General features: G+C 39.6%; 9 protein-coding genes and 1 non-coding gene across 38 annotated transcripts; 2 read left to right on the top strand and 8 right to left on the bottom strand.

The window, feature by feature from the left end:
* Positions 1 to 36,822: 36,822 nt before the first annotated feature.
* On the bottom strand, positions 36,823 to 50,697 carry fbxw10 (F-box and WD repeat domain containing 10). Its single transcript, XM_034040802.3, has 14 exons — positions 49,932 to 50,697; positions 49,280 to 49,480; positions 48,839 to 49,051; positions 46,361 to 46,488; positions 46,142 to 46,255; positions 45,619 to 45,725; positions 45,092 to 45,295; positions 44,482 to 44,603; positions 43,562 to 43,716; positions 42,665 to 42,807; positions 41,826 to 41,984; positions 40,751 to 41,034; positions 40,358 to 40,543; positions 36,823 to 40,051 (listed from the first exon to the last, which is right to left on the bottom strand). Exons 1-14 carry the CDS (start codon positions 50,476 to 50,478, stop codon positions 39,210 to 39,212), a joined length of 3,405 nt encoding a protein of 1,134 aa, XP_033896693.2. The 5' UTR covers positions 50,479 to 50,697; the 3' UTR covers positions 36,823 to 39,209.
* A 428-nt stretch (positions 50,698 to 51,125) lies between these two features.
* On the bottom strand, positions 51,126 to 51,196 carry trnag-ccc (transfer RNA glycine (anticodon CCC)). Its single transcript has one exon. It is a non-coding gene; the product is annotated as a tRNA-Gly (tRNA).
* Positions 51,197 to 55,652: 4,456 nt separating this feature from the next.
* On the top strand, positions 55,653 to 108,675 carry LOC117424507 (rho GTPase-activating protein 44-like). 10 transcript variants are annotated; one of them, XM_058992347.1, is made up of 23 exons: positions 55,653 to 55,951; positions 83,883 to 83,922; positions 84,200 to 84,319; positions 84,892 to 84,968; positions 85,659 to 85,770; positions 85,894 to 85,970; positions 88,206 to 88,323; positions 89,440 to 89,508; positions 89,751 to 89,832; positions 90,271 to 90,398; positions 90,756 to 90,867; positions 91,979 to 92,060; positions 93,124 to 93,204; positions 93,772 to 93,885; positions 94,723 to 94,814; positions 95,324 to 95,504; positions 97,105 to 97,122; positions 97,855 to 98,070; positions 100,382 to 100,861; positions 102,618 to 102,775; positions 103,194 to 103,268; positions 105,089 to 105,140; positions 106,360 to 106,488. In XM_058992347.1, exons 1-22 carry the CDS (start codon positions 55,899 to 55,901, stop codon positions 105,094 to 105,096), a joined length of 2,493 nt encoding a protein of 830 aa, XP_058848330.1. In that variant the 5' UTR covers positions 55,653 to 55,898; the 3' UTR covers positions 105,097 to 105,140; positions 106,360 to 106,488. The 10 variants fall into 10 exon arrangements, with proteins under 10 accessions (XP_058848330.1, XP_033896779.3, XP_033896776.3 ...); XM_034040888.3 differs by having other exon boundaries at positions 103,194 to 103,580; XM_034040885.3 differs by lacking the exon at positions 105,089 to 105,140 and having other exon boundaries at positions 103,194 to 103,580; positions 106,360 to 108,675.
* Positions 108,676 to 110,178: 1,503 nt separating this feature from the next.
* Positions 110,179 to 118,061, bottom strand: LOC117424508 (testis-expressed protein 47). 3 transcript variants are annotated; one of them, XM_034040893.3, is made up of 8 exons: positions 115,006 to 115,692; positions 114,311 to 114,383; positions 113,849 to 113,952; positions 113,079 to 113,143; positions 112,241 to 112,442; positions 111,827 to 111,983; positions 111,513 to 111,564; positions 110,179 to 110,654 (listed from the first exon to the last, which is right to left on the bottom strand). In XM_034040893.3, exons 1-7 carry the CDS (start codon positions 115,126 to 115,128, stop codon positions 111,527 to 111,529), a joined length of 762 nt encoding a protein of 253 aa, XP_033896784.1. In that variant the 5' UTR covers positions 115,129 to 115,692; the 3' UTR covers positions 110,179 to 110,654; positions 111,513 to 111,526. The 3 variants fall into 3 exon arrangements, with proteins under 3 accessions (XP_033896784.1, XP_033896785.2, XP_033896783.1); XM_034040894.3 differs by lacking the exons at positions 111,513 to 111,564; positions 115,006 to 115,692 and adding an exon at positions 117,609 to 118,061; XM_034040892.3 differs by lacking the exon at positions 111,513 to 111,564 and having other exon boundaries at positions 115,006 to 115,694.
* A 3,505-nt stretch (positions 118,062 to 121,566) lies between these two features.
* On the bottom strand, positions 121,567 to 124,626 carry LOC117424444 (RING finger protein 222-like). Its single transcript, XM_034040779.3, has one exon. It carries the CDS (start codon positions 123,923 to 123,925, stop codon positions 123,233 to 123,235), a length of 693 nt encoding a protein of 230 aa, XP_033896670.3. The 5' UTR covers positions 123,926 to 124,626; the 3' UTR covers positions 121,567 to 123,232.
* Positions 124,627 to 128,409: 3,783 nt separating this feature from the next.
* On the top strand, positions 128,410 to 148,155 carry LOC117424677 (nuclear distribution protein nudE-like 1-B). 9 transcript variants are annotated; one of them, XM_058992341.1, is made up of 11 exons: positions 128,410 to 129,004; positions 135,083 to 135,190; positions 135,886 to 135,982; positions 139,364 to 139,517; positions 141,371 to 141,519; positions 142,134 to 142,270; positions 142,583 to 142,756; positions 143,184 to 143,275; positions 143,696 to 143,838; positions 144,891 to 144,921; positions 146,583 to 148,155. In XM_058992341.1, exons 2-11 carry the CDS (start codon positions 135,148 to 135,150, stop codon positions 146,598 to 146,600), a joined length of 1,038 nt encoding a protein of 345 aa, XP_058848324.1. In that variant the 5' UTR covers positions 128,410 to 129,004; positions 135,083 to 135,147; the 3' UTR covers positions 146,601 to 148,155. The 9 variants fall into 9 exon arrangements, with proteins under 9 accessions (XP_058848324.1, XP_058848323.1, XP_033897173.3 ...); XM_058992340.1 differs by having other exon boundaries at positions 146,580 to 148,155; XM_058992343.1 differs by having other exon boundaries at positions 128,411 to 129,004; positions 144,887 to 144,921.
* Positions 148,156 to 149,131: 976 nt separating this feature from the next.
* On the bottom strand, positions 149,132 to 214,563 carry LOC117424190 (myosin-10-like). 7 transcript variants are annotated; one of them, XM_058992328.1, is made up of 44 exons: positions 214,399 to 214,563; positions 212,216 to 212,596; positions 205,761 to 205,917; positions 187,970 to 187,997; positions 185,412 to 185,514; positions 184,592 to 184,621; positions 182,360 to 182,377; positions 179,747 to 179,839; positions 178,421 to 178,484; positions 177,447 to 177,545; positions 176,802 to 176,945; positions 175,791 to 175,886; positions 174,375 to 174,493; positions 173,977 to 174,129; positions 171,956 to 172,129; positions 170,599 to 170,772; positions 170,036 to 170,150; positions 168,068 to 168,130; positions 164,476 to 164,669; positions 163,740 to 163,861; positions 163,401 to 163,470; positions 163,150 to 163,310; positions 162,568 to 162,676; positions 162,177 to 162,308; positions 161,613 to 161,819; positions 161,317 to 161,454; positions 161,082 to 161,205; positions 159,982 to 160,153; positions 157,534 to 157,746; positions 157,115 to 157,259; positions 156,464 to 156,670; positions 156,122 to 156,226; positions 155,865 to 156,017; positions 155,477 to 155,725; positions 154,899 to 155,111; positions 154,529 to 154,741; positions 153,941 to 154,102; positions 153,632 to 153,760; positions 153,207 to 153,295; positions 152,689 to 152,812; positions 152,400 to 152,608; positions 151,877 to 151,985; positions 151,414 to 151,586; positions 149,132 to 151,128 (listed from the first exon to the last, which is right to left on the bottom strand). In XM_058992328.1, the coding sequence occupies exons 2-44, from the start codon at positions 212,558 to 212,560 to the stop codon at positions 150,984 to 150,986; spliced, it is 6,042 nt and encodes a 2,013-aa protein (XP_058848311.1). In that variant the 5' UTR covers positions 212,561 to 212,596; positions 214,399 to 214,563; the 3' UTR covers positions 149,132 to 150,983. The 7 variants fall into 7 exon arrangements, with proteins under 7 accessions (XP_058848311.1, XP_058848312.1, XP_058848313.1 ...); XM_058992329.1 differs by having other exon boundaries at positions 212,216 to 212,566; XM_058992330.1 differs by lacking the exon at positions 182,360 to 182,377.
* Positions 214,564 to 237,155: 22,592 nt separating this feature from the next.
* Positions 237,156 to 261,909, bottom strand: LOC117424031 (bMERB domain-containing protein 1-like). The gene is made up of 6 exons (XM_058992327.1): positions 261,598 to 261,909; positions 249,933 to 250,053; positions 244,336 to 244,413; positions 241,947 to 242,057; positions 241,319 to 241,392; positions 237,156 to 241,205 (listed from the first exon to the last, which is right to left on the bottom strand). The coding sequence occupies exons 1-6, from the start codon at positions 261,671 to 261,673 to the stop codon at positions 241,087 to 241,089; spliced, it is 579 nt and encodes a 192-aa protein (XP_058848310.1). The 5' UTR covers positions 261,674 to 261,909; the 3' UTR covers positions 237,156 to 241,086.
* Positions 261,910 to 267,110: 5,201 nt separating this feature from the next.
* On the bottom strand, positions 267,111 to 271,006 carry LOC117424399 (major facilitator superfamily domain-containing protein 6-like protein A). Of its 4 annotated transcripts, none has more exons than XM_034040695.3 (2): positions 270,735 to 271,006; positions 267,111 to 269,123 (listed from the first exon to the last, which is right to left on the bottom strand). In XM_034040695.3, the coding sequence occupies exon 2, from the start codon at positions 269,074 to 269,076 to the stop codon at positions 267,322 to 267,324; it is 1,755 nt and encodes a 584-aa protein (XP_033896586.3). In that variant the 5' UTR covers positions 269,077 to 269,123; positions 270,735 to 271,006; the 3' UTR covers positions 267,111 to 267,321. The 4 variants fall into 4 exon arrangements, with proteins under 4 accessions (XP_033896586.3, XP_033896585.3, XP_033896587.3 ...); XM_034040694.3 differs by having other exon boundaries at positions 270,757 to 271,006; XM_034040696.3 differs by having other exon boundaries at positions 270,835 to 271,006.
* Positions 271,007 to 273,559: 2,553 nt separating this feature from the next.
* LOC117424282 (phosphoinositide 3-kinase regulatory subunit 6) lies at positions 273,560 to 288,156 on the bottom strand. Its single transcript, XM_034040491.3, has 20 exons — positions 287,943 to 288,156; positions 284,717 to 284,816; positions 283,935 to 284,039; positions 282,123 to 282,214; positions 281,874 to 281,942; positions 281,213 to 281,345; positions 280,456 to 280,525; positions 279,814 to 279,997; positions 279,262 to 279,409; positions 278,840 to 278,926; positions 278,210 to 278,669; positions 277,487 to 277,586; positions 277,245 to 277,367; positions 276,622 to 276,732; positions 276,284 to 276,389; positions 276,077 to 276,147; positions 275,662 to 275,752; positions 275,372 to 275,427; positions 274,982 to 275,088; positions 273,560 to 274,483 (listed from the first exon to the last, which is right to left on the bottom strand). The coding sequence occupies exons 2-20, from the start codon at positions 284,727 to 284,729 to the stop codon at positions 274,327 to 274,329; spliced, it is 2,283 nt and encodes a 760-aa protein (XP_033896382.3). The 5' UTR covers positions 284,730 to 284,816; positions 287,943 to 288,156; the 3' UTR covers positions 273,560 to 274,326.
* Positions 288,157 to 288,358: the final 202 nt, after the last annotated feature.

The following is a 288,358-nucleotide window of genomic DNA, read 5'->3' as shown; positions in this document are numbered from 1 at the left end:
AGCACTATTCACTCTAGAATCCTTTATTAGGGACAACTGCATTTAAAATCTGATCTGAGAAAGTGCTGTTAGGAGTTTATCCTCATATTTTCTAGTTGCTTATAATCTTGGGAGCATTTTTAATCACGTGGTTCATTCCAAAAGCTACTAGGAAAAATGTAAATGTTCAGCCACTTTCTTAATGAACAAGTTAGGTTATTAATGGAAATTATTTGAATGAGAACAGTAACAACAGTAACCATTGGCATTTATTTTTTTTATTTTTTTTTAGAAAGGCAGGTAATTACCCCCCTTCCACATTGCACATTCCTATGAAAACTTCAAAAAACGCCTAGTAATTCAATAGCCTGATTTTGATAGCAGGACCAGGCAATTGAAATAAATGAAACAAGGTGATGAGATTTACTTTTCTGGGACCCATATACTTTTTTTGTTCACCTTCCTTCATCTACAGCTCACCACATTAAAGGTAGTGCAAAGCTGCCTAATGGGGTCCAACACAGGCCAATATGCTGTCTGCTCCAGGGGTCTGAGCAGCGCTTTCTTGAGTGGGAATCCATCAGACCTGTTACTGTCTTTTAGAAGAGAGAAAATTGGCCCATCAACTGGATATCTCCACTGATGAGTGGAGCTATCAGCCTCTTTCAAGTCATTTCAATAACAATCTCAGTGTCAGGTTCCATAAAGCTCTGCAGGGTCAGGGGGAAATCAAGGGAGAAGAATCCAGTGGACTTTGATAGATTACGAATTCTAGAAGCTTGGTGTAAAGTTTCCTTGTGCAGAACCGCGGACTGCCAGTTTTAGTAAGGAGTCCTCAAGGGAAAGATCATGTGGGATGCATGCTTATTAAAAGGATAGCTTCTATTATGTAAATCTGCTTTTATCTGCAAGTTCTTGCTAGTTTAGTACGTTTCATTCTCCATTGCTTTTTCATACACATTGCTGCCTGTGGTATCAGTTCCATTGCGAGTTAGTGTCCTTCACTAATTTTACAGAAAATGCTGCCTCCTGTGGATGAGGCGAGGTAACGCAATAAGGTGTGCTCAATGATTGTTAACATCATAAAGGTAAGGGAACTGAAGTTGGTTTATCTTTCATAACAGTAATACATTAATCAAAATGAATTTTAATTGGTTTTCACACATTGTGCCATTTTTAACACCTTACAATAAATATCTCTTAATGGTATGTGCTAATTGTGGTAAAAGTTGACATATTGTACAGTTCTGCTGAATGAGTTCCTAATATATATACTGTATGTATATATATATATATATATATATATATATATATATATATATATATATATATATATATATATATATATATATATATATATATATGGTAAGATAGAAGAATGTTTGACCTGGATATAGGTGTAATATTCCCAACAATGAAGTGCAACATTGGATTTACGAGTACTTTGGAGACCAAAAATTTGAAGGAAAAAAAACCCTGAAAAGTAGTCGCACATCATTTGGAACTGTTCTGAAAAGCAGCTGACCCAAGTTATATGCCACACTCATTTCACTTAGGAATGGCAAATGCAGTATCAATCAAAAGTGTGATTTTTGGATGGATATTCCAGGTCTCAAGTTGCTTGGCAATACACAAATAAGTAACAAAGTATTCAAATCCAAATTCATGCCAAGTATTGTATAGAATGTGTAAAAACAGAGCCTTTATTCAGCTTTTCCAAAAGGGATCTAGAAGACCCTATTTATCATGTGTCTAAGAATATTTGTTACGTGGCAGCCGAAATGAAAAGGAATCTCAACCTTTTCACAATCCTTGCAGTTCACAGACAAGATCCAGACACAGTTTCTGGGGATGGTAAATTGCTGCACTGGCAAAGCCCTATCTGCTGTAACCAGGGCCTCCTGCAGGGTTGTGCCAATTAGCAAACCACTCATTAACCTAAAATTGGCTTCAGACACACAGAGTGCTCCAAACGAGTCATTCCCTTGCAGCAAAGAACATAATCCGAACTGAATCCAAAGCCTGTCTCCAAAGATAGAATTGCATAAAATGTACGACTCCTTGCTGTTCTACAAGGCTTGTGAAATAACATTTGCTTCCAATCTTGCCAGACCATCAATAACAGTAAAACTTGCACATACTTTAAGTGTCTTTTTAGCAAAGGGGTGATCACTCAGACTTCTATAAACTTTAGGCAAATTTCCCTTCCACATTTATTGGCAGCTCTACTATTTTCTTTCAAAATATTGCTTCAAAACACCAAAAACCAACTTTTAGATGAATACAATTCAGCAATGCCTTCATACACGTTGAATTGTTACAATTCAGGTAGACTGCAAAGCTTTATTCATGTTCCGTTTAATGTATAGCTGCAGTATATACTGTATCTGATTGCCTGAAAGTTTTTTTTTTTTTTTTAATGCTGTATGGATCTTGATGCATTAAAAGTAGATAGAGCCAGCAAAGTGATCCCAGTAAATTCTACCTAATACATATTGCCAGCACTTCATCGATCCATTATTAAAGACACCCACATTATGGTAAATATGGTGTATTTAACATTATATTTGATGTTATATTGGATTTTTATGTATACTGGTGTTAATAATTAGATTGATTTTGTTTTTGAAAATCCACCTGTTTCTCCATTATTCTGCATCAAACGGATTCTTGGCTTCTCTGCTCATCACTTAAAGCTTTGTGAATAAAATCCAGGGCTTGCGGTCTGGAAAATATATCCACATAGTCCGCCATACATCAAACAAGCCCCCTAAAAAAACATTGCATTTCCTGTAATGATGCAAGGCAAAGCAAAGCAAACAATACGAAATCCGTAAATACTTCTATCGAGCGAGTGGATTTCCGTTTAACACACAAGTAAAAACAATGTTGGCTAACTCTTGTATTAACTGGAGATTACGGACTTGATTTCTTTGATTTCTTTGCATAAGACACGCTTCTCACATGACCAGATAGCACTCCTGCAAAACAGCTGTAAGTGGCGCATCCTGTCGGGGGGGGGGTGGAGGGTTGGGGGACAGGTGGAACGGAGTGATCTCATTGGCTGGCTCTCAGCCAGTGATTGTTAACGCTCAGTATCAGGGGGTTTCATTGGCAAGTCTGGAGAGCTGCCAGCTATGCCCATGTGTTTCTGTTTCAAAATAACTTGAGACTTGTTCTACGTCTCAAGTTTATCCAGGAGACCGTGGGTTTGGGATTCCTGGTACTTCCCAGAGCCACAACACATGTCTGTGGGATACCGGGAGCGTTTAGAGGCAATGCCACTGGGGAGGCATTAGAAATTCAATATTAGCTTTGTAAAATTGCTATTAATTAGCCACAGGTCATCTCCATGCAATTTCTTTTTTCAAATGCTTCTGTTCTGCTAGGAAAAAGAAAGGGTTGTGATCTAAATACTTCCCTTAAAACAACATTTGGACAAAGAGTGACAGACCCATTACTTTGAGGAGGGCTGGATGCAAATTCAGTTGCAGGATGGGAATTATTAAAATAAAATGTATTATTAAGAAATAAACAGGTAGATTAGGTCATTCATGTTCCCTCAGCTTTAGAAACGGCAGTGGTTTAAGGCAGAAAAAAGCTAAAGGAGGGTAATGGGATTTGGAATTCATGTACCTCGGCATTGCAAAAACTTCAATTTTACAGTGAGAGTTAAGTTCAATGGAGTGAGGATGATGATGCACTTCTTTCACATGATCAACCCATTCAGCTACTCCTATAACCAAGCCGTTGGATATGTATTGACAAGTCCTGATGAGCAGATATATTGTGGGGTTCATCTGTTTATAAACTGGATTTATTTGTCCCCTGAGAAGTCATCTGCATTAAGCCAAACAGGCATCAGATTACCAGTTGTAGCTTATTAAATACGCAATCATCTTTTAAAGAGATCAGGTTTAACTTGACATTCCCATGGGCAATGCCGATGATAACATCGCTGTAAGATCAATACTATTAGCATTGACTGCAATGAGGCAGATGGACTGACAGTTTTGTTTCCGTGGGATGTAGTTGCCATTGTTAAAGGATATTCTCTGCTAATACCTTAGCAGAAATTCAAATAGCCGGACCTTCCCTTCACCTTCTGACCTCAGGGAAACATCTCTGACTGCTCGTAACTGACACAAAAGCCTCGGTGCAACTGTCATGCAATGGGGCTCTTGGGGTTCTGCGGTGGAATAAGAAACTGCTTTTGAGATGTTGATGACAGCATGGCAACCAAAACAGACTGAAAACCCCTTAGCGTGCTGATTGGAGCTCGTTTTAATGCTGTATTCATGCATGGCAGGTTGTGAAATAGAAAAGTAGCTCGGAAGAAGTGCTCAATTTCCATAGGTAGTCATCACTTTCTTTTGTAAATCCATCTGTAAAATGATTCATATGCCAATGGAAACATTCCTTAGACCTACAATTGTTTCCCAAGAGTACTACAGGGAGTTCTTGTGGGTAATACAGATATATATATATATTAGCAAATTTCATTATTGTAACATTGGTGTCACAGCGAAACTATTATGTTGCATACTATATATAAATAGTCTTTCACTCCCCAGGTTATTTCAAAGTGTAATCTAACATAACAGTAGTACTTAGGAATGCTTCACGATTTGATGTGTGTCTGATACGGACATCTTCCAGGGTAGGCTGCAGATGTCTTTGCACATTTCGGTAATGAAACACCTTGGAGCACCAGTCAGCATTGAGAAGTCTCAAATTAACAAAACAACATTATGCATTAGACACATGGGCCATGAAGAGTAACTCATTAAAGTAAATATACCGGTATATATATATATACTTTTTAAAAACGAGCACAGTTTTTTTCTTTTCCCCAAATGAGCAACTTTGTATATTCTTTTACATGTAAGTGCTTTATCTGTAAAGAGTGCTGGAGTAGCTGTTACTACTCTTATTTTCACAGCTGGTTGCCACAGAGTTGAATATAAGAGCATTCTCTCACATGTCTTATTGTCTTGCTGTTGATATTTTCTGTTTTACAGGCTTTACTTTTCACTTTGACTCAAGTGAAGCTCACTTATCCATCCCCAACTGCTTCCTGCGTTACAGGTAATTGCGCACCACCTAACAACAGAGTTTCCTATGTGCAGCGTAGAACACATGTATAATGTGGGGGCTGTATTACCTGTAACACAGGTACCTGTACTATAGTCTTGTGGCAGGAAAAGCAAAAAAACCAATCTTATCAACAGCAAGCCTGTCAATGAGAAGTATTATCTTTGGTTCTATACCATTGACGGCAAGACGGAGATCCAGCTGAATTTATTGGGGGTGTGATAGCTGCTGAAACACAGTTGGCCGCCTCAGGTTAAGCACCATATGCTATCTTTTAAACTAAATATGGAGTAAATGACGTTATGACCTAATCACTCCTGAATATATAGCATTCACTGGCCCTTTCACAGTTTGTTATTGAGCCAGTTTCCAAAGCTTGCTGATCTCGATTCCATATTCTCAGAATGGGGCTTAAATACCTTAACTACACCCCTGTAGTTTCTGCATGTGGTGTAATCAGGTGTCCTAATAACAGGGCTGACAGGCAAGTGACCTTGAAAAAAAACATTTCTGGGCTTGCAGCTACCCACTAATTAGAAACAATTTCTTAAATAATAAGTGTACAAAATGTGCCGGCTATCATGCTTCACGACCCCACCTTAGTGATCCAGAGTAGTAATGCTTGGAGGGGCTACAGATTCATTCTGATTTCCGGCAAGTGCATTCCAAAGCAGTCCAGGTTGGGTTGCAACACATGAAAGGGCTGGCCCTGTAATTTGAAATAAAATAATGTATTGCACTTTAGGCTTACTGGTAACCATGTGGCTGAAATGATATTCTGTTACAAAACTGGTTTACTTAGTTTGACAATGGTCTCTGCATGTAGGGGAGACAGCAAAGGTGGGTGGTTGAAACAGAGGTCGGAGAAGCTCTTTCTGTACAGTGAACACTTTCAAAACTGTGTTTGGATCAGCCATCTGAATTCAGTGTCCAGTATTCTGGACCCAAAGCATAGGGTTAACATAACTGGTAGACAGCACTGTGCTGTTCACAGAGATAACTTTTTTTTCTAACTTTCTCAGTGTGTGATTAGCAATGATAGGACTGTGAAAGTTAATTATGCTAATGAGCTTAATTCAAAGGTCTCTGAGTTCCCTGTGGAAATTGAAAGTGAAATGAAGAAACTTTTAAATTTCAAACCCATTATCTAGGTCATGGAGTCAGGACAATTATGTGGCTCAATCAAATTGCATATTCAACATTTTGTGTGTGTGATGGTTGTATGTGTATGGAATTAATTCATTTAACTATTTAGTAAGGTCATTTTTTACTTGCATTGAATTTCGGTTACTTTGTTTTTCTGCAATAATAATACTAATGGGTTTTGTGGTTTCCACTGAAACATAACGGCATAGTGTTGTCATTAACACAAATTCTCCTCAGCTGTATTTTGTATTAAAATGGATTCCGAATGGATGCCAAAATGATCACTCAAAATGCATGCCGGATAATGCAAATCAGCTTAAATGAATGAACAACTTTATCAGATTTAAAGCTTGTTTTTTACTACTTCTATATATATATATATATATATTGAGTAAGTGTTTAAATTGTGATAGGTTGAATGAATGTAAAGCAAGATAGGATTTGGGAGTACTCTAGGTCATTGTGTAGTTTTACCTTTACTATGACGACTATATCTTAAGCAAAGAGAGATCAAGAGACATTTTCATGTTCTCCTTAGTAGTCTCCATGACTGGAAAGCAGAGAAGATTCCTCAATGCGTATCACTACCTGGAGATGTCAAAGGTCATCAACAGGGTTAAAGGAGCATAGAGCATCATTAGCCTCACTCCAGGGCTGCTGTCTGCATGTCAATTACAGGCTAACTAAGTTGTTGACCAGATTATTATGCTGTGAGCACAAGCCACACACAAATAGGAGTCTGACAGAAAAGGATATATGATAATTAAACAAGTCATGTTATGACAGGCCCTCTGTTGGACGCCCCAACAGAGGTCTACTTTGTATTTGTAAACAGATCTTTATCAAATAGTTAATGACAGGTTGGGTAGCAGAGTAAATGGACACAGTTTAAATATGCTGTTGTTAGGTGTTTCCCTTGGTAAGATGTTGTGCAAGTAAAGGGGCTGTTTGTCTGCTTCCCTGAAAAGATTTAGCAGGTGGAAGTAATGACAAGTTCACTACAGTTATGTGCCCATGTGCATTCCTAATTAGTCTGCAAACATAGGTTTAATAAAAGATTAAGAAAAACACAGTTTTGAGAAAGATATCACACTCCTGATAATAACAAGTGTGAAATTACAGCTGGTAAAACACAGTGACGTTTCCTTTTTGGCTGTGCAGCGTGCATTTTAACTAGCAGGAAAAAGCAAACAGCTGTATAAAACACAGCTGCCTAGACTCCATAGAATACTGGGAAGATGGCAACAGGCCAGGTAGACATTTGACCTCAATGCACAACCTATTTTTATTCAACTCAAGGCAGGAGAAACGCTTAACTCCTATAAATTGTATAATGTCATTTTCAATTGTTTAGGGGACTTGTATTCTAACATGAAGGCTCTTGGGTGCTAATTAAAATGTAAAAGTTTTATTCAGGCGAGAAAAGTGTTTTTTAATTGGGCAATATTAAACTGCCGATAACTTGTACTTAAAATGCAAACTTATATGTCAACAGCTATTTGAAGTTCAGTTTGGCTTATTTAGTCCCATGATCATGTTTTCATGGTACATACATGAGCAGTAAAATTGTAAAAATCAGGTTGTGTTTCATGATCTCAGCATAAAATTAGTAAAACATAAATGAAATATACAGATAGTGCAGTATATAGCTTATATAATTCCAAAGTTAGGGTTCATACACAGTTACTCAGAATCGTTTTTCACTGTCCCTAAACTGAAGCCATGTTTTCCTGAAGTCAGTAAAGTGAAAATGCTCAGCTCACATGATCTGCTGGAGGTGGAATAATGTATTAAAGAAACTAACGCGAGCCGGCATTCGAAACAGTTAAACAAAAAATGGAAACTATTCAAAAATAAATTGTTTGGACAAGTAATTGGATGCAAATATTTCACAAAAGGCCATAAAAAAGAGAAAAAATTATCTTTAGCCTATCTTTAATGAAAATGATAATTGGTACCACCTGTCTCTTTGTTTTCAGGCCGAGCTACTGAAGTTAATGAAAACACGGTCCCTGCGGGCAGCAGATATGTCTTCATGTTGGGCCAATCAGCTGTGTGAGTGGGGGTCAGTGCCAGGCAGTATTACTATGGGCAGCCCCTGGCACTCACTGGCCCCAAGTCAACGGCTATAAGAGGCTGCAGCTGCATACAGGAGTGAAAATGAGGAAGAGGGATTTAGGGAATGGGGCACTTCCTCTCCAGACTCCAGGGATTGTGGGATATGCCTCTGAGCGAGTCTCGGGCAAGGACAGTTTTCCATTAGCTCCCATGGGGAACAGGATATCAGCGAAGAGAGTTTGGGATTTTTCTCATAGGTGTGTCAGCTACTCCTGCTAATGAGGCATTGACTGGACTGCAGTCTTATAGACAGTATGAAAGTCCAGGTAATTAATGTGATACAGGGGCATTTGTCAAAGAAATAACGGCAAGGATAAAATTTGAATGTACCCAGGGTAATAAGTCGGTAAAAAGGTGAGTGTGACAAAGGCTTGTCACCATCAGAGGAAATATGACCAATGTATGTCACTGATGCAATGTAATTTAAAAATAACTGTGCAAATTGGTACGAGAGTATATTTTATGATTAGGTTTATTGAAGTCTTATGTCAAGTGATTAAATATATATGTACACAGTATTAAGTTTCTAAAAGTATTTACCAATAATTTAGTGGGCTCTATAGTAATCAATTGAGATCAATGTGAGTGTTGGCTTCAAATGTTTTGTAGTTGGCAGATGCATTCATGCTTTAGAGGAGGAAGAAAGTTTTCTTTTAGTGCTCCTCAAGATTCAACCAGAGGGATCTTTTTGTACAAGTATAACATCCATGTTTAAATAAAACATGACCACCTCAAAGTTTTCTGTTTTAAAATGTATAAAGTCCCCCCAGATCTCTCTGACCTAAATGTCGTAATTTTACTAGATGTGTGTAGCAACGGCGAGAGACACACAGCTACTTATGCTTCCTAAAAGCTTTCTGTAGCTGGAATGAATCCTTTCTGTGTTCACTAATGTGTCTGTTATCTCTGCTCGGCTCAGTATTTACCACTGTGCAGTTGTGTGACAACAGGCTACCATACTGAATTATATGAAGGTTTTTCCAGATGTTTCCACTGTTCAGGCTATGCTTATGTAAAAGGACAGCATTCTCTCAGGAGTTTACTGTCTCGCTGTTATGGGGTAAACGCCCACCAGGTCTGTGTTAGACACTCTCATTGCAGGGTTACAAATCGATGCTCTTTTGCAAGCTGGCGTGTTTAATGTACTTAATAAATAAATACATGGAATTGATGTTAAAATGCTTGTGTAAGCGAATGAAAGGACACCCTGGATAAGGCATCATGCCAGTACACAAGCAATGCCTATGCATGTGGTCTGAATTTCAGAACCGTATTGCACAGTGCAAATTGAGTGACAGCCATCACACTGGGGTCAAATGGATGCTGTATGGCAAATGTGTGGCATGAAATTAATCACAGGTGTGTGGCGTGACTGGATTTTTTCATGTAAAGTGTTCCCGGGTTATCTTTCTTTACGGTTCTGGGTGTTCACCACTTTGACTTCCGTCACCGTTTGATTGGCAGAGGAAAGAAAGGCAATACAATGGTCACCGGCCAACATGAATGATTCAACATCTAAAGACAGCAACGCCAATGGAGTTGCATGAAGTTTACGACTGTAAGTCGCCCTGGATAAGGGCGTCTGCTAAGAAATAAATAATAATGAAGCCCTTGGTGGTATGGGTTCCAATGACTTAGCGGTTAGGAGAGCTGGAATGCAGGGTGGAAGGTTGTGGGTTCCAGAAGGTCTATAGGTATGCTGTGGGTGTTTTGCAAACCCAAGTTATGGGTTCCATCAGGTCAGAAATTCAGTGCTGACATGTGGGCTTAAATTGCTTTAGTGGTTGAAGATCTGGAGTGCCATGAACAGGGGCATTGTTTAAGACCTGGGCCCGTGTACATACCGGTAATCCAATTCAAACCAAACCATCTACTGTGGAGCAACTTGATTTTTTGAAAGCGAGTAAAACGTATTTCTGATAAGCTGTGATTGCTCTAACCGTACTGTGCATGCTCAAGACTAACGCAAGAAGACATCTCATGGAATTTCAGCTATAAGTGGCTCTTGATGATAAGTTGTCTTTTGACAGTAAGCCTGAGCTATGAGTGTGCCCATTTCAAGCACACCTTTTAAAACAATAGCAGAAGTTGTAATGTTCAAACATTTTCCTAGCTCTTAAGAAGTAGAATGCATCAGTCAGTAATAGATGATGTGCAGGAAATTGGAAGAAGAAGAAGAACTCAGGAGATAGCAGGCTGTTGTGTATTTCATAATAGCATTCTCTGAATTCTTCTTCACCAATAAATATCGCATTTTTCACTTGTATTATGCTTAATCTCAGAAAATCTCAAATTAGCTGACATGTATATAAGTGCCCTGGGCCCATAACTAAAGTGTAACATTCTTGGCTGCTTCCTTGGCTTGTCACTTGGCACAAATTAAACGGTGGAAGAGGGAAACACGAGACTACAAAGGCATGATTCATAGCAGGAATAGAAGGGAATAAAAACACATCGGATGGAGCCAAAGCATTTATTAGGAGACAGCAGATGAAAAATGATTTGATTTGCTTAAGAGCCTAGCAGAAGCATTTCTGCCCAATCAATCCCGATCTGTGATGCAATGAAAGTAACGGTTTAGGCATATGGTTTACTTAAACACACTACTCAAAATGTTTATTTTATCATTGTCCTCCCAGCCGCTAAGTGAACAGCTAGACACCAATTGATGTTTTTTCATCAGAAGCAATATGGTTTGAATTAGAGATGTGCAAGGCAGCTCTGTGAATGGACTGGGTTGAGTAGCACATATTTGGGATTTTGAAAATACTTTTCTTTATGATTTATGAATCCTAGATTTTTCACGAGCAGACCTCCTTTGTCGAATAAATGTCAAGACACCATTTCAAATTTCAATTGCCTTTAATTTGATGATGTAACAGATCATTTAGTTTGAGGGGAGGGGGGGGGGTGAACAAAGTTGAAAAGTCTGATGTATCATTAATACTTTTTCTCCTCCATTTGTGGTTCATAAGAAACAGGATCCATGCAATCCTCTGAGGATATTCAATTGAATAATACATTGGACTTGACCCCAGTTTTCTGACGCATCTATTGAAGTGGATATACAAATGATGATGAATAAAGTTTGACCTCTGGCGAAGGATCAGTGCAATGGATAAAGAAGACAATGTTAAGAACACTGCTGTAGTTTATATGCTAACTGTAAGGAATCTTGGGGGTGGGGTACAAATAGTGTATATCTTACATATTTGCACAGAGGCTTGTCACACTAAAGATCAGTAACATGGGGTTTATTTCACTGTATCAAAGCAAGAGGACTAGAGGGAGTGGATCAAGTAGGGACTTCAATTAGACCCACCTGCAGTTTCGTAACCCGCGTAAGCAGTTTTAAAAATTAGGAAACTGTATCAGCATGCATACACCTCTGGATTAGGGACATTGCATCTCAGCTGGTTGGGAATTTAATTTATTTGCAAATCACCCTGTCAGTCTCCCAATACTTCTGCCAAGCATAATTGTTGTACGTAATCTGACGTGTGTTTCTATTTGATAGGGGAAGAAGTTTTATTAAGCAGTACACTCTATAGTATTACTCACAAAATAATTGCAGAGGCAGTCAGGGCTAGAATGGATATTTAATGAAAAAATGGTATGGGCAAAACAGCACAGGTTTTACCTACATGTATTCCTCACACATCTATATCCAGGTTAAACAGTGCTTGAAGGCACTGCATGAAATAAGCATTGCAATCACAGAGAGAGCAATATAAACCCATGGAGGTACCTTCAGTAGCAACAGCATTGAACACTGGTGGGGAAAGACATACAGTAAACAGCATTTAGCTTCAAACAGAAAAGCCTAACAAGCTCCAAATATCTGTATTTAACAAAAACAAAAACAGGGATAGCAATACCCACTCCGGTACCCCTGAGATATTGCCAACAGAATGCTCTGTGCCAGCTTTCAGTGCTCATATCTGCATCTTACTAGCTGACCTGGGTGGACATTGAACTAACCAGTGACCCAGAGAGAGGGGCTTCACATCCCCTCAACAACTGACTGAGCCCCCCAGGCCCATCGCTGCAGTTTAAGGGGGTAGGAGGTCTTTTTTTGTAGCTGTGTTTGTTAAGAGTGAAAGGGTTAAAGTGGGTAGCCAGGCAGGGAGAGATGTGCCCCATCAACACAAAGAGGGGGAGGAGAGGCAAGGAGCTAGTCTTTTGTGTGCACAAGATTTATGAGGCATCTGCAATTGGGTTGAATTGCCTGCTTGCCATTATCATTGACTCCTACCAGTGTCTTTACAAGAGCTATACTCTAAAAACAGATATGTGCTGTAGGGGAGGCCAGCCTAGCATACAAATGACATGCATTTCAGCCTGTTGTCTTCCACTCACCGACTTTAAAGAGCAGTATCAGGCTGCTTTTATAACACTGTATTAACTAATGAAGAATACAGTCTTTGATGGAAACACAGAATAATCATTGCCATTCAAGTGCAAGCCGTTGTGTTTTCCTGTATAGCCATCCTATATGTATACACTGGCATAGACATAGAGAGAGACAGATTCTCCAGTCAGACAGTATTTTATTTTATTTTTTTGGTGGGAGTGGTGCATGAGGCTTTCCAACATCTTGTTGCCTTGCTCAATAAAAGGATGTATAAGCAACAGGCCCCCCCATTATTTTGCAGTTAGAATCGTTGAACTGCAAAAGAAAGCAACAGAGAAAACTAATTTCCTCAGCGGGAGAAAAGGGTGCTGACAAATGAACAATGTGGCGGTGGACAAAGTGAAGAGCCCTGCGGAGGAGCAAGAAGGATTCAGGAATCTGAAAGCCGCTTCCTGGTTGCCCCTGAGCAGCTCTGACTGGCTTTATCAGGAGGAAAAGTAACAGAAATTCTTCCGGTCCCTCGAGATCGTAACTTTAGCACACTTGAGGAGTAAACGTTTGTTTCAGTCCCCATTCACACCAGCCGACTGGGGCTTTAAAACAGCTTACGTTTCGGGGAGTTTATCGTGTTTAAAACTGCTTACGTTTTGGGGAGTTTATCATGTTTATAACTTTACAAAACAGATATTTGTTGATGCCGTTTGGAATGAAGGGTGAAAAAAAAGAGTTTTTGTATTCCCCAATTTGGAGAATCAACTGGATGACAACCAACTACAGACACAATCTCTTTTCATACCAGTTTACCCTTATACCTCCCAGCAGAGAATGATGGCAGGCTTTTTAATGACTTTATATTGCATTATTCCTGCTGCTCATCATTAGACCATAGTATAGCCTCCTTCTGGCATCATAACCAGTAAGCCTGAGTCCAGTTTTTAAACTGTGCATTCAAGTACTGATGGATTTTTAATTCTCTGAAAAGTAGGAGGCTTTTTTTTGCTACATTAACACAAAACATGTCAAACCTAAGCCACACTTTAATAAGATGCTGTACCAGTATATGAATACTTGCCCCTGCTTTTCGGTTACTTGGTTGTAAAAGTTAGTAGTAATAAACCCATGTTACACCACATTCATTTAAAAAGTTCATAAATTTATATAGGCAATGAAAGATGAAATATGACTGTATTTTTCCCATTTTGAATTTTTGGCTGTTAACAAAAATATCTGATATTGGAAGAACAATATGATCCCGAAGCTGGTATTACTTGTTAAGCCTGTGATTAGTGGAAACAGTATATCAGGGATCACACAGTAAAGTTTCTATAGCTGCTTACCAATACGCAAGGAGCCGCTGGCAGGCAACAGAGCAGGACGTCCTTCAGTATTTTTATTTAAAGGCAGCTTTCAGGTGCCTGGCCCAGGCTGCTACGCTAAGTCTTTCCATTACAAAACCCTTCTTACTAAGCCTGTTTCTTAAACAAGATGAATGATGTCAGCGTACAGATCCGATTTATGGATTTACACATTTTAAACCTGCGTGTTTGCGCCGTTTTTTCTTTTTGGCGTTCGGGTGCTGCAAAGTAGATAAAATAATAATGCAATTTATTTATTTATAATAATATATAAATAAATAAATTGCATATATATATATATATATATATATATATATATATATATACACCATATCATAGGCTTGCTAATATATAATTATAATAAATCACCAGAAGCAACGGGAAAATGTGTCTCCCAGAAGCCTTTGGAACTTGCTTCCAAACGCTGTGTCTCCCAGGCAATCGTGGTATTTGTTCCTACAAAATATAACTTTAAAATCAGACAGGCCCTTTCCGTGAAGCATAGTTCGATCACAAAGCACAGCGGAAAAAATTGCATTTACTGGAAAACACAATTAGCTTTATTTCATTTACATTACGGCAGGCTGCATTGTGAACCCATAGCAATAAACAAATGACCATTTTCTGTACATTTATCTTTCTTGTCAACCCCCCTTGTGGACCCCCCTCCCCTTATGCAGCTCGAAAAAAAGAAGAAATTAATTGTAAGTCTGCACTTGATATCATGTCTACTCAATAGGTGACAGTTGCTAATTTGCATCAGACACACATTATTAAGTAATTTTCATTCATCCTTCATCGAAGCACAAGGAAAGGGGCTTGATCCATCTGAAGGTTCCATTAATCATTGTTACCTCATAGTGACATCACAGTGAAGCCACATTGTGTAATCCGAGCCAAGCTGCTCTGTGTACAAGCTAGCTGAGAGAGCTCTGTTATATTTATCTGTGACTGGCTAATTTGCAACACTGTGGGGTTCCCTATCTAAAGGAGCCAGCCTGTTTATCAAGCATTATATTTCTCCTAATGCCTAACTGCCTTCAGCTATTAAATGAATGAATCATTTACTTGAAACAAATATCTCAGAAACATAATGAAATATGGTCTTTATCGAGCTTCTAATAAACAATCCGTGGCCTCTGGTATTCATTACATTTTCATAATGCAAATGCATTATTATTGATGACCTTTAAAATCTACAATGCCAGATTTCATCATGCACTCTGCAAATCCCTTACCAAAATGTTAAATCTTTCTGGAAAATCACCATTTTCTGCTTTGAAAGTCTGTCAGATATATAGAGCAGTAGTGGAGAGGTTTTGAGAAAAGTAAAGGAAGCAATTGCTTTAAGCAAACCTTTATAAAAGCTTGATGCCAAGAGCATTTAGATCATGATCAGGCTGGGAATAGCACTTAATGAAGCAGATAGATTAATGGTATTCACAAGGTGACTAGATACTGCGTTTTATTTTCTCTCTTTTCTCACATTAAAAGTGCATGACTACTTTTAATGTGTTTTGCATTTTTACTGTACTTGCATACATGTCAACAACGGGTTGTAAAAAAAAACCTACTGTTGCAATGAAGTATACCCTGCCCTATCCCCTGGCTGTGCCCTCAATGTTCTTTTGCGCTCTGGATCCACTCCTTAGCCCGCCCGCACTGGAACTGAACAGCTTCATCTTCTGCTCTGTAAGACTCCCTCATGCTTGAAGAGGCAGGGTTATCAATCTTTCTGGAGTTCTGAGCAGTTTTATGTTCACACTAGCGCTTGGATCCATTCCAGCGGCTCATACACTGCCCATGAAAGGATCCATTTTCACTCAGCCTTTCAGAAAGAGCAACTGTGAAGCGTTGTTATCTCTTTTAAACCAGTGCTGGGCTCGCTGCTTCAACACTATTAGCACTTTACTTTCCACACATGAGCGAGCAATTGAGGCAAATATTACACTTGGAAGCGCCTCAAGACAAAATCCAGTGCTTTTTCTTTTGGAAGGAGAAGGAGCGTTGAGGAAGGCATGGGGGAGGAGCAGGGAGTGTGAGTTCATGTGCCCAGATTTGCACCCCAAGTGGCACATTTACTTCCCCTGTTTTAAAATAAACCGTCAGTGTTTGGAGCAGGCAGTAATGGGAAAGGGCTGCACTGTGCTGAAAGCTGTCACAGCCAAACCTCTCAGTTGTGTTCAATGTTGTCGGCTTACAAGTAGAGGAAAGAGCTAGGCCAAGCCAAATGCCAACAATAACTTGACCCACCAGACTCTCCCAGATCTTCAATATTTATAGTACTTTGACTGTTTGCTGCTAATTCTCAGGCCACTGGCCTGAACACCCTCTGCTATGAAAAACATGCAGGAGAGGGAACTCTGGGCCCAGCCTGCATGGGAAGATCGTGTAGTGTACAGTGGAGAACAGAGATCCTAGACCCCAGGGCAGGGTACTGCGATCTATCAGCCTGTCAGTGCTTTGAAGAGCTATTGTATCAACAGCAGGGTCTAGTTTCTTTCAGTTTTTTTGATGTCTGATGGTCCAGCGCTGATAACAACTGATATCAGTCATAATGCTTTGTGCAGCTAGCCGTGTCATTCAAGCAGTCCTGGAGTTTGCAGTGTCTGTGGCAGTCCTGTATATGAGGTGGGCTTCTCACATGGACAAGGGGAATATGAACCAGCACAATCTTACTGGTTGCACCCTGTTGGAAAAAGCACTGCACCACTTCATCACAATGCCTAGAAATAAGTTATTATCCAGACTGGATTCTGGATTTATTTATTTGGTAATGCTTTATTTAAATTGGATACTAAATATGTAGCATTCGTAACAACTACATGAAGGCTATATACAACTGTAACATACATTAATTATCCTTCAGAATCACTTTGAAAACTGACAGCACTTTTTTTACACAGTTATAAATGCATGGAATAGCCTACTAGGTGCAGTAGTCAGATCTAAAACACTGGGAACATTTAAAAAAGACTAGATTCTATGCTTTTATATTAGAGCCCCCTAGTAGGAAACAATGGCCTTTTCTCCTTCCCAGTCTTTTCTGATGCTCTTATGTTCTCTTAGTAGTTGCTGCTACTGTTAAGGTTCTATATATATTTATTAGGGCAGAATTTATATTTCAAATCGTTGAGATTTTGGAGTTTCTCTCATCCTGATTTTGTAGAAGTTCAAATTATTAAATTATGCATAGACTCTGCAAGACTCTAGAAGAGACTCCAGTTTTGGCTAGTGTGGGAACACTAAAGGCATTAGGCAAAACATTTTCAATGTGCTTTAATGTCCCCTGCTGAGAACTCAGCACATTCCAGCCACCTGCTGGACGACAAAACACATTGTGTGTTAGTTTGTTTTAGAATGAAGTCACTGCACATTGTACTGTGTTGTTTCTGGGAACCACTCTATTGGCAATTCTGCACACAGCCAGACTGTTCTTTACGAAATCTGTACTTCATTGAAGCATAACAGCCTCTGCTCTCTGCTTTTTCTAACACTCCGTGGAAGTTGGCAGCCTTTAAGTGACTTTTTTTTATATATAACCCAGCTTACAAGAAATCCCAAACTGTCAGAATACATGTTACTCTCTGCCAGTAATAATTTGTTTTTCAGGCTGCTTTGGCTAGCGTGCTGCTAATCAAGTAATTGGCCAGTAAAATCTTTTATTCACCACACTGCAGTCATTAACAAAAAGAAACCCTGTGTTTTGCCTCTTTTTCTTTTTCTTTTGTTTGCAATGCAATTTGTACTGCAAATCAGCAGAAACTGCTTTTTTTCAAACAGTCATTCTTGAAACACTGAAGCAGTTTTGTTCATGCATGACAATTAAAAAAATTAAACCATTATCCAGCTGTCGTTTCGCAAGGTGAATTGCTCACAGATATCCATGCATATAAGTAGTAAGTGTGAAAAATCAACCAATCACAGTTAAGAATTTGACAAAATTCCAGTACATCCTATCTTGCATGTAGATGTTATCCAGTGCAAATAACATGCCATTGTTCTGAAGTTATACTTTTTTTTAAGTCTATTAGTTGTTCATTATTTTTGTGATTTATACTGAGTTGGATGTCTCTTATTAAAACAGAAATCTTTTCCCACAGTTTGAGCAGACAGACACCCTTCACATAACAAATTTACTTGTGTGTGTGTATGTAGTTATATTATTATTATTTATTAATTATTTCTTAGCACACGCCCTTATCCAGGGCGACTTACAATCGTAAGCAAATACATTTCAAGTGTTACAGTACAAGTAATAGAATAAGAGCAAGATAAATATATATATATATATATATATATATATATATATATATATATATATATATATATATATATGTGTGTGTATTTGTGTGTGCGTGTGTGTTTGTCTGTGCATATAATCTATATACACAACAAGTTTTATAACAATTCTTGAAGGTTTGGTTTTATACGATATAGTTTCTTTATATATCAAAAAAATGTAATAAAATTAAAATGACGAACAAAGCAGATCAGTGCTGGCTGATTTCTAGACATCATCTAGTTCTCCAAATACCGAGTCCCGCCATAAACGGATCCCTTGAAATGTCCTTGTCAGCTGGTACCCAGAGATAAGGAAGTGATATTTCACACTCACACACTAATCACATTTGAACATATTAAGTGAGACTCCTTCATGGGCTCTGCAGCACTCAGAAGTGCAGTTCAAAGCAAAGAACTAACTTTGCCTCCAAATCTCCTTAACCCAAGGATGCTGATAAAAAGAGAGAGAGGGGGTGGGGGGGTGGGGGTCTTCTCATTTCTTCCTACCGATCAAAAGCAAAAAGAAATGAAGAAAATGGAAGTCTTTAAAACATCAAGTCAAATAATTCCATAAACGAACGATCTGGGCTGACTATCGTGCTATTCGGGAGACCAGAATGGCATGCTAGTCAGTTTTTGTTCTCCTCGGCATATGCAGATCTAAACTGGATTCCTTAAATGAAGAACAAGTTTGCAAACTGTAGGCAGTCATTGCTGCTGCTGCTGTGTGTGTGTGTGTGTGTGTGTGTGTGTGTGTGTGTGTGTGTGTGTGTGTGTGTGTGTGTGTGTGTGTGTGTGTGTGTGTGTGTGTGTGTGTGTGTGTGCATGTACAGTTATAGTTAGGAGCAATAGTTGAATGTGGCAAGGTATGGAGCAGTTCAGTGCAAGTACAAGCTGATGCAAGAATGTACAATTGGGTGCCACAAAGTCCAGTATAGTCGAGAGTTGAGGTTTCCTTCAACTTTCAAGAGCGTCACATCCACAAAATGATATTTGATACTTAATCACCATTGATTGTCCACAATAATCTATCCAAAATACCTAGCAGCATTGTTCTGTATTGTGGTGCGTGTCTTCACCCTGTTGTGTACATGTGAATACTCCCCTGTCTGGTAATGTGTCTATGTCTGTACGTATGAATGGAGATGCTTCATCGCTACAGTAGGCTATATCGTGCTTCTAAAATACTGTTCCATTAGATGAAAAGTGCCAGATGTCAAGCAGTTATTTATATTGGTTACTCTATAATGCTAGTGACAGTACCATTATGCAAATTCTTAGACTGGCGGTTTGATTTATAAACCCTGTCGGGCTCTGTTCCAATAAATTTAGTGTGATGGTCTCATTGTATACAGTGTTCCTGTTTTAATCTGTTACATCACTTGCCATTAACATGTATTAGCATTTGTGTATTTAATGGAAAAGGCTGAAAGCACACTCCTGTGCCTGTCTCGTTATACAAGGTAAACTATTTGTGTGGAAAATAGTTCAGACAGACAAGCAAGTACCAAATTTATCTGAATGCCCTTTAGCAAGTGATTTTGACTTTTGCATTGACACAAACCATGTATCCCCCTATTTCTTAAACATTGCTTATTCAAATAAAACGTGCAATGGACATTCCTTTTCATGAGGATTTTAGAAGCTATATCCCAATGGCTTTTTACTCCAAAGGGGAAAAAACCCCACCAATTAACAAATACAAATCTGTTTAAAACTACCTGCTGTACACTCCATTAACCATGTGTCTAAGTTGTTTGTTTCTGGTTTTGTAGCTTTTTCAGTATGTTTTGAGCATTCAGCCCACAGTATGCTATCATTTTGATATTTAATGAATAATGTTTTTAATATGATTTTGTTAGCTATTATATATTTAACCCAATTAGCAATTTTGCCAAGATTTACAATGCGGAATAATCCTGCATGCCAAATTAATGCGTTTAATATGATGTTGATTAAAATGAATGTTTAGGTTTAGAACCTAAAATACATGGAAACCAAATCTACTTAACAAGAAACAGAACGGTCTTCTTTTTTATCTTAAACCTCCACACTTTACAAACCACTTGCACAAAAAAAAGCCCCCCAAAGCCTTGCTTGTGCGATGGAAATATGAATCACCCTCTAACACAGGGGTGGCCAATGATAACCCTTCCATTCCTCGTCTTTGTTCCAACCCTGTTCTAAATTGTTTATTTGAACAAATTATCCCTCTATCCAGACCCTAAAGTAGTTAATTATCTAATTGTACCTGCTAAACCTGGAGTGGAATGGCCCTCCAGGACCGGGATTGGACCACCCTGCTCTGAAACCTGCATATCAGTGTTGCACAGTGCACTGAAACCCAGAGCTACATCTGTGCATTCTTGCTGTATCATAGTCTTATTTGTGCACACCACTGTTGGTCTATTTACTTCATTTACTTCATAAATCCAACTTTCTTAAATGAGCTAATTAGTAGATAACACTCTACAGACCTTTAGACCACACAACCTTTAATTCTCAAGTAAAACCTTAATGCTCCTAATGAAAGATTTCTATTATTCAGTTTTTGCACATTTTTGCACATTTCGCAAGTCAGTAGTTGTGGAGTTGATGACTGGACCTTAACTCGTATCCTATGCACGATACCTAAATAATATACAATGAACAAGCGTTGAAACCGTGTGATTGTCATTCCTGTCATTCAAAATGACTCTTTCAAGGAGCAATGTATAGGAAATGTGAATTAGACTATTCGTTTTCTTTTAAATGACTTCCAGGAGTGATAACCAATGGTAAATAAATCATTTTCTTATTATCGTTACTTATCTGAGATGTTGATATGTTGGTTGATATGTTGGTTAAATCAAGTTAAATAAAAAGATCTGTCTCAAAACCTGATATTGTGCAGAGTGTGCTGTGTTAAGCTAATCAGAGGTTGAATTTAAGGATATGCATTCTGTAATGTGTCTACTTTTAAAAGGTATGCTCCTGTGTATGATTAGCAACCATTTTAATGAGAGAAGGCATTTTATTTTAGCATTGCAGAACTAGAATTAAATTACTCATTTAAGGACTGGAAATGAGCATCAAATCCTAGGCTAATCTTGCATGAAGACAGCGGGATTACATTTGCTCTGGTCCATTTAGAATATACAGGTGTAGTCGCTTTCATTTTGACAGGGTCTTAGCTTCCTGTAAACTTCTCAAATGACTTCTGTCATTTCTGAGAAGCCTGGGTCTTTTAAAGATATAAATAAGACATGATTATGACATGGGAGAACTGCTTACTGATTTATTTTTTCAAATTATGTTTCTTGCAGATTAATCCTCTGCTGTGCCTCTATGAAACCCTGTAGCTCCAGGTAATTATCAGACATACTAGTTTTGCTGAATTACTTTTGCATGTGCAGAAAAGGGGGATAAATGTTTTAACATATACATTTAGTTCTCCCATTTTAAATGAGAATATGTTATTATTTTGTATTCATATTATTGTATGTACTGTGTAAACTGAAGAAAGTACTGGCACCAGTTACCTTCTCTACAAATAAAGGAAACACAGAAACAACCAACAGATGGTTCATTTTCTATCAACAAGTATAAGTATAGTAGAGGCTATATCTCTGGGAATGTGAGATATGTATCATATGAGATTAAAGAACAATACTGTAATATTTGACAAGATTGTGGTTTTAAAAGTTTCTTTTTTTTCTAAATAGGCATTAGTCAGCCAGAATAGTGTATTAACCATCCAGGGCCAAATTTAGATTTTTGAAAAAGTCTTAATTTTTCAAAATTTTAAAAGTCTTAAAACTTTTAAATGGTGTTATGTGTTTCTCAGTTATATATGGTTATATTGTCTTTTTTACTTCAAGCATACCTTTTTTTCTCTCTACTTTCCATACCAATTTAAGATTAAAGATTTACTCAATGTAAGTTACATTGAAAACTATCTTTTGGTGTTTTATTATAACCCCCTCTCTTTATTAACAAGGGAAACAAATGCACAATCTGTGTTAAAAAAAATTCTAAAATGCAACATTTTTCCCATTGTTCTTTATTAAATTCACTGGGCGTGAGCTGTGGGGGGGGGAGGATAAGGCAGAAGAAGTAGCAAGGAGCAGTTAGTAGGACAGAATGTGGTCACCGACTGGGGCCGACGCTGTCGACATCCCAGGGGCGGAGGACCCGGCAACCGGAAACAGGATAGAAAAGAGGTCACCGACTGGGGCCGACGCTGTCGACATCCCAGGGGCGGAGGACCCGGCAACCTGAAAACACATATATGAGGGTTATGACTTGGAAAGCCGCCCCTCGGGAGGAGATGAGAGAGGTACCCAGCATCTGAGGCTTCTGTAAGGGGCGCTCGTAAAACCCCTGATTGGCCGAGACATCACGCTGCCTGGGACCTGAAAATAAGGACAAAGCATTGAGGTTAGTATTGGACTCGGCACGAGTGACCACGTCCTGAAGAGAGGCAGAATAGAAGAGAGCCTCGAGTGAGATGAGCGCAGGAGCTCTGACTCACGTGGTGAGAACCCCTGAAGGTAAGGGAGGCAGCTGCCTAGCCCTGAGGTCGGGGAAGTGAGCCTCACTTGCCCCCCAGAGATGACCGATGCGAAGGCATGTAGAAGGTGGAGGAGGGGAGGAGGAGGAAAAACGAAACACTAGGCAGAAAAGGTGCAGGTGATCAGGTCTTAAATAGTAAATAGAAACTAATTAACGGGAGATTAGAAAATTGAAAGATTAGAGATTAGCGGCCCCCCCAGCTCCACGCCCCCCGAACCTCGCAAGCTAACATTAAAACACAGTTCCAATACACAGAATGACACCTTGTCTTTATGAAAAATGCAAGCTGTCAATAACTATCTGAGTATGTTTCTATATCCCCTGCCTGTGGTTTGGACTCTCTAGTTCAGTAAAGCTATAAGGCACACATGTGAAAAAGCACAAATTCTTAGTTTTATTTGGTTTCACATATTTTCCACAGCACTGCGGCACACTGTGGGTCAGTTTGTGGAGAGCTATCAAAGTTACATAGAAGCCACCACATATTCCCCAATCAGTTGCCATTAAAGATACTCTGACAAACAGATTGGGATGTCATGCACTGTTTAAATATATTTTAGAAACAGAAACTTGCTTTGGTTGATTTTCAAGTCTCATGCCTCCCTTGTCTCAAGCATTAATGGAAAATTCGAGAAATCAATGTGCCAAGAACATGGGTATTGTGGGAACTGCAGACATGGTGCTGCCCACTATAAACCTGAGTCATGCAGCAATAATATATGACTCAAGGCAGGGCTTTTAAATTTTGATCAGAAATTCAATCAAGTGAGTGTAAAACGTCTTAATTGCACGCTTTAAAACTGTAACACTCCTCCTGCCCAGAACATGCCTCTCCATGACGTCTTTATGGGATGACTACATGCTTTCAGGACTGCGATAAACATCTCAATTACAGGGGCTGATTAAGTCTGTATAATCCTGTATTCAGGGACACTTCATTAGAAATCAGAAAGCAGACCCAAAAATATATATATATACAAAATAATCAAATGATGCTCCCTCATTTTTTCACTCTACAAACGAAAAGATAATTCTGCCCAGGTCTGGCCAAAACTTCAAACCGTGAGATTAATTTTAAGATGATTTGAATACATGGTTTGTAATATTAAGATGATTGATCAACACACAAGTGGTTCAGAGTATATGTTTGATCTCATTGGAAACGACTGCAATACGAATACCCCCCTCCACCTCCCACCTACTTTACTAGTACCAGCTGCTTGCAGCTGGAATACAGTACAGTAACAGTCAGAGCCGTTCTTTAGAATAAGATGGAAATTATTATTGTGCATTTTCCCTATAACTGACATAACATCCAGAAAGCTATGCAGGTGTTTGAGTTAGATACTGCACTATCCCATGTGTGAGGGTGGATCCATTTTAAAATTCAAGAACTTAGTCACTTGGTTTTATTAGCTATAATCCCATCATAGAAGTTATATGAAGGTTATGAATAACATGACATGTGTGTTTGTAATGAGTTCTCATAGAAAGGACACACTGGTACTATGCTATGAAGAATGGAAGCATGTAACGAATCATATTTTGACTACTAGAAGGCGATATGCATCTTAATGCAATGATTAATCAAAGAAACAGTGAGATTCATCTATACAGCACAGTGGCAAAGTTGTTACAATAAACCTGCCTGTAAATAAAACGTCCTCTTTTCAATAATTTAAAGTTGCTACAAAGCAGTTCATGAGTTATTTAGGTAAGAAATATAGCAAGTTCTGAGTTGCCATAGAGATCAGGCCTAGTGTTTCTTGGGCATCTTAGTGCTTCGGATAAAAGTAAAAAAAAAATCCAGCTTCTGCACATTTTCCAGCCTGCTGGGTTGCATTACGGAGGCCTCTGACTTGACTTGTTTAAATAAAATATCATCCAGACTGTTTGAAATGGGCTCGGGCTCAGAGGGGCCTGTTCAATTAAACAACACTGAATGCGCTCCCAATAATTAGGCCAAAATGGTGGTCAGAACTTTATTTGCAGTGCCCTACAGGGCTGCCTTGAATTATCAACGGAAGACAGAAATCCAAGATTCTTGGGTTGCTGTAAGTGCTTTTTTTGTAAAACATGTTTTGGTTTGTTTGTTTTGTTTGTATGGTACCGTATGAAGGAATGTGGGAGGCATATGGCAGAATTAACAGGTGTTTCTTTCCAGTTTGTTTGGAAGTTTTGAAAAACTTGCACAAGGAGGAGCAAAACCTTACCTCCTTTTTAGTGACTAACCTATAGAAGAAATTTGTACAATTGTTACTTTTATTTCTATCTTGTAGGTAGAGGTATTCTATAAGCAGTATGCTACAGTATGCAATGGTGTTTTTTCATATTTATATACTTGTGAAAATCCACTGGTGCTTTCTAGTTTGTTTCTTTTTTTTTTTACTTTGTATAAATTTCCATTAAAATACCTATTCAAACACACCACACAAAACGCTTTCAAACAGGGGCTAGTGCTACGGTGCCTGTCTGTTATGATATTTTAATTCTCAGCTGTTAAAACATGTAAAGTACCCTTGTAATTGATTTAATATGGTTTGTGTTGATTTTAACGTGCCGGTTGGAGGAATAACTTTGAAATGAAAACAGTTGCGGTGGATGGCAAGTGCTCTGTTCACAGACTCCAGTGTTTGTTGGCTGTTTTGTTTTTTCTCAAACTATTTGACACATGTTGCAATGCATTATTGTCATGCCATTGCGTTGTAGATCTGACAGAGCTGGATACTAAAGTACTGATGGCTTATCGTATGTATTTCGCTTTAAGATTTTTGCTTTAAGAGCACTGAAAGCATATGGTATTCTGTCTGGGAGCAGTATTTATGTTGGGTCACTGAGGGGAATTGGTGAGTAGCTTATGCCTGTTTTGTTAGTTGGATTGTCTTTATGTAGAGATAACAGGATACATATTACCCTTGCACCTTGATAACGGTTTACAGCAGTACATCATGCATATTTAGCACAATCTAAATACATACTTTAGAAATACAAGGAGTGAGAATGGCAAACAGTTATACAAATCTTTCACGGTAAACTTGTTATTTGTAAGTCCATTACCATTTCCTACAAGTAAAAAAAAACAAATTGTAACAAGCAACTAATTAGGGTGACAATTTGCATTAAGTGTCTCTACATAGCAATTTCTTATGTGATGATTAGTAATTACATCCAGTTTAATTACGCTAGCAACTGTCAATATCATGTAGTTGCATTGTAACTACGTGTCCATAGGTGTAATTACTGTGTTATTAACACAGTGTATTTACAGTTCAGTGTACTCAGAGTTAAGTGTTACCAAGGTAAGTAATACGTTTGCGTTTATTACTATAAGGTGGAAAGACCTTTATACATGTATCCATTTCTCTCTATCTAAAGTATTTACAGTGATTAAGAGACGTGTACATCTCCTGATTGTAAAGGGGCCTCACACATCTGCCAGCTCAATAGAATATCTCTTTGTCTGATTGACTCCTAATAAATTCCACTCTTGTTGTTTTTCCTGTTTCTGCCGCTTGTAAAATGCTGCCTTGAGTTTTTCCATGTAGCTGAGAAGTAATTGCAATATTTACAGTACTTGGACTAGTGATATTTTTTTTGAGGGGAGAGTAAGTTAAGGACCAGGCCAGGCTGTCCCGGTTTCTTATCCCCAAGACGTCCGTGATGAAAGGTCCCCTTGTGCCGTGGTGCAGCTTTCCCAGATCGCCTTGTTAAAAACACTTTTATTCAACAGACTCCTGTGAACCTCAGATGGTACTAATTACAGCCCTGCTCGGTGAATAAGAAATGTGATTTGATTTCAATCTAGAAGCGCTTTATTGAAATAAGACCAGATCAAGTATGTCTGTAGGTCTCTTGGAAAAATAAAATCCTTATTTTACATCAATTCCAGATTGCATTTTGTATTCTGTGTTTTACTTTTTATGAATGAATTTTTTACACTTTTAATTCCCTGTTAAATCCCTTCCCATTTATAACATTTTGTGAATTTCTCATCGGTTTTTGGCTGCTGATGTGACTTTAAGCCCCAGAATGAAGAGTTGCGTTTGCATGTGGGGTCCGTCAAACAGAAAGCAAATGCATATCTCAAACCAAAGGGAAAGTAAGTATATATTAGGAAGCAAGACCAATGAATCATGATCCGGCCATGATCAGCAACGTGGTGAGACCGAGATTCAAATAAGCAAGCTCCATTGCATGACTCACTCTTCCTCAATTGCATGACTCACTCTTCCTTCCAGGCTATAGAGTGTTTTTATAGGTGAGTAAAACTACAAATGAACATTTTTTGTGTTCACTTATTCTTCAGCAATCATGTGATATTGTGACTCTGGCTGCTTCATGGTACAGTTTAGCAAGCTGGCGGCCAGTTAGATTGAGCATGGTACACGACATATGCATTTGAGGATGACATGCTCAAGGTAGTGATTTTATTTAGGTGCTCTTTCATTTCTCTTCCCTTGCTGCTTGTTATATTCTTAATGAAACAGCTTACATCTGGAAACAGCTGCTGGATAATTATTTATGGGCAATGTGGAGTTTCCAATGAATGTAATATTTTAACAGGCTTGCTTATGAGTTGTTATTTGTTGGAATTAAAAATGAATGAATCCCCATTTCAGCCTGTAGAAGCTGCTGTGACAAATTGAGGTTTCCCTCTGGAAATAGCACACCAGCTGTATAGAAATATCTGGTGCCATCATTAGGACATCGTTGAGATCAGAACTAGGGACTGCTGTTTCCTTTGCCATGTCAAAGGTTGTTCTAATTGGGTGTTTTACCTGGTTACATGATGTCATGGATAAAAGGTGAAAAGTTAACTTTTCATCTGTTTTCAGCTTTTGGCTTTGAACCCAATGTGCATTACTACTCTTTTTTTTTTTCTAAAGTCGCTAGCAGTGAAGTAGGTAACATATTAAAGATAATAATATCATTTAAAATTGTATGAAAATAATGATCTATTATTGTATATCCACTTCGGTCTTTCATTACATTTTTAGACATTTTAAACAGTTCCAGAAGTTGCCCTGCCATAACTAATAAAATATATATGCATTATAAAATAGATACATGTACATAGATAGGAAACTTAGCATGGTACAGCTCTGTACACATTGTGATCGATTGTAATGGACAAAAGATAATCTCAGTCAGAAGACTTGGGAAATGTTTACTTCTATGATAAAATCCCTGGTTTGCTTATAAGGAGTGGAGAGCTGAGTTCGTATTGAAGATAACTTCGTTTTCATCTGTTGTATTTGCAAGAAAAAAAAGTCTGTTCTTATCAGGTGAGTGTTTTCATTGCGACTGAGACTCCCATATCAGGAGGCACATGAGAACAAACATCTGTATTTGAAGTCCCTCTGTAATGAATGACCTGTTACCTTGCTATTAACTAACACTCGGGAGGGCTCTGATAAATCTGAGTTTGCAGACTACAGCCAGCGAATTGCTGATAGCAGAGAAACAGCCATTGGGAGTCCAAGGCAAGCAAACACATTGTTCATATCTTGTTCCAATGGTCAATTGCCTTTCCCCATGTGGATGGGGTGATTAAAAAAATGTCTTTCACTTTTCAAAAGGGGTTTGTCATGTGTATTTTCTACTTCAGTTTAGGCTATTGGCTTGCTGTCACTTAGTGTTTCATAATGCCTGCTTGGTTTGATCCCTCTATGGGATGTAACAGTGTAGACCAGAGCTACTTTCTCAGCACATTTCACTGCAGGGCTTTGTTCCAAACAGGTAAAAAAAAATGCATATACATGGATGGAACAGGGCTGCCCAATGGATTAATTAAGGACATTGAAAAAAGGTCCTGCACTGGGATGGTTTGAAGGAGATGTACATGGAAGTATCACTCTCCTTCCTAGACCTGCCTCTCCCCTCCCCTACCCTGCAGCAAGCTGCTTGAAAAGTTTCCTTTAGTCGCTGGATCAAACTGCCTGCTCTGGTGTGACCGCAGACAGACAGACCATCCAGACAGGCACAGCAGCGGAGAGCTCTCTTCAAAGCGCTCTCCACATGAAGGGCTGGACGCACCATTGCCAGTGCAAATCGGACATGCTAGGGATGGCTGGAAACAGGGAATTCATGTGTGTGTGTGTGTGTGTGTGTGTGTGTACTGGTAGATGTATATATAGTAGTATATGTGTATACATATGTAATATAGAGTATATGGGAACAGCAAACTGTAGTTGCAGTGCTAAAGCACAGTACATAAATGCATGATATACCCCTATGGTATAATTGTACCATGTTAAATTTCCTATCTGTGCTATACTTTAAATTGCAAAGATGCAATTTGGAAAAGTAAATGTACACTTACTAAGAGCATGAGTATATCTATAGTATAGTATGTCTATACTATAGTACTGTGTGACTGTGCGTGCTGGTGTCTCAGTTGGTACATGCAGTGTAGGTTTGTGGTTATGTGTGTGTTAGTGTGCTTTGGTGTAACAGTAATTGTATGGAATATGTTTTTAAAGGTCAGGCCTACCAGATCTATCAGCCCGCAGCTGAGTTACAAATTAAAATAACATGAGCTTTCTTAAAAAAAAAAAAAAAAAAGTCTTGTCATTCAAAGGGTCTGGTTAGCGTTGCACTTCAATTAATTTTCTGTTCTGGAATTACAGGAAAAAGGAGTCAGGGGTTGCTTACCTTAACCTTCCTTGTGTGAATTGACTTCTTGTTCAGCTTGCCTTTTCATTTTCCTTCATAACTGAAGGAGGGAAGTTTTAGGCAGGGGACCTTTGCCCTTTCTATGTTTTCTCTTGTGAAATTAGCTGGGATCCTGACACAGTAAGACTGTTACTCTGGCTGATAAAGTTGCACAGGCAGGAATGCCTGAAACCTTAGGCCGCTTCCCATTCTGAACGGACCTCCTTTACAATTCAATCAACGGCACTCATTATAACAAGACATTTGCACCCAGATAGACCACGCCATTGTTGGCTTCAGTTTTCAAGAGCGTGCACCAAGGAGCCTAAAATAAACCAGCAACAATCAACAACGTCCTTGTGAGTAGCAAACTTGATTTAATTAATCACAAACAGACTTTAACATCTTTGTGAACAGGGCCCTGTTGTCTACACTATAAGCACTTAAACACATTGTAAAAGCATTTGTATCATATTGACAGAATTTGTTATTTGAATAGACAGGTCAATGTCAACAGCATTCCAGACACGGTCACATTTAGTTAAAATGATATAAGAAATGCCATGTTTATATGCCCCTCCAACATGCATTGGGTGTAAAGCTCTGGTTGAAGGGTATAGTGTACTGATGGAAAGGATAGAATGCATTGTCATTGTGTGGCCTCTAAACAGCTTGAGTACAGGGCAAGCTAGTTGGGCTAGTCCCTTGTAAAGGTGTACTATAGTAAAAGCATTGCATAGTGAAAGCATGGTAAAGCATAGACAAGCATTGTAAAGAATAGCCAGGTATGGTAAAGCATGACAAATACTTTAACAGTTTCAGCACAGGTCAAAAAATTAAAATCATGCGCCGTCTCTTTTTGATAATGAAATTGAAACCCTGAGAGTAAACCCACTGCAACGAAGAGAAGCTTCTAAGCAGACACTCCATTGACAGAGCAAAATACAGGCTTTACATGGAAATAAGGACAGGCAGCTGAAGAGGGTGGTAAATCACTTATAAATGGCATGAGCTTTGAGCTGATTCCACAATCTGAGCTCCACTGCACTGAGAGCTCCGGGCCAGGTTAGTGAAGCAAGGGTTCCCTCTAGAGGATAATTACTTGTATGAACTGATCACCAGACACTGTTGCAGACTTTGATAGAAGTGAATTAAACTAAAGTGATACAGAATAAACTACTTAGGGTTACTTTCTTTTGACATGAAGATAGATAGATAGATAGATAGATAGATAGATAGATAGATAGATACTTTTTTTTACTTTCTGAAAAACTTTATTTAACAATTAAATATAATTTGACAAGATATCAGAGGGAATATATTGTAGACCCAGGTTAATATAATCATATATATATATATATATATATATATATATATATATATATATATATATATATATATATATATATTTTAGCTCAAAGAGCCAGCTGCCCTATATATATATATATATATATATATATATATATATATATATATATATATATGTATGTATGTATATAAAACAGCATCTCTTTTAATATACATATAAGCGTGTATTGTATTGTATTGTATTGTAGCAAGGATCCTGTGAACTTTGGTTCACCTGACTCTAGAGAAAGGAGGGGTTGAAAAAGAGAACTATGAGATCATGCTCCAATATTTTTGGAAAGAAGTTATATTCAATTCATTTCGAAGTTTGTTATGTAACTCCAATTAATTTTAAAAAGAGTTGATCGGATTCTTCTAGAATATATCATTAACTCAAAGAAAGGAACTGTCGAGGCAGATTGATGATCAGATTTAATTGGGACTCCTGATGTATTCAATGGAGGGAAAATCCTATATAAGCCCAGAGCAAGACCTCATTCAGTACCATTGATCTTGATCTTGCAAGCTGACATGGTCCATGCTCTGAGGGTCTCTGAAAAACTGACTGCTGTTTGGTCTAAGTCAGACGTCTCTGCCTTTTGAAGACAGTTCTTATTTTTTATATATCCTACACTACACTTTAGAAAATCTCTTTCCTCCTTAAACGTCTCCTCTGAGTTTTAGTTTAGTATGCTCAGAGCATATATATAAATAAAAGGAGTATGTGCAATTCTGATAATATAAAACACTCTTAACAGGAAACATTGGCAGATTCTTAGGTAGATTAATTACACAGAGGAAGGTACTTGTCGTGTTTATATAGATCTCTTTTGAAAATCTCTTTTGAGAATGGGTTTTCACAGCAAATGAACTGAGGGGTAAGGATAAGGAGAAATGACATTTTACAAACTTTGTCAGCAATCAATCCCCCCGACCCCCTCCAACCTCTGTTACCCTCCGATCCACCAAATCCAACACACTGAAAGAGCCATGTGCTTCCTCTGGGCTGACTCCATTGTGTGGGCTTGGAAGAACTGAGAGAGCCCAGCGGTGAGGGGGGTTCTATTCACAACCCCTCACTGCTTTGTTCTACAGCCTCTTAAATCACAAACAGGGCTGGGACCTGTTCTCAATCCACTCTCTCTCTCTGGGAGGGGTAGGGGAGCTGGGAGCGCTGATCCGGTCTCCCTCCACCCCACCCCCTCTTCCCAAGCCAATCCGTGTGCATGCTTGTCACAGCTGTTTTAACCTTTTAAAGTTCACATCACACCAGGGGGAGCTGCAGCTACTGCTGCTGGGGAAATACAGTCAATTACTTCCTAATTAAGCATTTCAGAATGTATTACACGGGACATTATTAGAACAACTTTCTTAGTAACTGCACTACGCACTGCCTAACAAGCGTACAGTGACTGTGAAATGGCTGGGGTGGCTTTAAGATTATCTATCTATCTATCTATCTATCTATCTATCTATCTATCTATCTATCTATCTATCTATCGATCTATCTATCTATTTTTCTATCTATCTATCTATCTATCTATCTATAGTATATATTTACCAATCCCTTAGTTTATTTCTCTATTTCTTTCTCTTGCTGTGATGCACACTTTGTTCAGGGAAACCATTATTTTAAAAAAACATAATTTTTTGCTAGGAATTGAACATTAAGATAAAGCAAATCACAAACACAAAAACCTTTATTTAAGTGACAGTAGATGTTTTATGTCTATTGCCTGTAAGTATCGCAGGGCCTCTCTCACTACAACAATGACAAGATTTTTTTTTCATTCAATTTATTATTGCTATTTTACAAATGAGAAGTTTCTAGAATTTCCTTGGGAACCCCTGAACAAACTTTGTGGACCCCCAGAGGTCCCAGAACCCGAGCCTGAGCATTATTAATAAGTGAATTGCATTGCAAAGCAAAATTAGCAAGTCAATATACTGTATAAACAATTTCTTATGAGCTCCACTGGTAACTCATTGTAGGTATAGCACTGATTTTAACTCCCCACTCATTCTCCTGTCAGCTCTCTGTGTTCCACTGCTGTCTGGCTCAAAGCCCAAGGCATGCAGGATTGCAGTTACCACACTGCTATTCCCAAAGAGTACGGAACCCTTCAATGTATATGCAATGGCCTCCCGAAACCAAAGCTGGCCCAGGTTAAGTTACCCAGAAGCTTCTGGTTCTCATTAACAGCAAGCAGTATGGTTAGAAGCGGTGCCACAGGCCCACACCACAAATACTATTGCATTGAAGCATACTGTTTCATTTTCCATGTTATTATTCAACACACTATTCTGCTATTACAATGTATATATATATATATATATATATATATATATATATATATATATATATATATATATATATATATATATTAGTACCAGTATGTAACACTCTTAACAGGATAATTAATATGCAGATTAATTACATAGAAGAAGACACTAACTGGAATGTCTGCTTAGTTTCAATCTATGATCAAGTGTTTTTGAAGTTGTGGATTTGTAGTTAGACAACTGATTGCGTAATGACCCTTTGGTTATAGATGGTGCTGACCCCTACTGGTGAAAGAAGGTAATAACATTTAAGCTTTATAACTTCCCCTTACAGTTGGATCTGATCCTTTGGTGCAGTAAAGAGCACTGGGGAGCAGGTCCTGTGAATCTGATAACCTGGTCACATATACAGAAGATCTCTATTATAGGGATTTACACAAGAAACAGCACACTCGTTTCTGTAGGCACAGTGGAGTAGTTTTCAGACTGTTTTCAGGTGCACTCCGACTCTGGCAGCTTGGCTTGGCAAACCTGATGTAATGTGCTGGCTCTTCCAGAACTCATGAATTATTAGGCTGCCACACTCATAAGGGAAACCTTGTTTCACACAGTATCGGATAGGATGCCCAGATTTGTACAGCTTACCCGGGTTTAACTCCTTCTGTCTTCATGCTGCTGGGGGGGATTCAATTAAAAATACAGCAGCACTTCTATTATTTCCTTGATCTATGAAAAAATGAAATGAGGTAAACATGTGCTTTCAAATATCCAGACTGAATAGCACTATACAAGAAAATGACCTGTAATCATGTTCTTACTTATACTGTGAATTTCTGCTTCTATGTCTGTACAGGATTTTATAAATGTGTGTTGGCTGTATGATTATATATATATATATATATATATATATATATATATATATATATATATATATATATATATATATATATATATATATATATCCTAACACACTCAGTAAATGAATGCAGGACCTTGCAGTAGAGTGGCCTTGATTGCTCCTCCATCACACTCTTTGCTGTTCTTGAATACAATTATAAATAAATAAACGACTCTCCCAACTTCCAAGTAGTGGGTCTTTCAGGGGAGGTAAAAAATGAACACTACTGCAAGACTCAGCAGGGAAACCATTTAGGCGAGAGGGTTAGCTGCTGTTTGATGTCTTGAGAGCTCTCGTGCACATGGGAATTCTTTTGTTGTTTGCAAAGGCACATTTTTATATTGTAATTTGTCAGGGATGTTTATTTTGATGTTTCTGACAGTTGAGCTTCCCGTTACCCAGGGCGCTGAAGCAAATAAAAGACAACTGCTCAGTTTTGCTTTTTCTTCTGTTAATGCAGTTTCTCAGGTAATGGTTTTAAATGTACTTTAATTACAGAGTTCCCAGCAGTTTTAAATAACATACTTTGGATTTGTTTTTAGGGCATTTCAAAAGCGTTTTTTTTTTTTTACCCTTTCATTATTTTGTTGTTTTGATGTGTTGTTGTGCAAGGTCTCTGTGTTTGTCAAACACATTTAGGAATTTTCTGTATTTGTAACAATTTTTTTTCTGATATTTTTTTTCCTGGATACTACAAGAGAATAAGCTAGTGTTGTCTGAGATGAAAACATTCTGACCTTTTTGAGGTTGGTGTTATATCCAGGTCACAACAGATTTAGACATAAACCCAACTGCATCTGTAGTGGATACAAAGAGGACGATATATCAAGGTCCTTACTCTAAAATGCATGCTTGAAAGTAAAAAAAAAAAAAAAAAGATAAAAAACTGTTAGCTTTACAAAGCACACTTCTCAGAGGACAATGTAAGGACTCAAAAGAACTATTTGCCTAAATTGCATATTTGCTACTGGTAATGTTAACAGTTGTATCTTCTCCCTACAATTGGGTACCACTTTCAGTTTGATGCAAAGACTTGATAAAATCGGGCCAAAAGATTTTGAATTTTGCCCATCCCTCCTACAAGTGTGTGTGCGTGCTTGTGAGTGCATAGGGTATAGTGTTAACAGGGTATCTAACGCAAGTTAAATTACACTAGTCGCTAGTAATTTGTTTTCCATTGATTTGACAGCAGTTATCAATTCCTGTGTGGTAACTGGCAGGACATGTTTAGCTATTTAATATCCTGCTTATTACTGAATTAGTTATAAAAGGACTATTTGGATGTGCTACTGCAATGTGACATGAGGAGAGAGAATGACTGAACAAAGGGGATGCTGCGTTGTTAAACAGTGATCTGTAAAACTCAAGAAGCGGAGCGAGAGGAAATAGTAACAGATGTTCTGTGAACACTTAACCCTTCAAGGTACAAGGGACATGTGTCCCACAAATAAAAATGATCCTAACTTTCTTATTTTTGCAATGAGGTGCACGAAACAAGTTTAAAATGCAGTGACAGGTTGGATCTGGTCATCCAAATTGTCAGTTCCCCCCTTGTGATACTTGAGTCTCTCCCAAATGTATTTTAAGAAGCCGTTTGAACAGCTGCTCAATTCCTTGTGTACCTTAAGGGGTTAAACCCAAACCTACTATAGATTTAACACTGTTGGACTATTCTAGGAATCTGAATACGTTTGAGTGGTCCAAGTGGAAACAAACAAACAGTAAATAAATAAATGTTACTGGGATCATAGTTAATCCCACTGAAGGACCCTCTACCCCTTCACAAAGACGCTCTGCAGATTCCTTTAGGGATCTGTGTGGAACCACCTTCCCCCCCCCCCCCACACCCCCCCACACACACACAGAAGGGCCTTTAGCAACCCTCCACTGAAGCGCTCCCTTTACCTTTACTTTGATTTCACGCTCATTATTTCACTGCAGCACTGATAACCCAGAGCCTTTGCTTCTAATACCTGGAGGAACAATAGGGACCTTTTCTTCTTCTTCTTGGGTATTTCGTGGTGCAAGAAAAGGATTGTCTTCCCTATTCAGACACAGCCAGTGCCCATGAAGAAAGGGAAGCTGTAAACCTCAATTTTCTGCAGATTAAATCAAATTAGCACACGGCTGATTCTGAAAAGGAGGACACTCGGAGGATTCCCTCCCCGTCCACAGCTGTTATATTTGACGGCCTTCAGAATCCCTCCCCATCCTTAATGATTCCTCAAGGCAAGGAAGCTGGTGGCAGGTGGCAGGTTGAATGGCGTCACTGGAGTGGAGAAAGCTTGGCAGCATCACCACTGATTCATTGGGGAGTCCTGCTGGGCAGGAGGAATTGTTGCCGACACTCAATCAAGCAGGCCTGGCCACTGCTCTTTAATTATTCTGAAATGTCACCTCATTGTTTCTCCAGCAAGTCATTATTAAGAAGGTACACCGTTGATGTATAGCTAATTTACTGTACTGCAGTGGAAGCTCCCATTGACATGTAAATATGGCTTTTCAGTTGAGTTCATGAAGGTAATATTATGTTGGTAACAGAAGTACTTCAAATCAACATTGTTTTTGTTCTTTTTGTTGTTGTTGTAAAGCATTGTAAAGCACAGTGAGGTAAACTATGGTAAATGAAAAGTATAAAGCCAGAATGCCATGCAAAAATACTGTGGTAAACGTTTATAACGGTATGCAGTATCTTTTTCATACAAAATACGAACACAAATGAAACCAATTATCAGTTAAGTATCACAAATCTATCAAATGGCTTGGACAAACCAAGCACCCTAACTAAGTACCCATGAAAAAATCCCACGAGACTGCATTTCCATCTCACAGCCATCTAAAACTATCTCTGCAGGCTGTGTGTCTGTTTTTATAACATACACTCAGCAAGCACACACTCTGTCCAGTGATACCGCTTGCGTGTCACTGAATGTGTGGTGTGTATCCTTGCAGCCGAGACAATTCTTGGTTCTGTTGATGCCAAGCACTTCACCTGTCAAAACAGAATCTGATCTGAGACACCAGGAGAGATCTGTCGCCTCCTTGAGGTAGAATGTGGTTCATTACACCCCAATGTACAACTATAGCTGTGCTAGGGGCCATATAGAGAGAGGTGGGGGCTAAAGTGTGTGTATAGATGAGAGAAGTGCAGTAATACCTTTTCTCAAATGTTAATATTCTCAAAGTTCCAATACTCCAGAGGTAGATAGTGTAAATTGTGTGGTCATGCCTGCTGTTTAATCCGACAGTCTTAGTCTTAAAAATCTCAATTAGGCAGGAAACCAAGAAAATACCCAAAAAGCGAGTTTGTTGAAAGAGCTATTTGGGTGGTGGTGGATATTGCTTTGCTAAATTGAGCTCTAAAAAATAAAAATAAATCCATGCAAAGACTAACAACCCTCCAAAGGGCAGGGATCTCGGAGTGGTACGAGAACACTGGTGTTGTCTTCACTGTCGGATCCACAGCTTGGAGCTCTTTAGATAATCGGCCCTGGGCTGTTTTATCAGCCATTAGAGACTTTTCAGGGGAGAGAAATCTGCCACAGCCGTTAGAAGTTCTGAACAGATCATCCTCCGCTACAAAAACTAATCACATGAACCCACCTGGGATCCCAGGCTTTAATCTCCCTTGAGTTGTTTGGAAGATAAATTTGTCAAGTGCTTTGTACTCCCCTAGAACAATTAGTAGCACTTACAAAGGAAAGGAAAGAAAAAAAAACAACAGCTAAATCTGCAGCCGTCTCTCTTTTATATATTTATTTGTGATTTGTGCTACTTTGACTTGTTTTTTCTTTTTTTATCACTTGTATGATACCAACTGTGGTATATTCCAGCTGGAACTTACCCATTTCAGCTTGGATATAAATGAAACTTATACAAATCAACAGGAAAAAGGAACGTTAATCAAAAACTGAAAAAAAAAAACCACTCAGTACTATTTACACACTACCTATCAGTACTGCTGACTGTGAATAAAATGTACATAATTAATCATAATCTGTAGCTCTGGCTGAATGTGGTAAAATCAAACGAATCCTCCCCAGCACATTTTTTTCTGTGCATACCGGCACTTTTTTCAAACCACTGTAACATATATGACACACAATGCACAACAAATACCCTGCTAACGCTGCCATGACCAGATGTTCACTTTTCAGCCCATCTGTATCACTTTTCATGTATATTCTTATAAGAGATTTAATTGCCTTTTAATAAATAAAAAACGGTACATGCCAGTAGTAGAGCTAATATAGGCGTTTTTTTAAACGGTATAAATGCTTGACTCGGCGCCCTCTCTCCCTCTCACTCTAATTAACTGAACTGTAGGGGAGCTGGCAAGTCAGATAATACCATTATCAGCCTGTCTTTGTAAGTGCAGTCTGCTTGGTCTGCTCTAATTAGAAAAGGTGGATAGAGCCAACACACCCAGGTGGAGGCAGCACAACACACAATGTATTTTTGGTTCAGATTCAGCAGCAAAGTGGGTAGCTGAGCAGCGTGTGTTTGGCATATCGAGGCCTGTCCCTTGCTAGCACCCCTTATTTTATTATTTATTTATTTATTAGCAGACGCCCTTATCCAGGGTGACTTACAATTGTTCCAAGATATCACATTATTTTTACATTTGTTTTACACTTATAAAACAAATACTGTAGTACCATCCTAAACCCTACAGTATCCTATAATATACTATAGTATCTACTATAGCATTTTGGAAAGTATGGTTACAGGACACCATTTGCCTTAGAAATTACCATTAAAAATTTAAAAAAGTGCATTCTACTTTCTATGCTGAAGCTCTACTGCCATCTTGTGTTTGTTTTGGTACAGCGGTTACCTATAACAAAGTATACAGTATTGGAAAGTATTGATTGTAACCTTTTAGAAGTGTTACAACAGTGTTTCAAAGCTACATTGTAAATACACAATATCACATGATCAAAATCAGTTAACGTACATGTTATTACAATAAACTACTCTTATATTCCATCAACATTTCACCTCAACTGACACTCCAGAGCTAATATTAGGGCGTGATATTTGTGTATTCCTGAACCTGTGGAATAAAAGTGGTATTCCTTCACAGCCCACAAAACGCTGTTAAGTCTATACAGAGCCATGAGTTCAGCACGGCTCAGTGATCTCAGATGTAAACGCCATAGCCCAGCTCAGGGGCAGCCACTTGGCCATCTTTGGTGAAGTCTGCAATGGGCAGCCCCTTGACTTTCATAAGCCAGGCTCTCTTGCACTCGGCATCCCTGTCATCAGTCTCCTTCTTCTCAGCCAGGCTGTGCTGGCATGCCTGCTTCTCCTGCTTGGCCGTCCACAGCCTGAACATACTGTGCTCCCGGTAGGGATCCCTCTGCTTCGGGCTCTCGATCTTCACGCTGGCCTCTTTGAAGGTGACCTGCTTCGTGGGGGTTCTGAAAATCCCCATCCTGTTCGGTGTCATCTGGAGCAGCTCCTCTGCCGTAGTGGTGAAGCTGCCGATCTCCTGAACCTGCACTCCGGATGTGCTCTGTGGCCTTTTCTTCCCGGCTCCCTGCTTTCTCGGTTCTCCGAATCCCGCGCAGGATTGGGGTCTCACAAGGGATGGTTTGGGAATGCTGGATTTGACGTGACTCCCGTAGAAAGAGTTCCCAAGCTTCAGCTCCACCCCTTTGGTGACTAGCGGAGTGTAGGTTGTTACCATCTCCACGGAGCGACCCAGAGAGGTGGGATCGGCAGGTGTTTTTGGATGTTTCTTCGTCGGCCCAGTCAGCTTCCCAACTGACTGAGGGGAGGAAAGGGAGCCCCAGGCATCCCGGACGGCAGAGTTGCGCTCCGTGTTTTCGCCTGATTTCTGCGAACGCTGGAGCGTGCTAACAGACAGCAGGAGGCGCTCAGGGGTTATGGAACCATGGGGCCCCCTCTTCCTCACACGCTCCAGCACAGAGTGCTCACTGCGAGCCAGGCGTAATGAAGACCCTCGGCCCGATTCTTTAGCTGTGGAGAAAAAACAGCTTCTAGAGACCAGAAAAGTATGCCAGGGTATCAAAACATTAATGAATTGTATCGTTAATTTCGTAAATTTTAACTGAAAAATATTACTTTTTGATTGACGTCCTTTCGCAAAAGCAGCAACACAATGAAAAACTGAGCGTGCATACACAGATCATCTCCCCCAACCCTACTAAAAATGAGCAAGTCTTTACGGTTCCAGCCAAAAGACAACTCCCCCTCAGATTCGTTAAGGTTCAGGTAGCCAGTGTAAAGATGCAAGCGCCAAAGCAGGGTGATTGTCCTTCTTACCCGAGTCTGGCGCGTGGCTCGCCCTGCTCTGTGGCTCGGGGCTGATGCTCCGAAAGGGTCTGCCTGGCTCAAGGACGGAGGGTGGCTTGGTGAAGAACTCTGGCTGTAGGTCGATGTACGCCATGCTCCGGCGGTAGCTCTGCAGCTCGTTCCATGTTGCCGGCCTCATTGACTCCTTCTGAATGCCTGCACATAACGCAGAGACCCTGTTCAGCCCAAATATCGCGGAATGCGTAAAACAAGGTGAACAGTACAGGCCAGACTGTGTGAATGCATTCCATCTGAATGCACTCAAAACACAGCATTGGCAATAGAGCAGCTTTTAAGATTACAGAAAGACCACTGCATGCAAGGAAGAGGAAAGGCAGGTGACTGCACTTCAGAACGACATACTTTGTGCCCTCTGCATCTTGTTTGCGGACAGGCTGCGTGCGTGGTGGGAGAGTCCAGCGTCTGCTGTGTCCAGCTCCTTCTCCCCTCGGTGGTAGATCTTCTGGTTGGTGGAGCCCACCCTCTTCATGCGCTGGGCGCGTACATAGGGGTAGGAGTGCTTCTTGAGGGCTGGCGTTAAGTTATAGTCCCTCCGCTGCTGCTTCACCACCTCCTGCACCTTGTAGTCCCATTCCACCTGTGCAAACTGGAACAGCAGCACGCTGGACTGGGTGTTCAGCACAATGCTGGGGAGACAAAGCACAGGCATCACCTCGTCTGTAAGACTACTGAGCCAAAATCATAGCAAAGTGTAATAGGGCACGCTAAAGAACAGGCAAGCATTGTGAAGCATTGCACGGGTAAGTTCAATGTCGCATGGCAGTTTATCCCACTTTGAGCAACTGATCACAAGACATAAACGATATGGCATCATGAAAAACACATAGAATTAGAAATGTTTTTTATAGCTAAGATTCTGAAAGTCACATTGTAGTGTATGGGTCCAAGTTGTGATGATCATGAAACAACCTCATAAGAGACTGGTAATGTGTCAGTATATTCTGGCTGCTCCCTTATAAATGTTTAACATAATAAAAACATAGCAAAGTTTAATAAAGCACAGTGAAAGCACAGTAAAGCATAGGCAAGCATTGTAAAAAATAGCAAGGCATGGTAAAGCATATTAATAAACATGGCAAACCATAAGCATGATAAAACTGCAAAAATATCATGCAAAAATACCATGGTAAACTTTTACAAGGGATTAGCTCACATTCAAAAGCCTTATGGTATGATAAGTCATATATGAAAAATCATCGCCATAAAGGATTTATCAAAATTCCAGCGCATCTTAGCTTATGTACAGGTCATCCGGTGCATAGAACATGCAGCACAACTCTAAAGTAAAAAAAACTTTGTTATGTGTAATAATAGTTCCTATTAAACTGTAAAGTGTTCTTAGAACAATAAGAGACACCCTACACATGCAGTTCATAGTATGGCGTAAGCAGCATGAGTTACTCCTCCATTTAATAACCTGTTATCACTGAGGTTGATGGAGAGGACTGGGTTTGATCTGCTGTTGGCTCTCATCTCCCGGAGACAGTCTCCCGTCAGGAAGTTAAAGATCCGGATCTTCCCGTCCGCACAGCCGCTGATCAGACGCAGGTATTGGAATGCCAGGCATGTGACTTCCCTGCAAAACCGGACAAAGGAAACAAATAGCTGCAGGTCAGCTTTGAAACGTTTGCATAGAAATGTTACATCAGGTACACCCCAGCGAGGAGAATACACAGCCTGCCAGCTTGTTGAGTTTGTGATGAATCGCCGCTCGGGGGGTCGCTGCGAGGGGTCCTGGGCGGTTGTCCATCAGCGGGAGGTTTGGCTGCAGGTTCAATGAGAAACCACAAACACACATGCAGCGCTTCAGGGAATTCAGCTTAGGACTTCTATTACAGCTCATGAGTTATACATAACTCAGTTCCCTTCTGAAGCAGTAGTAATCCTACAGCTATGACCAAACGTTTTGCATCACCCTATAGAATTAACTGATAAAGTTGAAAGAAACCTGCTGAATAATGTTATGTTAACATATCAAATGGCACACCATTTTATAGTTTTCCATACTTAACAAAAAATTGGCAAATTGAAAAATGTGACATTTTGAAATCTATCATGAAATACTGTACTACTATTATGGCTTCCGTTAGACTTTTGGTTACATGATGTTAAATAAAAGATCTAAAATTCTAGGTGATGCCAAACTTTTGGCCATAGCTGTATACACATATAGCTGTTGGGCATATACAACCATCCTAGCCTGTGCGAAACCCCTCCTGTGCAGAAACAATGAGCAGTACCTTTTGCTTGACTTACTTTGGGTGTCTGAAAGTCCTCAGGCACCTGTTGAACTGCGGGTGCATGCTCCACGCCTTGACGTATCCATCCTCTCCCCCCGAGAAGATGTGCCAGTCATCAAAGTAAAGCCCCTTCACTTCCCCCTGGTGTCCTTGCAGAGTCTGAAACAAAGATTCAATAGAATTGGCACCCTCGTGAGAAAAAGGCCATCAGAAAAATCACTAAGCCCGTGCACCTGTATTTGAGGGTGTGCTTATTGTATATGTGAACATGTGTGCACGTGCTCATGTGTGAGAGAATTGAATCAAAAGCCAGATCAAACCAAAAATATGGGTTTAAGCATAACAAAAACTATTAATAACACCATGAACTCACTGTGGGTAATGTGGCGTCAGTTATATACTGTAAAATATAACAATATATAAACACCTGTCTATGTAAGAAATGGAAACCCTTTGTCTTTACGCTGTCATGATCATTTCCAATCATTATGTGATTTTACCAGGCAAGTGTCTGCACACTGCAAAAACAATGCTTCTTTTTTTTTTTCCACATAGTTGCATGCACTTATATTTTCGATAGTACAGGAACTGCAATGACGTTCTCACGTGGCTCTCTAGATAAACGTGGTCCTCAGTCCTCATTAAATATAAAAATAACCATTCAGTCTTGCAAGGTGATTTCACAAAAAGAAGGGCTTGACAAGAGTTCCTGACTAAGGTGATGAAAATGCATTGTGTTTGACACAGAGAAGCCCCGGCTTTACCATGCTGCACTGCAGTACACTTTAATAAAATAGCAATGACAATGTCATTCCCTATGCTGCACTCTGGTCCATTTCTACTGCAAGTCCTGAATGTGGGAGAATGTGCACAAGGACAGGAGAGGTATCTTATCCATCGCTGTGAGAGTTACCTTGATGAGGTTGCCAGTGGCGATGTGCCAGAGTTTAACTAGGCCTCCTTTGCAACTGCTCAGCACATACTCCCTGTTTATCTTCACAGCCACGATGGGGTCTTTGTGCTTAAAATTACACCTATTGATGCAATTCCCCGTCAGTATGTTCCACACTGGAAGAAAGAAAGAAAGAAAGAAACAGGATTTTGAACCCTAACCCTACCAAAAGCCATTTGCAGCTTAATATACTGTACGATAAGCTGGTTCAAGAAAATGCATTACATTTAATATCCCTTCGCGATGCAAAACGCTATAGCCAGTTGACAATTCCCTATAGTAAAATGTACGGTGAACAAACATACTGTTTACATGTGGCTTAGTAAACAGCATGAAACCAGTGTGTGTTCCATATCTTTAGCTGGCCATATATCAAAAGAGCATTGTGTAGGCCTGGATCAACTGGAATAGTGATCTTCATGCAGACTGGCCACCTTTCTGCAAGCTAGGGGAACGTTAAAGAGGGTTTGCAGACCATGCAAATTTGACAAAGCCTTTACGAAAAACATTGAAATTGGTATTTTAAAATAACAGAGCAACTATAGCATCTGGCCAGGAGATGGAGCAATGCACATTTAAAAAAGGAAGAACCCCACTTAAGATAAAGTTCTGCTTTAAAAAAATGGTGATCAGGACTTGATTTTAGAGAGAGAAAGAGAGTGGGAGAGGTATAAAACATGACAGTGTGCTTCATCGATACAGAAAGCAATGAAGAGCCTGCTGAAGCCTGAAAATGTAGATCTAGGAGCTCTGCTGATTTCAATATGCACTGAAATTAACCCGGAGGCAAGCAATCAAATGAAAAAATTAAAAATAAATGTTCCTGTCACAATTTCTGTACATTGCTAAGAAAAGCTGTATTACTGTTTGGTTTGTTTAACCTTTGACTTTGCAGTCTTTAGCTCCAGACACCAGACTGTTTTCATACAGATCTAAGCAGCCTATCGTGCCCAGATGACCTCGTAGGATCTTCATACAGTCTCCAGAGTTAATGTTCCAGCATCTGTGGAGGGGGGGGTTCATTAGTGCAAACAGGCTGTGTAGCAAATTAAAATGTAATGCATTTCATCTTTTCACTACACACCTCACAATTGCAATTTATACAATAATCAATGGCAGTTTATTGAATTTGCAACTTCCCTTTACAGCACGTTGTTCTGATCAGGAATGGACTCCCACACTAAACAGGTGCATGTCACTATGTGATCGTTTCCATTCTGCCTTTGGCACAGTCAGTATTTGCATCTTAAAATTGTGTATTTACATACCTGCAAATCATGAAAATCGATTTACACATTAAGCACATTGTAACTATGCATAATAACATTGTAATCGTGTGTATTTGCACATGTGTTTACTAAGTAACTATATGTAAATACACAGTCATTAGAGGCACTTAACGTAAAGTGTTACAAATTTTTTTGCCCCTGTAAATACATAGAGTACTTTGTAATTTTTTTTATTTTCCTATACTTTAAATTCCGTACCAACCTGATGCTCAGATCATAACCGGCACTGATCACAACGCCTCTTTGTTCACAGATGAACACCACTATGACACTCCCAGCATGGCCGCTGATGGTAGGAGGCACTTCCTTGGCTTTGACCACATCAAGGATTCTGACCTTCCTGTCTTTAGAGCCGATCGCCAACAGCCTCCTTCCGTTGTAATGGACTGTCCTAGATGGGTCTTCACTGTGCACAATTACAGAAAGTCAATATAAAACTACAGAACCAATATACCTTTCATCATGCCCTGGAATGCACTGTATTTTTGCTGTTTTACCATGCATTTCACATGGTTATACTATGCATTTACCATAGTTTACCCTGGTTTGTCATGTTTATTTACATGCTCTACCATACCTTGCTATTCTTTACAATGCTTACCTATGCGTTAGTGTTCTTTCACTGTGCTCTATTACACTTTGCTATGCTTTTGCTAAGGGAAACTTTTGTAAGGTTGCTTTTAAATATGATTTTTACAAAAGCTACATCTGAAGTAGTGTGCTACCTACTGGTCGGACAGTACAAGGACATTGTAAGATCCACAGTAAACGTTCCTCTCTTCCATTTTTTCGGCTTTGGTTTGCAGCCCGGCATAGACTGCTTCCAAACTGGAATCCTGCAGCATAAAAAGATACACCAACAACAATCGAGAGATGCCTCTTAACTGCTTTGTTGTGTGCCGAAAAATCGTGTTCTGGAAAAACCCCTAATACAAAAAGAAACTACTTAAGAAGACTAACGAGCAAGTTGTTTCGTTTTGGTTTTGTAATTCTATCAAATGTTTGGATTTTTTTTTTCTGAAAAAAACTGTGCTCATGAGAATCTAGCCTTGTGTCTGCTTATGAAGAGTGCACCCTGACAGAATAGAATACTGTTTCTTCACAAAATACATCTTCAAATAGATTGCATTACTTCCCCTTGGAACCAGTGTTAATGTGGAAAAGAGCTGACTTCAAACTATCGGCCTGAATCAAATGACACTGAAGTATTTCTTTTGAAAGGAATGAGTTTAAGAATAAATGGATTGCTTACCTTTGGTTTACCGATGCTCAGTACAGGGATGAGACTCCCATCATCTGCAGACATTGGCACAGGCACATTGCAGATTTTGGCATACACAGCACTGATTCCTTTGGGGGAGCTCCCCTGAAGAAAGAGAGGAGATGGGACTGAAGTGTCTTTAACATTCTGTCACAGGACACGTTGCAACGCAGGTCCTGAACAACGTGTGTGGTTATGAAGGGACTGTACCTGCAGGATCATCGCCTCATTCTGGACCATTCTACAAACCACCACCTCCTTTTGGACCTCCTCTGCCAGGAACCGCCAAAACTGGGAAACGCACAAGCAGTTCACCAGGGAATGCTTATCCAGAAACCCTGCAAGAGATAGCGGAAGATATTATTCCCATTTCAATCACTCCATTAGATCGCACAAAGCTTAATGGCAAAAACATGTTTTAAATGGTCCCAAGTCCAGTTCTGCACGCAAAGGGTGGCAACGCTCAGAACTGAATAGTTGACGAGGTCACAGTTCAGATTGCTCAGACAGTGGACTTCATCACAGTACGTTGGTGATCTCACAATGGATGACATGTTTGCCTACTGTCCTGTACTTGTTCTGTCATTCACTTGCCTTGTAAATTACCCTGGTTGTAACTGACACAGGGCTTTATAGAAAGGCAGAATTTATAACTGGTGGTTTAAATGGTGTTGAACCTGGATGACAATAGATCTATATAACTTCATTTTAGCTTTGGTACTCTCAGGAATGTCAGTGTTCTTGGAACAAATGTAAGCCACTGTTCAACTTCATCAGTCTACCTTGCAACTTTAAGCTTCATTCCAGGTCAGAACCAGCTATAGCTATAAAACATGTAGGACTATATACCTCCGGGACTTGGTCTGTGTACCCCTGGTACAGTATATACAGCACTTTGGACATTTTACATACAATTAAAGAAAACTACTGCATATAAAAAGAGACACACATGTATTATTATTTATTTCTTAGCAGACGCCCTTATCCAGGGCGACTTACAATTGTTACAAGATATCACATTATTTTTACATACAATTATCCATTTATACAGTTGGGTTTTTGCTGGAGCAATCTAGGTAAAGTATCTTGCTCAAGGGTACAGCAGCAGTGTCCCCCACCAGGGATTAAACCAACAACCCTCCAGTCAAGAGTCCGGAGCCCTAACCACTACTCCACACTGCTACTCCTGATCAAAATGATCATATTTTGATTAACTGAACCAGGTTGGCATTTCGATAATTTACTCTGCCCTTTTCTATTGGAGATGCTGCTTCAGTGAATATTTTAAGTCAAGATTAAAGACTTACTTTTATAGTTTAGCCTTTTTAAGCTGATTTACAAATGCAATTATCTATTTTATTGTCTTATTTTTATAATCTTGTGTTGTATCATTCTTATTCATGTCCTGTGTTAGTCAATTGTTTTATTTTGATTGTGCTATTATTATTATTATTATTATTATTATTATTATTATTATTATTATTATTATTATTATTATTATTATTATTTATTGCTCCTTTGTAATTTTTACTACTTGATATTGCAGACCTCTTTTTGTTTTAACCAACATGAAAAGCGCTTAGAGATACTGTGGTATGAAAGGCGCTATATAAATAAATTACATTACAATTGAAATGTCCTCTTGGGAAGAGTAAAGAAGGGAGTGCAGATTAGATTAGGATCACCTAGAAAAGGATTGATGAACGAAATGGAAGAAAGTCTGCTGAAAACAGAACGCATATTCAAGACAAGTTGTTCTTCATTGATGATGATCCACAAGGGAGCCTGGCAGACTAAGCTATACCCTGACTTAGTATGCCTGCAGTATAAGACTGGGTGACTATTTATAGCTAGCCTTACCTTCTTTTATAACGAACCAGACAGACACCTTTGTGTACGAGCGCCGTGTTATCTCGTTGCCTGGCTATAAAACCTGCCAATGGTAGGTCAACAATCCAGCAGTCCAACAGGGAAAGACACAAAGAGACACACCCCCTGTTCTGTGTGGTTGCTAAGTTCTAGTGCTTGGAAGCAAACTGCAGAGCTCCCCACAAATCACCCACAGGAGCGGCTAGCTAGGAGACTAATTAGTTTGCCTTTAGGCAATCTGTCATTGCCGTGCCATCCAGTGTCCCATCTTTGTTTGACTTTAATGGAGCAATACCAGGGAATGTCAACACATATTGTGCCATTCACAAAAATCCCCGCTGTGTACAGAAGGTCATTCAGCACACAAGCATCGCAGGTGTCAGGTAGCACATTGTCGGGGGCAGCTCTAACACAACAAAGCCAGTTTTTTAAGAAAAAACAAAACTACACAGGGAAAGTACGGCAAAACAATTGGAAACAACTGGAAGCAATTTTGCAACCAACTTGATTCTTCAGCACGACTTGATTCTACCCCAAGAAAAGTGTCACTGGTAGTCACAAAGCCAGGTATGGGTGAAACAAAACAAAACCCCAAATCTGAAACAATATCCTGTATTCATCTTTTACTAGTCTACCTACAGAGCATGCTGGTAACAGAGACAAGCCATCAAGCAATGTGGGCTGAGTTGTCACCCCTTACCGTGACCCTCCGAACCCCAAGTTCAAGGAACAACCCCATATGGTTCAAAAGTGCAAGTGAAATGCAATCTGCCTGCCTCTGTTTGTGTGTGGCGGCTGTCCGGTAACTGGATATCTCACCCAGGATACACTTGGCCAGGTGTACAGGCAGCCCGCGCAGGAAGTCTCTGTAACGGCTGACCCCTGACGTGGACTGGAAGGAGGTGGGGACGATCATGAGGGCAGGGTGGTCAGAGGACACCGAGTCCTCATCACTGCACTCAGTGCTGTTGGTGCACAACCTCCCCTGCCCCTCCCCTGTCCAGGGGCCCTGCATCAGCTGTCTGGAGTCGACTGGGAAAAGCAAAAAAAAATCAGGGAACAGCCATTTCCATTAGTGATTGTCATTTATTTCAGACTTTCAAAGCAGATTCTTAAGAATCTGATTCAATTATTGTAATTAATCCTGATTCAATTATTGTAAATAAAAATGATTCTTTTTTTAAAGTGGGCATTTCTGTTTGCAAGTCAATAACAATAATAATAACTGTAACAGTGTAGGGGGCTCTTCTCTGAACCCACCTGGCCCCGCTGATCCCAGGGATGCGTCCTCAGCTATCACAGCATCCTCCGATTCTTGGCCCCAGTTGCTGGGGAATGTTTCCTTGGTAACAGGCTCGTACCCGGGACAGGCTTGCATCAGCAGGTCCAGCTCTGGGTGTTGGTCTGTCCGGAACGAGTAGTGAGACTCTGGGAGAGAAGCGGTCTCATCCTCCTGATGGTCTAAACAACAGAATCAAGTCCTCACGAGATAGCATGGCTTTCAGGTGTTACTGTCTCCCTTTGATTCTAAGTGGCTGAATACTGTATTGTAATATGCAAAGAGAATAAAAGGGAATACCATGCAACAATTTACCAGAATGATTGTAGGCAAATAATGTACTTTTTAAAAAGGGTAGGGTTGTATTCCAAACCCTTTGCTACACTGATTAAGATTGAAATGAGCCTGGCACAACCGCCCCTTTTTTCTGTGACTCCGTTTCATTCTCTCTACAAGCAAACCATTAATGTCTTATCATCTTACACTCCTTGGTGTGTAATACGCACTTCACTCTCACTCGTCTCAGTTCTCTCTACATCATATCAGAAATTGGCATGCAGTTACAAAGGTTTGGCAATGTGATCTCATCTCTGGTGAAATAGTACATAGTCGTACTAGGAAACGGTGCTTTACCTCCGCAAGACTTTCTGGAGAAGGCATTTTTTTTCTGCCTTACAACCAGAACTCTAATGAGGTTGCCTGCCACATGTAAGATCTCAGCATCACACATCACCAGCAGCCCAAGCATGTAGTTCGCTTTGCTCCAGTACCCGCTCCGTTTGAACCAGTCCCAGGTCTCCAGCATGTCTTTCCCGAGCACTTTCGGGTCCAGTGCTCGGTCGGAGCCCCAGGTGGTCACATCCTGGGGGAGGCTAGGGTTAGCTCGGGACCTGGAGTAGGTGAAATCTTTCCCCATCGTCGCTTTCAAAACGTTCTCTATATTCTGCAGCAAATCCAGGCTCTCGCATCTCTTGATGATGCCGGTAAGAAACCTCTTTTTTGTCACGTCGCCTGCTCGTCTGAACCACTCTGAAGTCGCGGAAAGTTTCGATTTGAGAATACACGAGGCACAGGACCCACAAAAACTAAGGGAGGCATCGCCCTTCGCGCATCTCAGCTCGGTTGCCGAGTCCACTTTATACACAGTTAATTCGGTACTTTCTGCTACTCGCGTAAACATTTTATTAGCCTACGTTAAAAGCAAAAAACTGAAAGACAAATTTTGAGACTAAAGCTGCTGTATCCCGTGTTTAAAAATCAAGTTTGCACAGCAATTGCTTTTTCATTAAAACAAAATATGTAGAGATTTTTATTTAGGGACTCGATGACGGTGTTCTACAAATCTGTCACGTCGTATTTTTCCTACTTTTGTCCCTCGTCTTCATGTTGTGTCATTCTCCTTCCAAATTTGGATTGCAATGTGGGTTGTTTCAAAGTTGCTTGGCAACAGGACGCTGTGCCTGTGCTCGTCTGACGCCTTTTCACTGCCACACGAGTGCAAACTAATGTCATGGGGATCAGCTTGTAGTAGTTATTATTCATTAAAAATAATATATACATCGAAGTATAAAATATAATACCATAAATTAATTTGCATGTATCCAAAACGCGACATTATTATGTATATTAGTAAGAATTATAAGGTATGTAAAACTACTGCTTGGAAGGTTTTGTTTTGTTTGTTGTTTTTTTGTTTGTTTGTTTGTTTGTTTTGTATTTGATAAATATTTTTTTAAATAAACAAACTCCAATGTTAGTATGAAATAATAAATAAAGCCGGAATGGAAACAAAATGTAAATAATTAAATGTGAAAAAAAAAAATCCTGTGCGCCGCCCGGGAATCGAACCCGGGTCGCAAGAATGGGAATCTTGCATGATACCACTACACTAGCGGCGCCGATGTCAAAATTTATCTCTGAATTGGCATAAAAATGTCAAACTATTATCATTATTATTATTATTATTATTATTATTATTATTATTATTATTATTATTATTTTTCTTTCTTTCTTTCTTTCTTTCTTTCTTTCTTTCTTTCTTTGCAGACGCCCTTATCCAGGGCGACTTACACTCGTATGGCGGTAACTCACGATCACTGCTAGATTCTGTATTTTAAAAAATGATGCGAGTACATTTTTTGGAGAAATATAGGTGGCAATTGGCTTTAGCGTTTGAATCAGATTATATATATATATATATATATATATTTATATTTAATAACCATATTTAAACAGCATGCAATACGCGGACAGGTACAACCACAGCAATGCTAAAAGCGTGTAAAAGCGTACTTAACTTAGGCAACTATACAAACAAATCTCAGGTTCACAGACTGACTACTCGGAGTTGAATAAATAACCCTAAATGGTAACAATGTATTTTTGCAGAATAGTCCTCGTGATTTTCAAAAGGAGGTTTCAACAGAATGACTATGCTAGCAGCATTCTAGTGTTCGAGCAAGGGAGTTCCACAGGAACTAGAACTACTTACCAAATTGAACAGGTTAAAATGCATTAGCTATAGGCCCCCCTGTGGCCCAAAGGATAGTCCTCCAAGATTCATAGTTATTGTGCAATCAAATTACATTTGAGTTTTCCGTCACTTTTACTGGAAAGGGTCTTACCACGTAATCAAACTATACTTGCTATAGCATGCGGAATGGTATTAAACCCAAATCGCTTAGCATTATGCATCAGGGTTAGTTGTCGTAAGAGGTAGTGTATGCACTGATCACAGAACCACACACACACATTTGTTTAAACAAGGCTTGCATTCAACAAAATAAGCAAGGACACTATTACCGTATGACACTTATGATAGTATATAATTTGAAAGCTGTGAAGTCAGTGAAACAAAACAAACGGCTATTTATAGCAAGTGCCTGTTTCGGTGGTTTGAACCTGGTAAGCAATGTGTGCAGCAAGCGCCGAGTGCAAAATGATGATGCAGTTCAAAAAACAACAGCTAGGGGGTGTCCGTGTGTGGAAATCATCTCTCGTGCAAATACCGTCTTTTTACACTGACAACCCCCTATTGCAAAAGCACTCTGAGCCCTGCCCCGTTAGCATTGCAATCAGAGCAGTTTGCTTGTTTTCTCATTTGAGCTGGATAATATAAGGCATCCCTCTGCAATGCAATGTAAATGTTGTTGAAGCTGACACCCTGGGATCCTTCAAGAAGCTGCTTGATGAGATTCTGGGATCAATAAGCTACTAACAACCAAACGAGCAAGATGGGCTGAATGGCCTCCTCTCGTTTGTAAACTTTCTTATGTTCTTCTTATGTTCTTAACTCGTCTCATCAGAACCAATCCCACTTCCCCTCATCTTTTCGAATCTCATTATTGTTTTCCATGAATGCACAATCCAGCTTGTGCTCTTCAGATCGTCTCTGGAAATTGTAGTGTAGTGGCTGCGCGGGCTGAGACAGAACTGTGAATGGAAATGAGATCATCTCATTCCAATTGTCAGACTAAATTATTCTACCTGTCTGCTTGTGTTAGTGTTTTAACGCGGTAGCGTACAGATTTAAACACAGCCTTGGGACTGTCATATTTCTAGTTTTGTGTTTATTTGTCACTCACTGAGTTTAAGGGGGCTGTTACTCCAAACCGAGCTGCATATTTCAGGGGGTAACTTAATAAAGGTATGAACTGGGCACCAGACCTGTGACAAATATAGTGGGATTTGCTATTTTATTTGTAAACACTAACTATTTAAAATAGTTGAAATATTTCAAAATATATGCTCGAATAAATCAATTTGTTTTTAGTAACTGCACAACGTCAAATATTATTTGAAAATATTTAAATTTCTTTGCAGAAAACAAATACTATTTGAAAATATTTAAATATATCCCCAAATAGTTAATGAACCATAATTTTATAACTATAGCTATTTATCCCAGGTCTGCTGGGCACCATGGTTACAAGATTCGGTCACCGTGCTTCCCATTCAAGGGAGTGCCCGCAAATTTACAGCATGGTTTACAGGAGTAAGGGGAGCTCTACAAATTCCAGTTTAGGAAAATGTAAGGGAAAAAAATACTGCCAGTAGGGCAGGGGTCTCCAACCCTGGTCCTGGAGAGCTACTGGGGCATTTGTTTTTACAACCATTTTCACATTACCAGCAGCTAATATTTGCATCTGCAAAATTACATTTACCACATGTGTCTCTACTAAGGTATCAGTAATGTATCTCTTAACTTGTTGCACAAAACATTGGTACACTTTTACTGTTGCCAGTAAACATTTCAATACACTGTCTGTAGTTGATGAATAGTGCTTAGGGCCAGCATTCCTATACGAATGACAGCGTATGACTCAGGGCTCCACATACTGGTCAAGAAAAGGAGAGTTCAAAAGAAAATGACCCAGTTCTATTGACAGCACTCCACCCAGTGTTGGATACAACCCATAATAATCAAGGCATAACATGTGATCTCTGGACTTATGTCAGCACGTGTAATGCATATGTATGATCTGGGCTGCCCTCATTGTTTTAAAATGGGCGGCTTTGTATCTGTGTTGTTTCCTGTAACCAAAGCCATATTTTAATGTACTGGCTGAGTGAAACTGACCTAATTCTCTGCCAAGAAAGAGGTCTCTATAATGGTTTGTGTCTTCAGGGGCTCGCCCATCATACAAATGTCTTTTTTTTTTTTATATGACATTAATAGTCATTCTGTTGAACGGTACAGAGATATGGCTGTTTAATGTTTATTGAGTATCATTTGATTTTCAATATTCAGAAAACAGGTGTGGAGGCAAGTAAGGTTTGTGGTCTGAGGAAGTGACCTGTGGCTTGTCACATGAACTCTGCAACAAGACATACGAAGTAAGGTTTTGTTAATGTCGCTTTTTCATGCTTCTTTTCCATTTGGGGTGGCTTTCTGCAATGAAAACATTTGGCCACCGGATGGCACTGTTTTATACATTAAAATCCCAACTGATGAAATGTCAGTTACAACTGTTGGCCACCAGATGGCCCTATATGCTCTGCAAAAATAAATTTAGAAGGATGTCCTGGCCATGCAGTACTCATATTGCTCTGGTTGATAACTTAGGATCCAGCCACTGCTGCTTCTCTCATCAGTTCTATGAAGCAGCCTGTGGAAATGAATCATATTTCTGCACACAGCTGTAAGATGGAACGTTTAGTTTTTTGCACCAGTTTAAGGTGGAGAGGATTTTGAAAGTGCAGGAATTGCCAAAGGGTTCAAATATATCCAGCTACAATCAGCAGCTACAGTATTATTTACAAAAGAGCCTTTCTGCTTTTCAAGTTAAACTAGTGCTTCTTTGTCGAACCAACAAGCAAGAAAGGGTTTGGTTCGCAGTTAAAGAACAATTTGCATGTATCTGATGCTTGTCATACATTTACCCACATAACCTGATGCTCAAGATACAATGCATTATCTTACCATCCCTCTGAAGAGTGCATTGACAAGTGGGAGGTTCCGTTTTTTATGATAATAATAGTTGGGAATCTTTAGCTACCAAGAGAGTTGTTTGTCTTGCTGTGACTGTGTGTGTTGCATGCTCACAAGAGAGGAGTTCACTGTTTGTTAAGTGACTTAATGGAAAAGAATGCTTACAGAAAAGAAGAGGAAACTCTGAGCGACTCTCAATGAGTTCAATAATGAGTTCATGCATGTCCCTCCTCAGTGCTTTGTCACTGTGTTTATTTATTGTGTAAAATGTTGCTTCTTACAGCCGAGACATGGGTGGTACTGGGCTGTTCCTCTGGGTCGAGAGCCAGGTACATGAAACTATTTTACTAAATAAATGCCATTCTAATATACAGTACCACCCTCCGAATAGTATTAGGGAACCCTGTCCAGTATCCTGATTCTTCACAGTTGGGGTACATGAAGTAATTCTACAGAAGTAGGTCTGCAAACGATGCATTCTGTTTGTACAGTGCAACCCACGATATGCGTGCACTTCAATACTATGAAATTACTACTCCAGCGGTTTTGTAAGTGCTAGAGGATCAGTCTTGCCCAAAATTACAATGCGAAAAAAGAAATTATAATGAAAAGTTCAAATGCGCAATTATGAAGGGAGCAGTGAAAATGGTATTAAAGTGTAGGATATGGAAACTTAAAAAGACGACCCTATACTTTGTATGGCTATTACTTCTGCACGCAATCCACAATATATAGATCGCATTTTTAGCTTTTTAGGGAGGCGGAACTGTGAATGTCAATATGCTGTATTTTGATAGTGAAATGGTGTTGCCAGTGGGTTTAAAAAGGTCAATTTTAAATGCAATTCTGGGTGACGGCCTTTTTCAAACAACTACAACTCCCAGCATGCTCCAGGGCAGCTGCGTCTGCGTGTTTTCAGCTGTCATTCTGCCCAGAGAGGCGAAGCTGGTCCAGCATCTCCAGACAGGGGAGAGGAAAAGGGACAGAAAATGAAATGAAATTATCTATTTCCCTTTATTCTCAATGTGTTTCCAATTGCAATGAAGGACAGAGCTTGTCACTCTGAGGATTTTATTACCGCTTGCCGATGAGTCATTGCTGTTTCTCATTGAGAAATGCCGTTTGTGGTTCTCTAAATGGTCTTAACGCAGATAAAAAATATATAAACGATGAAGAAGCAATTTAATCGAATGCGACAGCTCGCCAACCAAACAGTGGGCAGGTAAGAAAAAAAAATGTATATTTGACACATATTCTAAACATTCGTATAAACCTGCCTTATAGCCTATACCAAGTTTTGCAGGATATGGTGGACAGAAAGGGTTGTGGTGCACATTTGTGAGCCTGTTCTTGAAGAATACCCTAATTTATGATAAATGCAATGTGTTTTTTTTCACACGCAATAAGCACATATTTCGACGTGCTGCGTGTTGTTGCTAATAGTAAATGCATCTGTAGTAGGAAGCAGTACAGCGTAAATATGCCACATTACGGTATGGGACGCAACTGTGTAGCTGAAATGTTCCAATGGAATTTGTTTTAGAGAAAAGTAAAATGGGGGGTAATAGCACACTTTACAAACAATGCAACAGTCGTACAGTATTGGTAATTATAGTGCCCTATATGTATTTGATTGGGGGAGGCTTGGGAGTAATATTTTTAAAGCCGCATTAACATCGGATGTAAGTTGATATTCCCATGAAGCGCGTAAGGTGAAAATATAGGGACGATATCGCGGTATTTAATATCCAATGCTGTTTTTTGTTTTTACTGCTGCAGGGGCAAGTCGACTGACAGACTATTTGTTACCAGGTAGCAGTACAGTTCTATGCACTGCACTGTTGCAGAGTCGGGATGAGTGCTCGCAATACTGCTGGGAAGATATATTGACGCTGCCGATGGTGATAGTCAGCATTTTGTCTTGACTTTACAAATGTCGTGTGCGCTTCAGTTCTCGTTAAAGATCATAAATATGAACCATTTAGGTAAATGCATAATCATGGCAAATGCTGTCTGCGGTTGCAAATTGCCGATACGATTTCCTCCTATCAAACATGATTTGTATGGCACCTGACATGCACCGCATTCTAATTAATAAACATTAGCACAGCAGTATGTAAGTGATTTACCTGTTACGTGATTGAAAAATGATTGTTCATGGCCGATTTGCACTACTCCCTTTTTCTATAGCAGAATGCAATACATCACGGCATCGTGTAACGCTAGTGGGAGGCCTTAACCCCCCCCCCCCCCCCCAGGATAAATAGACCTTTTTCTTTATAATGGAAGCTGTTTTTATTTCACCTCTGCCCTTTTGATAATTTATCCCATATGTTCTTTTCTTTACCCTTTGTATTCGGTGACCTCGGCCTTCAAGAAGCGTTACAATGCGTTTTGTGTGGGTTGTCTTGATGCTGGTAATCAGAGGCGCTCCTTGGCATGACCAGGGCGAATCCTGACTGGCAAACATTGGACACACACGCTTGCTACACTGGCAGTGTTACAGTTTTACAGGCACATAATGCATTGTATCAGTTTCCCAAGTGCCAGTTCAGTGTTTCCTATTATCTCTTGTCCTGGAAGGGGATAGGCGTGTGCTTACAGTATTGTAGATTTTGCTAATGTATACAAAACCAGAAAAATGACATTCCTTTGCACAGTGCTGCAGGAGACTGGAGTATCAAATGGCATGTGAAGGAATATATTCTGTGATATTCTCATTAGACACAGGTTACCTGTGTACACCTAGTAGATGCAGTAGCTCATTTTTACAGTTACTGTGTAAGAAAAAAGAAAGCTAGCTCTTTTCAGTTCTGGCCAGTGTGGGTTGTGACTGAAAGTGAATCTTTGTGCAGTATAATAAAACTTCATTTTGCTTTCAGAGGTGCCCTGGATGGGGAGTTCAAGTTAAACGTCGGACACTGACAGTTTCAGTCCTACAGCATTCCATGAGAGCAGGCTCAGTCAGTTTGGTCCAGCACCTCTTAATTGAATCTCTTCATTCCTTACAACATTTCAAAGAATTGGGTGTAATCTAAAGCTTTGTTTCTGTATTCTAGCCTGCGTTTGAAAAGTTTTGGCTCCTGCATCTTTAAATATTCCAGGGCCCCTTCTGTTTTTGCTGCATATGTAAAATGTCCAGGGAATAAAGCCTTTAGCTGGTCTTACTGCTGCCCAATTATGTCACATCTATAACATCCAAGGACTTTTCCATCAGCTAAAAAAACTGCAGGCATGTGATCTGAATGTAGATCTGACCTGAGCATAAAACAGGTGTTTGCATGACTTAATTAGATTGAATTACACTAAGCGTTGCTGTATTTTGTTTTTCATGGAGAGAACAGGCAGTGAACTGTGTTACTGATTACTGACTTCTAAACATAATGGAAATCATGACTGATTTCACTGTTAATATTAACAAAACATTTTCTTTATTACATTACACATTATTATCCACATTTAGTTACGATTGCAGTGTATTGCATCAGTATGTGTGGACTTAACGGCCCTGAATATCAAAGCTTTTCCGATTGTCGGGGAGGGCTTTTGTCCTTTCTGACTGTTTTTCATGTTCCGAGCAAAAATCTAAAATGGCCAGGAAGGATAAGAACAGTCGCAAAACCCCAATTCCAACAATATGAGTGATGTTATGCAAATGTGGGTACCTAATTAACATACTCCCAGTGCAAAAATCAAAAGGGTGGATGTGGTCCGATTGAGTGTTTTCCGTTTAAAATGGGTTCAAAGAGTCCTAAGGAGGTGGGAACATATTTCAAACAGGCTCCATGCTAAAATAAATTCCGGTATGGAATCTAGATGACGGCAAAAGTATACCGTATGGATTGTATCGTCAAAGAGCCATCTGTTTGGACCTCACAGAAGAGCAAGTGCTACGAGTATATGGATAAAGCTACGATATTGTATTTATGTGATGAACTTAAAGAGGATTTAGGTCATTTTTTGCCAGTATCACTCACAGCTTTGTCATTCTTTGCCACCGGTTGTTTATATGACCCTATTATACACTTGTGTTATTAATTTTCATAAAGTGCAACCGGGTTCATGAAACTATAATTGAATTAAAACATATTATTATTATTATTATTATTATTATTATAATAATAATAATAATAATAATAATAATAATAATAATAATAATAATAATAATAATAATAATAATAACAACAGAACATACATTTACAAAATTAGATTAAAATGACCTCTCTAACTTTACTTTTTACTTTCCTGATGTGCTTGTTTATTGTTTACTTCTTTCTCCATATCTCCTGAAACACATGCTTGTTTTGTTTTTCTCTGCCTTTTCTACCTTGCAATCTCACCTGGCCATTGACTGAAATCCTGAAATGATGTAAAAACTGTCATTGGCATCCTTAACATATAGGTTTCTCCTCATTTAAATGCTGAATAGTTCCCCCACTTCCCCCACTTTCCCCACTTTAATGTTGGAAAACAGCAGAAAAGTGTTTCCGTTTTTTTGATGGAAACAATGTTCGGTATAAAAGAGTTGGGTTAAAACAGACGGAGACAGCGAGTTTCGGACTGTCGAAAGACAGTTTTGATATTCAGGGCCAATATTCCAGCACATCAATCACAGTACCTTCATTAGATCTAAAAATTAATATTTTTTATTGATTCCCCTACCCCCAGAAGATTTAAAGTCAATACTAAAAAAATATATCAATAATATTACAATAATCGGGAACTGATTTTCAGCACTGGTATAATCCAAGGGACCTAGGCGTCTTGGAACAGCACAAACAGCTTTCAAGGATTTGATTTCCACTGGGAGCCAGGGAGTGACATCCCAATTAAAAGGGGTCCTTTTTGCTCTTACAGCACTATCAGAACCGAATTGCCAATGATCTGTGGCTGCAGCTCTCCTGGTTCATACCCTACAGCCCTTGCAGGGCTTTGTTTAAATTTCCTGGAGAGACATTTTGTATTGTTCAAAGATACAATTTGTTCTGCATGCAGACCTTTTGTAGGCAGTGAAGCTGAAGCCATTGAATCTGAATACTGAACATGCTGCATATCTGAGTGACATAAATAAATACTACTTTCTCAGCTGTGGGCAGAATGAAGGTTTACAAAATAAATAAACCAAAACAATTGGCCAAAGCTGAAAAAAAAATGTATACAGCACGATTACTAGGACACAATTAAATCTAAATGCTATCTAAACTTTAGTTACCATGCTCTAGTTACTGTAAAAGCAAGGGATTAATAATGTAAACTGGCAGCCGTGGGTCCCAAAGCAAATTTCCTGTGCAAGAACATCCATGTGTTCAGTAGTTGCCTAACCTGTTTCACGGGGACTGTAATTACTGAACTAAAATGAATTTAGCAGGTGGGTGTCACTTGCATTATGCTGAAGTAATTTCAATTTTAATTACAATTACACTAAAAAGTAACAAACAACTACCCACATTAACATATTGTTATCTAAACAACCAAGCAGTAATCACAGGTACAGATACAGAAACATACTATCTAACTTTTTTTTTTTTCAAACATATGGGGACACCAAAAGTGGATGAAAATGCAAGAATAATGGTCGAATAACAAATAGATGCGGAACTGAACTGTCATCGATCAATTATATGGTATAATTACAATTACAATTACACAGGTGTGTCCAGGTTCAGTTACAATTACGATTCTATTCTAACTGCTATTAATTATGAATTGCACAATTGAAACCAGTTCTGCTGCCCGCTTTAACATTTTACAATTCAGAGCTGTTTTCTTTTCACTTACAAATACAGTGAAGCAAATAGTGTCACAGACTAGCTTCGCTTAGCCATTGTGTTTCTACCCCTGTGCTGAGGTCACAGCATAACACAGGGTGTGTCTGTTAAAAAGTTTAACTCGTACACAGACGGTGGCCACAGCCAACACGTTTGTCTACTTTCATTTCTGAAAGTTTTCCCTCAGACGTGAGCAAACATGAAGATGTTTGGCATCAAACCTGCTTCATCTTGACAAACAGCTGCAAAGGAGGAGAAAAGGGGAAAGACACACAGTAGACACAGAGCTATCTCAGTATTGCAGCTCACTGTGCTGTCATTGCTGTTTCTAAAAGGAAGCCACCTTTTTAAGAAAGGGAAACGCTGTTTCCAGGAAAAAAAAAGACGGAAATGTTGTTTTTAGCCGGTTCAGCAAAAGGAAGACGGGAAATGTGTTTGCTGATAGGGGCTGTGCATCACAGGGGGTGGATGAACATCAAGATTTTCTGTAGAACTGTAATAGATTCCCTGAACTTTTCAAGCTCCTTATTGATTGCTGTGGTTGAATACATAAAATTGATGAAACCCCTGGGGCTAAACATAGTAAGATCTGCTATTTATGAACACACACACTCTCAGTTATTGTTTATTGTTTATTTCATAAAGAGTGATTCTGTCTTGTAAACCTGTGATTACTGGTCCTGTACATAATAATAAAGGAACCATACTGTATACCTTCACAAACAGGCTGCAAATAAGACTCTTTAAATGAAACTCAATGAATACTTACCCATGGGGAGAGACCTCTAGGTCAGGACTATTGAAATGGCATTTAGTTCAGGAGCACACCTGTGGTATTGCTTTAGTATGCATCATTCTATGTGTGCGCGTGCGTGTGCATCAATGACATGATGCAGGCCTTGTTTGAACGTTCCAATTTATATCCTACCTTCAACCCTGCGTGACCCATGGGAGGGTCCTGAGCTGTATATCAACCCTGGTTATCCCTGGACCGTAATTTATCTTCCTGGTCAGTAAAAACACTTTGCAGTTTCCACTGACTGTTGATTGGGTTTCATTGCACACTGAGACCAGCTGCTTCTGTTTGCACTTGAATAGCAAGGGAAAGCAAGTGCCCATTGAAAAAACTAATCCAGATACCAGGATTACAGTACCGCAGTGTGTCGTGCAGTTGAATAATTCTGTTTTAACATGAAGTAGAAGAGTTTGTAAATGCAAGTCAAAGCATGGGCATCGCAGGGCAGATTTCCCTGCCAAGGATAATGGCATTTACCTCTAGGTATGCATCGCAAAAACACCGTCTGCAATCAGTGGATACTGTCTTAGAATTCCCAACCCCTGTTAAAATGCATACCTTCTGTATAAAATGTAATACAAAACGACATTCTTAATACAATACCCCATATTAAATGTTGTGTCTATTTCTTTAATGAAAGTAGAAGCAATCGGAGATACATAGTAAACGCAGTAATCTTGCATTTAGTGATGCTTGTTTCACATACTGGGTTTATAAACTGTGTGCGTTTGAATGAATGATTTGCTGGTCAGTTTTTTAATAGCTCTTACGGTATTGAATATGGCTTCACTAATTGGGGAGTAACAATGTGAGTGAGGACAGCTCTGGGAAGCTAACCAGTTATCCTGTGTTGCCAGTGCTTTCTGGGTTCATCCCATTCCTGTTAAATGTGCAGAATCAATTACAAAATGACTGACTGTGCACTGACTTGCAGCCATGCACTGACTGTGACTATGAGAAAGCCGGCTCCAATGTAAAGTCCTGGGGCTGGAATGGTGCTCCTCTACACGGGGTTCTCTGCCTGAACCACACATGTATGTAGTGCAGTAACAGACATTGAGAAGGCAAGAAGGGGTTCAGTTGGCAGGTGTTTTCTGCTGTTTCTTGCAATTGACCATGTTATTTCAGGTGTTTCAAATGTTCTGCTACCCTCACATAATGAGTCAAATAAAATGCTTATCTAAATGTAATGTGTGAAATAATAATAATAATAATAATAATAATAATAATAATAATAATAATAATAATACATACTAAGTAAGTATGCATAAAAGGATATAAAGTGTTAAAAATTGCCGCTCTTTCTGCTTAATATAATATTATGCTGTGGTTTTATAATAGTTTCCGTATCCTTGTCTGCGGGTCTTGTTTGGAATTTCTGGCCGGATGTTTAGGGTTACTGTCTTAACCCTTCCTCAGCTCGGAGGTGGAAATTTCCAGCAGTCCAGTGCAGACGTCCGCTGTGGTGCACAGTAAATCATCATGATTGGTTTGTAATGATATTAACTGCTCAAGCAGTCAAGATGAGGTTAGGTACAGATTACCTACAAAATCAACAACTTATACTTTTCTTGATACATTGTCAAGACATGTGTGTCTGTTACGCTTTAAAATCAGCAACGGTTTGGTTTCATTGAGAGGAGATGTTGAGTGAGGAAAGAGAGCAGCTGAATCTTTGAGAAAAGGCCAGTGCTGTCAGCCTGACAGTCCCCTCTCTACCGGAAGCCACAGGTGGGGGTGGGGTAGCAGAGGAAAGGAAGCACGCTTAAATAGAAGGCAAGCCACTGCCCCTTCCGGAAGACTACATGAATGCAACCAAGGCAACAAGCCCAGGAGAGTGATGTCATAAAGGTTACAGAGCAGCAGCAGGGGGAAAGGAACGACAGTAATTCTTCCAGGTGGGAAATCATTAGCTCTGCAATGGTTGTAAAAATGCCATGCATGTTAATGTTTGCTCTTTCATTTTCCATTCCTCCTCTGATAGCGATGTGCTCTGAATTGCACTTGAGATGCGCTCAGCAAATGTCTGGCCATTACAGTCAGGTTAAGAAGTGAAAGCGATATTCGCTCTGGAAAAGTTGATCATTTGTGGCAGGGGATTGGTTATTATAACTACTGAGGCGTGATGTTATGATTTGTTGCTCTGCAGTGTATCCTGCTGCCCAAGCACCTGCAGGAACACAGATACATCACAGCTGTATGGATGCCACATCTTATTCTTGTTTGAAATATTCCAGCATCTTTTGTTCAGAACCACACATTTTCTTTTTACTGATGCAAGTGAGAACTATGAGCAGGCAAGCAAGAAGAAAAAAAGCCAGGGCCACTGGAATCTATGTTTGTTATGTCATTTTGACTGGGGGAGGGCGAGGGAGAGAAAGAGAGGAGCGGGGGTGAGGGTATAGATAAATACACATTTCTGCGGTGGTATATTCATAAAGGAAGGTAACCAAGCATCTTTCGTAATTGCTGAAATGTTTGTGTGGGCATGTCAAGGGTACATTTTCTAATGTAATTGCCCTGCTTTGCAGAGCAGAATCGGCATAAAACATGTTAAGTGTGAAATGGAGGATACGTGACAGGCCTGAGAGGGCAATTCAGAAATATTCCATGAGTGTGGAAAGCTTGTGATGCCACTCATGTAATGAGATTATTCCTGGGATGAGCCAGCATCGCTTCATGAGGTTTTCATTGAGAATCTATCAATTAACGGAGTCCAATTGCCGCTCTAGCAACTGCTCTAGATTAAAAGCAGGGGGTTCATTTTAATGAATGCAGTCTGTGATCCACTTTTTTTTTTAAATTAATAGATTTTTTTTATATTATTATTATTATTATTATTATTATTATTTGTTTTTTTTTTACCAGATCTCCAGGCAGGGTTATTTTTGTGCTGCACAGTTGTAAATCTGTAAATCACTGTAGTGACTGTAAATCACACGCAGTGACAGTTAGTTGTCATCTCATGAGATTAGAACTGGATTTGTCAATGAAGGAAGTTTTTACGCATGCTTCTACCATGCTCATACTATGCATTAATCGCTTTCCAACCATATCATGTCACCGTGCCAGTTCTTTACTATGCTTTACGGTGCTTTGCAATGCTTCTACCACAGTATACCAGTAGACAAGTAGACTTTTGTAAGAGATCACCGCAGTGCTGTAGAGTGAACTTTGCAATAAAGGAGTCTTATAGAAACTAAATATATTGCATTTGTTCTTCTGCGTCTATCTATCTATCTGGCGTCTTGTGTACTCTGTGTTGAATCAAATACAGTTGTCGCCCATTTGCAGATATTTGACATTAAATTCAGATTTGCAATTTTTTTTATCTTTTTCAATCAGTTGTTAGGTTTATTGAAATATGCAGGGAGTCTGGTCCCAGGTACAGGACAAACAGAATACTCGTTCTTACAATTGTTGCATGACATTATATACCCATCTGTATAGATGGTCCACCTCCTCTTTCTGTGACACTTAACCAATAGAAAAGGTACAACACATTATTCTGTTACCATATATTTAATGTTGTGTGTGTGTGTGTGTGTCTGTGTGTTAATCTAGTGTGATGACCTCTGAACTCAGTGCATTCTTCAGACCCCTGGTGGTGCCCCAAAAGGTCCATACATCTAGTTTTTGTCATCTTCCTTGTTCATATCTCTCCGTTTTGCCTGAGACCCTTTGAGTCTACTGGCATTATCTCTTATTCTCCCTGAGAACCTTTGGGTCCAACGGCAGTCCCTGGGAGCCTTTTAGCTCCTTTATGCTTTGTATTCCAAAAGTCTTAGAGCCTGGCCCCTTCTGGTCCACAGCATTGTTATCTTGTTAGCTTGCAGTCAATGTTGGACAAGAAGCTTGTAGACGCTACTTACTCACCATCCTTTTTTTTGTAAGTTACATCAATCGTGCACTCTTATCTTTCATGGTATTTCAGTGTGGCTCTGTCACACAATGAAAGCGTCACTATACCTGTAGCCTCAAGAAAGCTTAGGTTACCCGAGGAAAGTGTGGCTCCGGAAGCAGAAACCGGAACACAAACGCTAGAGAGCCCTCATCATCTGCTGCTTTGTTTGGAGAGCAAGGTCTGTTGAGAAAGAAGCTCACTAGCACACCAAGGCAGCGTGTTAATTTTTAATGCCAAGTAAACATGAAGGCTTTGTTTTCATATGGAGCGCACGCGTTACTGATGAGATGAGCTGGGACACAGCGGATCATTACAGTAGCTGAGATACCAACCCCTTTGTCCGAAGCCACTCATAACCCCCCTTCAACATACACACACACACACAGAATTAGGGGGAAATAACACCCCCAGAATGCTTTGTAGATAATCCCTTACTATTGCTACCAGCATAGTACCCCTTGACTAATGTCCTAGTGATGTCACCATTTAACATGCAGAATTTTGATGTTCTGTTTGTGTCATTTTTTGTTTTTTAACAGCAGCATAACATGTAAATAGAAAAAGCACTTCTTTTGCATGGCACCTTTAGATATATAATTATATACAAGGGTGTCATTCCCATGTCTGCAGTGCAATCTGTCAAATAAGAAGAATTTGCTATGCTGTAAGAATTGCATTTGGAGTGCTTGTCCTTCCAGGGCACTTGTTCCCTTGTGGCTTCCAGTTCCCTTGTGGCAATTTCCAATGCTGTTATAAAGGTGAAAGATGAATTTCGAGAGCTAGGATTTTATTTTTATTTTCATGTGACACAAAGCAATGTCCAGGAGGAATTGTGACTGAAGTGTGTGCGGATCCTTGAGGCTCTTTCAGAATCGCAGTCAGTCATGTGGAATGGGAATCGGAGACTGAAAAGATCAAAAATGTTATTTCCTTTCCTGTCCCTTTTGATGCATAGCTGCATCAGATGTCAACTTCAACACTCTCAGTTCCGCTATGCATGAGGCCAGAATTATCCACAAGTGGTGGTGCATATCTTTTGTGACGGAGATAGTGACAGAACCTGTGAAATATATAAATGGATGGATGGATGGATGTCACGCTATCTTATATTAAGCTTTATCTTGAGCACAACTCAGCACAGGTTTAGAATTATGGTGTATGACTTTTTTTTCCCCTGGGCTTGTAGCACTTGTAAGACTGAGCTATTGAAGACTGATGGATCAATTGAATTGATCAAAACAGTGGCAGATCCAAATATCACCTCAGTGATTCGATGATTAGGAATATATGGGTATATCAAGGTTTTTAAAATCAGACAAGTTTTTAAAAGTGTTTTTTTCTTTTCTTTTAATCCTCAATTTCCAGATATACAGGCAAAAAAAAAAGAAAGATAAAGCCCCAGGCGTACTCAGTGCCTCAGTCGCCATACAGTCCTGGTCAACATGCAGCCAACTGAATTGATAAAAAAGGCCATTAACTCCATTGTTAAATGCCTTTGAAGGGGTCAGCATGTGTTGAAAAGATCGCTGCTTGACAGAGGGAGAAAAAATGACATGTTTCTGAAACCTTTACAGCATCTTGCAAGTAGCAGGTCAGTACGGTTTTATAACCCCAGTGAGTTGCTGTCTTGCTGTGGATAAATCATAGCCACTTTGTCATTCATTGTAGAATGGTAATGCAGTAGCCGGTGTGCAGAAACAAAAATGTGATACTGTGATGAATTAAGGATTGATGGCTCTAAACAGGTGTAGAGCAAGCAGCAACCTGGCAGGGTTGCCCCCTTGTACTATATGTTGCCATGGAAGAAGAAATATGCTTAGTCTGTCCATGAGTATCCATTAACTATCTAGAGGATTCCATGCGTTTTAAAACCTGCATACAAAAATACAAAATTCTCCAAAGTCTTTGATATATATATATATTTTTTTATTTCTTGGAGAACTTTACCTTCTCTGCATCACTCTTCACTCTTCACTCTGTCCTAAAGCGGGGGCGGGCTCTCGTCCCCCCACATATATAATGTGGTTTGTGGTTGCGAAACTAAAACTATAACATTTGAGTGCTTGAAACAATGGATGTTGACACTAAACGATCAACTGATAGAAATAAATCACAAACGTGTAAAAGCAGAGAATTTGGCATGCGTGGAATTCCCCCAGGTGTATCCATTGCAACACTGGTTTGTCTTGTTATGTGCTGCTAAGTTTGTTTTGTTATGTGGTTCATCTAAGATGAACTCAGGAACAGCATAGAGATGTCATCAGTCAGTATCACCATTCCACTCAGTTTAAACTCATGGTTTTTTCTTTTCTTTTTTTTTTTTTTTATATATATATAAAAGGGCCAGGGTTAGGCTAAAAAATAGATACAAGCTAAGAAAACCCTCTTTAACAGTTGAAAACGGTTTCACAAAATCAGTCCTGACTTAGGAACATTTTATTATTATTTGTTTATTTATTATTATTTGTTTATTTAGCAGACGCCTTTATCCAAGGCGACTTACAGAGTCTAGGGTGTGTGAACTATGCACCAGCTGCAGAGTCACTTACAATTACGTCTCACCCGAAAGACGGAGCACAAGGAGGTTAAGTGACTTGCTCGGGTTCACACAATGAGTCAGTGGCTGAGGTGGGATTTGAACCGGGGACCTCCTAGTTACAAGCCCTTTTCTTTAACCACTGGACCACACAGCCTCCGTTTCAAACAGAGCAGTAACAGAGCAGTAACAGAGGATCTTGAGTTCTTCCCTTTACTCTAGTCGCTGAGGTCTTATTTTTATTTTCTTTGAACCTGGTCCAAGCGCATTCAAACAGATGGAAGTGTAATCTGGGGCTTAGCTTTTGTGGGTCTGAAACCTGACCATTCCTGACGTTCGAGCCATTGCAGCGTTCCGAGCTGTGTGTTTGGAAGGCTTGGGGACACCTTCTGTCAACCGGGTTTGAAACTCACACAAGCCCACATCTGAGTTTCAGAACCTCCCTGGTTTAGATGTATTGTTGAAATGACCAGGTGCCAGGAGTGATCAATCAGGCCCCTGGACATACTGCTCTGTATTACTGTAACTCATCACAGCATGAAGAAGTCACATCTGGGTCTGTAGGGTTAGTAACAGAACTAGAAACATAGAACAACTCCTGATCTTTTTACAAATATACAGTACTTGATGAAAGCTAGTTCTGAAACCCATGTACAAGCTATCAATTTAGATTTCAAAACAGAGAGCTAGTTATTTACTACCAAACTTGTCATTAGCACTTTTTTTCTAAAAGTACAAAAAAATAAATATATAATTCTAAAACGAATAAGAAATAAGTCTAAGCACCTAAATGAAAGTTTTTTATTTTTTTATTTATTTTTTTGGTTCGGTAACTTTGCTGGGTGAGTTTTTCCTTTCTGAAAAAGTTGACGCTTGGGAGAAAGAGCTTAACAGCTGTGTTGGCATGGAAGAGCGTTCACTGTATAACATGAATTTAATGTCTCGGAACATGTCTGCTTACATTAGTAAAGTCATTTAAGATATCTCTTTTCGAATGTTTTTCTTTCCAGGGCCTCCACTCTGAGCTCTGTACAGTGTCTGGGTCTTTCTTGCAGGTCTTGTGCCGTTCTTAACAAAGCTGCAGCCCAGTTTACAGGCCTTTTTTTCTCTCTCTTTTTTTTAATTCTATGCATCCTAAGTTTAAATATTTGTTTATAAAAAGCAGTGAAAAACCCCTCCTATGATTATCAGCAATTTACAATACTGTCTACTATACTGTACAGCGCACACGTTTTATAAGACAGTCCTTTATACCACAGAACCAGTTGTGCTGTACCATGATTGTGGCTTACATTAACCTGTAATGCCATTCCTGTACCACTTTCATTCTCGTTAAAAGGTGGGACACAAATAGCTTGATGTCCATACTATGGATCCCATTATTCGCGTTATAAACTGGGAGCTCGTGTTGACCCATTAAATACCAAATACCTTTTTTCTTTGAAGAAAAATCAGAACACAAGCTGTATTTATGTAATTTGATACATTTACATTTAGACTTTACTTTTGCTTTTAACAAAATTAGAGTAAGTTATCAGAACAATAGAGTTGAAGAAACAGGTAGATGATGCCATTTAAAAATGCTCCCAAAAATTACAAAGTAGCCTTTAAATAAGGTAGTCTTTAAATAAGGACGATGGCAATTAATGGGTTAATTCCCCTTGTGATCATGTATTCTGAGTCACAGCTGATGGGTACGTATATAAATGCCTAACATGGAAAGCTGAATGGTGTGTGAGGGAATGTACTATTAAGGTGGAAGCTGCAGCTCATTTTAATGGGATTTAGCTGCATTTTGGGATTAAGGTTTCGGATTCTAGCACAGATTCTTTTTTTTTTTGGACTGTAGGCATGACAATAATGTTACAGCATCACAACTATGAAGCGACTTCAGTGGTGTTTCACCGTTGTTTTCCTTTTACAAACATACAGTGGCATCTAAGGCTTTGATTCCCCTGATGTATCTTGCTATGAAAACTGATTACGAGCTATATCCCAGATTGCAGGCTATGTGGAATTGCAGCCATTCAAAAGTACTTCTTTGAAATATCTTCATTATAAATCTCTAAAACAACCTCACAGCAGAAGCTATAAAGAACGGTCAAATGACATTAATGGAGGTTTATTTATTACAAATCCGTAGTGTATGCAGGTGCTTTCCTTTCTACGTAATGGGCTCCAGAATACCTGCAGTTGTTGGGGTAGATTTGTGTCTATTCTGAGAGCTGCATGCTAGCCGCAGGTCAGCCCTGGCGATGTAATCTGTATGCTGGCTTTTGGTCTGAGCAATTTATTTGAAGGAATATTCTACTGAGTTCAGTGTGTGTGTGTATGTAAACTGCTGGGACAATCTTTTCTAGTGGACGGGTCATTTGATCTCCAAGGAACAGGACTGGCAAGCATTTTGGACCCTAAAGATCCCATCAGAACTGGGCACACGTGGATCTGAATTGCCCTGGTCCTTGAATATCTATGGCAAGTGGGAGTGTATATTATCATTTGTTAATTGGTAGCTTTGTTTTTTGTGACATATGGTTAGGTAGGAGTTGAATATCAAGATATGTAAATGAATAATTTGTTGCTGTTTTTAATTAACCTGCATGTCCAGTATTTCTCAAAGCATGCGTGGAGTAATTAAAAGCTGTCATGCTGGGGCTGTAAAGTGGCCATGGGAGATGGAAAGAGACCAACATAATTGAATAACATCTTATTGTATTTGTTTCCTGTGTTTGAGCCTGTGGTCGCACAAGATATTTTCCGCTGTATATTATCCTGTCATTGGGGGCTTTCTGTTTATGTGCATGTCCGCTTAGTAAACGCGAGCGAACTGAATATGAAAAACAGCAGCATGAAAACTGCATTTATTTGGGTCCCACTATGAAACTGCAATATCACTCAGCAATGTGGGACTGCGTATTAAAATGTTAGTGTTCTATGCTCTCATGCTTTGTCACTCAGAGATCCCCCTCAATGGAATTTCAGCCTTACATCACACCACCTGTACAAATACAAACAGTTTTTCCCACTGAATACATTTCAAGTAATGATAGTTTGACTATAGTTAAGTACTGTTTTGTTTTTTTTGCTTTTCCTGTGGTTATACTATATATTTATCATAGTTTACCCTGGTTTGCCACGTTTATGCTTTACCATTCCTTGCTATTCTTTACAATGATTATAATACCAGCTTTCACTATGCTTTATTACACGTTGCTTCACTTTTTTTTACTATGGTAAACTTTTATGAAGGTACTAATGCTAATAAGTGAGTCAATACACACCAGCAGGATTAACACAGAACTGCGGTATTTAGGTCAGCCACTGCTTCGATTATTAAAATAGACCCCATAATGTTTTAACATAAAAGAAAAAAAATGTGTGTTGGACTAAATTGGATTTGGCATGAAGGTTTGGTAAGAAAAAAAAAAATTAAGCCGGAACAGCTATAAAAGCCAATCAAACCAGTAATAAGCTCTGTCTCCCGTTGCAGCCCACGAAAACCGTAATAAGAATGCTTAATCCTTTCTTTATTAAAAGGACTTGTGAAAAGCGTGTTATTAAAGTACAGTATGTAGCTTCATGAACAGCCAGCCTTCCATCACTGAACACAAGGATCTTGAAAATCCCAGAGAACGCCAGCCTCATACTATGGGATTTCATTACTGTCCTTGGACTCTGTAATACCATGATACTGTACAAGCATACAATATACTGTGGGAAAGAGTGGGTTTCAGCCATTGTAACAGCCTGTATGCTCTAACTTGAATGGTTACTCAATACCATTACAGAGAAGGCATTGGCAAGGTACAGAACAGACAGCAACCGACTGACTGCAGTGATGCTCAGAGAACCACTCTGACAGGTTTACTTGTGACGTATTCATTAGAACGGGGTGGAGGAGGAGGGGGGTTGTTGTAATGTTTTCCCTTCTGTTACTGATCTCTTGCAGATTAGTTTTCCAACATGCCATGGCATCAGTGCGGTCCTTTAGACTCATTTGTTCTCAAGTGAAATCCGTTCTGCCTCGTAGCGCTGGGAAGTGTGCATGGCCGGGTGTGAGTGCAGGTCCCTGGGGATCCGGTTTGGTGGAAGGCTTAGTCAGCCTTGGTTTTATATTTAGAAAATAACCCAGAGGGGAAAACGCTGTGCACAGGGAAATGCAAGACGCCCTCACTGCGTCTGGAGATACTGGAGTGTGGCGGCTTTAAAGGACCAGTCCTAACTGTTTGTGTACAAACTTTCGACTTGGGCCACAGTATCTGCGTACTGCTTCACCATATAGAAGAAATAAAAGGTACCAAAGCTTGAAGAGTCTTGTAGAACTAAAAGACTGGACGCTTTTACACTCGTTATTGTGGAGAGGGAAATGCTGTGGTCTGATTTGGTTATTGCGTTGCATTTTCTCAAAGTAAACGCAGTTTTGAGGTTGATTCCTGTGCGTTGAGTGCAGCTACAGGACATTGGCACCACACAGCTATATGAAAGTGTACTTGCAGCAGGATTTCAAACTGATACATTCAAAGATCTGAAACACATGAAAACACAAAACCAAGCACAAGCAATTTGTAAACATGGAGTTCCTAGTGCAGGTGTTTTTCAAATGGACATGTTGCACGGCTTCTGGCTCTAGCAGGGCCTCGGTGGCGCTGTCACAGTGGGTTACGATGGAGCCACTGCGGTGCCAGGGCCTGACTGGCTGTGTCACTCGCCAGTGTCGTTCAGTCCTTCTATCGATCCGCCCTTGGTCTCATGGGAAGGTTGTCATTTCTGAAGCTGATGTACGTCTTCCTCGGCCCGCAGCTCTGAGTACAGCAGCATCAGTCAGCATCTTCAGTCAATAGCTGGAGAAAGCCTCACAAACAGAGGCAGCAAATCAAAGCTGAGGCAAGTCGTAATCAGAGAGCATAAAAGAGCTTTTATTGGAGTGATACAGGAACGGTGCTATCTAACTGTAAAATCTGAAAATATTACAGGGCTTTAATAGTAAGAAATGGTAAAAAAAAACAAAAAACAACAAACAAACACCTTTACCAGGTATGCACTTAAACTGAATCCTCAGATTGTTAGTTCCTCTGTCATTTCTGCAATCTGAATCCTCGGATTGTTCATTCCTCTGTCATTTCTGCAATATATCTTCTGTTCTTTGGGGGAAAAAAGAAAACATAAATGGTTCCATTACAATCAAGTCTTATTTCTGTTGAGTCTGATGCAGTATTGAATGGTGTTTGAAAATGCACCAGAGATTCCAGATGTGTGCGACAGAACATGAACTGAGTGACTGAGCCACGCTTGAATCTATCAGCTAACAGGCCAGGAAGGTATTTCACGGTGCAGAGATGAACGATATTGTGTGAAGGTTTGTTATAGCCAAGCCTGTGTACCTTACCCAAGGTTCCTTCTACCGTTCATCTGAGTTGTATGAATATCCTTACTTTTGAATGTTGCTGTACAGCCCTCGTCCACAGCATTATGAAGGTTTACATGGGTGAGCCGTACTCTGATATCTCTCAATTAAAGAAATCCATGCTGCTGTACAAGGACTATGTAGCATGTGTAGAATATACTGTAGGTATCTTAGACATGCCCCCGTGGTATTTGCTGTGGTTCTTGGTGTCTAGTGTCCGTGAATACCGTGGTGTTGTTTATTATCGTTTCAATTAAAGCCTCGAAGCTCTTAGTGCTAATGTTTAGTGATCTCTAAATGTCACATTTGATCACTTTAGTTTTATGTTATGCCAGATTATATCCTTCTTAAAGGAAGCAAAGTGGCTTTATTAGGGCATTAGCAAAAGCACGTACTATTTTTTTTTTTGGCATAAGTAAAGCAAACACACCAACTTACAGTAACCTTTGTACTAAAAAAAAAAAAATGTTAAGGGGTGCTCAGCTAAAATTATTATTATTATTATTATTATTATTATTATTATTATTATTATTATTATTATTATTATTATTATTATGATGATTATATTCTTAAGAAATTGTCTTTATAAGACTAAACTGAAATACAGAAACATACCAGGAATTGCAGGTTTACAGAAAGCAGCCTTTTATTTTATTCAGTTGATTAAGTCTTGGGGTCACTTTCTAATTTTATTTATATCAATATGGTAGTCTACAGTACCTGCCTACCGTTGTCAGGTCATTTAAATATTACTTGATATGCAAACATATTCTTTCAGGAGTGGTGTTGTACAGTATTGCGTTGAATCAGCAAATTAAAATGGATAGAATAAAGAAAAATAAAAGCCAAGAGCCTATAGACTATTTGAACCCTCTCCACTCGAGCCCGCGCTGTGTTTACTCGTTCCTCGCAGAGTCACAATTCCCGGAAGAGGGTCAGCTGTCTTTGTGAGGAAGTTGAGGGGGACTCATTCTGCTGGCTCCAGGGTGTGTGAGTCCGAGCTGTCAGCCCCCTGCCTGAGCTGTGTTTCCCATAGCCACTCACTCAGATCTCAGACAGGAAGAGCACTACTGTCCTGCTGACCCATGCAATCCAAATAAATCTCAAGAGCAGGGCTTCAGATCCCTGATTAAGAAACTGGAATGACTTGCGCTCTTCACAGTACCATTCACACTTTGAAAGTCTGCAGCAATACAGCCTTGGACTGTCAGCTCACAGAAACAAAGCAAGGCTGGGTCAAGATATTACTTGAGTGGGGCGACCTTCAAGCATGCAAGAGATGTCCCTGAAGGCATAAGAGGCACAATGACTTGGTACTGTATTTCATCTGCAGCTAGTGGCTGGAGGCTTACACCCCGAAAGTAATGCCTAACGCTGACACAAATGCAGACGGTAAAGGACTGGGCAAAGCATTTAATCAAAATCAGGGGCAAAGGCAGTTTTCTCCTGTTTTCTTCATCAAAATCAGGGACAAACGCATTTTGCCCTAATGGTAAAGGTTTGCCCCATCATCAAGTCGGGCCCGAGGTATTTTCTGATGGTATGTTTAAGATTCGAGGAGACAGTCTGGGATTTGAGACAACAGCAATACAAACAGGGTCAAGTACACTTGCAGTAGAAATCTAGTTAGACAGTCTCTGTTTGTGTTTGCAATTGGCGGCTCACGGTTTGCCTTAATTAATACTGTGTTGGCAAGCAAGTTTCATCATTAAGCTGTTGTGGGTCGTTGTGTGTGTTTCTGTGCGTGTGTGCAGTTCTGCTTGTGCTGAGACAGAACAAAGTTGTCCTCTTCTTTTCTGTACAGAGCAGTAATTACCTCTGGAGAGAGCTGAGTAATGCCAGCCCATAAATCATGCATTCAGCTGACTCGCAGGCGTAACTTGAGTTGGAAGTTTAGGGGGAAGAATTGAAACCTCATCTCCCTTTGGAGGCCACTGCTGCTGCAATAAAATGGGAGCCTCCCTTTAAATCAACAGCTGGTTAAGTTACTGTTCCAGTGCAGTTAAAGAACCTCCAGAAATCGTTTTATTTTGGTTCTGTTTGTTTGGGAGACTGGTTACTATCCAGAGGTCAGAGTACTTCAGAACAATTTGCAGACCCACTGTATTGATATCGTTCTCAAGGCGTCAGCCCTTGTGGGGCTTTTATTTCTTCACATTATTTTTTTTTTAAATCGTCCTACTTTTCACATTAAGAATTTACCAATAATCAGGAGAATCTGGGAGAATCCCAAACCATATTGCTGTAGTAGCTCCTGGTGTCCATCAGAATTGAGTAACATTAAAGCGTTCAACCCTTTTCATCCTGCATGTAGAATATTAAATTAGGATCCCCCACAATTTGTAGGTATTGGAAATGGTAAGGTACTAGGCATCTTTGTTCAAAGGGTTAGTATGCAGTACGGATACAACTGTAAACCTCATGTTTGTATACTTGACATGTCCAGCTACTCATGCATAACCTTCAAGAGTCTCCAACGTCGTCATCCTATATCTTAATGGGCTCTAAAATAACACAGCGGCAGAGGGTAGAAACTACCAGACAGCAGCCTTGATCACACGATGATATTTCACATGCGGTGACTGGTATGGTGAAAGCTAAACTGCAGATGAAAACCATTCAGGAATTGATTGCCTGCCTGCCTGCCTGCCTCCCCGAGTCTGAGATCACAGCCATGGTGCTTCTTGGCAGCCGTACAGCAGAGGCGGATAAAATCTGAGCCCGTCTCAGCCTCTCCTCGCTGTGCAGTAGGTGTGGAGTGTCAATGCAGATGCTGCTGATTCCCAACCAACCCGTACTTTATAAAATGAGGGGACAGCTGCTTCAATAGCCCAGCCTCACCGAGGAGGAGATCTTTAGTGCCAAATAATTTTGTGATAACATTATCTGGAGTAGAAGCTATTATTCATTCATTATTTACTCATTTTTTGAGGCAATATCATTCTCGATGGTGTTTGTCTTGGTTTTAGAGGAGATGCATCAGTATTGTCAGACCAAATGATTAGTTAAGTAACATCATTGCTTGAGACTGGATTCAGGTGCAGCAGTTTTTGCCAGCTATAACCTGAGCAGAGAGGAGAGCCTCTTTACTGGGGCCTGCCCCAGACTGACCATTTCTTTACCAGCATTGGAATATAAGTGAAGGCTTTGACAGGGCGTTTGCATTACTTTTCCTCCCTACCCACCTTTTTAATGTATTTAATACCAGTCTAGTGGATTCACTTTTACAAACAGAAATATGTGGTTCATGTTTGACATATTTTATTAAGGGGTTCTTCTGACAGGCAGCATATATGAAACACATTCATTCTTGACATGGAACCTGCACATTTTCTCGCTTGAAATAGTTGTTATGGCACAGACAACATCTCTGCCTTTAAATATTTAAGCTGCAGATGCATCAAATATTATTTTTAGCTTACATAACTTAAAAACAGTAAAAGTTAAGTGTAGTAAGTAATCCTAGACACGGTATCTCACCCAGCCCCCCCAAAAAAATCTATTCAGTGACTTGTATAGTAAAGCAGACATTCTTTTGTCAGTTTATGTCTTATTAAATGACATCACGTTTGAGAATTAGTTTGATTTAGAAGTTCCATTGCTAATTAAAGCACTTTGCTTAATCAAAACTGAAACGTTTGTCAAGTAGACTCTGTAGTACAGAAGTAGTAGAAGAAGGCACTAGCTGAAACGTTGTACCATCGCTAACACAGCCTGTGGCGTGGACAAGGTTCCACAGTTCCCTCCTAGCCCTGTTCAGTATGCTGGTGCTTTGCACAGTGAGGTAATGCCCTGACTTGGTGCTACAGCATGCAGCAGTAGTGGCTAGTCTCCCCCCTGAGGATTCTGTAATAGAGCTGCTGGCTCTCGGCCTAGTTAGCAGAGTCAACCTGGAGATATTCCACAGATAACTTTAACCCCTCTCACATTGTTGAATGCTGGATGACAACATATAAAGGTGGCTTTCAACACTGTCAATACTGCATCAATACGGGCTTCTTGGTTTGTAAACAGAAGACATTTCTGAAGGGAGAGAGACTTTTTGGTCACAATAGTTTTAAGAAAAGACAAGTCTAAGATCCAGCTACTTTCCTTCAGGGAGGAGTCAAAAGTGTAACCCTGTGTTGCTTTGAGTAAACTGTGAAATCGGTTTAAATGAGCAATGACGTTTGAGTACTCAAGTATGTGGGTTTATGTGTGGGAGAGATCTAGTTACATTCTGAGGGTGTAGGTTGACTATGAAGCTGAGCAATCTGGGTTATTGTAGCAAACACGTCTGACCTTGATAGCTCTAGAAAGGGCTGCTTTGATAAATGAGCATACTGATACCTTAAAAAAGTTGTAGCCTCCCTTGTCTCTCCACTTCTTCTTCTTCTCCTCTCGTTAATAAAGAAATTAAGAGGTTAGCTTTTTGTTGCCTGTTTTGCGTAAACCATGCTGCCATAGCAACCCACCCCCTTGGAGAAGGGGGGAATTGCAGTGGAGGATAAGGGTGCTCGCAGCTCACCTGAAACTTCAGGGGCTGTGCAGTGCAGCCTTGTGATCCGAGCCCCTGCTGAGACACTAGTATCGCTGCCTGTGTCTCCTCTGCTGTGTGGCTGACTCACACATGGGTCTTAAAACAGGAACAAGTAGGCCTTGTTTCATGCAGCTCTGCAGTGTTCGCTACAAGAATCTATTCAAGCTTTTTTTTTCTTTTCCTTTTTCTACACAATTGAAATTGAATCAATAAACCTTACACTACTTGATTGTTAACAACACATGTCGTCTTCTCAGTTGGACAACACTGGTATAAGTAAATCAAAGAAGCTGTGTTATATATAATTGTACTCTACACCACCCTCCCAACATTCCCACAGTATATAGAGGATGCTTTCACAGAGTATTTATTTCATGAATAAGGATGGAGGAAGAACCGACGAGCCCGTGAAGGTGACTCTGTAACAGTGGCTCCAGCGGTAAATGAGAAAAAGAACGAAAAATGTTTTGCACGTTTCTGAAGATGTATTTATATGTAGTATATCTGTCTATCTGTCCACCTATTTACAGCTGCTCTCCTATCTATCTATCTATCTGTCCATCTATCTATCTATCTATCTATCTATAACATGAATCACCAAACAATTTGTATTTTCAGAAAAAGTCAAATTAGATAATGTACAACATACAAGAATAAAGGATAATAAATGGATAAATAGACTCAATACCATGGTGCCTGAGGGGTTAAATAGAAAGGAATAGTAGGTTGTTACATCATTATTATCATAACTATGTAGTAAATGACATCACAGACACATTAATAGGGTTAAACAGAAACAAGTGAGTGTATGTAGTTACCATGGCATTAAAACCCTATAAATACCTCTGTTTGTTTTCAAACACACTTTCCCTTGACAAAGGTATGTTAAGTATAATGAAATGTTGGGAAGTTGGCTCCTTTGAAAAATAACTGTTATATATACAGTGCTCCCTCGCTATGACACGGGTCTCAGAGGACACACAATATGAGTGTTATAACCGAAGAGCGTTATAAACGGGGGAGGGGGTGGGGAGCACCGCGGGACACATAACAACACACATCTGACTAAAATACAAAATAATATATATATATATATATATATATATATATCCATGCTGATCTGGTAAGGCAATGGGGAGAACATGATATATTCCATGAGGCAGTGTAGCCCAGCCATCCTGGAAGAGCTCTTTGGGAGCAGAAGGCTGGTGGCTGGGTCAGTCAATATTATCGTGGTTACTGTGGGTTTTCAAAGACGACCACACAAGGCACCGATTGCCGTGCTACAGTAAATGATTGTATTGAGTGTACAATATTTGCACTGGGAGCCAGGCCACTGATGAATGAATGGAAAACACAAAGCCTGTCCGGTGATGCGGTACGACTACTATAGTAATTCTCCGGAAGATTCTATTTTTTTTCAGGATGTAAGTTAATCTTTACTAAAAATTAATATGTGTCTGTTTTTTTTTTTTTGTTTGGGGGGGGAGGAGTCAAAGAGTTATCATTCTTATTCTTTGAATAAAGAGTTTTTGTTTGTTTAGTTTTTTTTTATCAACGTTGAAGTTGATTCATAAGACAAATATTAACTCTGGCAAAGCTTTGATTTATATTGTGCTAATAGCCAGTTAATCTTAAAAACAGAATATAAATGATTATGTTTTTTTTTTTAATCAGGTCAGGTCAAGAATGGTCTTAACATTCAGTCCAGGGGAGTGTAGTGTTTGACACTTGCTGACATCTAGTAGCAATTGATTTGATCCAACTGAATTGTGATGATAATGGATATTTGGGAATGTGAAATCCATAATCTATCACTGACTTTTCATTTAACACACAACAGGGAGTCCCATAAGTCCAGCATCATTAGCAAGGTCATACGTACTGGTGGTGAGGACGAGCTCTGGTAAACAGGAGACTGCACCCTGCTGACCAGGGGTGTGGAACGACAGTGTTGTGTGATACGGGTTCTGTACCCTGTCTGTGAGATAAGATGAGGGCAAAAGCAACACAAACAAAATAAAGCATGACTGCAGACAAGCCTGGCTCTTGTGGTTCAGATGCTCGCTGGAAGAAAGGACAGATTGGGTTAGCTGGTTGATTAAATGATCCCTTCTGTTCTCCTGCTTTCCTGCGCTAATTAGAATTTGAGAGCAGGGATCACCTGGGTTTTCCTTTTGAAGCAGGGATCTCCTGGCGGGAGGTGGGGGGGGTTAGCAGGTGGCAGAGGGACCGGAGTGGCGCTGGGCTGGGGGAGGTCTTTCTCCCTCATTAACCTGCTGTCTTCATTAGAGAGCACTGACCGTCTTAAAGGAAGGCAAATCTCTAAAACACCCCCTTCCAGTTGAAACACCTGCATTTCCCCCACCCAAGGTATGTTGGCAAGGGCTCTTTAGAAGTGACTGACCATGTGTCAGTATTAACCTTAACAGTAATGCTGCACCAACAGTAGCATGCTAGCATCTACGTATGTATATAAAATAACCTCAGCACAGGGGCTGCGGCTCTTCACAGATGAAGTAGCAGGATGGAAGGTCAAGTCTACCTCGGATATGCTGGGAGGCTGTAGGCCTGCAGGTGAAGGCCCCCTGGGGTCTATGTGTAAACCGTGCTTGAGTGCTCCCTGTGGCAGCTGATGCTTCAGAGGTATCTAGTCTCATCTCCCCCTCCTTGAACTGAGCATGAGGGGGATGCCACTGCTCTAGGCTCTCTGAACTGTTATCCATAATTAAAGAGCAATCGAGAGGATTACACATTTATTAGCTGTGGTTCGTCACAGTGTGCCTTTATCTCTTTGTACTACTGAACCCATAGGGTCTTTGCTGGAGGAAGCCTTTGATCCCCACTTAGCTTCATGTGTGCAGATCTCATTAGCAGCAGACACCTTCTCCTACAGTATTGGGCAGATTCCATCTAAATGCTGCTCGTGATTTCAGACAATGAGTTACATTGTTTTATTCCTTACTCACCTAGGGTCCCCTTATCAGGCAGTACTGCTTGCTGTATAAAATGATTCAGGCTTACAGCAGCTTGGATTGTGGTCAGGACTTTTATCTTAGTGTCATAATAAAGTTGCCTCTGTTTTACTGTAAAATCACAAGGATTTTCAAAGTTTTTTTTCCTATTCTTGAGATTAGATCCTTAGCATGTAAATGTTTCTTTTAATGTAAAATTGAATTAGAAAAACCTCTTGTCATTTTGAGTTCTTCCAGGAATTTTCTTTATAATAAAATATAGTTCCCCTTGCCGCCTGGAGTTTAAACTACCAAAAAAAAAAAAAAAAAAGATCACATTGCATAGTCAAGGCTGCTGTTCATGTATTTAGATGTTTTTCCGTTGGTAGATAAGTGCACAAGATGACACTGAAATGTCTTTCTTTATTGGCTTAGAGTGGCCTCATGATCACTCTAGAGATATTGGTGGCCCCTGAGATCACTCCATTTAAACTATCTGGGCCTGATTTCTGTTCTGTTTACACCACTGCACAAACTAGCATGGAACTAGCAGAAAGAAACATGGGTTTAGGCACAACTAATTACATTAAAGTTGTGTTGTTTCTTACTGTTTTTTTCATGCATTGTCTTTCTCCTTGTCAAACTCACAGGCTGTTAGGAAATAAAGTAATCTTATTCTAAGAATGCAAAAAATAAAACATGCCTCCCAAATACAGTTTCATTATCATGAAAATTATTGTTTTTTATTTGAATGGGATTTCCACATAGGATGCAGTGCCACTTGTTGACTGAATGATGTAATTGACACCACAGATTGATCTTTGACAGCATTGTTTCCTGAATCTTCAGTAGGAGTAGGTCTGGGTTATCCATATTGTAGAAGCATGCACAGGTCTTGGGGATGAGTTGTGATTACGTGAATCACTGAGCCACTTGCACACTTATTTTGACATGCACTGTACTATGAAGAACCAGATATAGCCATAACTTCCCAGTCCATTAATATAAAGAACCAGGTAAGCCAATGGGGTTTCTCTGATAAAAATTAGTTTCTGATCGACTCAATTGCAAAGCCTTCTCAAGGGTTACTGCTATGGATGCACATCTCGTTTTCTGGTTCCTATTTCTTATGTTAGAGGAAATTAGAGTCTGTAAGCAACTACCTCTTTAATAAAAATACAAGCCGTTTTATAGCTTTGGACAGTTATTATTAACACAAGACTGTTCATGGTTCAGTTGATGGTCAGATGAAGGTTGAGAGTTAGGGCAAGGGAAAGCATTGCCGGCAGCACTTTAGTTTCTTCATTCGACGGCTGTACCTTTTGCTTAAAGCACTAGACTTGGGACTTCAAGGAAAACCAAAGAAAGAAATACAAAACAGCTGGCTGAAATCTGGAGCAAAGTGGAGCCTGGCAATGTGGAAGAGAAAGCTGCACATAACTTGTGTAAAGGTCAACAAGAAACGTGTGTAAGTTTATTTAAATCCGGGAGGGAATTAAGAATGAAGCAGTCTGATCCAATGATCCAGATGTTGTTTTTAGGTAAAAACCCTGGTTTGGCGAAGCTATTACAAAATTTCTAGTATAGTCTCAGTATAGTTATTAGCATGTATATTTATCTATGTTTTTCTCTGGTTTTGTGATTATATTGTTATATGTAGACATGGTGTTTATAGTGATCTGAAATACTGTCTACTTAGGTTTATTTAATGTTTTAACAGGTCCGCGAAATGTCAGCGAAATCCTAATTTTATTCTGCAACCTACCCGTGAAAAATACATAAATTTACCGTGATTCAAGTAGACCCCTAGTCATGAGGTAATGTCAGTTATTACAAAGTAATTACATGGCTATCCATGCCATGTAATCTAAAGCTCCAACAGTTTAATGAATAACAATAAAAAAGCAGCATTTAAATACTGTGTGTTTAAAAGCTGGATGAAAAGGGTTTGGGGATTTCTGAACTTACAGCTGAGTGCCCTTATTAACAGTGATATTAAATTTGCTTATCTAGGTCGGTAACTTTTACATTTATCTCCCTGACTTGGCATTTTATCAGCACTGTGTCCACACAGTGAAAGAGAAAGAGCTCCACACCGCTAGACCCCTTGAGAAATACTATACCAGCAAAGTACACTGGCACTCAGAATAAAAAAGGGAGAGAGAGAGAGAGAGAGAAAAGAAGAATTAAAAGAGAAACGAAGGGTGGCCTACTTGGCAGTCTTTCTAGCTGAATGAAATGGATGCCGCAGTATCAATCTCCGCTCAGACCTGAAGCAAGTCGCTGACAAGGCAGTGCGTGCATGACTTGTGAAGGTTGTAACCTCTCTCCGCAGTGCCCTTATAAATAAAGTAGCGTGGATACAGCTCGGATCTTGAGAATCGCAGGGGGTTACAGCTGGATTCAAACAGAATGAATATGGTATCAGATATAAATGCATTTGCATCTACTGGGCTCAAATGTGCTCAAATCACGTGAGACCTAAATAGTGAATGGAAGAGTATGACATTTTGTGCTTATGGAATTATTTCATTAGCTATTAGAGAAAGTTTGTCCTGCTTTTGCAATTAAGAAGCTGTACCCATTATATTTGTGTAACCTCCCTCGTACTCAACCGCAGTCACCCCCTGCATTCAGACCTTGGCAGTATGAGATTGCCTCCAGCTGCTTGCTTGAGAAACTCAAAAAATTGTGCCGCTACTTATTTTTTTAACACCGTTTTGCTGGCGCTTTATACAGAGATTATTGTTTGTACTTTGTTATGGTACGATTAGGATGTTTAATCACTGCCCCAGTGCTGCAGTGAAGCAGAGCTCCTCCATTCAAGGACAGAGTTCATAAGGGCACTCAGCTGTAAGCAATCACCAGGATTAGCAGAATGAAGTAACTGTCAAAGTGTGATACCTTCAGCTTCAGCAAGGCTCGTCACAGGAGGATCACCACTGGGGGACACTTAGAATAGACCTCCACAAGCTTGTTTTATTTACGATCAGAGAGAGAGATAGAAGATTGTTTAACACCCATTTTCCTAAGCTGTCAGTATCGCTGGTAGTAAATTGAAGAATAATTATGTCTTAAATTATGATGGGTAAAAACTGTTGGAGAATATGACCAGAACAACGCCATGGTATCCCACATAAGATTATGTGGGATACCATGTATAAAATGTCCTTTTCCTTTCCTAGGATATTTTGAGGCTGCCTTTAGTTACAATTGGTACATTTCTCGTTATCTTCTGCATCCTGGTAACTGTTCACTGTTTTTACATTTAGGGCAGAAAAAACAGAAGTATTAAGTGAAGACCTATTACAGGTAAACATTAACACTTTATTAAATTAAATCATCTTTCTCTCGGTCTGTGTTAATTTTAAAGGCGATATTAAATATTTTGATAAAACTGCTGTTTCCATGTGTGCGGTCCACACTAAACCGTAAAAAGGTGATGCATAAAATATACCAATAATTCATTTGATACTGAAAGAAAAGACTTTCCAAGCACTTCTCCTCAGTTGGGACCGATCTGTCGTGTGCTTCACTGTGGATCACTGTGGATTCTAATTAACTTTTTTTTGTACCTATTTGCTTGCAGGTGGAGAAACGTCTGGAGCTGGTAAAACAAGTGACTCACAGCACCCACAAGAAACTAACAGCATGTCTGCAGGGCCAGCAGGGTGCGGACGTAGACAAGAGATCAGTGCGCTCTCCCTCGGTGCGGATTCCTTCTTAACAAGGGTTTATTTTTACCTGACTTGCTGATGGATTAACTAAAACCTTACCTATAGAGACGTCTATAGATAGACATCATTACTCATGATACTGTACCGAATGCCAAAGCATTCCTGACTAACTAGACGGTTGGGTGGATGCATTCCTTTTCATTTGTGTAGTGGTGTAGCACTCGTGGGATTGAATCAATGTGGTTTATTTAATTGTACAGAAACTACAATTCAATAAACGTTCTTAAAGGTCCTTGTAGCATTTTCTTTGTATCTATATCCCATGAACGTAGGGTCACTATACGATTCCATGTACACCAGGACAGTTTGGGACAGCTTTTCAACTCACACCCCAATGATACGTTTTTACCTGTCTCAGGTACCTTTCACAGCAGGACTACACTTACCAGAATGCATTGGGGTATGAGTTGAAAAGTCTATACTGTCTCGCACTGTCCCAGTGTACATGGAGTCATATGGTAGCCCTACATGAACATATTGCTGTGTTTTGAACAGGTTTTGATCAGGTAGTAACAAGAGCGGTTTTCTGTTGTTCTCTTCCCAGAAAAAGCTCCCTCTGATGACCCTGGCGCAGTGCTTAGTGGAGGGAGCTGCTGTCCTCGGGGACGAATCTCTTCTGGGGTAACAAACAAACATCTAATCTTTACACCTAGTAGAAACACACCTGATTAGGTCTTTAACAAAGGGGCCTGTCCTGTGTTCAGCCAACATGAGGATTGTAAACTTTGATTCATTCTCTCTGAGGGGCTATCCTGATGATGAACCTGTTGGTTCTAATGAAATCAGAAACACACTACAGCACACCACTGCTGTTTATACACTTTCACTGTTTGAGATTCTGTGTTACTGGCAACAGAAGCTCCTATCCACAAAGACATTCTGTTTAGAGATTTTGTATGTTGTTCTAACCTTGTTGATAATGTTAGTTATTCACAGGGACGAAGCCAAAGCCAAGAGCAACAAGACAAAGCCTAGATCTTGCATTTGTTTACAGCGGCTCAGGGCAGGACAACACTGTGTGATACAAAGAGCAAGCGATGTGGTTCCTTTCATAGTTGGCAATACTATGAAAGGAACCACAATTAATGTAAAGCTTCAAAAGGCATTTTCATGATTTCTGTCCCTCCACTTGCTTTAAAGAAGGCTATTGAGAGTATCTGAAGCTTATAAGGGGCTGTCTGTCTGTTTTTGTGTACATCACATTTGTACATACAGCATATCCTGAAAGCCGCTTACCCAATTATGAAGAAACTTGGGTAAGGGACATTCTTTTTCACCCAGTATTGAGAGTGATTCGTTTATTTCTTGCAGGAAAATGCTAAATATGTGCGGAGAGACAGAAGACAGACTGGCCCAGGAACTCATTCTGTTTGAACTGCAGATAGAAAGAGATGTGATAGAACCACTATTCATATTAGCAGAGGTAACATAGTGTACCTGCATTATTATTATTATTATAATTATTATTATTATTATTATTATTATTACAGCAACAATTAAAACCTTTTTCCTTTGGCGTGATGTTGTTGTTTTATTTCTTTCCCAGGTGGATATTCCCAACATCCAGAAACAGAGAAAACATTTAGCTAAACTAGTTCTGGATATGGACTCTGCAAGGACACGGTATAAACCTGTTATTGTGTGGAGCTCTTGATATTGTGCTGCATGTACTTTCTATTTGCAAAGGGATTAAGCTGTAAACAACATTGCACTGTTGGGAGCAGCATGGTGTCCTGTGTGTGTCTCAGTCTCAGTGTGTGTGTCAGTGTGAGTGTGTGTGTGTGTGGGGGGGGGGGGAGGTGTGCATTGTGTTAGAAGAGCTTTTCAATCCCAAGTGGGCAAAGGAGCCTTGCAATCTGAGCACCTGATGCTCTCTGATCCAGGAAACATGTCTTGTGTGAAGCAGAAGACTTTACTCAGACTTTATGAGAGATCTTAGAATTACTTAATAACACATGAAACTAGTAATGTGGTCTTGAAAATGTTATTGTAATAGCCTTGTCAATGATAATCGTCAAATAGTAATAAGTAGAGATAGAGATTTTTATTTTAGTGTTAGCACAATTTCTAACCCTCCCCAGTAGATAGATTTTTAAATTAGGGTTAAACCTGACAGATCCTACCCAGATTTTAACCTGACAGATCCTATCAGCTGAACCCCATAGTTAGATAGATAGATAGATAGATAGATAGATAGATAGATAGATAGATATGTCTTTAAAGTACAGAATGGTTGATATTTGTGCGAGATAGACAGACCCATGGAAATGCTAAATTAATCACATTCTTGTTGTGACTGTACTTCTGTGTCCCCAGACTGAAAACCCATTCTCAAACATATACAGTCTGCAGCTCAGGTCTCATTGAAGGCATGATTAGGAATGTAACTTGTTTTACGCCCTGCTAATGTCAGATAACTCAGAGGTGTACAGCGTTGCCACAGTTCTCAGTGACTCACTCCCCTCTCCCCAGGGCTGTTAGGAAGATTTCTGTGCTAATTCTGTCAGTGGCTCCCAGCTGGGATCCTATTGAAACTCAGGCAGGGTTAGAGAGGTGAGGCATCAGCTGGTAGCTAATTCCTGCTTCACAACAAAAGAAAAATACTATTTACTCTGTTTTTATAATTGAAAAGCTGTCTTTGTAACAGAAGAATATTATCTTCCGGCTTTGCCTCGCTATCGTGTTATATATAGGTTTTGAGAAAGAGTGAAACGATGAATGAAGAATCTGCATCCAGGCCCAGTGTGCAGGCTTTTTCATTGCAAGGCCTCACAGACTGTTGGTGTTGTTGGTGTTGGTGTTGTTGTTGTTGGTGGTGGTGTTGTTGGTGTTGGTGGTGGTGGTGGTGGTCGTGGTGGTGGTGGGTTTTTTTCTGGAAATAATTTTGCTCATTCCTCTGTCCATTGCACTCCATTATCACTTTTTATCTGAATGTTGTAAAAACACACATTACTTCAGAAGCAGATCAACTGAGTACTAGTGACTCATAAATAGATATAAATAAAGCTAGGATATGTGGTGAGGGTTTGGTCAGCGATGCTAAGAGCCACCGTTATTTATTTATTTATTTATTTATTTAAATCTTCAAAATATCAATGCAGATGACCTGTAAAACTGTCATTTCTAAAATCTCCCACTATGCACTTAAGTAAAAAAAATAAAAATAAACAACCATGTAACCTTTTCATAAACACAAATGACTAAATCCAGCACAATTATCCCCTCTGCCACTTTCTCTATAAGAAAAAGAATGCTTCTTTATTTTCTAGGTTTTGTCTCTATTAAAATATATGCTGACAATACAGTTATGGCAAGACAATCCTAGCAGTACATTCATATATGTGCCAATAAACCGAATGGTTTTAACAGTAGAGCATAGGATTCCATCTTCACCGACCACCTACAGAGGCCTGCTGCTTCCTCCACACATTCATCATTGCTGTCATCTGCTGTCATGTTGCATCAGCAAAATCAACAGCTCCACTTAACCCCGTGTCCCAGGACTGTGTAAATAACTGATGCATTGTAATAAAGAATGGTAGAGATAGATAGATAGATAGATAGATAGATAGATAGATAGATAGATAGATAGATAGATAGATTGTATGCATATACTGCATTGATAATTTACCTTTTAAGTACAATCCATTTTGAAAAAAAGAAGTAGTAAAATGTCCCGGTTTTGGACAAAAATAATTTTGCTATTCAACTGAGAGAATGCAGGTATTAGCTCATTGTGCTCAGTACTTTCACAGCTCCAAATGTGATCCCCATTTCAGGTATTACTGCCAGTAAGTAAGTATACAGTTCAGTATGTGTCACACCTCGCTCCTCACACCTCTTCTTGTGTCCTGTCAGGTGGCAGCAGTCTTCAAAGTCCTCGGGCATGGCCAGTAACCTGCAGCCGTCGGGTGCCAAAGCTGATGCCCTCAGGGAAGAAATGGAGGAGGCAGCAAACCGGGTGGACATTTGCAGGGTGCTGTAGCGTTCACACGTACCTATTTGACATGCACACACACAGCAGAGAACGATTCAACCACCATGTCTGAGAGTCAGCCTTGCTGCCACATTCGAAACAAATCAATCCATCAAAAGGTTTATTTATCCAGACGAGTCCATTGAGAACACATTCTCATTTCCAGCGACGGCCTGGCAAGAAGCTCACAACTACCACAGCAAATAACGTTTGTATCCAATAACTACCAAATCCAGAGAAATACGTTTACTATATTCATTTTCATAGGTGGATTGGTAAAAGATGTACACAGTCTATTGCTTTGCTACGTCTAGTGAAGAGAAATAATCAGTTTCTGTCTATAAAGGATAGCAGTACAGTATGTAACTAAATACTGTGTTACTTTTTAACATGCAACAACAATTGCTGACAAATGAATGATGTTCCTGTTAAAACAGGCATTGCTCCTTCTATGAGAGTGGGGATGTATGCAGTTAACATTCATTTACAGAAAATTACAGGATTCTTGTCATTGGCATTGTTTATATTGCATACACATAAATAAACACTTATGTCCTAGTACAAATTTGAATGTATTCAGTGGTATTTGATACAGATACCAGATCTAGCCTTCGTTCAATGTTTGTTTAGAACCAGGTAGCATCAATCAGTATGGTAAATATGTGATTTTGACAGCAGGACTGTGGTGCCCCATTATCCCGGGGGAACATTAAGGGACAGTTCTCTAATACAATAAAATAAGCACAGGTGGAGCAATGCTGTGTTGTCCTTCAGAAGATGATTTCATTGTGTATCTAGTTACACAGAGCAAGATAATTCTTCTATATGAAACGACATACCATAAGAAGACTGAGAAAGTAAAAGGTTCATTTTAACATTTCTTACAAAACATTACCAAACAGATTGTCGGCCAGTTCTTTCTGAGAGAAGTTGCCTCCTGTTAGTTAGTTGGGTCATCTCAGGTCTTGTGTCAACACATGAGCTACACTAACTGTCATGGCTGTTTTTCAGCCAGCACTTCGAGGCAGGAACGTTTTTAGGTCTGTTTCAGTGTAACTGCAGAGTTAGTCTTCACAGGGCTCTTATTTCATTTTCTTTTTGTTTTTAAACAAACAGGATCAGCTGTCAGCTGACATGTACAATTTTGTGGCCAAAGAAATAGACTATGCAAGCTACTTTCAGACAGTAAGTATGTGCCTGTCGCTGTGGCTTTCTATCCATCAGTTGATATCATAAATTAATGTGTAGACGTAGATTATTACTGTTCTGTTTTATATTATTTACCCATTGTAAAATATTTCAAAGGGTATAAGACTGTAGGAACCAGTCACGTCTGAGGCAGAGGTTGCCCTTTCATGAAGACGTCTTTAAAACAGTTTGTCTGACACGATATCAAACCCTAACTCTCCACTGTTCTCTCCCCTCAGTTGATAGAAGTACAGGCGGATTACCACAGGAAGTCACTGGCACTTTTACAGGGCATTTTGCCTCAGATTAAAGCACATCAGGGTGAGTATACAAGAAGATTTGTATTCACTTTGGATTTTATAATCACACAGCTGCACATCAGGAGCTTTTCGCGGGTAGATTGTAGAATTGCCAATAATGACTACATAAATGCTGTTCTTTTATTTCTCATTTGTACCTTGTGCGAAGTACCATATGTTGATTTAAGGTTCTTTGACACATTAGCAGTGTGTGCTTTTATAATACCTGTATACAAGATTAACTCCATTACCAATGTGTGTTTTTATACCACAGCTTCATGATAAAGACTTCCTCACAGATGTCAGTTGCAACAATGAAGTTACTCTTGTGCCAGAGCTTACAAAACTCCTGCCAGCCTCCTGGCCCCTGGTCACCTTACTTTGTTTGGCCGAGCCCCGCTTACAGTGCTGAATATTTCTGGTGTGTCACACTGTGCTGTTGTCTTGTGCTCTGTCACAGAAGCCTGGATCGAGAAGCCGTCCTATGGTAAAGCACTGGAGGAGCACCTTGCAATCAGTGGCAGGGAGATCGCATTCCCCATTGAGGCCTGTGTGACCATGCTGCTGGAGTGTGGCATGCAGGAGGAGGTGAGAGCCCGGGTCCAGTGCTCTCCCTGCATGAACCTGCCTTGGATCTTTACATTGTCATACTATTGCTACCAGTTTGCCACTCAGCACATCAGATCTGCCACTTATATTAGTCCTAACCACCTGCTAGTGCCTGATGAAGGCACTAGCCACAGCGTTTGTCTACTTAGTTGCCTTTAACTATTACCTTACAGTTTATGGACACCTGACTCATTCTGCAGAGGGGTTTGCAGTGCAGAGCTGTAACTGCAAGCTAATCGGACTGTTAATTCAATTTAAAATCGCTCGTCCTGTTTCCTGTAAGTCTTTCGAATCCTGTGCGTGTTTAAGCCAGTGTCTGCTTTGCTTGTTTTGCAGGGGCTGTTCAGGGTGGCTCCCTCTGCCTCCAAGCTGAAGAAGCTGAAAGCCTCCCTGGACTGTGGGGTGCTTGATGTGCAGGAGTACTCTGCAGATCCACACGCCATCGCAGGTGCGATGAACAGCACCAGGGGCAGACCCCTCAATTAATATATCTGTGATGTTTATCCACAGCTATGCCTTAAAGAGTTTGAAGCAAGTCCCATATGTGTTTGCACATCTGAAAATTATTATTATTATTTTAGTAAAAACTGACTGAGATTAAGCTTTCGTTTTTTTTTATTTACTCCTATGCATCAAACTAATAATAATAATAATAATAATAATAATAATAATAATAATAATAATAAAACATTCTGTCAGGAAACCCATGGATAATGCCATGTATGGTGGCAGATACTAGCCTGATTGCAATGTGTGTTAGCTATGTAATGTTAACACATAGTTTGATCAAAAGCTGCTCAAGAGAATAAGACACTCTAACATAAGCAGACCCTACCTGGTATTCTTTCATGCAGAATATCAGCCAGTAAATCATTGACTAGTTTGCTGCAAAAGGAGTTTCCCAAAACAGGGGAAGAAGCGCTACGCAGCTACCTATCATTTTTAATCCTTAATTGATTCCGTAGTCTGTCTAGAACAGCGGAAAAAAAAACAGATGCCTAAATAACAGGATCTACAATACAGGTCAACATGAATTTCCATTCTCTTGGCTGAGCCAAGAAAGCTTGACTGTAATATAAACCATGACTCAGTCTCAGTGGACTCATTGGCAAGCAGAAGAAAAAGAAAAAAATAATAATAATTATCTTGGCATAATAGGACTTGATAATAACACTTCCTGTCAGATCGCTGTAGTACCGGCCAGGGGGGAATGATTTTTAAAAACCACGTTACTGAGACATGCAGCAGTATCTGATATGAAAATGAATAAAGATGCATTTTTAAATTGCTTGACTAACGCCATACTGGTGTGTGGCTTTTTGATCATGCTATAGATTAAATGTGAAAAAAAAAAAAGTGAAATTCGTGGCACCTAATGAAAAACAAGCCTGCCATTTTTTTTTATGATTTAAAATGCTTTAAAACTGCCAGCAGTGCAGACCTCTTTTTTCTTATTGTATTTACAGGCTGATTAATATAACGTTAAAGGGTGTCAGTATTCAGATTCATTGAGATAGAGCCCTTTGCTGCTGAACCACTTCCTGTTTCCTCTCTGTCAGGAGCTCTGAAATCCTACCTGCGTGAGCTGCCTGAACCGCTGATGACCTTTGAACTCTATGACGAGTGGATTCAAGCTTCCAAGTAAGGGCAAGAGGTAGCAAAGTGGAGGCAGATGGATAGAGAGGCTGTCATCGTGTGGCAGATATTGGAAATCAAAGTGGATGAACCTATTTATCAGAGCGCTTATTCAGTGTTGCATGCACTGAAAATGGAAGTAGTTGGATTATAGTAGCTTTTAGATCAGTGTGAATTCATACATTATCTATCAATCTGTCTCTATCTATCTCTATCTATCTATCTATCTAACTATCTATATCTGTCTATCTATCTATCTATCTATCTATCTATCTATCTATCTATCTATCTATCTATCTATCTATATTTGTCTATCTAACAATCTATCCACCTGTGTAATAGATCATCTATCAACCTATATTTAATGTAATGCTGTTTTTTACACTATTCGGATCTCACTGGGGCCCCCTCCTGGAACATTGCAGTATTTCATCAGTAGAAAGAAAGGTTTGGCATGCTGACCATCTAAATACTAATTCAGTTAAAATGTGTTTCGAGATCTTTAAGGCATTCTGGGTTATCATGTGTAAATGTCATGTTGTCCAGGATACTGCCCTTCTTGTCGCCCTGCCCTCCTGGTAAACTGTCATCCAGTCATTCAGGCCTGTCAGTCAGTGTGACTGGCGCTTGACAACTCCGTCGTCTGGAAGGGTAGGGTGGCATGATCACCGTGGCCGATTTCTTTTCGAGACGGACGCGGTATAATAATTTGCTACACTGCTTTTTTTAATTATTATTTTGTTAAACGTCAGCTGTTTGTCATCCTATCTTTTATTTATTGAGGGTTTTTTTAAACGTTGATGTATTTGGTGATCATTCATGGGTAAACTGGCAAGCTGTTATAAAATGTCGATAATCTGAACTTAAACCCTGATTGAAGCACATCATTGAGACCGTCAGGACTGTGGAAGTGTTATTAACACCAGCTTAGCATAATGCAGAGGCAGAAGGAGTGACGGGGAGCTTTACTCAGGCATGACTGGTTTTGTAGTGCTGGAGGCTCTTCCTGTTTTTCCTAACGGATCCCTGTGTTTCCATTCTGAACTGTGCACTTGCTTTGCATTTCCAGCATTCAGGATCAAGATAAAAGATTACAGGCCCTGCTGAATGCTTGCGAGCAGCTTCCCAAGGCAAATGCCAACAATCTCAGGTACATTTAAAATGACAGTTTGCACAGGGAAAGCCCTGCAGAGCGAATGTACTGTACTCAGTGTCTGTTTCCCTATCCACATGCTTCCTGTGACTTGACATTCCTGCAAAATAGCTCTTCCTCTTACACCATCCAAGGTTGCAAATGAGATAATAAAAGATGCAGTTTATTAACAGCAGTTTAATAGGCTGGAGTTACTATGTGATGTCTCTGTCCTGTGGCAGTGTTTGCAGTCAGTGCCCTTAATAACGCACTGTCACAGTCTCTATAGTGCCACCTGCTGGCTAGATAAGGTGCTGTCAGTATTACAGTCCAATTCTGAAAACTCATGAAGGGAGCAAACTCAGCACCTGCTGGGAAACAGCCTCTGCGCATCCAACACAAACACAGACACACACAGCTATGTGTCTTAAAAAATCCATGAACAATTATACTTTCTAATTAGTCTCAATTGGCAGAATTATTGAAAAGTCTTTGTAAGGCCTATTGGGAATAGTTTTAGTCTTTTATTTAGTGCTCTTTCCAGTTTGTCTTTTGATTCCTGTATTCTCCTTTTTTTTTTTACAGATACTTAATCAAATTTTTGGCCAAGTTAACGGAATACCAGGATTCCAATAAGATGACGCCAGGGAATATTGCAATAGTGCTGGGTCCCAACCTGCTCTGGACCAACACTGAGGGGTATGCGGTTCCTATTAGAACAGTATTTACAATGTAGCCAAGCAAGGGAACGCAATTTCACTTGTACAGCGTAGTCAGCCAAAAAAAATTGTCAGAAAAATTCCAATTTATTCTTCAAGGAGATAAAAATGAGGACTATGTGTTTATTATAGTATAATGATTGTTGATTGAATTGATTATTACTTTTCAGTTTTGATTGTTTTTTAGGAATTATTGCGCTAGTGCAGGGTATAGTTTCCATTGTATTAATGCAATTAATGCAACTTAACTGATATCTTAATGCACTAACGTACTTAAATGGCATTTTTAGTGCTTCATGCTCTACTGATTAAGTGCATCAGAGTAATTCCCCCCCCCCCCCCCCCCCCCCCCATTCCCACACCACTGCCACAGCCCCTTTGCTTTATCAGTATTTGTCTTGAACAAAGAATACTACGCGGTGATCTGATTCAAGCATTCAAAATTCTTAATGGTATTGACAATGTCAACCCAGGGGACTTTTTCGACCTGAAAAAAGAAACAAGGACCAGGGGTCACAAATGGAGATTAGATAAAGGGACATTCAGAACAGAATATAGGAGGGTCTGGAACCAATTCGCCAGTAATGTTGTTGAAGCCAACACCCTGGGATCCTTCAAGAAGCTGCTTGATGAGATTCTGGGATCAAGCAGCTACTAACAACCAAACGAGCAAGATGGGCCGAATGGCCTCCTCTCGTTTTGTAAACTTTCTTATGTTCTTATGTTCTAAATGTTATACATTTCTGACAGACAGATCCCATGATTCATTTTATTGTGATCAAACGCCCTCTCCTGAAATGTGACTGGTCTGTTTCAGGAACATCACGGAGATGATGACCACCGTCTCCCTTCAGATTGTCGGCATCATCGAGCCCATCATCCAGCATGCTGATTGGTTCTTCCCTGGAGGTAGTGGAGGAAGAGCTTATTGATAGAGAGCTTTCTTTTCATTTGAGCACGACACACAGGGGTGGACAGCACAGTGGGGGTCAGTTCCTTTTGTTCAATTCCAATTCCATTTTCAATTCCTTTTTAAAATCAACCCTTTTAATCAGTTCCAACGCCAGATGACTTTTAATTGGAATTGAGAATTGATTTTAAAAAGGAAATGGAAGTGAAACTGAAAGAAAAAGAATTTACCCCAACCCTGCTGTACAGTATGTGTTTAGTATGTGTGTGTGTGTGTGTGTGTGTGTGTGTGTGTGTGTGTGTTCAGCTAAACAAAAATGCAGTTGTTTTTTTTAACATTATTGCTTTTAAAAACAAATTGAGATTAAATATATATTTGATTGCCTGGTTGATTGAGGAAGAACACAGTGAAACTCAACTGGAAACATTTCAGACATAACTTGTACACTTTTGTGTAGCTTGCTGTGTGTGCGTGCACACGTTGATGAATCGCAATGTTCCCGGTACAGAGATCGAATTCAACGTAACTGGAAACTATGGCAGCCCTCTTCACACGAACCACAACGCCAACTACAGCTCCATGCCCTCCCCGGATCTGGACCACTCGGACCGCAAGCTGCACGACCAGACCCGACGACCCCTCAGCGTTGCCACGGACAACATGATGCTGGAGTTCTACAAGAAGGATGGGTAGGGAGTCAGCCGCTGCTTCAACCCTTCACTGAGAGAGCTGTGTTTAACTTCCTCCCCTTCTCTTCCCTCCACCACCATCACGCTGGCTCCAGGTCATCTACTAACAACCTGCAGCCTGCCTTACAGAGACAGCAGACAAGCAGACCGGTTCAATAGAACGCTGCCACTGTAGAGAGAAGGTTTTGCATTTGCTCATGAAAAACCGTCTATAGAGAAGGTTACCCTGATAAGTGCTGGTCCTGGCTAAAGGAAAGGTTTGCGTTTTCAGCAATAATTGCATTAGTTTGTTTAAAGATTCTGTTCTACATGCTAGAGCTTGGTGACCTGCGTTGTTTGGTGGTGACTCCTGTGTTGGTGCTGGGGTCCTAATTGGAATAAATACAGCACGTTTTGTATCCTGTGTTCTCGGCTGCCAAATGCCTCGAGGGTGATTCCCTGTTTATCTGAACTGAGAGCAGGGTATTTGAGAGAATCCTAACTGAGGGCTGTGAAAAGACTGAAACATGTTGTTAAACATTCTGTAAATCACAAGGACAGTGGGGTTGGTTCTATGCTTGGGGCACTTAAATTTGGCACAGAGCATTAAATGGCTGTTACTTGAATCAAGTAAGGTAGGAATGTAGAGAACCAAATATATAGAGAGGATAATTAGGCGGCTGTGTAGTCCAGTGGTTAAAGAAAAGGGCTTGTAACCAGGAGGTCCCCAGTTTCAAATCCCCCCTCAGCCACCGACTTATTGTGTGACTCTGAGCAAGTCACTTAACCTCCTTGTGCTGCGTCTTTTGGGTGAGACGTAATTGTGGCTCTGCAGCTGATTCATAGTTCACACACCCTAGTTGCCTTGGATAAAGGCGTCTGCTAAATAAACTAATAACTAACTAGGCAGGATTTAGCATACTCATATTTTGTACTGGTGCCTCATCTCGTCCATGCACTGTGTTTTGCTGTGTTTTTGGCCTGTCCATATAAATCATTTTAATAACTATCAGTAAAGGATGTTAGAATCAAAGTGTATTGGTTTTGTTTTTGCCAATACAGCAAACAAAAAAAAATTTAAACCTTGAATACAAGACCCTGACTAGCACTAATCCTTGACTGCCTGACTGCCTTACCCAAGGGAACATCAGGATGTTCAGGTTTAGTGCAAATCACGGTTTGTGAAACCAGCCAACAGATCAGTGCTAGGAGGAGGAAGTCTTTCACCGGTGGGTTCCTGTTTTGCTTTTTGGCCAAGTGATCTGTCTGTCTGTCTGTCTGTCTCTCTCACTTCCACATTGCTCTCTTTACCCAATACTACTTGACAGTTTTCTCAGCTGTGTTGACCTCGAGCGAGTTGAGTTTCTCCGAGCTTACCGCACACTGTGGCACCATTCTCTACCTTCATCTCCCCTGCGAGCAGGATCCATGATCATAATGCATTTCATCCCCTCCTCGTCCCCGCCTCCCCGTCCCCCTGCACTGTGTTCCAGCCTTTCTTTAAATGTTTGCAGGCTGCTCCCAGCAATAATCTAGATGCTGTTATAAAAAAAAAAGCAAACCCTGCTTCAGCGTCCTGATCTTCACTCTTGATTCTGATGTTTTTGTCCTACCAACGCAGCATCAGGAAAATCCAAAGGTACCGTACATAACCTTTCCCTGCATCTATTTTGTGTTTAAGACTGTAGAACAGAAGCCAGCATTTGTTTGAGCCACTAGAAATAAATCCAGTTGGTCTACGGACCTGCAGGCAAAGAGCCGTCACAATCAATACACTCTCGTTCTTCATAGCTCACTGTCCCGGTCATCTGCTCAGACAACAGAGACAGTCTCGCTGAATTTAATAGACCCTTTTTGTACAGGGGAAAAATCTTAACCACTGGAATGCAAAAGGGGAAACGCACTGTATAAAGATTTGAGTTTCTTCACCTTCTGCTTCTAAAACCGGGATTTGCAAAATCTGGCGTCTGATATATTTCAGTATAGTCCAAGGGATTTCTGATCTTGTTGAACCTCAGCACTTTCCATGGTAATGATTTGAGATCTATTGAGAACTGTTGGTAATCTGTTGCCATCTATGCAGTTAATGTGTTATCTCAGTTATCAGGGAAACGTGAAAGTCTTACACAGGTCTTTGAAAGCACTAGCAAGTTATTTGAAGTTTTTTAAGATTCGCCTACCATTGCTAACATCTTCTGTAACAAAAACAGAAACAAAAAGCCACACATGCCATGACCCTGGTAGAGAAAAGCTATAACTCAATCACGTTGGCCTCTCTTTGCATTGTCACAGCCCCTTTTAAACAAACCAGCGCAGAGCGCAATGGAGACCCTTTCCTCTGAACTGGCAGCGTGTGTTTATCTCCCTGCAGCATGGGAGTCAGGGTGATGGACACATCTTGGGTGTCACGCAGGGGCTCTTCCTTAGTGCGCAAGACGGCATCCACACCTCTGAGCGTCCAGCCCCCCGCTCCTCCTGCAGAGCTCGGCTCTGTGTCTCAGTGTCTCCTCCCTGAGCAGCCCTACGACCTGTCTGCTTCTCCCTCCCCCACTCCTCCTCCTAGCAGTGGTGGCTCTGACCGGGCCAGGTAAGCTGGTGTTGTGGCCTTCTCCCCTCTTTTTCTTTTTGCTTGCTGGGGTTCATTTGAACTGCTTGAGCTTTTTTTTGTTTTTCTTTTTTCAAGGAAATCCGTCTGGTAGCAATAATTTGGCTGGTTAATTTGCCAGGGTTGTTTCGCTGAGACGCTTGTCAAGGAGCTAATGGGGGTACCTGCAGCAGTGTGTGTGTGTGTGTGATCATTGATTTATATAGGTCAGAGATCCTCAAAGCTGTGCCCATCATTCCAGCTGCTATAATTTTTAATAATGCTGCAATACTGAGGCTGCTGAAGAGGAACTCAAATCATTCCAAACTACTGCTCTCTGCTGTCAAGCTCTCAGGCTCAAGCTCTGTACCTTTTGATAAACCTGTATTATAATGTCCTTTTATTTCACATTTTGGAAATCAAAATAGAAAAATGATCACAACCTTGTCCTTGTGAGAAATACACGTCTGTACCCGTGCACAAACAACTTTGAGGACCACTGCTCTAGTTTTACACTGGACAGACTTTGTTCCAGCCATTTTCCTGAAGAATCAGGAGTCACAGCTAAGTAGAGCTGAATGAAATCAATATGACAGCAAAGCCATATTTTGTCATGCTATTAAAGATGTCAGTATAGCCTCACAAGGGCAGCAGCACGCTTATCGTTTTAATTCAAGACACAACACACCCATTGGAGACGAGATGCTGTGTCTCATTCAAGTGATCTTGCTGCAACAAGAGGTGGTGAGGTAAATACTGGTAGAGACTGAGCAGGTATATAGTCAAGCCTATTTTAAAGGTTATTTGAATGACTCCGATATGCACCTAGTTCTGTAACATTAGCACTTTGCGACAAACTCATCCCAGTGATAAATCCTGAAGTGTGACCATACTGTGTGTTCCCCATGTTAAATGACCAGGGTTTAAAGACACAGACCCCTTTTAAATAGTTCAGTGCTTACCAGGTTGGACTGTGTCATGTTTTTGCAAACAAAATGTAAGTATATTTTGAGCATGTTTACAAACTATTCTTTGACCAAATGTTATTTTGGGGGGGGAGGGGTGAAGGGGTAATTATTATTATTATTTATTTCTTGGCAGACGCCCTTATCCAGGGTGACTTAGAATTGTTACAAGATATCACATTATTTTTACATAGAATTACCCATTTATACAGTTGGGTTTTTACTGGAGCAATCTAGGTAAAGTACCTTGCTCAAGGGTGCAGCAGCAGTGTCCCCCACCTGGGATTGAACCCACGACCCTCCGGTCAAGAGTCCAGAGCCCTAACCACTACTCCACACTGCTGCCCATGTAATACTGTATAGTCCTGTGTAATCCGATTCCAAAATATGCTAAACTGATTTTGAAATATGTGTTTGGTTTACCTTTTATATATAGAAAAAAAAAGAAAAGCTCATTTTGCAGTTGAATGAAGCCCTTTTTTTCACCAATGGCACAATCTCTTTATCTCTTTCCTTTCCTTGAAGGGAAAAAAAAGTATGTCTGTTTGTGTCTGACTTGCTGCATGTCAGACGGGGGTTTCGCTTTCCCACACTGGAGTTTCTATTCTTTCAATAAACTAAATGATGACCTACTGTGCAAAGAACAAACTGCAGATGTTGCAAGCAATAAACCGCAGCAAGTGGACACACTGTAGGAACGCTTTTACAAATATTAATATAAAGACATGTTTTTACTAGTTTGTTTTTTTCTTTTAGGTTTGAAACAAAATTCTTCAGTATGGGTTAAAATGATTTATTTGTTGTAAATCTGAACCAAAATTGTGATTAGAGCTGACACTGAATGTAATAACTGGTGCCCATCCTTTAGGAATGCTGACGATTGGTGCTTTACATGGTTTAATCTTTAGTAGTTGCCTTCTAAAATAAAGAAGGCAGGACATGCAGTGTACTCAGACACAACTCCATGCTGAATGCATCACTAATATTGTTTCAGAATATAGTGGATGCATGCGCTTTTTTGAAGGAATCTGAAAGTTTTCTTTTTCTCACGTTTTCTAAGACTGAACCCTCCCTTCTGTACACTACTGTGTTAAGCTTGTTGTCAGCGTTATCTGCCTTTTAATTTAAAAAAAAACAACTTTTAATTTAATTTCTCTTTTAAAAAAGCACTTCCGCCATATGCCCGTTTTTCCCCTGCATTTCTCCCAATACTTTGCGGACTGGTCTTGACGTGTGTGTTGCCCTGCATACTACAGATACTCTTCTGTTTCTACCGCTCATCTCTCTTGTGCTGCTCCCTATACAATCATTGTTGCTTTTGTTTTGTTTTTGTTTTTCAACATTTGCAGCACAGACGATGTGTCTTCCAATTGGTCGGATTCCTGTTACGCCTATCCTTCCCCAGAGGATGACAGGCCCCCACCACCTTACCCCACCTCCTACCCCCCTCCCCGCCATTACTACCCCAAAGCACAGCCATCCTCTCGGCCGGCTGCTCCCACCCCCCTCGACCCTGTAACCCTGGGCTCTTCGCCGCACCGGTGGACGGGCTACAGCCCCCCCCTGCCTCCCCCCTCCCCTTCTCCTCAGCAGCTTGACATCAATTCTAACCCAAAGCCCAGCTTCCTCCACCTCCCTAAGCAAAACTCCCTCACTGACGCACCGCATGCTGCTCCTGAAACTAACGTGTCACCCCTTTACATCAAAACACCCCTCGTGCTCACCAAACAAGACCCCCTCTTTGGCACCCCCCCTAACCTCCCTATGTCAGCCTCACCCCAATGGGTCAGCTGTACCTGTACCAGAGAAAGAGGGACCAAGCTGACTAGGTAAATAAACCAACCGACCGACAACCGAAAACAATTAAATACATTCAAATAAAAAATAAAACCATGAACAAACTGGGCATTGGGGAATATGTGCTTTCTCAGTAGTGTCAAATGAATTGCCTGTCTTTTTTTATTTTGTTATTTATTTTTTAATTCACATCTCAGATTCTGGATGACATTTTCTTATGCCATATATTTCTTTGCATTCCTCGATTATTTAAGCAATGCCATTCACCGTTGCTAGGTTTCACTCCAGGAGAGTGTTGGAGAGTGGACTGTTGAGGGTTGCCTAGGAACGGAGAATGTTTTTGCTTTTAAATAAACCCTGTTATAAAAAATAAAAAACAACCTGCGTGATATTATTACGTAAGAGAGGGGTATGTTTGTTTAGGTTTCTGTAAATGTGATTTTTTTTTTTTTTTTGGACTATTTCCGTATTTATTTACTTTTGTGTTGAGCAAGCATTTAATTAAAACTGTTTGAGAAACAATAGGTTTGGGTTAATTGATTTACTAATCATTTATAATGAATTGCATATTTGTTTTAATTATGTGGCAACGATGTCAGTGGCATGTAGACTCAAATGTATTCTGAGCTTGGACATGTTTTGCCTAACATGAATATGGAGGTGTAGAGAATTGGATTGCTAAGGATTAATTTCAATGTACTATTAGAGGTCTGTCCTCCTTGATGTTAATGATGCACAGCATGGTATATCAACGGTCAAATCTGATGCCCTTGGTGTTATTTGGGAATTACATACTGTGGTCATGACCCAATAAAGAGAAGTAGGGCCCATGTATCTGACACAATGACGGTTAAGAATGAAACTGGCAAACTTTTAGATCTTACAGCTGCATGGCCAATGAGAGAAGAGGGGTGAGGTGAGTATGACCCCACATTGCCACCTTTCTGCACACTGATCTGCCTGGAGTCACTGACACAGCTCCCACTGACCCCCTTGTTTTACAATGACCCAACAGAAAGCTTCTATGGCTAGCTGTATCTTAAGAACCACCAGCCTGACATTTAATGAATCTCTGCATGGACCTTTGTTGCAAGTCATTATTTGCACACTGTGTTAAGCTGTACGGACACCTGATGTTATATTTAAGAGACGCTCATCTGATTTTGATAAGCCATTGCATGGGCTGTTAGGAGAAGTGGTTGTTCTCGCTGTGGAAGTAGGTTAGGAAGTAGGAAGTGACACCTGATTGGATGAGCTTTTGGATTTGGTGAGCCTGAGCCTTAGCATTGTATGTAAGATTATTTTCCAATCTGAGCATGTTAGTCATCCTGTCCTGCTTTTTCATAGGGTAGACTCTTAATGGCCTATTCTCATAGGAGAAACACACTCCTCTTGTTACCAAGCACTGGAGTAAAATGTTTTCAGAGTAAGCCCCTTGGTAACCAAGGTAACAACCCATAAGATTACACTTTTAATAACAGGGTCACACCCGATAGCAGCACAGAGTTCCCAACAGCGACTTCCAAATATCCAGTAATGCATTTAACCCCAGTAGCAAACCCACCATAGAGCCCTCAGGCAGGAAATCAACATGTGCAAACTAAATATTACATTATATATGTAATATGTATAATTTGCAGATTAAACTCTAGAAACTGGAAAGCTGGACGACTTGTCTGCTTGACCCTCATAAAGTAGCCTGCCCTCAGTGAAAGTTTGGATTCTCTTATAGGTTCATATAATGGATACTGATGTACTGAATGGGATTGTGTCTGCTTTTCTTTCCAGCACCCTGAAGAGCAAAGAGCTATCTCCTGTGATGGGGCAGAAGGGCAGCTGCCCTGTTTTAGGCTCCATGACATCGACAGGCAGTGGCCAGCAGGGATCTGGAACAGGGCAGCAACTCACCAGTGACCAGAGCCCCCACTCCCTCAGAAAAGGGACCTGTACGTACCTCGGAATGAGCCGTTACTGTACCTTTAAGTAACATAGATTGTTCTGTAGCCCAGTCTACTGGGCTGTGAATATCAGTCTGTTCCGAAGAGGACAGTGGCTTAACGTGGCTTAACTAACAGGCTAAAAAATAGCTGATCCTGTGGCATGTATGTTTATAGAATGGAACTATACTGCCCTCTGATCTGGATTAATTTCAAACCAGCCTGCCCATCTTTACAACCTCTACCACCCTCCCCCTTCAGTCATGAGATGCAGACACCCAATGTACTTGCAGATTTCAGGATAGCGTTCAGGATTCAGCCCCCATCGTTATCCTAGATAATGTTCAGACCTTAGTCTCTTTCTTTGCTTCTCACGCCATTCAAACTACCCTACTCTTAACACCCTCCCTCCTTTTCCTTTCTGCAGTGTCCAAGAAGCTGACCCCCATCCCCCCCAAGGTGCCGTTTGGGCAGTCGGGGGCTGTGTCCGACCAGTCGACAGGTCAGCCATCCCCCGTCAGCCTCTCCCCCACCCCTCCCAGCACCCCTTCCCCGTACGGACTCAGTTACCCCCAGGGGTACACCACCATAACCTCCCCAGGTCAGGTGTCACAGGCGGCCCCCCAGTCCCTGTCGTCTCCCTCCTCCCTCACCGGCACACTCACCAAGTCGCGGCCCACCCCAAAGCCCCGGCAGAGGCCCAGCCTGCCCCCTCCCCAGCCGCCCACCGCCCCCGGGCTCTCCAGCTCCAGCCCGCAGTCTCTGGACCACGCCATGCTGGACGGCATGTCTCCAGGGGAGAGCATGTCCACAGGTAAACACAGCGGAGCCCTCCAACTAGACAGAGTGAACCAGCGCTGCTTGCTTGTGGCGCCTCCAGTCCAGACCACACCAGGACACATTATTCATCTGTCAGAAGCCTGCTTTCGAACCTCTTGATATTTAACTGTGTAATTATGTTATGGTCCTTGGTTGAAAAGGACTGAAAGGTCCACCAGTAAGCACCACTGTGTGTTTAGTATATTGTTTTTTGTTTTTTTTTAATGCAGAGAGATATCATTTGGTAACACCGACTGTCGGTACTGCACTGTAAAGACAAGGAAGACCACCTGCGTATACAGACCATCTGTCTAATAAAGACCGCCTTTAGCTGATGGCTATGAAAGCAGAGTGGTCTTCGGACAACTAGGTTCTGTCGGAGCTCTTAATTATCATACCAAGTAACTTACGTAATGTTTTGTTGCATTCTCCTTTTTAGAAACAAAAAAAGCATTTTGTTGCAAATTAGTGTGCCGCTTGTCTGCATGTTACATGTACAGTATTTACAAAGTAATTACAGAGCCATTAATGCCACCTGTGATAGTGTTCTCCAAATTGAAATGGCTCTGAGGGGATGTTTACAATAACCTCCTCCTCTGTTTAAAACACGCACTTGTTGTTTTATTTTTGGTGTCTATTCAGTGTCATATTATATTAAACCTCACAGCTTTTGTGTAAGATTGAAAATATGTAACATTGAAAATATGAACATTGAAAACAAAATGAAATGACAACTGCTTGCGTTCTGTCTGTTGCACTACATCGTCTGTATATGTCGCTCCATAGATTCCCACACTAAAGCACAGTTATCACTTATTTAACAACAAGCTACACTTCAAAAGAGGCTCATAATTTAAATGAATGTGAAATACCATAACCGCAGGAAGCAGCTATATCTTAAACTTTCTTTAACAATGCACAAATATAACCAGAGACAGCAAAGAAAAAAAACCTGAAAATACTTGAAATCATTTTCCGTTGATTATTTTCTAACACTGAAACAATAGAACTGTAATACGAGAATTATAACACTGCAGGTTTATATTGTGTATTCAAAGTGGACGTAAAGAATACATGTTAATGTCTAGCGGGACCCCAGGCACAAAAAGGGCATGTATTATGATTCAGATTGTATTTGAAATCCTCTTATCATTGCTTACTTTTACCCTTTCCTTCTGATAAAACTAATCATCTCACACCCCCCTGAGAAAGACTGACATGTTTGCATACTACCTTTCAACAAGTAATTAGTACAAGGCGTCCCAATTGCTTGTTGGTGCGTAGCTGCAAAATCCTCTGGGGGTACCAGCTGGGATGTGGGTGGGTGGCACTAATGTTTAAAAAGTGCTATGCTTTGATTCAGTTTTTAAAGAGATTCTAGCGGGAGGGGAAAGAGTTCAAAGAATGTGTCTATTTTCCAGAACTCTGAATGTGTATTTATTTTTCTACTGTGCTCTTGTTTCTTGTTTTCTGTGTCGATTCCTGTTTATTGTGTACTTACAGCTGTTTGAAGCGAGTGATTCAGTATTGGCTAAGTGTGAGGGGGATTTTTAGGGTAAGCCGGAGCTTCAAGGTCTAAACCTCTGGCATCTTGGTTAACTCTGGCGCTTTTTCCAGCCTGCTATATATATATATATATATATATATATATATATATATATATATATATGTATGTATGTATATGTGTGTCATGTCCAGATCACTACTAACCCATTCTGTTAATCCAGCCTTTGCATGGGGCTAAAGCTCAGACGCATGGCTTGTTGATAGCATCACAAAGACCCACGGGATGACTTCTTGTCACCCTCTATGTTTCTGCACCTGACACACACCATGCTTTATTACAGCCTCCCCCCCCCCTCCCCCCCGCAGTCCCACGGCTTTATGACTGTGTCCATGAATGAAATTTCTTTCCCTGTTCCATTTCATATTATAGACGGGATGTCAAGATACATACGTGCAGAAGTAGGGTTCATAGGCGATTGCATCATGTACTGTACTGATTAGGATGGCTTCCACTCATCAAAATGATCTGAATTACTGTATCTTAACAATGTTGCGTACTTGAAGAGAGAAGAAAGACAACCAATATTAAAAATGATGCCTGTGATGCCTGATTTATGGGATACCCTGTGCAGAGCATTTTTGGTAGATTTATTAATGTGTAGGTCCAGCAGCCGAGTGGTATTTTGTAAGTGGAAGAGACGTGAGTTTCTCTGATTTCTGAGCTCTGACAAATGGGCAGTAGTGCAGCCTTATACAGTACTTGTCATTTATGGTGGATCTCTAAATTTGACACAATAATGCATTTTAAAATATCATATTTTGTGCTGTGTATAACAGCGTTAGATTAGATTAAGTATTTTTTTTAAATGATGATTTCCTGTTATACATTTGATAAGACTGTAACCAAATCATAACAGTAAGACTTTAAAAAGGGATGAGAAGTTTTGTTAACCACAGTCTTGAAAGATAAATAGCCTGTACTTTCCACTACAGTAGCTGGTCCGTTTGCCCACAATGGGAAACCAAGACCCTAAAGAAAAAAGTGCCTGCTGCCACCTGAAAAGAGACTGAATGTTAATAATGAACAATCTAATTAATAAAGTATCAGTGAAAACTACACGGTATTGTGACATCCCTGTTAATAATGTGCCCGCCCCCCTTCACCAAAAAAAAAGCAGAAAGAAACCATGTATTAATAACAGCGTCTGTGTTTGTCCCTGCAGGACAGTAACCCCTGTTCTTCTTTGTTCCCCTTCCCTCCCTTGCAGATCCCCTCAGTCTAGAAATCCCCATCATACACATAGAATTTGATGGCCTGCATTGCGAGCCTCCGGATCCAGCGAGCAGGAACTCTGTGGGGGACTTCATGGCAAAAACAGAGTCGGAGGAGTCGGAGGAGTCGGAAAGCACTGCCCTTTGACACAGGGACCCCGTTACTGTACATACAATATATACAAACTACTACTGAGAGCACCCGAGCTGCTTCTACTGTCTGCAAAAACAACATGGGAATATATAGATATATATATATATATATATATAGATAGATAGATGGATGTATATATAGAGTGAGACAGAGAGATAGATGGATATATATATAATTATATAAATGAAAAATAAATGACATGGGGAATTTGAAATGATGGGAAAAGACACTTCCAATATGGAACTGAATACCATGTTACATTTTGATTGTGGCATGTTTTAATTACTTTATTATTTTTTTTTTTTTTTTCATTGCAACTTTGCCTTTATATTTGTTACTAACTTGTTCAGTGGATTTTGTAATGTACTCTGCTACGGTGCCTCATGGGAGGGCATATAGATTAATGAATCATCTGTAGAAAGTATGTCAAAGAGAGTCGTGGCATATCCCGGTGCACACTGGAAACCCCAAAGAAGTTGCAGGATTTCTTTTTTCTTTTGTATATGTTGTTGTAAATGTATACAAAGTGTTCAGGCCAACTATACAGCCTGTTTGCTTAAAAAAAACACCTTGTGATAACTGGTTTTTGAAACACAAGGCATTTGTTTTAAAATAAGCATCACTGATGTGGTCTAATTTATTTAAAAAAGCTCTTTGAACAAGTATTCCTGTCTCCAAAGAGCTCCAGTTTGAAAATATTTTGGTAGAGTTTCAGTTTTCTTATCTCTTCAAAACCAGCCATTATTCCATTTACTATATTCCAAAGGGACTGTCTTCAGTCCTGTTTCCTGAAATGCCTCCTAGTGGCACATGCAGAGTCAGTATACAGCACCTTGCTTTCTCCTGCTTTCACGACTCATTCAAAGGATGCTACCTCTTAACTGATCACTGCTGGGAAGCTAAAAGATGGCGTGGCTCCATGTTGACGGAACCTGTGAGAAACGCCCCCTGGTGGATGATAAGTAGAATGATTCAGCGATGAGTGTTAGTTTGTGGGTGTCTTTCTTTAAATCACATCTTGTGAAAAAGGAGATTCTGCACTTCTCTGTCTGTGTGTACAGTCGGCCGCTCTAGCCTGTAGATGTTGCCAGTTCTATGGTCCTTAGCTGGTGTTGATGCTGTATGGTTTTTGTACCACTGGTTTTAAATGGTTCCTTTTTAGTGTGGATGTTGTCAAGGTTACGATTCAGAACTGTATGTACGGTGTTGTTTTTCTGGGGGCCAATTTAAAGGTATAAAAGAAAAGAAAAATACATAAATCGATGTCCGTATAGAAATTCTTGGAAAACGTGGTGAGGTGCTAGTATATCTAGAATATTTTAGGTTGTTATATATTTATACTTTTTAATGTCAAAAGGTGCATATCTTTTGTTCCTCATAAGCATAGAAAAGGGTCATATTTGCATCTTGTCCTTACTGGTGGGGGATATTCTGTTGAGCCACCTGCTTCAGCATCAACACAATTGTACAAAATGTACAGAGCTGTACTGCTTTCCAGGGAGGAGCACTTTATCTCATGACCGGGCTTTTCCTCAAAGTGATACATATACTTGTATTCCTGTTTGTTACAGATATTTTCATAAAGAAAGTCAGTGGTCTATATGCACTGCCTGGAGGTTATAATGCTGCTCTTAAATCCAAGGTCAGATACCCAATGTACCTGCTACCGTAAAAGTTTGTTTGTTCCTTTCACGGTTTGTTTGTTCCTTTCACGGTATTTGCCAGTTTCACAGTTTCATTAAGAGGTACAGTAAAGCTACTTTAGCTTTTGCACAGATTTTAGTAACTGCATCTTCGAGTTCTGTATGATTATATGAATGAAGAAAGCGCACCAATACATACAAGCCAGACATATTTTGTAGGAGTTTCTTTTAGAAATGCAAACACCTCAGACGTGCTTGTGTAGATTGATTGATAAATACCAAGGCATTGTTGATGAGACAGCACCCCTTATTTCAGTGTCCTGTAGAAAAGAAGAAAAAAAAAGACAGATGCCCTTTGTTTCTTTGCCTATGACAAATCACTGTTGCACACAGGTCTGCTATTTATTTTTATTTTTTTAATATATCATATTCAAATACATGGGGTTGTGTTTCTTTCCAGTGGCTCAAGGCTGCATCATTTGCAAAACAAATAAATAAATGAAATTGTAACAATGGACCTGTGAATAGAGCCTGATTTACCATACACTTCTCAGTGTGCATCTGCATATTTCCAGATGTGATACACACAATAACACCTTAAAGGGGTCCCAGTTTGTATTCTGGTGGAAAGTGCTGTTAAAGGCAGGCTTCACGATGTAAAGATTTGGAAACTTGTAAGCTCGAGGTTAATGATCTTGAACTAATGTGTATGTACCTTACTTATCTGTAACTGCAGTTAACTTTCCTGTTGCATAAAGGGATGTTCTCTTTTGCAAGGGGCAGAAGCAATGGCCCTCATGAAAACTTCCAGATGTTTTGTGCTGGTGACCAGTCCATTGCAACTGGGTCTTGAACATCATCCTTCTAGTTACAAGGCAGATAAGTCTCAGACACCATGAAAAACGATTAAGCTACCCGATTCGACAACCAGATAAAAAAATCACTTGATCTAACCACTATGGGATATGCTAAGAGAATGCTGCTTGCTGGGAAGGCTGTATAATTTGCACCAATAATAGTCCATTACTATACAAATGATCTGAGTTGGCTTTAATACTAGAGCGACATTACCCATCATATTTGATTTCCATGTCTTAGCCACTGCTGCCCTCATGGTCTACCATTATGACTGGTTCTGGAAATACAATGGTATAATGGAAATGTGTGTGTGTTGAGCATGGTTTGGCTGTGGTACCATCCATAGCAAGGTCTGGCAATGGTTAACCATAGTAATTTCAGTGGTTCATGTTTTAACCTTGACAAATACATGGTGTAACATGGTTTAAACAGGATACAAAATATCCAGGTGGTTTACCATGAACTGTAATACTGTGGTGCTTACTCAACCAGTGGTGTGTGTTGTACAGTGCCATGATGGAAACGTTTACAAAGCTCTTCATACCCATGGGGCCTTGTTGTTTGTGCATGGCACTGGCCGTTGGAGGAACCGAAATTAGCTGCTGAGGAAAAACCACTGATCCGTGGCAAAGTGTTTCCCTGCTTATAGTAGCCCAGCCTTGTCTGCTTACCACAAGCCAAACACAGCCTGTACTGTGAATACTGCAACAATCCTCCTCATCAGAATGCTGAACCAATTAAAAACCTACCTTTTTTAAAGATGTCACCTGGTGTTGGTATTTCAGTGTGTATGTATGTATGTAACCACAAGGGATGCATTTCTAGAAGTTGTGTACTCTGTTCTTAAAGGGAGAATAATCTTAAATACTTTCTCACCTACCATTCCAGTTAACCCCTTATTGTTTGGTACATTAAGATTCCTGCACCCAAGGACAGACTGACTGTGGTGGTGAACCTTACAGCTGCACCTTCTGCCCTTCTGCCCTCCCCCCACTGGGTGTCAGTATTGGGCAAGTGTGTTTGACTCCCACAGTATTATACTCAGCTATTCTGTACAGACCACGTTTTTTTTTTTTTTTTTAAGACTTTGGTTGTACAAAAGCTCTCTTGTTGAAAATGAAACAATAGCAATGACAAAGAACAGCGATGAAGGTTGTGAGTGGTTTAAATAAAACATTTTATTCAATTTTTCTAAATGTTAAAGTACCCAAAAATGCTGGAACAGAATCTAAGGTAACAAGCAAAACTATTATTGTTGTGTGTTAAATTTGATAATCACAAAAGCTTTTTTTTTTTAACATCATCTAAACATTAATGTATCATCTCTTTGAGAGGGCTAATGATTGTGCAGTAAGAATATATTTGCTGCATTACTTTGTATTTTTTTTTCCATCTGTGTCACTGACCAGGCTCAACTGTAATATTTACATGCTAACATAATGCAATTATGTTTACCATAAGTCTTAAAAAATAAAGCATTGACATGAATACATTAAAATAACATGCTGTACATTTCCAGGTCTCTCCAAAACAGTGATTCCTGTACAGCATAAATAATCTGACTAATGCAGACATACTGTGGTATAGCACATTCATGGGATGGGAAGAAAGTGCTCATATGGTGGCCAAACACGGTCTGAAAAAATAAAAAAAAAGAATGTTACTGTCCTTTCTTAAACAACAGCTGCAGTACTATATTTACTATAGCATTAAAGTGGTTGAGGCTAATGCAAAATCTCATAAATCTAACCTGCTGTGTACTTGAACCCTTTACAGAACTCTCAAACGTGCAGTTTTGAAAGAAACACATATTAAATATGAGGTTCACAAAGAGATCTGTTTGCAAGTTTTCATTCAAATACTCTTGCACTTCGTTGGTGGTTTCACCTGGAGTGAGTGATATTGTCCCCACCCCTTCAGAGCCTTCTTTCCTGTCAATAACCAATCGACTCCTTCCCCTATTGAGTGACAAGCTTTGATCCCGACACTACTGAGGTGAACGGACCTTGGAAGTGAAACAGTAACCGTGCAAACAAAAAGAAAACGTAGTGTGGTTCCAAATCTCATGTTTTAAAATGAAGATGCAAGTTTGCTAAAATCGAGATATATATATGACAGTTAAGATGTATTAAATTACTTTGCAGCCACAAACACTTTCTGTTAATTGTATAACTCCAGACTGTTCAGATTTTCAATGATCAATGAAAATCTAAGATTGTAACATGAATCATCATGCACAGGAATTCAATTCCTTGTGTGAGTTTTTGTTAGTTCAATGTTTATAAATAACAGGCACAGGTGACTTGTGTGATAATTTGATTTGCAGCTGATGGATGGTATTGGTGCTATAATCTGTGTGATTAGTTATTTGTCATCTGCGTTGTGGGAGCTGGGTAAGACACTATGAATGAGAGTCTCTGCTGTGATGAAAGCATGCAATGAACTGATGACATGCAGACAGGCAACATGCATGCTGAGGCTTGCTGTACTGTACCTTTCAACCACAACTTAAACTGTGGTTGGGTTGGAGCTTCCAAACACATGCCCTTTAACCAATCAGAACAGACGGTATGTAACAACACGTGAATACAGCTTCGCACAGGTTGAACACCTGCTGAACTTTCAACACCGTCATGTAATACACTTCAGTAATAATAATAATAATAATAATAATAATAATAATAATAATAATAATAATATAAACATTTCCACAAATTAAGCTTCTTAAAAAAAAGGCCAATATAGATTTGTGTATATGTGTTGTAGTTGCTCACTCAAATGCATTGAAAAAATCTTAATAAATCTTACCAGAATCCATGACCACATTGATCGGACAGTCATAAGTATCTAGATACTGCAGAGGAGTCAACAGAGCCTCATTCTTCAGCAGCTGCTCAATGTTGTCCTGGGGAACGATCAGCTCGGGCTCCTTGTCCAGGACAGAATCAGCTGAGTTTTTAGAACGCTAGACATAAAACAAAAGTACGTGCATGAGCACAGTGCGCTAACCCCGGACACCTCTTTGCATAAAGAGCCTCTTGAAGCACAGATACTACCTGGGTACTTGTTAAAAATCTGCTCAAGTGCTACAGAACCAGCAGGGGACCTACAAGGAGGGCTGCATTGCCCTTTGTACAGTCACAGGGAGGAGTGGAAGAAGCATTAGGCAAGTGCATCACAGTGTGTGCATGTAGTAAATGAGAAGCACTCTAGATACGGTACCTTGGGAGTCTTGAGCATTTCCACCCCCAGTTTCATGAGCATGGTCAGGGATTCGCTCACTAGTTTCTCGTGTGACTCGGTTTGCTCTGCCGCTGCCAGCCTCCTGGCTGGGACGCTTAGGACCTTGTAGCTCCACTGCTGAAACAGCCTGTTGGGAATGTCATGAGAGATCACCAGGATCCGAGGCTCCAGAATAAGGGCACTGCATTAAGAACAGAATCCAGTTTTAAATGAGGGGATCAGGAGTTAAGGCAGGATTTTTAAAGAGACTTGCACATAGGTGCGGGAAAGAAAAAGAAAGAAAGAAAGAAAGAAAGAAAGAAAGAAAGAAATGCTCTGAGACTGTACTGCAATCTAGATGAGATAAACTCTCAAAGTACTTGCTTTATTAAAACAAATGCTTGTGTTCAAGTAAAAGTTTTAAAAGTGTAATACAGGCTCAATATGTGCTGCTACTGAAATAAAAATAACAAAAAACCCGGAAACTTTCAGGATCAAATTCCAAGCAGTATTTGAGCATTTCTTTTTTGTTTAGCAGTTCTCGTCCTATCAACTAATAAAACGTTTATTTAGATCAATATGATTATAGATATATACACATATATGCCTAATATATATATATATATATATATATATATATATATATATATATATATATATATATATATATATATATATATACACATAAATATATATATTACAGATTACAGAGTTATATACATACATATTAATACATTAGTTGCACATTGTTCAGGTAGTGTGAATAGGGTGTAATAGAGAGGATCAACTGGCTATACTAACTCATACATGAGCTCTGCTCGACACTGTCATCTCTCACCTGTGTCCTTGCCGCTGCATGTGTACCAGATCCCGCAGTACAGAAAAAAGAACATCATTGGAAGACTGGAATAAAATAAGAAAGGCTGTTTGTGATTTAAGTGGCTGCCTAACAGCAAAAGCTTAAATACAAGGCCATACGTTTCAGAAAGCCTGATTCAGAAGGAGCTGACAATCATTGTAAACCATTTACAATTCAGTGGACGAACACAGCAGTTCTAGAGAAGTTGAACTAGAAAAGGGTTAACAATAAGACTAAGCCCAGCATCACTTACATTGGGCTCATGTTAGCATTAATATTATTTTGAAGCTTGTTTTTAGGGCTTTCAAAAATTATATAATCTATATGTGAATAAGATCTTACTACCCCACCTGTACTGTACCTACAAGTGTAATTGCATAACTTGCTTGAGTGGCAATCATTACATGTAGCACTCCAGTCTACTTATTACACTCTATCTATATCATTATATGCTTGACAGTAAAGTATTTCATTGTAAGGTGTATTTCCTTGAGAGCTTCTTTATTAGCACATGCTAAATCAGAGTGCCAGTGCAGTGGGCCCTGTTCACAAAGCTCTAACCTATTAGTTATCTAAAGATGTCTTCTTTAATTACCAACGTTTGATGCTTAACAAAACTATACTAGACTATCTCTGGGGTTTCCTTGACAACAGGCAACAAAAACGTAATGAACCGAATAAAAAAAAAAACCAAAGCTTTGCAACTATGTTACAGTATGACAGCCGAACACCAGATCATAAGCAGTTACCTCCACAATGTGTAGAATGTAGGAGGGGTAGAGCAGAAGTAGGCCAGTCACACCATCGCCCTGATAGTAACGCTGCAGGTCCTGGTAAAGCTGCTCATAATATCCTAGGGCAGGACACAGGGGTCTCAATGTCAACCCGAGACACATGCACAAAACAGCTTGCTGCAATGGGGTGGATGACGACACTGATGATGTAATAGTGGGCGGAGTCTGAAATTGGCCAAAACTTGATGATGTTATACTTGAATATGCCCAGATATGAGATGCATGAGTGATTCAAGGGTTCAAAGGGCACAATCTTTGTTTCATACTTTGCACAGTGGGGTGTATTTTAATAATCAATACTTTTAGGAGCAATTAATCTCCATATCACTGCCCTAAAACACATAAGTCTCTTTTAACAAAGACGTCTTCCAACTTTTTAAAACATGTAATCTTTTCCCAAATTATATTTTTCCTTACCTCCGAGGTCCCTTTTGTCAGCCAGCTCGGGTGATATTCTGGCAATAAATATTAGCCGATGAAGCAGGAACTTCTGAATGCAGACAGCAACAGCAGAGATTACAATTTGAAGTCAGTGGTTCTCAATACAACTACATTTATACAAAATACAACTCCGGCACATGGCAGCATATACCAGCTCATTTGCTCAATCAAAATGTACATTTATAAGACCTACAAGTATGTGGGCTCATGTTAAAATTAGTTTTACAAATATATCATGTGTTACCATGGCTGCCAGAAATGTGCCCGAGGTGTCAAGTTACGCAATCACATCTTTTTCCTTGCTACTTTATTTAGCAAGTGTACTCACAATAACTAAATATTCTGTGCCATTATATCCACAAATACATGTTCTAATCATATATGCAACATATACTGTAAGAATATACTGCGTAGCAACAGATTTGATAAAAGGCATTTGGTAGCATTTTGGAAAGTCATAAAAATACATTGTTTGCTTACAATCACACAACTAGAAATAAACACATCAGCTATTCTTAAGGCTGTGGAAGCAAATGTAGTTGTTTACTTCTCATTTATTATTATTATTATTATTATTATTATTATTTTTTTTTTTTTTTTTTAGGTTGTAGCTTTGACTATCCACCCCTATCTCTAAATCACACTAAATCTTTCCACCTGAACAGACTCACCATTTCTTCCTTGGGATTCAGCAGCATCCTCTTATCCAGAAGGCGATGAAACAAACTCGTCCTAATCTTCTCTACGCTACCAGACTGACTTTTTGTTTTCTCAGCTTTCTCGCCAGTCTCCATTTTTATTGAACTCTGTTGGTCCCTGTACTGTAATAGTACTATAAGCAACTTCTATTTGTTATAAACCTCGTCTCTCTCTCTCTCACACCTGCCTACCACAAATGAAATCAAGTGAAACCTAACCCTGACATCTCTGGGTCCCCAAGTGTAATAAAACCATCAAGGAGCCCTGCCGCTCTGACAGAATTACTCGCCTGCTAGCCTGACTGCTGCCTCAAAGGGATTACCAACACAAAAGCTTTTCAGTTTACAGACGTTTGCTGGTGTCCAAGCAGCAGTGCTTAGGAACTCATGGCTGCAGTGGCCTGTGTTTGTGTGTTTGTGTGCGACTGTTTAATCTACATTGTAGTGTTTGTTGGCAATCTTGTTTACCCTGTTGATGGTTTGGCTGAAAGGCTGGGTTGCTGTGACAACAGACCACATCCTTCTTTGGTGAAGCACTTCGAACGTTTTGCTTGAATCTTAAAGCAGAGCCTTTCACTGGGAACTGCAGTTATCACTCTGTTACTTAGGCCAGGCTTATGATGTATGTGTCATACCACAGCAAAAAGTGCCCAAAAACACAACTGTGGATAATTCACTTACGTCACAGTCTGCTGATGAGTTCAGTTTCATTAAATCCAGTAACTATTTCACCCTTTTTTTATCTTGTAGTATTCAGGGTATATACTCTGCTCTGAAATGAGATGTTTCTTTACCATAAAGGATTGCAAGCGACTGTAGAACACGCATTACATTACATATATCAAATAGCTAGTGCACCTGACATGTTTAAACATTTTCCCTTTGTTCTGAAAAAAAGATGTGGAACGAAGGCTTCACTCGAATATGACACAAAACCAACCCATCACCCTGACTTATTGCTTTTTCTTCACCTCAGGACGTGAGAATGCCTAGAGCAGTCAGCTACAGGCACTGAAATCTCAAACAAAATGTTCTTGGGATGTAAAAAACCAAGAAGCAACAAAGGCTTTGAAAATACTAAGCAACTTGGATTACCCTGTCCTTGTAAAGTTAGCAGGAATACACATTAATCAGTCATAAAAGCTTCTTAACCCAGAAGCTCTGCATTACAACAATGCCCTGCAATTACAGACCTAAAATGTAGCCTGCATAACTGAATGTGACCCAGTTTTGTATTCATTTTATTGTATGTGCTTGTATGGCCACTGGTTGGTTAGTTTGTTTGTTTATTTGTTTTTTAAACAGTGAATTATAAGATCACTTTCTTAACCAGTATTAAATATTGCAATCTGATCCTGTGGCTATTAGCTATTACAATAGACTAAGGAGAGAGATCCTATCTACTCTGTTGGATCATAATGAATGCTACAAGCGGCTGAGGTACGTAGGGCAGAGACTTGGCACAACAATATACAACTCCAGTCGAAGGTAGATCATTGAAATTCATTACAATCTGGACAAATAAGGACCTCAGCTAACACAGACAAGGTTTGTTTAAATTACGAGTAAACACAGAGAAGGAACTACCTCTCTGTGTGCCTCATACTGCACCCAGAACTGCAAATAGTGCCACATTTTGATGACTTTGAAAAAGACTTTCAGTTGAATTAATGAAGTTTAGTATTGAGTATATCTGTATTTACTGCATCTCTTATTAATTTTACATCCTGTGTGGTGTTCGGTCAACATGGGCAGCGTTGGGGAAGTTCCTTTTAAAAAGTAATTGGACAAAATTGTAACAAGTTACAGTACCGCATTACTTTGAAAAAAAAAATTGCATTTACAGTTGCAAATTGTTACTTCTTAAGCAATTTGTTTTCTTATGCTCGAAATACTCTTTGCAGACCCAGCTATCGAAGTCACTGGTTCCCTCCTCTGTTATATATGAAGATTATATAATGTGTTCATATCATGTTCATATAAAGTTTGACTTACACTGTTCAAGCGCTTTCCAGTTACCATGATATGCATTAGCTGTAGTCCTCTACAGTAACGAGTAACTGAAAGATGTTGCTTGTAAGTGTAAACTTACCTGCTTTGGATGGACTTGTAAGTCTAAATGCAGTATAGATGAAATGAGTACAAATATTCTTTCTGTATTTTTCTTTTGTTAAGTGATGTGTATTTAAATATAGGTTCGCCATATGTACAATGAAACCTTATAAATACAATGAACACATACACACCACACATAAAAAACTATATTCCACATGCTAATTAAAAACAGTGCTGCCTCAATCTCTAATTTAGATTACTAAGTAATATACACACACACATTTATACACACACATTTACAAAAACTATCCAACCAAACAAAGGTAGAAAAATAGATTTATTCGTGCAATATTGAAAGACTATCCCTGAAACACTTTATTATATAAAAAAGAGTGATTTGTTACAAAAATACGACGTGCCTTTATGATTAAAATAAACGTGCAGGGGCTCAAGCGGGATGAATGGGTGAGGTGTTAATTACACGCACGCTGTGGACAAAACAAAAACTCCCATCGACAAACCTTTCTGACTTCCCTCTGTTTATCTTGCCGAAGCATGTACATTGTCACTCTTTCTTCAAAGGCGAAATCCTCCATTTCCAAACGCATGTTCGGAATCCTTTGGGAGCTGGACGCCATGCTGACAGCGTTGTTGGTGCTTGTTTCTTAGCAACGCTGTAGCGAAGTGAAATGAGGGGAGGTGCCGTCTTTTGTTTCTTAAAGGTTGAGTGTCCCTATAAAAAAATTCAATAAATAAATACAGTATTGTAACACAAGAGATAGTTTTGTCTAGTTACGTATGACTAAGAATGTTAACTCATTTTATGCTGATGCTTATTAAGGTATAGTTTGTGACGCAGGTGAAAATAGTTTGCAAGTGTACAGATGTCTAAACCCGCATTATTACTTCTGTTGTCTATGGGACATACTGTACCTGGTATTTAACATCAATTTGCCTGTAAAGTCGTTAAGCAGCTGACAAAATAATTCCATCCTAACGGCACTTCCAAGCGATTAGTTCTGTAGTTTTATTTAAAAAAAAAAAAAAAAAAAAAAAAAAACATGGTATCGCAAACATTGCATGTGATGTTACAAAATCAAAATATATGTTAACTAGTGCTTCAAAAACAAAATAGCCTTCCATCACTGAAAGAGTGAATAGCGCCATGCGGGTCGTATAACAGCGCTGTATTTTCTGAGTAACTAACAATCTGGTCCAACCAGCTGGAACTGCTGTACAGTCAAACCTGGTACATTGTTTTCAATACAGTTGTGTAACACTGAATAAGCTGCTGCTACGAGCGTTCGGTGGCTTTGGTTCATCAGGCTTCGCTATTGTACATTGCGCTGCGTATTGTTTAGCTTGTGTTACAAACGTGTCTGTTTTTACATTCTCAAACCAACACCCAGACGCTGCCGCTTCACCAGAAGAGGGTTGCAAATCACTAAGGATTCACTCTCCTGCTGTGCGTGTCTTACCACAGCACTAAAAAGAGATTCAAATTAAGTTGATTTATATGTGAGGCATGCATATTTCAATCATTAGATTTGTTAAGAGTTGTTGAGTTTTATTTGTTTCTTTTGTATGTTTTAAATTTGCATGTTCTGTTCTTTGCAGTAATAATGGCACAGTTCTGGTACATGTGCAGTTACACTAGTTTAATTTACTGTGCAATTGCCCTTACAACGTATCTTCAGTGGCAATGCAGACAGTGTCGCCACCATGGGTACTGACACACTAGCACAATGTGCAGTCACAATGGAATGACGTGAGTGGAAAGATCGCATCTTCATAGTTTGTCATATCAATTGTATCAGAATGGTATGACGCAACACACCCTGGTCAGGCAGTGCTATGGTACCATATGATTCATATCATTATCAGGTGTGCTACTGCATCATGATCCTCTAGGAATATTTGTTTGATTTGACTTATGATTGAATGGAATGGGTGTCTCATTCTACCTACAGTATAGGTACAAGGCTGCTGACAATATATTTAAACTCAGAAATCCTGCTCTCGGAGGGAACCAAGAAGTGTTGAACTCTGTTGTACTACAGTACATCTCAGGAAACTATCTCAGTGAGTCTATAGAGATTTCCAATTTACTAACTCGCCAGTGTTGCAGGTGGGACAGACATTAGAGCTGCACAGCCCTGACATTTACCATAGGACTGCCTGATCTACCAGCAGGGTCTATATGGGATTCTTGCATACTTTAGTAGGGGAGATTTACAATACGCAGTGCAGTTGCCATGTGATGTACCAAAGCAAAAAAAAGCAATACAGCTGTAGGCAGACTCGTGTTCGGTATCAGACTGCTTGAGCAACTTTTCTCATTGGCTGTGTTAAGTGGCTGTGGGCACTCCCATCAACCACACACAAGTGCAAGTAAACACATTCTACAGATTCTTCGAGTGACACTGTAAAACACTTCCCAGGAGTCATTTCTTGTCTGTCACACGGGTTCATTTGCTATTCTTATGCATTGTTAAAACTCCCATCTAAAGGTTATCAAGTGATATAGACAGTGACTAAGAGAATTACTGCTTAATAGTGCCATTCAAACTGTTCTTTAATTCTGTTTGAATTCTGAGTGTCAGCTGTCCTTTACTGTATAACCGTGCTGGGACATTGAGCTACTAGAGATGAGTTTGAACATGCTGTGGCATTTTAAAGAGGTACTGGGTACCTTCTACATTTCTTTCCTGTTTAATACACTAATATTTGTTCTGTATAACTCTCAATTCTTGTTTATGCTTAATAACTATTTAACTAAAACATGTTTTTAAAAGGACTCATCAGGACACTGATTTTTCAGGGATAAGCATATTATTGCACAGGCTTCACTTGCTTTATGAGTTTCAGTGCCTATCGCAACACCAATATTCTACCCCCCCCCCCCCCCCCGAGAAATATGAACCTTGACAGGTGAGCTGTCACAAGATTCAGGTCAATATGAATTAATCTGTTTAAGTGCATCTTGTGTCATCAAAGTTTTGCAAGTACAGCTGGGGGAACACAAAGCCACATTTTCAGGAACAGGGGCTTGAAAGCTGGTTCCAGGAGACCAGGAAACCTTGTTTGAGCTTTACTGTGTCAGTTTAGTCTCCTGAAACCAAGTTCCAAACCACACAGTTGCTCACTGTTCCCTCAGTTTAAGTGGTAAGATGCAGGCACAGAACTGATGTATTAAACCTCTCCATGGAGTATCGATGGTACATGTCACTTCAAACACAGCTTCTGTATTTTCAAAAAAACCTAGAACTTATCAAGTACTTGCACTGGTTATGCAAAACTACCCTGTGTCTGTAAATTATTATTATTAGTTTATTTAGCAGACACCTTTATCCAAGGCGACTTACAGAGACTAGGGTGTGTGAACCATGCATCAGCTGCAGAGTCACTTACAACTACGTCTCACTCGAAAGACAGAGCACAAGGAGGTTAAGTGATTTGCTCAGGGTCACACAATGAGTCAGTGGTTGAGGTGGGATTTGAACCAGGGACCTCCTGGTTACAAGCCCTTTTCTTTAACCAGTGGACCACACTGCCTCCTTATTATTATTATTATTATTATTTATTTCTTAGCAGATGCCCTTATCCAGGGCGATTTACAGTCGTAAACAAATACATTTCAAGAATCTCCTTGGCTGGCCCCTAATCCAATCACTCAATCGAAAGATATAAAGGAGCACACGTAAAGACATCCGCAAGGTCATCTCATGGTGAAATTTGTCTTTAGATTTGACTGAGTTTTTATTCAGTATGCAGCTAAACTGTATGCTCCCTTGATAAACGGCATAGTGCTGACATGGGGGCAGTATACAATGAACAAGCTCATTAGATTTCCCACAGAAATGTCAACTGGTTACCAAAGAACAGGTACATCCAGTAAATCTGTCCGCGTTCAAACAAGGGTAAGAGTACGCTTGGTAAGGTCAGTTTCAGCTCCAGGAAGCAACACAGAAATGTTTGTATGCTGATAAAATGTACAAGAGACGCCTGTATTTTTAAAGCAGGCTATTCATTTATAATAATATGTAGCAATACTACAAGGAACGCAGTCAGTTTGTTCTCTGGAAGTCTTTCTCAATTACTTCAATAGTAATTTTTGTTCTGTATTCATAAAGCATGTTCATCTATGCAAAATGTAAATGTGGAAACCCAAAATAGAACGTTGTTTGTTAAATAATGGAAAGGCTTATTTAGGTCTTGATCTTCAGGACTTTCAGTCACATGTGTGCACCAGAAGCTATTAATATATCTAACATGTGTACACAACCCGGATTGCACCAGAAACACAATGGAAATGTTATACAGCTAAAAAGATACAACTTAACATAAACGATCCTAAACCCAAGGTTTTTAGAGTCCTTTAGCCTGACACATTTAACACAAATGTGTAGCCATGGCAAGTTAGGTACCTGTTAAAGACATTTTATGAATATGGCCTGAAAAGTTGACACTACAATGGTGCAATGAAAATGATACTACAGCTTTAATTCCAGGACAGGGAAGTTTCAAATAAATTAGAAGGAGATAGCCCTGCTGATGTCATCAACTGATTCTTGTCTGGGTGTGCATTTAATTTCCTTTTAAAAACACTTTGAAAAGAACACAGTGTCTGTTGGCTCAACCAATCAGACAGCAGTACCATGAAAACTAATCCATAATGAGTACATGACACAGACATAATTAAAGAAGGCTGCAGTGTACTAAACACAAAGCCAATATAATAAGTATCTCATTGACTAATACAAGAACGATGCAGCAACAGATTCATTTAAATACAAGGAAGGAAGCGTTTTCCAGCAAATATATACATACATTACTTTGCTAATAGGCATGAATCACATTTATGTAAAGACGTTTGGAAAAAGCCATGCCTATACAGCTGAATAAAGTTAAGATATAATGCATTTTTAGTGATGTTAGCAAATCGGTTAATACATGTAGATGTGTATCTGTATATAACCCAATATAAATGTTAGATGAAGTTTCACATTTGTAGTGGTTGGTAATACTCAGCCGGGACCCCTCCATACTGTGCTTTGCATGTATTAATGCCCTCTTACATAATAATTCATAGGATGCAGCTATATCGGACATGATGTATGCGTTGTAGCTAGCCCTGTGGGATTTGAGTTGATAGTCACAAAACATTTTCCTCAGAGATGCATATTTTTTTCATGAAAAATAACAAGTTTACTGCACTGTGTTACTTTTCTTTCTACAGCTTTATGTACATATTACTGGCCTTTAGTCGTTTGGTTTTGAGAAAGGGAAAGGAGTTGTTTCATTATAACATTAGCGGTTAGGAGTTGGCAATGGCAGTACCTCCAATCCAGATACCTGTTCTTTGTTTTTGCCCTTTAAGAGACAAACAGCATCCCTTACAAAAGTTTACCATGGGAATTTTCCAGTTTTCCCATGCTTTCCTCATGGTTATGCTGTGCATGTACCATAGTTTACCCTGGTCACCCTAACGCTTTAACTATGCTGTATTGCACTTTGCTATATTTTTACTATGGGACACTTTTATAAGGGATGGTGTTGTAGAAAGACAATCCAGATCTGAACCGGGTCAGTGTCATTCCAACCCGTATAAAACGTATAAAAATATCTTATGCTATATCGTATGCTATTTTAACGCAAATGCAAATCGCAGTTTCCAAAGAGGAATACAATAATAAGTCTCTCAAACGAACTGCTCCTTCCTACAACTGAGGGGGGTCGTGCTCGTTTTACATTATTAAGTGCATTTGTTTCCCCCTCAAAATACAATTATACCTTATCTTAAAAAACATATATTATTTTTATTTCCAGTGACTTGCTATTTAATCAAGAAACAAAAAAACAACCAGACACTTCCATTCAGGAGACTTGGCCAATATCCCTGAGTCTGCGGGTTTATACATCACTATTCAGCAGGCACAACGGACCGGTCAACATGTATCCTAATTGCTGTATTAAATTCCATTCAAGTAAATCTCTCATGAATTCAACATGTGTGTGGTCTCCAAAATGCCCACTCAATGAAGTGTGCCCAACATCCACGATGTACAGCAGACCTCAACATTTTCTGTTAGACGCACTTCTAGGTGCACATTCAGAATGATTAGGCAGCTAGCGTGTACAGTGTTTATCCATCTCTCTTCAGAATTATCCAAGGCAGTATTGCCGCCACAATCGCCATGATGATGATCACAATTAAAAAAATAATGACCCACTGTAACCTGCAAAAGCGAGCTTGACGATTGACAGTTCCAGTAGTAATGCTGACCGTGTCCTCTTCGGACATCGGTCTGCCATGGCCACTGATGGTAAAAATCTGTGAGGGACTAGTTGGGCTAGTCGGGGTAGTACCACCAGTAAGGTCTGGACCACTAGGACTAGTTCTTCTGAATACAAAGTCCCGGATTCGCATACTTCTTGTTGTTCTGGCCGGGGTTGGACTTCCTTCTTCTTCTAATGAGTCTAAGGAATTAAACGGAGAAGACGCGCTCAAGGTTATAGGACTCACGGGGGACATGGGAACCTCCAATGTCTGCTTGTTTTTGTTGCTCGTGACTATGAGAGGAAGTATTTTCTTCTTTTTGACGTATGTCAGGTGCCGGCATATGGGGCAGATGATGTTCTTCCGAACGATATCCCCATCTCGGTTAAGGCTGACCAGAGTCTTTACCAGGCAGTCGTGGCAAAAGACGTGCCCACAGACGAGCGTCCTCTTTGCGTCTCGATAACTTTCATAGCACACGGGGCACTCGTCCGAGCCGGCTTCGTTTTCATCTGACTCTTCTGGCTTCCGTGGAGGTGCGTCCTGAGAGTTCGACATTATTTCTTTTTAGCTCAGACCACGTCGGCTAACTCCGAACATTAAAAAAAAATGCGTCTGTAGATGTCACTAAGTTTAATAACATCCGCTCAGCAGCTCGAGGGGTCTGTGTCGTGTCCCCATTGTGCAGAACAAGCTTTTTTTTAAAAAAACAGGCAGTTTCCACTCCTGTCGGATCAGTCGTCTCGTCCTTGAGTAGAAGCAGCATCTGCCCTCGACGTTCTTTTTGTATTCTTATTTTTCAGTCGTGCAGAGCATTACAGCGGAGGGCGACGAGAGAACATAACGAGCCAGATCTGGGTTTCAACCACAAAAGAGAGCTGCATTCTTGCGATCTGCGGTGCTAGGTGTGTCCTCAGAGAAGAGTCAGTTGTCGAAGCTGCTAAACTTGATTTTTCAATTGTTGATGTGGGTAGTCGGTAAAAAAAAGTATGCTACTGAAGTACTCAATACCGCGTAAGCAAACACACCTGTTCCTTTTTTTACTGTTCTGTAATCGTCTCACAATAAGCTGTTTGTTTTCTAATAAGCTGCACTTATTATGATTGAAAAAGTAATAATAACAAACTTTTAAACCCTCGCAATTGTTGACATCGAAGGGATGTATACAGCCCCTTCCTCGAGTGACGGTATTTTATTAGAATTTTTAAAATGTTACAAGTTTGTTTGAACTCTGTACGTGGAATTCGAGAAGTTGCCCTATACCAGAAATGTGTTGAAACATACATGCAGTATAAAATAGATACATAGATAGGAAAGTTAACATGGTACGCACGCAGTGAGTGACTGGAGGGGACAGTGACATCTAGGGGATAGATAGTGTCAGTCTTAAGCAGTCTGGCTCGTATTTCAAGTCCACAACAGTAAGTCGACCCCATCCAGCATGTGATCAGGCTCTTAAAGCACAGGCGCACCGTTGCAAATGCAGCAGTGTAACCAGAATGTGTAGCTTTATGTAAATTGGATATATTAAATGTGTTTTAATTAGGATTTTTGTTTTCAGAAACTGTATGTGAAAAAAAAAAATGAATTTAAGGAATCTTACAGTTACATCTTATAGAGGATTTGTGAGAATGGTGATTTTGAGGGAAGATGGATTTTTTTTTTTTTGTAATCCTTGGTTTAACTAAGGTGCAGTCATGCACACGTCCATATAAAGCAATATTTTAACTTAATGTTTAATAACTAAACCATCTTTTCTACCTGCATGTGTACACACACACACACACACACACAGACACACACACACACACACACACACTGAAAAGTTACAATAAAGTACTTTATTGGTGCCGCCACTCGTTTTACAGCATATTAAGAGCAGGTCTGCCCTCTTGTGAATAAAATCCGTACTGTAAGAAGAATCTGATTTGATTAAATAATTCCAGTCCAGTTTCTTTGTTCCTACCATATGAACTAAATTAAACCCTTGAACCAGTTTAAGCACTGAATAAATACATTGTAAGTATTAAACCTGAACTAGGCTTACCATCCCCCAGAGTGTCTAGGATGAATCCCTCTCCCTTCTTTTAAGGAATAAACAGTATATTATACATATGTCTAATATAACCCTTTTTTAAATCGTAATTTAATATTTTCTTTGAATCGGCTATACAGTACCTATGATATTGCAATTATAATGTAATGTGCAAAACTCTAAGTAAACTAGATCAAGTATTGTTCAGGCTGGCACCATTAATTAATTATTGCATTTATTAAAACATGAACATGGCTGGAACAAAGACCTGGGCTGGGTATCAAGGTTATTAACCACAGCACTAGATACTGGCTATGGGCAGTTATTTAGAAAAGATCATCCCGATGATAGACAATACAATCTTTTTGACACCAAGGGGTGGCAGATTTCTATGGAACAAGAGTTTGTATTCCAGTTAACTCACTTCAGCATGAATGTAATTACTCATTATTACATGTGCAGCAGTGTGGAGTAGTGGTTAGGGCTCTGGACTCTTGACCAGAGGGTTGTGGGTTCAATCCCAGGTGGGGGACACTGCTGCTGTTCCCTTGAGCAAGGTACTTTACCTAGATTGCTCCAGTAAAAAATCCAACTGTATAAATGGGTAATTGTATGTAAAAAAAATAATAATAATAATAATAATGTGATATATGTATAATGTGATATCTTGTAACAATTGTAAGTTGGATGAGGGTGTCTGCTAAGAAATAAATAATAATGTGAATCACCAACTTATCCGGGAAAACTGGCAATTCTACTCCTAAAAACAATACAGAAAAACAACAACATTAATAATATATAGCTATATAAATGTATTTAATACTCCTACTAATAATAATAGTCCCTTTTCAATTATCCACGGAATATAACTAAACAAGTTTGGCAGGGAGTTTAACAAATGGTACACACAACTTGTGCTGCCTTATATGGGTTATGCTCATGTGTCCTGTTCATATTCTATTACTATTATTATCCATGGACTCTCTGTTTGTGATGTGCTTGTTTTTGACTCCAAGGACATACATTTAGGTATCAGACTGTCCAGTTTTTCTCAGATAATTATTATTATAATAGTGCAAATACAGCTGGCGCTTGAGCAGATGTACTTTTACTTATCTCCTGGACATTTCAAACAGCTGATAGTTTGAGCTCGTCACAGTGTCACTGGCACCAGTGTAACGTCAATTTGTGCTATTTCATCAGAATTTGCTACCGGTAGGAAAATATGACACACATAAGCATCAAAATCTGATGCCTGCACCAGTTTCATCTATAGCTATAAACGTTATTTTTTGGTCTAGGTAAAACAATCCAACAATCCATCTTGGTGGTTATATAGAGAGTAGTTATTTTCCACTCAACGTTACCATATCATATCGCACAACTAAAATAATATAATTAACATTACTTATTTTCAAACTAACATCAACAACATGACAAATAGTACTGGACCTCACACCAGCCAAATAGCTGTATTGATAAATATATAAATACTACTACTACCACTACGACTACTACTACTAATAATAAATTAATATAGTTCCCATATATACCAAATCCTGTGTGTTGTGAAAAAGTAATACAGTATTTTGGTGATTGTTCTAGGTCTACCAAGTGATAGATGGCTAAAATATATAAGACTTTGATAATGTTCTCTTTAAGGTAGAAATATTTGATGGGTGTGTATTAGCTGTCAAATTTTCATACCTTGTCAATTCTCTATTGAAGGTAGTCAAATTTAATGGGTGTGTGTGTGGACTGTCAATGTCATACTTTTCCTCTCCATTGTATCTGATATATTTTAAAATGATCCCATACACACACACACACATATATATATATATATATATATATATATATATATATATATATATATACATACATTTTCCCTGGGGTCATTAATTAGTCATTTAGTTGCTGTTGCAGTCACTTACAATAGGACCTCTTTTACGTCTCATCTGAATGACAGATCACAGACCTATTATAATACCTATGAATATTGTGTTCAGTTCTGGTCGCCTCGTTACAAAAAGGATATTGCTGCTCTAGAAAGAGTGCAAAGAAGAGCAACCAGAATTATCCCGGGTTTAAAAGGCATGTCGTATGCAGACAGGCTAAAATAATTGAATCTATTCAGTCTTGAACAAAGAAGACTACAAAGAATGTCGAACAAGGGGACCTTTTCGACCTGAAAAAAGAAACAAGGACCAGGGGTCACAAATGGAGATTAGATAAAGGGGCATTCAGAACAGTAGGAGGCACTTTTTTACACAGAGAATTGTGGGAGTCTGGAACCAACTCCCCAGTAATGTTGTTGAAGCTGACACCCTGGGATCCTTCAAGAAGCTACTTGATGAGATTCTGGGATCAATAAGCTACTAACAACCAAACGAGAAAAATGGGCCGAATGGCCTCCTCTCGTTTGTAAACTTTCTTATGTTCTTATGTTCATATTGTAAAACACACAAACATACAGTAGCAAAAGGACATACAGAATGTCCTACCAATAATAATAATAATAATAATAATAATAATAATAATAATAGTTACCTTTGCAAAACAATGTTACAAATGTGCACCTGAGGTTACTAATATTATTGTTTCGATAAAACGCTGCGCTTCCATGTAAAAAAAAATGAAGTCACCGTATAGGTGCATTTTTCTTTTTCTTTTTTATTTAAATACAAACACTTATTTCATATCCAAAGACTTGGATAATGAGTTCTGTTGAGCGTCCCCGGCCTTCAAGGGAAACAAAATCTGAGCATGCGCAGTACGCAAAGTATGCACATTTGACAGCCTAAATTTGACGTCACACCTGTCCTGTTGGAGTTATATAAATAAGTCTCCTCAACAAGAACTTCAAACAGTCAGCAAAATACTGGTACTGAATATTGAACCGAATTGTGAGAGCTAACATGTCCGCAATCACAGCAAATTACATTGTATGAATGGTAAACTTAGAGCCGACAGGTTGCATCAGCGCCTTCCTGTCCCCGCCCCTCGTCTCGAGACGCGTGATGCGTGTTTGATACGTCACATGGTGGCCCACGCGTGCGTGCCGGAAGCTGAGTGACTCCCAAGAGTCTGGCTGGTGCTTTGATTTCTAAACAGACAGAGACGGCAAGAGGATGTACTGAAACTGAGACGCGGATAGACTGTCGGCTGGCAATGTATAGGTTTGTTATACAATAATAACAACAATACAAATATCGCCTATCAATGGTTATATGTATGATTTCATTATGAATATCGACGTTGTGAGCGGGGTCGAGTTTTGGTATATAACGTCGAGCGCGTTGCCGTTGCTTCTGCGTTTTTGTTGACAGCTGACTGGCCTCCGTCTGACGTGTCATGCTTCTTTCTGGGCAGCAACTTATTTTTTATTCATAAATTGAAAGGACACACTTCTCTACATGTTATATTATAAACAATAAAACGGATATGAGACCGTGTGTTTGAAAAGATTGCTGGCACGCGGCCTTCATGTATTTGCTGGAACTTTATGAAGTGAATTCTGCTGACTGAATATTATTGCAGCTTCCAGTACCACTACGGTGGCCCTTCTCACCCCCAGTGGTTGAAATTTTAATTACTTTGCGGTAAGTATGCTAGATGGCTTTCTTTTTTTAATGAGAAGTAGTGCCAATTTATTGTGAGAGGAATACACCAATAGCTGTATTTATACAATTTGTATCGGGCGCGGCTTGCTCTATCTTATGTATGTTACGGTACTGTGTAGGAAGTGTCCGACCCACCTCCTCTGCATTGCACATCACAGGATTGATTTGGGAAGAGATCGGTCGGGCTTACATAAATGATATTGATCGATATCCCTGCTTTCGTACTAGGCCTGGAAGTAGCAGTCGGGGAGCAAGACCACATCATTTTCACATCAAAACATTTAAAAAGTAAATGCTCACTTATTAAGTAGCTACTTGGACCACATTTGGAACCTGTGGTGTCGTAGCAGATGTTTAGTATGAGTATTTGATAATTTTTAAGGTAGGAATTGGTGCTGGTTTTAATTTTTTTTATAACTACTGTTTGTTTTAGCTATTTGTTTGCAAGTGTTATTAGTTATCTCTTGTTAACCACAGCAATGTTCACTATTTACTGTTGACATGTTGTTATTATTACACAAATGTTTACACAGTCAAGGTACACACTTAGGGAAAATGTAATAATAAGATTGCCTTGGTGACCACTCAACAATTGTTGGGTGTTGGTGTGTAATTGTTTTAATATACCTGTATGTGGATCCACCTTAAATAAAGGAAAACCTATATGGTAGAATTCAGAGTTGTTCCTCATGCCTCCTGGAATAATAGATCAATCTGGGGTATTTCCATGAACAGTCTCATTTACAGAAAGCGTCTGCTGTGATACTGTAGCTGTGATAGTATCTTGGCGTGATTGATTTATAATACGGAAACAGCCTATTGCCCAAAGGCTTGTAAGAATCTGATTGATTTTACATGGTTACTTCCTGATGGTAAAGAGCATTATAATTCCACAAGCTGACAATGTTGTTTTATAATCTGTGATCATTTTTATTTAACACCGTTGATCAATAAAAAACAAATTCATGCCATTTGTGGGTTTTAGGGTTGAACATTATGAATGAACAGATTCTATTTCTGGATCAAAAGACTTTTTTTTTTGAGGTGATACAGTATTTGCATTGATTAAGTGAGCAATCTACAGAACTTTTAAACTGTCAAACTGTATTTATTGAGGATCTATGTACACACTTTGGAAGGTTCACAAGGCTAGCTGCTAACCCCAGTTGTTATACTTTGAAACATTGAACGATGTGTTTGTTACTGTAGCTCAAATTATTTTGCTATTAACAGCACAGCCCGGGGGAGGGGGGTGGTTGTTAAGTGGTCCTACTTTTACATCAAAACATTTTGACAGATCAGCCTTCTGGAAAAAATATATCAGATCACTGGTAAAATGTGGACATTATGTTTAACTTATACTGTAAATGTCAGCAATATATTTAGGGTGAATTAGCAGACTAATCTAGCCTTACAAGAAAAAAATCAGAGAAGAAAGATAAAGGCTTAGCATCAAAATAAAGGACATTAGGGGAAACAGCTGGTTATTTCACAGCTTCACACCACATCTTATGCACAGTTTTAAGAGAACCGAACTATGTTGTTTATATGTAGAATAATCTCATTTGTTGACATTTAACTTGTGGCTTAACCCATGAGTCATTGTCTGCAAAATACTGAGACAAAAAAAAGAGAAATTACTACTTTTTTGTGGCAGTTTGTGGTTTATACTACATTAATAATCCTGGATGGCTTCTGAGAAGGCTGTTTTGATGGTTTGGTGCAGATGGGAATTACATTATGGGGAAAGTTTTGAAACTTGGATCTGTTTTCATTAAGCTTGCCTCAAACTAAATTACAGTAATCTGTCGCATATCCGACTACGGTGGGACCAGAGTAAGGGTGGATATGTAAAAAAGTCGAATGAATCCTGTTTTAAATACCATTATATACAGCTGTAACAATTACTAAATTCACACAATTATTGTTTTGAGATTCAGCTTTTATTAGGGAGCTCCCCTAAAACCCCTGTTTAGAAAGATACAGCGTATTAATGCTTGTGACAGGGCAGCCGTCTGCCATGTGGGTGCATGTATTCGATGCTGAGTGACAAGCAGGAGATCAAGACAGAGGTTGAAGTTGATACGCCCCGTAGGCGAACTGAATTTATTTACATATCAACACACCGAACAGCTCACGTGACACTACCAGCAATGGTAGCACAGGGAGCACATACAACAGTGTACGGAAACTTTGGTAGGATCTACAATATCTGAAGTAATCTTCTCTGTTCAATAATAAACTAACGTTGCTGAAGTAGTTGATCATGGCAGGTAAATGGTTAGGACGGATATGTGATGTGCGGATACGCGACAGATTTCTGTACTTCTAAATATATATATTTTTTATTTATCATATTTGGATCTTTTAAGACCCAACCTGACAAAGTTTCAAGGTCAATCAGGTAGTAGGAACCGGACAAACTTATGAGTTTCACTTTGCTGTTGGTATCCAATGTGTGCTATAGTGTTAATGCCACACTAAACTCTTTGTTAGAAACTAACTCCCACACTCTCAGTGTTTACTGACACCCTACCTCCATGGTACCAAAATAAATTCTTGTTCTGCTCATAGGGGGTTTCATTGCTAGGCACTACTGTAGGCACACTGTACATCTACATGAGCAACTGTTCTGAGCCTTGCATAGGGGCAACCTTGTAGTTATGTTACAAAAATGTGTCTCTTATCTTTTGTTAAATGACAGTATATTGGTATTTGGAGTAAAATGAAACATGATAATTCCTCCAAGGAGCCATTAAGCAACTTCTGTCACATGCACCCACCTACAGCCAATCATACTTGTGCGTGAGTTATTGTAACAACAAAAACTTTAAGTTAATTGATGCTTTGATACCCAGAATTTCTGATGACGCAGGGTCTACTGTGATGCTATTGGCTAAAATGTGTGCTCTGTCCCTTCAACGATTGCATTTTATTTTAATGATCTGTATTACTATTAATTAAGTAATACATTTAATACAATAATATAGATCTGTTGATATTGGAGCAAAGCCTGTTCTTAATGTTGATAAAATGTTTGATGAACATTATATTGGAAGTGGCATTAAGTCTTATTTGTCGCTGCCAGTTTCAGATTAACGGGCCCTTTAATTGAGTAAACTGAAAAAAGTATAAACAGATGTTTTTTTTTTCTTTTATTCTTTTTTCAGGTAAACTGACTGTTCTATAATAATTAGCAAGAAGAAATGTTCACCAGGTCATCTAGGCAATTGTATCCACCTATTTATAAAACAATGTCTGAAACACTGTAAAGTAGCATTTCACCTGTCATGTCCTGTTAAAGTAATACCCCATAATGTAAAATATGATTTTCAGAATCGGTGAATGGTAGTCCAAGTGAGAATCTTACCTGAAATTAAAAGGGGACATTTTTGGTATTCTACAAACCAAACTGCTGTGTCTGTTATTGCAAGTAAGATCACACAGTATGGCCTCTGGTTATATATTGGAAACTGTGGCACTGTAATTGCTGCCTATTTTCCTATTCTTAAGTGACACTGGGACGTTCAGAATTGATGCTGTGATGCAATTCTGTAGGGCAGCTTGAAGATGTAATAAATGATAAACAGCTGAAGGATCTTTTACATGTCACAGCTGCTTCTGTCTAGCCATATACGGTGAAAGAGGAACAGACCTAGTAGTGCACACATTAGAGAAAGAGTTACATGTGAGATGAGTCATAGTTCTGTTCATAAATTATCCATTTTATTAAATTATACACTTTTGAGTTCTTAAGACTGCATTCACACTGGGTCTGTTTCAAATGGACTCGGTTCGTTTCGTTTGAAACAATGTGTCAGTGTGCTTGCTGTTCACACTTATCTGCGAGCAAAGGTATTGAGTTCATTTGGATGCAAACTAAAGTTAGTTTCTTTGGTCCTTTTTCCTTTTTTTTTTTTTTTTTTTTTTTTTTTGTTTTAGGACCGAGTCCATTTATGTTCACAATGCAGTTTTCAAGTGCACTCAGCCTGTATGTATGGGTTGTGAACTGGATGTTTACAATATCCTGCAAGGCATATTGAAAGATGGCAGCTATTGATGCGTTACTCTGGTTTTTAATGTAGCATGCTTTTAGATTATTACATATTGCTGTGGAAGAAAGCACTGGGGGAGCACTTCGCTAATTTAATTAACACATGTATTGAATGCCTACAGTAGGTATACAAAGTACCAAACCATACCGAGTGCGGACCAAACCCTCTAAACGGACCCAGTGTGAACACACCCTTGGTCACAGTGACTGACCCTCATTAATATTTAAATTACATACACCGAATGAAAGGAAACATGATAGATATTCAGTGAGCATGGGAGATTTGTTGTATTATTATTTACTACACCAAGGTTTACTTGTAAAACTCATCATCCTTTAGTATATTATGAACAATGTAGGAAATCATAGGAAAACAATGGGTCGGCTGCGGGTAATTGCAGAGTTGCATAAGGCAAAAACATCCCTGGAGGGTAGAACTACAGTTGCGGTTTGAAGGAATGTATAGATTAAGGAAGCACTACAAGTGATGTAATACAGTGCATGCATATTGTATGAACATTACAGCAAAAGCCTTTACAGTATGTGAATGAATACAGCCTAGTGCACTGTGTTTATTTAAAGAAAGCTTGAATATTTTATGACTCAAATACAGTGTGATATTCAATAAACTTGGTTGTTAGTTTATTTAACCATAGAATATCATGAATATCAAATGCATTTTATTAATAAAAACAGAATTACTTACATTTCCACTTCTTCATCTTGTAAGAATGACAGCAAAATGAGATATTAATCTTTATCTACCCATGATTCTGGTGCACTGTCAAGATGTGGCACCATGTGGCAAGCAAGTAGTATGTGTGCCAAGAGAATTAACGGTACATTGATACATTTATATTCTGCTTTCTAAAGTTGGCTTGAAAATGTAGCCTAATTTAATAAATAGTTATTACCCTTCTTTAAAACAATTAATCATACATGACATGTATACAGTTTACAAAATATTGTCTCGTGCAGAAAAAGTAACAAGTTAAAATTGGATTAAACAGCTTTGTATCCAAGCTTACAGTTTTGTGTTGTACCCTTTTTCAACAGTAGTGTTTAAAACGATGGTTGACAATAGCAGTGGAATAGAATAAACTGTTAATCTGCCATGGCACTTTTGGATTTCACTCTACAGCTGTTGAACGAAGGTAATTAAGTGTTTTAGTTGTGTTTCTACTAGCTTTGACGTACTGTAGCTTATCCTTTGTTTAATAGTCTTGATCTACTGTAATGCAAGGCAAATTTTTTTCTTTGTTTTTAGAGTTTGCAGACAGGGTGGAGCAGAGGGCAGTGATGTAAATGAGCGATAGCATCGGCTCTTCCTTTTGCATTTTTTGGAGGCATCTGCAAGATAAGAAGCTGCAGTGTTTTATGCAGAAGGAATCAAGTTTGTGTTAGGGTAGTGGTGAATTTGTTTACAGTAGGTGTCATTGAAAAAAGAGGATTAAAAACCTTGAGCTACACCATCCTGTATATAAAATCATTCTAGCGACAAGATTTATTGGCGTCTGCCAGTCCGTGCAGATAAACTGGGATGATGCTTGTATCCTTTGTGTCCTTCTGTGAAATCGCCTAGTGTCTTTATAATCTCGATTTAACTAAGGGGAAGAGTTGCTTTGATAGTGCAGATACTGTGTGCATATTTAGTGCTATCGATTATTTTTAAAGTCAGATCACATCTTGCACAAAGTTGATTTTGTCCTACAAATTATGATTGAATGTAAAGTACTGTTTGAAGGCTACTGAGTAAAAATAAGTACTACTATAATTTACAATATCTTTTAAAACTCATTAATAATAAACCCATTTCAATGATTAGCATGAACAGTAGCTGCAGATCTGGGTTTTGCTTAACTATACCGTGCACCACGGTAACTAATTTACAGCCTAAAGCAACACAGGTTTGTTTTCATCTTTTATTTCAGTGCCAAGAACAGTTTATTTTTTTAAACCTAAAAGGTCTAATCTTTCATGTGTCCCATGTGATCTGTTTACAGAAAGAGGGCATTGTGCAAGTAATAACTGAAAGGATACCGAAGTAGCAGTGACTGGAATATAACTAATGCAGGCCGATGGCATTGAACATGAGGTGTTCTGTAGCTGGGGTATGTGATTCAGAGTCCCACTCACTGTGATTAGTGATATACATTGAGTTGGGATATTGATTGAGTTGGGAAAAGGACAGCTCGTATGAGTCATGGGGTTTGTGGTTTGTTCTTGAAAGCTCTTATTTTAATTAAAGTTGATATGCTTTAGCTGCAGATGATTTTAGTACAGCTGTAATTTTGGGGGTGTATTTGCTTACTGTGCAGCTTGCACAAGTAGCTGTTTCTTTCTTTCATGCTGGTTACAAACTAATTCATGTACAACTTTTTTTTGACAGTATTGTTTTCTGTGATCGCAAACTTCTTATTGAGGCTCAATGACAACAGTGGTGTTTTAAGAAGTGTAAAAAAAATAAAAAAAATATAAAAAATAAAATAAACATGAGTAATGGTGTGGAAATTGTTAAACACAATAGCTAGTGTAATGTAAGCACTTCTATTTTCCACTACTCACAGAAAAGTCCCACTTGGAGTTATCACTTGGAGTTTTTCTTTTTACACATTTAGCTGCTCCTTAAGTGTTTAAGGGTTTGATTCTTCAGCATGTTACCTAGGATTAGTGCACTTATGGAAATAAAATATAAAACAATAAATGTCACCTTCAAAGCTGCTAGACCTGCACATTTAACTATTTGTGGTTGAATATAGGCAAGATGTTTTAACATGTTTTTTTTTTTCCTTGTGTTATTTTCCAGGTTTATTTACCATGGACACAGAGATGATACCAAAATTCTCCTCTACGGACGAGGAAATTAATTACTGGAAATCCCTTTCATTGAAGTATAAGCAAAGGTAATTCACGCAAATATAATCTTTACTACAGTGAGAAGAACTTGTCAAAATATAATACTGTAAGGGCAGGCATACAACTGGAGTTTCATATTTATGCTCCCTAGTCAGTGGAAGAACCTGTTACCTTTAATTACAATCATAGAAACTAGTCAGCAAATGGGTGTTTTCTTGGTTTCAGAAAACGTGAAATGAACAAGTAACTGCAACAATAGCTTCAGTTGTGCTGAATATTGTGTAAGAATTGGGAGCCGTTATTTATGTTTTATGTTTTTAGAGCCAAGGTTGTGGAACGCTGAGCTTCTTCCTTATGGAAATACATGTAACCTGTTCCAGTTACGTAACCTTAGAAGTAAGCAACTAACTGCCTTTGTGAAAAGTGTACGCCCCTTTGTGTTACAGAGTTGTTGGTCCTCGGCAAGGACTGACTTAAATAAGTCACAAATGTCGGGCTGCACAGACATGAGCTTGTTGTGTTGTACTGCATAGCCTATTGCAAAAGACTTGTACATGTTTTTTTTGTACATGAGAGCATCAAAAACATACTTTAGAGGAAAGCAGTGTGTGGTCTTTGAGGATTAGTTTTGGATACAGTTAGAGCAGATGAACGCAATTGGTCCAAATTTTGCAGTAACACTGAATGATTGAGAACTGCAATGCAGTGTGTGTCTCTCAGACATTACTATTGCAGATGCTGCACAAACTATGGCAACGTTTTATGGGAGAACATATTTTTAGCTTCCAGAATCAAGTTGCGTGCAATAATGTTTTGTTTGGATCACAAGTTGTATGCAGCTTTTTGCCTGAATATGTCTGGCAAGTTGTGTGCTTTTAAGATAAGCAGAAACCTATAAAACCTGGCATAATGGTGTTTGGAATTAGAAAGTAAAAACCTTTCAAAGTCTTATTACTGGCAGCTGTGTACTGTACTGTAGACCACCTCCGAATTAGTTTTGCAACCCCCGCAGGGCTGAGGTCTTAAACCTCTAGCCATGATATCATGTGAGAGAAATCTAATATGAGGTCATTCAGCTTACATGTGGTGAGCATTGGAATACCGTACATGGTGTATAACTAGTGTTCCGCGTTTGCAGTTTATTATGAATTTTACAGAAAAATGACAGGATTTTTTTTTTTTAACTGGACGTTGGTTTTTAATGATTTATACCCGATTTATGTCCATTATTCAATATTTTCCTGATACTATTTTCTAGGAAATACGCAATATTTTTTATTAAAATGCTGATTTATTTTGACTCTGACATTGTAATAAGCTGACCTACACAGTATCCTAGGATACAGCAGATGTTTAGACGTCAGAGGATCAAATAACATTCAAACGTGATTCTCTGTCACTTCACAAACACATTATCACCTGATTATGTTGCTCAATCAAAGTCTGATTATTGTGGCAATTGCTGGGTGTAGTAACTACTAGCTTGATCAAAAACTAAATTGAAATACTTTCACAAAAATATAATATTTTTAGTGGGTGAGGAATGGGGAGAAAACAGAAATCAGTTTATGATTATTCAAAAGAAAATGAATGTTTTGAAGTATACAAAAAGCAAAAATGACAGAAGTGGGTCAGATCAAGCAGAGGATGCATAGCGCTGCAAATACTGCTGCATTGAGGTACATGTTCGCACTGACAATAAAAAAACATACTGAAAAATAAGCGACACATTAAACTAAAACAAGAAAGTGAACTGAGAGACAAGCAATCCATTTATGCAGCTTTTACAACGCTTTAATAAAAAGAAAGCACAGAATGACTGTGTTAATGAGTTTGTCAGAGCGCTGTGCTTTGCTGGACAGCCACTGTTTATTGCAGACTGTTTGTCCATCAGCTAAAACACTGCCTAACGCCGACAATCTTACTTGTAAATATTTGACAGAAAATGGTGATGCTTTAGTTGGTAAATGGAATGCATTGATGTAAATGTCCTGTGTGATTTTTAACACGTCTCCCAATCGCTTGCATCACCCAGGTCTGTCAATTTCCTTTTCTTTTTATGATTTCAAGGCAAATAAACCTGGCTTGTTATGTGCTGATGTCATGTTAATACCGTCTGTAGACACTATTTCCGTCAGCACAGCGATTGCCCAAACGTTCGCAAAGTACCAGCTAACATGGGAAAATGTGGCTTCGACTTGCACAGATTCTGCTCATCATACATGCCAGGGACATTATTAATCAGAAACCAGAACTGCTATGCATCATATTCCACATATAAAGCGTGTATACTGTAAATTTTTTTTTTTACCGATGTTTCAGTTAAAAAACAATTTTTTACCGATTTTATCCCTATTTTAATATATTTAAAATAAATTCCCAGATTTTGTTTTTAAAAAGATAAAAACCGGAATGCGGAACACTATGTATAACCTAGAGAGCTATAATACATGGGGAGAGCAAAATAGTTTTATAGGCTTATTTAAAATGTTTAAGATGTGATTTAAGGGAGAACTGCAAATCCAACAGTCTATTTGTGTGTTAGGTTTACATTTTCAACACGTTGTAACAGGAAAAAATAATTTATAGAAGGATTGCATGGGTACATTTTAATCTCCACTCTTGGCGAACACTTAGTAGAAAACAAAAACGTCTTTACGCTTTAGAATTCACAAAGATACTTTTTGTTTCTGGAAGAAACAGAAATGTTGGGCTAAGGGGTCACTATTACAGCTGTTTCCAACAAAATGTTTCTGTTTGACACTAGCTTCCAGCTTCCACTTATATAATGCACTCACTGCCGCCCCCCCCCCCCCCCCCCAGCAGTGAAACCTTGCTTGACCTCCTTCCCACTTGTGCTGTTAAATAGCACACTGTCACATGGGTGGGATGTGGTATGTGTGGTAACTCAGCGAGCTGCCACTTTTAGAAGTGAAGTCTCCCATTAATTTTGAGGCTTAGTAAATACATGTTGACATTAAGCTCCAATGACACGATGGTAAACAAACCCTCTTTTTCAAACATATTCCTTTGAGAAGGAATACCTAAGATTTGCTGTTATCATAGATCAAAGCCAAGTCATTGCTTGCTGCCATACAAAGGTGAGTTATTTACAGTCAAATTTCTACTACTAAACAGACCGGTGCACCAACAATCAATGTGCATAATCAAAAATTAGGATCTGCAAAACACAACCCATATATATATAGGAATGTTTGTGTGTGCAAAAGGGCATTGAGTGTGGGAACTTGTTTGTGCTTGTATTCCTGTGAAGTTTTCACATGCATGCATATGTATGTGCAAAATGTGAATGTCCTTGACCTCACTAAAAATGAGACTTGGGTAAAATGAAGTGTGTTTGCCAAGGCTTATGTGTATTAGTTCCATTGCCCCAGGCTAAAGAGGCTGTGTCCCATTTTCATTCATAGTTACCAAGAAGCTCACGAGGAACTGCTGGAATTCCAGGAAGGAAGCAGGGAGTTGGAAGCGGAACTGGAAGCTCAGCTGGGGCACGCGGAGCATAGGATCAGAGACTTGCAGCTGGACAACCAAAGACTGAAAAACGAGGTTGAAACATTAAAGGTGAGGATACACCTCTGCAGCAGCACAGTTCTCAGGTTAAATTCACAGAACAAACCATTTTACTCTACAGTATGTAAACTGAATAATCAAAAGTTACCCCTTGTATTTAGTATTGCAGTATAGCTTGATTTTCTTGTTGCTAGGTTTGTTGAACTGTCTGATTTAATGGATTGTGTAACCTGTCCCAAGTGTTCCTGTAAATGTTCCGTGCAACAGGAAATCTAAATGTTATCAACATCAAGCCATATCCATAGGCCAGGTCAGAGAGTACAGTCAATATGCTTTGTGGTACAATAGATTAGGAGGGTAATGCAAACAAATATATTGTAGGTGTTTCAGGCTGATTCATGGAAAAAGTAGGACTGGAAATTACATTAAGCCTCGTGGAGTGTTCAGTGTATTATGTTTGTGGCCCTTATTTAAAAAAAAAAAAAAAAATGAAAAAAAAAGAAAAAAAAAAAAATTATTACAAAAAATTGCAACATTTAATCTTGCATCGAAATTTCAGCGATGCCTTCGTAGCTGTTTGTCATTAAAAAATCTGACAGCAAATGTTTCACATTTCTGGAGTTGCTACTTATTTAGATGTGCTATGGCAGTTACTCTGTTTGCCAATGTCTATATAAAACTGTCTAGTGACTTCTTTAAATATTTTGTTGACCCTGTCAAACCACATTTGACAGAACTACAATTTCTTCGGGGAATTTTAAACACTCAGTCAGGAATTCCCCTGGCACTTTCTTAATGCACGTTTCTAGAGCATCAGTCATCAAACTAGGAAGTCAGTCTTAGAGAATTACAGTACATTTACCTGAACTTTCCACAAACGTAACTGTTAATCTGTACTTTTAATCTGTGTGTGTGTTATTTTTTTATATGATTCCTGTGGCTGGATCTCATTATCTAGGACATGAAACACACAGCTGATATTGTGTATTAACCTTAAAATATGGATCATCAATATGGGTCCCTGTGGCAATGCGCCCCGCCCCTGTGTGCATTTGTGTGTTGTGTGTTAATGTTGGTGTATAGTCATTGGTACACGGGATATAAACGGGTCTGTGTTTCACGTGTATTTAAATTGTATATTTGTATTTAGGCACGGGATTGCACATCACGCACGTGCATTTAAAATATAATATGTGAACACGGTTTCACGTAATGAATTCACGTGCTGGGATTCAAGTGAGTAATTAATTAGTAATTGAATCCCAGCACAACAGTATATATAGATGCACGTTTCTGTCACTCGGGGTTAGGTGTTCGGTGAGTGGAGAACGGGATTGGAGACGGAGGCAAAGAGAATAATAATAATAAGAAGAAGAATAATAGTTAAGTGTTTTCACTCACCGTGTTTTGTCTGTGTAGTCCGTTTTGTTTGTCTCTTTATTTTGGCGTGTAGTGCCGTGTCCCGTGTTTTTGTCTGTTCAAACCTTTTATTTTCTGTTCTGTTTATTAAATGGTGAGCGCGATCACGCGCTCAGTTTAACCAAAACCCCAAATCTCTGTGTGTTATTTCCTGATTCTGGTATGACGCCACCCACTCCGGCCGTCTTTGTGACAGTCCCTAAATACAAACATGTGTTTTTCTTTCTGTAGGGCAATGTATGAATAAGATTGACTTCATCCAAATTAAGACCGTGTCACGTGTCTGATGCAATAAGGAAGCTTTTCATCCATTCTTTAAAAAAAAAAACAAACAAAAAAAAACAACAATTTTTTTAAAATGATATTTTAAGTGCTGCAGTTTACTGTATTTTTAAGGATGTTTTAGAAGTGTACGTTTACTTGCGCAGTAGGACTGATTTACGCACAATGTGGTAATACTTCCTCTGTATTGTTTTCCATTCAAGGAAAAACTTGAACAACAATATGCACAGAGCTACAAGCAGGTATCTGTGCTCGAAGATCAGTTAGGTCAAACAAGAGCCATCATAGATCAACTACATAAATATGTAAGGAAGCTGGAGCAGGCAAATGATGACTTGGAAAGAGCAAAGAGGTGAGTGTTTATGAAAAGAGGTTCAGGGTTATCATTCAGTGCCTCTTAAAATATTCGGTGTTCTCAAAAAAAAAGAAGTGACATATTTTCCACATAGTCTTTTAAACCTGGTGCAAGATGATGATGATTATTATTATTATTATTATTATTATTATTATTATTATTATTATTATTATTATTATTATTATTATTATTATTATTTTTTTTTTTTTTTTTAATGAGAAATTAGATGTTACAACTTAGCTTAAAATTAAAGTAAAAGCCAATTTTTCTGTACAACTGGTATTTTATGTCATTTTCCTGTCTTCCTGTCTTTTCATGTGCTATTAGTGGAAGATGCCTTTTTCTGACCATCACTGGGCTTTAGCAGGCTCTTGTGAACCAAATGTCTAATCAGAGTTTCCTGGGAGATTTTTTTTCTTTTTTTTTTCTTTTCCAGACTTTATTATAATTACCTAACCTTCTGGTTGGGCAAATAATTCTACCCTTGATTTAGACAATTTGAATAGAATCAATGTAGCTTTGTATCTGAACATTTCTCTGCTTGTGTGTGTCTGTGTGTGACCATTTCTATTACATAGCTGTAATTGCTCTAATGCTTACTTTCATTTTAGGGCAACAATTGTGTCATTGGAAGATTTTGAGCAGAGGCTGAATCAGGCCATTGAAAGAAATGCGTTTTTGGAAAGCGAGCTTGATGAAAAAGAGTCTCTGCTGGTATCTGCACAGAGATTAAAGGATGAAGCCAGAGGTATCAATAGAACAGTTTATATTACTTTCATTAGCAGTTAAAAATACAGTTGGAATACAGTTTAGTCAATATGTTGTTACTGCTGTTTATTATTATTATTATTATTATTATTATTATTATTATTATTATTATTATTATTATTATAACACAAATACAAAATAATGTACAAAAAAGTTTGGTCATTTCACATGCATGTCTAAAAACAACTGTTGGTCTTAAATAATACAAAGCAATACACGTGGTCCTTAATCTAGTAAGACTTCAAATCAAAGCTGTAGTGTATAAAGTAATTTTCTTTGGGAAATCTTACAGATCTCAGGCAAGAGTTAGCAGTGCGAGAGAGACAGACGGACATAACAAGAATGTCTGCCCCCAGCTCTCCAACTCTGGACATTGATACGATGGATTCATCTGTCCAAGCATCCCTCTCCTTGCCAGCTACTCCTGTAGGGAAGAGTGCAGACAATGGGTTCACCACAACAAAAGGTAGAAGAAATGAAAAAAAAGTGGTGGGGGGGGGGGGATTCTGAGCAAGGATACAAATCAAATGTATTGCGTTTGTCTGAACATGCTGGACCACTTCTTCACATTTTAAGTAAAAAAAATATGTCTATTCCACAGTGAAGTGGCATTAAAGATCATTGGTGGTTAGATCTAAGTTGTATAGACATTTTTTTATTTGGTCCTGTAGCAATGAAATGTACCCATTTGAAAAAGTCTCGCTATGAAGAATGTTTTATTTGGATCAGTAGTGATCTGCAGCCTATTATAGGGAAATTCTGTAATTTTTAAAAAATATATTTTGTTGTTCAGGATTAACTATCGGTACATAGTGACTTTTATCCAGAGCTGGTGCTAATAGAAGGTCTTCAGATTGTCTCCTTCATCATTTTGTTTTGTTCATCTTTTTCAGTAATACCAAACGGTTGTGGCAGTTCTCCATTAACCCCATCTGCAAGGATATCAGCTCTTAACATAGTTGGGGATCTCCTGAGGAAAGTAGGGGTATGTTCACAAAGTAATTTATTAAATATATCATTTTAAACCTGTTTTTAAATGACATGTAGATTAATGCATCAATTCCATGATGTTTTCATTACATATCCAATATATTAAGACCTGATGATTTAAGGTCTGGTATTCAGACCTGAGATACTTCAGAAACATGCCTGAAAGCTGTTGGTTTCACTGTCACAATATTCCAGTGGTAAATGGAATATCGTCAAGTGCACAATAGCCAGAGCTATTGAATTTAGTTAAAACTGGTGTTTAATAATCTTGGTTTTGAGCAGACTTATCACTACAGCTAAAATAAACATGTTTCTGTAAATAAATGGACAGTACTCCTCGTGTGCCAACCCTCGTTGAATATTAGTTTGAGTGCATTACTTGTTTTCTTTAATCCTGGAGCCTCTTTGTTCCTAGGCATTAGAGTCAAAGCTGTCAGCTTGCAGAAATTTTGCCAAGGACCAGGCATCCAGGAAACCGTATGCAGGGAGCAGCCACCTGATGAACAGCAACAGTACAAAGTTTTCACATTCATTGCACACAACATACTTCGATAAAGCGTAAGTGTTCTGCTGATTACACTACAGTGGCTCATGATGGGAATTAGACTCATTGCATAATGGAGCCATTCCAGGTTTCACCATGAGCCTAGCTAGAAGAAATCTAGACTTGTTACCTATGTACGATGGTTAATGAAGCTCACAGCAAAACCTGGAAAGGATCGGGCAGCTTTCTAATGGGAGTTTTTTTTTAACTTTATTTATTTTATTTTTTTTCAATATCTGTCTAAAGTGGTGTATTAAAAATAAACAAGGATCTGTTTCAAAAAGGATCAGACGTGATCAAATGGACAGCTTTACATTGGATTACTGGTTGATGCAGCTGTACCCAGAAAGAATAATAATTTATTCTTGGATGAGCTAACCAGGTTAATTAATTTACTTCCCTAGCAAGGTCATTTTATTTATTTTTATTTTTTTCTTGATCAAGTGAGCATTTGCTAAATTAATTCGCAGAAGGCTTTTACAGAAACTTGCTGAGGCATTGAATTGAGGTCCCTTGGCATTGTGTAGCTGCTGGAACGGGAGAGCAGTGCCTGGTATTGTCTGGGAGGAACAGCAGGGTCCATCGCGTTCTTATTAGAAGGCTGTTTACTAGACACGATGACAGAGCAGCTTGGCATGGAAGTCAGGGATATGCATTATAGTGTATAGGATTGAAGTTTTACAGCAGGTTTCACAGACCCTGATTAGCACTAGTCCTGGATTAATGCTAATCAGCGTCTGTGAAACCAGACATGAACGATTTGGAGGACATTTTGTTTCAGATAAATGTGATAATTGTTTTCTGTGTAAGTTATACAATATACAAATGTATTCATGAAGAAGTTGAAAAACCAACTGTTAGGGTTTTTGGTCATAGATGGGAGAAATGTGCAAAGTATACACACATTTATATGTGCATTTATATAGTATATAAACTGTAAAGCCCTGATGGTCAAACATATGTCGGTTAACAAAGGTACTTTAAGTGTGTATTTTAAGATAAAGAGGAGGGGAGAGGTGGATAAGTACAGTACTTGCTAGAATGTGTGTTTTCTTCCGGCAGGCAGGAAAAGGTCATATTCTCTGCATTTATACGGGGTAATTCTTATTTTATTCCACGTGGGTATATGCATGCTAGCTAATTTAATCATGATAGAGGACAAAGTATTAACATCTAGACTAGATGCAATTTCCACTAACAGCTTGGGGTTGTGGCACACTGCAGCTTCTTAACTTCAGTAGAAGGATTGTGTGTGGCTGGAGCAGGACTCAATGTAGAGCAATTGAAAAGAAATAAGTAAACCTCAACATGATGGTCTAAGTATTTGATGCTTGCAGATAGAAAACGATTTGGGGATTTGCAGTTGTTTATTTTAATTATTTATTTGATTTATAGATGGTTTTCCTTCTGAAAGCTATAGCAACAAAATTGCTTTGCTAGTATTGGTGGAGTAGGGGTTGATTTAGAAACATGCATTAAATGTTTATTGCTGTGAAGAGATTTTATAATTTAATGTGAATAAAATATGTATTATGTATTAGATGTTAGAGCTTGCAAGTTGAAAAGATAGAAGATGCATAGAGCATCAGCATATTTAAAATCAATATTTTTGTAGTTATTTTTTTGCAGCTAGCCTCCTGAAGATGTTAACCCCTTTAGTTTCTGTTTTTAGTTTCTTCTGTTTTTAGTTTGCTTAGCATGTTTCTGGGTAACTTTTGTTCTTGCTATCTATTTCTGTCAAGCTGTTTTGCCTTTGCAGATAACCTGCTGTAACTGAATTGTTGGGGTTATACATCCTGCATGTTCAGCTTCACTTCAAGGGCAGATCAAAGTTGTAGACAAAATATGGGCGAGTTAGCAAAAACAATAGGGGAGTCAGTTCAGATTACACTGCAGGAACCAGGTACAGTGTGTGCTATTAATAGAACAAACAGGAAACCAGCCAGATTTATATGTTATGACACCCAATGCAGACATGTTTGTTTTTCCATCTCTAAAAATCACTATCCTCCCTTGTGTGGCCATTATAAACATGTTTAACTGTGTTAAAGACTGTGCCTGTATAGTTTCATATCAACAGGTACAGCCTTTTTCCTTCAAAGCTGCATCTGCCATGAATCACACTCCCTATTCAGTAAATACTGCATTTAGCACAACAGAGTAACTACCATTTTATGAATGATGAGTACAGAAATATTATTTCACACTTGGCACATGCTGTAATGTGTGTCGAAGTCGTGGCAAAAGGATTTCAGCTTTGTTTGGAAATGTTTCCTACCATGTGACAAGGATAAAATAAGATCCCACTTTTAATTTGCTAGTCAAATGACATTCCAGAGAACCAACAGCATGTGTGTGCATGGCCTGTGCAAACTGTGGCTTTCAAAACCTTTTTTTCCATGAACATGTGGGCGATCTTTCATCTTTACTGCAACCATTGTGATTCAACCGAGTGCAGTTCTTGGTAGTTTTAGTTTGCAAATAATCTGTGGCTTGGGTTTCATACTGATACATTATTTTTTCTTTTGTTTGAACATTTTAGTATGCATTTCAATGTAGCCTGTACATTTACTTTTATTACATAATGTTTTAAAGAAACATTTCCCTAAACTTCATGGAGGAAACCAACTGAATACATTTAACTTGTGCGCTGCTTGGATTAATTTCGGTGTTGGGGGAACCCTTGGTTTATAAAGACTGCTCTCTTCTTTAATGTTCAGTGTATAAACTTGACAATGTGTTTGTTTCCATGCAGCAGGGCAGTAAACGGGCTTGACCAAGGACCCCTATCAGGAATGGGTTCCCCAAGATCCCTATCAGGAATGGGTTCACCAAGGTCATCCCCCCCGCCTGGCATGCTCCAGCTCAGTGTCTGAGCTGGAGCCATTACCCAAACACGTCCCGCTTTACTAACTGAAGGAGGAGGAACAATGTGTTATTTATTGAACTGCAAAAAAAAAAATTAAAGACTTGAAAAGTACAGTTCACCTGTTAACTTGTTCTGTTCATATCTGCTCACAGATTTTTTTTTTGGAATCAATTCCTTTTCAGCTGTAGCATGGTTTACTTTTCACGAGATCTTATCTGGACAAGTGTGCAACATCCTTTCCTGGTTTCATTATTAAGCATAGTATAGCATAGTGCAATATTTTGATGACACTTGATTGACAATCCTTTTGTTAAACGTGGGTTTTGTTTTTATAAATATATAAATAGTATATTCAGACGAGATCTGATGTAAAGATAAGGGATTTAATTTAAGCACTTGTTTTTAAAATACAGTATTTATGTTAATTATTTTTCAATTTTTTTAAACTGGTAACCACGCTATACATTTTGGGTTATAAACAGTATATTTGGACAAGTTGTTTTCTTGTTTTTTCAGAACAGCTGCTTTTTGATAGCTGTAGGGGACTTGCATCAAAACTGTGCTGCTGTTGCGGTTTTTGTTTTTGAATGAAAGATTGGGATGCCTGAAAAAAACGGTACACAGGTTTGATCCAATTCCTGAAATGGTTAGTGATTCACTTGCTTGAAAATTGATGCTATATGGACTTCCCACTTACCAGTACATTTGTTTTGCACCTACCTAGCACCCATCCAAGGCTTTTGAATTTTTTTCCTCTAAAGATGGTAAAATACACCACCTTTTGAAAGGTGCACCATGGATCTAGACACCTCACCACCAACCTCGGGGTGAAGGGTTAAACAGTATTGGAAAGTCCTGTATGTAATATAGTTTGTTTTTTTCTTTCTCTCAACAGTGTTATATATATATAAACACACATACACATGTATTGAGACAAATTTCCCACTTGTAGATTGTGTCTGAAATTTTGTATTTATGATATTTTTTGTTTCAATGTGCCTCTACTTGGTGGATTTGAAACCCATCAAACTCCTTGTTTGTTTGTTTGTTTGTTTTCTGTTATATCACAGATTGTTTGGCTTTCTACGTTTGAAACGAAAGTTTTCATTTTAATATTGGTAAATTGGTTATTAAAACATGATTCGGAACATTAGCATAACATTACAGTATCTGTTTCTTTAAAAAGACAAAATAAATATTTTTGTGCATATGTATTTATTTGTCAAATACTCACTTGCTGCATTGCTCATTTACACTTGTTTTATTGTATATAGGTTTGTAAACATAGTAACTTTGCCAAAGTCGTTTGTATATAACTTGGACTTGGTAACTTTTATTTATTCAGTTTCTTCATGGCATGTATTGAAATGAGAAAGTGTATCATAATACCGTTGTAACAGGTCACATATCATGATGTAGAACGGCTGTCTAAATCTAAAAATAAAGATCTTTAAAAAAAATATGTAAATGAAGCACGTTAGCAATTGTTTTACAACGAATCATTTTTACACCCTGAAGTTGGTACTGCAAACAATATCTATACATTTTGCATAAAAAAAATGAAGCTTTTGGTGGTTTAACTTCAAATACTTGATTAGATGTTTTGGTTTCTTCAAGAGCCAGTTAAAAAGAGCTCAGCTCAATAAAGAATAAGAATGGGTTTAAGATTTGTATCTTTTGGGAGTCTATTTCTCTTTTGTTTCTTCATAAAAAGCTTACTAAATGGAGTAAGAACATCTTTACTTTTAAATGTTGTGCTGTATATTCTACTCATTCTTGTCTTACTGAATGTGACCTCTTCTAGTAGTTCAGAAAGCATTACAGTTCTATTCTGTTATGTTTATATGCATTGGAAATAAGTGACGCTGAACACGTTTCTGCTTTGGATGCAATCCTGGTGCCAGGAAGCATGACCACATTACAGCTATAGTGTTGCTGTTTACCAGAAGAACCCGCTCATCTAATTAGAAAGCTGCTGTGTCATACAATTAAGTTCAGCTTAATGTGTGTGTACACAGCAGACCTTATTTACAATTTACTTGGTTTACATTCCCCAAAGCAGTTTTAGATGTCTGTGTGTACATTCAATTGCTAAACACTGCCTTTTTAAATGCATCTACAATTTAACTTACAAGTGCTGTCTTTTTATGGAATAGCTTTTGGTTACATTTGGCTAGAAAAACAAAGGGAGTGCAAATTCTCGTGTTTATTAAAGTATTTCAATGCTGTAGAAATGTTTGTTTTTTAAAGCCTTCCTGTATTCCAATGCATTTGGTGCCACCTTCTGGTATGACACTACAAAAGATGCCATCAAGCTTTTTACTTCAAGGTGCATTTTTGTGAAAGAGGAAATGCAGCAAAAAAAACAAAACTGACTTAGAATGATTACCCAGATGCCATTGCACAGTCCTGTTACAGTACATATCATGAAACAAAACTTTTTTTTATATAATGAATGTTTATTGTCTTTTACAAAAAAAATCATTGTCGTCCTAGAAATACAGGTATACAAGAAATAAAAGGAGCTATCTGCAGCCAAATGCCTGGTTGTCAACAGCCAGTTCAACAAATTAACTACTGTATCTACTGTCATAGATGTTAAAGCTTTTAACCATATTATCACAACACTTCCTGCATGTGGCAGAAGGCTCAACTTTTTATAGTTAACACTGATTCAGATCCACTTAATACCTATCATACCACTTGAACTGGAGAGGTACATACCGTATATAATATGATATGAAGCGCAGCTAGAAGTAATACAGTTAAAACCGGTTTAAACTTGTTACACATTTGTATGTTGTAATGTTAGATATATATGTATACTAGTATATGAAGATTCTCCCTAGTAATGCTTTCTTAGTAGTGTCTTAGGCACTTTTAATTATATGCTAACACTAGAACAGTGCTTGAAACCTTGCTTTTATTTTATTTTTTTAAATGAAATTAAAAATTAAAAAGTGGATGGATATGCAGGTGCTGGCTTGCTAACACTGCAGATACGCAGTACTCACACTGTTGGGACTTCTAATGGCTCCATATTTAACTCTAAAACTTTCTCCCTAGGCGTTCAAAACTTCACATTCAAAGGTACTTGCAATGTAACACTAGTGTATTTCCTTCAAAAGACATAGAACTGGAATTATGGAATGGAACTTCAGAATTATAAAAATACTAAGCATCTTAATTTGTGGAGGTGACTAGCATTGTAGTCTTAGAGTAGTACATCAAGGAGTGAACAAAAATTGGAGGGTGAGAGGCATTCAAACTTCAGTTAAGGTAAGGAGGAAATAAGAAGGGCTTAATTCATTTGTCTACTGTGTGCCATAAAAATGACATGATGAAACAGTTACTTTGTGAAGAACTGACATTGCTTTTACAAGAGCAGACCAGTATGAAATGTATTATAACGCCATAGCGAGCAGCTTGCATACAGACAGTACTACAGCTGTGTGCAGGTTCTCTTTAAATACAGAGAGCAGCATGTAACCAGTAGTTAAAAGCTGCTTCCATGTATCACACGTCTGTTATCATTTAAATACTGCTTACAGTTACAGCTTAAAATTACTGCCTGCCAGGTAAATGCTAGAGAAACACTGCTATCTTAAAACGCACCCATTTTTCTCTATTATAACGGAATAAGTTACAAATACCGTTGCTGCTCCATGAGTCAATCCACAGGTCAGCAAGAATGCATACTATGCTTCTAGTTTATGCTGTTACATTTTCTTACAGAATTAAGAAATGCTTTCAGACTCAGTACAGGTCCAAGTGCCACTAACTACATCATCTTTTTTTTTATTTTATTTTTGAACAGAAGCAAACTGCTAAAAAAAAAAGTGGCATGCATAACAATGGTCAGGGATCCAGCCTTTACTAAGAATTCACTGGGAATGAATACCTTCTAACAAGAATGCTTACTTCTTTAGCGTTAATGCTCTAGAAAATGGCCTTACAATCAATATCCCGCGAAATGTACTCTACGTAATCCTTTTGTTTTGTGTGTGTGTGTGTGTGTCTGTATGTATGTATATAATGCGTACATATAAAATGCACTTACTTGTACCTATATTTCTAAGCAAGAGTACAGTACGCCAAGGCTATAGAAAGTTATTAAGACGCAACAGATCAATGATTTCAGTAGCCTTGCAGTTTGCCAGTATATAATAAGGCAGACTCATTGAGCACAAGGCAGTTTGGTGGACAGGTTGTAGCTGTTGAATGCCCCTCATGTTGAGTCAGGGGAGGACTACAGGGTGCTTGCATGCTGACTGGCTCGGGGCTCGGGCTCTATTCTGCCTGGGCGGCCTGTATCTCGTTCAGCTCGCTGGCTTTGTTGTCTGCGTCGTCGTCCGAGAGATCCAGGGAGGCGCCCTCGATCTGGAGCTGGCGTCGGCCGGAGCGGCTGGTGGAGAAGGTGATAGGTCCACCCCGCCTGAGAATCCGAAAACAAAAACCCCAATCAATCGATATATAGGAGCACTTCGTTAAGGTTTAGCTATTGAAGGGGTGTGCTCAGGATGTGACCTTAATTGTCTGCAAGTTTGATTGAAGTTTTGCAGCAATTGCTTTTGATCAAGCCCTTTTGAGGAGTGTGTGTGTGTGTGTGTGTGTGTGTATATTACAACTGTTCATTACTCTACAGTGACATACAACTGCAAACAGGCAGGACACAGTGTGATTTGTCCCAGAATGTCTTGTTTCTCAGAGCTCGCTGTACCTGAGGCGGTTCTTGAGTGTGTTGACCTCACGGCTCAGCCCCTCGCTCGCCTCGGTCGCGTCGTCCAGCTCACGCTGAAGTTTGCGTCGGGAGGCGTTGGCCCTCGTCGCCTCCTCCTCTGCCTCCTCCAGCTGCCTCTTCAGCTGCTTCATTCGCGAGTTCGCCTTCTCCATCTGACCGGGAGAGAGAATCAAACCATAAAAACCTCTTCTCTGCACTCGCCTTTCTCAACTCTTTAAAGGTCTATTAGACATATTAAAAGAAAATACATCAATTCAATGACAAAAGTCTTTCTTAACGTCTTTTAATGGGAAATTAATTGTTGTAATGCGGTAGCTAAATATGGTAATCAATTTTTTTCTTGGAATTTTAAATACACCTGCCTAGAACTGCATGAAACGACTGTCAATCACCAGACCAGCAAGTCTCCTTGCTGGTCTGGTGTGTTTGCTGCACTCCGTACCTGTTCCTTGTACTGGTCAGCATGTCGACGCTCATCCTCCACCTGCATGAACACCTCCTTCAGTTTCTTCTCTGTGCGACGCACCAGCTTGTTGGCAGAAGCTCTCTCCCTGGGAGGAAAACAACCGAATAGAGGGGATTGATGGTATTCAATAAACTATTTTAGTCATTAATATCAGTCTCCTTGGAACCATTAATTAAATATGGGACTAGCAAAAACCTGCTGGGTGTGCTTAAGAAGATGCTATACTGTGGTGGCAAGCCTTTGGCAAAACTGCTGTATCAAAGTTAATAGCATACTTGTGCCAAACTGAATTTCTGTTTCCAATAAGTTTGTTTAAACTACCCTACAGTAAGTCTGCTGTGCATGATCAATATTTAACAGAGCTGTACCGCAGTTTAACCCATGCACTGATGTGAGGGTGAGGTCATGCAGGACACAGCCCTTGCACGCTCAAAGACCTGTCTCCTATGATAACTCGTTCAGACTCTGCTTGTCCTTCAACAGACCCGGAGGTTCTTACTTGGCCTCCTGCTCCAGCTGTTCCTCCAGCTGTGCGATCTTGGTCTCCAGGGCGGTGATGGTGGCCTTGAACTTGGACTTGACCGAGCCCTCCAGCTCCTGCAGCTTGGCCTTCAGCTCCTTGTTCTGCCGCTCCAGCTGCTGCCGCGCGTTCTCACTCTTCTGAGCCGCGCTGCGCTCGCCTGCCAGCTCTGTGTTCAGGGAGTCCATCTGGAGGGAGACCAGACACTGGTCAATATCTAGGAAGGGTGCTGCGTTTGTGTTTATTCTACTGGAGCGGACCGCCCTACCTGCATGGTGGTCTTGCGGAAGCGGTCATTCAGCAGCTCCATGTTGCTCTGCTCCTCTTCCAGCTCCTCCTCAAGCTGGGCAATGCGAGCCTCTAGCCTCCTCTTCTCATCCAGCAGAGCTGACCTGAGAACCAGACAGGGAAGTGTGTTCAGAAATACAGCACGAACACAGGGAGCAGGGGATCTCCCAGCGCTGCGACCGAGAAGGAATTACGACACTAACACAGGGAATAGGACATCTCACTCCCCAATACTGCAAACGAGACAGGCACAGTTCAGAAACACAGCACTGAAACAGGGAACAGAGCCACTCCATTGTCACTCAGAGCCACTGTGACAGTGCATTCTGAAAGACTATATAAAGACAGGGAGCAGGGACCACTTCCTCCCGCAAACAAGACCTGCAGATTTCCGATGAATTGAGTTACAGTGCACTTGCAGTTGGCCAACAACAGAAATATGCTTTGTGCATTTAACAGGAAAGCAAGCAGTCAGAATACATTCCTGACACAGCTTACTTTCCAGAGGCGCTGTTGGAGATCTCATCAGCCAGCTCGTCTCTCTCCTGCTCAGCATGGCGCCGCCCTCTCTCTGAGGCAGCCAGGTCCTGCAGCAGGGGGGGAGAGAAGGGGAGTCGTGCCAACAGTACATTCTTTTTTTCTACTCTGGTCTCAGATTTAATGAAGGTTACAGGCTTTATTGTGTGGTGCCACTTACACTAGCAAGGAAAAACAGTATGTGATTTAAAGTCAACACCTCACAGGTATAATGAAAAGAAAATACACAAACTCTCAGTAAGTTTTCAGTGCAGTGTCTTAGTAACGGGTTTTGTGATTTCTCAGCTCCCGAAGGAAACGAATAACTAGCATGTGTAAGAAGAACTACCACTGATCCAGGATAATAGTACAATGGTGCTGTGCTGCTGCTAGTCAGCTGCACTAACCTCTTGCAGTTGGAGGATTTCCGCTTCCAAGCTCTTCAGTTTCTTCTCGTTCTCCTTGGACTGAGCGAAGATCTCATCTCTCGAGGAACGTGCCTCCTCCAGCTCTCGCTGATAATCCTTCATCTGTGCCTGGGGACGAGACACGTATGAATCTCACTGGCACAAAACATGCCTACATATATAAGCTGCAACTCGACCTTGCACTTAAAAGCACAGCAATCTGCTTTACTACTATTAAATAACTGCAGTGATATTAAAAAGTACCAGGTACAAGATCATGGGGAACATGTTATTTCTCCTCCCTGTTACCTGCAGTTTGCGCAGCTGCTTGATGGCTTCGTCGCGAGCCTTGTTGGACGCCTCGATCTGAGCCTCCATGTCCTTCAGGTCCATCTCCAGCTTCTTCTTGGCAGCCACGGCCAGGGCTCTCTGCTTGCGCTCGTCCTCTAGCTCAGCCTCCATCTCTCGCACCTGCCAACCCAACCGGTCACAGCACTCTTTCAAAACAAGCGCTTCGGACACAACTTACTTTATTATTGTGATTATCATTTTTACTCTAAACTACTGATATCAGAGTTGGGGTCAATTCCCCTTTTTTCAATTTCAATTCCATTTCCAACTCGCAATTCCAAATCCAAGTCTTTCAAATTAATTGGAATTGGGAATTGATTTTAAAAAGAAATTGGAATTGCTCCTAACCCTGACCGATATCAAATCATGTTCCTTCTTGGTATAAATAAAACTTTTTACGTATGTGGCACTACTAGAAGGAAACATGCTTTTTAAAACGAAGAGTTCTTCTTTCTAAAGTTACAGTTCCAGCAGCCTTGTTCCCCGTCTATCCAGTCTATCCACTGTACAGTTCTTCTGCAATGACAGTTCCGCTGTGGTGCATACCTGCTTGACCAGCATCCTCCTCTTCTCCTCGTTCTGCTCATCGCGTGCCTGCAGGTCCCTCTCGAACTGAGCCTTCATGGCCTGCATGTTGACCTCCAGTCTCAGCTTGGCGTCCTCCGTGGCCTGCAGCTCGTCCTCCAGCTCCTCCAGCTGCGTGCGCATCTCCTCCACCTGCTGGTCCAAAGTGCGCTTGGACTTCTCCAGCTCGTGGACCTGCAGAGGAGAGGGAGGTGAGAGAAGATCTTTGTCTCTTCCACCTGCTGCTCCAGAGTGCGCTTGGACTTCTCCAGCTCGTTTACCTGCGCAGCCCCAACCACAAACCCCAATCCCAGTTACCCCTTTCAGAGTCACATAATATTGTCAGACTCACACTCTTCCCAACGTCGTCCTTGGAGCTCATGAGGTCCTCCATCTCTGTGCGGAGCTGCTTATTGAGCCTCTCGAACTCTTCCTTGGCCTCCAGAGCCTCGTCCAGGGTGCGGGTCAGAGCCATGGCCTTGGTCTCCTTCTCCCTGGCCTCGGCCTCTGCACGGTCCCGCTCCTCAGCGTAGCGTGCAGAGATGTTCTTCTCCTCCGCCAGCATCTGCGAAACACACAGCCAGGCCATGACACTCTGCAAGACCTGCACCTGGGCATTCATGGCCATCAGCAGACTGCAGAATGGTCTGGTCTTCAGAAATTCTTCATGGCTTCAATGCATTATATTATTGCTGTAATGTAGCTTGGTTCTAGACAAGACAGGTGTAACTCTTCCAGTACTAAGTAACATAATAACCCTTGGATATCTCATTAAATAATGTCAGTGTCTTGTACTGATAAAGGACTAAATAAAAACTGGCATGAATATAAAATGAGCATATGCAGGATTAGTCTACTGTTGAGCTGTCCTGTGTAACATCACTCTGCATCAGGTATCGAGACAGTTAAAGCAGGGCCCTGAACACTTACCTGGTCGAACTTCTTCTGCTTCTTCTCCAGGTTGGAGACGATCTGGCGCTGGTGGTCCAGGTCCACCATGAGGTCTTCCAGCTCCTGCTGCAGCCGGTTCTTGGTCTTCTCCATCTTGTCGAAGGCCATGCTCTTCTCCTCCAGCCTCTGGCTGACGCTCTCCACGTCCTTCTGCAGCTTCTTCTTCACCTCCTCCAGACCCTCCATGGCACCCCCGTCCTCCTCCAACTTCTTCTTGGTCTCTATCAGCTGGCAGACACACACACACAGGTTAATTCATATGAAATCAGGAGAGACAGCATGATCAGTTACTCTACTGGTGCTTTTGCAGTGTGTATTAACCTAGGTGCTTCTCCAGCTAATGCGAGTGCTGTAGTGGGTGCTGTACCTGAGCCTGCAGGTTGGCAAGCTGTTTCTCCAGGTTCCTGCGTGCCTCCTCCTCCTCTTCCTGCTGCTCCTGCAGGCTGTTCTTCTCCTCCTCCAGCTGACGGATGCGGCTGCTCAGGTTCAGCTTCTGACGGGTCTCCTCCTGCAGCAGCTCCTAATGTCCACAAAGACACACAACATGCAGTGTTACTATGGAATACAGTTGATTTTTCTAGCTCCAGTTATGGGCTGTGTTTGTCTGCAGTGGTGCTCACACACCTGTGTATCCTGGAGCTGGGACTCCATACTGGCAGAGTCCTTTGCCAGTTTAATGCCCTTCCTCTCTGCCTCCTCCAGTAAGGTGGAGACGTTGTCCAGCTCATTCTGTGTAGAGGGAAAGACAGGTTAGAATCCAGCCCAGTGCAGCTAGCAACTGTCCCCCTTTGATTCTATTAGGACTAAGAATTCTATAAGCACTGAATATTGCATTGCAATGTCATTTTTCTCAAAAGAGATCTCAAAGTTTCAAAGGGATGCATTTTAGAGTGACTATCCCCAAGCTGCCTCTTGGCTGGCCCCTGGGTGTTCATGCTTAGCTTGCCTGTGCATACAGTTCCATACCTGCAGCTTGTGTGTCTTCTCAGCCAGCTCGTTCCTGGCTCTCTCACCCTCGGTGATCCTGGCTGTGAACTCCTGCACCTGCCCCTCCAGCTTCTTCCTCTTGTGCTCAGACTCTGCCTTGGCCTGCTGCAGCCCCTTCACCTCCACCGACATCTCCTTGTTATCACTCTCCAGGGTCTGCTTGTTCTTCTCCAGGTTCGCCTTGAACTGCACACACGGAAATCGCGGGGTTAGGGAAGGAGAGCAGCATCGGAAGGGGGGATGGGGGTTAGGGTTGGAGGGGACGCTTTAAAATAATCACAATAACAACTAGGTGTGAAGTCCTCCATTTAGGCACTGTGATGCATATTATCGAGAGTGAACTTGAGCAATCAATTCTCAATTCCACATTAATAAGGAGATGCTTTTGTTGCTGTAGCGCTGAATTGTAATACTTAATTTCTGATAAAAAAAAAATTCTATCAGTATTTATATATTATACTGTTTTTGCAAGTCTACATTTAAAAAGGCAATTTTCCTAACTAATGGCAGTTTACAGTACTTTTACTAATGATGCACTGCTTTTATGAACAGTTACACGTTGCCGGTATGGGTCCTACAGTAACTACAATGGCAGGGACAGTCAGTTGCTGGTTTGGCCTGTGCACAGACCCTCTTAGCCTGCTCCAGCTGCTCGCAGACATCCTCCAGGGCTGCGGCTTGTCTCTGCCTCATCTCCTGAATCTGAGCTTCGTGGTTCCTGGTTTCTTCCTCAATGGCCTTCTTCAGCTCGGTCACCTCCTGCTCTCGCTTGGTCCTGGACGGTGGAGAGTAGGACAGCATGTGAGTGACACTGAGGACTACAGGACTGCCTACATCATTCAGTAAGAAATAGATCACAATGTATTGTGTGGTGACTAGCGATCTAAAAATAGAGGTTTTTCTATTAAAACAAATAATAATGCATTTGCATGTAAAAAATGTGTCCTGTACCAGATTTAACAGAGAGAATGAAATAATGAACTGCTTTAGGTTCCTGAATGGGGGGTTAATTTGTTCAATGCCCTGGTTGGTCCGTGCTGCCCTCTCACCTGAGCTCCTGCTGGGCTGCGGTAGTGTCCAAGGTGTCCTCCAGCTCAGTCTTGAGTGCCTCCAGCTCCTCACTCAGGTCTCTCTTGAGCTTCTCTGCCTTGTTGCGGGAGGCTTTCTCCGACTCCAGATCCTCCTGCAGCTCAGCAATCTGGGCCTGCAGCTCCCGCACCTGCTTCAGGGTGTTGTTCTTATAGGCTACCTCCTCATCGCCTCTGCGGGGATAAAAACACATACAAACACGCACTCTCAGTCAAGCCTGCTATGCACACACATACACATTCCTTTGGAGTGTTTCATTCACTCCCATGTAGTGTCAATTTATAATTCTACAATCCGGAGGGGCATGGCAATCGCCACCATAATGAAAGTAAAACATTGAAACATTACAGGGACAGGTCCTCATAAGGCAGGTGTAGTCCGGTTTTTCTACCTTGTGAGGGGATTTCGTTTTTTTTTATTTTTACTGTAACAAACCCATACACAAAATCATAGTTACTACAAGAGCTACAGGAACTGATTTATTCTGCTAAAGTTACAGTGAAAGCAGGTGCTGATACACAGGTGTGGGTCAATGCTGTCGATTGGGCCAATTCATCATCCCAACTGAAACAAATGAAGAAGCGGCTGCTCCAATGTGAGCTGCTCCCTGCCTCTGAGCCAAGTGCAGGATGTATCCAAACCCCCCAGGCTCAGTATTACAAGCAGAAGCCACACAGGAGCCATGAGGAAAAGGAACAGGTCCAAGAGGAGGATCAATACTAGATGGAGGGGAATTGTATTACAAACACAGGTGGAATAGTTAAAATGAGGGCACAATTAAATCAGTGTCATGATCAAATTCATGCAATACTGCTTAAAGACTATGTTCTGGGTCACCAGTAGGAGGCAGTATAGGCCTTGTTATTAATAGGAAGTAAGGAGCGTGTCCCCTTCCATACTGTTTGACTCATTTGAACAGTCACATGTCATTTGACAAAAATATACAGATTCCCTGCTTTGACCTTAATGGGCCACATATTTAAAGCACACAGCCAAACATTTGTGATAAAAAAGATGTTAGTTAGCTAGCTGTGATGAATTAGCATTCCTAAGTAGTTACGTCTTTAAAAGTCAAGACGTTTATTATAAAGCATAGCCAAATGCAAATCACAATCGTGTGTTCCAAATGTAAATAACAAAAAGAAACATCAATCAGACTTATTCAGAGATGCACTGGTAAGTTTACAAAAATGTGTCTGGGGATTTTATCAAAATAGAACTCCATCGTGGATTAAATCTTATGAGCCATGCTAAACAATGTGAATGCAGTACCTTTGAACTGGTGCACAGTATAAACCCCTGCTGTTAATTTAAAATGTATTGAGCAAGACTTTGGAAAGCACTTTGGTCTGTGACTAAACCTCTTGAATTTAAATCTGCCTTTGTCAATTACTTTAAATCCAGGGGGGTTGGTCTTAACCAGAGACTCTCGGAACATGACCTGTATAAATATTCTGGAATAACCGTGTAGTAACCCTCCCTGGTGTGTGACAGTAACCATGTGTTTAACCCTTTGCGGTCCATTGTCGGACTGGGTCCAACATTGCAATTATTCCTCACAGGTCCTTTGTCGGACTGGGTCCGACATCATTATAGCAACGCAATAAACGGGTGTTTAGTCGTTTTTTCTCTGGAAAAAGCCGAGAAAACCATTCAATTGCAGAGCTTTTTTCAGATGTTATAGTAATAAAATAATGACTTGGATCGCATTATTGAGGAGTTTGGTGATAAAACGAGTGATCCGGAGATTATCGATCGGTATGTACGACTATTATTATTATTATTATTATTTATTTCTTACATAGGTGAACGCTATAGCAAACAAAAGGGTGGGGCGGGGCTGGAGATGCCTAGTGAGTGCTTTGTTGATATGCAGGGCCATTTAAACCCGTTTGACTGTGAAACAAAATACTTTTAAACAGCGCGTATAAAATTAACTGCGCGTGTGAAAATTAATTAGACCTGGCGTGCCTGACGCGAAGTTAATAAATGGACTGCAAAGGGTTAATTAGAATTGGGATGAAGTGTTTTGCTGCGAGGAATACAAAGTACAAGTGCGCTAAAGATCCACCTTAAACAAAGCCCACGTTCATGATTGCCAATCACATTTCAGCTAAACTTGGGCTAAAGAACTTCCCTGTTTAGAAAAGCACTGCACTGTTCAGATTCTACCTGGGCTCCACGAAAGCCATCACTTCAGAATTATATCGTACCACTAGAAACATATAGACAATGGTCAATTTGGAGTCTGTGACAGTCCAGCTATAAAGACGGCCATGTGTATATATGGACTTGGAAGAGAAACCGTTTAAAGAAACGATTTATAACCTCTGCTGGTTTCACTGTGTGTCTCTAGTTGTGCTATTCCTTGAATACAGGAGCAGTAAGCAGCCAGTCCCCTCTCTGACCTGGCCAGGGCAGCCTGCAGCTCTTCTTCTTTCTTGGCCAGCTGCAGCTTCAGCTCCTCTATCTGCGCCTGCAGCTCTGCAATCTGGTCCTGCAGATCCGTCGTCTCCCCGTCCAGTTTGCGCTTGGCCTTGTCCAGCTCCTGCCTGGTCTTCTCCTCCTTCTTCAGCCGCTCTGATGGAGGGACAGACAGACAGACACAGAGAGAGAGAGGGAGGGGGAGAGAGGGAGGGTGAGAGAGAGAGAGAGAGAGAGAGAGAGAGAGAGAGAGAGAGAGAGAGAGAGAGAGAGAGAGAGACAGGGTCTGAGCTCCAAACACTACACTAGAGCAACATCATGCTTTCCATTTTATCTGGGGTAGATAAATAGAGAGAGCAAGCAGAGGTTTCATTGACTCGTCTCTATACATGTGATTATATTCTTTAGCTTGGGCTAAATTCAATGTACTTTCCAAATACTAAATGAACAAAGTGTTTCTTTCCCTGCACTTTCTCACCAGCTCGACCCATTTGACTGCAGTGTAATACCACGCTGATTAAAGGAAACAATTCACAAACAGCCTGTCTTACTTACAATGGGCAGTAATGTCTTGATAAACAAGTTATTGCCTGCTTCCTGCTCTGGAATACCTCTGGAAGCTTTTACAAATACAAATAATGAGAAATAAAAATGTACGAGTATAGCTATAAACATAGACTCTATAGCCTGTACACTCAAACAGATGTTCCTGTTTAAATTCAAGTGCAAACAATTATACCGTGTTGTGCACCATAGGAGAAAAAGCACTATTGCATGGAATGCAGAGATGCTCCCGTAAATGTTTTGTTGGCGTAAGTCTATCCACCTTTTACCAAAAACGTACAGCAGTTGAACTGTTTGTATACGCATCTCTGTGTTGAGATATAATTATGTTAAGTATGTTTGATTACTTATCTGGGCCTAGGTTTGTGTGATAATGTTCCAGGCTGCCTCTGAGAAACAAATACAACTACTGATATATATTTTTTTACTTTCATTAAATCCTTTTCCTATTTAATGAACGAATGAGCCCACCCAAGAGCATACATAAGACACCATGGAGCTAGCTGGGATCAATACTCACCTTCCAAATCTACGATCATCATCTCCTGCTTGTTCTTCAGCTTGGTCAGGTTCTTGGCTTTCTCTTCCTCCTCTGCCAGATGAGAGGTAATCTCAGCCACGCGGTCCTCCTGCAGCTTCTTCTCCTGCAGGGGGGGGGGGGGGGGACAGGGACGGAGGAAGGGACGCGGTTAACCAGAGCAAGAGGCGTTCCATGAGGTGTAGCACCCTCCACCTTTATGAACTAGAACCCTCACCTTTATGAACTTGGAATTTTGGTCCTCCAGCAGGAGAATGTCCTCCTCCATCTTCTTGATTTTGGCCTCGGCCGTCACCTTCTCCAGCTGCAGCTTCTGCCTGGCTGCTTCCTCCTCGTCAAGCTGCTCCTCCAGGTCCTAAACCAAGTCAAAACCACGTTTAAAAACCACCCGTCAACAACTAGAAGTAGGCAGACGGAGGATGGCAACAAGGACATCCTCTTGAGATCCCAGGTGGCTATAGCATGCATTTTGATTTTGCTGGGGTTTGCAAGTGAAGGTGTAAGCGCAGTTACTTGGATGTGAGTCTGCATCTTCTTCTTCTCGTTCTGCAGACCCTGGTTGCGCTCCTCCTCCTCCTCCACCCGAGACTCCAGGTCGTGCAGGATCTCCTCCAGCTCTTGCTTCTTGGCTGCCAGGCGCGCCCGCATCTCCTCCGCCTCTGCAAACAGCTCCGTCTCTGCCTGCAGCTGCTCCGCCAGGATGTTCTTCTCCTCCAGCAGCTGGGAGACAGCGAGCACAGGGGGTGCGGTTAGACTTTCATACACCAGGGAGTCCAGGGAATGAGTATGGGCAACTGGAGAGTGCGTTATTCCAGTTAATTCATCCTTAAAAAATAGCTGGGAACTGTATTAAAAAGACTACGGCGTTTTCTCTGCTCCCAGCTTTAACTACATCCCTGGGAGGTCTGGAGTCCTACAGGTTTTATTTTGTTAGATAATGAACTCAATATGACTTGGATGGAAGGTTAAGTTCAATTAATATAGGATATAGGCTGAACTTCGGGTACAGGTTGCAACGCTGCTGAACAGTATATAAAAGACCACCTGCAATGATGGTGCATTTAGTTGCGTGAATACCTGTTGGTGTTTCCTCTCCATCTCCACCATCTCGCCCTCCACCTTGCTTTGCTTCTCCTTCACCTTGACTAGCTCCTCATCCTTGGCCAGCATCTCCTCTTCCTGGCGGGTCACCTGGAGCAGCGGCTTCACCTGTACACCGCCAATTAGCAACCAATCAATCAATAATCAAATCAATCAAATTCAACTGATTGATTGATGCACAGCTGGCATCTATGCCTGAATATTGGCGGGTGTTCGTGGAGAACTTATTAAATCTGTGTCTTTTACCTAATGAAAAAATATCCCCTATATAGTTCTCTATTCATTTATTAATTCAAGAATAAGATGCAACATCTCTTCCATAAAACCACACACACACACACAGACAGCACAGTACTGAAGGACGCACCTTGGTGAAGAGTCTCCACCACTGCCAGTGGCGCAGTTTGAGGTAAGCAGCACAGTTCCTCTGCAGCACTTTCAGAGCGCTGAGCTGCTGCTGCTTCTTAGCGAAGGCTCTGGTCAAGAGGAAAGACAAGACACACCATTCAAACTCTCAGCCCTTGCCTCCTCTCCTCCCCCAAAACTACTGAATTCATCAGCCGATTATTATAATAATTATTCAAATTATCCCCCCCACTCCCTCAAATTACAAAGCCCAGTTTTGAATGTCACCTCAGTGCTGAAGATCAGCAGCTCAGACATCTCTTTGACCCTCCGAACCTGAATAGCTACTGAACCCTGGAGGTGAAGCCTGTCTGGCTAATCTCTGCAGGGGGGGCTGTACCACAGTGAGGCTTTTCCTCTCTTACCCACAGGAGGGCAAAGGCCAATGCAGCGCTCTTTGTAGGCCCCCAGTAAACCAGCAAGCTCTTATTTTGCACAGCTAACCCATCACTCGACACTGAAGCCAAAAAAACAGAGCCTCTTATGAATCTGGTATTTTCCAGGGAGGGCCCCTGCAGTTCTCTGCTGTAGACCTTGCACTCACTTCCTGGCCAGGAATCCCCTGCAGACTGCCTGGAAGTAGATGATGATGTCAGTGATCTTGAGGTCCCGCTCCTCCTCCAAGTGGGCCAGGACTCCGGCCCGGAAGAAGATCTTACTCTGTCCGATCCGGAACAGGTTCAGGTCCAGCTCCAGGGCGCGGATCTACACAAGCAACAACAAGCATGGTTCTGAAAATCCAACTTTTAATTACAGGTAGGCTTGTTGCCACAGTAGCAATGAATAATACATTACCATTCGTTCACAGGCCTGCTTGCCATCCATGAAACCTTTAGGAATGGCGTTAGGAGTGAGAATCTCATATCTGTAACAAGGAAATTAAACAGCATCAATGTACTATTAATAGGATGAATGCTCCAATTAATGTGCATGTAAAAACTATATACTTTTGCAAAAGATTAAAGCTGGATGACTTAAATTCTCTCTGAAAATGTCAGAGAGGCCAGCGATTGGCCCGAACTCCCATTTTCCACACTTAATAGGGTGGTCCCACCCATCCATGGAAGGCTGGAGGCACACTGGATGTTTGCCCCTCCAGTCCATCAGTCCAGCACCTTTTTTTTTTTATTTTACCTCTGCCTGAACTCCTGAAAGATGATCCTGTTGGGGAATCCTTGGCGACAGATTCGGATTCCTTCCAACACCCCGTTACAGCGCAGCTGGTCGAGTACAAGGTGAGGGTCCAGCTTTCCAGCCTGCAGGGCGAGACCGGAGTCCGGCAGTGTTAGTGAGAGTATATCTACAAGTGCAACTTGCACTGCTGCAACAGCAAGAAATACTGCACTGGAAATAACGACTGAAAGATCTTTTCATTTCCCACACACACAGTCCAGGTTAATATTACCATTCTAAAAGTTTACCACTGTAAATGTCGTTTTTCCATGCTTTACCCATGCAATTACTATAGCCTACCATGTTTTTGGAATACTTTTTACCATTCTTAACTATGCTTTATCACACTGCTTTGATTTTACTATGGTAAACTTTTCTATGGGTCATCTTGCCACACATCTACTTTTATCTTGGGTTTAAGTGTGTGTCGCTTATCATTCAAGAACAGTCCCGACCATGCTAACTCACTGACCATGTTATAGGCAGACTGCGAGACAGCTGCAACCTCTTAAAACTCAGAACACATAAACCTGCGTCAAATAACTTAATAGAATGATCAGGAACTAGTTTAGAAGCAAGGCATTGGTCAACTGTTTTTGAAATTCTATATAGGAATTGGAACACAGAACTGGCGCATGAGGCAGTAGCAGACGCCTCTAGTCTTAGTGCGTAGGAATCCCTTTGAAGTGTGTCTCACCCTCTTCTCGTGGTTAGGAATGATGCACCTGACAAAGTTGGGGTTGGTGTTGCGGAGTGTAGCCATGAGCTTGGTTAGAGACTCCTTGTACAGCTGCCCCACTGTGCGGAACATCCCCTTCTTGGTCTTGTAGGAAGATCCGAAAGCCGTCTCGTTCATGCCCGCCACCTGGTCCAAACCGACAATGCGGTCCACTGCCGGAGACAAAGGGGAAAAAGCACGTGGTTGAGTGAGGGGCTGGGGAAACAGCACACAGCACAATGAAGGACAAGCACGGAGCAGCATGGACAAGCTTGGGAAAAATGGACAAGGCCAACTATAGATGAAGCTACAGTGTGGCAGACAGCACAGAGTCTTAACTAGAAGCACAAACAGCAAAAATGAATCAAATCAAAACTGCAACTACAAATGTAAATCAAATTTGACTACTAAAACAGTGAAGCGCACAGGCACTAGTTTGGTGCAGCACAGTACTGATGGTACATAAGCCCTACTTTCCTAATGTGTGTACTTGTTTGCATGAAACGCATTCACTTGATTTTAATGCAACAAAACCCTTGATTTACCCCCCAACCCCGGACAGCCTGGGACAAATTATTTTTTACATTTATTAACATTTTTCTTTTTTTTTTTTTGACTTTCAATCAACACAAATGTAACACATCCATATTATTATTTATTTATTTATTTATTTATTTCTTCGCAGACGTCCTTATCCAGGGCGACTTACAATTGTTACAAAATATTACATCATTTTTACTGTTCCTTTATGGCATTCAAAGATTTATCGCCAGGTCAGAACTATACATCAGGTCTAGATCTCAGCAGAGTCATCAGTCACCAGATGAGGAAGAGGAGCTGAGGAATGCAAACTGAAAAGGTTCATTCCAGGGTTTAAACAAAGGACCCTGAACCCAGAGCCACGCAACGATTCGAACTGACATTCAATCTAAAAGTTTACGAGGCAAAATAAACACAGTCTAGCAATCAGATTGCTGCTGGAAACAACTTGGAGATGATGTGAAGATTCATTTTTTTTTTTTTTTTAATTCCCTACCCCTGAGTTCAAGGCATTTAGCTGTGAAAGAGTGAAACACTAATAAATCCAGCATGTCCCTGATACTGCAACTAATTCGGAGTCCCTTTGGCAGGGAAAGATAAAACGAATTACTGGTTAGATTGCTATTAAAAAAAAAAAAAAAAAAAACTGGTGCATTTTACCTCAGTTTAACCAAAATGTGCCCATCAGCATTCAATTACAACTTCTAGCATTTCTGTAAAGCAAGCAGACCACACAAGAACATCTTATGGCTCTTGGTGATTTGCATCTTCCATCGTTCCTCTGCGAGAAAACTGAAAGTGTAATGCAGGATAAGCTTCTCCTTGGTTGCAAGTTAAAACTCCCTCTGCATCTGTTTATACGCAGCCCCCCCTTCAAGACACTTCAGACAAGCATTTCAAACTCCAGTAAATCTGATACATCAGGGTAAAGAACCTGACACAAACGGGTCCTTGGCGTTCACATTTTTTTTTCTGTACCAGATCATGGAATCAGAGCTTTGGAAAGAACTTCAGAAGAAAAAAAAAAATTGTAACACAAAAACAGTGCAGTTTTTCCTCGGTACTGCCAATTTTATGAAAACACAAAAACATTTTTTTTTACTTTTTTTTTTTTGTTGTTTTTTAAGAAAACCCCAACATATTTCCCTGATCTTAAAGAGGCAATGTCAATCTCCCTACAAACATAATTTATAGAAAATACCCTGAACAGCTTATTGTCGAAGACTATGGGAATCAATTAGAAATGATGGTTTTCTTTTTTTTTTAAATTCTTCAGCACTTCTAAAAAAGGTCATTATAAAGACCTGAGCTTGAAAAAAGCATGGGTGTGGCATTCCCCTTCAGGTCTGATGACTTGCTGAGAAAAAGCAGCTCATCAATACTGCCTATAACAGCAGGAATGGAGCCGACAATTGCATGCAGCTGTACACCGCTCGTTTCAGCAATCTCTATCGTCTCAGCAACTGGATTTGGTTAAAATGGATTTAAGTGACTATGTGGTTTTTTGTTTTGGCTAGTTAGAGACACGAGGAACGGCTATCGGGCTCTGCTAATTATATGTGCAGTTATGTTATTTATTTATTAATTAAGATGTTATATATTAATTGACCAGCAGGTGGTGTTGGTGCATATACTTACAGTTACCTCTGGGTGTAACTGAGAAGAGATTTGGTTTGTCAAGTAGTTGATATCAATTCCTAAACTACTGATCACCAAAAGCTGTAGACATACATACGCCCAATCCATAGACAACATTGTCCTGAAACACACTTAAATGACACCAACATGCCTCTAATAATTCCGTGCAGAAACAGAATATGCAGTGCTTTCTTCACTTTTGGCTAGCTTGGAACACCTCGCCAGTCACTGAATTGTAAAGAAACTACAAGTAGTCCTGACATTCTTAAATGGATTTCAGCCACATCAGTCTAAACATATTAGAATTTTGAACGCTTCGCTTCATTTTTGGCAGTGTTCTTTTGTAATCCCCTGTACGCAAATAAAACCCCTCTCTCCTTTGAGCTCCCGTGTGTATAATAAAAAAAATCTTTTCAGCCAGGCAGCAGATTTCAGGATATTAAACCTGACAGATTCTAAAAAGCAAAAAAAGTTTTCAATTCTTCTGCAATTACTCAGTAACTTTAGCTGGGTTTGTCGAACAGGGGGTGCATGTGTTTCTGATTCTGAAAAGAGGACAAAGAATTCCGAAAGTCTTTACTTAATCTTTCCTCCCATTTCATAAATTCCTTCATCAATATGCCATGCACACACACACGCATGTCCCTAGCTATTAATTTGCATTAGCAATCCAACATTAAACTCGGAAACAATTTACCACTTACAGCCAACAGGTCACAATTATGGATCCAACTGGGCTATTGCTGCTAAGGGAATCATACAAAGACTCTAAAGTACGTAAAAAGCAGTATCGTCTTTCAAGCCAACCAGAGTTCAAGCCAACAAGCCTTTATTTTGTTTACAAGCTGTCATGTGCCTGCTGCATAACACAGACACTTCCATCGTCAATAACATTTTGTTCATATAGTCGCTTTGATGCCTAGTAACTTTTTTTGCCTGTGTTGTTTTTGTAGCAGAGATACGGCATCTTTGAAAACATGCTGAACACTATCTGCTGGTCTACTGCAAAGCATTACATGGATACAAAACTAAAAACCAATAAATAGAACTAGTGACTGAATAGCATTGCTGAAAGGTTACATTAGCTCTTCAGATCCTACGCTGCCAGTGGGCACCGGAACTGTAATACATTCCAAGAATGCCTGTATTCTCTTCTGTTTTTTTTGTGACTTTTTAAAAGTAAGAAGCACTGCTATGTTTTAAAGGGACACTAGTGAGCATTCCAGGGTGTCCACTGACCGTGTAGGTCCTAAAGGGTTAACAGAAAGGCTTTTTTTTCTTTCTTCCCGTTAGTAAGAATGCATTACGTTCATGCAAGCCTAGAAGCGATGAGTGCTTCTGAAAGTACACAATGCTGTCATAAGCAGAGACCTATGGCATCGCATACATTCACCTGGTGGATCGTGAAGACTAGAAATATTGTCATAGAAAGACTCTCTTTGAATAGTCTGAATATCTAGAGTACAGAGAAACAGAGAAAGACAGGGAGAGAGAGGTAGAGACAAAAACAGAAGGAGTAGAGCAAACACACAGAAAACACTGTGGTTAGCACTGTACACGACTACAGGAAATCACAAATCACCCCGACCTGTCAGAAGAAGGTTATTTGCATCAGCAGGAAATTTCATGCACAGAGAATACATTATTACATTGCTGCAGCTTTCTATTCTGGAAGGGGGATTACAAAGAAGCATTCAAAGACACTAACCACAAGGTAGAGCGCTTCACAGGGCACTGGCCTACTTGTAAGCCATTTAGTTTCTCTTTCTTAGGACTGGCTTACCAAGATTAAAAGTGTACTTGCTACCCCTTTACAAAAAATTCTCCTTCACTAAATGTAATATGATTTTCAACCATAACCACAAAACCCTCAATCAGGACTGTAAGCTGAACCTTGTAAGAAACTGTTAAGTGTCAGTATGCTGAAGAAGGCACTAGGCAAAACATTTCTTTACTTGACTTACCTTACAGGGATGGAAATGAGGACTCCCACTGCATAGCAGTTTGATCCATTCCTGGTTTTACTCCGAGTTTAATAAGACACACCTGAGCTTGTTACCAATACACTGGGGCTAACCAAGCACCTATTAAAACCTGGAATGAATGAAACTGATATGCAATAAGAGTCTCATTTCCATTCTTGCCATATTATAATGTTCACTCATCTACCAATAACTGCGTACTCTAGATGTATTTGGTCCTTTTTGATCAGTATCTGATCAGCACACTGTAGGGATACAGGTTTAAAGCCTCTTCACTCCTTGAGGCAGGGTTAAAATGTGTGGCCCAAATCAAGAGATTTTGAAAGGCTTGAAATATTAACCCTTTGCGGTCCATTGTCGGACCTGGTCCGACATTGCAATTATTCCTATCCAGTCCATTGTTGGACCCTGTCCGACATCATCAGAAAAACGCAAAAAATGGGTTTCTAGTCGTTTTTTCTCCGGAAAAAGCCGAGAAAACCATTCAATGGCCGAGTGGGAGCGACAGGAGCCGAGACAAGCCGATAAAAAAAAAAAAAAAAGCCGTATCTCATGAATAGTCATACCTGCCCCTGGCATCCCATATGGGCGGTCATAAGGAAACAAGCTGGCTGATACTGCATCAGCGCACAGAGACTATCACGGACATTTGCAGAGCTTTTTTGAGATGTTATAGTAATAAAATAATGACTTGGATTGCATTATTGAGGAGTTTGGTGATAAAAACGAGTGATCAGGAGATGATTGATCGGTATGTACGACTATTATTATTATTTATTTCTTAGCATATGTGAAAGCGATAGTGAACGAAAGGGTGGGGCGGGGCTGGAGATGCCTAATGAGTGCTTTGTTGATATGCAGGACCTTTTAAACCCGTTTGACTGTGAAAAAAAAATACTTTAAAACAGCCTGTCTAAAATTAACTGCACGTGTGAAAATAAATTGGACATGACGCGCCTGACACGCACTTATAATAAATGGACTGCAAAGGGTTAATCCAGACAAAGAACTACTTGCCACACTCAACACAGAGCTAATAAAACAGCAGGGTGTATAGTTGGGTACACCTTTAAGAACTCTGCTGGCAGGAGAGAGGAGCGGATGTCCACATTATCACACATGTGCTCACACGGTATTTAGAACAGAGAGATTGAATATGAAGATACCAGCTTAGACCAACAAGTCTTTCTTTCAGGGGAAATATTTTAACTAAATGGCTTCCCAATTCCATTAAAATCATTTGATGTGATATTTGCGAGTTTCAACACAATCATAAAATTGTTCACAAGGAGGAGTCAAGGAGGGTTTGCTGCTTTTGCGGCTTATGCTTGTAATTTGGGCTACCGGGACAGCATGGAAGACCCTAATCATGAGCTTACCATCTTTCCACAGTTCTGCAACAAACTTGTCTGAGGACTGGTGCAGGAGTGTGGCTACATTATCGTTGAGGGGATCCATGTTCTTCAACAGCCATTCATCGGCTTTGTAATCCACCTAGTTTGGAGGAACAAAGTTTATTAAAACTACACAATTAACAACCAAATTATACGCACAGACACACACAAATTCTAACAGTCATCTGAAACTAAAATAGATTGGCATCACTGTTTCCAAGATGTTGTGTAAGAACTACAGTTTTGTCTTTGTATCTTTGTGTCACGCTGTTTTAAAACCAGCCATCATATTTGAAGCTGTCGTACTAGTACCTAGAAACTGATAAGATTTCTTAAAATTGCAAAACAGGGTATAAATAATATCGAGCGTACTGAAAATAATTCAACCATTAAACGAAATGCCTGCATGGTACACCCTATCTCAAATATCTGCAGGCACAGTTGATTTCTTTCGAGATCGGGAAACGGCTTTGGCCATCTTGATTGAAGATTTCTTTTCAAGTTGCTCCAGTTTCAATGAGCAGTAGTGGGAAGCACATGATGCTTACCCTGCCAGCGTAGTGCATGATGCAGAAGTCCGCCTTGTCTTTCAGCTGTCTAGGTTTCTGGAATTTGGGGTGAGTGCCCTGCTCCTGGACCAGTTTCTCTACAAAGGTTTTATCGGTGGCTTTGGGGAACCAGCACTCCTCATCCAGCAGAGCCAGCACGCCAGGAGGATGTGCCTGCAAAAACAAGAACCAGATGGTTGAAGACGCTCTGCTTGCAGGACAGAACAACACATCACAAATGAAATACTGCTAGACTGGGGGATTTTTTAATTTGATTCTTTATTTGTTTTGTTAACTTTGTTTTGTTTCCTGGACATTTTGAAGTGTGAATCAGAACCAAACTTATGTTGTCTATATGGTTAAAGAAGATCAAAGGTCAGTGAAATCAAATAGAAAGCTTTAAATCGCACTTCAAGCAATTTCATATTCTTGGCCAAATTCTTGAATTTGTATTACCTCCCTCAGCCTCCTGGTCTGTAAAGCTTCTGTCATTTCTACACTTTCACAGCTGGTTTCACAGACCCCGATTTGCACCAATCTTAGGCTACTCCATGTTAATCTAGGTAAAGTACCTTGACAGGAGCCCACATGAACACCACTGCTCAAAGTAGCAGAGAAGGGACTGAGCCGACAGCAAGCTGCCCCTTCATTCATAATGCTTGATCCTGGCTACAATTTTATAGTCATTTTAGAGTATAAAGTGCACCTTTTTAAGAGACCACTCTAGTACTAAAGGAAACACACTGAAACTATGTACCTGGTTATCCTAGTGAAGTTACTTCGTGCTAGAAAGAGTTCAATACAGTTTTGCCTTTCTGCTCATACTGTAGGTTTCTGAAATCCTGCTGGGATTCGTACAATATTTGTAGTATACCTGTGCATCCAAGTGGTCCCTAATAGGGAATTAACATCCACGCAGACCGATAATACATCTGATATATCATTCAAGGTTGTTGCAATCCCACTACATCCAAGAGGTGCATGTTTTAAAGTTTATTAGCACAAACATAACACTCACAAGTCTACTGGGGAAGTAACTGCACGAGGATCTGCCAAGTTAAGCTAGTTTGCAGGAAGAAAAATGTTTTTCCATTCTGATCAGTATAAAAAAAGGGTTTTGTTAGAATCGACGGCAGGGGAGCCTGCAGCTACAGCAGAGCTGCTTCCACCAGGAGGAGAAAAAAAAAAAACATTCCTTCACTGAGCTGCTGAAAACCAGAAATGTCATACAACAGATTTATCTGTACTGCTGCAGGTCCAGTCCGATGATGAAGTCGATGAAGTTCAGCGCTCTCTCTAACACACACGCACACACACGTGCGCTCAGACAGACAGACAGACACACTCCCTCACTCACCGGTCTCTCAATCAGGTCGATGCAGGGCTGCAGGTCCAGCCCGAAGTCGATGAAGTTCCACTCGATGCCCTCTCGCTGGTACTCCTCCTGCTCCAGGATGAACATGGTGTGGTTGAAGAGCTGTTGCAGCTTCTCGTTGGTGTAGTTGATGCAGAGCTGCTCGAAGGAGTTGAGCTGTGAGGGGGGGGGGGGGGAGGCGACACAGTTATGAGACCTGAGCCCCCGGGGGGCATGCAAACCCATCAGAGAAAGTGAAAGAACAGTATATCCTCTGGTATGATGAGATCCCCAGCGGCCAGGACCTCAATATTCACAAAGGGAAGCAGGAATGTGAACCCAGACAGAACCGATAACAAATACATTTTATTGGCAAAAAATTAAAGTTTCTTTCTTTTTTTTTTTTTTACACAAAATTAGCTTTATGACTTATAAAACTTTTTACAGCACTAGGTATGAGAATAATTTAAATGCATGCATGATTTGAACTATTCCTAAGCTGTTTTCCTGCTGATGGCTGAAGTGATTTAACTGTTGCTGAAAAAATGTATTTCCCTTTCCAAAAAAAATAAATTAATAATAATTAATAGCGCACATAGTTGAATAAACACCACAGCTTCATGACTTCATGCCTAAAGACTGCAATGTTTTAACAAAAACAATATGTACTGAACCGGAATATTTGAACAAAAATAGGAAACAGTTGTTCTTAAGATATCAAACATTTCCACTGTGAGAAATAACATTTGAAAATGGTTTCCACACTTCTCACCGTATGACAAAACAAAACAGATGCTGTTGTTCTCAAGAAAGGGCTGAAATAATTTGCTTGCAGTCTTCTTTCTGATGCTTGAAACCATGCAGGTTTCTTAACACTGCTCTCTAAAAATACTCGCTGCATAACTGCAGATCTGAACCACAAAATACTCACTGCATAACTGCAGATCTGAACCACAAAAGACTGATTGTGTTTTTAAATGACTGCCATCGTTAGCATGGAATCGATATGCCACGTATTGAGATCTCTACTGATTGATATTGTTGCTTGTAAAAACAGAGAAGAGAGACAGGCAGACTTGTGGGTTTGGACAGGTTTATGCGAATATTATTAATTTTTAAAGTTATCCTTATAATATTTACCATGACCACAACGGTGTATTAAAGTAACATATTACACTGTGGTAAATATTAAAGCAATAACCTTCATGGTAACAAAAAAATACATAAACAAAAATCACTTAAATTCTTGAGTTTAAAAAAAAAAAGCCCAAATCCAGCTCCCAGCCAGACTTCATATTAGGAAACCACCAGATATGCAAATAGCACCACAAATTACATTAAATGAACTGTGCGCATTGAGCTTGTCCTTTAAACGCTGGCACACGACTGCATTCATTAAAAAGTTACTGCAGTGTATAGAGACACTAGCATTGCTCTCCAGGGTCTCTGCACAGTTGGCAGGCTGTTTCCATGCTAGTGATTTTCGTTGCACAAGTGCCCTCCTCTGCCAGAACTTTACCAAGCCACAGTGGACTGTGTGTGTGTGTGTGTGTGTGTGTGTGTATAGGAGGGAGGGGAGGGAGGGTGCATAGCTAGGCACAGTGCTGACTACAGACTGATAGCCAGCGCTAAAGACCAGCAACGACTACAGTTATAGGTGTATAAAAACTAATTCCATTCTCATTCGCTAACATCTTTTTTTATTTATTTATTTATTTTAAACATATTTTACTTTGAAATATTTATGCAAAGGAGACAACTTGGTTTACTGTCTTTCTTTTTCCAGTTATCCTGAGAGGACCTTACAGTTGCTGTTGTCATTTATCACACTATCCAGTGCGTGTGTATGTGCAGAGAGCATCAGGTTAACTCTATTCTGGCTACACAGCTAGAATCATTTTTTATTGTTCTTGTCATAATGTTGTAAACATTTCCACAATTCATTAAAAGGCATTCAGAATAGAGTCCTATCTGGTTACAACATGCACTGACGGTGTTTAAAGAAATGTCAGCAAGTCACAGACCTCGAAGATCTCGAAGCCGGCAATATCCAGGATCCCGATGAAGGAGGCTCCCTGCCGCTTGGTCCTGTCCAGGGCCTTGTTGATGCGGTGAACCAGCCAGCGGAACAGACGCTCATAGGTGGCCTTCGCCAGAGCCTCCACTGCGAAGTCAGCCTGGAAAACAAGAGGGCTCGTAAACCTGGAACTGGGGCAAGACCAGGGAAACCACGGGGCACATTTTAAAAAGTTTCTTTCAACAGCTGTTACCTTTTAATTTGCATGCCTGGGATAAAAGCAGGGTGTTTGTGTTCTAAAAGAATGCATGATTACAGCCTGATGAATGCCACGTTAACCCTTCAAGAGGCACAGCACAGACACTACAATAAAGAACACTGCACGTATACACTGAGCGATCCTACCTGCTCTTTCGTCTGTGCTTTCTGTACGTAGTCTCGTCCGACTTTGATACGTGGGGACAGAATAGCTCGGGTGAACTCCATGACATTCAATCCAAGCAGGTGACACAGCTTCTGGGCAGCTAGGCAAAGACACAGCAGTAATACAAAAACAAAACTAAAATGATTTTATTTATTTATTTTCTTTTTAATTGTGGCAGACTTTTAACAGCCTCTGAAAACGGCATGCTAGAAAAGATTCAGGCACAGCCAGTATACTAGAGTTTAAAACATTACTAAGTGACATTGCTATTAAAATACCATTGCTTTACACAAGAAAATCATACCCGTACAGATCGTATAATGCATTTTATTTCTGTGCTACAGAACAAGTATCATTGAGCTTTGAATACTAAGATTTCTAAGAGCCTGGCCATGAGTATGACAGGTCTTTTTAAAATTGAAAACTATTTACTGACCCGCGCAGACAGCAGATACTCAGAATCTCAGAATCTCAGGCGCCTAGACATTTTTATGGAAAAAATGTTCTTTAAACAGATAAATCGTGTACTAACAATGACGCACTGGTAGGTTCTTCATAAACAGGAGAGGAACACGTCATGCTTTTTTCTGTATTGAAAGGGATTCAAATCTTTTCTGGAATGTGTCACTGCATGTGACCTGGATATTTTTAAAGATGAACACACACAGTCCGCAGCCTACTTCCTGTTTCAAGGAGCAGATTCAGATATCTCACAGTTAAAAGACCTACTTTAAGGTTTTGCATTTAAACACTAGGATTATAGAAACATTATGTAACAACCACGGCTGCTTATTTTTTTAATGCCAATTCATCTGACAGCGTGTTTTAAATGACTGGTTTATATAGTTATTTAATCATACAGTGTTTAATACACTCAAATAAAAATATGGACCCAGAATGCTGACAACACACCACTTAGCTTTCTACTCCAGACACAAACTAAAGCAGCCCTAGACTGAGAATGTACAGCTACTAATATAATTTCAATATGTCTGTCTGAATAATACAGTGATCCCCTTTAACAGGTGGCTGTTTTATACTGTACTGCAGAATAAGTTATAAGGTGGCACAGTTGTGGCTCCCACTAATGCCATAATGCTTCTTTATTAGCACTTTCATGCTTGTTATAAGGCAGAACACAAACAGCAGTCTCATATGATCATAGCGTTATAAAGGGGGATTCTTTTTATATATTACTTGCAGGCTCATGTGAGTGGGGGGGGCTTCCTGTTTCCCCAGAAATGATGCACGTTCTAATCTGATAACTCCATCTGGTTCACGGTAAAGTGTGGGATCAAAGGGAGCTGATCTACTGTACATGTGTGTGTGTGTGTGTGTGTGTGTGCGCGCGTGCGCATGGGTGTGTGGGTGTGTGTGGATAATGATGCATACATTACCTGTGTTCTCAGGCATGGAGGCCTGGTCTGTGTTCCTTTCCTTCTTGAAGACAATGTTACCGAACTGCAGTACAGAAGACACCACCTTCAGCATAGCTGCGTTAGAAACACAATTGCACAATCTCCATGAATATGCAGAGACACGGATGGCAGAACCAGTTCCTGCCACAACCATCATTCAGGCATTTAAATACTACTGGCAGAAATACATCTTTTTTGTTCTGCCCAATTGCCTGGTTTCTGGAATGCAGAATAAAGCACTAACTGTTGTATGATTGATTGTATCTGCAATGCATTAGACTGAAAGCCACCACAGCTTTCTAGACTTGTTTTTAATGTAAGAAAGCTCCAGCCCAGATTACCCTCCTGAGGCAGCTCAGCTCCTCCAGCTGAGATCTTACCTGAAGCTCTGAAAAACTTTAATGCTGCAAACATGGTGTATTGACTTTTGTTTTCATTATTCTATATTTTTTATTCTCCATGCTTATTCATAAAAGAAGGAGGCTGTGTGGTCCAGTTATTAAAGAAATGTGCTTGTAACCAGGAGGTCCCCTGTTCAAATCCCACCTCAGCCACTGACTCATTGTGTGACCCACAGCAAGTTACCTAACCTCCTTGTGCTCCGTCTTTTGGGCGAGACGTAATTGTAAGTGACTCTGCAGCTGATGCATAGTTCACACACCCTAGTCTCTATAAGCCGCCTTGGATAAAGGCATCTGCTAAATAAACAAATAATAATAATAATAATAATAATAATAATAATAATAATAATAATGTGTTGCAGCCACTTACTTTTTTTTTTTGTTTGCATTGTACTGTATTACTGCAGAGAAAAGACTCAGGAAAACATTACAGAAGCAACAAGAAACAACGTATATGTGCAGTAGAGGGCTCTTGACTAAACACTGCGCTAGTTCTCTTAACATAAAAAAAACAAAAAAACAAACTGCAAATGTTTGACTGGAGAGAATGGTTCTTGACGGGCCCCCTGGCCCGGGTGCCGAGCCTCACCCAGGATCTCGTCGTGGTTGAAGCTCATGATGTTCATGGCATCCATGGTCTCCTGGAAGTTGTCTTTGTCCTGTTGTCCCGGGATGGGGATGTTTCCGTTGGACAGGAAGCGGTAATTGTTAAACCCTTCTAGCAGCAGGTCAGCTGGGTGGAAAACAGAAAGGAGACAGACTGGTAAAGACAAGAGCCTATCCTGCGGAGATCACTATACTAGGCTTCATCCTACAAACAAGGTCATCACATTCGGTTTGTTGGACCCGTTTTGTTCAGATGTTAATATTGCAGCTGGTTCTTCTTAAATGTATATTTAATTCTAATGATATTTTTGCAGCGCCATGCTCTTAATCGTGGTTGGGAATTCAGCTTGGGAATTCTTACAGGATGTTCGCAGCTTCTTTGTTTCAAGGTTTGTCAGTGGCACAGAGAATACTAATGAGTTCTGTGACAGTGTAAAACTGTAAGGAGCTCCAGTCAATTAGACAAGCACTTGGCTCCTTGTCAAATGTCTTTATATGAACAAATGTGTTAGATTGCCTTGTGTTACTTTAAATGAGACTGCTTCGCTTTTCCTGGACGCTACTGCCACTGCGCTATGCAACACTGCAGCAGCACCCCCTGCTGTTTAGAGGTTGCAGTTGCACTCACATTTCAGGTGTTCACCAGCCCCAGCGAGCAGCTGGTAGAAGATGTGGAAGGTTCTCTCATCTTTGGCTTGGCGAATGGCACGGGACTTCTCCAGCAGGTCTGAGTGCTTGAGTCAAGGACTGGACTGATTAGCTAAGAGGCTGCACTGGCTAAGGTATCAACACACATGGTGGTCATTTGGACAGTATTTTATGAATCATCAAGGTACATGCTTGTAAGTATAAAAAGGTGCGTGCATTGAATGTTATCAGATACTTGTGGAGAATGTATAGCCAGATCTGTATCTGATCTTTAATTGATTATATATACAAATACAGCTTTTTGTAGATGCTGCCTATTTAAAAAACTAGATCTAGTTTGGATAACGACACCCTCGAATAAATCTTCTGGAACATTAACAGCTGGATCCAAGTTTTAGTGGACAGCACTTTTAAACTTGCATGATTAAAGTGCACGTTAATGCAATTACTTATAAAAAATCCCCTGCCTGCTGCACCATCTCATTTTCTGTACCGAAAGAAACCACTTGAAAGAGTTTAACAACCACAAAAAAATGCCATGCGATTTGGCAGTCTGGGCTACTCACTGAATAGAGGTTCATTAAAAATGATTTATGTATCTTAAGTGTTACAGTAAACAAATCATCTGTAACCAAACAGAAAGAAACCATTAGTATAGCTTTAAAATGTGGTTAGGGTCTTGTCTGATGATCAGCGAGCTACTTAAAACAAGAATGTCCCCTGTGCTTTTATTGTAAACAAAAAAAAAAGTAAAATATCATTCAATATCCTTCCTTTTCTTTAGATTAAACTGATTTATTTTTTTATTATGCACTGTGCATGATAATCACTGTTCAGGCTGGAACACTCAGGACAGTGAGACATTGCATTCTGAATATTTCTGCCGCTGTGCTCCGATTATAAAGGCACCCTAAGCCAAACCAGCCCTGCGCTACAATCACTAAGACAGGATACAGGTCTCAATGTTGGCCCCTACTATGTAACCAGTGACGTCGAAGTTGATTCTGATGAACTTGCCCTGCAAAGAAAGAAAAAAAAAAAAAACTCTCTTTACAAATTTTTTTTCTTTCACAAAAATCCCCTTTTAGGCATCTCTTGTAGCAATGTATTTTTCTTGGTATGAACAAACTGGAAAAACACACATTTAGGGAACTATTAAGGGGGCATCTTCAAATTGGTTCTAATAAAGCTCTGCATGTTTCAAATATCCATGTTTGGTAAATGAAGGAGTGTTCAAATGAAGAAGTAAAACAATAAATAAAAAATGCGTGCCATTTCCTGTACCCAAAACATGAACAGAATTATTAAATGAGTAGCTGTAATTTAGGCTCAACAAACACAGCACTTTACAGAACAAAGAATCCTCAAATCAAGTTCCACTCTGTAAAGGTTGATCAGTTAAAGAATAAACTTGCGTTCCGACCATTTAATATAGATCACTAGAAATCAGCAAGCCGCCCTCCTCCACAAAGCATTCTGGAATTTATAATGGTTCCACAACATTCCACTTAATAATAAAACTAGTTCCACATGGGTAATCTTTAATAGGTTCCAGTAATTATGTTTGTTACCGTAGCAACTTGTGTGGGTGCTCCAAAGCAATGCACCAGTGTTCAGCCCACCTGAGCAGATCTACTGAATGGCACTGGCGCTTACTTAAAGAGTTAAAGCAACCAGCCTGGTGACAGACCATTTTTACCGCTGTTTAGGTTTCAGTCTAGTTTAGGCACTTAGTGCTTCGGGTATTGGGCAATCTCTCAATACAAAAATGTATTTCCTTTTATTCTTTCTCTCCAATCATCTGGGAGGAGCCAGTGTCCAAAGCCATTCATTATTTTTATGGAATTTGGATACAACGCTGTCCAATGCCCAAATTGGGTAACAGACAATATCCGCTGTCAGCGCTGGATGGACAAATCAGTGATGGAAATAAGACTTTAATAAGGCACACCTGAGCTTGTTACCTACACACTGTGGCTAATCAAGCTTGTAGTAAAACCTGAAATGGGTGAAACTGCTATGCAACAGGAGTCTTCTTTACATCCCTGTAAATGCCGTTGTTGTCTGAACAATTTTCTCCATCCAAAGACAGCAACATACAAATAATACTTCCATTGTCAGCAGTTCTGATTGATGCTGTTTTGGGGGCATAATATATACACTGTTACCACAGAGCGTCCAAATACTTGTTAGAGTACTTATATTTATAACAGGTACTTGTTGCATGGTAGTGTATATGCTAAGTGACCATGCTGTGATACAAACACAAAATGCACTTACGAAACGTGAAGAGTTGTCATTCTTTACAGTCTTGCCGTTCCCGAAGGACTCCAGAATGGGGTTGGCTTGCAGCAGCTGACGTTCTAATTCACCCTAAAATATAGTCGAAGCTCATTAGTGCAAAGCATGCACCTCAAAGGGTTGCCCCCACCAGTATTCTAACACAACACAGACAGCAGACGGTTACAATGACCAGTAAGCCCACAGACCTTACCTCTTTAACCAGATTCAGATTCACCTTCGACACACAACATCATTCAAGAACAGTGTGTGGAGCCCACGGTTGAAATGTGAAGGAAGTATGTCTTTTTTTTTTTTTGGTTTGCCATAGCTTGACTGTTGACAATTGTTGGAAGTGCATGCACTGAGGTTAGTGTTACAAACTACAGAAGCAACGGCGAAGCATGCGTCCTAAACTTCATTCTCTTGCCCCCCCCCCCCCAAATCACGTATAAATCCTATGAGCCTGTACATGCTCAACAAGTTGTTTCTACAAGACGATGAACCATAGAGGACCAATGGTAAATCAATCCTGGTTTAAATCACAGGGTTGGGAAATTGGGAGCATAGAATCTGCTTTTACCAAATATATATATAAAACATTCAGTATGATTTCCAGAAACTGCTTTCAGGAAATGTCAGAAGTTGGCCAAGCTCAATAGCTGCATTCCTTCAAATGGGTCTGTCCCTGGTGTTTGCTCAGTTGAAGCATGAAGCATGCTCTAGGATTTCAGAGTCTGCGTTCCGGCTGCCACAACTGCAAACTCCTGAAGCAGGACATTTAGATCTTGAATCAAACCAGGTGGCCTTCTGTGGCAATGCAGTGATGACAACTTATAATGCAATGGAACTTGGAATGTATATATATAAAAAAAAAAAAAATTCTAATGATCTGCTGCAAAGCTACTTTCCAGTATGTTAAGTAACTGCTTCTGTAGGTTTGGTAATGAAAGGTTAATGAATTAGCCTAGCATATTGTTTTACATTATAAAATAAGCCGCAGTATTGAACAGGCTGAATTAATGAAATCTGAAAGCTAAGTGGACCCCAGAGATATAATTACTGAGTTTCCTGACACCTGTTATATAAGACTAAGCTGCTGAGTGCCAGACAGAGGCGAACGATCTTCATGGTTGCAATGATATAATACAATTCTTCGCTTCCATAGGCTGCTATTAGCAGAAGGGAACTCAACCTGTGTAGGACTAAAGCGTTGCAGAGATAGTTTTTATTAACACAATAGATATTGACTCTACTGTAGACCTTATTTTCTATTCTTTATTTTTACCGTTCAATTGCAGAACAATTAACTTTCACAATTTTACTAGCGGAGACTACTAAACTCTATTGCTACAGAATCTACACAATTATGAGCGTGGTTTAGCCAACTTTTTATTGGTTAACAATGCGTGTGTTTATTTTTTAAATCCACCTTCATTAAACAGTGCAATTAAACTTACAAAACGAAAATGGCTAATATCCAAATGTACACGTGGAATTATACTTTAGGTTTCTGTATAGTGTCTAATTGATTTCTTCAAAATGCAGTCAGCTTGTTCCTGATTACAGAAGAAAGCGGGTGACTGCTGTAGTTAAATTGACTGTGCCTTGCCAGTGTCAGGTATGATCAGTGTGGACCTGCTCATTCCAGAGAAAGCACACACTTAGCAGCAAGGAGACTGGTTTAAAATCAGCCATCTTTCCATGCTCCAGCCGTTTTGGCATAACATTGTGCTCACGTCGCACCTAAAAATATCTGACATTTGTAATCTTGCAGGCATCTTATTAAAATTTTTGTTTGGCAGCAACATCACGCCCTGCATTGTTTCTGAACGAGCTCACGGCAAACTAAATTGGGTGCAGAGGTGCCTGTTAACCTCTTTGTGCATGTTAGCAAGAATCTAGGCATATCCTGGTGCAGTCATTTATACATGAATGCCTCAGGAGACTTTGGCAGAGTTTCACCTATTGTACTACTGTAAGTAACCCCACTGAAAAACTAAGGAGGTTCACCCAAACATACCAAGGTTTACCTACAGTAGTGCTGGGAAGAACATTTTTTTTGTGCATGTTCGAATATTCTTTCAACATTTAAACAAATATTTGAATATTCTTTCTTACTGAATTATCTGAAAAACAAAAGTATAATTTGTATATTGCATTAAAAAAAAATCTCTCTTCTAATCTTTATATGGGGACATATGGAAGATGCAAATGCATGATGACCTCATATGAGGATGTCATTGTTTCCCCATATAAAGCAATCTAAAAAAAAATGAAAAAATGTTAAATGAAAAATATAATTGTGTTCAAAACCTTTTAAGCTATTTTCAGTATTTCATGCATGAAAGGGTCAACCAAGCTGTAAATCTCACTGATGTTTCTATTGTCTTTGGAAAAAGCAGGCTTGTGTTAAAGGGAAGGGTGAAACCATGCAGAGAATCTGAGCCGGTCAAGTCGTTAGGACATGAAGAGGAGAAGCTGCCATTCTGTTTTAATTGAGATGTGCAGAGACGGACACACAGACACACACAAAGGCAATGGCATCCTTTTCAGCTACTGACTAAAGCTCACAACACTAAGGACACAAGGGAGGGACTACATGCTACTCACATACAACAGGGATCCACTCTGTAGTCAAACAAATGTTATGAAAAAAAAGTGTTAATAGTCATGGTTACTAAATAAAACACTACTACACATTTTCAAGATTAGAAAAAAGTCAACAAATGCAAAATAAAAAACAAAACTATGTTAAGCTCTGGCCAGTGTGCGGTTTAACATTTATATTTATGCACAAGCTGGGTCATTTTGCTTTAAGTAGCCACCAGTTTCAATCTTGTACTGTACACTAACTCAACTGCAGTCAGACCTCTATTAAAAGACAATTATCAGCAGGCAGGTCTGCACAGAATAAACCTGCATTTGTGTCTTACTATTTTTAGTACCATTTCACTATCTTTCAATAAAACAGCAGACTCCTGTAAAAGTCTGGCAAATGTAAAAAAAATCCTACACATAAATATGTTTGTATTAATTTCGATGTTGTCAGAACTAGCAATTCACTGCAGCGTAGAAGCACAATGCATCCCTGCTGTTGTAATATTAACGATCCACTGTACAAATACAGTAACATTAAACAAACAGTGACGTCCCTTGCACTTGCAACAATCTCAGACAGGACCCAGCGCACTGCGTGACATTTAGAACACTTTCTTTAGTCATTGTACCAACTTTACCATGTTTTTGCATTCTTCAGCAAACTTCACTGGCATAAAATGTGTGCAACACAGAAAATAACATGAACTTTAACTTCTGTTTCGAGAGGTGTTTGTAATACAACAACTCGGGGAAACCCTGCTAATCCGATAAAAAGGTTGAGTAGTTATTCTGTGTGGGTGTTATAAGGAAATGGGTTGCTCTGTGATTTAACATTATTTCGTCTCGAGTATCATCAAATCGAACGCAAAGGACTGACCTCACTGCACCACTAGACTGTACTGCCCTCCCTTAAAATTGGTGGCCCTTTAATGTCAAAATGACCCATACTACTGCAAGCTACACAGTTTCATGGTTTGCTTTAATGCATGTTCTTTAAAAGTTAAACGCTTAGCAGGCATCTTATACTTAAAAGGCAGATACAGGAAATTGACATCATTTTTGAGCCAAGGCTTCGATGAACAACAGGAAAGGGACTAATTCAACCTTTAAGATAAAGATGGATCTTTTTAAAGCAACCTACAATCCTGCTTATTATTTTCCTGTCAATCTTGAATCAGCTCTCAACTTATATATACATATATATACACACACACATACTGTTGTTGTGTACATATATGTACAGTACAGGGCCCACAAAGACAGTCTCATCAATATCAAACGTTATTAACATGATCAAAAACACACAGGTTAAAGCTCTGAGAACACAGACCACCGTTTTAATAAACGGGAGCATTGGATGAAGAGTAGTTTATGAACAAAGCTTTCCGTTCAGATGTAAGGGGGTCTAAAAGGGCTACCGTAGCTGCATATTTAGCTGCAATATTCTGTGCATTAGATCGTGATAAATACTCGGCACGTGCCATATTTAAAAGTTGAGTGGCTTTACTAGCAAGCTACCTGGCTGCTTTTAGTTACTTTTACAGAGATCACTTTCTATGCAAAATAACATGACGGGAACAAAAAACAAAAAAAACCACATTAACTAACACAATTCAAATACGCTTGCCAAGTTTAATAAAGAGAATCTTTAGGGGCCGACCGAGGACAAGAGCTCCCAGGGGGCGGCGCTCAATTGGCCGAGTTCCGCCCGGGGGGAGGGAGGGTTAGGTCAGCCAGGGTGTCCTCGGCTCACCGCGCACCAGCAACCCCTGTGGTCTGGCTGGGCGCCTGCGGGCTTGCCTGTAAGCTGCCCAGGGCTGCGTTGTCCTCCGACGCTGTAGCTCTGGGTGGCTGCATGGTGAGTCTGCAGTGTGTAAAGAAGCAGGCGGCTGACGGCACACGCTTCGGAGGACAGCGTGTGTTAGTCTTCGCCCCTCCCGAGTCAGCGCAGGGGTGGTAGCGGTGGGCTGAGCCTAAAAATAATTGGACACTACTAAATTAAAAAAAAAGAAAATCTTTAAATGTAGTTTAAAAAAAAGGGATAACGATATAAAACTTAAAATAACTATTGAACTGCTCCTACTTGCAGCTACGTTTATGAGAAAAATAATTCCCTTCATTACATTACAGGAAAACGGCAATTTAACCACATCTTAAAACTACAATAAAACCAAAAAGAGACAACAGTTAGCAGAAACAAACACACAATATCAAACTTTAAAACAAAAAAGCAGTAAGACTTGCCTGTAGTTTCACTGGTTTAGGAGATTCAAGCTGTTTGTTGCAAATAAACAAATGCAAGTGTTAGATGTTTGTGTTCCTGCACACTGCAAGCCATTCAACCCTCACCTCCACCTGTGTGCATCACGCTTTCAAAACAAGCACCTCACGTCATGGAATTGGAACAGTATGCCAAGGCAGGTGAAATTAAACTGCACACAGAGTTGCTTACAAAAAAGTTACTTATCAAACGTCTAGCATAAAAAAAACAACCGTTTTCTGTAGGATCTATTATTTGATTATGTTACTGTATCTGCTGTGCATGTTTAAATATGCATGTTGATTTCAAGGTCCATTTGGATTCATTAAATCCAATACAAGTCTAATGTCTATTTATTGCAACATATTTATGCAGCTTATTTTCAGCTTCGTGGGGAAGCCAATTCCATGAAACACTGGAACTCACTCATTTTATATTGTAGTTACACTGAGCATTATTTTTTGCATTTTCCTTTCTGTAGTACACAGCAGTGTACAGCTGTGGACAGATGTTTCAGTCAGACAAACACCATGAAATGACCCACAGAAAGGCTATTTTCATCATCGTCTACTAATCTGCTTTCTGCCCTTCAACAGCAGGACTTTGAATTGCAAGGAGTCACAGTGTTCTTGTGGTCACTTCAAGCCATTAGCAGTTACTTACGGTCCACTTGTTAAGCTAATTCATTTGTTTAAGTGAAAACCGCTTATTAGAAAGCAATTACAATTACAATAAAAAGAAAAAAAAACAACTTATTTGTGACGGGTAATCCAGAGCAGGCATGAAAACCCTGGGGACACTCACGGGAATGCTGTGGTCTTTTCTTCCTTTATGGGAGGAGGCGACGTGAGCCAGGTACTGAATGACTTTTTTGGTGTTCTCTGTCTTTCCAGCACCAGATTCCCCTCTGCACAGCGAAAAAGAAAATGATACACCATGACTTAATCCTCCTGCCATGCAATCCTTATCCCTGTAGAGCAATGCTGTTTAACCCTTTCAGCCCTGGATTATTTTTTGTCGAGCTGAAGGAACTCCTTTATTGAGTATATATGAGAACAGGACAATATTTTTTTTTTTACATTTATTTCTACACAACCTCAGACTGGGACCTAGGGGTCCTGTGAGGTTCCAACGTGATTCCCGACAGCATGTGACGGGACCTTGAGGTCCTACCAGGACTGAAGGTAGAGAAGGATGCGATGCAGAGTTTGTAAACAAGCTCATGGATTAAACAATGCATTAAAAGCTTGACTGTACTACAGGACTTAAAAAGGTGCAGTGGTACAAACTTCCTCAGCCACCTGTTAGGTATAATACAAATCAAATCTTTTGAAGAGGATACATTCAAATCTGAAACTAATACCCAACAATGCTGTAAGAGGTGACGGTCCTGAGGGAGAGGTCCTTGAAGATGCCTCAGTCCCTCCGCTGTTCACTGAGGGGTGTTACATTCCTCAGTCTGCAGATTAAACCATTCACAATTCCTGTCTGCATTTTTTTGTGGTCAGATAGACCAGCGACTTGGGGGGGGGGGGGGGGGAAAGTATGGCTAGATGAAAAAATAAACCCATATTTAACAATCTAAACTAGGGGTGGCCAAAGTTGGCCATTCCAGTCCTGGTTGTAGTTCCAACCCTTTTCTAAATAGCTCACACCCAGACCCTGCAGTAGTTAATTACCTAATTGTATCTGTTAAACCTGGAGTGGAATAGCCCTCCAGGACCGTGATTGGACACCCCTGATCTAAACTATGCCGCCCTTTGCCCCTGTTTAAATCCTGCCCCCCGCTCCCACCCAGGGTAATTTACTCACCCACTTATTATCATTAATACATATAATAAAAACATAGGGAAATAAAGGTCAGCTAAAAAATCGGGTATACATTCTAAAGTGTTAGTATTTAGATTCACAGTGCTTTTTTAAAATAGACACCAGTGAAAAGGGAACCATCCTAGTTTGAACCTGGGTTGTGTAACCTGAATTGAAGAGCTGTGACATGCTGCACTTGTGACACGCTGGTGAAGATGCTGATCCCATAGATATAGGTGTATCACACTCAGTGAACACCCTGTACGGTCACACATCCTTCCTTACTTACAGCAAACACATATATTGAAGCAGCTGCAGCTTTTCCTAACATTGCAGCATTGTAAATGTTCCTACTGTTCCTCTGTTCTGTTTTCAGGTGCACCTCCAGCACCGAGACCTCCCTGCTCCTGAAGCAGACGCCCTGCTGAATCTGGGAGGTTATGATGTACGTGTTCAGTAACGCACTAGCAATACCCAGGCTTTACAGACGCAATTCATTACAGTCGTCTCATCACTAAACACCAACTGCCAGGCTTCTTTTCCACTATTCTTAATTCTGTCTACAAAGCTGGGGCAAGGCCAAAGGCAGTGAACAAAAATATGTGGTGTATGCAGTTCCTTTTTTTTTTTTTTTTTTTTTTTGCCATCCCAGTGGCCAATCTAGACCAAAACTCCTTTTAAGGCGCGGCACCAAAAAAAAAAAAAAATGTTCGAGAAGAAATCAAATTAATAAAAACATAAATGAATGCCATAAACATTTAAAAAGCATCACCCTCTCTGTGGTTTGTAATATATATAAATCTTCTAGTTTTCTAAATATTTCCTGGAAACTTTTTGGATTGAAACCCATTTAAATATAAATTTGGATGTGAACTGGGTTGGTTTGCTCCTAATTTTATCCAAGTCCTACACTCTCTACAACCCTTTCGTTCTCGCTTCCTGGCATCAGTCTGCAGTGTGAATCTTAGGACCCAACTGCAACATTCAGCGAGCGAGTTCTCAAAGGGAAGGCACTGTCAGTCTATATGGACCTCAGTAACAGTGCATGGTTAGGTATCCAAGGGCAAAGCGTTCCTGCTGACAACTGCAGAATAAAGTGATACAGGAGGTTCAGCCAACACAAATCCAACGTGAGCTTGAGAGCCCACTGGTATAATACTCTGCCAGAATCAATAACAACCTGCAAATCACTCCAATGAAAGCAAATGTATATGGCTGTGTGATCCTCTATATATATATATATATAAATTATATTATTGTAATTCAGAGAAAACATTCAGTATGCCAGTCTGCTTCTGAGCACATTGTTATGCATACAAACCCTTTTAAATCTTTGATATACTTACCATTTACTGTGGCATCCATCGTTAACCATGGGTTGGTTGCCAATATTTGACGATACTTTTATTTCATTACCATGCTTGCCGAAAAGCACTATGAATTATTTACTGTACTTTGCAATGCTTTTACCATTGGATAAGATAAACAGTAAATATATATTACCTCTTTCAAAATGATCAATCAGTAATGTTCAGTACAGGATCATTACTTACGTGCAAAGAATTGATTGGTCCTCACGATCTGCAAAACAAACAAAGAAACGCCCTTAAGCCTTCATGAAGAAGTCTGTGTGTGTGCAGAACTGTACGCTCCGAAAGTGCACACAATGCTGGTAACCCTTTTGGGATTTAATTTATTTTAATGTTACATTGCAATACTATAAATATCATTTAAGAGAACGTGTTACAACTGCTGCTCAAGATAATACATTTACAAATAAAACAAGTGATAAAAAACAAGAATAACCCCTGCTTCTTGCACTAACACTGTTCCTTTAAAAAATATATATATTTCAGCACATGATCAGTCACAGCAATAAACAAGCTAATACAATATGGACATCTGAATTATGCAATTTTATAACAAGCTGACACCAAACACCTTGATATTGAAATCCTGCTGAAGGTATTCAGTACAGAGCACAGGAAATGAAAGGACAGTTAGATAAAGTAAGACTGATGGTTGCCTCCTGGTCATGCGAGATATGTACCAAGGAACTTCAAATAAATGATTAGCTCTACTGACCTGCAAAGCAACGTGTTTGAGTCGAGGCTGCAGATTACATTTTAACTGTGGTGCTACTATCCTCACTGCGGCTATACACAAATAATTTGTACCACAGTTTTTGTTATTTATTAGTATAAAGCCGCACCTTCGTTAATGATTCTGTCAGCACAAATCAAGGGGCATTGATAAAATAACATTCATAAAATGTGTAATTAAACCTTGCACTGCTAACAGTGCATTTAGTGAGCAATACAGAATCCTGAATGAATTTCAGGGTCGATAACTCAGCTGGGTTTAAACTTGACACCACTAGAGATTACCAAAACCCAAATCTAAATCCAGAGACAGAAGATCTGTCTAGTCAGGGAGCGACGGACACTGCATCTAAAGCTGGAGGCTTCCCTCCAAACCTCTGCTGCCATATCTCTGGTACAGAAAACACCAAACTTTAAATACAGTCCACTGGCGCTCCAGTCAAACAAAGGAAGCACTCAGCCTGTCATGAAGCCTGCAACCAGGGCACCACAAACCTGCAGAGTAATGCTGTATACTGCCAATGCTCGCTTTAGGTCAGTGGTGCCATTTCTCAAAATGGTTTCTGGCTGCCTTCTTGAGAGAGACATCATGCAGCTGGAACTATTGCTTAAATATTAAAACATTGAGCACTGCTAAAAAAAAAACACATTTCTTTTTAGGATTCTTATGGATGAAGTATTTATTTATTTATTTTTTTAATCATACTGCTGCTCAAAATTACAGACGCTGCAAAAGCCACAGTTTTCACATGTGTGATAATTTAATGAAAGCCGTTTTAAAATGACCAGTTGAGCCACATGTTTTCAAGACACATTTTCTGAACAGACTGATTTTGAAAATCTTTCACCAAATCGGTGGTGAAAGATATGATAAGGTAATGGGCTATCAAGGGTACTGCAGTAGCTTTCATTTTAGCAACCTGTGTATCGTCAAAAACAAGCCACACGTCAGATGAGCAATAAAGCTACTCTTTCTTCAATGTGTTCTCAATAGGCATATCACACACAAAAAAAAAAAAAAAGGACAGAAGGACCTCAACATTTAATTGTTATGTCAAGACATTTCAACATGTCAGGATCGTGAGATCATTTGTTTTCTCATCTGGAGATTTTTTTTTTTTTTTTTTTTTTTTTTTACAAATGAGCCATCGTAATTACTGGACCAGACGAATTACGCTCACAGTAAAAAACAGGAATTCCTCAAACTGATGTGCAATGGGAGGTTTATGCATATCCCTTTATTAATCGTGCTTGACATGTTCAGAGGGTGAACTGTGGAACGTTCAGTGCATGGCAATAAAACTAAACTATATAATAGCACCATTCAGTAAAAAGGTCACCCAGTAATTTGTCTCACGGTTCTTGTCAATCTTTCTACAACACGTCATTCCTAACCAGCAGCAATTATTAATGGCTCAGGACATCAGGGAGCAATTTCACCAGAAATGACGTTTTTCTGGATCAGGCTAAGCACTAGACTGATAGTACCATACTGGTGTCTGACGTTGTCCCAGCACTTACTGGGCAGGTTTAACTTAAACTTGCAAAAAAAAGTGTTAAAAATAAATAAATAAATAAATAAATAAATAAATAAACTTTTCTAAACATTTATCACATCTATAACATTTAAGTTTTCTTGACACAAGTTTTCAGTTTCTCAGCCCAGGCAGTCTGGATTACATCACTCTGGCACTCCCCTGGATTACATCACTCTGTCACGGTGCGCATGGCTGGCCTTGCACAGTGCGTCTCTGGGACAGAGGTGTCTCCGCAAACCAGTCACAAGAAATAACAATTAGTGCTGCGGACCACTTGCTGCGGCAATTACGTAAGGAGATCATCTTTAGATAATCTGAAAAATGTCACATTTGTACCAATTCAATATTAGTGAAACGAGACGCAAACTCAGTCTGGCACTATACAGTAACCTATAAAACTACTCAGTATAATGTAACACATGGCTTTTACTGTGACGCTAAAGCTGGGATACGCTGCAGGAAGTCTTCAATCTGTAAAATGCAATTAAGCAGGACGAATCCAATTGTTAGGCTGCCAAATGTAAATCATGTATTATCTTCTAATGTCATTACATCATCCCTAATAAAGTACTACAATCAGACGGCAGCTTTGAAAAACTGTGAAAAACTAGATCAAAGTCAATTTCAATTTCAATTTTACAGACTGCTTAAACAGTACATTGCAGACACATGTACACCACCATCTCAGTGTGCATGTTTTCCCCAACACTGAAAGACCGTATGAACTTTCTTACGGTATTATACTCATTTTACTGTGGTCTGGACGAACATTCCAGGGAGCTGAACACAGCCCTGTAGGGTTTTTTTTTTTTTTTTTTTTAGAGCAAACACTGGCTTGTCACATTTCATCACGCTTCTAGGCTTGCTTGGTTTTTAAACGTGTGGCTAGACGAATAAATGCTTTCCTGAAAATATGGGGCACCTATGCAGTGGGAGCTGCATTTTCAAGTCAAGAATATATATTTTTTACTCTGTGCCTACTTGGTTTATTGCAGTAAAACATCTGTTTGTAATTATGAGGGGAAGAACTAGTTATTAGACTTTGAGATTTATTTATATTGCACTGGTGTTTTAATAACAACAGTGTGATAAATGGTTGTTATCACATGTTCCATCGTTGACGTAAAACTGAAATTGCTTGCAGTGCCACAGCTGTAGCAAATTACCCACCCCCCCCCCCCCTTAAAAAAGAAGGTCTCATTAATTTCAAGTGCTGGGTCATGGGAAATATTTTCCTTGCTGTAGGTATCACCACGGGACGACATTAACTTCAGTTCTACAGCATGCCTGACACGAGACTAGACTCACTTTTGCAGTCCCTAGAAAGCTGTCCCCTGATCTACGGCTAGACCAAGTATAATGTCTGTCTGTCTGAGGTGCCGATATTAAGAGTAGAGCCGCGATCCTGAGGTTTACCAGTTGCACTCGATTTCCAAAGAAACAGGAACTGTAATCTTGACACCTTGAATTTAAGCAGTGTCACCCATTCCACATTTTTGATACAAGCTTGATTAGTCCCCCATTGTATAAGTAACAAGCTCAGGTGAGTCTTTTTAAACTCATAGTAAAACCAGGACTGGATCAAAGTGCTATGCAACGGGAGTCTTACTTCCATCCCAGGCACACATTACTGAACGTCTCCTGTGCCAGGGCAGAAGCCCTGTATGTAAATAGTGTAAGTGTGTTTTAAATAAAGATGTATTATTTTGACTTTAATGTTGGCAGGGATGGGATTAATTCCATCCCTGCCAAATCCATGTGTGGAATGTGGCTGGATCGTGATTGAATAATTGATCATCAATCAAGTCCCAGCCACGCAGTATAAAAGGGGAGCTAACTCCTTTGTTTGTTGGAGGTACTGTAGTAGAGGAGAAAGGCTGAGATTAGCAGGTATTGCGCTGAGATAGTGATGCGTGAATGCAGGTTTATTTTTGTTTGTAATGTTGTTTTATTTTTGTTTAATAAAAGTGTGTTCCAGCGTTTAAACTGCAGCAGTCCCCTTTCTGAATCTCCTTCCTTTTGGTAACAAGGCTTGGGCACTGCGCTCTCCTTTCACATCTCCTTTTAAAACTAAACCAGGCATTTTAATAGGATCACTTGATCGCTTTCACAACCTGGGATTTTGTTCTCTAGTTTAACAATGCAAACGACATTTTTAATTTTGTAGGCTGGCTTCATTCTCTTCCTTTTCACATTAATTTAGAATGGGGGGGGGCGGGGGGGTGTAAAAGCACTGGCAAGTCTCCATCACGCTGGAGCCAGGCTTGACAACACTGTGCATTGTGAAAGTCAAGCTGGGTTTTATTATCTCAAAAACCAATTAGGTGATTACAGACATAAGACAACATTAATTAGTATTTCTGTTGGCGCAGGTGTTTGTTCCCCGTCCAACATTTCCCAGGCCTTCCTAACGCTCAGATTCTTCTACCCATGATGCACTGCCTCAAGGGTCCAGAGAAGCAAACGTTTCTCATGACCCTTCGGTCTGGTCGTAATATTTCTAAATTTGAGTTATGGATGAATTGCCAATCATTTTGAAATTTGTGCCCGGGAGAAAGTATGGACAATTGTTTGTTTTTATAGGCACAGCATTAGCCTAAATGTTCCTGGGCTCAAAACTCAGCTACTTCCTGTGCTCTATCACTATAAACTTTCTCCTTCACTTCTCTAAGCACAGACTGCTGGTACTTAATTGGACTGTACCTAGTATTCACTTCTCTAGTATTTCAGACTTGGGAGTATATCTTTATCTTATTCAAGGCAAAAAGCATCAGTTTTCCACAAGCAAGCTCAGTTTTACACTAACATTTCAATGCCTTCTGCCATGGTTCACAAACATACACAAGAATTTACATTGGCCAAGGACAACATAGGACATAAAAACATAGGTCAGTGGCCAACATATCTGTAAACTGGATTGTGCGAAACTCTATAAAATAATACGGGCACAGAGTGGTAAAAGTTTCATTGTTTTTTCTTTTTTTTTTTTTTTTACAAGGTTCTGAGCATCCATTTTGGCACGCTGGTGACGTTTTTAACAACTACATGAAAAGTTTCTTGAAAATTAGTTTTCATCTGGGAACGCACTGTACATACCCTTACAGAATCATACTGTATCGTGGCTTCACCTTCCATGATTATAAATTCTATATATATATATTTTCTCCCCGGTATGTTAAAGGCAAAAAACTGTGACACAGCTCACATTTTTCCTAATAAAGCTTCAAAGTCCTTATAAAAAATCTTCTATAATGAAAGCATAGCAAAAGGGTAACGAAGCACATTAAAAGCATTGCAAAGCCCTGAGAGGTTTGGGAAAGCTTATTAGGAAACATGGTAAACTATGATAAATGCGTAGAATAATCACGGGGAAGCTATGGGAAAACTGCAAAAAATACGATGCAAAAATCCTGCGGTAAACTTTTTAAAGGGGAGCAGCAGAGAAGCAGAGCCCGTCTCCTCCTCTATAGCCAGTGTCTTCAGTGTGTGAAGTGGTCAAGCTCAGATTACCCGCTCTGGCAGCCACAACTTGAATTACTTCATTTCCTTCAGATTGTGTAAGTCAGGCATTTATCACACCGGGGTCTGTTTTATAAAAGTCTGTTCACTCAAACCGACAGCTGCAAAGCACTTTTTTTTATGGAACTGATACGCTGAGTAAAAGAGACGCGAGGTAACTTTGAGGGAGACAATTCTTTTGGTATAGTCTGGTGTGGGAGGTTCTTCAGATGTTGTACCAGTGAACTGCGTGGGGACTGATGCTGGCCTGCTATGCATGCTCAGAGGACGGCAACTGCAATCAATATAGTACATTGTACGACCGCCAAATTCTTCACAAAATGTATGAGCTGTGAACGCTTTGATATTACGGCTGGGATTACACTGCACTTTTTTGTTGTTTTTTTATGCTGGTTAACTAGGTCATCCTTGGCTGCACATACTGTAGCTTCTCTAGCTATCAAAAGTTTTGAAGCAATGCAGCTGTATCCAAAAACACATAAAAAAAAGATTTACAAACACACTTTAAGAAAATGTTTAAGAACGAAATGTTCCCTAACCCTAGTAACCAAACAAGCACTGTACAAGTTTGACAAGCTTTTATTTTTTTTAATTTTTTTTTGGGAAGCTGATCTTAGCATTCCCAAAAAACACACTTTTGTATGTATAAAAATATAATAAAATGAATTCAAATGTTGTCCCTTGATAGATCATTCTCTCTTTCTCCCTCACTGCGCACATATGGTTTCTGTTAAAATATTTTTAATTTATGAGCTCCAAGAATCTCAAACAAATACAGTTCATCATAGAGACATGCCTTAGAAGCAATGAACTAAACAGCAAAAAAGCTGGACAACTGTGGCTTGTCACTAAATAAATGGATTATAATGGCACATCCTTACAAATACTGGATAACCCCAAATAAGGAGTTTTGCAGTTCTTGTGTCAGACTGAATAAGCAGAGGAACATGGTAAGATGCATTCTGTCTCTCAACAGCGAGTGCATTGTGAGGTTTGTGTAAGGGAGTCCGCCAGCCTCTCCTCTTTGACCCCAATGGCTGCATTAAGAAAATGCACTGATGTGAGTAACAGAGATTCCAAAAGAAAATGTCATTAAAAAAAAAAAAATCACAAAAAGCTTTCCTCATGTGTCACTTAAGGAACATTTGAAGGAATCTGTAGTCGGTTTCATGATTATCAAGCAGTGTTATTAATAACAGGTTTTATTCGTAACACTTTGTAGTTAAAGGCCTCCATAAACGCTCTTTTCTTCTTGCACATGTTGACCCTGTTCGCAGATATATTTGTCATGCGTGACGGTGCACAGCCCTCAAGTTCAGTCAAACCCTGATATCTGCTGCCATCTGTCAGAGTTTTTCCCTCAATTACATGGCACTGTGTGTGTTTTGTAAAAGGATTAGTTAACAGAGCTGTGTTCATGTAAATTAAGATGCCCACCCAGCACACCTACAGTAATCCTCTGCTCTGATTCACGCTGCTTTCTTCCATCACTCCCTCTCCCTCTCTCAGTGCGAGTGGCTGGCACCAATTTCCAAGATGCTTGTAAAACTATGCTTCAGCTTTATGATTATCATAGTTTTATTCCTGTATTTGTGGTGGGTCTGGATATACAGCAAAGAATGGTTAAAAAAACAAAATGTTGGAAGTTGTAAATAATATTTTCCTAGTTAAAAACCTATACAATACAGCTGTGTTACTTTAACATACTGAATTGAATTACAGACCGCTTTGTAGTTTAAAATATACTTAACAAAAAACTGACAAGAATTTGTTCACAGTTAGGCCACGTTGATGGTAAGTTGTCCATATTCTTTATTTCGCTATTATGCGTAAGACGGATGGAGAAATGAGGTATGAGCACTGTGAACTCTCTATCAGTTTCACTTTAGTTTAATTACAATAAGCACAGCTTTCTGGAAACGTGTACCCGTGCTATTGTGCACTACTTGTAATCATTTCCTGTCTATTGTACAGGACTTGCAATGCGGTCTCAGCTTTCCTGACATAATCCTCCAGCTCTGCTCAATCGCTTGCTGAAACAAATCAGTCTGCTGTGTTTCCAGGTCACCAACACCAGTGGGAGGTTATTTTTCCTGAGGCAGGAGCTCTATAGAAACTGAAGAGCAGGAACTGCATCTGGTTCTTTCTCGTGTCTTAAAAGCCGAGAACAAATACATTGTGCCAATTTGTACCCTTTTTTCTGAAAGCAATTCGATTAAAACCGTTTAGAAAGGGGTTATTTTGTCATATTTTTTCATGCATTTCTAGCTTCATCATTGCTGTCAATGTATCAAAACACTTGTCGTTACAAAATACAAACTAACAAATCAGATTTTTAAAACCGAAAAATCAGAAAATCAGGAAAAAATAAACCCGAAAAATCATATATAAAAAATTCAATGATAAAACGGATTTCATAGGGCCATATATATATATATATATATATATATATATACACACACACACACACACACACACACACACACAGTACAACATAAAATGTATGCTATTGTTACTGGGACCTGGTTACATTAAAATTCAAGAAATAAATAATAACTATAAAAGTTGCTTCCTTTTTTTTATCCACTAACAGAAATAAATGCAAAACGCGCTCCACTTCTCTGTTAAATGTGACGAGAGCCCTTTCTATTCAGTCTGCCACGCTGAACAATCCCCATTCCCATCAGGCATTGCTGTGAGCCACACTGTCCAAATCTCTGTCCGAAATGCACAGAGGGGGATTTTACGACTGCTAATCATTTATCCCCCAGACAAATTCATGCTGTAACCTTTTACATTCCTCAGATTCCAGACCACGACCACGGTCTATTTTTTTCCCCCCTGTCTGTTTTGAAAGCTGTGGAACATTTTTTCCCGTTGAATATTTCACAAAAACTCTGAGTTGACCATATATGGGATTGTCAGCTCTGCTTTTGCATTTCTCACCTCTTTCCAAATTCAACATTTAAAAGAGGGGAAGGAAGAATGATAGCAATAATGGAATAATGGGCTTTGCAGCACGCTGAAGAAATACTAGACTCTAATGCAATTATAGTTTAGGAAATATTTCTTATAAAACCATATGGAAAGCTAGACCGATTACAGTCCTAACAGGCAGACTTGTTTTTTATCTTCTGTTTTTGTTCTGTTCTTGTCATACACAATTTTGACCTAAAGCCAAATAAATATGTATTACATTAACATTATCCCTAATTCTTTTCAAAGCACCCTCCCAAATTTGAACCAAAACCCAGTGTAATTGACAAGATTGTATCTGGAAAACAACCAAAATCACACCCATCGTGTTAAAATCTCTCCCTTTAAACAAAAGCTTTCTCCTCTACCCGTTCCTACAACAGCATGCCCTTCCCCACAATGACACAAAGCAGGACCAGGATATCCACCAAGTAGCTCATTAAAGCATTAAAAAGACATGACTGTTTATCAAGGTACTAAATTATTACAACACTTAGAACCGTGATGGTACACAATGAGCTACAGTGCGTGCCAGACACCACTAGGTTCCTAACTGTTTACAGTATGTCAAAGTTATAGCCCGTTCCATCTCAATTACGTCTCAGAGTTCTTTGGGACTTTTCATCTCCATTGTTTAGCAGAGCTGTAGCTACTCCTTGAATTTACGCACTTGGCTAAAGTGGGACTAATAATCCAGGTCAAATGGCACCCAAAAGTAAACGGTAGAGTAAACGTCAGATCACAGTCAGTGAGCCCTGCTCCTGTCAACGTCAGCCAGAATAACTCAGCGCCTTCATTTATCAGTTTGTCCAACCAAGTGTTGGCTGGTCTGGTCCTGCAGATATTCATGGTATATTAGTAGAACTTGTGTGTCTGAACCCAGACCTGCAGCCCCCGTTCATTAGCGTTTAGCATTGTAACGATAAACTGCACAGGGTCAATGAGGCGCCTCTGCTTGCATGCGCGTGGCAGCCTTTTGATAGTTTGGGCAGCTTGTTTTACAGCAAATGTGGTCATTTATCATTATATTGCAGCTGATTTTAAATGACGTGGATTTCACAGGGGCAACGCAAGGACCGCTCTTCTGAAAGCTCCTGATAACAGACATGACATTGAATCAAGGCTAAAACTGCAGATCACGCTGGTTTTTTTTACATTTATTTTTGCAGGGTACGTTAACACAGTACATTAATAACCTGGTTTCTTCATGGTCATGACAAACTTTGCCTTACCCACATTTGAGAAACTACAGTAAATCCTTTATAAAAACTGACATTCTAGCAACCTAGGAAAAATCTGGTTGAATAAAAAATAAAAATCGAACTTTTCTAAGGCTCTTAAGCGGAATTTGAAAGTATTTATCACACATACATGTCCTGAATACCGTGATGCAATATAAACCTATATGGATGTTTTATTTCCACAGGGCACCATGAATTTGGTGTGTTCATTTATATTTACAGTAGCTCATGAAAAGCAATACATTACACAATACAACACCCTATAAAATACATCTCATATAGTTCACAGTTCACACAGACAATTGCTACGAACTACAAATCACTTGGCAGTCTTCCCTCCTGTATTTTATCAACACCCCTTTTTCAAAACAGCCTGGAGGTTTAATGAAACATCAAAGCCTCTAGCAAAGGCATATATACATACATATATATATATATATATATATATATATATATATATATATATATATATATATATAGACACACCCCAGGGGCCCCAGCTAGCCAGCTTACTTAAACAGAAACAGCGCGGCTACCTCCCGGACTGGGTGGCTGCCAGGTTTAGTCTTTTCAGTAGCGAGCGAGCGGGTAGTCAAACAAATTAAGCCCAGATGAAAGAGAATAAGGTTATATCCGAAACTTCGGCTCAGCTGAGCCTCTCAGGGTTATTACTGGTTCCATTCAAAGTGCTCACTGTAAAGGAATGTGCTACGGACGAAATCTCTTTCAGATGTGTGAACCCAGATGACTCAGATCAGAACACAATCAAAGAGCCGTTCTCCCAAGCACTGGAGGTATTCCGCTATTGTACAAGATGACCTTTTATTACTAATAATTAATCATTGGCTGAGTGGCTGTGTGTTTGACGGACCGGCATCAGGAAACATCAAATACAGACAGTTACCGTAAGAGTGGGGAGTCTGTCTGTACATTAGGCAAGCTACATTAAATCTCCCTCAATCTCTTTAATACAAAATCAATTGCTAAATCCAAGACAATGGAGTTACTGTAAATCAGCAAGAAATTGAACATGAACTCATGCTGACTGTGTATGCACTGTATTGAGGTATAATCGTGTAAACAGCACCGCAGTAAAATCAAACTGAAGGCAGTATACTGGTGCTAGTCTGTCTGCCTTCAAGCTTAAAGCACTGAACGGCAATGTAAGAGAGTGCAGAGATAATGGGCTGCAGAGTAGTTTAGTGTTTAATGAAAGAAAATGTTTGTTTTCTTGATGGTGGTTTTGTTCCATGCCCCCCTGGGCTTAATTACAACCCATTCATTCAATTATGCGTCAAAACCTGAATGCGGCAGCTGAGACAGCCCAAGCTCAGCCAATCGCTGTCATGTGCAAGTCACCCAGGGCTCTATTCACAAATAGACTGTTTTAAGGAATGTTTTGTTAAGGACTGTTTTTTAAAAAAAAAATTATTTCTAAGATTGCAGTTCACTAAACCTTTTTTCAATGGTTAAGAGAGGATTAGAAGTCTACTCTCATTTTCAAAAAGCCCTGTTTAAGTAATGTTTATAGACATTCTTTAAAACAATCCTTCAAGTTTTGTGTAAATGCCCTACAGAGTTTGATAGGGCAAACATGGTGGACATAGTCCATAAGTAATGCTTCATTCTCACACAGAGTAATCAAGTTTTGTTTTATTCATAACAGTTAAAAAAAAAAATACATTTTATAACTAGTTGGCATGAGTTGTCTTGGTGACTGTGCCATTCCTATTATAGCACATGACTGATCTCTGTGTCACAATGATGTGTTCACAGTCTTACACAAACCAATCAATGAGTAAAACAACACAGATGTCATAATGCTGTTAGCTGCAAGTACATACCGTGAAAACAAAATGTCGCATGAAAATGCACCAATTGTCACTTTGCAAGATTAGTTCAGAGCTCTGCTTTAACAACAGAAATTCTTAAAGGGACAAGCGGAAAACAGACTCTTCAATTCTAATTGAAACCTAGAAACTGACAACAGCAGAAACACCAAGGCTAAGTGATGAGCTATTCTGGCTGTAGCAGTCAGAAAACATCAGAAACACCAACCAGCTTTGAGATATCCACGGCAGCTTGTTTCCTTTGGGAATGGGAAGTGCACAGCCACACAACTCCCACAGAGATGATGGTACCAGTTCAGTTCAAGCCTGGGGAATTCGGGGCAGGGGCAGCGATGACACCTGAACAATGTGTTTACCCTGATTACTGCACAGGTCACGCATCGCTACAGTGCATCACATGCAAACTAATAACTCTATCAACCCACAGGAATACTGCTTTCCTCCCACACCCAGACAACGCCATTAACCTCTCATTCTATTCTAGGACATTTGCTATAAATCAGTGTGGAATGCAAGGGTCCTCTATTGGGTTGAACATAAAAAATGTTAGACATCTGCTATAACCCTATCAACAGGGTGTCTGGACCATGACGGCACTCACTGGACCACGGCAGCAGCAGAGCTTGGGTTCAATGTCTTTGTTTTTCTTATGTTTTGTGATGAGGCTCCAATCGACTAGCAATGTATAATGTGACACGTAAATGTAAAACGTACAGTGCTTGTGCCCAGGCAGGATAGACTTAATACCCGAAGAACGTTCACTCCATGAATAAATTCCCTTTATACTTTGCCTAATTACACAAAAGAAGTATGGCATCAAGCTACATGTGTTTTCCATCAGTTTAACATTTCTTTTGACACACGCTGGATGGAATGGGAGCTTTGCAATTACCCAGACTGCAGGGTCCCTCATGAAAACCATATCCCTTTACACTTACTGTTCAATCCTTTTCACTAAAAAGTGCACTAAAAGTAGGCTACCTTCAATCAAACTAGGAATGTTCCCATACGAGAACAATATTCTATGTTTTTTTTTTTTTTTTTCGAATTCCAAAACTATGTGCAGGTTATAGGACTGCTGCCAATGCTATTCCAGTATAGCCCCTTTTTATCTATTCTCTATTCATCTATTCCTCATCTCTCAGCAGTAGCAATATCATCACCAGTCCCACTTTAATTCTGTTGAAGATAAGGGAGCTCTGCTTAAAACTGCAATATGCAGATACCTCAACGGCAACATTACAAATTATACGTTGCTGCTGCTTCCTGATACCTAGTCAATCATGTGTTTAACTTTAAACTCACTCCAATGCTCTAGCTGCCATGTGACTGACAGCAAATGTAGCAGGATGCGTATACAGCGTTGCATTTGAAATATTTCAATATCCTGATTTCATCAAAAATTTTTTAAAAAAAAAGCCAAAAGGTTCTCAGCAGTAATAGTATGTTAATCAATCCATTTTTTTAACTCTTTCATGCATTAAATATTTTAAATGGCTTAAAAAATGTAGTTTTGGACACAAATATGTTTTTCATTGAAAATATTTTCATTTTTGCCCCCTTGCCTTTATGGGGGGGGGGGGGGGGGCAACCTCATATGAGGCTATCATGCATTTGCATCTTCCATATGCCCCCATATAAAGACTAGAAGAGAGTTTTTTTTTATCTGTTCGCCTTGCATGAAAGGGTTAAAGTATTTGTCAGCGCTCCTAAAAAAATAAAATAAAAACACAATGTTGTATTGTGGCTGTGCAGTGTGTCCTGCACCAGCACCTATCCTTGATTGCTGCACAGTCCCTAGTGCGGTAGAGCCGAGCCCTCAAAGAAAACATGAAGCTGAAGACGGCTCCCGCTGGGGAGCTGTCTGCTGCTGCTGCCGGGGAGCCACTCTTAACCTTAACGCCCTTGAGCGCATGTTAGGGGCCCACGAGCAGGAAAATGCTACAAGAGAGGGGAAACAAAGGCCTTCTCCAAGTGTCACAACTCCAGATCTTATCGTTTGTTTAGTCTCTGAACCACTTAATTTCGGCTGCAGATCATGTAATTTCTCAAGGCTGTGCTGGATCTCATAATAGCTCCCCAGAGTTTGCTACTGTACCGTCCTCCTGTAGCAGAGTGCCCTGAAGGCAGCCGACAAGGAGCACGTTACTGAAACTAGAAAACTGTGCGTCTGTCCGTCATCGTACTCTCTACTGTAGGTATGTTAAAGGACTAGTCAACTAATTGAGCATTAAAAAAAAAAAAAAAAAAAAGTCTAACTGAGGTTCTGTCCACATAAGTGGAATAATGTATAAAACGAATATAGTTTACAGCTGCCCCACAGGATAAGCGCATAATTATGAAACACACTACAGTTCATTAAAGCCATTAGGAGTTTTTATTGATACCAGGTGGGCATCCAGCAGCAAGCACAACATTCTATGCAGCAGGCATATGCCCGGCAGAAGGTGCTGGGCCAGCATACCAAGAAGTCAAGAACTGAACTGTACTAACATTGTTCTAGGCTGCAGTTTAACAAAAAATACAAATGTGAATAAAAATAAAAACATGGTTTAAAAATTAACAATGCTGTATTGTTTTTTTTTTTTTTGCGGACTCCCCAAGCTATTTGCAGAGCCTTGGCAATGAGCTTTCGGGCAGCATGACAGCTCGTTGCAATCGATGTGAATACAATCCAAGCTGCTGGATTTGTTAAAAGAACATCAGCATTTCCTGGCTGCATGGTTTTCAGAAATGTTCAAATGAGTCTGTTGTACCTCGCTGGAGAAGCTGAATTCAATCAGATGCAAGATGGAAAATATCAATTGCAGTTTAAATATGTTTCGATAGAGCCCCTTGTGATTTCAGCAACTACTGTAGAAAATGTTGCCATGTGCTTTATGCAAAGGGTTCCAAGTCTACCTATTACTCTGGCAAACCTTCCGAACTAGACTTAACACTGTTGTATATCATGTGATGTCAGCACCTTATAATGTTATTATAACCCACGCATCAGCAATGACATCAATTACAGTGAAAACTATCTAATCACATTTGTATACCTTCATCACAGTGGTAGATTTCTTTCGGGTGATTGGTTTGCAAAGGGAATGCAATTTCTGATTACAATATCATTTGGTTTATTCAATTAACCAGTGATTACAATAAGCGTCTTTCGCTGTAGTTAAAAAGCTGCACTGTATTGCATGTCCTGTATCTTGAAACAGCAGAGCTGTAGAAACTCAACAACCTCTCACATGGTAACCATGTGTCTTCTCTCCAGTTGTGCTCTTCAAGCTGAAATCCACCTTTTGGAGGCCAGGGTCGCGATCATAACCAGACCGGAGGAGAAAGCCTCAGTTACCTTAGGCACTGCTGGGTTGTTAATTTAAAGATGTTTTACTCGTACTGTGTGTTTTAAATTATATCTTAATTATTATAACTACATTGTAAATGACATCTTTTTTTTTTTTAAATGCGTTGCGGTAGGGATCTTGTGAAGTCCTGCAACATTCTGAAATCCTTGCCAACAGTAATATTCTTTTTCTCTAGTTCAAGTCCCACAGCTGCATGCCAGCATTGCTGAGGAGGCCAACCCACATTCCCTGATGCACTGCAAAGCATGCTTCACTTGTGGAGCGAGGAGGACCATGCACAGAGAAGGCATTGTTAGACTGCTGTTCCTGTCTGGTGCAGAACACTTGAGAGCAGCCTGCCTTCCAGCACCTGTCTTGTACCTTTCACTGTGCTGCACAGTCCCTTGGTCAGAACGCACACAAGAAAGAGGGCACATTTTAACAAGCGTAACCCTCACTGCACCACTGCGTTGAGCTCCCTAATCAGGAACACACAAAGTTGTCTATGTGCTGTACAATGTGCTGAAACATCTGACGAAACAAATGGCGAGATTACTGAAGCTGAACTTCATGCTGAAATGTGACGCTACTGATTGAGGCACATCTTACGATCCAATTTTTTTGTGTATACGTTTTGTAATATTGTATTCTGCTCAACGATATAATAATAAAAGAAAGTCCTTGATCGTAAAATAAATGGTTAACTAGTGTTAACTTTTAAGCGTAAATGTTTTACGAGGATCACGCATGGATTACCACGTCAGTGACACAATGGCACCTTCGTTGTACCATACTCTATTACACTGTGTATGGATGCTACATCTGAAATAAATACAAAATAGAATTACTACTTTAATACCAAGTCAAGTGCTTTCATATTGAAAAAGAATAGTTTAAAATGACAAGCTAAGCCACTGGGGAACCAACTGTGTTTTTAAATTATTATTTTTTTTTTTTTTTAGTTAAGTTTTGGAAGTTGACCCCTCTAGCATTTTGGGGGGATTATTACAAAACAACAATACAGATCAGTCAAACACCAAGCCCTTTAAGAAATCAATGCTGCCCCTCGTTTGTCAATATTAGCGCACAATGCATCGCTCTCCCTTGTACAATATATGCCTCAACATTAAAAAAAACTACATGGCATTCTGTTTCAGCGGCTATATGTGTGGATGACTAAGGAGGAGACATGCAGTGACTGTACAGATTGAGATGACATCATGCATTAAACTAGCACTGCTGCCCTGGCCCAGATCAGCAATCTGAAAGCTGCATGGCACAAGGGGTCAGTGGGACATTCAGTGAGGAAACACTTGATCTGGCGACGGTGGCAAGGAAAGACAAGGTACCCCGTAAACAGCTATATTAGTCAGCGTGTGCCTTCGGTCTGTGAATGGAAAGTATGACGCACTGTTGCCTATGAAGATCAGGAGGATTCGGTGCAGGCATAATTAAAACAAGGAAAATGAACTCAGAAGACCTTCTGTTTGCCCACGTGTTTGTTTATTATAGTAAAATTCTTTAAAGAACACAACGGCTTCTCCAGTGCTAAGCACTTCTGGTTGAAATGTTTATCTAATCTGATTGTACAGTCTGAGTCACAGCAACTCTATTTAGAACTGAGCAGAGGGACCCGTTGCCAGCTTGTTTGTTTTTCTTTCTTGCAGAAAGTCTTCTATCTAAATAAAGACACGCTGCTGTGTCATAAGGTCCTGTTTATCTCCCCACCCCACGCATAAATCGACACCTCGCATAAGCGTGCCAGTTGCTGCTGTAAATATTTAGTCAGAGATTAAGTGAGCCCTTTCAGACGCCTGCTCAATCATAGTTTGACACTGTCGGGTGTGTCCGAGTGCACATAGTACTGCATACGCTTAGAAAGGGAGCTAAACAGTAGCCTCTGTGCTTTCTGCAGAAACATCTGTAATAACAGTAAAAGGCACCTAGAAAATCTGTAAGCAGCAAAGAGTCCGGAGATGTCTTTGTAAGCAGTGTTAAGCAATGCAGGGTAGCAGGACTGAGGATAGACCTGAAAGTGTCAAAATAAGTCATCTGGTTTAGAATTATTTCTCTTTAAAAAAAAAAAAAAAAAAAAAAAAAAAAAAAAAATCACAGTAATGAAAACAAAATAAAAAAAGCAGCAGGATTTAAAAGTAAAAGCAGCTGAAAATTCATTTTAAGCTTCCTGAAATCAATCCTGCTACTTTTTTTTAATACAGCACTGGACTTCTGGTCCTACTCCTGATCTCTCCTAACCTGTCAATTATCCAACAAAGCAGAAAAAAATGATTCTCAGCAAGCTATACTGTACAGTGCCTGGTACATGCTTTGAGGCTTAGGCACCACATTCCTGCTTGTTATTCACTGCAGATGGACTGGAATCAGATTCCACTGTAAACCTGCACTGTTTTTAAGAGAAAAAAAAAAAAAATCTTTGCTTTAATCTCTAGGAATCCATTACACTTAACACAGCATGTATTGGAGGAGCAACTCAAAACCATTTTCCACATCAATTTATTTTCCTAACATACAGTAAAGAAACTTGCGCATTCAGGTATCCTGTACTATGTGAGAGCTGAAATCTACCCTCCCCCAGAAATTATTTTTTTATTAAACCCAGAAAACATTCCTAAAAATAATGCTGGTCTTAATGATGTTTTCTGGCTTGTGGCACATTAGAGAACTGATTCTAACAGCTGATTTCAGACTGTGATTAGCAACTAGCCCCTTACATCCCGTTACCTTCAACCACTAAACTTCAGACAAGTTGGTTATGTCCTTACCTTGAAGCATGCACCTGTAGGCTGATTCAGAGATAGCGTAGATGTGTGGTGGCATCTCATGTCGCTTCTTCCCCCTGTACATTTCAATGATGTTCTCGGAGTAAATTGGAAGGTTCTTGTAGGGATTTATCACCACACAGAAAAGTCCAGAGTAAGTCTAAAAAAAATAGAGAGAGTGAGAATAAACAATTAGGTCTGATGTATATGCAAGTTCCATGTAACATATGAGTTGCACAGTATCCTTGGGTAATAGTATCCTATACAGTATACGACTGTGTACAGATTTCAACAGGGTAGTATACAAGCGGCTACACAGAAGGTGTGTATTATACAAGGGAAATGACCAAGACTGGTTAGTCATGTGAATTACACAGCAGGTGCATGTTATACTCAGGTTAAAAAGAATTAACAATACTAAATAAATAAAAACGAGTGGTCGAACTCTGTTTTGAATTCTAAACGGATTCAAATCATTTGCATGTTACCCCTCCAGCCCTTCAAATCACACTTGGCCATGTAAGCTGGTCTGACAGTGCAGCATTCAGAATTGAAAAAGATTTATTTTAAAATGTCTTCAGTAACGTAAGAGCAAAAGCAACGAGACAGCATTCTTGCCTTATCACAGCTGATGCTGTACTGTTCATGACCTTGGCACGGCTTAACTCCACATATGGGAGGAATGGAAACCCACACATATAGCTAATTCAGACCACAGCTTGCCAAGCGAAAGAATGAACAACTTACTGTGCCAATTACACTTATTAATTTGCAAAAACACTGACAAAAGAAAAGTTTTAAAACAATTAGTTTACCACATTCCTTCCCTGAGGCAGCTATTTTCAATTCCTCCCTCCTGTCATGAGGAGTGTAACCCTAAAGTAGCTTCCAAACCCTCAACTGCTTAATACATATAATTAGGCTTGCTACTATTCGATTTTTATTTTTTTAATTCAAGCAGAGAATGGGTGAAATCAACCTTTTTATGCCATTGAAAAACTTCTCATATAGTAAAAACCCCTTTATCATATTCAACATGCAACAAAACCATGGTTACCAACATTCGAATTGAAATAACGTTTGGTCACAGCGGAGCTATACCTCGTAAAGATAAAGATTCTACACAAATTTACAATTTCTCAAATAAACCGTAGAAAACACAGCACATAAAAGTGTATTACACTTTTATAGCATAATTTACTAGTAAAAATAAATATGCACAGAACAAAGCATTAGATATAATTGAACAGAACTAACTTGCACTTATTCAGAGTCTGAGCTCCGCCCCTCTCCTTGAGTACAGCTGGACTCAGTCACTGGAAGGCAAGGCAGACCTTGCGCCCCATTTTCAAATCAAACTAGTAACTGTCACCGTATACTTAAAGCAAAAGCTTACCCTCTAATTTCAAAAGTAGGCGCTTTGAATGACAGGCACTGTAGCTGGCAAATGAAAGTGCACAGTCGGTGCAGGTCTTGATGATTGACAGTCATTTAAACGAATGAGAGCATTCTAGCGCTGCTTCAGTCAACGAGATCTGTCAGATCGTTTATCATATATACATTTATTTCAGTCTAACTCATATTTTTTGGGAATTCTACGTTTAAAGAAGCTTTACCGGATAATATCGAAAAGTAGCAAGCCTACATATAATCCCGCCTACAAACAATGACAAACAAACGCTGCCAGTGTCTATCTGATAATAGGACTGCATATAATCCACCTGATTTATATCTGAACTTGGGTTTTACAGGTAGGGTTGGCATAAAGCATTGACGTGAAAGGCGTTTTATGAAATTACATTGTTCTTATTTTTTTTATTCACAACACTAGCAGTGGCAGACATGTTTGGCTTCTAGAATGACAAAGTGGCAAGCGGGTTTCAAGGGTTCCGAGTACGATCACTTCATCAACTACCTTTGGAAGAACTTAGGAAACAGACAGCAACATACTAAATGGCACAGTAAGTAGTTTCTATTAAATTTTCAAAAGGTCTACTGTCCTTTGCTTTTTTGTTTGGGTGTGTTTAATATTGCAACAGGTCAAAGCACTGTAACACAGGGAAAAAAAAGTATATTAGAGAGAGAGAGAGAGAGAGAGAGAGAGAGAGAGAGAGAGAGAGAGAGAGAGAGATGTTTTCTGCTTCAGTTGGCTTCACAAATAATGTCTTGATAATAAGAGTGTAATATATTATTCCAGGACACTTGGGTTTAATCAATGTTCAAACATGCAACGCGTACAGTTTGCTCCCTTTTCCTCAATGCTTGGCTGAAGAGTACAGTAGCAGCAACATTTCTGCAATGACACTGTACTGGTCTAGCAATGGAACCTGGCACGCAGCAACGTGCAAGCAGTTAAACAGGACGTTCGGGGCCACGTGACGGGGGTTTGCTATGTGCGGAGATCTCGTTAGGACAACATTTAGCTGCTCCGGGGAACCCTTCCAGATACTCAGGAGACACACAAGACAACCCACTGAGACCAGCAATTACTCCAGATATCGCTGGAGCATTCTGTAAAGTGTAATTAAACTGACTAGAAATAACGATGTAACCACTGAACACAAAGTTAGGACATGCAACACAACTCTATAATCTTCACTCCACTTCATTGGTTTTCGGTTAACTTTCTTTGCCTAGGATTGTAGGGCTGAAGACAATGACACTCAGTTATTGACTATTCACAATTATCTTAAATTATGTTTCAACTCCCATTAATTATGTCTTTCTTCACCGTTAGTTGCACTATATATAAGTAGGCAAGTATAGTTTTAGTTTCACTTTTTATTTGCCTGAGCTGAATGACCATGAATAAAAAAAAATGGATTACCATAATCGTGATTATCATGATGCTTCTGGAGAAAGTAAAGATGTTGAGTTAGCAGTGGCTCTCTCACACACCAATGCAGAGCTTCCCTAGTTTGCCCTCATGTACCCGTGGAGGGAACAGGGCCAGGGTTGTCTTGGGTAAGATTCTAACTCAGCACCCCCAATGGTGTTTCACTAATCAACAGCACAGACACACACGAGGCGTGCCAGGTTCACCTCCTCATGTGCGATTGATACCTTCACTTTACTAAGGGGCACAGGGATGTGTAGCGTCTGTGTGAACCGCACAGCAGTAATCTAAGTGAGATCAATGCAGTCCGATTGCAGAAATACAGACATCACCTTCCCCAGCTCGCCTAGGCTTTATCAGTGCTGGCCGCAAACCAGCCTGCGGCCTGCTGCAGGAAAGGAGTGGTTTGGGTTGAAACACTTTACTGACATTTCCTTCCTGCCTGTCACTGAACTGAGGAGAAAAATCACACTGAATCTACGGGGTGACAGATTTAGGAGATAAACTGCGTCCACAACAGACACATCTGCAGTAGGTTCCCTCTTAGAAAACGTTTATGAGTTACTGTGTTATAGCTCCAGGTAAAGGGCTCAAGATATTTTTTTTCAAAGCCAAGTTGTACAGTAAACTGCTGCACTGTTACACGAATCCAAAGATACCGTTCAGGTGCACCTCTTTGACGTTGGTTAAATACATTGCTACACAGCAAGTATTTATGGGCTTAAACTTTTTTCTTCAGGACCCTATACTTCTCTTACAATTAACTACCACATATGTAGCTTATTATCATTCTGTGACTTGGGAAAGCAAGGTGCTAAAATTTACAAATTATCCTAGAGACAGGGAAGGAGGTGTCACATATGGCCCTTTTTGTATATATGAGACAGTTCAAATGACTAATTAACAAATGAGTAATTAGTCATCTACAAAGGCATACAGAAGAATTATATGAGATAGTTCTGCCTATACTTTTTTGCTTTTGGAGGGGTTTCCAGAGTTTCAGTTTTAAACTGAGGGGGTCAAAATGAGAAACACTTTGATGTACAGCTTGTTATAGAAACGGTACAGAAATAAAAATAAAAGAACACTCCTGTTCACAGGTCAGATTAGAAACAATGAACAGAAGGAACTTCTCCCAGCCGCTGGAAAGATTTAAACAGAATGGGAATTGTTTGGCATGACCAGCTTGCTATCTCTCCTGTAGAGAGAGAGACCTGGAAAATAACTCACCTCATACCACTTGCGCTCAATATTTCTGTTTTGCAATGAGCTTACACGGCTTTCAGTGCTTATTGCCTCTCAGGTTACTCAGTGGAGTAACAGGGACAATTCATCTGCACACTTTCCTGAAGCATGGCTTAATAAAAATGCAGTCGTAAGAGGATGCCGTCCTGAAGTAATAACCAGGCACATTAATGAAATGAAAATTCCACTGATGAAGTAACAGAAGCTGGCTTTGCAGTGTAAGTGCTATTACTCTAACACAGCTTAACTGCTTTAAAAGGGAGTCTGTTTTCATGCTTTAGAACAGGCTCTGTTACAAGTAATGGTACTTGATAGATATGCTGTACCATTCCTTTCAAATACAGTCCAGTACTATAAAATCATCAAATCATTAACAGAGCACTAATTGTAAGACTAACACTTTTAAGCACTTAGAATGGCTAAATAAGTCACTAAGCAAAGAGAAAATAAAATAAAAACACAAAATAAAAAAAAATCAGTCAGCACCTTCAATTATTTTTTTTAATATTACACTTATCCTATAATGGTCTAAAAATGTGAATTATTCAGCCAGCTGCTACTTATTACAAAAGGGCCTGTTACAGCAGTATTGGTCTTCTGTGACTCAGCAAGTGCTTCTGTGACTGATTTAGCAGCGAGCCGAGATATGGCAAAAAGCCACTTCTTACCGGCGCTGCAGGAGGGCAGACCTCAGCGGAAAGGTGGCTGGAGTCTCCTTGTGATTGCTGGCAGCCCTGACCAGGGATCATGGAGATAAGCTGATGCATTCCATTAGCTCTTTTCAAGCTGTTGCAAAGTGAACTTTATCTTGCATCCAATAAGCATGTATTTTAAGAAGCAGTGTGCCTGCATTTTTCTTGGCCCCTCTGATACAGTAACAGGTCCGATGGAAAATGTCACACAAGTCAGATATATTTTTTAGGCAGATGCTTCACAAATAATCTTTTGTTTTACCACTTAGCAAATTTCAAAGCTCAGTGGGCATTTAAAATGCATAAGGGTCCGCTAAGCACTGATCGTGTCTGTCTGTTTGGCAGTACGTCTGTCACTAACTGCAACAAGGTGAACACGAGAACTGTCTTGAATTTTCACAGGTCTTCTCCAAACTGTGTTTATGAAATAATGGTAAATAAATAGAGGCAGGCACATCGATTCTTTTCTGCCCTTTCTAAATATAAACTCTATAGTATATAAACTGCAGCTCTTTTGCTGTTGCATTAGGGGCCTCTATTCCCAACCGAGATTCTATTCAAGGATTCCATGTCAGCATCTAGGTCAAGATCATAAAAAAGACATTTTCTGGGGCAACATGAAATGATTAAAGTCCTCAATATAAAGATGAATCTGCTGCTTTGTTTAAAGCATGACATAACAGTATGACCCTTCAATGCATCCTCAATCTAGACTTCTAATAATGAAAATAATGGCAATTAGAACGTGTACTGTACATCTTCAGAGTAACGCGGCAGCGTTTATTTTAAATTGCCTAAAACAGTTGCAGCTGGTGGCACTTATTCGAGGGCGTTTTGGCAACCAGACTTGAACGGTAAGAGACGTTGTTGCCCATGCCTGCTTCAGAGCTGCAGTAATCTCTTTGAATATTTTACCAGGACAAACCCAGTGAGATGAAACATACTGTACAGCGTCCCAGGGAAACATAACAGAAGAGGCAATTAAGTTTGGTTAATGTTTGACATATAAAGGTTAGACAGTGATATGGGGGGGGGTCCATATTGCAATGAAAATTTCCACTGCCAGTCAGCATCAATTCATCACTTGTTTGTCTTAGAAGACGCATTATCCCCCCCCCCCCCCCCCCAAAATTAAGCCTTCACTTTAAATGCTTATCACTGCAGAATACTCAAGCCTTCTTTCTGCAGAGTGACTCCTATTTTAATGATCTAAGGGATAATGGATATAAACTCTGATTGAGTCTACCAGGACTTCCATATTCCAGAGTGTATGTCGCTCATGCATACCCAAGGTAATCTAATGCACATGGCTTCTAAAGTGTAATAAATTTTCCATGACCTGTGAATGTTCCTAAAGTCATTTGAATTGCTATCCCAAACCATATAAGGGCACTGAAATAGTTGTGAAGTGTGCAATACATCATACATCAAATGAATGCATGAATACAATGCGTAACTCATGAGATGAGAATTAAAACTACAAGTCACAGCCACAACACCAGCCACACACCCCGACTCCAAATTCAATGCTAGACAAACTCCAAACAGACAAACTGTTCCAAAACTCAACCATGGAAGCCAACATCTTTGCCCTCCAGACCCCACCCTGCTATTTCAGCCACATTCCCAGGGAAACAACCCCTGGTTGAGGGAAACCGTGGGAAGGAACGAGCGGAGACACTCACATATATGAGCCCAGAGTAGTAACGGTCCTTCAGGTTGTGCAGCACAGAGGCCTCGTTCAGGCAGGTCAGCTCGGCCATGTCTTCCACCTTGCTGAACTTGGGTGGGTTCATCTTCTGGACGTCGTCCTTGTTAACCACGGTCTTCTTGCCGTTCTCCGCCAGCTCCACCACCACCTCGTCCCCACGCTCCTCGCGGATGCTGGCCGCCTCAAAGCCATGCCGCTCCGACGGGATCCACACCAGCTTCTTGGCGGTCCAGTCGGCCTGCGTGGCCGGGTTGTACACCACTGCCCGGTCCACAAACAGGTACCGCTCCGGGTCCTCCTGCCCACTCCTCTGTGCCATCTTCAGCTACGGAAAAAAAAAAAAAAAACAGGTCCCCTGAAATGAGAAAGGAGGATGTTTATAAACCTTGTACTGTATTGGGGTACATTCATTGTACTCTATTGGGGTACATTCAATGATTTTTAGATATACATCTCCTTCTACATAAATTGGTTTAGCTAAATGTTCTGTAATGTTTCATTGTGGCAGTAATTACAATGAGGTACTAGCATGTGCATAAGCCTCAACGTTCTACATTGTGTTTAAGTCTTACTATTGTACTAGCATGTAAATCTCTATAGTACTTAATGTGTTTCAGTATAAAAAACATGTCTGTGGTTTTCATACTTAAATATATAAAACAGTATTTAGTGTTGAGGTAGTTTAAACAGAGACGCATTTCTGTTCTGATAAATACTGAACATACCCTAGGAAGCAATCCCAATGTACACAATACTTAATGTGCAATTATTGCCACTTAAAATGAAATTCAAACAAAATATCCAGACATTGAGTTCTGGATGACGTGGGTGTTTCTGGTAGCGCCAACTGAAGTATGGCACGCATCCACTTTCCATTAAACAGGCTATCAACATCTCGAACGAGGAGAAAGGAATATACTGTACAGTAGCCAGCAGCCCTGTATTCCCCGCCTATAAATCACAGCAGCTCTCCCAGATCTTACACTGCACACTGTGGTGTGACTCAGGCATTCGCTGGCCTGGAGGAGGAGGGGTACAACAGCTGCACCCCCACATTCAAAGAATAGATTTTGATCTCAGATAAGGGTGTGCCCTTACTTCCCACTGCCTGTCCCATTGAAGAAGGACTTGTAGTCCAAAACGACCTGACAGTTTTCCTTTTTCAAATTTATTTACATACCACAAAAAGTCGTTGTTTAGGTCTGATAGTGTGCATACCGGCTCAATATTGGAATACAGCAGTCCTCCCAAGGACAGCCAACGAGTAGCAGTTCCCTGTATGTGAACTCAAATGCACCAGCTGGAACGGGTTACAAAAATGACTGAAATAAAGGTCGACTACTGAAGCCTATAATAACTGGAATTGATTGTGGATCACAGTTTAACCAGATCATCATGACGTGTTCCGTTATTTTAAATTTAACCAGGAGTTAGTAGTTTATTATTGATTCGCTGCTGATTAAACTAGAGCTAGGCTTTGCCATGGTTTGCCAGCAACGCGTAGGACCCGCACAAACGTAAGTGGGTCAATTCCTGCTTGCTGTCACAGTGAATGTGCTGTGCAATGTGGCGCACTGGTGGGGTGCCGCCGTCTAGTGTATCACTACTGGGTTAACTACAGACTGCGAAATCCGCCCAGATAACGGGAACAAGGTAGCACGTTTTATCCAAGCATGCATTTTTCCTAAAACAGTTCAAATACACGGGAGTTAATTATTATTAAAATAAATGAATGCGATTATATATATATATATATATATATATATATATATATATATATATATATATCCTCTAGCAGTAATACATTGAAGAGATCATGTTTGTTAAGTCTACTGCATGTTGCATTCTCAACCCCACTCCAAGTCCTTCTTAACTATTCTCAATGAATACTGTCTGGAACAAAAAAAAAAAAAAAGTAGAAATTAAAAAGTTGATCTGTTGAAATGGACTTAACGTCAACATACACTGATGCATTTAAATACGAAGCAAGCATGTTTATTGTATTTATTTAATAACGTCACGTTTCTATAGAGAGCGAGTTATTTTCAGTCAGAGATGTTTAATTTAATTTAAGACTAAATACACCTCCATCTCTGCTATCATAGAAAAAAATTAGCTACTTAAGAAAAAAAAAAAAGACAGAGCCTTTCAACTTACCTGACTCAGCCCGAAAACAAAAATAAAAACCACTTTTAAAACGAGAAACAGCACACCCTCTACAATGCTATTTTTTATTCAGCGGGTTCTATGGAATTCCACTCTGCAGAGGTTCTCTCGCGGTTGCTCCTTTTTTTGCAACGAAGAACCTCCCCCACGACCCAGACACCGCCTCAACCGAACACTAGCAAACGGCTTGCTGAGGAATTCTATTGCCTGCTGGCAACGCCAATCAAATAAACTCTGGAAGCCGTTGGTCAGACAGACAGTCCACTTTGGAACGCCGACCCACCTCCCTATATTGTGCTTGGTCTGCCCTGGCATCACGCCCAGCGACGTTTCGGTGCATGGCAGCGTTTGTTTTTTAAGTGGTCAGCACCATGCCCGTCATTTTTAGCCGCCCTGCCCATCTCGCTTGGAGGGTACGTTGCATTTGATTGGCAAGTGGGCAGCACGTGAAGAGGATGCAGTGAAGATCAATAATACAAAACAAAACAAACCAAAAACAAAAAAAAAAAACAGTCTTTGGACTGTTGCATTATTTTTTTTTTTTTTTTTTGTAGATCATCAAAAAATCCCAAATGAAAAAACGTATTTATGTAAATGCAAATAAGAATATCGTCGTCTTTTTCTCTATTGTTTCTCCGCCTCGCTCTCCCCAGTTTCATATCGAATGACATCATTCCTTTGCATCTTCCTTTTGGGAGATGCGAGGGAGCGGTGTGTGGGGCGACCTCTTGCGTCCAGCATGCGATGGTTGCAGCTTGTTATTATACTGTAATTAGAAACGTTATTTTCTTAGAATTAAACATTGAGAACTGCGCTTTAATATATATATATATATATATATATATATATATATATATATATATATATATATATATATATATTATAAATCAAATAATCCACAGCTGTTTGCCTCTTAAAGGAATATACTTAAATTATTCAAGATCTTTGCTTTAGGGTTCTGCTGAATAGTCATAATGGCTTTGTCCAGAACCTTTATTTTAGTTTTAGATCCTGTAAAGAAGTATTCTTGTATTCTGAAAAAAAAGAAACTTCTATGAAACTTCTGTGTGAAACCAAAGGGTCCAAACAAGCACATTAGTACTGTAGTAATATAGGACCCATAGGAGGTCAATATTTAACACGGGTTTTCATCGATTCACAAAACAGAAGTGTTGAGACTGAATATTCTATTGTCAGCGCGACCAATGAACTCGAATCTGCTGCTCGTAGTTTACGGATGTGTGGTGGGAGGGTGTGCTACTTAACTGAAAAGCTTGTTCTGTCTGGAGGTTCCCTCTTTTTTGATGGTCCTAAATGGATAGCTTATACAATCCAATTCATTTAATTTATGACCAGTTTACTATCCTGTTACAGCGTGTGCGTGTCCGTTGTCATTCTCAGCTGTAAATTCTGCCTATGAGTTTGATAGTGATATGTTATACTTACAGTTGGCACAGTGCAGAGGAGGCAGAAATTACACTTTCACACCCCCTAGTGGTTACTTTGAAAGCACACCTCACTGTAGAAGTTTTTTTAGTTAGTGGATGAAACAGGAATTACCAGTAGTTAATAAACCCTGTAGGTGATGAGCTTAGCAAGAAGCAAACACGGAGAACGCTAGAGAATACAGAGTATATGAAGCAGCTAAGAAATTAAATGTTTAGAACATATAGGAGGAATAAAGGATCCTTTTATAAAAGCACAACACCTTACACCGTACAACGATACTTGCTTTTTGTTCCCATTGTATCGGAATGCCCAGTTTTAGTAATAATAAACTCTGATCAATATTATACAAATATTCACTGGACTTTGTTGATCATTGGTCTCTCAATCAGGACTATTACTGTGTTGACACAAAAGCCTTTCTTAAAATGTAGCATTTGCACAGAGCAGATAAGACTTTTTCTTCCCTGACTATTTGAATACACATCGCAGCAAAGCATTCAGTTAAAACAAAAAAATCATTTTCAAGCACCATTCAACAGCCTGCTTTGCACTCTCCATCATCAAACAAAGGCACAGTGATAGAACAAGGAGAAAAACTTAAGGTAAAGCTGAGGGAACATTAAGCCACTTTTTCAGGAACAGTGACTTGAAAGCTGGTTCCAGGAGACCTAGTTCGAGGCTATGTGCTGTATCAAACCCCAAGTCTGCCCTGGTGTGGCATGCAGCGGCCTGAAACCTTGTCTCCTGAAACCAAGTTCCAAGACTCAGCTTTAAACATTACCCTCTATTTGTTTAAACTCACTCGTGCGCGGGTTTGGGTCTAATTCAGTTCTCTTTGCCTCTTCTTAAAAATGCAAAGCTCTATGTAGTTTACTTCCCTTGTAGTCCAAAATATACAAAGTGATTTTTAAAGTCAGCAATGTGAAAAAAAAAGTCTTATGTAAGATGAAATTAGTTCAATAAACAAAGGACTGAAATTCAGTCACAAAATTGGTGCAGAGCGGTAGGCAGAGGAGCGTGACTGTCCAAGCTCATCCCAGACATGCTCCATTGGTTTGAGATCAGGGGATTGTGGTGGCCATGGAAGATGTCTGAAGTCTCTCTCTCATGCTCCTCAAACCAGTTGCACTCATGGGTGGAGGAGTGCATTATCCTCTTGAAAGCAGACATTACATGCTCGGGTACAATTGCAGCATTGTTAGGGGACTTGATCTGCAATGATGCTTAAGTAAACTACAGCATTCATTCAGCCTTGTAATCAAGGGACCGGGGCATACCATGAGAATATTCCCCACCCACACCAGGGCAGAGCCAAATTTAATCGGGTATAAATGTCATAATAAAATGGCCAGACAGTGTACCAATTACAGACTGAACATGAAAAGAAAGCACTTTAAAATCCTTAGGACTTCATGCATATGTCATGCAGCTTGGCTGTCTCAAAGACTGTTTTTTTAAAAAAATGAGTATTAATATGTAAATCAGGCCACTGTGTTTTTTCTTTCTTTCACAAACCAAACTAACCGGTAATTATCCTTCGTGTCTCATTTCAAAAATTTGAATGGAGATCGCTTTCTAATTAACCTCTGATTATGCAGCTGTGGCTCAATGTGGGTAATTTATTATTATTGAATTTGGTATTACATCGGAATATTGCACCTCTGGTTAGATTAAGGGAATGTGAGTTGACGGGGGTTTCATTAAGGTATCTGTTCCTTAGCTGAATCGTTTTAAAGACTCAATATATTAAACACATGTGATGCACTTGCATATAGATCAGTTTGGAGAGTTTGTCTTTTATAGGTGTTTTTATATTCTGTAGCCTATGTTTAGAAAATACATTGCTGTATGATTATTCTATGTCTTCTAAAAATTTCACTAAGTTAAAATAGTAACTCTATTTATTAATTTGTCTAACTACAAATGCACGATAACGTAAACTACATAAAACGTGTGCTATATCCTCCCCTTATGATAATTATTTCACAGGGTTCAATTTTGACCAGTTTTTATTTACTTAAATAAAAATAATAGTTTAGCTAAGCACATATATTCACCAAATTAGTAAAGTAAACTACATTTGATTCAGTAAATGCCATTAAAATGCCACATTCCTTAAAGATTTACAGTACGGCTAATTAATTAAATACACTTAAAAAAAAGAATGCATTTACAATAGGTGGCCACCAGGCTATGCTGTGGGACAGATTTACCCTGTGATGCAAAATTTGGCACTATCAGCTGGTACATTGTCGTAGATATCAGTACGGTATGACGCAGTTCGATATGATACAGTACGAAAGATTGCCTGCAAAGTTACCATGGAAACTTGTGGCCCAATGGCGTCAACTTTTGAAATTCTACACATTTGCTTACTATTTAAAATGTGATGTGTGATGCGTGTTTTAAGCCACCAGAGGCCAGTATAACCTCATCAGATGTCTAGAAACACAGGACTTGGCATCAGATTTGCTGTCCCAGAGCATTATTGATCAGCAAACGATTTGCAGACATCAGACACGACCTGGACTCCTGGCTTCTGACTCATTCACATCCCTCCCCTGTGTACAGCTTGTTATAGGTTGGGACAATTCTATGGCTATTGGGAAAGCACAGTAAAATTATATATATATATATATATATATATATATATATATATATATATATATATATATATATATATATATATATATATATATACAATCCTCCCAGCCGGCTTCAGTTTAACACTGTTTCCAGTTTTCACACATAGATAAGAACTATCAGAGAACTGCATCACATCAATATCAGGGTCTGCTATACTATCTGATGATGCAGAGCTAGACGCCTTCATCTTCAATATACAGTATATGTTGACCGGACTGCTCCTCAGTGTTATTTTCCCATGTAATCTACACAGAGGTGTGTTTGGTTCCCATGGGAAAAGCCCTATGGTTCAATATCTGTTTCTTGAGATTTCCAAAGTCCTGGAACATCTGGTCACAACAACAAGTCCTGAAGACTGGAGCTCCACAGATTGCATTTCCATATGGTGCCTGAAACCATTAACCAGACACCTCGATGGTGATCTGACTTGTGAAGCAGCTTCCAGAGATGTTAACAGATGATTGAAAGCTCAATAACCACTCCTGCAGATGAGCCTGGTCCTTTTGCATAGTGGCCAAGACACGCGCTGGGTTCGCCCATTCTCCAGCCAGTTACAACAGCAAGTGACGCTGTGCACAATGAATGCATGTAAAGGGTTAATGATGAACCACAGTGTGGCAACAGCAGTGGTGTTGTCCTAGATCTGAAATATGGATTTTCTTAAACAGGAATTATTATATGAATTCACATTTTATTTGTATTCTGAACTAACACAGATAATAGGTCACGTGTTTATGTATTTCTACAAGTATTTCCACAAAGTGTCTTTCTCCATCTTGTCAGAATGCTTTACTTTACATGTCCGTGGGTCAATGGGAGATCAACGATGTCTGAGCTGCCAATAGAAAATAGCACCGGAAGGACATTCCGGTGTGTTCCGGCTTGACTACAGCACTGGGCAACATACTGTGTAAAAAAACAGACTGTCTCAGTATCTATATATTACGTAACTATACATGAGTGCATCAATCAAATAGGTTTGGTTAAAAAGAAACAGGATGAATAGAGCTGCAAATTAAAACATGCTTTTACATTTCTGCTACCAGCTGAAAGCTTCACACATTAATGAGCCTTGATGGCAGCTCAATTTGCCACAGGATCTTTTTATTAAACATCTTGGGCAGCTGTCACTCTCTCTCTCTGCTAATGCTGTGAATAATGATCAAACTAATCAGAGTCTCCCTTCATCCCTTCAATGCAACGAAACAGCAGGTTGGCTTCTCATACATAGCTTGCACCTAAAAATGTTTTGAAACCCTTACCACAGTCAAAGCTAGCAGTCTTCTGAGAATTTTATTTGAAAAGCCCTATTTTCTTATTCAGCAGAGGAATTGTTGCAAACTATAGTAAATGTCATCAGTGGGTGATCTCAGAGTATAAGATGTCGATTTAATGTGTTTTAAATATTATGTTTTTATTTAGAAAATAAGTAATATAAACAAGAAGGAATTCCAGATTCAATTCAAGTTTAATGATGCTGACATACAGTATATATGCTTGGATAGGGCTGAGACACTCTCTGATATAGTACTATTAATGTCACCAGCCGTTAGGTGAACTTTCTCATCGGTAAACTTCAAAGTGCGAAAGAGTGTATAAAAGACAGCTTTAGAATATCTGTCATCCTGGAGATTAAAACTAGAGAGTCTTGGGATATATGTGTAAACATGCTAAACTGGAGAAACTGCAATGCTGTCGTCAGTCTGTCAGTGTATCCGGCTGCAGTTCATTGGAGTCCCTGAGAGATGTCAGAATCGCAATGAAGTAAGGCCGTTTGGGAACACACCTAACTGTGCGTTGAAATAGTTGAAAACTTGGAAAACAGACAATCAGATTAGCTTTGAAAGGAGAAGCCTGCTCCACCCCGCCTCACTGTCCAGAAGTAACCACACCAAAGTCCACAGTGGACCTTCCAGTTCTAGAAGGTCTGGAATAATGTTTCACTGTTTTTTTTTCATTGCTTTACTATAGTGTTTGTTCGCTATTTTGTTATGTAATACTTATCTCTTATGGTATTGACTGTGGGTTGAGATTTATATGTGTAGGTGATATGTATGTGGATGTATATTTATATATGAGCGTATGTTTGCATTGCAAGATTATGTATTTTAAAAAAAACGTAATAAAACAATTTAAACAGGGTACTAAAATAAACAAAATAAATGAAATGACAAACAACGTTGAAACGTTTATCATTGAACGTATTTAGTTTCTTTTCGTATTTCTAAATTGAGTGTTGTTAGGTGTTTAGAGTTATGAATGAAAAACGGACAGTACCGGCGCAGTCTTTTGTACTGTGTGCCGAGGCCGGCCTGACCATACGTGACTTATTATCTGTGAATTATTAAATAACGAGGCCTCCTGAATGCAATGGCTCGGGTGCTGTCTTCCAGGTTAATACAGTAGCTGTGTGATGGCTGGCTTGCTCCCACTGTCAGTAAAAAAATGACGCAGACTAGGGATGACTCACCATGTCCCCTAGGACGAGACATTCTCACAGCTGTATCCATTGTCAATGGACCTGCGTCACACAGGCCAAGCAGAGTGTGGAGTGATTATGCCCATACAGACGAGGTCTCTAAAAATGTCATCTACAGTGCTGCTTATTACCTGGGCTTATCCTGAATGAATGCTAATGTTATGACAAGGGAGGAAAAAAGAAAAGAAAAAGCAACATTATGGGCGATTTAAAAAAAAAAAAGTGAATTCCGTTGAAGTTTAATTAAAGATTTGATAATTTTTTTTTATTTTTTTATTTTTTTTTACAAAGGCCTTTTTTGCTCACAAGTGGCAACATTATTCAGTGAAAAAAAAGAGATGCATTAGTATTTAAAACATTGGCAATTGAACACATCCAGGTCCGGAAACCATCAGCAGTTCACTGAAGCTGACAGGATGAGTTCAAAGTCGCAGGAGCTACTGGTGAGAGCAGGTGGTAATTACATTGCCAGAGGCTCTCAGGCATTTCACGTTAACGCAGAGAGGGGTGTTAAGAACTCAAGAGATGACTGGATGAGCTTGGGTGCCTTTGAATTGGTGGGTGGTTCAATCCCCAGCATGGGAGAATGGGAAAGATAATCTGACAGAGAAAGAGTGAGAGACTGGAAAAGACCAAGGCCACAGCACAGCTGACTGCACTATAAAAAAGTACTGTAATTATATAAAGAAAATAATATGTCTAATTGTATTATTAATGAGCAAAAAAAGGGGTGATAGAGAGAGGGAGAGAGAGAGAGATAGAGAGAGAGAGAGAGATGTTTTCTGCTTCAGTTGGCTTAACAAACAATGTCTTGATAATAAAAATGTTAATGTTTAGTCATTAACAAAGTTGGTAGAACTTTAGATTATGGGGCATTCATAACCATGTTATAACTATGAGCAATGCCTTCTCCACCATGGTACTGCTAGAATAAGTGTGTGATTAAATTGCTTGTACCATGGCAATACCATGTAATTACATCAGGTAACACACTGTTGTAGTTACCAATGGTAATTACCCAGTCATTACAATGTAATTACATGTTTATTCATGCCTTGTCATCTTTGCTACCAAAAGGTTAACAAGTGAACAATCTTTATCAGAATAACATGATAGACAGCTGCTTGCTGGACAACTCAAGAGGCCTTGCTTTGTAAAGGGATATGCATTTCCTGCTCCCCTCATGTAATTTATGTACCTCGAAGCATCTCTGTGTTCCTGCGTCAGTCAAGGCTAATCAGGCGATTAACCTGACACCACTTAAAGTACAATGTGCAGCAAGGGGAAATCCATGTTTTAAGTGTTGTGAATCTACAGTGTGGCGGCTGGTCGAATGGGCTTTGACTACAGATAAATCTACAGAAAAACGAGAAGGGAAAATTGTGAGGGTAATGGGAACGAAGACATTTTAGAAATGTATTTGAAAGGAAAACTTAAACTCAGGCTCTACAACACACAACTGAGTCAGATCCCATCCACACATGTAAATACAGCACAGACTCTTCTGTAGATCCTGCCGTTTTTAAACGCTTTGTTGATGGATCAAAAGGAATTATGTTAGGGATGCAAAAGCGTTTTTTTTAATTGCGTTTCCAGCTCAGAAAACGATCCTGTGGCTTTGCACACCCTTTAAAGGTCATCGTAAAACGAAAGCCTTTAGTGGTGGCGTGGGATCGCAGTTCAATGCTTCTATTGCTTTTAAAGATGTCATGGGGCTAAGGGGTTGGTCTTATATTTAATTGAATCAACCTTTATCTGAAATATCAGTAAACAGGATGATAACAAATAGTATGTAATGAAACACGACTGAGCCCTGTTAACATGTGAGGAAGATAATCAAATGCTGAAGCAAAGAGATTTAGCAAAGTACCCCGACTAAATGAAAGAAGCGAATGGAAGCCAAAACAATCAAGTTGCAGATGTCAAACACATACTGTTTTTAGAAATACAAACCAAACTGTGTTAGGCAAGTTCTATTTCAAACATAAGCACAACAAATGACATTAGTCTAATATTGGGAGGACACAATAATTATGAATAGAAAGACCTGCACAAAACAGTGAATGCGATTTCAAGGCCATTCATCTTAATGACATGCAGAAGAGCTGTCCGATTCTTTTTGGATGAAAGAGCCCCAACAAAAAACAAATCATTTCTAAAAATATGAGTTTAGCTTTAGTTTAAACTAAAACGTTGACTAAATAGAAGCAATACAGTGCTCTGGACACAGCTTTTTTATATTCTACATCGATTTGGTTGCAATTGAACTGTACCTCGCCCTCTTTTCAAACCCGTTAGTAGCCTTGCATGGGATCCTCACCTCTAAACCACAACAGACCTGAATATCTCCATTACACAAATAAAGTCCTGTACGGTATTACAGGGAACCTCTAGAGGAGCTTTGCAGACTTGAGTTGTGTGCTGTTGACACTGCTGTTCATCACAGGTCAGCAAGCTGCACCGTGGGATTCACACCCTTGTCTCTAACAAGAGCTATTGCTAGGGCTGCGATTGATGACTGCACACATCTGGGGACCAACTGAAGAGCTGTCAGGAGGTGCAAGGCCAGACACCTCCAGGCTCCCAAAACGCTTGACAGCAGTTTTACAGTCCAGCTGACTGCTATTCCATAGGCTCCCTGAAATACAGTGGCACAAAATGACCTGTGAAGACTGGGAAGCATGGGCTGATGGTCCCCACACCACACACACACACACACACACAGGCACACATGCATTTACTGACACTGGGAACACACTTCCGATTCTGACAGCACTGGATTGACTGTGTACAATATTTTCCTCATCACCTCTTGAGACCCAGTGCATTTGTATATTACCGTATGCATATAATATTTACTTTAATTATCCTGTACTCTGTGTAAACTTTCAGAAAACGAGTTCTTATGGGTTTCTCCCTGCAACATAATTCACATCATCCATGCTGAAAAGTGGTCAGTTTCATATCCCATTGTCTGCGCCTTTCCCTTGTGGCTCCTGGTATTTCTGTAGTTAATTATTCATAGCAATGTACTGTATGCGTGCTGATAATTACAGCAATGTCAATTGAAAGATATTTGAAATAACCCTGTTCTAACTCCAGACTCAGCTCTAACTCCAAAAACAATGTTCAAAGTCTGTTTTAATGAAGGCAATCTCTCTATATTTTTGTATTCATGAAAATGTCACTTGCCATGGAGAGCAGTTTCTAAACACATTTCCGCTTGCTGGCTGACCTAGTCTTTATACCAGAGACAGGTTAGCAGTGACTCACCGGGCCTGTTTGCCTCTGCTCAGTATTCATTAATGTCTTTTAGCGTGACTCCCAATACCTCAATTAACTTGTTTCCCATCCAGCATTATACACAATAGCTTTGCCAGAAAGCTGTCAAAGCTGTGGGTGTATGTCCCTCTTGCCTCTAATATTAATGAGTTCGCTTAACTGGCACTCATCTGTGCTTGTCTATTGTCATCCCAGATGCATCACTGCGATTCCCTTTAGGACCCTGATGAAGGGCAAAAGCTTTGGCTTTGAGCTCTGTGGACCCAGGTGTGAATATGGATTGCACTGTATGTGTGATTAATCTGTTTAGCTGGCTCATTCAGCTCCCTAATTCGTTTTTGTGTATTAGTGCTTGTGAAAGGTGCTCTATTGCAGGCTATCTCTCTCTCTCGTTCTCAGTCCAGGTTTCAGGTTTGGGATCATGCACACCCTGGTTGAAATCAAAGTTTGCATCACATCATTTCCTGACTTCCTAAACCTCTTTTTCATTACAAATTCAACCAAATCACTTGAATTTGAACACACTTTGTAATGAGCTGACACAATCTGACTGAAACCAGCAGCCCAGATTAATGCTTCGCTTCACAATGTCTCCCATGTGGCTCGGGTCCCCAGTATCATTAGGCTGGAAAATGAAACGCCATTTGGTTCTATAACCTCTCCCCCCCCCCCCCGAAAATGATAAAAAGTATTTTTTGTCATGCTGTGGGAGGCAAATGAATAAATACAAAATGCTAATATTTTCCCTTGAGAGCAGTGGTATTCAGAATTACCGACAGGAGGGGAGGTGTGCTTGATCTAAGGAGGCTGTGTGGTCCAGTGGTTAAAGAAAAGGGCTTGTAATCAGGAGGTCCCTGGTTCAAATCCCACCTCAGCCACTGACTCATTGTGTGACCTTGAGCAAGTCACTTAACCTCCTTGTGCTCCGTCTTTCGGGTGAGCCATAATTGTAAGTCACTCTGCAGCTGATGCATAGTTCACACACCCTAGTCTCTGTAAGTCGCCTTGGATAAAGGTGTCTGCTAAATAAACAAATAATAATAATAATAATATCTACTGATGCCTTCCAAAGAATGGTTGAAACACACGAACAGTGCGTCCCTGAGTGGCTTACCTGGTAAGGCATGATCCCGGATCACGTGGTTTGAGAGCCGTTTTGTGTTGTGGCTGTGCAAAGTTGCTGGTCTTCACTTGGGATTCCACAGGGAGCATCACATTGGCTCTTGCACACTCACAGATTTGGGAGACAGAATTGGCATAGGTCTTTCTGCTCTCACGCTACGGCGCATACTAGCCAGACGCACGCTGACAAGAACCTGGGTGTAATGGAAGGTCGTGTCTGCAAGTGAAGAATTGTGTGTAACTGATAATGTGTTCAAATGAATACGTGCAGAATGTATTGGGCAGTGATGGTTATTGTGTTGGACTTTTTTCTGTTGTCCCATTAATCTTTATTTAAAAGCAAAAGAAAGTGTCTGAAAAACATGTGTGTTTCAATTGGAATAACCCTGTGAATAGCCAAAGTCATTTTCACAGTATTTCTCTTTCTTCATGACCAAGGGCTAAAGCACCACTTCACTATTTTTGACAGCAGCGTTTTTACACGCTGAAAATAAAACAAAATGCAAGGAGGTTAATTTGAATAATTCCCACACAACTGGGCTGCCCAGTGAAGCACTTGCCTGAAATCCTATCACACCAAGGGATTCAGCAAGAGAAATATATATTAAAATCAGAACTGGAAATATGCTAAGCAGTTGTCAAAAACAATCATTCACGGTAGAAGGAAAGTTTCATGTTAAAGTATGGATGCATTCGTGTCACCAGTGGAACGCGACAAGATGCTGTGGCCTCATTGAAGTGTAACTGGCAGTTAAACAAACAAATAAAAAACCCAGGAGGCTGGTCTCACAAAACAAATCAATAAATACGATTCTACAAAAGTATTTTGGTGAGTTGCCACTTAAATCCAGACAGAAACATTTGTGTATGAAGATCCTTATAATGTTTTCACCCTAGGCTTTCAAACAGATATTTATTTAACCTAGAGCAGTACCAGATGTCTGGCAGGATTTTCCAAAAACACTGTTATTGTATAGAACTCATGGTATAGTAACGAGAGCTTTATTATAAATGTGTTAATTAAATCAATCCGTTAATGCTTTGAAATTGAGTTGAGGAGGCGTTAACACATTTCTCGTTAAAAAACTTAATTGTCGCAGGTCACGTACATCACTTCCTGTCTCAACGACTAGATAAAGGGAACTTGTTAATCAAAATGCATGTTAATGAGATCAAGAAAAATGAATGGAAGCAGAATTTGCTGTTATGGAAACTACTAGCGTTAATCAAAAATTAACCCAGGTCCTGCTCTCTCTCTCTCTCTCTCTGTATCGTCAGCCACAGTCTGTTAAATTTCAGTTTCAAGGTGAGTTATATACTGTTTCATTAATTAAAACCCTCCTTTTCCAAGTGCAAATTAACTCCTGATAAATTATGACTATTAACACGGATTTGCTTTTAAATTCCCACACAAACAAAAGAAATAGTCGCAAGAAGCACTGCTCGTTAAGATAATAACATAATTTCGTAAATCAACATAATTTCGTAAATCACATTAGGACGATTATTTAATAACGAAATAGGCGTAACAACCACATGAAAATCAATGCTACATACCAATTTCTAGATTAACACTGGAGCTATCATTTATGACCTTTGGAAAATCCTGCCCGTCATGTTTTAAAATACGTGTTTGCTGTAACATGTGTTTCTTTCAAAACTGCACAGCTGAGACCATTATAACAATTGGAAATGCACAACCGATAAGCCTTTTTTATCATTTGGTTGTAACCACTTCAAAATATGATGGAACTCATATTAGAAAGCTATTAGAGGTTAAAAATACTTCATATGGGGGGCATTATTTGTGGGTTTACAGCATAATTAAACACTGGCTTTATTTCCCAACATTCGTGTGCACTTATACAGTAAATAACAATCTTCAATATATCATTAGCACTTTTTATTACAGATCACAAAGGACCATGCAATTACACTGTTATAATAATGGATATTGCCATGCTTGCTCTCACATTGGAACTTGTGCAATTACATGGAACTGGCCTTGTGTAATTATGTGGTAACAGGACAGCAATTGCACACTTATTCCAGCAATAGTTAACATGTATGAGCAGAAACTATGTGTAGTTATCCTGTTATTACTATGTTATTACATTGCCGTGTGTGATCCTTAATCTCAAGTACTTCCAAGATACCTAGAAAATTGTACAAAATACAAAATATGTTATTTAAATGGTCTGATTGTGGCAGTTGTATGTGTGACATGCTATACAATTGTATTGTGGTTTGTTCTTTTTTTCTGCTATGTACTGGACTGTGCTTTGCAATACTTCTGTATAAAAAGCACTATATAAATGCAATAAATAAATAAATAAATAAATACACTGACAAGACTGGTGCACGCAATATAAAAACACACCTTCAATTAAAAAACGACATAAGGAAACTGAGAGTTCAACAGAGTGGCATCATCTATCAGTGTAGGTATATCTATCTCTTTCCTATTTTACAAAGACAATACATTTAATTCTTTAGTGATTTTACTGGGTTTTCTTAATAAAAAAAAACCTTTAAGACTATGTTTTTATTAAGAAAACCCAGTAAAAGCACTAAAGAATTATATATGATTTTCCAGTGGCAAGGTAAAGCTAATTCTGAGATGTAGGAATTGATTTATAATCTGCTATTAGATTCCACAAAGGCCAGGAATGACTCATGCAGCGACGTGGAAGAGTGACTCATTTATTTTCCAGTGAAGAGAAACAAATGCTTTTCTTTATCAGTACTGTTGTTCAGACCCTGAACGCTCTTGATTAAATGGTAATTTTCCTAATCTGGTTTGAGGGACCGCTGAAAGCTGGAGCATTATTTTGCTTGTAGGCGGAAAGGCTTGACAAGCCTTGTGCCCACCTCCTCTCCCCTGTCTAGGGGTGAAGTGCTGGTCGGTCTTGTTATCGTGCCTCTCGCTAGCTACTCTTTTACTCGATTGTAATCTCACCACTCCTGTGTGACTCCAATGGACGCCGCAAGACTGGGTTTGAAAGCTATCTCCATCTCCCCTTTCTTGTCCACCCTAAAAGTCATTTCCCTCAAGCGTTTCTCATTTTCAGACACTTCCTCGATCAAATGCATCCACGTCAAAATGCCTGTGTGGTTTCTGATAAACTGAGAGCTTATCTCCCATTCAATATTGCCACACTACTCTTCTCAACATCCTCTGAACTGTGCTTGTTTGATTTTATCATCCTTTTCTTTCTGGAAACCCTGCTCCTTATGTTGTTGCGCGAAGCGAATGGAGCCATCGTTTTCACACGACAGTGGGCTTAATTAATTAAGCAGCATTCTCCCTGCCATTAGCGCGGAGCCTGACAGTTTAGTCAGAAGCAGCCCGGTTTTTGCTCTAAATTGGTTGACCTTTGCCCAACTCTTCCAAACGGCTGAGTGTGGCTCTATTGACCCCTGTCATGGCGATGACCCCAGCTGCTCTACTCTATATTCCCAGCAGGCAGCAGCTGCTTGTCTTGATTTCTTTTTTTTTGCTGAGTATTAATTTCACTTTTCATTATCACATGCAGTGCCCCATCGTGGATTCTTAAAACTGCTGCATTTGTAGTGTGGTTCATTACTAATAACATGACTTAGAAGGACATGTCCCAAATACTGCATACAGACACACACACACACACACATGCAAAATAGTTGTGTTAACATTAAATTAGATTTTCATTTAAAATACATGATGTAGTCTATAACAGCCATAGAACAGGGAGTTTTTTTGATGAAACCCACTGTCCTTAGATAAGGCGCTTTTTGCTGTTCTTGCTCTTGGACGATGTCAGTTTAAGTTGGTTCTTTTCCGATTTGAAAGCGTATTTGTTTCTACTCTGCAGGCACTTGGGAGCTGAGAGTGCTCACAGGTTACTTTCTCTTTGAAAGATTTAGCATTAAGGAAGAATCTCTCTCCATTGATGTCAACAGGGCACCATGTAGCCTTGAGGATGAAAGAGAGAAACAGTCAAGGAGGTTAGAAATATTCCTTCAAATTAAAATTCCCTTTCAAGGTCTTGTGACATAAGAGTGCTGATGCTTTCAAACTGGGAGTAAAGAGGCTTTTTTGGCAGGTGAAGTTGAAAGAGGAGTTCTGATTAGCAATCCGCATGACAAACTTCAGAAAGGAGTTTTGTTTAACTAATCTTTACGTTGCAAGGCTTTATCTGTCTGTGAATAAAAAAATAAACAGAATATAAATGCAATACATTTTACAATGACACCAAAGACTTCCGTACGGTGGCTCATTGAGGACATTAAATAAAAGCGATATATCGAGATCAGAAGATTATGTACCCCATGGTCTCGAAAGAGCAGTTTGAGATGTTGCGCTCCTGAGATCACTTATCGCGTTTTTTTCCCTCTGTTCTTAACAAACCACCATACTTTCACCATTTCATAAAGATACAGTTGAAAAGTAACATGCATGTGCTACAACTCATTATCCAGGAACAATGTTTTTTTTTTTTTTTTTTTTTTTGCAGACGCCCTTATCCAGGGCGACTTACAATTGTTACAAAATAATCTCACATTATTTTTTACATACAATTACCCATTTATACATTTGGGTTTTTACTGGAGCAATCTAGGTAAAGTACCTTGCTCAAGGGTACAGCAGCAGTGTCCCCCACCTGGGACTGAACCCACAACCCTCCGGTCAAGAGTCCAGAGCCCTAACCACTACTCCACACTGCTGCCCCGAAACACAAAACACACAATCAGCTATAATAAGGACATGGTTACTTCATGTTTAATAGATTGTAGACATCTGTTGTAAGCATCCTTTTCTGAAGTTCTGAAAAAGCAGATATTGTATTTAAATTTGAACCTATTGAGCAGAATTTGCTTGTTTTTATACCAGTGTAGTCTCCTGAATGTGATAAATCAAAACACATTGCTAATGCGCTCCAGCAGTAAGGATTAAACTGTCAAGTAAATTCTTGCCCAAACGCGTTCATTAACATGTGCTGCATTTCCATTCTGCAGCCTGCACACGCCCTGGTGCCACGGATAACTCATTATCAGAATATACTGGGAAATACTATCACTGCCTTAAAACAAAGCACAAGGGAGCAGCAGCTACACACTGGTTATAGTTCAACCACCAACAATAAAGTAAAATATTACCATTGTTCTATATTGAACAACTATCATATCATCAGGTTTCATTATTTTTTTTAATTTTTAATTTAAGTTCCAAAAACCCAAATATTAATTACTTGTTTACTACATTGACATTGATGGTAATGTTGGTTCATACTGTAATGCGTAATACTGTGATACTGGAAAGAAAGCTGCCATAAAATAATATCAGCAGAAACAGCGAGAGCAAAAAAAAAAAAAACTCTTAACAAATATAATTAGAAACATTCATACCACAGTTGTGCCATAGCAACGTTGCCTCATAGTAATGCTTTTAGTGTAGTTTCTGATTAAGCTCATAGCATTATCTTTAGCAGACGTGAGCCTGAAGATTCACAATCCGTTATTTTATGTTAAGCAGGTGTTCTCTCAGGTTTACTGTCACTGTTTAACATGTATTGACCTTTCAGGACCTAGTGTGAGTACGGTAGTTTAAATGGTTTTTAACATGTTCAGAATGTAAATTATTCAATTACAGTGGCTTACTATCGTACTAACGTTGGTGAATTTAATCATCAATGTACTACAGTCAGCACTCACATATCCGACCCTACTACATTTTGACTTCAGTGACGGTTAAACGAGTGTGACGCATATCTGATCATTTCATCTGATTTGACGTGTATGTAGCTGAGCACATTGTAACCTGCCCCCTACCACCCAAACAACCCCCTGCCCTGCACACACACACACACACACACACACACACACATTTCGTACTGAAAGAAAAAATATGACTTGGGTTTGAGGAACTGTACAGGGAGACGTATATTGTAGGTGAGTCGGAAATCGCATGTGACGGGTAAGTGCATTAATTTGTTACATCTATATAATGGGGATTGATCGTATTCTTAATATAAAGCGGTAAAACGCGACTGACGTGTATCTGGGTAACGGATATCCGAGTGCTGACTGTAAATTGTTATTAATATTAAAAGACACTGTATTTAGAAATAACTAATACAAGCGGGGAACTCCATACATGCATGTAAGCATGTAAACTCCATACAATGCTTTGTAACTAGAATGTTATCTGGTGAAAATAATCTCCTGGAACTGTATCTTTAAATTAATGACGAAAAGGCTTGACATTTAAATGTTAGTTTCAATTTCTACTGAAAATGACAGAGTCCTATTATGGTAAATTTTACATTCAATTTAAATTGGTTTTTTTGCACGCCTACATCTTTGTGACATTCTACTTTAGAACTCAATTTTGGATTATTGATCCCTGCAAATCTCCAAACACTCTTTCACTCGTCTCTAAAATGGAATTAAAGATCAGCACACAAGACCATGTTTTATTGACCTTGGCCCTTTTTTGAGTGATATTTGCTACTCTCTCCAGGGCTACTGGTTGCTATGGTTTACGTTATTAAAAAGGTGATTAATTACAAAAGGCAACTGTACCACCGTTACAAATGGAATTGTATGAGATTACAAGATGACATTATTCAGGTCAAATATAGTGTGCAATTCATTCAGCCATGTGTAACGAACATGCAAATCAAAGAGTACAAAATAAAAAAAAGGGTTTTTTTTAGCTAATAAAATATTGCTAAATTATTCTGTCTTCCCAGAAACAAAAAATGAATCTTTCTCATCATGGGGTGCTACTGTAAGTTTGTCAGTCCTTTGTCTGCTTTGTAACCTGATGAAGGCAATGCTAAGCCAAAACGGGCTGGTTTTCAGATGTTTATTTAACCAATGAAGTATTTTTTGATATATGACTTGCAGGGTTTCCTTTACTCTATTTTGATATTGTAGCGTGCACGTGGGTAGGGGTCAGGGTTGGTAGGTGACACAATCAAATATAAAGACATAAACCCGATACCAGCTCCTGCAAGGGAGCCGGCTCTTGAACAGCGGTATCGGCGCTATGCTTCTGTGCGGGAGGGCCCAGGTTCGAGTCCCATCTCTGCCTGTGAGAAACCCCTGCCTGCAGGAACCCAGATCGTTACGGCATTGTTGTTAACTCTACGCACCAGAGTTGCCTTTTGTGATGTAGTGGCAGTCCTTATCTGCTTTGGTGCTACTGTAAGCTACCAAAAACAAATAACCTTAATACCTAATGAAAAACAGAATGCACACTTTGAAGCATGTGACTGACACAAAGTAGTGTGAAATGGGTGGACAAGTGAAGCTTGTCATTGCACAGAGTGATCTGTCTCTGCCTTGTGCAAACTAAACAGTTTAATTAGTGATGTATGCACACTGTAAGTAATAAAACCTCCTTATACCCTTTGTTTTAGTCCCAGCCCACAGATTGTGCTTCAGTAATAACCTTTATGCTTATTTCTGCCTGTGGTAAATTATTAGTTTTCATCCCAAGATTTGAATGATCCCAAATGCAGCAGTGATCGCCAATTTGTATACAGCTGCTATCATTCTCCTTTCAGTTTGCAAGGTTTTAATCAGTTTATTAAGTAATGGGCTTAATGAACATTTACAACAGTCATTCGTACTGACGTGAAAAAATAACAGTTTTTAAGACTAGGATCAAATTTGACCCTGTGGGATTAAGGATAGTCAAATGGGATTTTAAAACCCATATCAAGACTTAGTTTAACAATCTGTTTATAAAACACGAATAAATGTGTTATTACAGGTTTAAATGAGGGGGTATTGCAATAGCATTTAATGGCACATTACTGGTGTCAAGCTTCACGTCTCGTTATAAAGTAATTATCATAAACGCCTTAGTTACATTTTCTTTTAACACTGTATAGCTATAGCGTGTTATTATCATGAACAACTCTCTGATATAGCTTATAACACATATATACATTATTACAAATGCATTCTAGTGATGGAGTCCAACAGTTGATCAAGAAAGCTCAGGGTGGGGGCTCCTGAGTGGTGCATCCAGTAAAGGCACTCCACGTGGAGTGCAGGATGCGCCCTATAGCCTGGAGATCACAGGTTCAAATCCAGACTCCATGTCACTGCCGACCGTGACCAGGGGTTCCTAGGGGACGGCGCACAATTGGCAGAGCGTCGCCCGGGTAGGGAGGGCTTAGGTTGGCAGAGGAATCCACAGTTCACCGCGCACCAGCGACCCCTGTGGTCGAGAGGGTGCCTGCGGTTCTGCAGTGGAGTCATCAGATCTGTGTTGTCCTCAAGCACTGTAGGTCTGGTGGCCTCGCTGTGGATCTGCAGTGCGAAAAATGACAGATTGGCAGGAGCACGTTTCGGAGGACGCGTGTTTCCTGTGTCGCCAGGGGGTTGCAGCGGTGAACCGGGATACAAATAACAATTGGGCATTCCAAATTGGGGAGAAAACCGAGGTAAAAAAACATTGGCGATGAAAAAAGAAAGCACAGGGTGAAATCCCGAAGAAAATGAAGATCTCTGGGCTTTGTCAGTGACAATTTGATTCTGTGTCTTGAACAAACACTGTCAAATCATCCTCTGGGTCCCCACTCTCCCCTGTATCACATTACTGCACACTTCTGAATCACTGAGTCTCTCTCAATCCCTTATTTCTCTTCTCCTGTCTCATGACTCCCAATCTGTGATTAACTGCCAAATCGCTACGACAGCAATACAATTTAATAAATTGAAGTGAATTACGGGATTCTTGGACTGTCTGGGTAGAAAACGAGGGTCGATAGCCATGGATGAAGCTTTAAAAGGCTGATGTTCAATAGATTACACTTTTTAAAGCTGATTGATTCATCTATAGAACATGGAGGCTGGAATACTAAAGCTAAAAGTTTAGGTGTTTCTTATTCTTAGTTTTACTGCTGAAACGTATTGCTGCCCAGCACCACACCTAGCATTTGAACCTCCTGGCTCCCAGTCCTCAGCTCCAGTGACTAAGCTACTTTACCCGTGCCAATCAGACCTGACCCTGCGTAGGATTGAGGGCATAGCTATGAGTGAGGGGAGGAGACCGGACAGCATGCTGGCATAAAAAATAAACAAATAATAATTAGAATGACATTTCAAATCCGCCTCAACATCATTATCAACTAAACTAATGCAGACAATTTGTATTATTCCACGTCGGTGACATTTCTCCGGGGGTGGTTCCTGTTGGTTTTTTAAATATAGATGCTCGTTGGGTCATGTGGAAAGTGAACCTGCTTGCCTCCTGTAGCACTGTCTGGAGCTGTGAGAGAGACTTTAAAGGGATGGAGGAGTCTGCCCCCGCCCCCCCCCCCCCCCCCCCCCGCCATGCTGCAGAAAGAAAAGATAGAGAGTGCTTGTTACTTTCAGACTGGAGACCAGTACAATACTAATGCTTGACAATCAGTAACTTACATTCCCTATTGATTTCATGAGAGGCGAACATCACTTAGGAGTACATCTGATAGTTAATCATATTGGTGGTATTTAAAAATGTGGGCTTATTCATCATTAATTCATGTAAGTCTTTGTGTTAAGTATGAATTACTGTTGGAATTTAATTGTAAATAATATGCTTGTTCATATCTAATTACATCTGAGTTAAATATACCTTTTTTTAACTGGGCTAAACTACCAGACACAATCCAATTATTTTATTAGACCCCTGGTCGAAATCAAGACTTCTCAATTTCCACTGTAACTGGACACACTCATCATAACAAAGGAGAACTTAAAGAAGCATTTTTGAAATGAGAAATGCTGCACTTTATCAGTGTCATACTGTATGTTATGCAAAAACACACGGCCAGAATGTTTTGTCTAGATGCAAGGGATTGAGATGCCTTTTATCACTCAAGATCTCTCTGTTGAGTTTCATGCACATTCTTTGTTAGGTCCATTAGCTACATTTACATACCTGCTGAGAAAACACATGCGTGGGAAATTAGGCAGGACTTCTCTGCAGTAAAAAACTGCCCACGTGCATAGAGAGAAAAACACTGGCAATTTCTTCTAGAAAACAAAAACTAGTCTTTCCACAATGAAAGTCTCTCTGAGGGTTTTTTAAAAGACGAGTAAACCCTTTGGAGATTAAAAATAAGGCAGACTGGTGCAACAGGTGGACTTTTTATAATCAGGCTGTAAACTTTCTGGACTGCCTTTGAAAGAAATCTAAACGTTATATTGCAGTACGAGCTGTAAATACGGCATCACTGTCTTTTTTGTAACAGAGACAAAGGCAATGGGGTGGATAGGGGCTTTTATTTAACCTCACAATATGACATTCAGAAGGCAAACTATTTTAACCCTTTCAGTCCTGGAGGGACCTCATGAACTCCTAGGTCCCAGTCTGAGGTAGTGTGTGAATATATGTAATAAATAAATAAATAAATAAATAAATAAATAAAAAACAACATACATACTCAATAAAGAATTTTTTTCTTCAGCTCGACAAACATAATTCAGGAGTGAAAAGGTTGAACGCTTAAACTGTCTTAAACTCTTTAAAAAAAAAGTACACTTTACTGAGTATTTACAATTTCCTTTTGTATTCATTTCCAATTACAGTAACAGAGCTACACAATATATCAAGATTTAATGACACTTGCCAAAGATCTTCATAAAATTGTCATGGGTTAAAGATTGCATTTTAATTTTCCTTTGTCATTTAAACTTTTCAAAATGAACAGCCTTAACATTTATTATTCATTTTAAATGGTTAATACGCCATATCCCTTGTTTGTGTCTGTTCCTCATCAGAAGGCACACACCTTCACTCTTCCTCTGTTGGTAAAACCCTCTTTGATGCTTCAATGCGACTCTCCTGAAGGTGCGCAGTGCAGGCTGTAGGGGGCGGGCAGCTCATCTTCCAGCAGAGCGCTGAGGACTCATCCCTGCAAAGTTTTTAATTGAGGGTGAAGGAACAAGGAAACAGGGAGGAAAGCCCAGCAGTTGATAACCTGAACCACAGGGCTGCCAAGAATCGGGATTGACAACTCAATCAACTCACTGCAGCTGACATCTCTTAACGGTGTCTCCAGCGCTACAGTAAATGCTTTTATAAATTCTAGTGAATTAATGAAGCACTTGAAGTAGAGTTTACTGAAACTCAAAGGGTTTGCATTGCATTTAAAAAGTTGCTTTGATGTATGTATGTATATATTTCCCATATAGCACATTCCTTAAACAGGTTTAAAGGCACCCCTTAGTGCAGATGATTTTATGTAACAGTAGTGTAATGCACATAATGCTGCCGTTATGCTGTAGACACATCACAGGTTTGAGATTTACAGAACCGGAATGCTATTTGAACCCTGCTAATTTGCATTGGTTTTCAATGCTTTAAAATAACCCTTTGATCTAAAACTCCAATTGCTGCACAGCTGCGGATTTGCATTGCCGCGCTCCACTGCATTCCTCAAAAGCAGCACAAAGTAATCACAGTCAAGTCTTCATAAAGTACAATCTGTGTTGCCATATCGTCAGCCTCAGTGATGAATTTAAATCAAGTTGAAAATCCATGCACTGAACCCAGCACTACACACTCGCTGCCTTCAGCAACCTTCTTAGGTAATGTGAGTTAACTGTGGATAAATACTGCATTAGCCCTTTATTGGAGTTTACTGGAAGTAGGACGGTTTTCGCCGGCGGTGACCTTGATAAATCCGTTTCTTGGTTATTTGTTTCTTGTTTGTTGTGGTGTGTTTCTTCAACGTCGGTGTTAATTTGAGGATATGTACGGCAGGCATAACATAACTCAAAACAACAGTTTTTTTTCTCCAATACTTTTATTTGATTACAAAACAGACAGTAAAATTGTACAGTTGTACATACAAGCATACAATTGTACATACAAGCATAGTTATACAGTACCCGAGCCAAAGGACCACCACACAGGCTAAGGCATTCTTTCTCAGTCACAAAACCACACCCTGGAATGTTTATGAAAACGACACAAAAGAATATTACTATCATTAAACACGGTACAATGCAGTGCTGTTCGTTCAAGCACAGAGTTTTATTGAAACCACACATTATTTACACATGGTGTTAACATTGATTTTCAATATCTAAACAGTGGAAGATTTGAATACTGACACCTGTTGAGTTTATATTATTCCTGCTTTTCCCGTTTGGTCTGCCATTCTGAGAAAGAAACTCAAATGTGTTCTACTATCCTTTGAGAAATACTAAGAAGAAATGAGTACAATTCTTTGACAAGTGTTCCAATGAGAACTAGTCAAATCCATAAGCATGCCAGTAAAATTTTACTGGCATGCTTATGGTTACATAACTTCATTCTCAAAAAGCTTCGACGATAGTATTAATTTATTGGTGGATTAATTTATTAATTTAAAATAATTTAAAAGAATCAACAAATAAATAAACACTCACACACACACACAAACATACACTGACCCATACAGTTAAACTACCATTATCTATTGTTCAGAAAATATTTTTGTCCTCCACACATAATAAAAATACAGCCTTTTTTAAGTACTGTAAGAGAGAGAGAGACAGAAGGAGAATGAGGAGTGGTTAACATGTTTTCTATAAGCTTTTTACACAACATGACATGATACACAGGAGCAGCTGGTCAGGCTTGGATCAAGTTTTTTATTGTACATACATACATACATACATACATACATACATACATACATACATACATACATACATACATACATACATTCATACATGTATGCATGTACACATGCATGCATACATACATACATACATACATACATACATACATACATACACACACACATACATTCATACATGCATGCATGTACACATACATGCATACATACATACATACATACACACACACATACAGTATTATGTGCATACATACATACTTACATACATGCCTAAGATGTGCTGTTTATTCCTACTATAATAAAACATTATGGACCACTGTGGCAATGTGCCCTGCCCTTGTGTGCATTTCTGTGTTGAATGTTGCGTGTTGTGTGTAAATGTTTGTGTATTGTAGTTGTTACACGGGATATAAAAGGGTGTGTGCAGCACGAGGATTTAAATTGTATAATTATATTTAGGCATGGGATCACTTCACGTGCATTTAAAGTATGTAATAATATGTGAGCACGGGGTTTCAAGTGAATAATTAATTAGTAATTGAATCCCAGCACAACAGTATATATAGAGACACGTAGCATTCACTCGGGGTTGGGTGTTCGGTGAGTAGTGAACGGGAGAGAGAGAGGAGGAGAAATAAAGTTAAAGATAAATATTTATAACAATTGCTATCGCGTGCTGGTAGGACCAGCACGATACTTGTTTGTTTATTTACTCACCGTGTTTGTTTGTCTGTTCAGCCACCGTTTGTTTAAGTGTTAGTCCGTTTTGTTTGTCTATTTATTTTGGCCTCAAGTGCCGTGTCCTGTTTTCTGTTTAAACCTTTTATTTTATAATAAACCGCGCAACAGCGTTTTCATCATTTCACCTCATCTGTCCTGTGTCTGTGTATTAATTTCCTGGTTCTGACGTCACCACTCAGCCAGCCGTGTGACAACCACCTATATTTAAAAGGGTGTTTATTAGTTGTAAACAGAAGCACACTACACTAGCTCCAGTAAGAAATACTCTGACCTCCCAAATTGGCAAGTTACAAGCTTGGACTTGGGTGCCGAGAAGGCAAACTTAAGCTCCTTACAATCCTCAGATGTGCACTGCTGGCTTCTTGTTGTTATGGAAACCAAACTGTTCACTGAAGAGCCTCTAGCAACCATCAGAGTTCTGAGCTGTTTAGAGAGACAGCGTTCCTTGGTTAGCTGCAATATGGCATTGGTGCTTTTCAGGTTCAAATGTGTTTGTTTACCAGGTTAGCACCGACGCTTCTCATCTCAACTACAAGACGTAGCGGGCAAGAGGAGGAAAGCTAACAGAAACCAACAGCATAAGGTGTTCACAAGCGACAGATTTTGCATTTCAGGTAAATAACACTGCTGATGACAGTGTTTAGTGTAATTCGTGCCTCCCTTGCTCACCACCTCGGCAGAACTCAAGGACATGCTCTTACAATTCTTTAAAGCATTTCAAAAGGATGAGTGTGCGGGCTGCGTTCTGATATTGTGTGTCAGGGACTTCACATGTTTTTACATGTCTTCAATCTGGACATTTCAACAGCAGGGGGGACCGTGGGACATAAGCACACAGTTAAAGTGGTTCTAGCTTAAAAAGAAAATCCATAAATAAGTCAATTGAAAAGGAAAACTGACAAATGAACCCCTTTCAATGTTAGCACAGTGAATTTGCACTGTCATTTTGTTGTGCTTTTCCTATGGTTATACTATGCATTTATCATCAGTATCCCCTGGTTTTGCATCATTTTTGAATATGCTTTACTATACCTCTCTGTGCTTTACACTGCTTGCATATACTCCACCATGCTTTCACTGTGCTTAATTACACTTTGTTAAGTCTGGAAAATCCACTGAGACGTATTACTAAAATTCTAACACTAGCCTTGGGCCCCTTACTCATCAACACATCAAGAAAAGTTCAATTCTTAATATATTTTCATCTTCAGTAAATAATTCACTGATAATTTAATTCCAATACACTTAGACAGACTAATAATGAACTGCTAAGTGGCGTTTAATTAACACCAGTAAAATAATAATTTACTTAATCAAAGATTAGCCTTATTGAACAGTGAGATATTACTTGAAAACACACATTATCATGGAATAACTCTGCAACATGCACTACATATTTAAAAAGACACAGTTAACAGCTTATTCATGGATCTACCCTTAGGCTCTGGAGGCATACACTAGATTATTTCCATCAGCTGGAGCGACTATATCTACCTGGTTAAGAACGTCAAACCTTATAAAAGTTCACCATAGTAAAGGTATAGCATAGCATAATGCAAGCATGGTAAAGCATAGATTAGCACTGTAAAGCAGAGGTATGGTAAAGCATAGATATGCATTGTAAAGCACTACAAGGTATGGTAAAGCATAGATGAGCATTGTAAAGCACAGAGAGGTATGGTAAAGCATAGATAAGCATTGTAAAGCATTAAGAGGTATGGTAAAGCATAGGGAAGCATTGTAAAGCACTGAGAGGTGTGGTAAAGCATAGATAAGCATTGTAAAGCACAGAGAGGTATGGTAAAGCATAGCTAAGCATTGTAAAGCATTAAGAGGTACGGTAAAGCATAGGGAAGCATTGTAAAGCACTGAGAGGTATGGTAAAGCATAGATAAGCATTGTAAAGCAGGTAAGGTAAAGCATATACAAAAAAAAGGTAAATTATGTTAAATGCAAATTTAAAACACCGTGACAAACCGTGGTAGACTATGGTAGATGTACTGTATAGCATAACCATGTAAAAAGCACTGGAAAACTGCAAAGTTACTGTGCAGATTTACTGTGGTAAACTTTTATAAGGGTAGTACAGAGACTGGACGGCCCACCCTGCTCTATCGAAGATGAAGCATCAATACTGGACAACTGGGGACCAAGCAACTCTTTAAGAATAAAAACAGACAGTGCACACACACAGAGCTGGACAGCACATACACTCTCTAACCCTTGTGCATCGTTAGTCCCCTCAGCTGGTGCAGTGCCCCCTGAAATGACTCTTCACTTCCACACGCTAAGTCTCTGTGCTGGTCCGTCCGTCGAAAGAATCCTTTCCACTGGCCCCTGGGAGGAAGCCTTCTACATGATGGAGCAGGTGAAGCCACAGCATTCCTTCAGCAGGGTCAGCCCAGTCTTGGTGGTGAAAGGTGTTGAGGTTTGCTGCGCTCTAGAAGTCAACTTCTTATCTTTTATTGGATCTGTAAAGAGAACGCATACTCCTGGACTCAGAGAAAATATACTGTTGCTGTCAAATGTCACGCACAGTAAAAGGGGAATAGATAGCACCCCATTAAGGACGTTAAATACCTACTTGTTTTCTTTATACAACTTGTAGGCAGTTTAGACTGCAAGAAGTCAGCCATTTCTTTGTCTTCTTCTCTTTCCCTGTGTTACAGAAACAGAACGGCACTGTCAGCACAGATAACACTAATGAAGTTCACAGCAATGCAAACTATTTATTGCAGTCGCACACAAACAAACACGCAGATCCCACTTTACTAACATCAGTGATAACTGTACATATACAGCAAAGGAGATTCGTAGTGTGTCATAAAACGATTCTAACATAAACACATGACATGACCAAAGCAGGTGATTACCATCACTGAAATGTTCTAAGAGTGTACCCTAAAGCAAGGTCTAGTTAAGCATGCATGATAAAGCATGCTAAAAACAAAAAAGAAACAGATGCACATGTTAAATATTTAGTATACAAAATAGAAAAGTGTAGTAAAAGGACAATTTACCACGGTGAACCTTTTTCAAAAGCTTGTCGGAATAAATCAGTTGAGGTTTGGTTCTACTTAATGATAGAAACAGCTACAGATCTTAATGCTGCCGCTGTGAAACACCTGACTGCACTCTGCCTCGTAGCTGGTAACAGCATGCTGGTATTTACTGATGTTGAGATGATGGAAACAGACGTGCCGTCATCTCACCTCAGCCTTTCAAACTCCACATCGTCCACCAGGAAGTCTCGGGTCTCCACCAGCTTGTGGATCTGCTGCAGAAGCTCCTCTTCCTTCAACTTGTCCTCTTTGGATTTGTCTCTATCTGAAAGCAGAGTGGGGCCAGGCACACACTGTGTTATGGAAGAGCAACACACATTGCATAGTCATTATACACAGGAACTATGCATTTCCTCAGTGATTACTACTGCAAACGCTTAAGTTACTGCTTGCAAGACCAAATCCTACCCCTAAGCCTAAACTTCACCATCACCTGTGCATTGATTACTTAAAGGGTATATAAAGACCTTTTTTATGTTATTGTTTCATGTTCTCGTGTTGCTACAACTGTTTAAGTAAGGTGTATGTATTGTTTAATTATTTATTTTTAAATTTTTAAATTGTTCCCTACCTCAAGATGGCTTCACATGTAGCTGCATGGACCTCTCAGAACTACATTTCCTATCATCCTCCTGCTCACTGGTAAATCCATCTCAGTTACATATGTGAGCAGGAGGATGATGGTAAATGTAGTTCTGAGCAGTCCATGGGGGTACATGTGAAGCCATCTTGAGGCAGGGAATGCAATTTAAAAGTTTAAAAAAAGTGGTCAGCAGTTGTAGCAACACATGGGAACATGTAAAACAATAAAATAAAAAGGTCCTTATAGACCCTTTAACTTTGCATTGTTATTATTGCAGCAATACACTGCTATGCAAAAGTCTTAGAAATGTTGCATTTTTCTACTCTGATGCATTATGAGCATCAACAATTTACTCAAAGCCTCCCCTAGTGTTTTCTACTATTATAACAACCTTGACTTGCATAAAGAAGGAAAAGCATTGAGTGAAATAGCTCACATCACTTGATTTTCAAGGTGGGTATCTGAAGCATAAGGAATAGAAAGAAGACAAGCGTTGAATTGACAACAGAACTGGCAGAAGGCACAGGTGTCGCTGTCCACCCATCAACAGTCCAAAGCACATTTGACCATTGTTCCATAGTCCAATTTCTGTGTTCTTGTGCATATTTTAGCCTTTTAGTCTTGTTCCCCTTTCTAAACAGAGGTATTCTTACTGCAACACATCCTTTAAGTCCTGATTTCAAGAGTTGATTTGTTGATTTGATGGACAACCTGTGCCTTCTGCCAGTTCTGTTGTCAATTCAATGCTAGTCTTCTTTCTATTCCTTAAGGATATTATCTTCAAGTATTGTTCATCCTTGTTAGACAGCTTTTTGGGTCTTCCAGTCCTGGGTTTGTCAATTACAGATGATGTTTCTCTGTACTTGTTTTTTATGCTTTGGATACCACACCTTGAAAATTGAGTGATGCGAGCTAATTCAATGTTTTTCCTTCTTTATGCAAGTCAAGGTTGTTATAATAGTTGAAAACACTAGTGGAGGCTTTGAGTAATTTGTTGATGCTCATAATGTATCAGAGTAGAAAAATGCAACACGTCTAAGACTTTTGCACAGCAGTGTATATAAATGCTAACATTGTTTAAACACATTTATTGTATGGAGTTACTTCCCCCTTGTCCCATCCCGTCTGCCCGTCAATATATTCAGCATAGATTAAATTTCCCAATTGCAAAGTCATTCTAACTTAATATAAAATCATAGACCTAGCATTAGATGTTGGCGTAGATTCTTATTTGCAAACCCCTTCAGTCACGTTCTTTAATGCCATGCTGGCATGCACATAGTTTAATAATAAAGAGCCATTGTTTGTGCCAGGAACACAAGCCTTTTGACAAGGGGCATATTCATTTGAAGGGGTTCAGAGTGTACTTTCTCCCCAAGGTCCCTGCAGTTTTGTGTTTGTGCAGAACGATTTTGCAAAGGGCGCTCGCTTACATTTAATTAAACTGCTCTTGAGTGCAGGCAAAGCAAGCAGCATTTCATAAAGGAAACACCGATATTAATCTTTCGCTTCGCTCCCGGGCAAAATACTCCAAATCCGGAATTGCTGTCCTTCATACTCTCTAAGTGTTTGCAGAGTTTTTTGACCTTGATAAATGTATATCTGACTGCTGTTGCTGGCAGTGTCGCAGCCTGTGCATCGTGAGTGAAGTGCATCTGTGTTGCAAGACAAGGTGTTTTTTTGTAATTTTTTTTTTTTCTATTTTATATGTTGCTATGCTCTGTCTGTGTAGTTTCATTAATTCAATGTAAAGGCAAGCTTACATTCTTTATTTGGGTATGGTATATAGAGGCTGTCGGTGTATTGTACTCTTCTTGTAATCTCTGGTAGTAATATATCGTACTAGCAGGATGCGTGTGTCAAATACATAAACTGTGAGTATGCTTATTAGTAAGACCATACGTTTCTGAAAAGTCCCATGTTCTTGTGTTAAGATCTTAAAGCATGCATTCCCACTTGCCTGGTATTGAAACTAGCTTCTGCAGTTCCTTCTTGAGCCGTGTTATTTCTTTGCAAAGCTGAATATCGTCCATCCTGCAAAAAGGAAATATGTGAGTGAACAGCTAAAAGCCGAACTACAATAGCCACCCATCTGCAGCCCTTAATCTGATCTTCAACTCGACAAAATAAATGTCAAACATCGCCTGCACTCTTGTAAAGAAGGACAACAGCACAGAAGTTACTGGTTGTTTTCTGTGCATCATTTACAAATGGGCATGCACTGGGCCACTCCTTCCATCAAAGAGATTTGGAAGGACCAGTTAGTGCCATTCAAAAATACTTACTCAAGCAGATGGGAGTTCCAACTCAAATGGCTTTGTTAATGACGGAAACAAACGCATGGGATTTGAAATCACTTTCAAATTAGTCCTGATAGCATATTGCAAAGAGTTTCTACAAGTAGAACTCATCATTACTGAACATTAACATCCGCTCAGCACGTCCATGAATGTATTGAGGTAGCCTGTCACTGATTCTTTTAAAAAAACACATCAACGCCAGAATTAGTCGGGACTTTGAAGTCTTGATTAATGCAGGTGCAATTTCCGAAAATTAACAAATCTCAAAAAACATTGTTCTTTAATCTTGGAATAGCATTGAACTACTTTGAAAGGATCTAATTTAAAAAGGTCAGATAGTGCCATGTGCAATTAATTTACCGTTCATTTTATTTGAAACCAGCTTTGTATGGTTTTGAATAGTAAATAACTGTAATTTGGGATAGCATTAAGATTACTCCCTAATTATTTCGAGAGTTCTGCTGACTCATAAGAAAGAGGTGAACACAGCCAATGTGCAGGCGTTATCAAACCAATTTATCAAACTCTCCTGGTTAAATTTGTTCTGCAGCATAAGCAGTACCTATAGTTACTGCATGCAAAAGTCACTATATTTATCCAGCTTTTTAATAACCTTTTCTAAACGGCTGATGTACTTGATGTCCACTTGAACCCCTTACAAAAGTTCTTAAACTACAGTAAATTCGCATGTTCATTTAAAAAGTTTACCTTGCTTTTACCATTGTTGTTTCAGATAATTAAATACAGTATATAAATAGAAACTGATGAAGATCTGTGATAAATTAGGGCTATCTATTATATCTCTTTCCTTCTATTTAAAGTATCGAAATGACAAAAAAAAAAAAAACAGAGATACAGATCTTGAAATTATCTAAATCTGCTAAAACCTCCCCCAAAACTTTAGTTATCTTACTGTCCAATTTTTGACTATCTTTATTATTTGGGACGTCTTTGAACATGCTGCATAATGATAGTGGCGCCACAAATAAAATTCAACCCCAGCCACAGACACTCTGATGACCCCACAACTAATGATAAAGCACATTGCTTGTAACCCATCCTCGAACCCTCACCACTCTATGTAACAAGGTGTCTCCTGTCCTCTGTCCTAAATCCTAAGTGTCTCCACTCCAGCTGTATCCTTTTAATGAGCAAACGTTACAAAACACGCAGTATGAAGGAAACAAAGCTGTTTAATATCTCGCAAGGGCAGAACAAGGCAGGTCACATGGTTGAGTTAGGGTTTTTATACAGCAGAAGGACATTTATTTCAAGATTTAAAGAGAAGTCAGATCATTAGCAAACCAGTTTCAGGCACCGAGAATCTAGTCCCTTCACTGATTCTGCATTTTACAGTACCTGCATTCCATGAGCTCAATCAGCCATCTTGGAGTGCTAAACAGGGAGGGATGGAGCGCATCTCCCTGCCTTCCCATAATGAACTCCTGACAGCCAGCTGCCAGTCAAACCTGCGTTGCAGGTGCTCGAAGTGAGAGACTCAATTAAACCACAGACCCCCCCCCCTACGACATACAGTGAGGGCTGTCATTTAAAGCAAGCAGGAGAAGAGCAATAGAGGCCTGATTTTAAACTCAAAATAGATGCACTTGTGATTGACACAAAATAACTTTTACTTATCACTGAACCTTTTATTTTTTTTAATAATTTCTGTCGAATGTTTTTAGCCATCCTCTTGAATTCACTCACGCAACAGTGAGTTGAGTTGTTAATTAGAAATGAGGCCAATATTTAATCAAATAGTGTCCCGGGAGGGCATATTGAATTCCCGGGACACCTTCCTCTAACCGGAATGATCCTGGGAAAACAGGGACAGACGGCAACCCTAATCTCTTCACACACCAACACACACATACACAAACTGTGCAAAATAATATGTTTTATGCAAAAAAAAAAAAAAAAAAAAAAAAAAAAAAAAGGGCAAGGCAAATTTGGTACAAAACAGTATGTACAGCTTGATTGTGAAAGGACTGTAATTTAGTATGGGAAGCTTGGAAGCAGAACACCTGTCATTATCACAGCGATTCCCACATGTTAATGAAGTAAACAGGAAAGCAGAAGGCTTCTCAAAGCGAGGCTCCCCCTAATCTCTCCTAAATACAATTCATTTTCTTATGAAACAAATTAACTTGTTTTGTGAGCTGCCAGCTATTTGTGGTGCAGCAGGGCTGAGGTTGCAGCTGCACTGGGGTTTGGGGAATTGAAACTGAAATCGAAAGCCCACAACAGGTAATTCATGTAGAGTGTGGTAAAGTAAAGTGTGAGCATGCTAAAGCATGGTAAACTACTGTAGTATGGTTTAGGAAATGTTAATTATCATGAAAATGTACCCTGCCAAGCATTTATATGGGCTGTCTGGCAGGGTGGTTGAGGTGTAGTTCTGTACACAGTCATTTTTCTTCAGACAATATGTTAATAATGTAATTAAATACATAGTACAATGTAGGAGACAGACAACATATATTGTACTGTTTATGCAGCTTTTCCTATATGGGACACCATCAATATTTTGAATACTGTTTGTAATATAATATATATTTTTGAATATAGTGACATACTATATACTGGTTCATACATACAGTATAATATGCAGTAATTTTGGTAATTCACAATATAGTGTAATATATGGATCAATATATTCCAATATATATTACAATATTATGCAATTTATTTTATTTCATTGATCTAAAAACACAATCAAGAGTAGTCAGGGCTAGTCATCTCTGCAACATTCTTATAAAATCTCATGTCAGTGGCACACCCTCTTGTATTGCAAATATATATTTTTAATAAATGCATAAACCCTGATGATAGCAGCTTTTACTGAAGGTATAAGCTGGGTTCACATCTACACACGAAGCACTTTGATCCGAAAGCACAGCTCTTAATCCTTTCCCACCTAGTCAAGTATTTCACTATCTGATCTCACAGCTCCCGCTCCCTAGCAGAAAAGTGAAATTGGGAACTGTAGACAGAAGAGTCGCCCTGACACTGTAAATAATATGACTTATCCAGGAATTACCAGACACAGTCACTTAACGAAAACACTGAGCTGTCACCCTGTGAGCGCTGTGTCAGCCCACGGTTTCCGCCCTCCAGATATAAACTGACAAGGGAGCCGCTGTGTAAACTCCAGCAACCTTGCACTGCAGACTCGACTCAAAGTTTTGTCTAATAATGTTAGTGTTTTGAAGTTAAAGGATGAATAATTCTGAAGCTGTAGCCTGTATTGCATGCTTGTTGCCACAGAAGTCTCATTGTCATATTTAGGGTGGTGAAAGGAAGATTAAGCACATTAGATTACAAGGGGTGTAAAAAAAAAAAAACCCTGTATTTACATGGTCATAACTTGGTCATATTAGTGGTTATTTGTCTTACACAGTAACAATTACATTACAATTACATAGAAAAGGCCTGGTGAAACACCATAGCACAGGCCAATCCCATCTAGAAGTCACACAGTTATTACCATGTTATTACATGTTTATGCACAACCATGAATCTACCATTTCTTACAGGATAGTGCTTATAATCAAAAGGGGGCAATTCTACTTTGATATTTGTACTGCTGTACAAATACCATGTCAGGTGGAACCTCTCCTCCAATCCAAATCTGCATTCCCACACACAATGTAAATTTGGTCATGCTACACTGGGTGCATCAGGGGTGTCCAATCACGGTCCTGGAGGGCCATTCAACTCCAGGTTTAACAGTTAGATCATGAACTACTCTGGATGGAGCTTTAATTGGTTCAATTAAACAATTTAGAACAGGTAAAGACCAGGACTGGAAGGGCCACATTTGGCTACCCCTGCAGTGGATGGACAGAATATGGATCATATATGTGTTCATTGTCCACAGAATCTATTCATTATATTCCATCTGTGGAATAATGTTTTACATAATATTAATTAATTAAACACTTATTAAAGCTAGTTGCATAATGGGTATCAACAGATTCCTTTTGGCGTCCATTTGGAATTCCAGATGCATGCTTAACATGAAAGTTATCTCCCAAACCCATACCGTAGGCAGTAAAAAACATGTTCTTTTAACAGCAGACATTCCACTGCGTGTACCGCCAGGGCGGTTTTGCTAATGGCCGCTGTGTCCTTGGAACTGAATGAGAAGAGCTCTTCTTTTTACATTGTTACATCCTGATCTACAAACCCCTTCTCTTTCTTTTCACATGAGCTACCAACCTTGATCGCAGTGAACAGACGGCTGTGTAATTAGTGTGCTAATAATGACACACCCACCACTGCTGAGATTCTGAAGGGATAAAAGCAGGGATCTGGGCCCAGGCGCGTCAAAGGGCTTCATGAATTCTTGAATACATAATCCCATTCAGTCGCGCGTCAGACCCCCTTTAACAAAGTGCATCACAAACACAGCTCGGAATACCAAATATTATGTACAACAGCATATACAACTCCATTCGCTTGCCAGCAATGCGTGACTGAAATGTAAGGTATGGTGATGGCCAAGGGAGTTTAGTGTGTAAATGATGGTGGTGTAGTGACACCTAGGGTTCTCCTGTTACGTATATAGAGTTCTTAATTTGGATGGTTTATAGCAGCGGCTTGTTACCGGTCCTAATGTGGTGTCCGATTGCCCCCGGGGTGCCTGCATATTGAACAGGATCTGTGCGTCTCCTTGCATTAGATTCCCCTGATAGTCTTTCTGTTATTCACCTGAGGGACAGGTACGGGTCTTAGACAGGTATTCTCAGGTATTGTCTGTCCAGCAAAGCAAAACACGTATTAATATTTTAAAAAAAGGTGTAAAATGCCTATTTCAAATGGTTTATCTTCCCAAAGTTTTTCCTCCCACTCATGCCTGCAGATTCTTTTTCTCATTTTCTCTCTCTCTCTCGCTCTCTCTCTCTCTCACTCACTCACTCACTCACTCATTCTTTTGTCTCTATGGATACAGCTTCTCTCTGCTCCCACACACAAATGGACAGAACTGCAGCACAACTAAGGTAAGTTTGACAAGTCTGAAAGTGCACCAGTGCCTGTTCCTTATAAAGGCTGGCTTGGGAATAGTAAAAGCACAGGCAGCTGTTGTAAAGCAAAGGGGAATTGTGGTAAACATGGGCGCATGATTAAGGATGGATCTGGAACTGCATTGTGGATTTGGAACTTCATTGTGGATAACTGGTGCAAATCTACCATGATTTATTTTGCAGTCAGCAAGCAAGAACAAACTGTATAAAGAGACTCTGTACTTACATGTATCGGAGCTCAGACTCTCTCCTGACCAGGACATCTCGTATTCTCTCAATTTTGAAAAGTTCCCCTTCTATGTCATCGATTGTTATTGTGGAATCTGCCATTGAAACAATGTCTTCGTCTGCAAAAGAGGGTTTATTATTTTATTTTCATTTTCAAAGCAATGACAATCCGGCTGTTGGACACACTGGATAGGTTTTCATGCGGGTGTGCGCATGCTATTGGGTGGTTTATTCTGCATTTATTTCTGCTGAGCTGCTAACTTTGCTGGATACACCTTTGGAAGGGATCCCACCGGACATTCACGCCAACGCTTAGGCCTGGAAAATAAATGACCCAACAACCAACGACAGGATGAACTGCAGGTGCTATAAATCATTCCCTCCCGAATCGCTGAAGTGTTTCAACTATGACATTTAATTCGGAAGAATAAATTCTCTTGAATTCTGGATTGCAAAAAGAGGGAAAAAAAAAAACTTTGTGCAATCAATTTAGCACAACCTTTCCAGTAAATTCCTGGCACAGCACCATTATTTCATTATATCTGCATATCCTTCCGGTAACACAGCAATGCTCTCTAGCCTTTTCACACACTCAGTCTTCCCTCAACAATATCATTGTACCTCACCTACCCTCTATGTGCAACATTGTCCCAGGGACGGGGTATGCTTTAAAAACAGAAGAAAATAATTAGACACAGTATGAGCTGGTCTGTCAACATACGCAGTGTAATTGAATTCACTGCAAGGAATAGGGACTGTTAGCAGCAAAGCCACTACCGGAGGATAAGCTGATAGACAGAGCAGGGTACACTTTGATCAGGGCTGGCACAATGGCTCCAGGCACTTAGGACTGAGATTTTGTGCTTTGACTCACTCTACAGTACTTCAGTGCTCAGGGTATGTTTCTCTGCCTCAGGATCTTGAGGTCCTGGTTCACTGTAAGTTGAAATAAATGCAAGCAGCGACTGAATCTCTGAGCTCAAAACTCTGTCCCTCGGTGTCAATGTGATGATTGCACAGACTCATTATATCTGAGGAGGCTACAGTGCACAGATCAGTTTCTGTTCAGAATCGGATTTTCAAAACCTCTCTCTCTCTCTCTCTCTCTCTCTCTCTCTCTCTCTCTCTCTCTCTCTCTCTCTCTCTCTCTCTCTCTCTCTCTCCGTATGAATCTATATTGAAATGTAGATTTAAATTTATAACATACTATGTTAAAGTATATGTATTGCAAAATATGTTAAAGAATCAAAATTATCTTGATCGCATGTTTACGGTTGAATGCATGCTTTATATGTGTGATCAACATAATTTGTTGCAAAGGAACGTGGAATGAATACAGGCAGTTAAATCCACATGAATTAGCAGGGCTGAATTCATAATTAATTGCTTCAGAACTCAGAGGAATTTGCGGCCATTATTTTAAAGTGTTATCGCTTTATCATATATTCAAAGTAAGTAGTTGGGAGTGGGCAGACTAATTTAGCCCAATTAGGAAATTATACTAGCAGTGCACCCAGTCTGGACAACAAGCAAGCTTCACACTTTCAGCTTGTCTTTTCTGCAGCCAGCACTCCCATTGCTGTAGACTGACAGATGGGTTTGTCTCCAGTAAGGAACTGACAGCTATAAGTACAGAGGCCATCCATCTACAGTATTTAAAGGGTACATAAAGCACTGGGAGTCACAGTGAAGAATGCAGTACATTAAGAGCTGACAGCTCTATAGATTAGCACCTGAAATTCATCCATGGTGACACATGGGCCTGTGTTGGGTCCAGTTTATTTCAGAAACAATGAGTTCACGGAAGAAAGTGATCTGGCCCTGAACTTGAGCTTGCATTAGTTGCATTGGTTCCCTCTTATCACTATGCTCAGTGACAATTTAACAATGTAAACCCAGAGATAGGCTTCTTATTTCCAACTCTTACAGGTTCATTTTCACTCTCATTCCACTTTCCACTCTCAGCCCATCTACATGATGTTATTGTGTATAATAACACACCCATGCCTGTTTACAGTTCTATTTCAAGGCTTTCGGTTCTTGCTTTAGAATAATAAAGTGTTCTCAGGGCAGCGATTGTTGTTGATTATTACCTCCCCATATTCGAGTTTGGTTGCTGATTGCACCATTACAAAGTGTGCAGGATAAACAGTGGTACACCATAGGGTCAACACTACATGTCACCTTTCAAAAGTAGATTAACTCAGCTACTTACACACTGTTAGTGTTGCCAGTCCTTTTAGTGGTACACTGTAGATATCCAGGCTTATCCTAACAAAAAGAGAGAGCTGCCTCCTGAATGAATCCCTCCACGCCTGGGGATAGCTCTGCTTCTGCAAGCCTCTGATGAAGGAGTGGTGACTCACCCACTGTGATAAAGGCCCCCAGAAGCTTAAGTGTATGAGCCCCAGGCCTCTGCTTCGATCAGTTCCTGGTTACTGATCCTCAGAATCAAAGGGTGACGATATACAGCAGCTGCCAGACACTTCTTTCAGAAGTGACCTTTCTTATATCATAATTGGAGCTGCATTGCCCCATGCAATTTTTAAAAGTATTATTTTTGTCATATTTATTCACGTAAGTGTGTTGTCTCTTGTAGAATAAGGCAATCTCTTTCAGTCACTGACACAGTTAGATTTCTTCACCTTCCTTGCTCTACGGTAGAAGACAGAAGACGAAACGTCATAGTCTTCATAGTGAATTTATCGGTAAAATTTTAATTGGTAACACTTTAAAATAACATGGAATGAATACGGGAAATTAAATCCACACGAATTAACAGGGCTGAATTTAAAATCCAGTTCAACTATAGTCAGATTTCCTACACCAAAAGTGCAGAATACATCCGGTAATTACGCAGATATTACGCCAGGAATGTCTACAGTATTTTAAGCCATGCACAAGCCATTGTGCAACACACAGCTAATAAGATCTGGTTACAAACTACAAACTGGGACTAACACTATGATTTAGCCAGCACTTATGTATGGTGATACCAAGTATAGGCAGTACCCACAATATTAACCATAAAGGAATTATGGTTTAAGCACCAAGCATGAAGAAGCCTTGCAGCGTGTGCTGTAAAGTCTGTATGAACCACTCGCTATTCAAGTCAGGTTGCTTTGTTGTTAACATGTTTTGCAGGGCACTGAATAAACAGGAGAAAAAACACACACGCACAATAGAGACCAGCAGGTGCTTTGAGGCTAATAGAGCTCCTTTATCACCATTACAAAAATGGAGGAAATAGACAATGGCAGTATTCACTGAGCTTCATCGCCAGTGGTGAGAATACTTTTCTACACTGTGCTGACGGAGACACGGGGGGGGGGTGGGGCGGGGGCTGGGGTCGATGTGGGGCTGACAAAATAAAATCAATCATTTTCAAGACACTCACTACAGGCAAGCCAGTATGCCTTCTTTTACAGGAACAAAGCGCAGGAGACCAGTCCACCGTAATTGGATCTAACTTTGTGTGTGCGTCAGAATTTTAAATGCAAGCTCTGTAGGGTATTACAGGACTGCAGACCAGTAAGGCTTGCAACATCTTTATCTGATTCAGCTGGACAATATTTAGCAATTTAAAAAAACGTATCACTTTGCTGCATTGTAACTACACAACCATGCAACTAATTACTGAGCTATTACTGTATAACTACTGTGCTGTTACAGACACATATTGCAAAGTGTTACCAAGCCTACCTGCAATGCATTTAAATAAAGCATTGAAAACCAAGCCATGTTTTAACAGGAATACAATTCATAAGCCAGCCTTTACTTCTGAGAAGGAATCAGGCTACTGCGCCTGAGAACAGTTCATATTTGTTGCAGGGAAAACATAAAGGACTGCTTCTCATTTAGAAGTACCAATACTTTATATAGGATTGTGTATCCTACAGTGGACCACATTCTTAGAACAACTTAATATTGGGAATTTGCCAAGTAGAGACTACACCAGTCTTTAAAACAACAACAACAACAACAACAACAACAACAGCAATAATCTTGGACTCATACAGCGCCTTTCAGCAGAACCGCTTTGTTACGGGACCTCCTTAGGCTTCATAAGAGCTGTAATTGTTTAGTATGTGTTTCTGATCCAGTATTCCCGTATCAGCACATCACAGAACTGCTTTGGCTGGATTATACAGTGTTTGTTTTGACACAGACCCCGCAGTCAGTTATTTCTCTTTGAATTTCAAACCTCTGTTACCCATGGGAAGCTTTCCCTAAAGCAAAATGAAATACAAAGTGTGGTGTATAGATACATGAAAAAATAAATTATTAGCAGCTCAATGTTTCTTTTACTATTTATTCTTTTTTTTTTAAAAGGAAATATATCTAAAGATTTGCACTGTGTGTGGGACAAGGTGGGGTTCTACAACAGCAGCAAGCTGCAAAATAAGAGGGAATATATATATATATATATATATATATATATATATATATATATATATATATATATATATATATATATATATATATTGTAAGACAGCAGGGAGGGGGTTAAAACCTCCCTGCAGAAAAACATGTGCGTAAGGCACATTTTGGTTTGTTTTGTTAATTGTTTAATTGTTTTGTTAATTGTTTAATTGTTAATTATCACCTGCACCTGGCTATGATTGAAAATTAGAGCCAGGTGCAGGGTTTATAAGGGGAGCAGTTAGTCTGCTCAGGGTGGCTGCTGAAGAGGGTAGAAGCCCGACTGTGCTAGTGTGTGGGTACAGCCGTAATTTCAAAGGGGAAAGGTAGAGTGAATCCTTTTCTGTGTGTGCTGTTCTGTTTGTTTTGTTTTGTTACAGGTAAACAGCTTAGCTGTCCTGTTTTTAGTTTTAGGTTCCTGTTTTGTTTTAGTTATTGCTCAAAGAAGAGCTAGGTGTATGTTTTGTTTATTTTGTTTTTGTGTGTGTTTATTAAAAATTGCGCAACCGTGCTTCAAAAATCCATTTGTGTGTGTTGGGTCGGTGTTTTTAAAGGGGCAACGAATCGTGGTGAGGGCGATTCTTTCACAATATATACACAATACTTCTTTCCACAATATACCATCCGTATCCAGTGGTCTCCAATGGCAATGCAACTCTGCAATGGTTCTGTACCAAGGAGCAGTGGTACCAGAAACCCAGCTGCAGTCCTAGGAGCCATTAATTGAACAGCGAACATCTGTGTATAAGTGAAACCCAAGTTTAACTGTGCTAAATCTGGACATTAATTTTCCGGTTTACCATGATTTTCGTTGTGTACCATGCATTTACCATATTTTATCATGGTTTTTACCATACTTTAGTTTTTTTGCCTTGCTTTACTATACTGTTCTTTAAAACACTATGTGCTTTACTAGACATCTGTATGACTTTTACATTTTTTTTTTTAGCTACAAATACCGCAGTACGCTTTAATGTTATAGTCAGAAGACATCCTGCCGATGATCTGCCAGTGGAGAATATGTATAAACAGACGTGATTGATTGCATATGACATTTTTCTCATTGAATTTGTGAAGAGCGGATCATTCTGACGCAGGATGCACTTTGATTTCTGAAGTCCAGGCTGTGATGGCTATTCTGTTTAATGCCGGGTGCTGTCTGGCGTGACTGCAGCTGAGGAATATTCTGTACTTTAAACATGCCTTTTGTGAACAAGAACCACGTCCAGCCCTACAAAATGACTGCTGTTTTCTTGTGAAGCGTTCACACCAGCAATCCAATCAGACAACTTTTTCATATTTGCCGCAGAAAACTGAATGTATCCACTTGACAGTGGCCATAATAACAGCTAGAAGGAATTGCATTTGCATCAACTCTGTGCAACATGATTTCAATTTTTCTAAATTAATACCTTGTTATCGAGAAGGCTTACAACCAGCAGCTATTAACTTCTGAATCAATCTTCCTGACAGCAGGTTGCAGTGGGTGTTCAATTTAGACCCATCTATTGTATTGAGCGGCTTTCATCTAATTTTCCTTACTGAATCATTTTAAACAGGCAATATCTACCTCAGGGGAACTCTTTGGCTGAATGTGCTCACACATGACTGATTCCCATTCCATGTGGTCAACAAAGCAATAAAGCACCAGAGGGTATGGGTTGTGCTGGATATTGTCACTTCCTGGTGTGTTGTTGTGCACGAAGCACACAGGTTATCATCAGGTACTTTATAAAGTGGCTGATGCACAATTAAAAGAACTTTATTTTTATTGTGTAGCATCATACTTAATCTGGTATAAAGAAAAACACAGTAAAGACACAGCATTGCATGTTGAGCAGCTAGATTGGGATTCATTTGCTGAACAGAAGGTTTGATTACTAAGATGCCCAGTCATGACTAGCCTGAAAGCGTGGGACTCCAATCAGAAATGATTGTTTTACTGATTGGCTTATTTTTCCATTTTTAAAGCTGGAGTGGTGAAAATCCATACACTATACAGTAGACAAACTATAGTATTGTTTAGTAATATCCAAAACGTTATAGATTACTACAGCATACAGTGCAAAGTATAATATTGCAATAAGTATTTTGGCCACTACTATAGTATAGAATATTATAGTATTGTATGTGTGAACTACGGAACAGTTTAATATAAACCTTTCCTGCTTCTTCTACCTGCAGCAGCAGGAGGTTATGAATGTGAACTACAATTATAATCATTTAAGAATTGAACTGACAGGAAAAGCGCATGGGGTTTGTTATACTAATGAGGTTTTTATATGAAATATCACTGTGGATCCACAATGAAAGGATACAGACAACTGTATTTGGCACTGCACCACTAATGCCTGGTTTCACATACCTTGAATAACACTAATCTTGGGTTAGCTAATGTTGCCTTAGATTAGGCCTTCTGTTTTTCGGTTTGTATGAATCGTATTTTTCTGTGCTTATTTTGAGCTATTTTCGAGTTTTATGTAAATCGTTTTTTTTCGGGGCTTTCGTTTTTGATATACTGAATGAAATTAGTGTTTTTAGTTACTTTCCAACGCTTGAGTGGTTTTTTTCTGTCAAAATATGTATAGTAACTCGACAGTACTTGCACACTTAAGTTGTCCCTTCTTTCCTTTGCTGTCTTCCACAACGAAATCCCTATGGTCACGGGCACATTCTTCTGGGGTTTTTATGTGTACGCATTTTTGTACATTTCGCCACAATTCTGTTTTAAATCCTCTGTATTTTAACTGTAATACAGCTTTAAATCCCGCTAACAAGCCTTCATCCTGATTGAAATCTCGTTTTAAATCTTGCAAGCGGAGTCTCCAATTGAAATGTAGGAATGTGCTGTCACTGAGTAGTTGAGGCGGGTTTAAAGTATTCAGAACGAATCAATGATAGATACAAAGTCAGGAAGGCGGGGCATTGCCAAGCAGCACTGGGAACTGTATTTTTTTATGTAGTAGGTTTTATTTTTTAATAGGAAAAGGGTAAAGCCAACCTAAATTGATTAACCATTTCCACAGTTTTTCCGGTGTTCATTGGCTATCCACCGATTTCATTTTTTATGTATTGGGGGTGTTTTATTGGGTTTTATTGCTTAAAGCCGAAAATTAGAAGCCCTAATTATAATACAGATAATGCCAAAAAAAGCACTGTCTCGATTCATTGAGGACCAGGTGAAAGAGGCAATGAGTTGCAAAATGATTTGCGTCATGCCCTGCTACATCACAGATGTGGCAATTTGTTCTAGCACAATCGGATGATAACATTCCAATGGTTTTTACTAATTTCTGCGTTGCAAATTTAAATTCCATGTCAATAGCTGTGAAAGCACCAGGCATTAGTAGACTGCAGAATTGTCATGCTAATCAAAAGGTGTAAGGATGAAAGTTCTGGAATAAACCTTGACTGAAGTCAGTTCATGACACCTCCAGTTTTCTTGTCTTGTAAGTAAATGGATTGAATTGCCATTTGATGCTTGTCCACAGACCTTTGCTGTAGCTGTTTGAAACTTGACTAGACAGCTTGCAATACAACAGTATGGGCTTGTAGCAGGGCGAGAGCTGTGCTGGCTATCTGACGCATGCATGATCCTGCAGGTGTAGGATCCGCCTGTCAATCACGGCAGTGACATGGAGAGGTTGGGTGAGGGTGTGTGGTCTCTTCTTCTCTCTGAGTGGCCGGGAGGCAGGCCTGATTTCAGGAGGCGGTTCACCCTGCAGACGAATGCGTCAGAGACAGGTCTCGGGGGAGTGTTGTCTCAGGAGGTGCAGGGAAGCGAGCACCCGGTCCTGTATATCAGCAGGAAGCTCCTTCCCCGCGAGAAAAACTATAGTACCATCGAGAAGGAGTGTCTCGCAGTAAAATGGGCAGTCGAGTCACTCCGGTACTACCTCCTGTGCCGACACTTTACCCTGGTTACAGATCATGCCCCCTTAGCATGGCTTCACCGGATGAAGGACAACAACGCCAAGATCACACGGTGGTACTTGGCGCGACAGCCCTATGCCTTCAGGGTAGCCCACTGAGCAGGGAAACTGCATCAAAACGCAGATTTTTTTCTCTCGGGAAGACATGGTGGTGTAGGATTTTCGAATGGACCGGTGGTGCCATTCTGAGGGGGAGGATATGTAGCAGGGCGAGATCTGTGCTGGCTATTTGACGCTTGCACAATCCTGTGCACCTTTTGTTTGTAGGTTTACTATTGAGTTTTATTTTATTTCCTCTTTTGCGTTTGGAATATTATTTTCAGCACTTGCATGTGCACTTGAACTGTGATTGTTTCTACCTGTGATGGTAACCCTGTGGTCCTGATTGCCGTTGTCGGTATTCAGGCCACGGACAAGAGCGCCCTCTGCGGGTAAAAATAAATCAGTGCACCCCAGTGGTGTTTCAATAGAAACATCTCCTGTGTTAGTGAATTGCCCACAACCCTTTCACAGGGTTCTATTGAGAAACAGTTTTAGCTTTAAGGACACAATCCACCTCAAATCTCTCTTACAAATGTGCAGCCATGCTCTCGCTAATACTTGCAACAGTTAGAGGTTATATATGACTTCTAATTTACAAGCCCTGTTACAGTGCTGTGAGTGGAACAGATATTTAAAAGTGTAAAGTTTTTTTTTCTCCCAAAGGTCTACAAAGCTGATATAAACCTGGCATAAGATGGATGTAATAATTTTAGGAAGCCTTATGTAATTATATCTGGAAGATGTTACTGATGAAGAACGTGTGATAATCCTCATAATAAAGACTTATTAAAGCTGGAACGGGAGAATTGGCTTGTTAGCGGCTAAACGGAGAAGTCCATTAAAGGTGTGATTAAGACATGGGCTGGGGATCAGTTTAGTTCTTGTAAGTGCGTGCCAATGAAGACTGAAGTTGCGATCCTTTTTAAGGGGGTGGTGTATTGGCTCTGCATCGTACACTGAAGTCCATGGGATGAGCTAAATCACCCTTGGGGAGCCTTTTCAGAAGCAGCTTGTGCTGGTATAGCTGGTAAGCAAGGCAAACAACTGTCTGCTGAAAGTTGCTGCACCCCTTTTTTGGTTGATCTCAGTCATGAAGCAGAATCTATATTTATTGATAACTTCAGAAAGCACAAAAATGCACAAAAAAATATCAATACGAGGAGGAGAGATATGGCAGCATGAAACAGGCGTCAGTAATAAAAAAGTAATTGCGCATCTATTCACGACACATTCCACACTTAGTCTTGAATAAACCCTGAATCTACCTTTTATTTTAAAGACTGGATAACATTTTAATAGTACATTAACTCATTGCTCCTCTATGAGCTGCACACCCCTATATACAATAAATGGCTTGGGGTTTAAATAGCCACTGTGTTTCAAGTACAATTTAATGGTTCAGCAGCCAGGGGAAAAAAATAATACCACCATGCAGGGTCCTATTGCTCCAGTGTCAGGGGAAAAAATAAGATTGCTTGAAGTAATTACTGTGCTTCATCTGGTGTTATTGGATTGGCAACATGCATCTGGTTCAATGTGAACAGACCTGTAATTGAACTCGGAGGGCAGTTTATCCAGTGGATTCCAGTGAGAGGAAGCAGGGCTCCTGACACAAGGCTCCACATTTCTCTTAGTCCTGCGCAATCACGAGAAGCAGCAGATTCATTATGACAGGGAGGGTCTCCTGAGTCATTAGCAGCTTCTTTCAAACCCACACCAAAAGAAATGAAATCCCAGTACACACCAGCTCTACAGATCCTAGCTTCAATTCTAATAAACCTCTGCTGACTGATACTGAACCTAGTTTAACAATGCCATGCATAACCCCTAACAACACCACAAGCCACAGACTTCTGATATGCAAAGTGCCCCTGCGGAAAACATGTGTGCAGTGCAGTGCAGTGCAGGCACTGGGGTCTAGCTGAGCTAAACACCAACACCAACACTGTTTAGCAAGTTATGAAAATCTATTCCATACATATGTTTGTAAATCCCCAGGGAGGCTCATATTTGTATGATTAAAGCAGCACAGATGATATCAATTGAATAAACCGTACTCTGTTATAGTAGTGGGATGACTGGAGTGTGAAACTTGCAATCTGTGGATGCTAAACATGCATTAACACATTGGTAACATGCTCAGGTGTGTCTTATTAAACTCACAGTAAAACCTGGAATATATATATATATATATATATATATATATATATATATATATATATATATATATATATATTGTAGCGATTTCGGTTAACGCAGGCAGGCGCATCACACAGGGCGAGGCAATCCACACACAGGCGGAGGGCGGGCGCGAACCCGGGACCTCTCACACTAAAGCATAGCGCCAATAGCGCTCCTTTGCAAGGAGCGTTTATCGGGGTCATGTCTTCGTGTGTGATTACGTCACCTTCCCCGGTGCACGCTACAATATATTGATGCCATTGTGTACTGGTACAGTATGTACAGGTTTGGTGGTACTTTACAATGTATATAGAATGCTATATTGGGTTACTAAAGATATCTGCTTTCAGTTTCAAGACCCTATTTCATTACAGCAATGATGGGTTACGCACCACTTCTGTGGTTCTAAATTGTGAGGGTGAATCAAAGCCTGCTTATCAAAATAGCAACCTACAAAATCAGCAGCCTACCAGATAAGAGAAGAAGAAGGTTTAGATTTATATTCAGTTTATTATAGTATGGTACGCCAGTCCCCACGTAAAAATCCATCGTCCTAAATATGTTTACTATTATAATAAACATGATGCAACCCAGTACGTCTCTGTACATCAATTCTAGTTCTAGGTCCAGAACCTATAGATTCGGAGGCTCCAGATTTGCAGTACTGAATTCACTGTTTTCTCATTGATTCGTTGTTTCTGTCGCACCACAGTGTTCTGTCATTCTCACACACAGTGCGCTCATGGTAAGTTTTCACCGTTTTGACCGTAGCAGTAGTAACAGCAGAGGTAGCGGGTGTAAAAACTCTATAAGTTATAGACTACAGAAAAATAAGACTGCAGCTACATTTATAACACAAATAACCCCATTTATTATTGTTTATTATATACGATTACAAAAAAGTAATGTTTAAAATGTATAATTCATATAGTATATGATGCAATACTCTTTACCGCGTACTATCACTTTTGAATTATCTATATTGGAAAATGAGAGAGGCTGCTGTATAAATATTAAAAAAGATGCCTACACATACACACACACACATGCATTCCATACTTTCATCCTGCAACAAATGACACTTACCTTTTGCAGACTCTGCATTCCGTTTTGTGCTTTCCAAAGACCCATACTGTTTGGACGATCGTCTGTCCTTCTCCATTGCCTTTCTCCTTATCGCTACCTGGAAACAACCACCGGTCAATAATCTAGTAAACGGAACACAAGAGTTTTATATTCTTGCCCAGCGTGCGTTATTCGGTTTTCAAGGCAGGACGATCCGCATGCACCGTGCCACCCACCATAACTTAATAAAGGAACAGAAAGGCGAACAACGTGCTGAGCTGCTTTTTTTTCGTTGCACAGATGTGAAAACAACAGAAAGCAGCGCAGTCAAGATTCAGCAAGTAAGTGACACTGTCGCCACCTAGTGGAACTCATATAAATAACTTGGAATTACAATTTACCCGCACAAGAGTATTAGTGTTTGATAAATGCAATCAAATAAAATGCACAGGTTTTCAGGAATAAATAAAAATATAATTTTGAAAGTGCTTTTATTTCGAACAAAATGTGCATAAAGTTTTAAAAAAAGGTGTCTCTTAGTTAACATTCTTTTAAGAGTTCAATATAAAGCACACGATTTTACCCTGGGGCTCGTGTTACTACTGCTGCTGAGGTATGACGTAGGGTGCAAACCTGCTCATTAATGACGTATTCCTACGTGTGATACTGTATATACAGCTTTCACTAAACTGATGTATGTGAAACACGTATAAATCAACCGACTGGAATTAACTGCATAAAACAAACTGGCTTCTGTCATCTAATAGTGTTTATTTTAAAAAACATTGCAAACACAGAAAACGGGGGAATGTAGGAAAAGAGGGGGGTCACTCTCTACCATGTAAATGCAGTTGAAGATACTGTACAGTCACACCTCATGCGGTGCCTCCTCTCCGCACACAGTGCGCTTACCTCCGAGTCGCTGGCAGTGGGGAAAGGGGTTTTCAGATATGAGAAGCGTGCTGCTCTGATTGCATTGAACCAGCTCACGATTTCCTGCAAGAGAAAATAAAAAAAACAACAATTAGGACATAAATAAATCGGAAATCATATATCAATGAAAAAAGGTGTTCTGATTTAAATAAAGTTGCTCAAATTAGACACTTTAAAAAAAAAAAAAATCACCTAGTTGTATGCTGGGTTGTAGAAACGCTTTTCACAATGGTAATTTGTCATTCAAAAAGCGTTGCGTGTCTTTGTGCATTTTCTGTTTCTGACCTGTGTTCCTTCATGATACACGACGCTGCTTCTCGTGTGATCATCTTTAGTTGAGCTGCAGCCCTTATGAGTGCCTGCTTTTCCAAAGCCAGCTGTCCATGGAAGTGAGATGGCACAGTGGCGTAATTCACTAGTATGCTGTGTTGTTCTCCTTGGATGACTGAGTTATTTCCTTTATTTTCAAATACTTGGTTTATTTACCTTATAATCAATGAAAAAGCAAGCTGTTGCATTGAAGTGATGTGCACAGTGGGCTAATTCACTAGCATGTTGTACTGTTTGTCCTTGTGAGATTGGGTTCACATCCAGTTGGTTCCTTCAATTTAAAAAAAAAAAGAAGTAGATTTTCTATATAATCCATGAAAACGCAAGCTCTTTAATGGAAGTGAGTTGGCACAGTGGGTTATTTTACTAGTACACTATGCTGCTTTCCTTGAAGGACTGGGTTCAAATCCTGCAGATTCCAGCCTTCATTTTCAAAGAATTGATTAATTGACCATGTATTCAGTGGGAAATACAGTTTTCCTGTGGGAGCTGGTGGTGCAGTGAACTAATACCATGGCCTTCTCCCTGAAGATGGTGGTTTGAGTCCAGTTCCTGAGGTAGGTAATGATGTTGGTTGGATTTCCACAGATGGAGGAGGAGAAGACCTGCCCTGTGGAACGAGGAAGAGGAGGTAGGAGAGGATAGAATGGGAGTCTGCTCCCCAGCCATGTGGACAGTGGAAGATGGCTGTGTTGCTGCCTGAGAGTATTGTGTGCATTCAGTAACAGAATGAAGAGTTGTATTTTTTTAAGTTCACTTTGTACATGCACAAAAATCAACTATGTGTCTTTAACCAAGTACTTAATGCACACAGTACGACTCTATAAAGAGACAATTTACCTAGTCTCTCAGGTAGCAACACAACCACCTTCCACTCATGAAAATAAAGGATGGACTCTACAGGATTCAAACCCAGTACTCCACAGAGAACAGCACAGCATGCTAGAGAAAAAGCCCACTGCACCACCAGCTCCCACAGCAAAACAGTGTTTCCCACTGAAATATGGTAAATTGACAGTCTTTGAAAATTAAGAAAGATATCAGTCCCTTCCAAGGGGGAACATTACAGCACGCTAGTGAATTATCCCACTGTGCCATCTTACTTCCGTGAAACTGCTTGCTTTTTCATTGACTATAAGGTAAATTAACCAAGTGTTTGAAAATAAAGAAAGTAACTCATCTGCATTCAAACACAGTAATCAGTAAAAGATCCTAATGTGTTTGTTCACTTGCAAGTAAACTAGGTGTGAAATGGGCCCTTATATTTACTTTGCCAAAGCATGTGTTATTCTTAAATTGTCACATTACGCGCATGTTCTTTTAAACTGTTTTTAAACATAACCTGCTTATAAAGCAAGCTGCACATTGGCATGTATGCTTTTCAAATGTATGCATTGCATTAGAGGCTTGGTAGTCCAGTGGTTAGAGCAATGGGCTTGTTACTAGAAGAATTTTAGCTCAGCCACTGACTCACTGTGTGTGACCCTGAGCAAGTCATGTAACCTCCTTGTGCTCTGTCCTTCGGATGAGATCTAAAAAAACCTACTGTTTATGACTCTGCAGCAATTGTGATGCAGTTAACCCCCTAGTCTCTATAAATCGCTTTTGATAAACGCGTCTGCTAAATGAGTAATTAATAAAAGCAGAAACGTAGAATTCTTCTGCTAGACCAAAAGCTTTCTTTCTTGCATATAAGGCCTTTGTAATGCAATAGTAAAAACATATGTGCATTTTTTTTTCATTGCCACTGCTAGTGCCAGAACCGAGAGCAGTTTATACAAAATCTTTTATTATGTTGTTTTAAATCCCTTATAAAAATGTAGTAAATTTGGACCACAGTTTTTGTCCAAGTATTACAGTACTATGCAGTTGTAGTACTTTTCTATATTTTATAATGCTTTTACTACAGCATACACCAAGTAAGCTCATAAAAGGTTTATTTTATGCCAGCATAATATCCACTAGCAAGTATGTGTTCATGGAATCAAAATATGAGTAAAAGACTGGGTGCTCAATGATACATAAAGAATGTGGAGCTTGACAGAACTGAGCACAGCATTTCATCCATATTCTTAGAGCCTTAAAATTACACCCCATAAAAGAAGAAAGGGAAAGAGGTGAATTCAACACGCCGCTTAGCAAATGACAGATTACTGAAATCGAGCTTGCAGGCTAGCACCCGGAGCAACGCAGAGTGCAGAGATACAGTATTACCTTGTTATCTGAACACTTGGAAGACAATAAGCTAGTGCCTGACTCCGAGATCCAGCCGAGGGTCAAGCATACTGTAGTGAAGTGATGAGCAGGGCTGTATCTTCACATCCTACAGTGTTATTAGTCACGTGCCCAATTCACTTCTGTGGAAATGCCACTGATCTGGGAACAGTAGGACATCATCCATTAAGGAGTAAGGGTATCCTTAATAAAATGCTGCGTTTTCTTCAGTTAGGGACTACACTGAGGAATGAAAACAAGCTCTTCTGTCTGCCTCTCCTAGAGTGATAACCCTTTAGGTTGTTGCCCATCCTTGTTTCTTCACCCGCCATGTGTCATTGCTCAGTAATAAACTGGACGTGAAGCGGACAAGTGACTGACCCCATTAACAATTGGGATGAATCACAGACTGTGCATAAAAAAAAAAAGCTTAAAAAAGCCATTCCCTTCAAAACAGTCCTATAGGAAAAGAAAACATGTTTTCATCACTTTGTTTCCATCACTGGTCCTGTGCAGCGAACCCATTTTTATTTATTTATTTATTTATTTATTTATAGAATTTGAAATGCTGAAGAATAATTTGATAAGACCATTTAATTTAAATCCATCATCACCCATCATTTGCATACATTAACATTTATAAACAAACATTTATAAACATGTACTTGGGATTGTGAAATTACAAAATGGGTATTTTTTATGTATTATTAATACATTAGCAGTTCAAACGAGAAGAACTGTTTGGCGTATACTAAGTGAAGTGTAAATGCTGTTACCTTGCCAATCCCAGCCAAGACATAACCCAAAAGAATATCCACCCTTACCAGAAAATACCATTGGCATTTAATGCCAGTATATTAACCAGAAGAAACCTTACCAAATCAAACATTACCAGCAATGGCAGCACAACAGATTTGGAACAAATATTGCACTCTAGCAATGCTATTGCACTGGAATGGCTCACTGGTGTGTATCTGACCCTTGGTACAGAACCCTTGCATTGTCCTTGTAGTGCCAATGTATTGTTGATCAGCTGTAACACAGGCATACCATGAACTAATAAAAAATAATATGCTATCTGTACATATTATATACAAACACTCTTGAAACAAACATTTTTAAATTCCTTTCTGGAAAATTCATCCCATAAATTGGCATGCTGAATGAGATGTTTTACCCATTTTAAATTCTGTATTAAGGACAGGTATGAACAAACCGAAACACAAATATCTCACACTATACAGCTGATTTTGTGATAATAACAAGGATGGAAATAAGACTCCCACTGCATAGCAGTTTGATCCATTCCTGGTTCTACTATGTGTAACGAGACACACCTGAGCTTGTTACCTATACACTGTGGCTAATCAAGCTCATATTGAAACCTGGAATGAGAGAAACTGATATGCAATGCAAGTCTTATTTCCATACCCTGTAACAAGCTTTTCAATATGCATTACAAGACCAACTTATTACCTGAGATTTTACACACAATTCTTTCTCATGGGTGTAGTGTTTCAGCCTACAACAACCAAATCATTGGCATACAGTACTCTTGTTTTAGTGTCTCCCGCATTACTGTGATTGAACTGGGATTTGTCTTTATTAAAAATAACTATACGGAACTACATGTAAGAGCTGTCTTTGAAATCCCTGTGAAATAGTATTTTGTGTGCTTAATGTCTTTGAAATGTATGTCTTTTCTTTCTGTAGTATCAGAGCTTTTGTTATGCATTTTGTAATGTGAGGGTAGTCCTAGTCTCTGTGCACCACTGTCAGTAATAAAGCATCATTTGACCTTTTGCAATCCATGTTAACATTTGAGCATGTCGTAATAACAGTTTGCAGAAGGTTCTTGCATTACACATGCAATTACATAATACTTCCCTGTAGGCAAACAGATTGATAACTATGTGCCCCAGCACCATGCTGAATAACATACCTGTAACATTCAAATTATCACAGCAGTTTAGCCAGTTAGTTGAACAAGCAATTGTCAAGATTACTAGTTACTGTTACAGTGTTACTTATCAATAACAGACCCACTAATTACCCCATTCAGATCTTCAAGGCACACATTTATTTTGGTACATATTTGTCAAGGCAAGCTTTAGATTTTCCATTACTTCCCAAAATGCTTTTAACCCCTGATCCAAAATCGCGCACTTTTCAAATCCTGTGCTCCCTGTCTGTCAGTGTACAGGTAAACTCTACTGATCCAGTCTTTACTCTCTGTCAGTGCACAGGTAAACACTACTGATTCAGCCTTCACCAGCTGTTATTCTCTTTTTCGTCCTTCATGGCATTAACAAGCCAGTCTCTCTCCTGATCTGTCTCTGTATCACTAAGGTCACTGTTGTCAGCCGCTAAAAGCCGGGAGTAGTTAACCCTCTTCTGCCTGGGAATCCTGGACTGTACTATCAGGAATGCAACTGACCAGATTACCAAAACAACTGCTGCCGCCCTGTAAAGCACCTCCAAGTTGAACCTGCTGGCAATGAAGCCACCCGCCAAGCTGCCAATTCCAGCGCCAAGGCCGAGCGAGAGCGCTTGAAAAACCCTTTGAACAGATCTCTCCATTCCTGGAGTAGAAACATCTTCACACTGGGCATTCAGAGCCCACCACAGGGCTCCACTGCTAAACGCATTCAAAGACTGAATAGGCAACACAGACCATGGAGACCAGAGGAAGGAGTAGTAGAGACACTGGACCGCCATGCATAACATCCCCAGTGCTACGGTCCCACTCTGGCCAACAGTCTTCAGGATCTTGTCGCTGAAGAAGGAGAGCAGAATCTCAGCGAACAGCGTGATTGCTATCGAGGCTCCCATGTAGAACTCGCTACTGCCTTTCTCCTGCATTTGCCAGAAGAGGTAATTTTCAATGGCAGAGCCGACTGCTCCAACTATAAAGGCGGTAAGCGCACACAACGTGGCTCTGCCGTCATTGCTGATGAGGTGCAGGGCTTTAAGAACTTTGTTTGTCTGCTCCTGTTTCCTGTTGACATGAATTGGCAAGAAGGTGCCTGTGAGAAGCGTTAAGGTAATCAGAATAGCATAGCTATAGAAATGGACTGCGCTCCGGTGAATATGGACATTTAGCAAGCAGTCCAGGTTGCTTACCAAAAGACCCACGCCACAGGCACTGCATGCTGCCCCCAGGTACCCCCAGATCCATTGCCGGCTGTAACCGTCAGTCGCATCCACAAAATCCAGGTACTCGTACAGGCCATCATCCACAATCCATTCCAAAGGGGCGGATAGGACCTCCCACAGAGCTACAGCCATGAGGACTAGGAAGAAAAGCTGGTGCTGGACCTCCAAAACGACATCTGTGGGTTTTTGCCCATGTGCGGAGCCAGTTTTTAAAGATCTTGACCTGACTGATCTTTTTGAATCAGAATTATCTGGGATATCAGCCCCTTCTTCGTTCTTGTGATTTTCCCTATGGGATTGTCGGTGAGCAATTCGTTTAACTTCATGTTTACTTGCAGCAGCGGTGGCTAATATTGCATCATTAAGCGTCTGACCCGCTCCTGCAGTTGCAATGTGTTTTGTATTAATTTTAGAGAGTGCTGTAGGGGATATAAGGGTTGTGAAGGCATGTACAGTCATAGTAGTGTTTCCTAACTGGCTAAAGTTTATTGTGTCCTCTGCGGTTTCTGGCAACCCAAACCCAGCAAATGCACTGATATTGCAGTACCTGGTCATTGTTGCCTTGTCTGCCGGTGGAATGAGTAACAGGAGAAGCCCTGCTCCTATGGAGCACAGCAGCGAGCTCAGTATTACTACCCTTCGTTTGTTGTAGTGCTTGGCAAAGTAACCGCTCAGCGGAGCCCAGGCCAGGTTAATGAAATGCTTAGTGCCCATTATGATGCCAGTCAGGGAAGCAGTCAGTCCAAGATGTCTGAGATAGAGAGTGAGAAAGGGGATGGCACATGCCTTCCCAGCACAGTGCAGGAACTGAAAGAGCCTGGACAGAAGCATGGCCTTGTTCACGTCCCATTGCTTGTTCCTCCTCATGGCTGTCGTTGTTTTCCAGAAGTCCCAAACTCAGCAGAAAGGCATTTCTGCAACACAACATAAAAAATATATATATTACTTTTATAAAGCTAAAACACAAATGTACAGTTTGATGCTTAAAGCTGCTAATTTGCAGCTTCATGCACATGTTAGGTTTCAGCTGTGCTCTGCAGGGATGTTGTCATATTGAAAACAGTATTTTATTACATGGAAGATTTCCTAGATTATTTTATGTTTTGTGTTTGTGTACATATTATTTAGCTTGGTTACAAATGTATGTGTGTGTGTGTGTGTATATACATTTCTTACAAGTTTTATTTTATGTTTGTTCACCTTTCAGTGTGCCCTAATAATGTTTTTATTTGGTTGAATGATCCTTAAACTTTGATTTGGTTGAATATGTTGTTACTTTTTAAAGAAATGTTAATTCTGATGAAAATTATGTATTTAATACTAATTTTTATCATTAATTTAAATTTAATAATTTAAATTATTTCTAACCACAGTTAAAAACAGCACAGAATAGAATAGTGTGCAAAATAAAATTATATACTCAGCCTTAACTTACAAAAAATACAAATACTTGGTGATAAAATGTATGGTATAATAATAATAATAATAATAATAATAATAATAATAATAATAATAATAATAATCTACTGAGTTAAAGTTAAGTATGACGCAATCAAAAACATTGATGTACATTTAAAAAAAAAATTACATCACAACTTAATGCTGAAAGACTTGATATTTAGATTTTTCTGAAGAAACACATGAACAAACTTTGTACTTTCATAGTTATCAAACACACTGCGTAGTATTTCTTTTTCAGAAATGTGGTAAGGAGATTTAGTTAAAGTTAAATCTGATATCCCAAGAACTCTAGCTGACATACTGCTTTGTCTTTAAACTCAAACAAGTGCTATACTACTTAGTGGTAAATACAAAGAATTGATTTTCAACTGACTGTGTATAGATCGGAATATTTTCAAGTCCGTCAAGCAGAGATTAGTTTTTCATTAGTATCGTGATACGATTCGTTAATATAGTTAATATATAGTTAATAGAGTTACTAAACCAGATTCAAAGTTTGCTCATGTTTCATTAATGATTAGCTGTAAAAAAAATGTAACAAAAACTTTCTTTGATTTTACGATTCCCCTAAAATAAAAATATTTAAAACCTTTTTAAACGCTTTTAAAACAAAAGAAAATTGATCAAACCTTGAACCATGTAGCTTGGTAAATCTGGTCTGATATATGTTCTTACATTATGGAAATAGTATATGTGTGAATGACTACATGTGTGTATATATAGTCAATGTAATATTTAAATAAATGGCCGGTAACTACAACACAATGACGCAGACAACATCTCTCTTAATGTTGGGACATTTTTCGTACGTTTTTGCATCTGTTTATTTATTTATTTATTTATTTATTTATCTATTTTAACTTTACACATAATACAAAAAACGCATTTTCAACCCCCTAAAATATAGTACAAGAAAATGTTCTATATTAAATGTCGTATATTGAGTTGCCTATAATAATAACACACGCATTACCTGATCTATACAGACCAGTTGCACCTGTTCCTGCCCCCACCTGTAAGCTATGGGTCTGGTGACACGTCACATATGCTTTAAAAGATGTTACCTTTGTTTTTGTTAATACCTACTGTCAGTCTGGATTAAATCCCGGTTGTTGTCGTGAATTTCCAAAAGGTATCGTGGTATTATGAGTAAAACGACTGTACCTGGAATCCAGGTTGAACTGTACAAATTACACCTGGAAACGCACTTCTGACTGTTGTGGAATGTTGACGCTTCTCCTACAGTGAGGGTTTAGCCAGTTGTTAGTTACAGCGCCCTCTGTTGGTAAGGAAGACTACACAACTCTGCACTGATACTGAATCCCTGTGCTCGCCATGTTGGCTCCACTTGATCACTGCTCCAATTGGTTACATGATGATCGCTGCCTTTTGCATCCCAAATTACATTCGTTTCTTCTACTGAACCTTGACAGGAATACGTTTATTCTATACACGTTATACATACTCTTATATACTCTTAATGCTTTTTTTTCCATGGTTATACTATGCATTTACCATAGTTTACCCTGGTTTGCCATGTTTATTAATATGCTTTACCACACAGCACTGGTCTTTACAGTGCTTACCAATGTTTTACCATCCATGCTTTCAATATGCATTATACCACATTGCTATGCTTTTACTATGGGAGGCTTTAATTAGGCTATTGCTACTACAAATAATAATAATAATAATAATAATAATAATAATAATAATAATAATAATAATAATAATAACCACGTTTGGTTGAGCAGAAGGCATTTCTGTGGTTCCCTCTTGCATATTCCTCGACTGTGATATGATTTTAAAACACTAGGTGGCACCAGTGTAGCACATATTCCAGCCCATCTCGGGCTCACACGAGTGCAGTACATACAAACTATTTCATACAACACTAACAAGTTAAACTTTCAGTACAAGGTAAACTTTTCAAGCATGCATCAAAGAACATATTAAAGCATGTCTAATGTCTGGTTAAGCCCCCGGCGTGGAGGGTGTTTTTGCAATGATAGAAAATGAAGATATTGAACGCCAATTCTATTTCAACTTAAAAAGAAATCCTCTCGCCTCCTTTTTTTTTTTTTTTAAAGAGATTTTCTTTCCATTTTCTTGGGATGAGATCTCAAACAGGACAGCAGGGAATACAACAAAACATCACAATCCAGTTATTTTAAATTTCAATTTTTTAATTATTATTATTTTTTTACAATATTTACAAGTTCTACAGTACTGTTTTGCATTTATGTATTAATAAATTATCTTATATATAACATTTTGTTTGACTTTAAGAACATTTTTACATACAGAACAAGCATATAAACTATATATATATATATATATATATATATATATATATATATATATATATATATATATATATATATATATATATGCTATACTAAAATGAGTAATACAATTGAACAATTGCCCGTTATTAGGTTTGTGTCATAGATTGTTCAAGAGAGTCAGTAAGCAGTTGTCCCTGAAATAAAGTCCCTGAAATATTTATGAAAAAGTCTCAATATTCTCACGATATGAACTATAAAGCTAGTGTAAGCTAAGCTTGAGGCACTACACTTACGTTTTCCACCTGTGTCTGTGTTTGGAAGGGAAAACAAGTCTGTTTTTGGCATAATTGTGAGGTTTGATACAATATTCCACATACAGAGACACTTCCCCATGAATATTTAAAATAGAACATAAGAGCTTAAGAAAAGTTTGAGATCGAGAAACGGCCATTGGGCCCATCAAGGCTAGTCCCTTGTTAGCACACCATTCTCCCCTACTGGGGGGAACTAACACAAGCAACATCCAAGCATTATAGACACCCATCCTTTACAATGATTATACTGTGCATTTACTATGCTTTAACAGGTACTCGCTTTCACAGATTCTACTCACTGCAATGTTTTAACCCTTTAAGGTACAAGGGATATATGTGTCCCACAAATAAAAAAAAAATGACGATAACTTTCTTATTTTTGCAATGAGGTGCGAAACGGGTTTAAAATGTTCTGACAGGTTGGATCATCCAAATTGTCAGTTTTGTCCTGGTGTCACTCTGAAATGTATTTTAAGAAAAAAGATGTTTGAACAATTGTTCAATGCCTTGTATACCTTAAGGGGTTAACAATGGTATACTATAGTAAACTTCTGCATTTCTCTCGAGCAAACTCCACTGCAACCCCATGTGTCATCACAGTGCTGTTTTCTTGTCTCACAATGTCATCTGTCTGTGCATCTGGGTGCTGTTTTCCTGTCTTCAACATGTTTATTTGCTATAGGACCTCCTCATTTAACATTACCACAATGCAGTGTTCTCAGATTCCTGAATGCTGAGCCACAAATGAAATACTTCTCAACAGAGTTTGCTTAATAGGCCAGCAGGTTTCAAGAGTGTTCACCAGAACATAAATAAATCATGCAGAATTAGCTCACATATTAAAGGATACTGCACAGTAAAGTCAGTCTTTCCAGCAAATATAAAAATAATCCCCAGTAGCACAAGTCTTTTTTTTCCTTCAGATTATTTTTATCAGCAGCAAGTGATACAACGCAGATTAGACGATGCAGACAGGAGTGTAAACTATTTTGTCTTTTCCCTACATTGCACTTTTCCATTTGGCAGCCAAGACAGTGCTGATGTCCTGATTCAGGGATGGAAATAAGACTCCTATTGAGTAGCGGTTACACTACGAGCTTGATTATACGCAGTGTGTAGGTAACAAGCTCAGGTGTGTCTTATTAAACTTATAGTAAAACCAGGAATGGATCAAAGTGCTATGCAATGGGAGTCTTATTCCCATCCCTGTGATTCTTGTTGCTTTGAACACCTACACACTCACATTCCAAAGTGAACCAGCCCTCTGTTTAATACCAGCACTGACAGCTGGTGTTTTTTTTTTTTTTATGTCTAAGCTGTCAATACATTCTTCATATATTGTGCACGCGCTAAAGCTGTTGCAGAGTTGCAAAACTAACTGGTAAAATGTTACACAAGTCAGATTACGTCATTAAAACTAACCATGTTCCATGAACTTACGGAAGGTAATTTTTTTTACCATGTGATGCTAATCTTGCACACGAACAAAAGCAATTTTCAGCCTGTAAGTTTTAAAATGTACCGCTGGGCTCTGCATGGTGCCACCTGGGCGGTGTTCTCCTCTTGATTGGATTATGGGATACTTTTGACTGTACATAAAACTGAGAATCTCGTTCTTTGCCTTCCATTAACTTATAATGTTTTCCCAATGGGCTTTGATATTGAAAATGGTTTTGTTTCCAAGGCCAGCATGTTGATTTCTTTAATGCTGACTCCTGTGTAGATCGATCCCAGCTGCGTGTGGTTGTTCTGCGTCAGACTTTCAGTTTCTTCACTATATGAAGCCGATGACACTGCTATGAAGGATACGCTAAGAGGAGAGCTGCCTCTAAACGAGGTCCCACGTTAAACACAATCTCACCAGTGTTTTTTATATGCCATGATATTCTATATCAGGTTAAGTAACCTACTGCTTTCCACAATGTTGCCTGCTGCAGGTGAACACCATTTTTGTGAACCTATCGGAGCTCACGCCTGCAGTGGCACACATCTGTACACATCTGTAAAGTGCTCTAGTTAACACCTGTTGTATTTTTCCCCCTCGATTGTCATTGTCATTGTATGATGCCTGCAAACGTGTTGATTGGCAGGGGAAGTGCCTTGGACATGTATTTGGTCAGTCCAACGTCTTCTTGGTCACACACACTGAATCTTGAATTCCGCATTTTCTGAATGCAGTACCCAGGCTCCAAGCATGGCGATACTTCAATGCTGAAAAAAAAGAGATAGAATCTTGAGTAAGTGGATTATCTTTTCAGGAGGAACAACAAAAAATAACATTAAGTACATTACTGTATGTCTATTACAATGGCCAGAGTTACAGTAAAGTATAAAACAAGGATTAATTTGTGCCGGTTCACACCGGATCCCAGATCAGGCAAGAATTAAACCGTTCTCAAATGATGACCAGTATGAGAACAAGACCTGGAGACTATGTTAAAACATGGCTAGGCAAACGTGGGCATGCGACTACTGACACCAACAATAAGGCATGAAGCCCTGATCCACAAGCATATATGGGAGCCGCTGTAAATCAAGGGCAGGACATTAGGTCTGGAAACAAAAATGATAAGATCCGGTACACCCCTGATTATAAATATATTGATAGAATACTCTTGTACCAGTTCACGGACTTCAGGGCATGAACACGGTCAGTGCAATGACAACAGCACTTAGCAGCTAACTGAACCAATGGTGCATTGTTCTCACCTTGCAACGTTCTTAAAGATCCTCCGGTAGTCCTGGTCAAGACAAACAGTGAAAGGTTTTTGTTCAAGCGTCCCGATTTTAATATTGCAGGTTCTAATCTTGCCATCCTGTAATCAAATACATACAAGATTACCTCTTTTGTTTTACATCAGTGCGTTGCCTGTTTATTTAGTGCCTCTACCTACTGTATTTATCACAAATAGCATTTTGTGGAGGACGTTCATAGCCTCTTAGTTTTAAATAAGAAGGATTCACTTTTTTGTTACGTAAGTGCACTTCAAACCACATGCTCCAAAATAACTCCTAATGCTGAGTTTTCTTTAAAGCACAAAGATCCAATAGAATACTGTGCAGTCAAATTGGTTATATGAACAAATAAGAAATACCTACCACACCTGCCTTCACCTTAGATCCCTCAGAGAAACTCACAATCAGACAGTCAAGGTCTGGCAGAAAAAAGAAAGAACACAGTACAAGGAATTAGCTTGCAATTGAAGTAGGCAACAAAGCTGGCCCTTGGTCTCTGGTTATGTAAATTATGTTCTGAGATTAAGTGATGTTCTTAATTGGATTGTAAATTAATTTGTAAAATCGTAAGCATTTCGCTTTAGTGTTATAATGACAGTGTTGTGCGTCTACAGTCCCGCACCTGTCCTATATTTTATTAAAATGTTTCATACCTTCAGTTTCGCAGGAGGGAATAGCTCTCATAACCAACCCAGATGTTTGTAACGACAGCCCCTTCTCAACTTCCCTGTTGCTTAGAGATGCCTAACAAACAAGAAAACAAACATTCAGAGTTCATTTCTCTTTATAATCATAGTGCATCCCGGTCATGCTCCCCTCCTGCAACAATGCTGGTGCTTTGTGTGTGGGAACAGAGAACAACAAGCAATGTTGCTGAGGGAGCATGATCTGGATACACTGCAATGTTTATAAGAGAAATGGTCCTGTATAGAGCTCTGTCGAGTACATTCTAAGAAATGTATTCCCCTGGTGAGCCAAAACAAGAATTCTAACTGGAACACAAACTCAGCAGTTCATCCAGTTTTTACTGAAACAGACTTTGGTACAGCATGTATTTTTGGGTTCTACCTTTTTGTAGGAGATCGTCATCATTGCTCCACAATTCTCTGTGAAATTCTTCTTCCGAGTAAGAGTACCTTCTAAAAAAATACAAAACAGGATTAATAAAAATATTATAGTAAATGTACAGGTGACATATCTAAATGTATAACTGTTACAATAGGTGATATATCTAAATGTATAACTGTTACAATAGGATTCTAAATGTATACTCACTTCCTTTCATTGTACCAGAAAAGCTCATACATTCCGGGATGTCTATCTGGAGCTGGGTGACAAACACATCCTCTACGTGTTCTTTGGTCAGGCAGGTAAATGCAATCTGAAACCAGAACAAAACTATTCATTTCAAGGCTCCGGGACCCAGATAGCCATACACTAACGCCACCTGCTGGACACGTAAAACACATGACAGCCGACTGAAATTTATTTAACAAACAAAACCAATACCAAACCTGTACTACTGCTGCTGCTACTACTACTACTACTAATAATAATGCAATTTGACTGTTGTTCTGAAATCCCAAAGAAGCTGCGGGCGCAGCGGGCCTCACCTTGACTGAGTATATGCAGAAGTAGACAGGCTGCAGCCCCATTCGCACGTAGTAGGAGATCACGTCGACGAGGAAAGGGTTTGCCTCTGAGGACTTACCAGAGCAGGATTTCTGCGGCAACACAAGCGAGATTGTTAGACGATATATAAAGATTTTATATAAGTCTTCAGGTTTGGTTAAATAACCTTTCATTCCTGCTTCGTTCAGGAGATGAGTCCTGAGATAAGGGTTGTCTGCTTACTGGTTGTCCCAGACTCCCCTGCCTCCCCCTCCTACCCTCTGCTTCCCTTACTGGCATCAGGGGGGACACTGTCTACGATGGACTTTCCTTGATGTATTCTGTCAATATCTTCTACATAATAAGCACAGGTTTTTATGATAAACCCTTTCAGTCCTTATCTTAGCACCGCATGTTAACACATGACACCGGGAATCATGTTAACCCTCACGGGTAGTGGAAGTGTAGAAATATATGTAAAAAAAAAAAAAGTTTTGTCCTGTTCTCACGTATACTCAATAAATGAGTTTCTTCTTCAGCTCGACAAAAATAATTCAGGACTGAAAGGGTTAAATGCCTAGTATGCAAATGTGTCACGGTAAACTTGACGTGGGTCTGCTGTTACCATTTTTGCCAGCTTGGGTATCATATGACAGAGACTTCTGATGTTGTTTTCGTACCACGGATCAACCCTGCCCAGGTACGCAGCCAGCTGACACAGATCGCTTCCTGCAGTTGGAGTATTTTCCTGTTAAATGAACAAAGACAGTATAAAATGTCATGCAGTTACTGGACTTCCTTGAGCATCTAATAAAAGGTTTTGATCATGTACCCCATGGGTCTCTATTTAAACAGAAGTCTCTGTACCTTGGTGGAAGAGGAACTCTGTTCTTCGTGAGTTACAGGTATGTAGTAAAACTGCAGGCTCAGTTTTTGTGTCAAAAACGGTCGTCTTGCTTCTCTTTTCCTGCAATAGAAAAACATCAATATAATAACTGTTGCTGTGGGGCTACAACAAGGAAATGTGCTTTCGGGGCTCAAAGCAGAAGAACAGGAATCAACAAACATTGCAAAGTGCAGCTACATTTTATTTACATGAGAATTAAAAAAAACAAACTAGAAGATTTAAAGTGGAACAGCATGTTTTCCTTTGCAGTGAACTGATTTCACTTAAAGCATGAAAGACCTCTTCGGTAAGGCAGTGTAAACAGCACTTCAATGGAGCATTGTTTTGGGTTTGTTGCTGTTACATTTAGCATGCTATATTGGGCCCTACAGTATATAACTTTAGCTTCTGAGTTATTTAAAGCATTTTTTTAAAAGTCTGTTTTTATGAATAAAAATATTCATGACACCGTACTAGACTGTTGTTGGATTTTTAACCAGCAGTCACAAAACAGTTGACAATGCATAATATTTACTTCAATACCTCAATCAGCCTTCTACCATAGTGAGTAGTATACCACTAGGCCAGCCTTGTACCATAGTAAGTAACAAACCACTAGGCCAGCCTTGTACCTTACTGAGTAATAAACCACTAGGCCAGCCTTGTACCTTAGTGAATAATAAACCACTAGGCCAGCCTTGTACCTTAGTGAGTAGTAGGCCTTTGCAAGTCTTCCTACAATCCTGTCGTCACCCAGCACCACAATGCGAGCTGTGTAGAGTTTCTGCTGTCTGCTGCCTGGTAACCCATGGCTCCCAGCTCTTCTCTGCAGCTTCCCCAGGGGGCTTGCACCTGTCTCCTCCAGGGTATCTTGCAGCAGAGCCATACCGTCCGACACAGAGGGCTTCATCTTAATCCCACCCCTCCTGACCAGCCTCCCCTGCTCCTGCTCACTGCGGCCAGCAGAGGGCTCCTCGCTGACGGCCGGCAGCTCGCTGGGGGGCAGGTCTCTCTCGATGCCGCTGTCCGTCGACAGGATCGAGAGCCGCAGGAGCTCGCTGGAGGTGAGGTCCGATACGGGGTCTGGCATCTCAAACGATGCAGAGTCACTGGAGAGAACTTCGCTGGAGGACACTGACCTGGTGAATTTGGCAAGTTCTTTCCCTGTTTACAAAATATATATATTTTAAATGTATGCTTTTTATATATACAGTATATATATATATATATATATATATATATATATATATATATATATATATATATATATATATATATATATATATATTTGGTTGGTTGCACTTGAAAATATTCAGGTTAGATAGATGACTTACACAAGAGATCGTCCTCTCTCCAAAGGTGAAAGCTGATTTCGGGGTTGGGGAGTGGAATGCCGAAAAGTGTGCTACTGGACTGTCCATCTTAAACAGAAACACACATATATTTTAATCTATCTATCTATCTATCTATCTATCTATCTATCTATCTATCTATCTATCTATCTATCTATCTATCTATTTATCTATCTAACTGAAAGTAAGGCAAAAAAGTCATATAAAAAAATCTAGTATCTGAAACCAGATATTAGAAAGCATAATCGCTAGAACATGTGCTTCAGGAAGTGGAAATTCACAGCAGACCTGTGGAATTCTAGCTGCAGTATAACCACTGTAAGTACACTGCTCTGTTGCCAGTGCATCCTGCAGACCCTGCTAGTGCAGAGTGCAGTACTGCAGAGTATTCAGTGAGAGCACACCTGGGTTTGCAGAGCTGACGATGGTTGTGTAGAGCTGTTGCAGCTTGCCTGTGTACAAGATGTGGTTTCCTCCAGCTTCCTCTGCACACACCTCCACAGTCGCCACCACTTCCCGGAAATACAGCTCGATCGTGTCTTGGCCTTTCGCCTGTCACAAAAACACTGCACTATTAATAGCAATAGGTGCGCTGCCTGCCTCTAACGTAAAGAAAGAAAGATGCGGCGGAAGTCAGTAACAGAAGTCTCTGTAATCAATCAAGACAGGCCCTACTGTACACTGGGATGGATTAACTGTTGAATAATTTTGTACAAATGTCCTGCTTATGTCTGATTAATTTTTTAAGCAGTTCAGTTTGAGCCATGATGGGTGAGACAAGGCTTATTGGGCAGGTGCTTCGGCATAACACTAATGGTGTTTTTACAAGGCAAGGCAAAAATGATGACAAAGCAGGCTAGTCCAAACAGACTGTATATTACCACCACTGCCTGGAACACATATAAAGAAGTGACTAAGCTCCAAAGCTTACAAACCCATCACTAAGGCACACCCACCTTCAGCATGCGCTCCAGCGTGGGGGCGTCACAGCTGTCCCCCAGCGCAGCCTGCATGGTGTGCACGATGACATCACACATGTAGCTCATGTGGCTCCTGCAGGGGCTGGCTGACTCAATCTCACTGCTGAGAGCCGCGCTCATCTCCATTGATAACAGGGCAGGGTCTGCAAACACGAACACCCTGTGGGAAGGAAAGCCTGCTCATCAGTATAGCCCCTCAGCCATATATATAAATAGTGCACAGTGCAAATATCTATATCTATATATACTATTTACCACAACACGATAACCATGCAAGCGTTCTCACTGTTACCTAATGGTCTAAACACCCTTTTTTGTTTAAACTTTAATGACTCTGATAAAGCAATGCTTGTTTTCCTGGTAAAAGTAGCAGCGTTTTTAAGAAACTATCATAGTCTTGTTATCTTGTTCTGTTATGATAGCATTGGAAAGTTCACTATACAATCCTTGTGATAAATACAGTACTTAGACAATGCATTTCAATTCATACAAAAGCAAAGTCATTTTGTCTATCTGTACAGCATCTATGCAAGTGTACAGTACACATGGGACTATAAAGTGCATGGCATAATAGTAAGAGATAGACAAGCTTGTGTGAAAATTTAAAAGAAATCTTACTTTTCATGGTACTGGTATTGTTCGTTTTTAATGTTTTGTTCAGAAAGGACCATCCTCTGGTACAGAACACCTGCAAATTATTACAAACAGTCAGGACTTTGTCTCATCAGGGGCAGTTAAAAGAAAACTACTGGATTATTATTATTATTATTATTATTATTATTATTATTATTATTATTATTATTATTATTATTATTATTATTATATTCAATTACTGTAAAAACCTTTGTATAAGTCTATTTTCTAGGTATTTTTAGGGGGTCCTAAAAAGGGGGGAGCAACTTATACACCGGTTTCTATTCTATGAATTTTATTTTTATTTTTTCTTAGCAGACACCCTTATCCAGGGCGACTTACAATTGTTACAAGATATCACATTATTTTTACATACAATTACCCATTTATACAGTTGGGTTTTTACTGGAGCAATCTAGGTAAAGTACCTCGGCTCAAGGGTACAGCAGCAGTGTCCCCCACCTGGGATTAAACCCACGACTCTCCGGTCAAGAGTCCAGAGCCCTAACCACTACTCCACACTGCTGCCCCACACCTGTATGAATGAATCACACCTGTAAAGCCTTTCCAAGGGTTATTTAAAGGTCTACAATGTAAGCTATGAGTTATGAGTTTGCAAAAAAGTGGTACAAACTGCATATCGGGAGTGAAGACCTTGATAAAGCTGTCCCTTCATACCCAATGCATGCCGGAGGGTGGTGTGCATGAGCCATGTGCATTGAGGACAAGCACTATTCAATACCTGGGGTCAGTCTTTCACTTTTTACACGGACTGCATGGCTGAGTCCAACTGTGCAGTAGGGCTGGGGTAGCGTCAGCAATCTTTTACAGAATTCATAAACCCTCTTGTACAGGTCATCTGGAATGTAAACGGCCTGCGATAAAAAAAAAAACCAAAAAATGGGTACTGTTATAAATTTATGAAACTATTTTCTGGATCCTGCCTTGTCTCGGTTCTGGTCTGCAGAATCACAGCCCTCTTAACCAATGAGTTATTATTCTTATTTAAAGCTCCTTTGTGGACTCAACAGGTTTTTTTTAACTCTTTCAGTCCTGAATTATTTTTGTCCAGCTGAAGAATAAACTCCTTTATTAAGTATACATGAGAACAGGACAAAACTTTTTTTTTTTTTTTACAATATATTTATACACTACCTCAGATTGGGACCTAGGAGTCCTGTAAGGTTGCAACGTGCATGTGTTAACATACAGTACAGCACTAAGATAAAGACTTAAAGGGTTAAGTTCATCTAAATTATAACTGTCTCCTAGCAACAATCTCTCCCCAGCAGATTTCAGAAACTACATTTGTTCTATGTAGTATTTCTTACTGATGTATTCCCTTTTATCAGAACTGACATGGCCTTGACATTATAAATCAATGGCATGACTGAGGCACTTACCTGTACTATAGCGTACATGAGTGTGTGAAGGAGAGGAATAATGTGAAGCTTATTATCAGACCTCTCTGCCTGTGAACACAAAGATATTGATTACTGCAGGCAAACATGACGACTGCGATAAAACCATGTGTTTGTATTGGAATTCTTTGCATCACTGTTATGTTGTGTTTCTTATGTTTTACATTAAGAACACACACACACACACACACCTACAGTACAAGATCAATGGTATACATTATGACAACTTACCCTCTCTAGCTCTTTAACAACAATTTTAACCAAGGTGCTGTTGTTGGCGGGGTTCCTTTCAATTTTCTTGTGCAAGGTCCATCTCAGCATTCCTATTGCAGAATAAGAAAATGTTTGCAATAAAAATACATTTTAAAACAGCTTTCTTTTGTGCCACATACCGTGTGAAAAAAAAAACAAAAAAAACAAAAAAAACACTGCATAGCTTGAAACCTTGATAAACAGGAAGATCCTGTTTTAATAACATGAACCGTGGTTGGGTTTAGATCCTTCAATATTTAAATAATTTGATTCAACTTCTGCTGTATATCGGCATGTTAAATATTAAAAAAAAACTGCTGCTAAATAAACAACTGAAACTACACACAGCTATATTAATATGTAACTTATTGACTGAACTATAATTCATGATTTACATATAGTTTTGGTGCCAATGTTCATACTGCTTGATTGACAAGTTCTTTACTTCCCTTTAATCCAAGAATATTGTAAACTATCTTTCAAATCTGTAACAAACCAGAAACTGTTCCTGATCCAAGATGGGGAAATACCCAAAGGCTTTTCATAAAAGTATAACACAGTAAACCAGGATAAGAACACATGCTGCAATAAAGCAGAGGGAAGAGCATGCACATAATTGTGCATGATAAAAAGCATGGTTCTGGTGCACCATTTCAAGCACAGTGAATGGGTAGTGCAAGGACAGGAATAAGAAAAATGATCATGCAAATAAACTCAATGTTATATAAAGGGATGGATGTGGAATCTAGTAAAGCTGATCTCAGTAGGTCTGATTCTGCAGGTCACAAGTATGGGCAGTATTAGCTTGCACAGTATTCAGCATTTATTTAATTCATCAGCAATTCCGGAACGCATGCATTTGTGTGTTTCAAGATAGCATACTGCATTCTTAAACAAACAACCCCAGGATCTCAAATAAAATGCACATTCGTACCCCATACTGAATGTATACTGCAGCCGCATGAAGTGCCATTGTTGGAATGGACACTGCACAGTGTCGTTGATGAAACAATTATTCTATTTCAATCTCCTTCTTTTAACTCTTTCATGCATTCAATATTTTAAAAAATAGCTGAAGAAAGTAGTTTTTGGACGCATAATAAATATATTTTTCATTGATATATTTTCAGTTTTCCTCTGCTTTATATAGGGAAAAATGGCATCCGTTTTTCATATGAGGCTTTCATGAATGTGCATCTTCCTCATGTTCCCATATAAAGACTAGAAGAGTTTTTTTATCCATCCCCATATGAGGTTGCCATGCATAAAAGGGTTAAAGTTTCATACATTCACACTTTTTTTTTAGGGAAGTTCAATCAATTTCTCCTGTAGTACTTTCTTGGTTTAGATCTGCTCAGATAAAATACAAATACCACATCTCCTTTAGAGTGGAGCTCCCCCTGTTGGTTTTAAGTATATGACAATATTCTGCTGGGAACCACTGTGATCACTTCATGCAGATAAGGCTGTTAACATCACAGCACATATGATGACACTGCTCCAGAATGTGGAAATGTCCTGTAACATTGGCATAACTTGGGTCAGCTCAATCTGCAAACCTGCAAATGACAGCCAGTTGTTCCGTGGCTCAAAGACATTTGAAACAATAAGGCCAGGAGCTGAAACAACATTTCTTACCAGAGATACATGCATCTTCACTGGAGTTTCTTTGAGGAGGCATTACAACTAGAAGCTGAAAGCAAACTGGTCCACAACCATATTCTAAACTCTTGCTAACTTGACAGGCTGGAAAGCTCTCTTTGAGTCTCACTAGAGCTTGCTGTATCCTACCTCTGTTGAATTGAGAAGCCGTATGATGCCCGCCTAACTCCAGCAGGATAGCGTGGACACTGCGAAGTAGATCCGACTCCATAGCGTCAGTGACCTCAGGGTTAGCTGCACAAAAACAAAGCAACGCTCTCTCAATACTGTGCTCAAAAGACCCAGGGCAACAGCCTGGACAGGGGTTCAAACTGAATTGTATTTCAATGATATATGACTTGCATTAGGCTCTGTAAATATCCATGGTGCAAAAAAAAAAAAAAAAAGTGGTTTAACTTCCACTGAATACTATTTGAAAAACATTCAAGTTTTTTTTATGCTTCAATCCATCCCAGTCCACTTGTTCCCCAGTGTTGAAACTGTTCTGTAACTGCATTTCTATTAAAAGGGAATGTGAAAGGTACACTGTGCTCATAGTAAGTGTATCTGAAATAAAACTTCCTAAATATTAAAGGTGTATAACACAGCCATAGAGACCATGAAGCACTGTATGCTTTTTAGCCACTTAAATACTTCCCTTGCATTGATTTTACAACCCATTTAACAACTTACCAACACACACAAAACATTTACTGGAGCTCATGACTCAACAGTAATCTCCTTAACAACCACAGCTGACTGAGGACATCAAATCCCCCTTCTAGGATATTCGATATTTATTTATTTACTTTTCTTTTTTTTTAACCTACCTTAGAATGTATATTAAGTTCCGCATACAAGTTTAACTTACAAACATTGAGATGTGTTAGCTCTGTGTTAAGAGATAAAGTTTCGATCTGCTCCATACACACCTTTTGACTCCATGTCGTTCTCGGCAAGCTATAGTGTTTTCGAGTTCCCTGAGTGATTAAAGCTGACAAACATGTTGAGGTAGGTTCAGGTTAACCACACCTGCAAACAAAGAAAGGGTTTTACTGGAAGGATCTTGAACTTACCGGGTTAGGCAGTAGCATTTAATAATTCACTGTAGGCTGTCTGATTAAAGGTGTGCTAAGGAGGGCGTGGCAGGAAAGAAGCCCTGCTGCTGTAAATAATGTTGGTGTGGGAAAGTAAGTTTGGCAGAGATGGGGTTAAATCTGACCCTGCCATCAATCACAAGTGTGACCACTCCACAATTAGGTAATTGATGGTAAATGGGGAGTGGTCACATGTATAAAAGCAAGGAGAAATCATTTGTTTGAGACAGTGTTTGGAGAGGAGGTGAGTTGTGCCGTGTGCCGTGTGCCGTGTGCCGTGTGCCGTGTGCCGTGTGCCGTGTGCCGTGTGCCGTGTGCCGTGTGTTTTGTGTTTTGGCCTGTGAAGGCAAATGCCCAGCCGGACATAAGTATTATTTTGTTTTGTTTTGTGTGAACCTTTTATTTTGGCCCTTGGGCTAGTTGCTTTGTTCCTGTGTTTGTTTTGTTTATTTTGTTAATGAACATGCACCAACAGCACTTTAACTGTGGTTTCTAGCCTCTGAGTCTCATTATTGATGCTACACAGGGTTTTTAAAATCCATTATCTCTTATTAACAACTAGCACTAACAATATTATCAGGAGCCTAACCCTTTACTTTAGATTGCCAACATATCATTATTTACCATACTGTTTCGGTACATTTTCTGGGAACCAAGTATTGCTAAGAAATTAAATATTAGGAAATGTACATGATGGTAACCTCTTTTATCAAACCAGCTCCTACACACCCGTATTCACTGGATGAAGTGCCATACTGTTGCATAATTAATCTGCGTACTGTTTTATTTTCAGAACAGTATGTCAAATAATGGTATGCAGACAATCTATAGTATCCCTTCAAACAGTGAATGTTGCATTGATCCATTCACAAAGTGTCGACATCATTGTGCAGAAATCCAAAATAAAGAGGACACTATAAATGGCTAGACACTTTGACCTTTTTGTGGAAATACCCAAGTACTGCAAGCATGCCTACATAATAAAAGTGTATCTGCGTTGTCTCCTCTTCAGCAGCTGATCTCAGGTATGTCAATAAACTTACAAGCCAGGAACCACACTCCTCCTACCCAAATTAAAAACAGCGACAAAGATTGTACTCTCCCGGCAAAGGAAGCAGTAGGAGTATGATGTAAATATAGTCACTTTTTCAACTGCGATTCAGAAATCTCACTATACTTTGTGCCAAAAGTGCACGCTTCTCCGCTTGTAAACTTCTCCTTTGAGGCATTGCGCAGGCACGATCAAATTACTAACTGGTACCCCGAATTGAAACAGTGTGTTCAAAGGCTTTGTGAATTCTCTCCCTCCAAAGTCTTTTATGAAATAACCCAGTACATGATCACAGTAAAGAGTATAGAAATTATGCAAATATAATGACTTTATTTGCAAAATGTGTCACAGTGTGGAATTAAAAATCCAGTCCTCAAAATCAAGAATCCTCCAGGTTTTATAGGTATCATTACATAATTAAGACATTGAATAAAGGTGGAACAAAGACCAGGACCGGAATTTCCTCCAGTTTGTCTTCAGATTGGTTCCATGATTTTAAACATTAGGGGCCTCATTTACTAAGTGGCTAATTGCGGGAGGAAAATTGAGATGACTGCGCATGGTATTTCCCAGTGTCACGCTCTATTTACTAACTAATTCAAAGCAAAAATACCGGTCGGAAAAATTCTAATTAACATACAAATTGTGGGATGGCAACAGGTCTGAAGTTGCGCACAGTATTTATTCTGTTGACAACAAGTAAAGGAGCTGACTTACTGGTGGCGGCAGGGATAAAAATATGAGAGAGAGATAAAAGAAAATATGCTGAAATAATTGAATTTCAATTTAAAATAATATTTTATTATCTACTCGTCCTACAACAATGTGAAGCCTACAACATCAGCATGGTTTGCCCCCCTGAGAAAGAAATGTACAACATATCAAAAAGTTGGGCAGCTGGCTCTTTGAGCTAAAGTGTGTGTATATATATATATATATATATATATATATATATATATATATATATATATATATATATATATATATAGTTTAGCTCTATACATTAATTAATTAAAGTACTATATATGTATTTGTATGTTTTCAATTGATTTATGTTTGTTTAGTGTTCTCTGTACATTATGTAAAAATATAGATATGTAGCCCCTATTTGGATAAAAGCTTTTTTGGACATTAGTCCCTTTTATGGGAAATCAGCCCCGTTTTGCTTTCAAAGCACAATAATGCTGCATATGAACACAGAATACTGTCCCAGTTTTAATCTCTCTTCGTGAAATTTTACAGTTTAGATTTTTTAATATGTACATGAAACTGTTACAGCTACCAGCTAATTGTGCTTGTACAGGAGATGGTCCTATTATGAATTATGCATCATATAATTACTGTATATACCCGTGTATTAAGATGCATACAACAATTACTGATCTCTGAGATATGAACCTTTCAGCTTGGGGTGTTCTTATTCCGGGTAGAAATCTGGCCTCATCGGTTTGGGATTCATTGCAGAGTATTCAAATATGATCCCCTATTTTAATACTCAAGGGGTCAAGGTTAGGGGGAAGGGCTGGGAGGGCTGGTCCATTTCAATGATCCATTATGAACCCAATCCATATCACATTTAATATAGTATACTGTATAACAATGCGCTGCACCTCGATGTTGAACAAAAATTGGAGTAGCATACAATCGATACCGTAACTTCAGCTAAATTACACGCATGACAAACTGTTCCATTACTTTGTAGCAGTTTTGCCTATAAGCAATTTCCCTTAGATATTGTAAAGTTTTAAACAAAATAAATACTTGGAATAACTCAACACAAAGCTATGTCTGTAATATTTATTTCTGCAACACAAAAGCGACTTAGAACTTTTTTCTTAAACACACGCAATTCAAACTAGGAAACAGATTATCCCTAATTAAACTTTCACTTTTCAGCAACACAGAGTACACAGCACAGGATTGCGCAGTCTGGTGCAGAGAGCTCCCACTACCGTATACAGCATCCTTCTTGTGCTTGCACTTTTAAATCACCTAGAAAAAACAGCTTACCTTATTCGTGAAGAGAGAAATGCATAGCTCCAAATATAGGCACGGCACTGCTAAACTTTGAGCAGGATTGTTCTTGTCGGAGGCAGCTCGGGATCTTGATAAACAGCACAGCTTGGAGCATGAAAGTACCTTACACTGAGAATCTCACTTCCTCTTCACAGCAGTGTAAGGGGTGGTGCTGAGGGAAGGCTTGGGGGGGTTTTGTCATCACAGTGTATCTGGGTCGTTTTAACTTTCCCAACACGGCACAGAATATTATGAAGGATTTAAGTGGGGGATTTTCCCCTATGGCCATCACCAGTGTACAGTAACTTACTGAAACACACAGTAATTATAGTGTGCCGCTTACTGTACTTAAATTTACTTTTTTTTTACACCACAGCAGTTTTCAGTGTTATAATTATCACATTTCCTGT

This window comes from Acipenser ruthenus, chromosome 19 (genome assembly GCF_902713425.1).
Source record: "Acipenser ruthenus chromosome 19, fAciRut3.2 maternal haplotype, whole genome shotgun sequence".
Taxonomy (NCBI): domain Eukaryota; kingdom Metazoa; phylum Chordata; class Actinopteri; order Acipenseriformes; family Acipenseridae; genus Acipenser; species Acipenser ruthenus.
Note: the sequence above shows the minus strand (reverse complement) of the source record. Positions and strands in the feature narration are given on the sequence as shown.

Bases quoted from the DNA above. Each gene is read 5' to 3' on its own strand.
- fbxw10 (XM_034040802.3), bottom strand. From the start codon at position 50,478: ATGTTTACGCGAGTAGCAGAAAGTACCGAATTAACTGTGTATAAAGTG. The intron at 41,035-41,825 runs GTTATTAAATGG...TTGTCTCCCCAG, and splicing joins ATCAACCTCAGTGATAACAG to CATTGTGCTGAACACCCAGT. The intron at 40,544-40,750 runs GTATGTCGTTCT...CGTTATGTGCAG, and splicing joins CAAGATGCAGAGGGCACAAA to GCATTCAGAAGGAGTCAATG.
- LOC117424507 (XM_034040885.3), top strand. From the start codon at position 55,899: ATGAAGAAGCAATTTAATCGAATGCGACAGCTCGCCAACCAAACAGTG. The intron at 83,923-84,199 runs GTAAACATTAAC...ATTTGCTTGCAG, and splicing joins TAAGTGAAGACCTATTACAG to GTGGAGAAACGTCTGGAGCT. The intron at 92,061-93,123 runs GTAAGGGCAAGA...TTGCATTTCCAG, and splicing joins GAGTGGATTCAAGCTTCCAA to CATTCAGGATCAAGATAAAA.
- LOC117424508 (XM_034040892.3), bottom strand. From the start codon at position 115,128: ATGGAGACTGGCGAGAAAGCTGAGAAAACAAAAAGTCAGTCTGGTAGC. The intron at 113,953-114,310 runs GTAAGGAAAAAT...GTCCTGCCCTAG, and splicing joins TGACAAAAGGGACCTCGGAG to GATATTATGAGCAGCTTTAC. The intron at 113,144-113,848 runs GTAACTGCTTAT...ATTTTATTCCAG, and splicing joins ACATTCTACACATTGTGGAG to TCTTCCAATGATGTTCTTTT.
- LOC117424444 (XM_034040779.3), bottom strand. From the start codon at position 123,925: ATGTCGAACTCTCAGGACGCACCTCCACGGAAGCCAGAAGAGTCAGAT.
- LOC117424677 (XM_034041282.3), top strand. From the start codon at position 135,148: ATGCAGGCCGATGGCATTGAACATGAGGTGTTCTGTAGCTGGG. The intron at 135,983-139,363 runs GTAATTCACGCA...TTTCATTCATAG, and splicing joins TCATTGAAGTATAAGCAAAG to TTACCAAGAAGCTCACGAGG. The intron at 142,271-142,582 runs GTATCAATAGAA...GAAATCTTACAG, and splicing joins ATTAAAGGATGAAGCCAGAG to ATCTCAGGCAAGAGTTAGCA.
- LOC117424190 (XM_058992328.1), bottom strand. From the start codon at position 212,560: ATGGCACAGAGGAGTGGGCAGGAGGACCCGGAGCGGTACCTGTTTGTG. The intron at 163,311-163,400 runs GTAATGTATTAT...TTGCTTGTGTAG, and splicing joins AGCAGGCCTGTGAACGAATG to ATCCGCGCCCTGGAGCTGGA. The intron at 151,129-151,413 runs GTACAGCGAGCT...TCGGATTCTCAG, and splicing joins ACACTCAAGAACCGCCTCAG to GCGGGGTGGACCTATCACCT.
- LOC117424031 (XM_058992327.1), bottom strand. From the start codon at position 261,673: ATGGAGAAGGACAGACGATCGTCCAAACAGTATGGGTCTTTGGAAAGC. The intron at 244,414-249,932 runs GTAAGTACAGAG...TCCTTTTTGCAG, and splicing joins GAGTCTGAGCTCCGATACAT to GATGGACGATATTCAGCTTT. The intron at 241,393-241,946 runs GTGAGATGACGG...TCTGTAACACAG, and splicing joins GTGGAGTTTGAAAGGCTGAG to GGAAAGAGAAGAAGACAAAG.
- LOC117424399 (XM_034040695.3), bottom strand. From the start codon at position 269,076: ATGAGGAGGAACAAGCAATGGGACGTGAACAAGGCCATGCTTCTGTCC.
- LOC117424282 (XM_034040491.3), bottom strand. The intron at 276,148-276,283 runs GTGAGTATACAT...GTATTTTTTTAG, and splicing joins TTCTGGTACAATGAAAGGAA to AAGGTACTCTTACTCGGAAG. The intron at 275,089-275,371 runs GTAGGTATTTCT...ATTTGATTACAG, and splicing joins CTAAGGTGAAGGCAGGTGTG to GATGGCAAGATTAGAACCTG.